The sequence below is a fragment of the Pan troglodytes genome, chromosome 1 (genome assembly GCF_028858775.2).
Source record: "Pan troglodytes isolate AG18354 chromosome 1, NHGRI_mPanTro3-v2.0_pri, whole genome shotgun sequence".
NCBI classification, from domain to species: domain Eukaryota; kingdom Metazoa; phylum Chordata; class Mammalia; order Primates; family Hominidae; genus Pan; species Pan troglodytes.
Genome location: NC_072398.2, coordinates 174526105 through 174814462, shown reverse-complemented (window position 1 = coordinate 174814462; position 288358 = coordinate 174526105). Strand labels below are relative to the sequence as shown.

Below are 288358 nucleotides of genomic sequence, written 5' to 3'. Positions count from 1 at the left end.
TTTTTAACTTTTATTTTAGACTCAGGGGAACATGTGCAGGTTTATTATATAAGTAAATTGCATATCATGGGGGTTTGTTATACAGATTATTTCATCACCCAGGTGTTAAACATAGTACTCAATAGGTAGTTTTTCAATCCTCACCCTGGTCCCGCCCTCTACCTTCAAGTAGGTCCCAAAGTCTGTTGTTTCCTTCTCTGTGTTCGTGTGTACCCAATGTTTAGCTCTCACTTGTAAGTGAGAACATGCAGTATTTAGTTTTCTGTTCCTGCATTAGTTTGCTTAGGGTAACGACCTCCAGCTCCATCCATGTCCCTGCAAAGGACATGGTCTTGTTCTTTTTAAAGCTGTGTAGTATTCCATGGTGTATATGTACCATATTTTCTTCATCCAGTCTACTGTTGAAGAGCATTTGATTCCATGTTTCTGCTATTGTGAATAGTGCTGTGATGAACATATGCATGCATGTGAATTTATGGTAGAAAATTTACATTGCTTTGGGTATGTACCCAATAATGGGACTGCTGGGTCAAATGGTAGTTCTATTTTAAGTTATTTGAGAAATTGCCAAACTGTTTTCTAAAATGGCTGAGCTAACTTACATTCCCACCAACAGTGTATAAGTGTTTTATTTTCTCCACAGCCTTACCAGCATCTGTTATTTTTTAACCTTTTAATATTAGCCATTCTGATTGGAGTGTGATGGTATTTCATTTTGGTTTTGATTTGGATTTCTTTAATAATTAGTGATGTTCAGCATTTTTTCATGCTTATTGGCTGTGTGTATGTCTTCTTTTGAAAAGTGTCTATTCATGTCCTTTGCCAAATTTCTTTGGTTTTGATTTGGATTTCTTTAATAATTAGTGATGTTGAACATTTTTTCATGCTTATTGGCTTGTGTGTATGTCTTCTTTTGAAAAGTGTCTGTTCATGCCCTTTGCCCAATTTCTTTTGGTTTTGATTTGGATTTCTTTAATAATTAGTAATGTTGAGCATTTTTTCATGCTTATTGGCTGTGTGTATGTCTTCTTTTGAAAAGTGTCTATTCATGTCCTTTGCCCAATTTTTAATGGGATTGTTTGTTTTCTGCTTGTTATTTTGTTTAAGTTCCTTATAGATTCTAGATATTAGAAGTTTGTCAGATGCAGTTTGAAAATATTTTCTCCCATTCTGTAGGTTGTCTCTTCACTCTGTTGATGTTTCTTTTGCTGTACAGAAGCTTATTAATTTAATTAGGTCCCATGTGTCAATTTTTCTTTTTGTTGCAATTGCTTTTGGCATCTTTGTCATGAAATCTTTGCCAGGACCTATGTCCATAATAGTTTTTCCTAGGATTTCTTCTAGGTTTTTTATAGTTTTAGGTTTTACATTTAAGTCTTTAATCCATCTTGAGTTGGTTTTTGTATATGGTAAAAAATAAAAAAAAAAAGCGGGGGGGGCGGTCCAGTTTCAATCTTCTGCATATGGCTAGGCAGTTATCTCAGCACCATTTGTTGAACAGGAAGTCTTTTCCCATTGCTTGTTTTTGTAGATGTTGTCAAAGATCAGATGACTGTAGGTGTGTGGCTTTATTTCTAGGCTCTCTATTCTGTTGCATTGGTCCATGTGTCTGTTTTTGTACCAGTACTATGATGTTTTGGTTATTGTAACTCTGTAATATGGTTTAAAGTCAGGTAACGTGATGCCTTCAGTTTTGTTCTTTTTGCTTAACCTATTTTTCACTATTCAGGCTCTAAAACTTCCATAGGATTTTTGAATAGTTTTTTTTTTTCTAATTCTGTGAAAAATATCACTGGTAGTTTGCTAGGAATAGCACTGAATCTATAAGTTGCTTTGGGCAATATGGACATTTTAACAATATTGATTCTTACTATCTATGAGCATATAATATTTTTCCATTTGTTTATGTCATCTCTGATTTCTTTGAGCAGTGTTTTATAATCTTGTTGTAGAGATCTTTCACCTTCTTGGCTAGCTGTATTCCTAGATATTTTGTGTGTGTGACTGTTGTGAATGGGACCTCATTCTTGATTTGGGTCTCATCTTGGACGTTGTTGATGTATAGAAATGCTACTGATTTTTGTAAATTGATTTTATATCTTGAAACTTTGCTGAAGTTGTTCTCATAAACAAAAACACATAAGTTTTTCAGGCACTTAGGCACCTTAACCTCACTGTCAATGTGCCAAATCTAATCAGCAGGCTTGTTTAGCCCACACAGTGGTTTTTTGTTGTTGTTGTTGTTGTTGTTGTTTGTTTTTGTTTTTTTTTTCTGGAACCAGTTGACATTATTTATTTATCCATAGACACATAAATATAGTATCATCTTTATATATCAGACTTCATGCACAGATCAGCAGTTTCTCCTAAAGCATCAGAAAGTCCAGCAATACCAGCATTCCCACATGGCAGCAATGAGCAGATACTTTCCTATATAGCAGCTCTTCCCTGCAGATGAGACAGGATCTCTCCCATATGTTAGGCTCAGCTCACTTCCTGGTTGCTGGTGAGCCTCACTCACTTATGTTCCTGTGAGCACATGTAGGCAGTTAAGGTTTGATCCTTTTTACCTTGCAGCTTCGTGATACTGGGTCTCCGCCCTGAAGTGGCTGCAGAAAAATAGGAAATGATCCAGGTGGCAGGTGAAACTCTGCAAAGAAAGGGCCATGAGAATGACACAGAAATACGTGCAACCCAGACACCTTTCAAAAATATCATGGGAATCAGTGAAATATTGTGTTGAGGGGAAGGAGAGGCAAGAGATTAATTTTAGAACACCAAGAGAAAGGTGATGGGATAATTAGGGAGAAAAGCAGAAAGGGATGGAGAAGGAGGAAGAAGAGAGGGAAGGGGACAGGACGAGAGGAAGAAAATATTTATGTAGCTGCTCTGCCAAGCATTTTTACATGAGCAGGTTTCAGGGGAATATTGTGAGATAAATTTTGGATGTAGTGAGTTTTGAAGTCAGTGGAACTTCCAGAGATGGTGTCTAAAGGGCAACAGACAAGAAAACAGGAAGATCATTTCTTCAACAATTCTTAATAATAAAAGTAATAATGATTAAAACAACTAATCTATATTGAACGTGTACTCCAAGCCAGTTGCCATGCTAAACATTTCCCATGTATGAGCAATCTTATGTAATCTTCCCAACAATTGTAAGAGGTAACAACAACAATAATAATAATAATAAACAAAGCCAAAACAAAGTACAGAGTTACTATGCCAGACATTGCTTTGAAGGTTCTACACATACCAGGGGCCAGGCGCAGTGGCTCACGCCTGTGATCCCTGCACTTTGGGAGGCCGAGGCGGGCGGATCACGAGGTCGGGAGACCGAGACCAGCCTGGCTAACACAGTGAAACCCCGTCTCTACTAAAAATACAAAAAAAAATTAGCCGGGCGAGGTGGCGGGCGCCTGTAGTCCCAGGTACTCGGGAGGCTGAGGCCAGAGAATGGCATGAACCCGGGGGGCGGAGCCTTCAGTGAGCCGAGATTGCGCCCCTGCACTCCAGCCTGGGCGACAGAGCGAGACTCCGTCTAAAAAAAAAAAGAAAGGTCTACACATACTAACATATTTAATTTTTGCAACAGCCTTATAAAATAGGTATTTTGTTATTGTCTGCATTTTACAGATGAAAAAAAGTTAAAATCAAGAGGAATCATGTGACTTTCCCAATATTACTTAGCTAGTATAAGTACTAACATTGGACTTCCCACTCAGGTCTTTTTGAATCTGTAGTTTAACTGTTGAGCCATTACAGTCTACTAGCACCCTGTACCAGGCACTATATTTGTCACTAATGACTCAAAAAATAAAATAAGATAGGCAGTCTCTACCCTCAAGGAGCTCACAGTCCATTGAGAGAGACAGCCATGTGCACAAATGCTACAGGCTAATATCCAAGTGTACTCTTAGAGATGTGTAAGTACTAGATGCTATGAAAGCGCAGAGGTAGGGGAGCTGAATCTACAAGTGGGAAAGGGGGGTTGTCAGGGACTGGCAAATAAGTCTTCACAAAGGATGTAGCACAAGGTGGCTGATTCTAAAAAGAGGAATACAAATTTTCTAGTCAGGGAAGAGAGAGAAAAAAGTGAAAAAAGGCATGGAAATATGAACGTTTAACTCATCCTTGGGGAACATAAAGATGTCCTGGATGGCTGGGAATTTGTAAAGTGGAAAAGGGCAGAAGAAAATAACAATGTAAGAGCAGATGGAAAACAGACTGTGGAGGCTTTAAGCGCCAGGTTAGGCAATGAAAGGATGTAGGAAGCTAGTATTTCTTGTGAGCACTGTTATGCAAAAGGTGTGCACTTTGTGTTGACGGTAATGGGGAGAAATTGAAAGAGAATAAGATACTCAGATGTGTATCTGAAAAATGTCTCTCTGGCAACAAGGCAACAAGGTGGACACTGGAATGTGAAGGTGCTAGAAGACTACAGAAAGTGTATTTAGAAGAATGGCAGCAGCCTGGAAAAGCAAGGATGGGGAATGAACCCAAGGGGTCGAGAAAAAAGGAGAGATAAAGAGAAACTGTAGAATTTTGAGATTAACAGGTTATGCCTTTGGAAGTGAAATACATCTTCTGGCTTTATATTAATCATTTAAAAGATAATCTAATGGGATAACTTCCACAAATTTAATTCATTTTTACTATGCTGAATAAATTGTTATACTCAGTTGAAAGGCAAGTTGCTATTTTTATCTTTTTATATTTGTATCCGTGATCTACCTCTTTCCATAAAAGATTTGAGGAGTCTGGAAAATCACCAAGTGAAATGCAGTGTCTGATGGCAAGGGGCTTCTTACTAGAAGAACCACTCTGGCAGCATAAATCTGTCAAGTGAGACAGGTTCAAGTTGAAGATATCAAGAAACATCCTCTGCGTCAGCTCCAGACTCCAAGTTGCTGTCCCTTCCTTTCTCTGGTGAGACAAATGGTGAGAAAATGTCCAGTTTGCTCTGCTGCTAGACTGAGCCTTTCTCTGGGAAGAGGAAGAAATATTGAAACCGGCAATGGGTTTCAAACAGAGCATGCACACCCTTTCCTGAAGACATGGAAAATTACATATGAAAACATGTAAATAAATCAAAACCTTAAATGAGGCAACACTTTATTCTTAAATCAGATAAACTCTAAGCCAAGGTGAACCTCTCAAAAACAACTATATATTTAGTATAATGTATATTTATATATTTATAAACTCACGATTGTGCACAAAGCATTTTATTTTTTTGCCTCCTTAATCTCATTTAATTCTTGTATAATAGCCTTCAAAAGAGGCTGGAAAATAATTATTAATTATCTCCATTTTACAGATTAAAAAACTGAAGTTTAGAGGTTGAAGTGACTTTTTGAAACTCATACAACTTTAGTTGTTAGTGATAGACTTAAGTCTAAACATCAATTTTACTAACTCTAATTTTAAGGAAAATGGGAGCATTATAAAGATAGTAAGAGCTAACATTTAGAACAGTTACTATGTGTCAGTCAATATGCTTTGTGCCTAATGTGCATTGTCACATTGAATTCTGTGTTTTTGTTTTTGTTTTGGAGATGGAGTCTCGCTCTGTCGCCCAGGCTAGAGTGTAGTGGCGCAATCTGGGCTCACTGCAAGCTCCGCCTCCTGGGTTCACGCCATTCTCCTGCCTCAGCCTCCCGAGTAGCCGGGACTACAGGCGCCTGCCACCACGCCCGGCTAATTTTTTGTATTTTTAGTAGAGACGGGGTTTCACCGTGTTAGCCAGGCTGGTCTCGATCTCCCGACCTCGTGATCCGCCCGCCTCGGCCTCCCAAAGTGCTGGGATTACAGGAGTGAGCCACCGCGCCCGGCCGTCACATTGAATTCTGAAACCACCCTATGATAGAGGCAGTGTAACTGTTCCCATTTTACAGATAAGGAAGCTGAAGCTAGAGGTAATGACTAGACCAAGGTCATATGGATCATTATTGGAGGAATTGAGGTCAAACCCAGGCATTTGGTGTCAAATCTAGCTCTTAACCAAACAAACATCTATTTAAATTCTGCCTCGGCTAGCTATTAACTACATGTTCCTGGCCAAATTATTGCAATTTTGGAGCTTCTGTTAAGTTTCATATATATATAACCTGGTTTGGCATCCCGCTCTTAGTAAGCCACCAATAAATGTTAGGTTCCCTTCTCTCAACCACAATGCATTGTCACTAGTAATTTTTATGGCAGAAGTAATCATGTTAGTTAATCTAACATCCTAAAATGGCAGCACTTGTGTTGACAGCCAGAAGAAAACCAGGGACTATAACTTAAGCTCACCTTAAAGTCGTATTTTACTGCTATTCTCAAAATTTGCTCCCTGGATTCTTAAGATGTAATTAAAATTTTCTGTTAAGGAGGAAACAAAAACTATGCATGTCCATAAAATTAATTATCTTGCCAATAAAAGCCCATTTCTGATGGAATTCCTAAATGACCTAAGTATATTAAATCCAAGTTACTTAGTAATATCATAGTTTAAAAAAATAAACTCTTGTTAAGCAAAGATTGGTTCCAGAAAATTGTCCTCCAAACACTGCAGGCTTTAGAACTTTTAAAATGCGTCACTTGAATTTGAAACGATGCCATATTTGAAAGTCAGAGCTCTGGTACAATGGTTTACAACTCTGTCAGGTAAAAGTGCTTCTTTTTAAAAATAAAATAATTTTTGTATTTATCCCCATCACAAGAAGAAAAAATAATATTATTAGACTATGTTGATTTTCTAAATTGCAGTTACCAAAAACAGCTGTGTATTCATTTATATACATAAATTTGTATTTCATAAATTTATATTTTACTAATCCTAAAGCTATTTTCATACACTTGTTTTTAAAAAGATAATATTTCGAGAAACTACATTTTTTCCAGTATACAAATTCTTGTGCCCACATGGATTTATGAATCCCTTCCAAAAAAAATTTCTAACATCCCACAATGATCCACAGGATGGAAACCACTATTCGAAAACATTACAACTAAAAGGGACATTTAAGGTTAATATAAACCACCTTAATACCTACTGAACATGTCCCAGCTTCAATTTGAATCCTAGGCACGTGTTGTCTGTTTGAACATACTCAAAGACCTGAGAGTTGGGGGTAGCTGGACTTGGTATGCCCAAAGAGACAGGGGTGTGGTAAGTACCTCATGAGTTGGCCTATCCTGCAGAGGAGATATTAGGAAACCCTTTAGAAGGAGCTTATATTTGCTTAAATCTCTCCTGTCCCCTAAATCAGTGAGAGTCTGATGAGGAAAATGAAAACTACACTAATTATTTCAAACAAGGGTTGGGAGGGAGGATTTGATGCAGGCACTTGGTTCCAAAAGCATTCGAAAGCAAAGGAAACCAAAAGGGGGTTGTAAATAATCCCAGAGATTGGTAACTTCAGGAAGCTGCTACCACCAGTAGGGCTGGAGGCACAGAAGGATGGAGGTGGTGTTAGCAGAGCCTAGGAACGCTAACTGCCAACTCTGCTGCTGCGGGGTCAGACAGCAGCTACTGCTTATGCTGCTGTAATCACAAGTGCCCGACTTACTGATATCACTGAAGCCCATGACCTCTGGCCATCACTAGCAATCACCCACCAGATCTACTGCAGCCAGATCTACTGAAGGTGGCTGGAGTACATAGCCACTCAGTTCTGCCAGTGGCAACAGCAAAAGCATAAAGAGAAGAGCAATGACCTTCCTCTCTATCTGTCTCCCTGCCCCAGTTCTAGCTCTGCTTTGCATGCAGTCTGCTGCTGTTACCTCCCACCGGTGAAATAGAAAGGGAAGCCCACCATCAAGGGAGTCTGGGAAGTGTACTTTGCAGAAGCCTAGCCCCTATGATACAGAACAGAGCATGGAAAACTTGGAAAGGAGCTGACAGCAGTCAGCAGTTGGTGCAGTCTAGCCCTTTAGTTACTCAGATTCTTTCTCACCCTTTTAACCATATTTAACTTCCATTGATAACAGAATCATGGCCCTGCACAACGTGATGTACCTCTTCCTCATACAAAAATTCTCTCATCATTTTCAAAAACTGAGAAGCATAAAGCCCTGTCAGCCACCATTTCCATGATTCACAATTCTACCTAGATATTCTATGACCTAAAAAAACTAAATTATAAAGGCAACTACCACCAACACTGCTCATATAAAATATTAAGAGTAATGGAAAAAGAAAATAAATAATTTGTTTATATTATATATATATACACACACACACACATATATATACATAAAATGCAAGATAGAACATGGATATAGCTGCTTTGGTTTTTGTTTCTATAATGGACCATTTATTCCATAGTTAATATTTATCTACATTCCTTTGCCCTTGGCCAGTTCTCCAGTAAAGAGACCCAAAGCTCACCTATTGTTATGTCCCATCACTGTTAGCCCTCCTAAATCTTGATGCTGCTTGGAGGCAGCAGTACCATCCAGAACTAACCCTGGAAAATGAGAAGACTATGATGGACAGCATCCTCAGTTTAAATCAATTTAGACTTGGATAAGAGCTCTCAATTTTTGATATTCAGTGAATAAATAGTTTTATAAAATGTTGGCAATTTCAGTTAGGTTATTTTCTTTTAGAATATGGACATATTTTTACCATTTTACCAATATGTTTTGTTTCCATCTACTATCTTGTTAGTTTTCTGTTTATCCCACCTGGTTTTTTGGTTTCTTTTTTCTACTTTTTCTGATTTTGTTTGGATGAATTATGCAGGATCTGTGTTACATTTTATCTTTTCTAGTGGTTTATTAACAACAACGTTTAGTTTTATTTATTTTGTAGTTTTGTTAGGATTTACAGTATGCCTCTTTTAAACACTGACTACCATCAGATAATATTCATCAAATATCTAATAATATATAATGTAAGAAACTTAAAAGAGTAAACTATCATTTCTGCCCGCCTTACTTTGTGATCCTCATTATATATTTCACCTCTGCATATGTTATTAACTATACGATGCAGTTATTATTTTTATTTAAATAATTAATTTGCCCTTAAAGATACTCTTTTTAAATGAGAAGAAAATGTTTTATATTTACCCATGTATTTACTATTTCCAGTGATGTTTCATTTTGTAGATCTCAGTTTCCATATGGTATCATTCACTTTCATACTGAAGAACTTCCTCTACCATTTTTTATAGTGCAGGTCTGTGGATGACACATTCTATCACCTTTTGCTTATTTGAAAATGTCTTTGTTTTGCCTTCCATTTGTGCATGTTGTTTACTTTTTCCATTCTGCTAGCATTTTAATCATAGTTATTTTAAATATCTGGTTTGATCACTCAAAATTTCTGCCAGTCTGAGTCTAAGGCATGCTTTCTCTCTTCAGACAGAGTTTTTGCATTTTCACGTCTTCTAGTTTTTTGCTGACAGCCTGAGAGGATGTATCAATTAGAAGGAAATGAAGTAAATAGAACTTCTGTGTGAGGTTCAATGTTGATCTGGCTAGGAGTTACATTGTGTTTGCCAGTTGCTATAGCTGTACATATCAAAGGCTAACATTTTCTCTGGGTGTCCTTGTTTTAGTCTTCCCTGTTATTTTTAGATTTCCCTGGAGACTCTTCCTTAAATAGGGTCTGAGGCTTATAGTTCTTTGGCTATAATGCCCTGTTATTATACAGTAGCACAGTTGATGTTGTGGAAAGTGGTACAGGCTCCAGCACCAGGCTTCTCCTCCAAGGCTTCCTTCTTTCTTTAAGCTGAATTCTTTTTATCCTCCTGTCTCTAATATTCAAGGTAGTGGCTTGCCCTGTTACCTCAATTTTAAGAAGAGTTGTGGATTTCCAGTTTTTTCAGATTTTTTCTTATTATGAGAATGGGAGTGATAACCACAAATCAGAAATCTCATTGTCTTCTATTTTCAAAGAATATTTTTTCTGAATGTAAAACTTAGTTTGACATTTTTTTTTTACTTTTCACATATTAAAGATATTGTTCTGTTGTCTTTTGTGCATTGGTATGATAAGAATTCAGCAATCATTGTTTTCTTTTTTAATTTTACACATAATGCATCTTTTTATCTTGCTGTTTTTAAGGTTTTCTCCTTATTGCTGATTTTCAATAATTTGTCTATGATGCACCTTGATATTTTCTTTGTGTTTGTCCTGTTGAGATCCTTGGGAAAAAAATGGCACTTATTTCTTAAATAATTTTTCTTCCCTCCTTTTTCTGGGTCTCTAATTATATAGATATTATACTATTTCATATTTTCTCAAGGTAATTGAGGCTCTGTTTATTTTTTGTCTTATATCTCTTTTATCTACATGTCTTCAGTTGGTTAGTTGCAAGTTTGCTAATCTTTTGTTCTGTTGTTAAGTCCATCAGATGAATATTGTATTTCAGATACTTCATTATTCATCTCTAGAATTTCCATTTGGTTATTTCTTGACTCATTGTGTTTATATTATTCTTTAGATACTTCGAAATATTTATAATAGCAATTTTAGAGTTCTTGTCATCTAATTACATCATCTCTATAACTTTTGGATTCATTTCTACTGACTGATTATTATTCCAGATATGGGTGACATTTTTCTGTTTCTTTGTATATCTAGTATTTTTTATTGGATATTGGACATTGTAAGTTTTACATTATTAAATATCTAGATTTTGCTGTCTTCCTTTAAAGAATGTGACAGCTTGTTCTGTTCGACATTTAAGTTGCTTGTGAATCAGCTTTTGCTTTCACATATTGTTTTTAAATCTTGTTAGAGTAAGTCTAGATTTAGACTGTCCTTTACTCTGCTACCATGGCATGAACCTTCTTGAATCTCTACCGAATGCCCTAGAGGGTCAACAAGATTTCTGTATTCTGATTGGTCAGAACTCCCAGCCCTTTGTTGGCTCTAGGAATTATTTGGCTTACACTCCCTCATTAGGAATTCTTTGCCAGATACTTGTTCTTCACTTGACCTCAGAGAGTCCCATTCTATACATGCACCAGATAATATTCAGCCAAAGGCTCACAGGGACTCCTATGTATATTTCTGGATCTCTTTCTGGGCTTATCTCCCTTTTCTCTGATACTCTACCTTGCAGTTCAAGTCACTTAGGCCTTCCCAAACTCCTCTCTTTGTTTTCTCAACTCAGTGAAAATTTCAAGCTTTGCTTGGGTTCCCCCTCCCTATGCCACATTCCAGAAAGTGCTCCCAGACTGAAAATTGAGTTGACTATAGGGCTCACCCCATTTGTTTACCTTCTCTCTTGGAGCATGATCTTGTATCATCCAATGTGTGAAAACAGATGTATCATATATATTACTCATTTTTTCTAGCTGTTTATAGCTAGTGAGCAAGACCATTACCAGCTACCAATTATAGATACTTTTAGAATTTCACTATAGAAAAAAGATATATAGGAGATTCCACATATATAGTTATACATTAATTTGACAAACACCTGTTAAATACCTAACAAGTTCCTGGCACTATGCTTCAAGACAAAGCAAAATGGTAGACTGGGAAAAATCTAACATTTGGAGTCAAGAGATCTGGGTTCCAGTCTTGGTTATCTGTTTGCTCACTTTGTAACAAGTTACCTAACCTCTCTGAGTCTCAGCTTTCTTACCATTAGACATAGGTAATAATATGCTACTTTGCAGGATCATTGTTAGGATTAAATATATTGTCTGTAAAAACAACTGGCCAATTCCTGGCACATAGCCTGAGCCTGATTGATTGCAATTATTAATTTTATCGAATGTGCTATGGAAAAAATTGAAGGGACAATAAATCAGCAGATTGGGGTGAGAAATGACTCCATTGGAGGCTAGTAATAACCCTATGTCTGGCAGTAAAGGAAGAAACTGGGAGAAATCCAAGAGAAAGAAAGAACAATGAAAACTGAGAGCTTAAAGAAATAAACTTTTCTCTCCTGGTTAAGTAAGGGAAAGTCTCACAGTATGAAATCTGAGAATTTCAGTCACACTCAGGCACTGAAAGGCAGACCAGCAGCTACTGATAGAGAAAGTGGATTCCTTAAAAACAGAAGATGAAGCACCAGAAACGATGGGCTTGATCTCTGTCAGGAGAATCACTGTGCATAGATAAAAACTGATGGAAATTTGCTCCTCAGTGTCATCTCCAAATATCAGGTGGAGGACTCCAGCTAAATCTGAGATTTCATGACATGCATAAAGAAGACTTTGCCAGCTCTAAGGGACAAACATAAAAACAAAAGTGTTTCAAGTTAATTAAACTTAGTAGCACAATCTTTTGGTTATGTGCATTTTCTGTTTTTCAGAAATACCCAAGAGAGCTGCAAGAAAAGAAGATGGAAGTTGAAGGAGAAGGGTAAAAGCTAACACATAATCCATGCTGCTAATTAACTGGGGGGTTGAAATGAAAGAATGACTGATATAGGTATGAATCTTTAAATTAGGCCATTTCCCAACTCTCACCAAAATTCAGATTTTGTTCTTTCTGCTCTAACATCATTTTTCAAAGTAACCTTAACAGTAATGTGTTAAAGTAAATTAATATTGTGTTGATTTGCTGTGTTCAAATTTATTCTCCCCGTAGAATGCAAGTGCCTTGAATTCAGTCAATGATGACTTATTTTTCTTTATACTGTATCAGCAAATACAATATCATATACAATATGGTATAAAATGCATACTATGTATTATAAAGGCCCATAGTAGGTGCTCAATAAATATTTTAAGCATAAAAGTTGGAATAAATTAACGAATGGAAAGAAAATCAACTTTTCTGACAAAATTAACAAAAAAATTACAAAGGAGTTACTTTTTCAAATGAAGCTGACCACTCTCCAATGAGAACTCCAATGCTTGTTAAAGCTGGAGCACATTTTTGTAGAAAGCTTTTAGACAAACCATCTCCCTCTCCTTCCTGCTGCCCAATTTAGCCATAGAAAATACAAATAGTCATGGTTACTTTGAGAAGAATTCTCAGTGGCACTAACAACAGGAAATAAAATGGGGTGATTTGTGGGATGAGAATTTAGTGAAATTTGGGAATTTTATATAATATTATCATTTTGGTTGGTTTTTACTTTATTAAATTAAAATTCTTTAAAACTCAAGGCAATACAAACAAATGAATTCAGACAGAAATAAATCTTATTAAATAACATTCTGTAAGAGAAGCTTTTTGTTGATTTTGTCTGCTACCTTTTTTAGAATAATCAAAGATAGTTTACTTATCAGTGACATTCCTAGTAATATTTCTTAAAATTGACTTTTTTGGAGTGGCCAAACCACACTATGGAATAGAAGTACTTATTATTTTCTATGTGGCTAATTTAAAAACAATTATATATAACCATCCTACAGATGATATTGACAGTTGAATTGGTTTAAGAAATTAGCAAGCCTAAGCAACATGGCAAAACTCCATCTCTACAAAAAATACAAAAAAAAAAAAAAATAGCTGGGTGTGGTGGCATACACCTGTGGTCCCAGCTACTTGGGAGGCTGAGGTAGAAGAACTGACTGATCCTAGGAGGTGGGGCTACAGTGAGCTGTGATCATTCCACTGCACTCCAGCCTGGGCAACAGAGTGAGACCCTGTCTCAGAAAAGTAAAGAAAAGAAAACAGACTTAGAGCCAAAAAAAAAAGTCTATCATCTAGCCTGTTCTGACTCCTTTTATATACATTGTCCATGTTCTATGGCGCTTCATCACACCAAGAAGTCCTTTTTTGATATCAAAGGCTTAATTACTCTTTGATCAGACTTTGAATTTCTATGGCCATCTATAATTGCTCAAAGTTTAGTTTCCAAATTTGTAACAATTGTACTTTAGGAGATCAGGTGCCATACAGAGGCAGTCTTTAATACTTACTAACCTGAGAACAGGTTAATGAATGGAAAGAAAGTAACTTTCTCTATTTCCCTGGTCAGGCAGTATCACTAATATGTTCTAATATGTGTGAGAAATGCTATAAAATCCTTTTAATCTGAATACTAACCTCTTAGCCAAATCTAAGCTTTAAAAATTTGCATCTTCCCAATTAGACAAAAACGGGTTTTTTTAAAGTTAGATTTACATGTAGTAAAATGTATAATATTAAGAATATGATGACTTTTGACAAATGTGTACATCTGTGTAATCGACACTTCTAAAGAAATATAGGGCATTCCTATGCCCAGAAAGCTTTCTCATGCCCTTTACCAGACAATCTTCCATGTCAGAGATAGTCATTCCAAAATTTATTTTCAATCATAAATTAGTTTTGCTTATTTAGCACCTCATATTGAATCATACAGAATTCTGGGTATTTTTTACCCAGTTTTTTGGGTCTTAGCATAGTGTTTGAGAGCTCTACCCATGAAATTCAAGTATTATTGAGCGGCATTAAAATGTTTCAATATATTTGTTTCTCCATTTACCTTTTGCTGGGCAAAAGGGTTGTTTCCAGTTTGGGGCAGCTCTGGATATTCTTGTGTAGGTATTTTTATGAACAATTTGGTTTCCATTTCTCTTGGAAATATACCTAAGAATAGACTTATAGGATCATAAGTTAAGTGTATTTTAGCTTTGTTAGAGACTGCCAAACTTTTCCACAGAGGTTTAGTGGATACTGTAGCATGCTGCCCAGATTCCTTCTTCCAGGACTAATGCACCCATTCCCTCAACTGCTAGAAATGGCAACCGACAGTTCTTAACTAAATCCCTTTCTGAGATTCACCCTCAGGTAAAGAGAGTCACCTTACCAAGATAACGCTCAGGGTTGGGACAAGAGTGAGGGAAGAGAGTTGCCTAGAATGCAAAATTTAAAGAGGTACAAGCTGAGCACAGTGGCTCATGCCTGTAATCTCAGCACTTTGGAAGGCTGAGGCAGGTGGATCACTTGAGGCCAGGAGTTCAAGACCAGCCTGGCCAACATGGTGAAACCCTTCTTTACTAAAAATACAAAAACTAGCCAAGCATGTTGGCAGGTGCTTGTAATCCCAGCTACTAGAGAGGCTGAGGCCGTAGAATCGCTTGAACCCAGGAGGCAGAGGTTGCAGTAAGCTGAGATCATGCTACCGCACTCCAGCCTGGGTGACAGAGCGAGACTCTGTCAAATAAATAAATAAATAAATAAATAAAGAGACACTTGCTCTGAGGTTCAGGCAAGTGCAGTCTCTTTTTTTTCTGCCGCCAACATACATTCACACACAACTTCAAAAATCTCTATTCTCTACCACCCTTAAGAATTAGGCCTATTAACAGATAAAAGGTTGCAACTTTTAACTTTTGCCATCAATAATGACTTTTTCAATCTGTAGAACATTATGCAACTTATAAAGCAATTTTATCTGTATATTCTCTTTTGTCCTTGTATGAAGCTTAGCAGAGAAAAAGAGACTTTACAGATAATGAGATTGATTCAAGACATTAAGTGACATTGCCAATAACAAAGCCGGAATTTAAGCCCAAGTCCTAACATATCTCAAGTACCAACCTTATTCATGACTGCCTGCCCAATATGCTATGAGGTCTTTCCTGGCAATATGTTTTTTTTGTTTGTTTGAAAGAGGTGAGTAAATGGAAAATGCATGGGCCGTGATGGTATAAACTTTCCCTCTGCCAAAATACAAGCCAATGATGGTGCACACTGGCTCTGCAATAGCAAAATATCTCTGGAAGCTGGAAATTTTCTAACGTGAAAATTACTTTTCTCATTATATGTGGTTCTGTTTCCTTACTTGGCACTAAACTATTAATCAGTAGGTCTAGGATTTACTCCTATACTTTAAATAATAGACTATGTCATTTTGGGGAATTCATATCACCTCTCTGTTTCATTTTCCCCATCTGTAAAACTAGTTTCTAGAATTCGTGATTTCAGAGATTGCATGTGTGCATGAAAAGACAACCATGCTATTTTTCAATGTGGATTTGTCATTTTATGAAAGAACAGAATAAAGGACAATTCTTTAAAATATATTCAGCTGATGAAATCAATGAAAATGCCATCATGACAAAACCTGAGCTGAGGACTGGCCTTTGGAAAGCACAGTCCTGGGTGATCGCTAAGGTTTTTGATTCATGAAGTTATCAGCCTCTTTGAAGGCAACACAAGAGTGGTTGTATAAAAGCATGATCCCTTTTGGTAGCAGTTCATAATGGTTCTGATTTTCTGGGGAAATTTCATCAAGTGGCTTGCCACTGGGAGCCAGACACCAAAGAAGAGGCCTGGCCTAAAGAAAGCCAGGGATTAAAGACAATGTTGGATTGCCAGCTTGTTTTGTATGAGAACCATTCACATCCAGCAGAGTGCTTGAGGTTGTGAGAGCCCCACAACCAGCACGCTATCCCACAGCATCACAAGCACAGCAAGGTCAACTCGATCTGTAGCAGGTTATTACCCTTGCACTTGAATGCTGAAGAAGGAAGCAGAATTTTCATTCATAGCAGTCAGCTTTAAACCTGAAAAGGCCTCTCTGAAAATAAAAAAGTAACAACTAGCAACAGCAAAACAATTCAGCTTTACCCTTTACATTTGTTCTTTTTCCAATTTACTATTAAAAAGTGTAGAGTATAAACTGTTGCAGTAAGTAAAACTTATGCTAGGTTTTATAGTGGGTAAACAATATTCTTATATGATTTTCTCATTTAATCCTCATAGCAATCCATTAAAATATACTCTATCTTCCCATCTCATACATGGAGATGCTGAAGCACAGACCTTGGAAATGATCTGTACAAAACCACATGGTCAGAAACTGGTGGCATCAGATTGTTTGCATGGGTTAAAATCATGCTAGATTAAAACTTGTATGAGTAGCACCAAATCTGCATCCATAAATCTTCTAAATCCCAGGGCCTCGCATATAAAAATTATTTTTTGAGTGAGTGAATGAATTTACTAAAGAACTAAAGCATCACATTTGTTCTTTTTAGGCATCTTTGGCTAGTCATTATGAACTTCCTGAGAGCTTCTGGAATTACAAAAAAGGAGATGACAGCTTTCTATTTTTATTTATTCAATACATTATTTGCTAACAACTGCCACATAAAAGGCAAGGTGTTAAATACTAAGGAGGGCATACAAGGATATATATAGACCTTACGCATCTATATCTGGAAAACACAGTCATCTTGAATAGAGAAATCACAATTTCCCTACACCCTTCCCACCTCTTCCTCTCACCTCATCTACTGCCTGCTTCCCACATCAATAAGGCTGGAAAATGCAAGCATTTGCCTATAGAGACAATGTTAAGATTTCCTGTTACTAGTCCAAGATTTCCATAACAGTAAGATAAACAAGGAACTAATTCAAAGGGACACCCGTTTTTCCATCATGACTGCGTTCCTGGTAAATTACCTATGTCTTATAAATCAAATGTTTATAATACCGGCTTCCAGTAAAATTGGAGAATTTCATTTTCATTTATGGTCCTCTTCAGTTAGTAATAGTTCCTAACACAAAATCTTAAATTAATAGTTTTCAATCCTGAGCACACTCACCAAGGGAGTCTTAAAAATGTATAATGCAATTTCCTGACCTCACTCAAGGTCCACTAAAACTGAATATCTTGGTTTCACTTTCAAATTGCTTTTCCAAAAAGAGAAAGTAAAGAACAAGTATATAGTTTTGCTATGTAGGGAGCAGAGAAATGGAGGAGTAGCTACAGGGGTATGTGGGGTAAAATGATTCTTTTTGAAGATGAAATATGTAACATTGTGCTTATATCCTGATGGAGAAGATACAGTAGAAAGGGGGAATATATTAATAATTCAGGAGAGAATGCAATTGCTACAGGCAAATCCTTGAAAAGGTGTAAGGAGATCGATCTGTGCACAAAGAGAGAGGCAGGCCTTTGATAAAATTGTGGATATCCATCTATATTAAAGGAATAGAAGCAGAGTATGATAGGTTAATAGATACTATGGTGAAAATGTGTAGAAGTTTTACTTTCTCCATGAAATGGGAAGCAAGTTCATGAAGGAAATGATGGGGAGGGAGAAGAGAGAAGAATTTGAGAAGGGAAGTGGAGATATGAAATTGTTACCTAGAAAAGTAGCATAGTGATTAAACCAGGAAAACGGGGAGCATGTAAACACCACATCAACAAAACAAAGACCTGCCCTTATGACATTTACATTCCAATGACAGAGAAAACAAATGAACAGGATAAAAGCAAGGGCAAGGACACTGTCTATAGAATGGCCAAGGAAGGCCTCCTGATTAGATGACACCTGGAGAAGATCTGAGTGAACTCCTGGAAAAGACTGGAGGAGTGATTATTCCAATCAAAGAGAACCCCAAATGCCAAGTCTATAAGGGAACCTGCTTGATATATTCCAGTAGCAGCAAGTAACTGACTGTGTCTGGAATGGAATGAGCAAGGCAAAGAATATGAGGACACAAAGGCAGAGAAGAGACCAATGTACAGACTAAGATGGGCACAGGAAGGACTTTGAGTTTATTCTACATGTTTATGGAAGCCACTGGAGGAGCTTGAGTAGAGAATTAATCACCCGACTTCTCTTTTACAGAATCCCTCTGCTGGTCTACTACGAATTTACGGTGGCAAGTATAGAAACAGAAAGACCAGTTACAAATGGCTTCAATAGTTGAGGAGAGAAATGATGGTGGCTTGACTGTGGTAGTAGTGGAGTGGTGGGAAGTGGTCAGATTCAGAATATATTTTGAAGATAGAGCATAACAGGATTTGTTCATGGATGGATGCAAAGTGTGAAAGAGAGTGAAAGATCACTTCAAGTATTTTGCCTAAGCAATGGAGCAACTGGCAATGACATTTACCAAGATGGAGAGCATTAGGAGAAGAGGGAATCGAGAGTTCAGTTTCAGTATTTTTTACATTATATTACCATCTCTAATATATGTGACTATCATCCCTTTAGACAATCAGTTGTCAGATAAGAATTACAACTTTCCAAAAGTCCCAGCACCTAGCCCAGTTTTTAACATATGGTAGGTAGTCGGCCAGACGCGGTGGCTCACACCTGTAATCCCAGCACTTTGGGAGGCCGAGGCAGGTGGATCACAAAGTCAGGAGATCTAGACCATCCTGGCTAACATGGTGAAACCCCATCTCTACTAAAAATACAAAAAATTAGCTGAGCATGGTGGCAGATGCCTGTAGTCCCAGCTACTCGGGAGGCTGAGGCAGGAGAATGGCGTGAACCCAGGAGGCAGAACTTGCAGTGAGCCAAGATCACGCCACTGCACTCCAGCCTGGGTGACAGAGTGAGACTCCATCTCAAAAAAAAACATATAGTAGGTAGTCATCAAAATTTACTGGACAAATCTTTATAATACAGTTTTATTAAATTATAATGCACTTAAATCAAACCTTCTGTATGACAAAAGATATCATTAAATAAAAATGTAAGCTGTAGACTTAAAAAAGTATAATCACAACCCATGTATTTTACCAAGCATTACTAGTCAGAACATATAAAGATCTCTTTTGAGTTTATAGAATAAAGATAAACAGAAAAATAGCCAAAGGGTATGAACTGTTGGTTAATGGGAAGTGAAGAGGCTAAGTGAAAAGTTTATGAGAAGACACTCAAAAATTATTTACCAGATTCATATTAGCAAAAATTAATTAATTAAAAATCAGAAAAATGCAAATTAAAACAATGAGATAGCCCTCAAATTCATGATGTAGCATTAAGATTGGCCAACATGGCTGAGCACGATGGCCCATGCCTGTAATCCCAGCACTTTGGGAAGCCAAGATAGGCAGATTGCTTGAGCTCAGGAGTTAGTCTGGGCAACATAGAAAAACCCCATCTCTACAAAAAATTAAAAAACGAGCCCAGCTTGTAGGCTCCTGCCTTTAGGTCTAGCTACTTGGAGGGCTGAGGCCAGAGGATCGCTTGAGCCCAGAAGGCAAAGGTTGCAGTGAGCCAAGATTGCATCACTGCACTCCAGCCTGGGTGACAGAGGGACATCCTGTCTCAAAATAAAAAGGAATTGGCCAGCATTAATAAATCTGGTAACACCTAATGTTGACAAGGATGTGGGGAGAAATGTATCATACCTTATTGGTAGTATCATTAATTGGTACCATCACTTTGGAGAGCAATTTGACAATACATGGTAAAGTTGAAAGTTGTAGAGATTCACATACTCTACAGCTCAGCAATTCCACTTCTAGATTTCTATCCTAAAAAAAAGAAAAAAAGAAAGAAAACTATCTTGCATATGTCCAAAGATACTTATACAAAAATGAACTTTTTAGAATTGTTAAAAAGTAGGAAACCAAATATTTCTCAGTGGTGATGATGGGGGGCTGGATGCATACATAAACTAAGGAGCATACAAATAACATAAACTAAGAAGCTTACAAATAACATAAACCAAGAATAATATCTATGTGTTATGGGTTGAATTGTGTCTCCCCAAAATTCATATGTTGAAGCCCTAACCCTCCAGTTCAGAATATGATTATATTTGGAGATAGAGACTTTAAAGAAGTGATTACATTAACATGAGACCATTAGGGTGGACTCTAATCCAATCTGACTGCTGTCCTTATAAGGAAAGGAAATTTGGGCAAATACAGAGACACCAGGAGATGCACACACACACACAGAAAGTACCATGTAAGGCCCCAGCAGGAGGGCAGGCATCGTCAAGCTAAGGAAAATGGCCTCAGAAGGAACCAGACCTGCTGAAACCTTGATCTTGGACTTCTGGCCTCTGTAACTGTGAGAAAATAAACTTCTGTTGAAGCCATCCAGCCTGGAATGGGGTTGTGGGGGTGGTTATGGCAGCCCTAGAAATGAATACACTATTCTGTGCACTCTAGATGCATTCCTCCTTTGATCTTCACAACTACTTGATAATGTTGATATAATTGTTGACATTTTATGTATAAGGAAATCAAGACCCAAAGATCCTATGCAAATTGATGTTGAGCACATCACACTTACTTAACCCAGAATCTGATGACAGAGTTCATTCCATTCCTAACCTATCACATTCTTTAAAATTTGGGGGTTTTCATCATTCTCGGCAAACTATCACAAGAACAGAAAACCAAATACCGCATGTTCTTGCTCATAAGTGGGAGTTGAACAAGGAAAACACATGGACATAGGGAGGGAAACATCACACACTGGGGCCTGTCTGGGGGTGGAGGGCTAGGAAAAGGATAACATTAGGAGAAATACCTAATATAGGTGACAGGTTGATGGGTGCAGCAAACCACCATGGCACGTGTATACCTATGTAACGAAACTGCATGTTCTGCACGTGTACCCCAGAACTTAAAGTATCAAAAAAAAATTTTTTTTTTGCCAGAGTCTCACTCTGTTGCCCAGGCTGGAGTGCAGTGGTGTGTCTCAGCTCACTGCAACCTCAGTGGGAGGCAGAGGCTCGAGAATTGCTTGAACATGGGAGGCAGAAATTACAGGCGTCCACCATCACACCCAGCTAATTTTTGTGTTTTTAGTAGAGATCGTGTTTCACCATGTTGACCAGGCTGGTCTTGAACTCTTGACCTCAAGCAGTCTGCCTGCCTTGGCCTCCCAAAGTGCTAGGATTACAGGCATGAGCCACCCCGCCTGGCCTAAATTCTTTAAAATTAACAAGCGATATGAAAATATATCAACAGAGATAAATGACCAAAATATAATGATGAATGCAAAAGGTATCTAGCAAAAGAATATTTCCAATGTGATATTATTTATAATAATTTTTAAAGCACACATAACAGAAGTTACACCTTTGAAAAAGGAGGACAGTATTGTGCTTAACTGTTTCTTTCCTTTTTCCTCTTTTATAAGAGAGAGCTGAAACGAATATGTCAAGATGTTAATGTCTGTTCAATTTTTGTCATATATAATAGATGTCTGCTAGATTATTTTCTATGCTCTTTTCTATGTATGAAATGTTCATAGTTTAAAAAATATTTTCTTTTAAAAAGCAAAATATATTGCTTTAAACATCTTTCTTGTGATTTAGACAGTAAATTCCATGTCCATAAAAGGGCAGTTAAATCTTTCTGTCTTGAATGTAAACACTGAAGAAAATTTTATAGTGTGTTTGTGTGTTTGTTTTTCAAATGACATATTAAATGGACATTTTTTAAAACATATGTTGGGTGTCTTACAAGATAGTCTAGACCCCTTTACAAGTCAGGTTGTTGAGTTGATCATACAGAAAAAGACTAAAGGAAGTGATTAGAAACAGATGTGACACTTTAAAAGCCTCCACTGTTAAAAGCAGAAAGGAGTCAGAGCGGGAGCTGGGCAGAGTTGGAGTTATGTTGTATGTCCATAGGCATCCCCTACCCTTACTAAAGCCCATCTAAAATATATAGAGAAGATAGTTTTCTCCATATGGACAAGATAGAACATTGATTCAGGAGCTGGTTGCTCTGAGACACAATTAAGAATCAGACTAGAATCAGTGGTTGGAATCTTACATTGCCTTGTTAGAAGGAAAAAAGCATTAATGTAGGATTTATATATTGGAAAGCTCTACAGAAGCTGAAATACAGTAGCAAATGAAACGAAGAGTCTTAAGAAAACAGGAGTCATTATAGAATTAACTAAATATACTAATTTCTGTCCTTTTCTGGAACGCTGGTAAAAATCCCTACAGATCAATTTGCTGTTTTACAAAGAAAGCATCAAACATTGCTCAGTGCTGTTAGGAGACAATTCTCCATGGTTCTCTCCTGTTTCCACATGTCTTCTGAGCAAAGGCACTGACATCTTTTGTTCTGGGCTATGTTTTCAAGGATACTTATATAGTAAACAACCTCTGAAGACAGAGATGGTGTCTTTCTCTGGAGTTGAGAGCAGGATTTTTGCTTTCCAATATAAAAGAGAAAGATTTCCCAAGCTCAGGATTCCTCATTAGTGAAGAAACCCCTCTATGTGGGCCACTCTATATCGCCCTCATGGTATTTGGAAGACAAGCGTTGCCAATGAGAACAAGAAGCTCATGCTGTTTGCTGTATGATGGGTAAAAGTCCTTTGTCTCTGGTCTCAGAGTCTTGTGACTTCTGTCAGCATCCATGAAACTGGCAGAGTAACCTGTATTACTTTGCAAGCAGGGAAAAATTTCAGACCCTTTATATTTCTTAAGTGTTACATCTAAGGTTAGTGGTTGAATACATTAAATTCAAATTTAATGAATATATGTCAATCACTTACTATATGCCAGGCGCTGTGCTAAGTATTTGACATCTATTATCTTATTTAAGCTTCACATTGGTTCCATGAGAAACTGAGGCATAACTAGTTACATAACCTACTAAAAGACCCATAGTTAGTGAGTGACATTTTCACGCTTCCCAGCCCAGGTAGTCTGACTAGAGCATCTACTCTTAATGACTTTCTATTTCTGCAGCAATATTTTCAATTATTATTGTTGTACCTATTAAAAATAAGAAAATAGATTCTGAATTATAAGTGTTTGCTCATAGTCTCAAAATTTATTCATGTGAAATTATGATGTTAACTCCATTATGAAATCAAAGGCAATATTTATTGTTAAGTAAGGAAGTAGCTTTCAAATATTTTGCATTAAAATCTTGATTCTTACTATAATCTTCTAGTATATTCTATTCATTTTGTAATTCTTTTTCTAAAAGCAATAAAAGCACAATGTTGCAGATAAAGTCAATGAAAAGATGCTAAAATTAGTAGACAAAAGTTTGAGGAGAAAGAAGATTTGCATAATTTCCAATTATCTTTTCCAAGAAATGTATCAACTGCAAAGAAAAAATGGTAACTTTATAGTAGAGAAACCCAGCAGACACCAACTTAACCCAGTGATTAAAATACATTGCCAGCAAAAAATTTTTAAAAAATGCAGGGATTATTCTGTATTTCAAGAAAAAATACATTACCAGCAATAATACAAATCCATAGCATAAACTCCTAGATGTAAGAGGGACACAACATTTTTTCTTAGTATTGCTACAAACATGTATAACCTCATTCCTATCATGAGAAAATACTAGACATACCCAAATTGAGAGACGTTCTATAGAATACCTAATCAGTATTTATTAAAACTGTGAAGCTCATGAAGACAACGAAAGCAGAACTGCTGCAAACTGGAAGAGATAAAGGAGAAATAACAGCTGGATGCAATCTGAGATCTTAGACAAGATCCTGGAACACACAGGGGAAAACATTTGTGTTAAAATGGGTGAAATTAGAAAAAGGCCTGTAGTTGAGTTAATTATATTGTACCAAATGTTCATTTTCATCACTTGATAATTGTACTAGGGTTATTTAAGATATTAACATTAGGTGGAACAGGTATATAACAGAATTCTTTGTATTATTTTTTCCACTTGTCTGTAAGTCTAAAATTAGTTCAAAATAAAATGTTTCAAAAAATAAAATGATGTTGCTTATGTAAAACAATTCTTTATGAAATGCAGTATAGTGATTAAGAGCATATTTTCTATATTCAAACCCTAGTTTTTTACTTATAAACTATATAATTTTGGGCAAGTTATACCTATCACTCTGGGCTTCAATTTATCTCAAAAAGTAGTATCATAATACCCACATTGTGTTTGTTACCAAGATTAAATAAGGAAATCCTTGCTAAAAACACAGGTCAACACAAAATATACTCTTAATATATTTTCTCTTTTATTGTAATAGCCAGTGGTTCATCTATGTCAGGAAGCCATTGGGTTTCATCTGCCAAAAGATGCCCTCATCAAAGACACCAATCACCTCTTGAGAATGAAAAGCAAGAGAATACAAGGAGAAAAAATATGGCCTTGTTAGGATGTGCTTTGAACCAGGGGTTGTCAGCTCAAATGCCTACAAGGACCAAGCCTATGACACCAGCTAGTGGAGTCAACCTGGGCAGGAATGTGGTGAGCTGGAGAGCCAGTGTGCTCTCCAAGGGGAACAGCTGTGTTCCTGCTGTCACCATGATAAATTGTGGCCCAGTATTGCCAGATCTCCCAATTTTGCAAGAATCTTGGCTTTTTATAAGAAAACTCCCAACTTCTAAATGTTGGTAAATAGTCCAAAAATGTAAAGCATCCTGGTTCTAAGACTACAAATGCCAAACCCCAAAAGCGAGTGAGCCAGATGCAGCTGGTGGGTTCCACCTCGATTGCCAACTTTTTAGCAGGTACAGCTGGTGAAGTAGGGAGTGGGTGGGTTTTTGTATCCAAAATGCCTGGGTACAAATTCACTCTGTGGTTAATTAGCGTTACCCACACACACATGCTTCCACATGCACACGTACATGCACACAAGTTACCTCATCATATATTTGGTAGGCTCAGAATTAAGCAAAATTGAAGATAATTTTTTAAACTGCAGATTTCAGAAATTTTTATATACTCAGGTGCATTGCGAATCCTGATTAGAGTCTATGTAAGCTATGTATACCTTTTATTTTCTTCCAACGTCATCAGCCACCTAGGCATTTTCTGAGGCACTACTCATGGGACAAGCATTCTGTAAAAACACATATGGGACCCTGGACTAGATGGTTTCTAATGCTCCTCCCACCCCTGACCCTCCTTGTTCCTGAGCTCAACAACAAAAGGATCTTTCTTTTTCCCCACAGTGCTTGGTGCATGGTGCACAACTGGTAAATGCTTACGGAACTAATTGCCTCTTGCAAAGGAATTTGGGGCTCACAATAGTGTCTGTACTTCAGATTAGGAGGAAAAAAAAAAAAGAAATCAAGCCAGATGCCACAATGCACTAAAACAAGCTCCCCGACTTTGCCAGTTGGTTTTGATTGTTTACAAAGAAAAAGCCAAACAAAGAAGGAGGTGGAATTTATTTCAGTAAACAGCATCTTTCAAAGAGAAAGAACTCAGTCTTCTCTAAGAGAGGTGCCCTCACTGCTGTTACAATCAGAAAACGTTTGCAAACAACCACTTGGTTAAAGAAAACAACATGTTCAAACAACAAAACCATGGGTTTTCTCAGAGCATTTGGGGTGTGTTTGTGTTTGTGTGTGTGTTTCTTTGGGAAGGAGGGTGGGAGGGATGCACTTGCATACATAGTCATCTTCAAGTCTAAGAGCATTTTGGTGTCTCAAGATAGGAAAGTAACAGGTTTTTAAATGCAGTGCATTGAAGCTGCAAGCGATTTTACACCCTGTCTTGCCAAATATTCCTCAATCTGCAGATAACACAAACAAGTCCCAGGGAGGTTAAGTGGATTTCTTAAGGAACAGATTCCACCCCTGTTCCCTGTCTCCCCTTCTCTTTTCTGCCTAGTGTTCTTTCCCCAATATGCTGCCTCTTAGAGCATAGGAATATTTTAAGAAACAGTTTACGAAGCCACAACTCTAAATACATAATACCAGCAACAGTGATACAAACATGGGAAATGGCAGAAGTGAAACAGAAGAGTAAAGTGTTAGTCACGGCAAGGAGGTAAACTCTAAAGCAACACAATTGCATGCACTCCTAAATCCAAAGGAAATCCGATCCCATTGCTGGGAGATATTATAAACTACGACAATAATAATAGCTCTGCCTAACAATGAACATTCCCTAAGCGCTCTCTTTGTGCCAAGCACTGTCTTGAATGCTTGTTCTCTACCTTATTCAATCTCACAGTTACTGCCTCTGCAAGAAAGGTGGCGCTGTCATGATTTTAACAGAGGACAGAACTGAGGATCAGGAGGCCTGAATAAGTAATTGCCCAAGGTTATGTAGTGCAGAAGTAGGTGTGCTGGAATTTGAACTCGGATCTATCTGATTTCAAAGCCCTGAATAGTTCTATCACATCAAGGGCAGGAATGATGCGAAGCCACTTACGTATTATGGTACTTGTCAGTGTTTGCATACCTAAAGACAATGCTCATTTTATGTCTACTGTGTGCCCAATGTGTGTCAGTCACCATGGTCAGTCTGAGGATGAAACAATGAGACCCTGCCTGGTCATTCAAGGTGGGATCAGGGGAGGATGAGGGAGACAAGATAAGCATTACAATCTGGGCCATAAGAGAGCATACAGGGGTCCAGCACACCTAATACCAGGGTCCTAAAAGGGTATTTGGAACTGATGACATTGAAGGTGATCCTTAAAAGAGGAACTCAAAGAGGAAGCAGGAAGAAAATGCTGCTTTAGATACAACGAACTGGAAAATCAAAGATCAATGGCAGCAGGGGCTCAGGGGGGTCAGAGAAAAAGCATCCACTGGCACATAGCTGGAGTCTGAGGTGTGTCCTGAAAGGTAAAGGGAGACGATTTTGAAAAACTGGAGGATTTTGAACTTTGGGCTGAGCAGTTTGAACTTTATGTTGCAGGTTATGAGGGTAGGATGGGGGTAGGTTAAATTTAAGACATAGGACCACAGAAATGTCCTAACTGAAACAGGAATTAGCCTGTGGGAAACAGGAATTAAACAGGGGCCCTCTTTAAGAGTCAGACAGGGCTGTGTTAGAACTCCAGCTCTGCCACCCACTAACTGTGTGGCATTAGATGAGTTACTCCCCTTGCTGAGCCTCCTCTTCCTCATTTGTGAAATGGAATAATAATACTATCTAGCTCATAAGATTGTTGTGAGGGTTAAAGAAGCATCGACTGCAAAGCGCCTTTGCAAATGCCTTACACATGTGAGTTATTATTCAGTGGTGAGTCCTGATTTCCATAATGTTTGATTTGTCAGTGGTTTGGGGTAATCAGTGCCGAGGTCTTTTTCCCTTCAAAGCTTGCGCCATGGCTGTGATTCACAGAGAGTTTGTGGAAGGCAGCACTAGTTTAGTGGCAAGCAGGCTCAGTTTCTGATTCTAGCCCCGCAGTCATTGGCGGGTCCTGCATGGAATGACTTCAGGCCAAATAAAACCTCTCTCTGGGATTTAGAGTCTTCTTTCAACACAGTGGGTGGCATAGAGTTGACAATCAGCAAATAATGGTGTCCTTTTCTTCCTTTCTAAGTCTGGTATTGCCTGTGTGTCTAGAAACCCATTTAACTTCCCTGGGCCTCAGTTTCCTTGTTAAGAAAATGGGAATAATCATCTTCACTGGATACTTTGTAGGATTATTTTGAAGCTCAAACAGCAGTTGGGATAAGATGGTGCAATGCTTTGTAAGCTGAATCACTTTACAAACATACGGGATCATTATTATAAACTGAGCCAAGTTCAAATGGTTCCACTGAAATTCTGAGTCCCTGAGGCTAAAATGAGTTAATATTTGGAGTGGCCTCCTGAGCTCCAAGGAAGAATAACAATGAAACTTTCATCTCCTGGACTAATAATAGTGAAAAACAATTCACCGTTATGGGCCTATTCATCGCTACCCCGTGAAAACAGAGCTAACTGCTATAAAACGAGGCCAATTAAATCTACACAATTCTGCTTCCTGCCTCCCATCTGTTTCACCTATTCTCCCCCTCTCCCAAATAATAGCCTTTCTCCCCTCCCTTCTCTTCATGGTGAAGTCTTACATCTGTGAAGATCATGAAACGCATGACAGCCATTGGGGGAAAAAAAAATCACACTAGTACACACACACAAACACACACACACACAAACACATCAGCACATCCCTCCCCAGCAGTGTCCTTAAGAAAAGGAATAACCAGTTGGAGACAGCTGCATTGATGGTGCCACTAAGCAGCCCTGGTGACATGGCCAAGGGCATTTCTTGACTCCTTTGCACGTGCTCTGCACACCAAGACACACAGTCTTAGCCTGAAATCAGCCCTGAGTGGACATTCAGAACTTAAATGCCCTTTAATTAAAGCAAATATCATGGCATTTGTTCCAAGAGTCTGCAAGAGTTACTGACCAGCAGACTTCCTTGAGTTCCTTTCCCTGTCATAAGAAGTTGAAAATATCACCTCACAGATCACCCATAGATGTTTAATGCCCTAATTTGGAAATACTGCATTTCTTTTTTATTTTAGTTTTGCAACTTTGGGAACAGTGCAAAAGAGAAAGACCTAGGTTATGATGGAATGAACACTGGACATAAAGTGAAACCACCAGAATTCAAATGCTTACTATGTTCCTTATAAGTTGTGTCACCTTGTGTAAGTCACTTCTCATCTGCAATACGGGGAAACAATGCCCACTTCTCAAGTGTTGGGGAGCTCAATAGAAGTATCCCAGAAATAAAAAGCCTCGTATACTGTACGTTTCTCCTGTTGAGTAAGTGTGAGTTGTGATCACTCAAAAGGGCGACGAATTAGGATCAGGAGCCATAGAACCTGAATCTGGCCTCTGTTGCTAACCAGTTGGGTGACCTTCACAAATCATTGCACCTCTTGGAGGCTCATTTTTCTCACACCATTCAAGAAATATTCGCAAAATTTCTATCATGTGGCAGGTTCTGTGTATAATTCCATGAACTCTTAGTCAAATATAAGGATGACTATGACATTTTTGACTACTGGTTAATGATATGAATTGTGTAATTTCATTATTTCAATGTCGTATCTTCCCTTATGATCTCCATTTCGAGGTTGTATTGTTCTCTGTGATCTTAACCTTCTATTCTAATTTATATTGTCCTAGTTTCTGAATATTAAATATTTTTAATTTCTACTTTACTATTTTAATAGAGCCATACTGAGTAAGCTGCTATGAATACTTTGTAGGGTGGAATGCAATACTGATATATAAACAAATTAATAAATAAGAGCAGAGGAAATATTCCCAGATTAAAATTTATTAATTTTGCCTAAGTAAATCTGATTGTCATTCTCCGATTACCCAACCCCAAACCTATCTTTATGTGAGATTTAAAATAAAGATGCTTGACCCGGTGCGGTGGCTTATGCCTGTCATCCCAGCACTTTGGGAGGCTGAGGCAAGCAGATCATGAGGTCAGAATATCAAGACCATCCTTGCCAATATGGTGAAACCCCGTCTCTACTAAAATACAAAAAAATTAGCCAGGCATGGTAGTATGTGCCTGTAGTCCCAGCAACTCGGGGGGCTGAGGCAGGGGAATCACTTTACCCGGGAGGTGGAGATTGCAGTGAGTCGAGATCGCGCCACTGCACTCCAGCCTGGTGGCAAAGCGAGACTCCCTCTAAAATAAATAAACAAATAAGCTCACTTTTCCAAGATTAAACAATAGTTAAACGCCACCCCCCCCAAAAAAAGAAAGAAAGACACATCTGAGAAGGTTACTATAATTCATACATATTTTAAAGGATAATAGCAGCAGCTTTCCTGACAAATAGTTTTGAAAATGAGAGGGAAGGGTTGAAATCAAAGAGTGTTTTCTCTGACACTATGAGGGCTGATGGCAAGGAAAGGGGTGGTGAGAGCAGGGCACAACTGACCAAAGTGGAGGGACCTAGCTTTGTGCTGAGGATCTGATAGCAGCTATGACACCTAAATCCTCACATACCTGTAAAGCAGATGGCACCATCCCCTCTTCACAACTTGTCCCAGGCCACACGGCTATGAATTCAGATCCAAATCTTTTTGACTAAATGTGCACCATATTTCCACTCCACCATGCTGATTCCTTCGTCCTCCTTCCTAATTTTGCTGAGTGTTAATATTGCCCCAGGTGAAAGCCTCTGCCTCAGTCCCAGGATACCCCTGAAATGTAGGTGAGCCCAGTGGGGGAGCAGTATAGCCAACCCATTCCCTCTCCTCCCTTTCCATGTGAGTCCTGGTCCATAGCTGTTCTACAGTGGCCTCATAAAGGGCAAAGCAGACTCATAAAGAATCAGCCTGAGTCTCCGGGCATACTCTAACCAGGGTGAGGAGAAAGTTTCTAGTTGTATTCAGGAGAAGTTGTCTTCCTTTTTAGAGGCTTGCATTATGTGAGACAACTCAGGTTGGTATAATGGAAGGAGCACAGAATTTGTCATAAAGATAATAGTTGAAACCCCGGCTCTATAGCAGCACTGTATAGTAGAACTTTCTATAATAATGGACATGTTCTCTAGCTGCACTTTTCAATAGAATAGCAATAGCCATGTGTGACAGTAGGACTCTTGAAACGTAACTAGTACAACTGAGCAACTGAGTTTTTAATTTTCTTTAGAGTTAATTAATCTAAATTTGTTTAGCCCCATGTGACTAGTGGCTACTGTGTTGGATAGCATAGCTAGCTCTACTGCTTTCTAGCTGTGAGACCTTGAAGAAGTCCCTTTATTTCTCAGAGCCTGAGATCACTCATCTGTGAAATGTTCATAATCCTGTCACCTTGCAACTTCATTGGATTGACAAAGAGAGGGAAGAGCCATGCAAGTGCTTAGCACAAAATTTTGCTTTTAATAAGGACTCAAGAGACCTTAGTTGAATCTGAAAATTTGAATCTTATAATAGTCAAAGAGAAATGCATGTTAAAAGTTTATGCCTGGATTTTTCTACAGAATTGATTCCTTATGATGGCTTTATTCATCCAAACTTCATTTGCCTGCCAAAAATGACCTCAGAGAAAACAGGAATAAAGAAAGTCACACTAGTTATAGGATGGTGGGTACCATCCCTACTCTCACCACTCTACTTTCCCTGGAGTTCTGCGATGTCATTTTCTCCCGTGATGGAAATAGCTAAAAGCAGGGCAAAGTGTTTCACATAAGATGTAGCCACAGATCTTTGAGAGTTTTGCCAACAATTTTCTTCTTTCTCCTCCACTTTTAAACACATTGTTTTCAAAAAAATTTGTCCATCTGGTTCTGATTCGTTTGCACTTAACTCATCAGAGTTAAGTTGCAATAGAGTTAAGTTATGTTGCAATAGCAGACTGACTTGTAAAAAGTTTTAATTCATACATCTCCCAGACTCTTTCCTTAGAAATAGGGAAATGTTTGGCCAACAAATGGACAAAGCCCACTCAAGATGGGAGAGAGGGTACAAGATGGCAGCCTCACCTCTGCTATAAACTCTCAGGAAAGCCTGAGCATGTCCTAAATTTCTAGGGTCTGGGTGTCCCCCATCCTAGGATTATTGCATTGAGTAGGAATTGAGTTGGATGACCAAATGGTCCCTCTTGAGTAGAGAACTGATGCATATAGTTGCACCAAATAAATTGCTGGATTCTTTAAATAACCACTTCAGCCAGAGTTCTTGTGATTCTACTCTCCTCAAGTTCTAAAGAGTTATCTACAAACCTCTTTGACTACCCACATGACCGCTGTTGAGATTATTTCATCAGAGTTCTTGTTTTCAATGATCTCCCAAAGTTGGGAATAGCAACTCCCAAATTTATATTTCCAAACTACATTTTCTTCTGACTTACTGCCTCATATATACAACTGTCATCTTCACATCTTTACTTGGATGTGCTATATCCATCTCAAGCCAGGTGTGTCCAAAATGGAGATTAACATTTTTTCCCGCAAATTTTTCCCTTCAATGTTCTCCACCTCCATAAAGAGCAATACCATCTACCCAGTGGATCAAGAGACATTGAATCAAGAGACACCAAGTTCAGCCACTGTAAGTCTCTCAGCTTTTTATTGAACTCTCCTTGAACGCTGAGGGCTAGAAAATTTTGTCTTCTTATATCTCTCACTCATTGAGCCTGCCAGTAGCTAATATTTTATTTTCCATGGGTTTAGGGTTGTTGATTCAAGTTCCTTCTAGAGCCAGTTGTGGTGACTCACACCTATAATCCCAGCACTTTGGGAAGCCGAGATGGGAAGATTGCTTGAGCCCATGGCCCATGTCTCTGGTCCCAGCTTCTCAGGAGGCCAAGGTGGGAGGATCACTTGAGCCTGGGAAGTCAAGGCTGCAGTAGGATGAGATCATACCACTACACTCCAGCCTGGGTGGCAGAGTGAGAACCTGTCTCAAAAAAAAATAAAAATAAAAAATTCCTTCCAGAATGGCCATTTTTCCACTAGACTGTGAGGTCTGGAAAAGGCAGGGAACATTCTGTTTGTTCTATATTCCTTGCACAAAATAGGTATGACAAAGTGAAAATTGGAGACTCTGTTCTCTACTTCCTTCCTACTATTTCTCTCTACCTTTACTCTAGCATTATCACACAGGCTATAATTATCTACATTTATTCTTCTTCATTAGACTGGGAAGCTTTGTCTTATTGACTCATCTTTGCTGTCTTAATACTAAGTTCCTAGCCTGACACTTAGGAAGTGTCCAAAGAATGTGTGCATGAATGAAGAAATAATAAAATGAATTAGTGAATGAAGAATAAAGAAATAAAGGAACTGATGAGGCACTCCCTGGCAGGCCCTGATTATGCTGCATCCAGGAGACACCTAATCACATATACTTTCTTCCATCATACAGCCCAGCCAGGAGGCAGGAAGAAAGATCAGGAAGAGCTTAATGTTCAGTGGAAATTTCTTACCAGCAATCAACTCCCAGTCTGAATTTTATAATTATTTCTCTCTCTCTCTCTCTCTCTCTCTCCCTCTCTCTCTCTCTCTCTCCCCCTCTCCTCTCTTCTCCCTCCTCTCTTTCTTTTTCTCTCGCTCTCTTTTTTTTAAAGTCAGTTGTGGTGTCTTTTCTTCCTTCCACCTTACCCATTATTATGATAATGACTTCAAACACCATGCGTTGCTATTCAGGGCACTCTAAAAATGTGTTTTTCTCATCAGTCCCCATGAAATAGTTTCCACTGTCTGTTTCCCTTGCAGATAGCAATCAAAGTCTAGGCGCAACAATAAAGAAAAAAAAGGCCCAACTCTTGTCCAACATAGAATCTAAAACTTGTCCTTGGAAAGTGACCCCAAGGGAATTTAATCACAAATATTCTTGACTTGGCCCAGCCCCTTGCTGTTGAATACAGAGTATCAGGAATGGTCTGTTTCTGGGGACTGATTTCTCTATTATTCCCTCTTAGTTTTCTCAGAAGACCAAAATAAGAGGCCTTTGAAGAAAATTGCTCCCTTAAGACCTCCAGTAGAGTCTCCAGGGTCTAACACTAGTTTTTAAATTTCACTGTCCACATCCTGTGGCTATAGTCCCCTAAGCTCTAATCATCCTGTTGCCTGGACTTGTTATTCCCTCAGATTGGTTGACTTTGCATCACCAGGTCAGTACCTGGCCCTATCTCCTACTAGTTATATTACCTTGGACAATTGTTTCACCTCCTGTCCTCAGTGTTCCCATTATAAAACAGGAGTACTAACCTGTATCTCACAGGATAATTGTGAGGTTAAATTATATAATATAGCAGACACTAAATGGGAATTGGTCCTGGACTGGTTGGAGACCACAAATTCTGTCTCCTCCTTGTCAGCCTCTCCCTTCTCTAAGTTCTTTTAGTGCTAGTACCATGCTAACAGAATTCATAGGCAGAATGGCCTTTAGAGATTGTCAGTGGAAAAGTCCCATTTCAAATGTGTAGTATACATACACACATAGCACATACACAAAACACACCATACTACACACATTACCTACACACTGCACCACACACACACCACCACATACACCATAATACACACATACAAAACATACCACACACACAAATCACACAATGCACACATACACACATGCAAAAGCTGGGCATTTGGTCATTTGCCATTTCAAATTCCAAGGATGGCCTGTCCCTAATGCCCTTTCTTCTCTTGGGATTTGGCCTTCATAACTAGGAAAGCAGTTCTGGTGCTCAATCCAAAGGGGCTATGAGGAAACACTGTGTGAAACACAAAGAGAGGGATGCTGTTCTAAAGCCTTTTTTCCTTTGGTGAGTTTAGACCATATTTCCCATGCCCAATTGATGATAGTCATAAGTAACGTATGCAGAGCATTTATCGTGTCTGGGCACCATGCTGGTGCATTACCTGTAGGAAAAATTTAACCTTCATAACATACCTGTATGTATGCACTATTAAGCAATCAGATTGCAGAGAAAACAGTCATCCCCAGACATTCTCTATTGCCTGAGGTCCATTCAGTGGCTGGGTTCCCTGTGCCACCTTTGCTCACTAGCAACTGAAAGAGCAATTGTATCTCAAGCTAGGAGTGACCAATGATTAACTGGCAAAAGAGCACTGTGTCAATTTTTCTGAGTTTCATTTATAAATGGTCCAAAGAAAGTAACTGGTGGGCATCCAGAGATCAGGCCATGAATCTCTCTGCCATGTCATCACACTAAAAATATGGCTGATGTCTATGATGCTAATGCTTGATACCTCCCAGAAGCCTACAGTCATTCCAGAGCCCATGCGATGCTTGGTGCTCTTGGCTCCATACTAGTGCCAACTGCATAGTTTTGTTACTCAAAATGCAAAGCAATTTCTGTAAAGACCAAGCCAGCTGTTCTCTGCCAGCCTATAATTGGCCATTGAGTCTATAGAAAGTTGTTGACTTTTGTTGGCAAAAGAGTGGCACAAACAATCCACCCATGATGTCATATAACACCAGGGCAGGACACAACCATTCCAGTCCCAGAGACTTACAAAGATACTAGGTTCCATTAAGCCAGGCAACTGGAATTTCAGTGATATCACTTAGAAAGAGGGCTGTCTCCTTTGGGACAACATGGCTGTGTAGATAAAATTTTAAAAATAGCTCTTACTGCACTAAATAACATATATGAAGCATATGTATTCATAACATACATGAAACTCCTAAAGTTCTAAGATGGCATAAAACATTGAAAGAATTGGCTCCCAGTAGGATCTGCATTTTCTGCTCCTTGTTCAATCTCAGTAGGCTGGATTAGACAACCTAAAACCAACCTCCTCCCTTTAATTCATGTGGTTGGCAGTTTGCAAAGTGCTTTCATGTTCATTATTTCATAAGTCATTCACAATGACCCTGAAGCATTATCATTTGTGTTTTACCGATGTGGAAATTATGCATCAGCAATTTATTTGGTAAGCAACTTACCAAATATCCCACAGCCCACAGTGACAGAGGTAGAACTGTATGATTGATTGTTCAGTGTTCATGCCACTGCACTGTGCTGCCCCCAGCCAGTCCAAATTTAGCTGCAACTTGATATCAATAGACTTTCTGGGGGATGCCCTGAGGCTTTCTGTTCTGAGTGATTGCAAGAAGAAAGGGGGTCATTTCTAGGTACAGTCGAGGCCACAGATCTTCCCATATGCTGCTCCCTACTGCTCTTTGACTCCACTTTATCTTTAAGTCTCAGATAAATGCCAGTTTCTCAAGGTGGACTTCCCTGACACCCTACCTAAGTTAGGGGTTCCACTGTTATCTGTCTCTACAGCATCTTTATTTTTCCTATTTAATCATACTCACCATACTTACAATAACTTTTTCAATTCCTATTTTCTTTGCTTAGCTATAAGCTTCATGAAGGCAGGAACCATATTCAGCTAGAATAGTTCCTATACATTAGGTACTTGATACATGTGTAGAATGAAAGAACAAATTGTTTCCTCTCATAGGAAAGTCTGGACAGGTCCAGAGAATGTCAGCCCCTCAACTAGAAGGAAACTTACCTGAGATAGCCAGAGGGTAAGTATGAAATATATTCAAGAAAAAGATCAGCAACTGGTCAAATTACAGTAGCCATTTTTCAGGTCTAAACTGGGATTAGAAGCCAGGAACAGGACTGAAGGCAAAGGAACAGGAACAAAAGCCTTTTTTTTTTTTTTTTCCAGCAGGATGGGTCACTCAAAGCTTCCCTGTAGGGACCAGGGGAATGGCATCTCAGCAATAGGGCCAGGAAAACAAAGTTCGCAGCTCCCTTTGGGGCTTTTTAGTTAAAACAGATGGCTCTGTACCTTGATAAATGCTTTCCTTCTTGTATGCCCAGCCATTTCATATAATAAGTGAATGAGAGCTATAGACAGATTCAGTGGTGAAATATCATGGCAGGAGGTGTGTTTAAGGAAGATTATTCAGTTAGAATATACAGAGAAAAACCACAAGAATTGGGAAGACCAACTGTGATGCAAACAGACAAGAGGGAAGCAATGAGAACATGAATTAATATTGTGAAAATTGAACAGAATCAACAGAATTGAAATATACTTCAGAAGTACACTCTGTTGAACTTGGTAATTGATAAGCTATAAAATAGTGTCCTTTTTTGATTTGCTATCTGCTTACTAAGTGCTTTTATATCTTTTACCCTGTTTGAGCCTTATGAGGGGGCTGTGTGTTTGAGAGAGAAGAAAACAATCTTAAGAGCGTATATGTCCCAGACACAAGCTCTGAGTGGCTCGGCTGGGATGAGAGTGCAGTTTCCTTTACTACCAGTTCTGAGCCCTCTAGACAATGTCAGGTCGTCATACAACTTGGAGTTTAGGTTACAGGAATGGGCTCACCTTACTCCCCCCAGGATCAAGCTGTCTTTGATCTTGTTTATTTATTCATTTAATGAACATTTATAGCCACGCATTTCCCAGAAGAGAGGTCTGAGGATTCCCATCAGTTCTGGGAGCCTGACAATACTGTCAACAGCTGCTGCACTGGAGACCAGGGAGCCTCAGGGCAGGTTCTGCTTGCTGTGAGTCAGACCTGCTTTTCATCTTTACTGTTTTTCCTGATTATACTGTAAAATATCCAAACAAGAAATATTAAAAAGCCAAAATCCTATGTACTTTGCTACAATTTACTTTCTTATATAATAATAGATTAAAAATATGGAGCCTTGGCTACTTGCCAGGCACCGGGCAAGACACCTTTACATACAGCATCTTATTTAGTCCTCACAATAGTCAGAGGCAAGTACTATTACTACCTCTATTTAGCAGCTAAAAAACCTGAGGCTCCTAGAAAGTAACTTGCCCAAGTTCACAGCACTAGAAAGTAGCAGAGGCAGAATTCTAGCCAGGCCCTGTGATCTCACAGTCCACATACGTAACCACACTGTGTATCAGGGATATCTTGCCAAATGAGACATATTTAATCACATCTGTTTCTCAGAGAAAAAGCTGTTGTTGTCTTCTATTCTCCAAAATGTTTCTTGAGTTTTGTTAACCAGAGTGAAAGGACCAATCTACAATTCACTAAAAAAGTCACATTCTTCTAACAAGCTTAAATACGTTCTCTCCTACCTACTTGCTGAGCCAGAAATCCTCAGCAATTATAAAGGGGTAGCTATGTCCCTTTATCTGTGGTGGACAAAGCACTTGACCAAAGTTAGGAGGCTTGACTCTTGGCGTAGGCCTCGATGATACTACTAACTTACTGAGTGATCGTGAGCACAATACCTTCTCTACTGGCTTGTCGGTTTACAATCAGAAGTTTGCATGGTCTCTGAGGGCCCTTCCAGCTCTACTTACTATAACATGGTGCCTCTCCTGATGTCCTAAAATGCAAACGGGCTGATTTTATAAAACCTTTTGTTAAAAATAACATTGAAACATTCTCAGTAGTATTGAGAACGGAGGAATTGTTACAGAAAGGAGATAGAGGGTGTATTCATTTCCTATAGTTCCTGTAACAAATTATCACAAACTTAGTGGTTTAAAACAACAGAAATTTATTCTCTGTGTTTTAGAGGCCAGAGTTTGAAATCAAGGTGTTGGCAGGGCTGTGCCACCTCCAGGTGCTCATGAGGAGAACCCTTCCTTACCTCCTTCAGCCTCCAATGGCTACTGGCATTCCTGGCCTGTGTCTGCATCACTCCAATCTGCTTCTAATGTCTGTGGTCACATTGCCTTCTCCTCTTGTTCTATATTAAATCTCCCTCTGGTGCTCTCTTAGAAGACATTCGTGATCGTATTTAGGGCCCACCCAGAAAACCCACGATATCCCCATCTGTAGATCCTTTGTTTAATCAACTTGCCAATGACCATTTTCCAAATAAGGTAATAGTTACAGATTCCAGGAATTAGGGCCTGCTATCTTTGGGAGCTGTTATTTGGCTTATTAAAGAAGGGCATTGAAAACCCTATTTCATCCTGCTTCATGATGATATTCAAGGTGATCTCTCAAGGACATCATCATGCATAAGAACCAAACATAGGTAGATATAATCATGCTGTGGGCATTTGGTGGGGAAAGGTAGGGAAGCAGGAAGGGAGAGTCAAGAGAAGCTGACTGTAGTAGGATTGTTGCATAATGGACATAACATTTGCTACCTGAAACAACACACAACTGCATCATGCTGACTGGCTGAGAGCCTGCATTCCTGTCAACCAGGACAAGACCACTAAAGAGTCCTAGATTGGCCAACCAATGAGTAATTTTCTGACACTAACCATTTGTTGTAAAATCAAACAACTTTTCGGTGCCAGAACTCTCCGTCTCAGAAACATTTAATTCCATGCAAAACATTTAATTATTTTATTTAAGGAAAAAATAAACCACACTTCTCATTCCATGAGTACTATGCCCATGCTCCTTAGACTGCTGTGGGATTTCCCATGTCCTCTCTTGTTCGGAAAACTTACTAACTTCGGGAAACATTCTTAAATATCTTCTTAAAAATCAAGGCCCAAACAATAGTTTCATAACTTAAAGATGTTTACCTTGTTGGAAAGTCCCTAGGAAATTTGGAGTCAAGGCTACATTCTGCCGCTCACCAGCTAGGTGCCTTCAGTTAAGTCATGCCTTGCTCAATCACTGAGATGTTGCTCCCTCCCAGCCAGTTAATCTCTCCCCGATTTAGAATAATCTTTTTTAAAAGTCTTATCTCCATTTCTAAACTGTGAGCTCTTAGATGGCAGAGAAAATGTCTTGAAGAAAATAATGGCTGATTTATTGAGCCATGTGTTCCCTCCAGCACTCAGCCAAGTCCCGATAAATCATGGAAATTATTTCTGTTTTACAGATAGGGAAACTGAATGTGTAGAGAAGTTAGCTGACTGTTTCAAAGCTGTACAGATACAGTCAGGATTCACACCCTCTGTAAATCAAAAATTCATACTCTTTTCCCCAAATCATGCTTCTAGAACATGAGAGACCCTGGAGGAAATGGTTGATGGTTGAGAATAAATTAAAAAATGGAAAATGAAGCAGAGACATGTTTACACTAAGCATGAACTATACCACCTCCGGAATGCTAGAAACCGCGAGTTGTGTGAGAGAGGGCAAGCAGAGGCAGATAGAAAGAGCAGTGGTTTACACAATAAAGCCTTACAAATGAACAACTCTCCTCAATGCCCAAAGCAATTTTCATAGGTGGTGTTTTATTTGATTCTCATAAGATACCTGGGCAGCATGAAATATAAGGAAGTGAATTCTCACTTTTAGTAATTGAAATGCCAACTGAGGTGTTAAGTGGCTACAGTTCCTAAGTGGTAGGGCCAGGATTCAAAGCCAGTTCATAAAAATCCTTGTGCAGTGCTTTTTCCACTAGGCAACACAGCTCTCTCCCCACATGGACTTTCCTTGTAGGCCACAAATACAGCCTGCTCAAGTGCTCTGAGGCCAGCATGCTTCCATCAGCCCCTACCACCACCACACATGCATGTGCGTGCACACACACATACACACAAACACACACATACATGCAGAGTTTGCTATATTTACAATGCCTTAGGAATGAAGAAACAAGGGTGGGGGGCCTGGAGAATGCATATGGAATCTGAAAAAACAAAGGAACCAGACTTAATGACATTGTCCTCACAGCTTTCTCAGATGTTCTTGAGAATTTTTTTCCCAATGGCCTTTATAAACAAACTATGTATGTACATATATTTTTGGGTGTGACTGATGTTTATGCCATAAGAAAAGTCACAGATCACCCAATATAAGCAAGATATCCTTGAAAAGCTTAAAAGTCAGTCCTAGGCAAACACCTAGCCCCCTATCCTGCAGTGAGACAGTGGGCAAGTTACCTGACTCCATGTGTTAAGGGGAACCACAGAATGACTTTAAGGATGACGGTGGCTATCAGTACAATCTGTCTAACACAGATCCAAGCAAATTATCAGTATTCAACATATTCAATTAACCTAATTCTTATATAAATTGAATATATCTACATATCCATTCTTTGAAAATGTAACAATTTGGCTGCATCAGTTGAATAACTATAGTAAGTCCCAGTTAGGAGTTCATTAGATGTATCTTTTAATCATTAATTTATTTTGCTATGTAGGGCACTGTCATTCACTTTTCAAGAACAACTAGTATTCATTGAGCACAGTCAATGCTCATGCACCTATTATGTGCTGGGCACTGAATGGGATTCTATCACGGACCACTGCTCTGGGCTAACAATTGACTTTGAGGATTGACACACTGAAAAAATGCCAGGGCATGAAGATGAATGGGTTTACTTTTAAAGAGCCATGAAAATTGGCTCTCCTTGGGTCTGGCATAAAGCATGTAAGTGACTCAAAATGCTTTTATTAAAAAGTAAATTAAAGGTCAGAGGTGAATTTCTCTTAATTTTTAATTTCCTGTCCTTGTGCCAAGAATATGGATGGGAGGGGCAGGATTTGTTAAGTACCAGATGAGGATCCATGGTGACTGGGAGAGCTATACCATAGGGCCTGGCCAGCTGGAACTGGAGGCTGAAGCTGTGAAAAATGGTTCCACATCCCTGGTCGGGGGAGTATTTAATATTGTCAGGAAAAGGATACTGGTCGAAGGGGTAATTTTAAAAAGCAAGACATCACTTAAGCAGATGAGGTGTAAGAGTAAGAAACAAATGCTCAGATTTTATTAAACACAAGAGATTGAAGACAAAGAAGAAAATTATGATATCACATCCCGTTTGGGGGTTTTATTCTATTACTATCTGTCTTTGAAACAATCCCATGCCACTAGGCTCTCTTTTAAGTGCTCTATTATCACAAGGAATCATGCCAATTAGGGATTGAACAAAAATTCTGATACTGGCTATTTTACAATACACAGTGAATTGCAAACTCTCTGAGCCTCATTTTCCTCATCTTAAAATCAGAATATCAACATCCACCTCTAGGATGGTATAAGAGCTGTACAATGGTGCATGTAAGAGCACCTTAATTAAGTCTTGTGCATACTAGAGATACAACAAACGTTGGTTTTCTTTCTTGTCCTTCACATTATTCAGCAAATATACTGGAACAATCTAGTGAAACAAGATGGTAAAATGAGAGACACATGATTGGCATCAAATGGCTGAACTTACATCTTTTATCTGCTACTTGCCATTCATAAGTCATTGGCAGGCAGTTTTCCTCCTTAAAGTTTAGGTTTTTTAATCTTTAAAAGGAGAATAATCACCATTGCTTTGTGTACTTCATGACATTGTTTAAAAAATCCAATGATTCAATAAATTAAAAGATATTTTGGAAAGGAATATGTGTCATATATCACACATACATATAAATATGTGCACATATGTATATATATGGTTTTATATAGGTCAAGTTGTACATGATATAAAAGACATATTCAAAAATTTACAAACATTAAAAGTAGATTGGAGAGTGACATCAGTAAGATGGCCAACTAGAAGCTCCTAGCACTCTTTCCTCCCCACAAAGGAAAAAAACCCACAAGGAATAAGCAACTATATTTTGACCAAAATAACTAAAAGAGAGCTCCAGAGAACAGCAAAGAAGTGGCAGAAATCCTGTGGAGCATTGAAACCCAGGATGGCCACATAGAGAAAGCAAGGAAACATCTTGCCTCCAGTATCCCCATCACTTAGCTGGAATCAGCTCAGAACCAGAAGGGAGTCCCTCTTGCAGAGAAAAAGTAAATAAGAAGATCCCAGCACCTGCCATCACCATCATGAATACCTGAGTCTTCACTAGTAGAGACTGCTGCAGTACTCACAGGCTCTGAACCTAGCTGAGGAAGCTCCTCAGAGTCCACACTAAGCTACCCTCAGAGAAAAAGCCATTACTGTGCCCCTAGTTCCTGTGACCCACGCTGCTACTGCACTCTACCACCTTAAAACCGGAGTTGCTGCCAGAGTGCATCCTACATTAGGGGTGAGTAGCTATTGCACTCCTTCATCCCTGAGGTTTTGCTGCCACTGCAATGTGCCTACCTGGTAACAAGTCACCCCTGAGACAAACTGCTGCTCTGCTCTACCCACTAGGTCCAAGCTACCACAAAGATACTCCATCCTCTTCATTCCAGAGTCACTGTGCCCTGTTGGTTTGGGGTCCCGAATTGCAGCTGAGTCCTGCTCTTTGGAGCCTAAGCCACTGAAGCACCCATTTTTTCCCCCGAGACATGCCAGTGCTATTCCCTGCTCACCAGGGACAGACCACAACCACTTCCCAAGCCTCTGGGCCTGAGCTACTGGGGTGTGCCTCAGAGCAACAGATCCTGTCTTGGTGGGAGAACTGCATCCACTTGGACCTTGAAAAGTGAACCTCTGCCTCAAGTCCCAGTTGCTACAGCAGTTTCACTGAGCCCAGGAACCTGACCCCACAGCTGTTCCAAGCACTAGTACCATGGATCCCAGTGTTGCTGCAGCTGCCTGAGGGCTGTGTCAGACCCAACATCAACAGATATCCCCTCAGCTAAAACTTTCCACTGAGAGAAAGACAAGAACAAAAGTATTGCTACAGCCCTGGCCTTTATAACCTACACAGCCACTGTCACTGCCACAAATTCCTGCAGCCTAGAACATAGAGGCACTTGTAGTCATTGTGGACACTGATCACAAAAGAAGCTGGATGGAGACTACATCATGTACTCACAAGGAACCAGAGCCACTGCATCCTATCTACCCAGCCATCTCAAGCCCATCTGAAGGTGAAAGTCTTCCCCTACAAAAGCTACTCTTTAAAGTTTGGAAGAGGTGATTGCACCATCAGATTTGAGACATCAATGCAGAAAAACAAAAAACAAAAAAGCAAGAAAACATGAAACCACCAAAGGAACACAATAATTCTTCAGTAACTGACCCCAAAGAAATGAAAATTTATGAAATACACGAAAAGGAATTCTAGAAATAAAAATTTATGAAATAAATTTATGAAATTTATGAAATACACAAAAAGGAATTCAAAATAATGGTCTTAAGGAAACTAAGCAAAATATACAAGAACACAAATAAATAATTCAATGAAATTGGGAAAATCCCAATGGTATTCTTTACAGTAGTAGTGGAAAACAATTCCAAAATTTATATAGAAACATAAGAAACTTAAAATAGTCAAAACAATTCTAAGTAAGAAAAACAAAACTGGGAGCATCATATTTCCTGATTTTAAATTAAATCACAAAGGTATAATAATCAAAACAGTATGGTACTAGCATAAAAACAGACACATAGACCAGTGGAACAAAATAGAGAACCCAGAAATAAATCCAAACATATACAGTCAACTAAATTTTGTAAGAACCTGATAATTATTTTCCATCAACCTTATTTTTGTGTTGCTTAACAGTCTGTGGAAAAACATCTTAAAATCACTCAGTGGTCATTCCTACCCTTTCAGTGGCCTGAGCAGTGCGAGCTGCTGACCAGTCTTCCATGGCAGGCTGAGCACTCCAGTCTTCAGCAGGGAACTACTAAATAGGCACAGAGGGCACCCACGCTTCACACCTTCACACCAGTCTGCAATCTCAGACTGAGTAGCAGTAAACTCAGGAGCTGAAGCAGTCTATTCAATCTGAAATTCCTACTTGGTTACAGCTTTTTCAGCAGCAGCCTGTTCTTCCTTTTTAAGGTCTTCAGGATCTCTGTAGAAGTATAGATCAGGCATAACCCCTCATAGGTGTTCACGGGAAATGGTGCCACACATGCAAACCATTTTCCAGGCCAGCATCCATCACATCAAACCCACTAAGGGAGTTCCCTTGTTGTTGCATGGGATGGCAATATCCACATAGTGCAGAGGAGAATCTGTGTTACACAAACCAATGGTAGGCAGGTTACCATAAGATGCCTCTATGAGCGGATGGTGGTCAACCCTGGGCTCAGTAACAATCAGAACCCATGGCTTCCAAAAGACCATCTGGATCTGGTTAGTGATGTTTTCAGTGAAGCAGCAAGTAATAGGAGTAGCTTCAATGGTAGCAGCAAACTTTAACAAGGCCCATTGGCTAGTACTCTTGGAGGATATGACACTGACATCAGCAGAGTTTTCAGTGGCAGCAAAGACACAAGCTGCTAGCAGAAGCTTCTCCCAGGTCCTCCTCATATTTATGATGTAGATGCCATGACTTTTCCTCTCATTGATGTACTGTTCCATTTTGAAGTTAAGGTTGTTGCCACCTAAATGGGTTCCTGCAGCAAAAAACTTAAGAACATCCTCCTCTTTCATTTGTAGGACATGAAGGGCTTTGGACATTGTGAAAGTTTCCCTTTAAGTTATGGCAGAAATCCACAACAGCACCGTTTGGACCCCTCTATAGGTAACATGGCTACAGTCAGCTAATTTCTGACAAAGGCACCAAGAGGACACAATGGGGAAAGAATAATCTCTTCAAATAATGATACTGAGAAAACTATTTCCACATGCAAAAGAATGAAATTGGGTGCTTATTTTATACCATGCACAAAAACCAACTCAAAATGGATAAAAAGCTTAAATAGAAGGTTAGAAATTATAGAAACTCCTAGAAGAGAATATGGGGGAAAACTCCTGAACATTAGTCTTGGCAATAACTTCTTAGATATTACATTAAAAGCTCAGGCAACAAATTCAAAAATAAATAAATGGCACTACATCATTCCGAAAACCTTCTGCACAGCAAAGGAAACAATCAACAAAAGGAAATAGCAGCCTACAGATAGGGAAAAATATTTGCAAACCATATACCTAATAAAGGCTTAATGTGCAAAATTTATAAAGAGCTCATACAACTCAATAGCAGTAAAACAAATAAGCTGATTTTAAAATGGGCAAAAGACTTAAACAGACATTTCTCAAAAGAAGTTAAAAAAATTTCCAAAAGGGATACAAATAGGTGCTCAACATCATTAATCAGGGAAATGCAAATCAAAACCATCATGAGATACTACCTCATATTTGTTTGCATGGCTACTAAAAAGTCAAAAGATAAATGTTGGTGAGGGTGTGGAGAAAAGGGAGCTCTTGTGCGCTGTTGGTGAAAATGAAGACTGGTATGATTATTATAAAAACCAGTATGGAGATTTCTAAATAAATTAAAAATAGAACTACCATATGGCCCAGCACACCTTTTTCTGGGCAAATACCCAAAGAAAATAAAATCACTATCTTATAAAGATATCTCCCTCCTGTGTTCATTGCAGCATTATGCACAATAGCCAAGATATGGAAACAACCTAAGTGTCTATTGATGAATAAATGGTAAAGAAATGGTGGCATATATATATGAATATTATTAAGCCCTAAAAAATAACAAGCTCTTACCATGTTCTACAACATGGATGAGCTTGGAGGACATTATACTAAGTAAAATAAGCTAGACACAAAGAGAAAAATATTGCATTATCTCACTTATATATGGAATCTAAAAAAAATTAAATATACAGATACAGAGAACAAAATATTGGTTACCAATGGCAGGGAAGAGTAGAAATGGGAAGGAAATGGGGAGATGTAGGTCGAGGGTACAAAGTAGCAGATATGTAGAATAAATAGGTCTAGAAATGTAATGTATAACATGAGGGAGATAAACAATAAACTTGCACTGTATTTGCAATTCATACCAAATGAGTAGATTTTAACTGCTCCTGCCACATGCAAAAAAAGTAACTGTGAGATGATGGATATGTTAATTTGCTTCCATATAGTAACCTTATTACTATCTATATGTATTCCATAACATGATCATGTTATAAGCCTTAAATATACATAACAAAATTTATTTTTAAAAAATTAATGAAATAAAAGCAGATCAGTCTTCATCATTACCAAAGGAGTTTGGCAATGGATTCTTGGATGTGACATCAAAAGCATTAGCAGCAAAAGAAAAGGCAGATAGATTAGACTTCATCAAAATTTAAAACCTTTGTGTTTCAAGGGACATTAAAAAGAAAGTGAAAAGAAAACCTACAGAATAAGAGAAAATATTTGCGAATGATATATCTGACGAAAGCCTAGTATCCAGAATATATAACAAACTCCCACATCTCAACAACAAAAAGACAAACAACCCAATTTAAAAGTGGGGCAAAGGACTTAAATAGACACCTCACCAGTGAAGATATACAAATGGCCAACAAGCACATGAAAAAAATGCTCAACATTGTTAGTCATTTGGGAAAAGCAAATCAAAACTACAATGAAGTACTACCTCACACACACTAGGACGACTATAGTAATATTTAAAGCAGAAAAGAGCAAGTATTGGCCAGGACACACATAAATTGGAACTCTTGTACACTGCTGTTAGGAATGTACAAAAGTTCAGCCACCGTGGAAAATAATTTGGCAATTCTTCAAGAAGTTAAACACAAAATTGTCATATGACCCCACAATTCCACTTTTAGGGCTATACTCAAAAGAAATAAAAACAGGTATGCAAACAAGTACATGTGCACATAATTGTTAATAGCAGCACTATTCACAATAGCCAAAAGATAGAAACATTTCAAATGTCCATCAACAGATGAAAGGATAAACAAATGTGTATTATATTCAGTTAGCCCTCCATATCCTGGGTTTTGCATCCATGGATTCAACCAACTATGCATCAAAAATATTCAAAAATATTGGGTCTGTACTGAACATGTACATACCTTTTTTCTTGTCATTATTTCCTAAATGATATAGTAACAATTTTTATATAGTATTTACATTGCAGTAAACATTATAAGTAATCTAGAGATAATTTAAAGTATATGAGAGGATGTGCATAAGTCACATGCAAATACTACCCGGAACCAATCCTGGAACCAATCCCCCATGGATACCAAAGGACGGCTGTACATGCAAGTGGATTATTATTCAGCCATGAAACAAACCAGATACAAAAGGTCTCATCTCATCTGATTTTATTTTTATGAGATATCCAGATTAGGTAAATCCATAAAGAATGAAGATTGGTGGTTGTCAGGGCCTAGAGGCAGAGGGAATGGGAAGAAACTACTTAATAGCTAAAGAGTTCTACTTGGGAATGATGGAAATGTTTTGGAACCATATAGAGGTGATAATTACACAATATTATGGATGTACTAACTGCCCTGAGTTGTTCACTGTAAAATGGGTAATTTTGTTATATGAATTTCACCTGAATAAATTATTTCAAAAATAGATTGATAACCTCAATAACGTTCAAGGAAGGTCCATTAAAGAATTGTTCTGTATGTAAATATTTTATTTTTTAAGGAAAATACAGTAGTCATTCCATAAATTTTTAATAAGCCAGTAAGTATATCAGTAAATCAATTAATAATGCTATCTTGAAAAAACAAGTCTATTGTAAGGAACACAGAGAAGACTCCAAGTAAATTTTCAAGCAACATAACAGAATCCTTGCCCATGATATCACTGTTTTGTATAAAACCATTACCAAGTGAAACAAAAAATTAAAACTATCCATAAATTTGCCAAGATAGCATGTAATACTATGACATAATGACAAGTTTTTCCAAAGTATGTTACTGGTTTATTTTATTTTTTGATTTCTCTCTCTGTCTCTACTGATGAATGTTTTTTCTTCAAATTAGAACTAGCTAAATACTATTTAAAGAACACTAAATGAAACATTTGTCTCAGCTCTGAAGCTCAGTCTGCTGAAAAAATAAGTTGAAAAAACTTATAATTAATGTTGTTATTGCTAAATTATAAGGAATACCATTCTAAATTTGTTTATAATTTTGATATTTGTTTATGTTGAAAGTATCTTGTTTTTTATTGTTTAAAAATGTCGAAGGTTATTTGTACATAAATATTGCATTGTGGAAAAGAATGCTATTTGACAATTAATCAAAGTTGGCCCATGTGTGTATAAGTCAAGATCTAACCTCACAGGATGTAACAAAAACTATTCTAAATGTCTAAAATAGAAAATTTTAATATGAGAAATTGGTTACAGAGGTGATGAAAGAGTGAGAGGCTGCAGAAGAGACCATGAGGCACCCCAGAGATTAGCAACAGCAGGGAGTTACTACCACCCCTAGGCTTAAAAAACAAAGACAAGTACCTAAGCATCCAGGTCACCTGGCTGAACCTAGAATCACCATGAGTCAAGGGCCTCAGATACTACCCAAGACACAGAGAGAAAACCCCTGGCTTCTCCCTTCTTCCTATTGCAATCTCTCCAGTACATGGCAACAGGCAAATCCAGACAGAAGCTAGCTGGTTGATGTAGGAGCCTAAGGTAAGAGACTTCAGGAACCAGCCCACTACAATATAAAAGCAAGTAGGGAAGTGTATGGCTGAATCTCAGGGCAAAAAGATCAAGGACCAATGCAGAGGGCAAAACTAATTACCCTGTGATGGGTACAATATTATATGAACTAGAGACACAAAATAATATATAGTTAGTCTCTGTCCTCAAGGATCTTACCATCTACTTTGAGAAATAGACCATCTGATGATTAGCTTATTAGTATATAGTTCACTCCTAAATATTCTCACAGATAATAAAAATAGCATGCTATAATGCACTTTCACATACATAATTTCTATTATGGAGATGAAGACAAAGCTTGGTGAGATGCCATAAACCTAAAATTAACATAATTCTTGATTCCTTCCTTTCCATGCAATCCGCTCATTCATATCATCTTATAGTCCTACTTTTCTAATTACTCCTCAAGTCCATTCACTTCTTTCCACCCAACATTTTTTACCCTGAGGCTAATTATTCTCTCACCCGGACTTACTACCATTGACTACAGATAATTTCCAAGTTCACCTCTATCATCCTTCAATTTTCATTACACGGTAGCAAATGGTCTCTTGAAAAATACAACTAGCAATGTGCAACTTCTTTGCACAAACCTTTTCAAATTCTTCGTGTCACTTTTGAGTTAAAGACCAAAATCTTTATGTAACCTAAATTATGTTGCAAAGCCTGGCCTCCACTCAGCTTTTCAACCCCATCTCATGCCTTTGCTGTCTAAGTTCCAGACACACTAATCTTATATGTCAGTTTTTCCAAAGGACAAGATCCCTTTAACCCCAGCGATTTTGCATATACAGGTCCTTCTGCCTGTAACATAATCCCCATCTCTCCTAGCCCCTACACCACAGTCCAAGTTAACTCCTATTCATCCTTCAAGATCTCATCTCAAACATCCTTTCCTCAGGGAAAGCTTCCCTGACTCTCTCTCCCCCTTAATGAAGGCAGATTATTTGTTACAAAATCTAATAGCCACTAATACTTTATTTTACAACATTTGGCACATTTCATAAGTATACATTTGCCTAATTATTGGATTGCCTCTATCTCTGGTATAAGCTTTATGAAGCAGATGCTATGTCTCCTTTCTATTATATCCCTATCACCTTGCATGATGCTTGAAATCTAGGAGACTCTCAAAAAGAAAGGAAGGAAAAAAGGGAGAAAGTTGAGGATAAAGGAAAGGAGAAAATTGCCACACTTTAAGTGATAGAATTCAAAACCTGGAGCCCTGACTCTACCACACTGCTGCATCTCATAGAGCAAAGAAAAAGCATGAATTTCATACCAAATCCTAAATAATTCAAACTTTCTACTCTAAAATCTGGCATTATTATTTCTGCATCAGCCATCTTGTTGGCCCAGTCAACACCCCAGTTTGTCAGTTGCTTGACCACTTCTCCTCCAATGACCTTCTTTTTCATTCCCATGGTCACAGTCTGAGCCTTGGCATCCCCAGTAAATGCACCACCTCCTAAATTTCATTTGCAAGCATCTCACTTTGTGATCCTCACCTCCAACCCTTCCTGCTTACTTTCTCTAGCAACTTCATGCAACAATTCTCGATTTCTAAGCCATTGACCCACCTCGTCAAGTTTTCCTGGGCCTAACATTTTAATAATTCCTTTACAAAAGTCTCAACCCCTTTGCCCCTCTTTCACATGACAAAGTTCCAACTCTGGCTGAATCTAACTGTCTCCTCTGTGCCCACTCCTAGAGGAAAATTACACAATTAAGAGTCTACTTCATTTAACACTGTAATCACAAATCTTGAGTCCCAATTGGGCACTCAACACTGATGAACATTACGACCGATTACTTGGGTGGTTTACTTCCTGCATTTTCAAGACAACCGTTTTATATTTTTGCTCTTCTCAAGCACTCTGCCTCCTTCCACAGTCCTAACATTCATTTGATGCCCTTGCCTGACTTCAGTGAGAAAATGAAGCCAATAAAGAGTAGCTCCTCATTTCCCCACTGTTAATCTATAACCCTTCCTTCCTCTGGATGTTTCTTCTCCTCCCTCCCTACAGTTACAATCTCTCTTCCTTCCAAGGACCAGCTGCTCAGCTATGCTCAGTTTCATTCTCATTTCTCATGAATGCCAGTTCTTTGATTACCCTCTTTCTATTCTGCATTGCCCGTCTCTTCCACTCTGTTGAATCCTTTCCATCAACATATTCTCAAATATTGTTCACCTTAAAAACTTTTGATTCCACATCCCCTTCCAGCTACTGTCATGTTCTATTTTCTTTACAGCAAAAGTTCACAAAGAAAAAAGTGAAATATACAAGAGAATATTTCCCCTTTCACTCTTCAGTACACTATAATAGGCCTCCATCTCTACTACCTTGATGGAACTTCCCTTAACAAGTTTGTCAGTGGTCTTCTCTCCTGCCAAATCCAGTGAGTCCTCTGCTGCATGTTACTCCCAGTAGGGTTTGACCTCTTTGGCCACCTCTTCCTCAAAAGACTATTTCCTGTAGGGCTTTTATGACACCAGTCCTGATTTTCCTCTCATTTTCTGAGCTTCTGCTTTTAATTTTTCTTTGTATTGCCTTACTTTTTGCTTAATCTCTAAATGTTGTAGTTCCTCAGGTTCTGTCCTAGTCCTTTGTTTCTTTCCTACCTACACAGCTTATAAGTGATCTCATCCAGCCACATTATTTTAATACCATCTATGATTGATGACTCCCAAATTTATTTATCCAACAAGTCCTCTCCCCTGAGTTCTATATCTGCATATCCAATTGCCTACTTGACATCCTCTCTTAAACATCTGATAAGCATCAGAAATTTGATAATTACCCTTGAATGTTTCAAGATCCAGTGTGTGTCAGAGCCTTTTTTAAAACTTCCTCTGCTCAGAATGCTCTTCCCAGTCACTTTCATGGCTTGCCCTTCAATATCCATGTGTGAGCTTTAGGTCATCTCTTCAGAAAGTTCCTAACTATCTTGTCCAAAGTAGTTCTTTCTCTACTACTGCAGCTTCCTGAGCATTTTCTTTCTGGCACCTATCTGTCAGTATTTTATTTGATTGTTTCTGAATTTTGTTAACTATCAGTATTGGCTGAATGAATAAATTAGTGAATAAATCATTTTTCCAGAAATTATAAGGCTATTTACTGCCTTACACACACAAATTCTCTGCATGTATGGTAATGTACCTAACACCTGCCCTGCCCGGTGTTTCCTATACAAACTAAATGCCTTATTATTAATAATAATGATAGCAATAGTAAAGACCAAAAAACAAATGCTACTACAGTCGTCCCTGTTGTAACAAGGACCTGTGGTAGTAGAACTTCCCACATATACCCAAATCCGTGCATACTCAAGTCCAGTAGCTGGCCCTGTGGCACCCGTGTATACGTGCCATGAATACTTTCCACCCATGTTTGGTTGAAAAAAAGTCTGGTGTAAGTGGCCCCGTGCAGTTCAAACCCATGTTGTTCAAGGGCCAACTGTATTTATTTAGAATTCTGAAGTCTTTTTGTCAGCCTAGGCCATAGAAAGGATTGAGTCATCACATCTTTATAGTCAGGTTGGCAGCAAACGTATTGTTGGTGATATGGCTTTTGAAATCCTGAAGCTGGCAACAAGAAAATCTAAAAGCCTTTGGCCTATAGTGTTATAATGCCTCACCCTAACAACAAGCAGCCTTTTTCCTATTTTCCCACTAAAGGATTTCAGAAGTCCTCCCTACTTAGGACGTTAGTTGGTCTTCTTTATTGTGTCAATAACACTAGAAATTTTTCAAAGATTGCTATTGCAACAAAGGGAAATCCACGCATGCAAAAGCTTCCTAGTTTTTAGGGCTGTAGTATAAAAGGATGAGTGCTCACAGTCCCAGTCCTCGCTCTGAGCAAGGAGGAAATGTGTGTGCCATGTGTGGGTGGATGTTCTTCACACTACCCCCGCCATCAGGACTGCCTGTCTTCTGCTGGCAAGGGGTTTTCCCCTAACACATTAGGAAAAATTTGGAAGCCTTGAGCCATGTTTACTCACATAATGGAAAAAAAAATCCTGGCTTTGCAGTCAAGAAGAGCAGGGCTCAGATGGCACAGAGTCTACTACTTCCAGCTACTTCATCTTCTGCAGCTGCCCTCTCCAATATGGCAACAACCAGCTACAGGTGGCTATTTAAATGTAAATGAATTAAGATTACATAAAATTAAATATTCAGTTTCTGAGTTGCACTGGCCACATTTCAAGTAATCAACAGTCTAGTGTCCATATTGGACAGCACAAATAGAATATTTACATTACCTAGAAAATATTATCAGATAACAATGCTCTAGAGAAAATCAGTCTACCTATTTCTCCAAGCCTCAGTTTCCTCAGCAGCCAAATGAGATCATAATGAGATTTCATATGTAATATACAGTACTTGGCACAGAGTGAGCCCTCAATAAGTTTTCTTGCTTTCATTCATCAAGTAGTATGTGCTGCTTGAGGGTAGGGATCACATCTAATTATTTTTATACCCACGTTCCCTTCCTAGTACAATACCTGCTCATAAGAGGTACACAATAAATATACTTTTAACTATACTACTTATTCTTTCAACTCAATCTCTAACTTAATTTATTCTCACCAATGCCTGAAATAGGGTTAAGAGAGTAAACTGATTATGCTTTATATTTTATATAAAATAGATTTAATATATGAGTATCCATATATCATATGTAAAAATATATGCATAATTTTGTGTATATATAATTTAGTACAGATACAAAGCCCAGTATTTATTGAGAGAGGGAAGGAAGTATGGAAGAAAGAAAAGAAGGAAGGAAAGAAGGGAGGAAGGCTAGCTGTTAACATTTACTCAGTGCAGCATGAAGTGCTTTGTTTACATTATTTCATTTACTCCTCACAAAAATTTTATAAAATGGCATTGTAACCCCCATTTTACTGGTGAAGAAATAGAGACTCAGAAATTCAGAGCAAAAATTCAAGCCTATATTTTTCTAAATTCAAAGTTCATGCTCTTAGCTATTATATTACAGCCTCCCAGTGATGAAGGAATAATAGATATTCTTTGTCTACTCTAGTAGATTCTTGTGGTAATAAAATGAGATAATATATGTGAACACTTGCTGTAAACTCTAAATATCTATGCAAGGTAATCCTTACTATTTCATACTTACTATTGTTTAGCACACTAACCCTGGAGCCAGAGTACCTGGATTAGAACACCAGTAAATTGCTTAATCTCTCAATGTCTAACCTCAAAATCAGAATAATAATGATGGAATAATAATATTATGCGTGTCCCATAGCACTATTGTGAGGATTATACGAACTAATATATTTCAAATGCTTAGAATAATTTCTGACACATCTTTATCTCCATACAGGTGTTACGCATTAATGTCCCTGTGTTACTATTGCTGTTGCATGGTAAAGAAGCAGGAATAGAAATATCTTAGAACTGGAAAATATCTTGCATAGAAGTGAAGAGTCTAGTTTCTCCAACTTTTTTTTTCCCAAAGTTAAAATAAGCAAAAGAGTTCTCCATTATTTTATATACCATTTAATCAGAACTCTTATAGAGGCCAATTCACCTGGAAACCTTCAGCATTTTGGAGACAAAGCTCTAATCAGTCCCTAGCCCAGAGTCTCAAATGAAGCCATAGGATGTATGAGTCAATGAGCCACCTGGTGCAGCTCAGCCAGTGAAGTGGAGGCTTTGTAGGGTGAGAGGTCCTAGATTTCCACAGCCCAGAGAATGGAAACTGAAGGTTGGTGATTGAGCCAATAGGCCCTGGGCAAGCACCAAACGTGTGTTAGAAGTTTCTGGACATATGTCATAGCAACATTTAGGCAAAATTTTCCCCTCTATAATTTCCTCAAGGTCCCAAAGCCATGTTATCAATAGTGAAAAAGAGAATGAGAAGAAGGGTCCATTGTTCACTCTAACAGTGCTTATTATTTACTGTTTTCTATCACACGAGGGTGATTCATTGCACCTGGATTTCAGAGCTTTTCTGAGAAACTTAAGAGTTTACCCAGACATTGAGACAAGGTGAGGCAATGTGGGGAGGGTGGAGGGAGAGAAATTTGATTCAATTTATTACCAAATGTTTGTTTGATGGCAAAAAAAAATAGTCTCCAGGGATGTTGACTCCAATTGCTGAAAAGTCACGGGCATCAAACATCAGAGATACACACACACTTAGAATAAAACATCTCAAGTGGATTTTTCTTTCTTTTTCTCCTTTATTTGCATAGGCATAGAGGTATAGAGGACATCTCCTCAGTAGAATACTGAGAAACTGGCATAAGAATTTACCAGCATTCCTGCTTCAGGCAAGTCAAAGGAAATAAGTAATGTGGGTTCTTATAATTGTGCCTCACAAAGTAGGAGGGCCTTAAAATCAGAATGCTGGTAGATACTGATGAAACAGTTCTATGTCCCATATAGTTAATTAAATAGTACTGGCAGTTGGTTAAATGAGAATGACAAGGATAAGAAATTGTTTTAAACGAATTTCGAGATTTTACATAGCATTCGAGAAGATGTGGTGTTATTTACTGACAGACAATCCAAAAGTAAGAATATCAGAGAATACAGCCCAGAAGGGGAAAGTAGGAAAAAAAATAAAACAAACAAACAAAAAAATCACAGCTTACATTGAGTCCTGCTATGTGCCAAGCACTGAATTAGGCACTTTGTATGGATCTTTTTATTTAATCTTCACCAAAACCGGTAAGGTAGCTAATATTATCACTATTCTACAGATAAGAAAATTGAAATTCAGGAAGCTAAGTAACAAATGTAAGATATTATGGTTATTAAGTATTAAGATTAAATTCAAACCCCAGTCTTTACTGTGTTAAAGCTTGTGATCTTTCTACCATATCCTTATTGAGTGCCAAGGATATTATCATAGTGAATCCTCATTATGTCCTATAATTTAGATATTATTATCCCCATTTTACAAATGAAGAAACTGAGGTTCAGAGATAGTCAATGATTTGCCAGTAGAACTAAATGGAGAGACTTCAGGCTTTGGAAGCAGATAAATCCAAGATTCAAATCTCAGTTTTATTATGTATCAAGTATGTGACTTGGGTTATTCGATTCTCTACTGTAATTTAGGAGCCTTATGAGGTTGCTCCAAGGATCCAAAAAGGCAAAACATGTTAAGTTCTCAATAAATGGGCCGGGCATGGTAGCTCACACCTGTAATCTCAGCACTTTGGGAGGCTAAGGTGGGTGGATCATTTGAGCCCAGGAGTTCAAGACCAGCCTGGAAAACACAGTGAAACCCTGTCTTAAAAAATACAAAAAAAAAATAGCTGTGCATGGTGGCATGTGCCTGTGGTCCCAGGAGGGACCTCAGCCTTGGGAGGCTGAGGTGGGAGGATCACTTGAGCCTGGAAAGTCAAGGCTACAGTGAGTTGTGTTCACACCTCTGCACTCCAGCCTAAGTTACAAAATGAGATTCCATCTCAAAAAAACAAACTTCTTAATAAACGGTAGCTATTATTTTTATCATCAGCCATCTCACATTTCTCATTTGAAATTAAACTAAAAATGTTTAATGGCATGGTAGAACATCTGCTATATATTAATAGTAAGTAATCAAAAAATGATAGCTATTATTCTTATGGTTGGGTATCAAGAATGGCCTTTGCACTGTCATCTACTAACCCAAAAATCCATGAAAGAAGCCCCTGTCCAATCTCGCCTGCAGGATTTCCTCAATAATAAAACTTTCTGAGTTCACTCAGGTGCAACCTGATCTCTCCTCCCCTTGACTCTGGCAACCACTGGTATTCCACCTCTCTTGACCTCCACCTCCCCCCAGAATCAGGGCAGAATAATATCCTTCTCCTTCCTCTAAGGGATGTAAGGCAGCTTAAATAATTAACGATTGTAAGGTGCTTTGAAAAGAAAAAACAAAACACCATAAATCCCAAGAATTAATTCATAAAATCAGTGGTGGGCTCAACAATTATATATGTCATATTTGTTCAGCTGTGAGAATGGTATAGAACATCAAAGTTGGAAGTGTGGTCCAAATCTCTCAAGACCAAGGATTTCCTGCAATTCTATATTGTCTGTATTCTCTAAGGCTAAAATTTTAAAGTTCCAATCTCTTAAACAAGACATTAGGAATAGTTGTATTTTATTAGTTTTCTAAGCCTCTCCACTCCTCAGATCTAACCTGCATTGTGTTTGCATTTTGGAAGGCAAATGACAGAGTGAATAGCACACAAGACTTTGAGTTAGTAGAGCTGCGTTGGAGTTCTCATTCCATCACTTTCTAACTAGTTATTTAACTTCTCTGAGTCATTTTTTCTCCTTAGAAAAAGAAAAAGGCTAGTAGTAATACTAGTAATTTAGGTTATTATAGTGAATTATTGAGATAATAGTTATGTATTCATTCACCAGAAATTTACTGAGTATCTTATTCTGTGCCAGACTTATATTATGCAATAGGAATAAAAAAAAATTCTTGGTTTTAACAGTCAAAACAGACAAGTAATCTAATTATTGCTATGGTGTGAGCCATGACCTTGTCACTCCAAGTGTGGTTCAAGGACCAACATCATTATCGTCATCTAAAAGAATGTTAAAAATGCAGAATATTGGTCCTATCCCAGACCTACTGAATTATAATCTGCATTTTCACAAGGTCCTGGGGTATTCCTGTACACATTAACGATTGAGAAGCACTGGGCTCAGGGCAATGCTAACGTAAGTACAGGGTACTGTGGGGCTATAAACAAGACAAAATATGCACATATTAGCTGGATAGGTGAAGTTGGTGCTCAGCTAAGGCTGGCTGTTGGGTATTCAGTCTGGGGAAGGAATATATGCAAAAGCACAGAGGCATGAAGCAGCATAGCACCTTCAAGACACTCTAAGGAACTCAATATTTCAGCATCAGATTGGGATTTCTGTAATCACTAAAGTGCTTTTGATAGCTGTCCTTTATATTCAAACATAATAATTCCTAAACATCACCTAAGTCCTTTTCTTTCCTTCTAAGATGCTTTTAGTGTGCACCACATAGATATAAACCTGCCTCTGAACTTCAAATTTACATATATTTATTTTGTATAAATTACAAATGCATTTACTGATAGGGAATCTCCAACAGTAGAAGGTCAGATTAAAATTTATAATCTGTGGCTCATTTCCAACATGTTTGATATTGTTGAAAGAGAGAGTGAGAGAGAGGAAGAGAGGGAAGAAAGAACAAAGGAAAAGAAAAAAAGAAAAGAAAAAAGAAGAAAATGAGGCTGGACATGATGGCTCACGCCTGTAATCTCAGCACTTTGGGAGGCTGAGGTGGGCAGATCACCTGAGGATGGGAGTTTGAGATCAGCCTAACCAACATGGAGAAACCCCATCTCTACTAAAATATACACAATTAGCTGCGCATGGTGGCGTATGCCTGTAATTCTAGCTACTCAGGAGGCTGAGGCAGGAGAATCGCTTGAACCCAGGAGGCAGGGGTTGTGGTGAGCCGAGATCACGCCATTGCACTCCAGCCTGGGCAACAAGAGCAAACTCCATCTCAAAAAAAAAAAAAGAAGAAGAAGAAGAAAATGAAAGAAAAGGCACAATTCTTTTTAGATTAACTTTCCCTGCATTTTGTGTAAAAAATGTCTTTCAAGCTTAAATATTATTCATGCCTGAGTTTCTGCTCTTCATGGGCACTTTTATCATTTGAATTTAACTCTTTTTACTCTCTTGATCTTTTATTGACTTCAGTTTTGTCATTTTCTACACAGTTTTAAGGATATTTTGCATTAGTTCAATATATTTAAATTTGTCCAATCTCAGATATGGCTCACAAAACCTTTATAATCTTCACTTGCCTAGTTTTCTAGGCTTACTCAATTTCCCCATGACTAGGCTGGAAATAAAAGTATCTTTCTTTGCTAGAGAATGCCAATTACTCTGTTACATTCAGTCCTTTTGAAATACTTTTTCCTCTGCCTAGAGCTCCTTTATCCTCAGGAAAATCCTCACTCTTTAGTAGGAATAGTTGCTATGGATACTATCTATTTAGGACCTATTATAGGTACTCAGCAATTTTTATTAACTATTTTTTAATTACTGGGAATGCAACAATATTAAGTGCACCTTAGTTTTTGTCTCAGGCACAGTTGTTGTTGTTGTTGTTGTTTTGTTTTTGTTTTTTTGGGGAAACCCAAACTATGACATTTCCAATTTGCAAAACACCTTCACATCGATATTATCATTTTAACTTCAAGCTATCTGAGGTTGTATATATCAATTATATTCAACCCTATTCTTAAGTACTGATTTATTATTAAATGATTTTAAATATTCATTCTTTCAAGATATTTATTGAGCAGCTACTATGTCCCAGGCTATAATCTGTCACTCTGCTCTCTTTGACACTTTGATGATATCTGAGATTATTTGTTGCCTTTTACAGCCACAGGCTCCTAGATTTCATTGATCTTTATGAGAATCTCATCCAGCCTTTGACCCAACACAGAGAGCCCACCCAGAGCTCCTCAGCATGGTGTTAAGCAGAGGTCAGCTTCTGCTTAAACACTTTTAATTAAGGAGGAATCACTTCCTCACAATGCTGTTCTTTAGAATATACTTGATCATATGAAACTGAAATTTTCTTCATGTATCTACACCCACCAGTTCTAGTTCCACTCTCTGTTCCTTCACAAAATGCCTGCTGTCACTTCCAAATAAGTTCTAAGAATTATAGCATGTCAGTAATAAAGGAAACTTGAGGATCATCTCCCACACTTAATTCCTCATTTCAAAAATAAGAATAGTGAAGTGACTTGTCAATGACAAACTCACTTGAGTGAAGTGCCTGCAATTAAAACTTCTCTAATTCTAGGCCAATGCTCTTTCTATAAGAGCATGCAGCCTCTCATTTACCTTGATTGATTTGCTCAATGTGCCAGCTAGCCACCTCTGCACACTTTGTGTCTCTCTGTGTGTGTGCTTGCATGTGTTCTTCCTGTTCTTTTCACCAATGATTCTTAGCTTTGACTAGACTTGTTAAATAAAGATTTATAACTTTAAGGGCTTTATATGCCTGATAAAATGCTTGATTGTTTTCAATAAAAGTTGCTAAATTATTAAATTATTTTTAATGGAAGACCAACTAATCATTCATTTGACAAAAATATACTCAGTCCATACTATGTGTCAGGCATTAGTATTGCTATTCATCACGAAATTGATGGTCTCTGCTCCAGAGAAGCTCACAACAATCAATTTGAGGAAATACATACCTAGAGGTTAGGAGTGTGGACTCCAGTGTCAGATGGACTCGGAGAGGATCACAGCTCTCCCACTTATTCATTATAGAATCTTGGACATGTTAACTTCAGTAGATCTCTATTTTATAAGTAGTAAAATGAGGTTATGTAACATAGTGTTAATCTCAGTGTATTCTAATGATGATTAATGACTCAATAAATTGTAGCCATATTTATATGGTACCTAGTAACTACCCAAGAAGTTACAGTCATTATTATAGTTATTATAACTAATAAACATTCTGTTAATTTAACAAATGGTTATTATATTTTCTCTGACAGACTATGATATATGGTTGACAAGGGTATGAGCTGTTCATATTCCTTTCAAGGAAGGACTTGACCAGCTATGAAAAGTGTGATGAACACACAGCCTCCAGCTGCCAGCAACATCTGGGACTGTGAGTTAGCTAGAAGGAGCGGCTTTGCCCAAGGTCACACCCTTCCTTAGAGCAGCCCATGTATGAAGACTAAGCAAAGCAAGGGTGTAAAGCTCCAGTCATCTAAGCCTAAGTCAGATCAACTCTCATTAATAATATCTACTGCAGCACTCCCTCTGCCTGATCTTGCTTCCTCACAGATGTTGTCAATCTCTAGTAAACACATCCCATCACAAACTTTATCTCCATCTCTTCTTCAGAGAACTCAACTTTTGACAGTACCATGCGATAACCAAGAAGGTGGCTCTGGATCCTCTGTGCCCAACTCTGAATTCTGACCTCCACTCCCTGGGCTCTCTCAAATGTGTCACTTAGTCATATGTTGCCTTGGTTTCTTCACCTATAAAATGGAAATGACATTAGTCTGTACCCCATAAAGTTGTGAAGATCAAGTGAATTAATCCATATTAAACACTTAAAAGAGTGCCTGGGATCATTAAGCATTCAGGAAATGTTAGGTGCTATTATTTCCAACATTACAGCATGCTCGGCCCTGTGCCACACCCTGGGAACACAGAGTAAAATTAGGTATGGCCCTTGCCCATGAAGGAGTAAGTACCATGGGAGATGTGTGTGTCAATGAGAAAGAGATGCTATGATTGTAGAGAGAGTTATGTTATTTGAAATTCCGAAATCAGGATACAAAATCCTCCTGATGTTAGGACACATATGGGAAGAGCTAGCCAGGGACTACTTCATAAAGAAGGTGACTCCCATGTAACTGCACAAAGATTGAGCAGAGGTTTGAAATGAGATTAGAGTCAGGCCATGATAGTCAACCTACCTCATCTTCTACCCTCAGTAACGGTAGACACTAATAAGAACCCACATTACTGTCCCAACGACACATGAAGGATTTCTACTTCCATTCTCTTTCGGTCAGCTTTGTTTTTGTTTGTTTGTTTTTGAGGCAGAGTCTCACTCTGTCGCCCAGGCTCGAGTGCAGTGGCTCTATCTTGGCTCATTGCAAGCTCCACCTCCCAGGTTCAGGCCATTCTCCTGCCTCAGCCTCCCGAGTAGCTGGGACTAAAGGCGCCCGCTGCGGCACTCGGCTAATTTTTTGTATTTTTAGGAGAGAAAGAGTTTCACCATCTTAGCCAGGATGATCTCGATCTCCTGACCTCATGATCCGCCCGCCTCGGCCTCCCAAAGTGCTGGGATTACAGGCCTGAGCCACTGCGCCCTGCTCAGTCAGCTTCTTAACATCCACTTAAAGGCAATGCTCTAAAAGCCCAACAATAGTGTAACTCCAAAGTCAGGTGAAACCCAGCCACCAAGTTTGCCCCACAGAAAGCAAAACAAAAAAGTGTTAAGTCAATTGGATTACTGAGTTTCACTCAGGAAATACAAGTTATTTCACCTGAATTAATCACAAGGCTTATTGCATCCTGAGGACAACAGACAAGAGTTTCTCTCATTCACAAGCTTCACTGACAAGGACAGCTAAAAAATGAATGTATATAGCATCAGTCTCTCTGAGCTCTTTTTTTCCCTCATAAATTTTATTTATAACATAAATAAGACAAAGTTTGTTACTTGTACCTATAACCCACTCAGAGAGAGGAGAGTGATTTTTACATTTGATGACCATCTACTTGACTTATGTACTTTATTAAAACAAGCAATGTGAGCATATTTTCCAAATATTCATGGGAAATTATGGGAACTGTAAGTTACATTAAACATCAACTTGCTTAGGATTGACCCTATTGCATAAAAACAAATGATATGCTCAACTTTTTTTTTAGTGTGCCTCTGTTTAAAGAATTGAATGAGGAAGGAAGAAAATATGTCCATTCTATCCTCACTACAACTTCCATGAAATAGAGAAATTACTATTCTCATTTTACATAGGAGAAGTATGAGGCTCATAGGCAACAGAGGAGGATAAATGAGCAATGGTCAACAAAAGCATGGCCAAAACAAACACATTTTTTTAAAAAGTGCCCTTCTATGATAGCCATGTAGTCATGTTGTAATGGAAGAGTTCAGGCCTTGGAACCCAAAAGACCAAAGTTCAAATTGTAGGTCTCCCGTCTATTGTATGTATGACCTTGGGCATATTTTTGAACTTATTTTTGCTTCAATCACCTCAGCTGTAAAATGGCACAGTAACACCTATCTCTTGAATTTGTTGTGAGAATTAAATGAGATGTAGTATTCAGTGGATGTTCAATAATGATTAATCCTTTTCTGCTTAGTCACCATATTCCATAGTTCTTTCACTCTACTTGCAAGTGAAGGTTTTCTAGGGTCTATATCAAATCTAGATCCCCATGTTAACTCAAGCATTAGGGAGAAGAATGAATCAGTCAGATACATAGTCCAACCATCCCAGAGCCCTAACTCTGCCTTCCTGCCCACTCTGATACCACACAAAAACCATAACTTTGTTCATTACTAACAGCTTCCTTATTCTAACTCAGTCTGAGTCAAAATCTGGAGTTTCTAGAATCTTGGCAGTGGTGAGATCTTCTTACACATTAGCACAGGGCTTTTCCAACACTTCTACATAATACTCATTCCACAGAGTATTCACTAGTCAATACCAAATATAATATGTCCATTTTAAAGTGACCCAATGTCCATCTGCATATTAAGTGAACCAAGAACACCTGCAGCAGAGCACATCCTTAATTTTGTTCTGTCTACCATTTCCAGGTACTGACTATAGTTCCCTTTTGCAGAAGACCTAAAAATATTTTGTGGGACCAACGCACTGCAAAACACAAGTTCAGTGGTGTGGCCTTCATAGTAACAACTAGGACATGGAGATGGCTTCTAATCTACCTAGACTCTTGCTAAAACTGTAAGTTCTAGAATGCTGGTGGTTGTAGGGCACTAATCATCATGTAATCCAACTCTTTCATATTACCCACAGGTAATGTGAGGCTCAGAGATGGTAAATTACTTTCCCAAAATCAGCCAGTAAGTTGGTGGGCAATGTCTGATTTCAACCCCGTCCCCTGAACCCCATGTCAATATTCTCTGTGCAAGCACATACCTTTTCTATTTTCAGATTAGGCTACCGATTGAAGTAAGAGGATTTGCCTAGTGTGTTCATTCATTGATTCTTTCATTCATTTACAAATACTCATTGAGCACTTCTTGTGTGAAAGAAAATATACTAAGTGTTAAAGACAAAAAAGCTCTTATCTCTCCCTTTCAGGAGTCCATATTGTAGTGCAAATTAAGGTACACAAATATCAAATAGACAACACAATCTTGCTTTGCTCTCAGGGAGGTATGTACAACAAAGTAGGAAAATGGGGAAGGAAAAGGAGACCTCCTAGAAGAGAAAGATTCTAGAAGAAAAAGGAAGGCATCTACCATGTGAATAAGGTCTGGGGTGGAGGATTGATAAAGACATCCTGGAAAGATCAGGACTGTGTGAAGGCACAAAGTCTTGGGACAGAACGGGGAGCTTGGAGATTTTCCAATATGCCTTGCTTCAGGGCAACTGAGTGCAGAGAGGAAGGTTTATGGTGCTCCTAAACCTTGTGATCTGCCACTTCCCTTCCTATCTTTATTTACTATAATTCACCCATTTACTCATCATTTATTCAGCAAATGCTGATTCATATTTAGTATGGGTTCTGGACATGTGTGATAAATCCACAGGTCGTTTTCAATAAAACCTGCCCCCAAATCTCTACTCTTCTCTTCTACACACACACACACACACACACACAGGCACACACACGCACACACACAGACACACACAGTAATTTTCTTGTTCTTGGTTTACTGAGCACAGTAGAGGACAGTTAACTGTCCTGAGTATAAGAGTGTCTCCACCAATTAAAACTCTCCATGGCCTGATAAAACTCTCCATTGGCTTTTAAAATGACCTGCCCTCCTGGCTCCAGGCAGTTCTCACAGTTCATAACTCCCCGCAGCTGCCTGCTCTTTCCTGGGACATTTCCAGGGTAATAACTGCTATTTTCCTACTCCATGAATGTGAGAATGAGTTCAGTCCCTATCCACGGTGCCCACTGGATACTGCAGTATACCAGAGGCATTTAAAGGCAGTCAGTATACCCGCCTTTAAGTCTCAAAGGCAGGTCATCTACTAAGGAATTGGGCCTGAGCTGTAAGAAGCTAAGGCTTCCTACATTTAAAGAAATCCCATCTATCTTGAGACAATAGCTCTTCATTTTTCTCATAAGAATTTCCTTTGGGAAGACAAAATATGATGTTCCAGCAAAGCACTGAGCTTGAAAATAAAAAAAAAAAATTAACCCTGACATTGAATAACTTATCTTTTACCTTTCCGAAGCTCTATTTACAGTATCAGTAAAATGGATATAATAGTATCTACTCCATAGGGTTATTAGTAGTTAAAGAAGGTAGCATGGGTAAAGTACCTGATACATGACAGGTGGTCAGCGACTATTCTAGATCTTACTTTGGTTTCAACCGTGCACTGTATACTTTCTGAGAAATTGTGAGGTCTCAAGTTTCCAAAGGCAACCGAGGACAAAATTCTCCAAAAGAAAATGTAATAATTGGCTTCTTTGACTATTTCCTTGAAATAGTAACTAATTAATGTACCTGACAGCTAGATGTTACACTTTTTGTGGATCAAATTACAAATGGTCTTTACTAATGGAAAATTCCACTTTTAATTCCTAACTTATTAATGAAGCCAAAATGGATTTTTGTGGTTATCCGCTTGAAAGTTCCACTTTGTACAAATAGCCATGTGTCCCTGGGTTGGTAAATTAAACTATTTGACTCTTAATTTTCTCAATTTTATCAAGTATTAACAATAATTACAAATGTCATAGAAATATCATGAAGAATTAATGAGATAAATGTCCATAAAGCACAATCTTTCTCTATATTATTTTTCTAGCAATTAAAAATGAAAAAAATAAAAACCATCACTGCCTACCATCAGTTGGATAATGTTCAGAAAAAACAACAAAAGAAAGAAAAAGAAGAAGAAAACAAACATAAAAAGTTAGCTGTAAAATAAAGAAACATTCATTATGAATTTATTACTCCAACTACTGTAAACTGTGTAGGAATCTGAGCTGCAAAGCTACCCATTAAACTGTCTGCTCTTTCCTGTTTAAACAAGGCCCCTCTTGGGTCGTGGCTGCCTGAGCCTTCGTGGGTCTGCATCCAGGAAGGAAGACGTTTCTACGGTAACCGCTGAGGCCTTCTCTGGAGGTTCTCTGGGAGAGGCCAGAGTATGGTGCAAGTGACAAACCCCAGTTCCCTTGATAATGTACAGAAAGGTAGCAGCCATGATGTCCAGGCATGAGCAGAATGAGAGCATTCAGGCGTGAAATCTCTTTCAATTGGTCGTTTGTTTCCCCGATGGAGAATTCACTTTGTGCCACTCTTTTGAAAAATGGCTGATCTAGGCTTACTGGTGTATAAATAATAAATGTTCCAGAAGGAAAGATATTGTGATTTGGGAAGGGGGGGTCGTTGGCATCCCGTCATAATTTGGTTCAAGTTTTTAGAAAGCTTGAAGTTGCAAGAAACCATAAAGAGTTGCCCAATAGCCTCATTTTATAAATTGGTAAATAATTCACAGGAAGAGGAGAGGGGGTGGAGAAGATTAGCTGAAGTCATAGATTGAGGTGGTTGATATGAAAACATATCCTAAGCTCCTGATTAATAAGGCTTGAATTGTAAAATCTGGCTGTTAGAATAGAATGTGGAAAGTGCTATGATGGAGGGTTGGACAAAAAGCAGTGAGAACATTAAAGAGGAGTGTTTGAGGCCACCAGTTAACGAAGAAGAGAGCTGAGCTGAGAATCAAGAATGAGTAAACGTTGCTATCATTTATTAGCATTACAATGTGCTAAACACTTTATATGCATTGTCTCATTTAATCTTCACAACACCTTCTCAGATAAGTAGAATACCACTACCCATTGGTTTTTTTTGTTTGTTTGTAAGACAGAGAAATAGGTGTAGAGAGATGAGTCACTTTCCACACAGCTAGGAGACGGCAAGGTCAGGATTCAAACCCAAGACAGTTTGATTCCTAAGCCCATGCTCTTTATTGACTATTGGTCTGCTGCCTTCCACAAAATGTGCAAGAGCTTTGTATGTGGGGAGAAGTTGGGAACAGTGTTCTGGGCAGAAAAAAACAGCACAGGCAAATGCACAGCTATACAATGTATGCTGTCTCCATCTATCAATGCTTAGTGGCCTTCCTAATCTCCCATAGCCTAATCTGTGGGAGACAAGCCTCGGCACTCCTTCTGAATCCTAAGAAGCTGGCTCTGTCCAGAGAGAGACAATGTGCAGCTTGCCGAATGATAAAATCCCTCACACATTTGGTGGCCTGGACCAACTACATCCTCCATGGAACCTGGAGTAGTAAAATCCATGATGAACCATTCTTTCTTTTATAGCTCACTTTTACAGTCTCTGGGTTTCTGGAGCCTTTAATCATTTGGATCTCTTTTCATTCTGAATACTTAGAGTATAAAGAATTTAAGTCTCAGCTTCTTTCCACAGAGACATGTTGATCATTGGTGCATATAGCCAAAGTGGTTCCAGTTCAGTAAACAGTCTTTCATGACAAATCCATGGTTGGAGTTGGTGGAAAATTTGCCTGCTTATTAGGAGGCTACAACAGTTCCAAACAGAGTGAAAAATGAAGAAGATCATCCAGATGCCAAGGCCCAGTTGGCTATGTATGGGTAAAAACTATCTGGGTTACAGCAGTCATAGTTGAATGCTTGTTCTACAGGCAACATGTTACATATAGTATGTCATAACTTCACTACCGTTTCTCTTTACCATTGTACAGAGACAAAACTGAATTTCAGATCAGAAAAGTTACATTGCTTTCCTATCATACCAAGAATAAGTGGTCAAGCCAGAATTCCTACCCAGACTCTCTGATCCTCAAACCTCCATTCTTTCCCCATCACCTCAAAACTGTCAATCCAATGGTCAGTTAGAATTACCATAATTTGGGAGGCGGAGGTTGCAGTGAGCCAAGATCATGCCACTGCACTCCAGCCTGACAACAGAGCGAGAATCCATCAAAAAAAAAAAAAAAAAAAAAAGAATTACCTTATTTTTGCCACCATTTTGTCTTGTGTTCCACAAAAGCCTATTGTTTTTTGTTTTGCCCACATTTTGGCAGGCAGCATGGGGCAGTGGCAAGTACCTTCTGTGTCACAGGCCCTATGCTAGTTCTAGAGAATTCAGAGATTCCTTTGTTCTATAGGTTAGTCAGTCAATGAATATGTTCAAGGACCAACTATGTGCAAGGTGCTGATGCCAAAGGGGTGAGCGAAAACCAGAGACTGACCTTCGTGAGAGACCCTCACACAGTAATGAGTTTTAACCATTAGTGGGTAAAATGGGTGGTGGAGAGGGGTGCTGGTATTGTCATTGAAGTCAAAGAAAGTTTCCTGAAGAAATATTAACTAGGCAACTGTGGGAGATAAGCTGGGGAAAAATAGGAGAGAAAGACAGAAGTAAAGCAGGTAACTAATCATAGAGTACGGTTCAGTGGCATGATAGGGTAAAACACTGTGCAATGGAAGAAGAGGGAAAGGGCAGCTTACCTAGCCTGAGGGTGGAAGGTGGTCAGAGAACACTTTCTAGAAGAAGAATATTTGAGCAGACAACTGAGGGATGCAAAAGAATTTGATGGATGAAGGATTGACTAGTGCACAGAGAAGAAATTAAACATGCAAAGATCCAGAGATGAGAGAGAACATGATATGTTTGGGAAACTGCAAGCACTTGTATGTGTTATGGGGACTAGGGGGTAAAGGAAAGACCAAGACAAAGTGGGAATGTTAAAGGGAGTGGAATTGGTAATAAAAAATAATACTACTGAGGAACATTATTCTGATGACAAACCCTCATGTAGGTCAGAGTGGAAGATTTGTTCTGATGTGACTACGTTGTCACAGAAGGGAAGAGAAGTGAAAAGGAGAGGGAAAAGGCGCTAATATTTGTTGAAAATATCTGGGTGCCAGATATTTTCAGGTAGAACTCCATTCTACAGAGGAAGAAACTATGGTACCAGAAGGTGAAGGAATCTGTCTGAGGTCACACATCTAGTAAGCAGTGTGCCAGCATCCAAACTCTATTCTTTCTGCCTGATTTCTGGAATCATCTTGTGCCTCTATTTCCAAGGACTTTCTAGTCCCACCAGAAGTAAATAATCAAGACTGGCAAACAATAATTGCATTAATCCAGACTCTTATCTGTAAATGACAAGAGCTCAACTTCTTGTTGAGGTTCAGGAAAAAATGAAGAGGTCAAAGGGAGAGCTTATGGTAGATATGTCAGAATTGACCAACATAATGAAGGAAATCTTGAGCACTCAGGCATAAGAAAGGCAGGAATCCACCTGGCCCTCAGGAACGATGCCTGCTAAGACCCTCTGCCCTTCTTGTCTAACTCTCTGCCCATGGACTCTTTCTTGCTCCATGTGGTGGGAGCTTGGTTGCCCTCAGTTCTGGAGCCTCATGCTTCACAGCTACAGAGAGACCCATTCTCTCCTTTGGGCTTGAAATCCAAGGGAAAACCTCTGATTAGCTCAGTGTGGGTCACGTGTTTACCCATCACTGCATCAGCTATGAGTAGGAACACAAGCTACTGGGGGGCTCACCCCATCCGTGCATATTGAGGGTCAGTCTCCAAAATTCTTTGTGAGTCAAAAGCCACTCCAGAGGGTATCCACTTAATTAATAACAGTAGTCACCATTTGTGGGAGATTACAAATGCCCCAGACCCTGAACTGAGAAAGCGTGTTAGTTCTATCACTGCCTCATTTGATTTTCTCAACAAGCACGAGAGGTAGTGCTCATCTCCAGTTCATAGATATGGAAACTGAGACTCATAAAACCCAATTAATTTGCTCAAGGTCCCACAGTAAGTAAGTGGTAGATGCAGATGTAAATCCTGGACACTGATTCCAAAGCCTTGTGCTTAATTCCCATACTTAACTATTCTCTACTTCCTGTGACTGCCGCCTTAGGCCTCAGCCTCCATGAGAAGCAAAGTAACAGTGGCTATAACCTGGAAGTCCTGGAATCTACCTCTGACACTGGTAAGCTGTGTGGCCTTGGACAAGACCCCTAATCTCTCTGTGCATTGGTGTTTTTGGTTTTTTGTTTTGTTTTTGAGATGGAGTCTCGCTCTGTCGCCCAGGCTGGAGTGCAGTGGTGCAATCTCGGTACACGGCAACCTCCACCTCCCAGGTTCAAGCAATTCTCCTGTCTCAGTCTCCCAAACATGCCACCATACCCAGCTAATTTTTGTATTTTTAGTAGAAAGGGGGTTTCGCCATGTTGTCCAGGCTGGTCTCAAACTCCTGACCTTAGGTGATCCACCTGCCTCAGCCTCCCAAAATGTGTGCATCAGTTTTACTGTGTGCAAAGTGAGAAAAATACCTTCTGCCTTGTCTACTTTTCTGATAATGAGATTAAGACAAGTAAAAGTGCTTTAAGAAAAACTCCATGCAAAACAAAGGTGAGCTATTATTATTTTCTCTCATATAATTCTAGCGTGCCATGATTTTGAGACTTTCTATATTTAAATAAAATCTGTCCTTTGAAATAATATGTTTGGAAGAGCCAATAAGGCAGACAGACAAATACTTTAGGCTATTTTTTTGAACTCAGATTGACAGAATTTAACTGAGGAAACAGGAACAGAGTTAATTTATCCTGGATTCCAGTGTTGGGCTCTTCTTGGTTTTTTAAAACAGACATAAACATTGTTCTTCTGAATTCATTTTGTGCTGACACCACCTGGTCTCTGCTTATTTTTTCATTTCACCCAGTTCAGTGATACTGAATTATAATTGGTTTATGCTGAACTTTCTCATGCTGTGAAGTACTGATTAACAAAGAAAATAAAGTTTTTCTTTCATTTGGCCAAGTTCTACCCTACTGCCATGTCTCAGATAGCACTTTTTAAAGAAATTAAGGCTCTGTGGAATAATCTCCATCCTTAGGAAATAACTGCAAGAGTCATGAAAAGTCTCTGTCAGCCAACATTTTGTTTATAGCCCATCAGCTACAAATTTGCCCAAACTAGGAACTGTGGCATCGTCTTTCTAAACCACACATGCAATCAGGCAGTAGACCGTGTGATGGACTTCCTTGGAATGTCTCCAGCCTGTGTCTTCGTCTCCATCAATATGTCATAGCCTTAGCCCAGGCCTCCGTATCTCTGCCCCAGGAGAGTTTAAACAGCCTCTTAACAGTCCTTCACCTCCATACTGTTTTCAGGATGATTATCTTAAAACACTGATATAACCATGTCAGCCATGCTTATAAAATCTCTGTGGCTGCTATCTGCTAGACAATAGAGTCCCAGTTACTTACTGGTACTCTCTGTAATTTAGCTTCTGCATATCCTTCTAATATGACATTGCCACTTTCACCCATCTTACCACCAGGATCCATCCTCCTCTATCATCATAACCATGATACTAACATAGCCAAATTTTAGGGAGGACCCTCTACATACCTCCTACATCAAAGTTTTTCACAAGTTCTCAGAAACTTCCTATGAGATATTTTTACCTTTATTATACTGAGATTCAGAAAGTTAAGAAACCTGTTCAGGATCACACAGCTGACCACAAAGGTGACAGAGTTAAGACCCAAACCCAGGTCTATTTGACTCCCAAACTTTGCTCTGCCACATGGACATTCTGAAATCCTGGTATTTTCCTGAATGAGCCATGCTCTTTTTACTTCACCATTGTCTTGGCAAGTGCTTTTCTCTGCTTTTAATACCCTGCCCCTTCTTAGACAGCTGCCTAACTGCTCCTTTCCCAAGGATTTGGCTCCTATGTCACCTCCTTTGTGAACATTCCATGACATCATAAGCAAAACTGCACTCTGTGTGTGTGTGTGTGTGTGTGCACACTCAGGGAATAGAATTGAGTACATACTCTGGGAAAGTGAGTTGCTTGGTTTGCTGGTACAAATGGGACATGCAGGGGAATCATGGGGAACTAGGTTGGGAAAGTAGCTTGGGCTGGATCATGGAGGCTGCTGGTCTACCAGCGGCTCCTGAGGCAAGGAGGTGTTTCCAAGACAAAATCTTGCCACAGGGTCTAAGAAGGAGGAGGAAAAGGAGAATGACAGCAGAGAGATTTGAAGAAAGCTATTGCAATCAGCCAGGTGGGAGATAATGAGATACTGAATAGGACTCACCATCAAGAGAATGGAGGAGAAGGGCCAGACTTAGTGACTGAGTGTCAGATTAGGTGAGTGAAAAGGAGAATCTGCCCATAAGAATACCAACACTGTGAACCTGAGTGCCAGAGAGTGGACGTGTTCTCAAAGACAGAGAAAGAGCAGGTTTAAGGGTAAAGACAAGTGATAGGTTAAGATATGTTAAGACATTAATGGGACTTCTAAAGGCCTTTCTTGGACAACGTAGAGGGGCCACTGTTGTAACTGCCATTTTAGAAGTCATCCACATAGATATAAGAGCAGAAGCCAGAAGAAAGTATAATACAGGGGAAATCATCAAGAGAGAGGAGGACAGGGCTAAGGAGAGCTCCTTAGAGATACATTTGGAGAAAAGAATCAGGAAGAAATAAATAAAACGTATGAAAGGAAGATAATGATGTGTCGTGCTGTGTTACCTTGAGAAGTTACTTAACTTCTCTGGGCCTCCATTTAAATGTTAAATTGCAATACTAATTACTATCTTGCAGAATGATGAAAGGATTGGAGATAAGTTATGTGAAACAACTGGCACCTGGCTTAGTATTCAGCAGGATTTCAGCAAACCGTCACCTTAATGATTAGTAGTGGTATATTTGTTGGTGAAAGATGCTCAGGATCACAGACCTCGAATGGGGGCAGTCCTGAGCCATGTGGTGGGAATACTGGGTTATCTGTTGAGATTACTGGCTTCATTTATTTTAGCAAACATAAAAGGAAGACCAGAAGGTCAAATTCCACTGCCATTAGTGTCTAGAAGACTAGTCCAAAAGAGCAGAAGAGTCTATCAGGTGCTGGTCAAAGCCAAACTATGTTTTCCTACAGACTAGATGCCATCAAACCAGAATCTGCGCTCAGCCCAGCATCTGGAAAAGCTCAGAAGAAGGAAAAGTCCACAGGAGAGGTGGCTGGGACCAAGTTACATAGGACAGGCTAGAGCAGGGAGATAAGAGGTCATTCACCAGCTCTCTACTCTAGGTACTCCAGGAATTCAGCCTCTTCTAGCAGAGAAAGCCCAGGACCTGCAGAAAGATGGTTAGAGAGAAAGTTTTATCAGGTGATATGTAAAAAGAGCACCAGCTTTTTGAGCCAGAAAAACCTGTATTCAAACTTTAGTGATGTCACTCATGGGACCTTTTGTGTTAGGGGGGAAATCGCTTACTCTCAGCCTGTTTCTCCATATGAAAATGGGACAAACAATAATTTTTTTCTTTACATGTTTTTTTGAGAATTCAATAAGATATGCAAAATGCTTGAATCATCCACGTAGATATCAATACATGGTGGTTTTGTTTCCTTTTATAGGGCCAATTACACACCAAAGCCCACTCATTTATAAGGATCTTCATGGTCTTAGCTTTTTTCCCAGACCACGAATGCCTGAGAGAGAGAACTACAGTCTGTGAGATACAAAAAATTGGCCAAAGTGGGTAGGTATTTGAGAAAATTGGGAGTCAGGCTCCAAAGTGGCTGTTAGCCCAGAAGATGGTCTGTTCTCTCACTTAATATCACGAAGGCTCTCCTATTGCATTTGTGAGCATTAAATTGAAGGCAGTTAGTTATAGGAGAGATGCTCCTCATGGGCACCAGCAGTTAGGACCCAAGAGAGACAATAATAATGGCTGCCATTTATTGACTACTGCTTTAAATATATTACCTCTACATATGGTAGACAACACAATCATCTTTTTACAGAAGGCACAACTGTGACTCAGAGAGATTAAGTGATTTTTCTCAAAGTCGCCCAGCTCACATACAGCACAGCAGAATTGATACCCAAGTTGGATCTGTAGCCTGCACTCCTTTTAAATCTCTTGCTATCTTCCTGTAGGTAGGACAATGAATGAGACATGCCATGGCGGTGGAAAGTCTTCACCTTGGGGTGAAACTCAAAGTAATTGTAGATGGAGAGATTGAGGAAGAAATAGAACTAGACCGGGAGGCAGGAAACTGAATGGGTTTTGGTATTTCTCTTACCTAAGCCTCCTCGTCTATAAAATGGGGTTAATAACCCACACCCTGCCAACTATCTGGAGTTTCGGGGTGGATCAAGTGGGATTTTATATCTGAAAACACTTTGCAAATTAAATCCCATATAAATATGTTATTAATTGGTATATTAATTACATTATTAAATCTCAGTTATAATAATGAAACTTAGAACTTACTGTTAATTAGCATTAATCAAAATGTATGTTGGTGGTAATTATACTAATTAAAATTCTTGATAATAATGATAATGAGCACTGATACTGAGAAGTGGTCTGCCAAGCATGGACTAGCGTGAAACTGTAGAGTCAACATCCCAAATGAAAGTTGGCCGAAGGATACAGAAGCAAGCTAATGAACCTAGCCGAAACTGAACAAGAGAAACACATTAGCCTTGCTTTCCTGGTCTGAGAGTTCTGCTGTGCTGAGGTGAAAAAGATTAATAAATACCAAAACCACCCATTATTGTACAAGCACATGAGTTGCAACTGTCCTTGTGGTTGTCTGTTTATGTATCTCTCTGTGTAGTAACACTTTGCTAGTAAGTTTCAGCATATTGAACTGTTCCTGATTCCATGACCGTGCCATTCTCTAACATGCCACCTGCCCATCACACTGCCCATGGCTCCTGACAAACCCAAGATCCTTCATGTCCTAATCCATGTAAACTATCTTCAATGAAGCCTTTCCAGACTTTTCCTGAGAAACTAGGAATCCTCTTCTTTGTGTTCCTGTTCACCTTCTACAAGATTTTACTATCAAACTTACTATCTCAGCTCTATCACATACAAGTTGTGTTTAAGAAGTTCCTTACTTAAAATATGTTTATGCTTCAGTTGTCTCATCTATAAAATGAGGATACTAGCAGTTCAGGCCTTATACAATTGTCTTGATAATTCAATCAGATATGTAAGACTTTCAGAACAGGATTAGACATACAGCATTCCATTAATGTTAACTATTACTATTATTATTGTTGTTGTTGTTGTCCTAAGGATGTGTCTCCATATCTATTGCTCTGCCAGGCTGTGAGCTCCTCCATTTTGTGTTCTTATCATTTTTGCTTACATCTTTCATGTTATTAAAATGGAAATGGATAGAGGATTTTCTCAGGAGACTTTATAGGCAAGAATAAAGGCAAGGTAGTGGAAAAATTGTTGACCGTGAAATCAGAAGATTTGGTTTAATCTTGCCTCTTCTAGTTGCGTAGTCATTGGCTTTGTGCAAGTCACTTTTTCTTATAGGACTCAGTTTCCTCATCTAGAAAAACAGAAGTGATGACCCCTAGCCTACCTTCCTGACAGGCTCCATTGTGAGGTTGGAATGAAGACACAGATGTGAAACCGCTTTGTAAACTGAAAGGCACTAATCAAATATAAGATACTTTTATTATTATTTGAACCATCTGGAAGTTGTTTGGACTTACAAATTGATAGAATCAGTCAACACTTACTTGACTTACACAGAGAGTTGTTGTTATGCTTGGGTATTTTTTTTAAGCCCTTAACACTATGCACATTGCAAGCCTTTCCTCATATTCACCCCCAATTTGGTAATTTTCAAGTTTTTGTTTCCAAAGATTGAATGATGATAGGAGTTAAAAGTAGAGCCCAGGTTGAAACTTTACTAAAGATGTTCAGTTTCTATTTTCCTTAACAAAGTTTTTAGAGCCCCAGCTAATAGCTAGTTATTAAATGCAGCTCAGTTCATAGGGTTTCTTGATGTGCTGGGAAGCCTCAGAGGTTGCTGTGAGATAACAGAGTTTAGATTAAGATGGCCAGTACATTTGGGAAAGAGAAAGGAAAATATAAATGGCAAGAACATTGAATTAGGAGTTAAAATTCCTAAACTCTTATCTTGTCCTACAGCCCTGTAGGTTGGATGTATCCCCTATCTGGGCCTTATTTTTCTCATCCGTAAAATGTAGATAACCTCCTTCTATTTCATTAGCCTTTACTGCACACCAAATCACCCCAAATCTTAGTAACTTGAAATATCAGGAGTTTATGTCTTACAGTTCTGTGTTGGTTGGGCGGTTCTGGTGATTTTGCCTGGGCCCATTCATGGAGCAGCACTTAACTGGTGGGTCATTTGAGATCTAGGCTCAAGGGACACAGCTAAGATTCTGAGCATCTATATTTGTATAGTGTCTTTTATACTCAAGGAGTGAGACTGGGCCTTTTTACATGACAGTGATGTTCCAAGAGGGGGAAACCAGAAAATATATAGTCTCTTGTAGCATAGCCTCACACAGTATCAATTCTTACATATTCTATTGGTCAAAACAAGTTACACAGCCAGCCCAGAATCAAGGACAAGGAAAAGAGAGTCCACCCCAACCATTTGATGGGAGGAAGGCAAAATCAAACTGCAAAAAGGAACATGGTCACAGAGAAACATGATTCTCTGGAGGGCCATTTTGTAGCAGCCTAATACACATCTGTCCTACCTTAAGGGTTATTTACAAGCAGATAAGCTAATATGTTTAAAGTCACTTTGTAGAATATATGAGAATATATAGGAAAAAAATTCCAGACAAGTGATAGAATTAGAATATTACCATTTTGCGGCCCACAATGAATTAAGGCTTTAAGCATCAATGGCTGCTAACATCACGAAAAACAAGTAGAGACTATGTGCCTACTGAGGAGGAACACAGTGCCACCTATAAAGTTGTCTTGTTAAAATAAAAAAATTAAACCTGAATCTGATCAAACCTCTAGTTACAACTACTAATTTTCAGGAACTACAGAAAACAGAAGAACATGTTAAACTGTACCACAGAGGTACAATCAGCAAAACCCAGAATGGGAAACACTACAGGCAAACAACCTGTTTTGTTTTTTTTTCCAACAAATAAATTACAAAAGGAAGAAAACAAGTTGGAGAAGAAACATATACATTAAAATTACGATGTGGGGAACTTACTGGATCCTGATTCAAATTAACTATTTAAAAAATTATGACATTCTGAGACCACTATAAATTTTTAGATGTCCTGCATCCTTGATGATATTAAAGAATGATTGCTAATGTTAGACATAAGATGGTATTATGAGTATATATTTTTACATACCCCTTATCTTTTAGTGTACATATTGAAATATTTACCTGTGTAATTATATTACAGCTGAGATTTATTAGTATGAAGTGGCAGTAAGTAGATTGGGGTATAGATAGAGAAAGAGTGCCCAGGAGTTGGTAACTATTAAAGCCACATGATGAATATGTGGGAATTCATTATACAATTTTAGCTGCTTTGGTATGTTTGAAATTCTCCATAATAAGTTTTTATTTTTCAAAAAAGAGTGAAATACCAAACAAATTTTTAGGAACTACAGAAGACAGAAGAACATGTTAAACTGTACCACAGAGGTATAATCAGTGAAATCCAGACTGGGAAACACTACAGGAAAACAACCTATTACGAGAAAACTACAGACCAATATCTTTCATGAATATAGATGTATAAGTCCTCGACAAAATATTAGCAAATGGAATACAACAATGTATAAAAAGAATTATACACTGTAACCACGTGAGATTTTTCTTCCCCAGGAATGCAAGCCTGATTCAACATTCAAAATTCAATTAATATTGGCCAGGCATGGTGACTCATGCCTGTAATCCCAACACATTGGGAAGCTGAGGAAGGAGGATTACCTGAGCCCAAATCAACCTGCACAACAAAGTGAGACCCAGTATCTACAAAAAATCTTTTTAATTAGCTAGGTGTGGTGGTATGTGCCTGTAGTCCTAGCTACTCAGGGGACGGAGGCAGGAGGGTCACTTGAGCAGAGGAGGTCAAGGCTGCAGTGATTTATGATTGAGCCACTGCACTCCATATTGGGTGACAAAGTGAGACCGTGTCTCAAAAAAAAAAAAAAATTAATGTAATCATCACATCAACAGGCCCAATAGAAAAATTACTTGACCAAATCAATAGATGCAGAAAAGCATTTGATAAAACCCAATACCCATTCATGACAAAAACTCTCAGCTAGGAATAGAGAAGAACCTCCTCAACTTGATAAATAATATCTATTAAAATAAACTATAGCTAATATCATACTTAATAGTGAGAATGTAGAAATTTTTCCACTAAGATCAGAAATGAGGCAAGAATGTCCCCTCTCACCACTCCTTTTAACATCATAATGGGAGCCCTAGCTAATGCAATAAGACAAGAAAAGGAAATAAAAGGCAGATTGGATGGAAGAAATAAAACTGGTTTTGTTGGCAGATAACATAATTTTCTATATAAAAAACCTGAAAGAACTGTCAAAATAAACCGGAACTAATAAAAAATTATAACAAGTTTGCAGGATACAAGGTTGATATGCAAAAGCCAATTGCTTTCCTATAGACCAGCAATGAACAAGTGGAATTTGAAATTAAAAACACAATACCACTTTCATTAGCACTCCTAAAAATGAAATTCTTAGGTATAAATCTAATGAAATGTGGATTTTATAGCTTTCCTCGTATAGATTAATTGTAACAAATGTACCACTATAATGACAGATGTTGATAATGGGGGAGGCTATGCATGTGTTGGTGCAGGGACTATACGGGAAATCTTTGCACTCTCCTCTCAATTTTGCTATGATCCTAAAACTTCTCTAAAAAATTGTCTTCACAATATTTTTTTTATTTTTTGTAGAGGCAGGATCTTACTATGTTGCCCAGGCTGGTCTTGAATTCCTGGCTTCAAGCAATGCTCGCAACTCATCCTCCCAAAGTGCTACGATTACAGGTGTGAGCCACAGTGCCCAGCCAAGAGACAGGGTTTTTTAATTGTTCTCACCACAAAAAAATGATAAATATTTGAGGTCATGGATCTATTAATTAGCCTGATTGGATTATACCACAGTGTATACATGTAATGAAACATCACACAGTGTCCCATAAATATATACAATTATTATTTGTCTTTTTTTTTTTGAGACAGAGTCTCGCTCTGTTGCCTGGGCTGGAGTACAGTGGTATGATCTCAGCTCACTGCAACCTCCACCTCCTGGGTTCAAGCGATTCTCCTGCCTCAGCCTCCTGAGTAGCTGGGATTACAGGCGCCCGTCACTATGCCCAGCTAATTTTTTGTATTTTTAGTGGAGACGGGGTTTCACCATGTTGGCCAGGCTGGTCTCAAACTCCTCACCTCATGATTTGCCTGCCTTGGACCCCCAAAGTGCTGAGATTACAGGTGTGAGCCACCACGCCCAGCCTACAATTATTATTTGTCAATTAAAAATATTCAAAGGCCAAGGTTAACCACTTGGTCTTATAGTTGCATGAAATGAAATTGTGCTAACTGGTGCCAGCACCAAAAGGCCAGGTGTTCACTGTGTATCCACAACATCTAGCACAACACAATGGTCATGGTAGCTGCTTTACCTTTCTGGCTAACTTCTCTCTAGAATGTCTGTTTCTCTTGAACTCTTCTTGCTCCTGATCACCCTGTCATAATAAGCTCTTTGCAGTTCTCAATACATACCATGTACTTGTCAGCTTCAGGCCTTTGCATGTGCTTTTTCCTTTAGGACTCACTTTGGAGAATGCCCTCCACCCCAACCCCCACTGCATTATGAGGGGCCACTTTTTTTTATTGTACTTCAAGTTTTAGGGTACATGTGCACAATGTGCAGGTTAGTTACATATGTATACATGTGCCATGTTCGTGTGCTGCACCCAGTAACTCATCATTTAACATTAGGTATATCTCCAAATGCTAACCCTCCCCCCTCTCCCCACCCCACAACAAGCCCCAGTGTGTGATGTTCCCCTTCCTGTGTCCAGGTGTTCTCATTGTTCAATTCCCACCTATGAGTGAGAACATGCGGTGTTTGGTATTTTGTCCTTGCAATAGTTTGCTGAGAATGATGGTTTCCAGCTTCATCCATGTCCCTACAAAGGACATGAACTCATCATTTTTTATGGCTGCATAGTATTCTATGGTGTATATGTGCCACATTTTCTTAATCCAGTCTATCATTGTTGGACATTTGGGTTGGTTCCAAGTCTTTGCTATTGTGAATAATGCCGCAAGAAACATACATGTGCAGGTGTCTTTAGAGCAGCATGATTTATAATCCTTTGGATATATACCCAGTAATGGGATTGCTGAGTCAAATGGTATTTCTAGTTCTAGATCCCTAAGGAATCGCCACACTGACTTCCACAATGGTTGAACTAGCTTACAGTCCCACCAACAGTGTAAAAGTGTTCCTATTTCTCCACATCCTCTCCAGCACCTGTTGTTTCCTGACTTTTTAATGATCGCCATTCTAACTGGTGTGAGATGGTATCTCATTGTGGTTTTGATTTGCATTTCTCTGATGGCCAGTGATGATGAGCATTTTTTCATGTGTCTGCTGGCTGCATAAATGTCTTCTTTTGAGAAGTGTCTGTTCATATCCTTCGCCCACTTGTTGATGGGGTTGTTTGTTCTTTTCTTGTAAATTTGTTGGAGTTCATGTAGATTCTAGATACTAGCCCTTTGTCAGATAAGTAGATTGCAAAAATTTTCTCCCATTCTGTAGGTTGCCTGTTCACTCTGATGGTAGTTTCTTTTGCTGTGCAGAAGCTCTTTAGTTTAATTAGATCCCATTTGTCAATTTTGGCTTTTGTTGCCATTGCTTTTGGTGTTTTAGACATGAAGTCCTTGCCCATGCCTATGTCCTGAATGGTATTGCCTAGGTTTTCTTCTAGGGCTTTTATGGTTTTATGTCTAACATTTAAGTCTTTAATCCATCTTGAATTAATTTTTGTATAAGGTGTAAGGAAGGGATCCAGTTTCAGCTTTCTACATATGGCTAGCCAGTTTTCCCAGCACCATTTATTAAACAGGGAATCCTTTCCCCATTGCTTCTTTTTGTCAGGTTTGTCAAAGATCAGATGGTTGTAGATGTGTGGTGTTATTTCTGAGGGCTCTGTTCTGTTCCATTTGTCTATATCTCTGTTTTGGTACCAGTACCATGCTGTTTTGGTTCCTGTAGTCTTGTAGTATAGTTTGAAGTCAGGTAGCATGATGCCTCCAGCTTTTTTCTTTTGGCTTAGGATTGACTTGGCAATGCAGGCTCTTTTTTGGTTCCATATGAACTTTAAAGTAGTTTTTGCCAATTCTGTGAAGAAAGTCAGTGGTAGCTTGATGGGGATGGCATTGAATCTATAAATTACCTTGGGCAGTATGGCCATTTTCATGATATTGATTCTTCCTACCCATGAGCATGGAATGTTCTTCCATTTGTTTGTATCCTCTTTTATTTCATTGAGCAGTGGTTTGTAGTTCTCCTTGAAGAGGTCCTTCATGTCCCTTGTAAGTTGGATTCCTAGGTAGTTTATTCTCTTTGAAGCAATTGTGAATGGGAATTCACAATTTGGCTGATTTGGCTGTTTGTCTGTTATTGGTGTATAAGAATGCTTGTGATTTTTGCACATTGATTTTGTATCCTGAGACATTACTGAAGTTGCCTATCAGCTTAAGGAGATTTTTGGCTGAGACGATGGGGTTTTCTAGATATACAATCATGTCATCTGCAAACAGGGACAATTTGACTTCCTCTTTTCCTAATTGAATACCCTTTATTTCCCTCTCCCGCCTGACTGCCCTGGCCAGAACTTCCAACACTATGTTGAATGGGAGTGGTGAGAGAGGGCATCCCTGTGTTGTGCCAGTTTTCAAAGGGAATGCTTCCAGTTTTTGTCCATTCAGTATTATACTGGCTGTGGGTTTGTCATAAATAGTTCTTACTATTTTGAGATACGTCCCATCAATACCTAATTTATTGAGAGTTTTTAGCATGAAGAGTTGTGAAAGGTTGTTGAATTTTGTCAAAGGCCTTTTCTGCATCTATTGAGATAATCATGTGGTTTTTGTCTTTGGTTCTGTTTATATGCTGGATTATGTTTATTGATTTGCATATGTTGAACCAGCCTTGCATCCCAGGGATGAAGCCCACTTGATCATGGTGGATAAGCTTTTTGATGTACTGCTGGATTCGGTTTGGAGTATTTTATTGAGGATTTTTGCATCAATGTTCATCAAGGATATTGGTCTAAAATTCTCTTTTTTTGGTTGTGTCTCTGCCAGGCTTTGATATCAGGATGATGCTGGCCTCATAAAATGAGTTAGGGAGGATTCCCTCTTTTTCTATTGATTGGAATAGTTTCAGAAGGAATGGTACCATGAGGGGCCACTTTTTTTTTTATCACAGTTCTGGTGCCCCTGTAGTTTCTTGTTTCTGATCATTACCAACTGCCTGTGAGCTCTTTGCAGACTTGAGTAGTCTCACTTGTATCCCCAGCACCTAGTTTGTTGCCCAGCACATAACACAAGCTCTGCAAATATTCCTAGACTACTACATTTAATGAATTCTGTTTGTTCCACACTAAGAACTAAGGTCCTTTCTGAGCACATGATCAAAAAGTAGATAAAAAGTAGTAAATACAGGGACTCTTAGGTGGGAAGTTGTTCATATTACTTCATTTGCAAGTGAGGGACACCATGGATTCTTGACTTTTCTGTTTGGCAGAAAGGTCTTTGGGCATTTCTAAAGAGAATACTTGAAAACCGAAGGGTGGAGATAAAACTATAAAACCTTTAGAAGAAGATACAGGAGTAAATCTTCATAACCCTGGATTATGTAGTGGTTTCTTAGATATGACACCAAAAGCACAAGCAACAAGAAAAATATACAGATAAACTGGACTTCATCAAAATTAAAGACGTGTATGCTCTGTTCAAAGGACACCATCAAGAAAGTGAAAAGTCAGCCCTCGAATGGGAGAAAATATTTGCAAATCATATACAAATGGCCTCCAACTTATGACGGTTTAACTTGAGATTCCTTTTTCCTTTTTTTGTTTTTTTTTGAGACGGAGTCTCGCTCTGTTGCCAGGCTGGAATGCAATGCAGTGGCTCAATCTCAGCTCACTGCAACCTCTGCCTCCTGGATTCAAGTGATTCTCCTGCCTCAGCCTCCCGAATAACTGGGACTACAGGTGCACGCCACCACGCCCAGCTAATTTTTGTATTTTTGGTGGAAACGGGGTTTTACCATGTTGACCAGGATGGTCTCGATCTCTTGACCTCGTGGTCTGCCTGCCTTGGCCTCCCAAGGTGCTGGGATTACACGCCTGAGCCACCACGCCTGGTCTCAACTTGAGATTTTTTTAACTTTACAATGGGTTTACCAGGACGTAACCCATCCTAAATTGACAAGCATTTGTATCTGATAAGGGACCTATGTCCAGAATTATAAAGAACTCTTAAAATTCAATAATAAAAAGACAAAAGATGGTCAGAATCTGAACACGGTTCTCCAACATGGCTAATGAACACATGAAAAGATAGTTCATACCTACTAGACTGACTCACAGACACAGTACAAGTGGTGAAGATGTAAAGAAACTGGAACCATCACACATTGCTCCTAGGATTGTAAAATGGTGGAGTCACTTTGGAAGTTTGGCAGTTCCTCAAAAATCTAAACAGAGTTACCATACGACCCAACAATTATACTCAGGCATACACCCAAGAGAACTGAAAACAGATGTCCACACAAAAACCTATATGTGAATGTTCATGGCAGTAGTGTTTATAATATGCATAAAGTGGAAATTTCAAAATAGCTAAAAGAGTGTTTTTTGCATGTCCAGCAACTGGTGAATAAACAAAATGTGGTTTAAAAAAAAAAATTGTCTTCAAAAAAAAAAAGTTGGATAAGGAGTCAGACAACCCAGGACTCGCGTAGCAGCTCCCCTAGCTCCTCTCCTTAGCTGTATATTCTTAGGAAATTCATTTCATTTCTCTGAGCATCCAATTCTTTGTCAATACTCACCCACCCCCTCACAGCCATTATTGTCTAATGATGCTGTGAAGCTCAGCTGAGCTCATGAATGCAAAAGCATTCTATACACCATGAAAGTCTACACATATGGAAGGAACTGCTTTGTTACTGTCACTATGACCTTGAAAATAATTCAGATCTTTTGGCCCCTGTGGCTCCCCTAGGAAGAGCATCTCTCCATGCTTGATCTGCTCCCATGAGAAATTAAACACATGGACTCAAGAAGCTCTGCAGGCAGTGGATATGAATTTGCCAAAAGATCTGAAGAATATTTTTAAAATCTCATCTTTTGCCTTTATCTTAAATGCAGATTGGGAAAACTTCTGCTTCTGGTCAAGATGGAGTAAAAGACACTGGATTTACCCTCCTGCCATATATAATCAAAAACCAGACTATGTATGTGAAATAATGGTCTTCAAAGCAGTGAACATCAGGCAAAAGCAGAGAGTAATCATTAAGACACGAGAAACAAAAAAGCTGAATCCCATGATTGCCCTGGTTTACTTCTTAAGAGAGTTTTCAGACAACAAAAAGAAATAAGAGACATCAAGATTGGGAAGGAAGATGTTAAACTGACTTTATGGTACATGTGCACAACGTGCAGGTTGGTTACATATGTATACATGTGCCATGTTGGTGTGCTGCACCCATTAACTCGTCATTTAACATTAGGTATATCTCCTAATGCTATCCTTCCCCCCTCCCCTCACCCCACAACAGGCCCCGGTGTGTGATGTTCCCCTTCCTGTGTACACGTGTTCTCATTGTTCAATTCCCCCTTAAAGTATAATTTAAAAAAAAAAAAAGAAAAAAGAAAGAAAAAAAGTGCTAAAAGAAAAAAAAATAAAATAAAAAAATAAACTGACTTTATTCACAGATGACATGATCATCTATGTAGAAAATCCAATTGATTCTGCCCAAAAAAAGGTATTAGAAGTAAATGAGTTTAACCAGCCTGCAGGATACAAAATCAATAATCCAAAGATCAATTACATATCCATATACTAGCAAAAAAAAAAAAAGAAATTAATTTTGTATATTTTTTATTATTTTATTTTTTATTATATTTGTCAATGATTTATCTTTTGTTTTGATTATTTTTATTTTTCCTGTTTAATCTTTTATTATTTTCCTTCCTCAGAACAGAAATTAATTTTTTAAAATTCCAATAGCATCAAAAACATTGAATATTTAGGGATCATATTTTTAAATCTATTAAATACCTATACACTGAAAACGCAAAACACTGCTTCAAGATTTGAAAGAAGATCTAAATAAATGGAGCAATTTCCATGATCATATGTTAGATGACTCAATATTGTCAAGATGTCAGTTGTCCCCAAAGCGATCCATCGATTCAGTGTAATGTCCATCAAAATCCCAGAAGAATATTTTAAATAAATTGCCAAACTGATTATAAAATTTATATGGAAACACAAAAGATCTAGAATATCCAAAACAATTTCTAAAAGCAAGAGTAAGGTTAAATAACTTCCACTGTCTTTTTAAGATATGATTTTAAGACTCCCTATAAATCTATATTAATCAAAATAGTGGTATTTTCACAAAGAGGCAAATAGATCAGTGGAATGTGTACATGTGTGAACATGATTTTCAACAACAATGCAAAGGCTATTCAGGCAAGAACATTAGTCTTTTCAACAAATGGTGCTGGAAAAATTAAATATGTATCTGCAAAAAAAAAAAAAAAGAACTTCAATCCATACTTTGCACTATTTAAAAGAATTAGCTCAAAATGGATTATATACCTAAATATAAAATTTTTAGAAGAGAACACAGGAGAAATCCTTCATAATCTTGGGTCAGGGAAGAAGCTGTTAGATCCAACACCACAGGCAGGATCTATAGAAGAACAAAGTGGACTGCTGGCTGTATGAGTCGCTCTGCTGTTGAAGTAATTACCAGGTGGTCACTTGGGTCCTGGAGAAAAAGCAAAGACTAATGAAAATTCCTCTGTAAAATCTTTACAGCTCTCTGAAGTAAACTAGATTCATTTGGGTTTTCTGTTATTTCACAGTCTTAAAGGCCATATCTGGAAAAAAAAAAAAAAAACAGTCCCTTTTTAGTTCCTTCTTTTTAGGAGCAAATTCAGAACTTTTTTTTTTTTTTTTTATCATTTACCAATAATCCTGCTCCCCACCCGCTTCCGGCCCCACTACCCATTAGAATTCTTTCTCAGCCTTTTGAGCATTGAGGAACTATTGTTCAGGCTTTGAAAACTTCCTCTTACCTCCAATATCCCTGCCTTACTATTTTTGCATAACCATATGTCCAACCACAAACAAGACAGTAAGCCTTTTTAGGTCTCAATTTATAACAAAGGGTTAGGAAACCTGATTTCCAGAGCTGTTTTCAGCTCTGAAACCCTCCTAAGCTGATTCCTCGCCAAAAAAATTTTGCAATAAAAATCATTTATGAGAGCTAGTGTTATAATCAACCAAGTAACTCTACAATTCGGTTACACACACACACACACACACACACACACACACACACACACCAGATTTCTTCTGTTTATTTCCAGGTTGCATCCAAGAATAGGGGTGATCACTGTTATTGCCCATATCAATAATTGAATTAAATACAAGCCACAGTGGAATGAAATCATATTGTATTTGGAGAGACAGGCTCCAAGGTGTCTGCTAAATAGCCAATCACATTTAGACTTGACTCATGGCTAGAATCATTCACTAAACTAATATTTTCTAAGCACTTATTATGCCCCAGCTACTCTACTGAGTGCTAAAGATATAGTACTTATATTCTAGAAAGGGAAACAGACTCTTCCCACCACTGTGGTGCCTTTGCACATGTATCTCTTCTGCCTGGTTTGGTTTTCCTCTCCTATCTTCACTTGGTCAGCATCTGCTTTTCAGTCAAAGAATCTAAATGTGGCTTCCTTAGAGAGGAGTTTCCTGACCTTAAATTAAGTTTTCCTGTTATTTATTTCCTTATATCCCCCTTTATTCTTTTCCTTTCTAGCCCTTAGTATAATCCATATCTATTTTGTTATTATTGCATTACTACACTTGTCACAGTTGTAGCAAAGAGATGTTTACTTAATATTTGTAGACTAAATGAATGAACAAATTAACAGATTAAAGGCACAAAAAGGGATCTTGGGGAACTCAGGAAGGCCTCCTAGAAGAAGTGTTCAATCTAAAAGGTGGTAAGGATTTAGGTAGGTGAAGAATGAAGACAATGGGCAAGTAGATGTCCATTACTCACCTTAAGTTCATAACCTTTCATCTGAAAAATGGCCTCCTAACTGATTTTGAAATTTCTGGTCTCTTCCATTGCTTCAGACTGAGTTATTATGTTACAAAGTCAGTTACATCACATCACTTAAGGTCTCCAAAATGTAATCAGCTCTCTACTGAATAACAGCCAAATTCTCCAACACGGCACTGCTCCCCTCACCCAAATGGTCTGGCTTTCACCTACCTGTCTGTATCTCACTAACTCTGCCCATTTACTTCATGAGGCACTCATGATGATCTCTTCCCCACTGACCAAACACATCCTATTCGTTTCTATTTCCATGCTGTGCACTGTACTCCACCTTCCCTCTATTGAAGTTCTCTTCATCTGATACAAAAGCAATGCCATGACACCTTCTCTGTGGAAGTTTCCCTGGTAAGTCTCCCTTCCTCCTCTGAACAAATCTCTCCTCCCTTTCTGCTTCTACTCCCCATGTTTATCCTTCCTTTTTGTGCACACATGATTCTGCTTAACATCATGGTTTATATTCCTGTCTTTCGGTAGCATGTGAGCTTCTCCAGGTCAGAAGCAGCTCTGAAACTCTCCTAATGTAGAATAAGCCCTCAATAAATGTTTGCTGAATTGAATGACCCCTGATCCATCCACACAGGAGATCCACTTCTGTTGCCCTTAGCTTCCCACAGTGGGCCCCTACAAAAGCATCATGATGCCATCCTCTTGAAAACCAGACTTCAGCCTTCACTCCAACTCCTCTAATTCAATTTACTTATTCATAAAATAGTTATTGAGCACCTGTCATATTTTAGACACTCTTCTAAGCACTAGGGATGCAGAAAATAAATCTTTGCTCCTATGTTTACTTATATTTAAATGGGTGAAAGACAAATAATAAATAAGTTAGTATAATATGAAGTGCATCAAGTTATGAAAAATACTATAGGGAAATAGCATAAAAGGAGATAGAGTATACATTTTGTGCTGGGGGAGAAGGAAGGTGATACCTTAAGGAGTGTTCCTCCAAGACCTCTTACGGAAGTTGCCTTTGCAGTAAAGACTCAAAGGAAATAAAAGAGTGACTAGAGGGATACCTGGTGTAAGGCATTAAAGCAGAAGAAACATCAAAGGCCCAGAGGTGGCAGTAATATTAAGGGTCCAAGTTAGAAAAATGATCATCTGCTACAGTCAATGGCCTGAATGTGTCCTCCCCAAATTCATATGTTGAAACCCTAACCCCCAATGTGATGGTATCAGGAGGTGGGGCCTTTGGATGGTGATTAGATCATGGGGGGAGCCTTCAAAAATGGGATTAGTGTCCTTATAAAAGTGACCCCCAGAGAGCTCTCTTACTCCATAGGAGTATATAAGAAGTTGGCTGTCCACACCCCGGAAGAAGGCACCTACCAGAAACTGATCAAACTGCCACCTTGATCCCGGACTTCCAGCCTCCAGAACTCCTGAGAAATTTATTGATCGCAGCCCAAAGCGTCTAAGTCACCCAGAGTGGTGTATTTTAGAATCAAGTCTGATGCAAGTGTAGGTAGAGCAGTGTAAGTGAAGGAGATGGTGGGAGCAGATGAGGCCAGAGATGGGAGGTGAGAGTACAGAGCATTGAAGGTCATTGTAAAGATTGACCTCTTCTCTGTATGGGATGGGAGGCCATTGGAGATTTTGAACAGCAAAGTGAGATCAACCGGCATGTATTTTAAAAGCATTAATTTGGTTGTGGAGTTGAGAAGAGTCAGCAGGGGAACCAGAACAGAAGCACAGAGACCTATTGATGAAATCATTTAGGCACTAAACAATGGCGGCTTAGCACAGAATGAAGGCAGTTGTGGGATAAGAGGTGGGCAAATGCTGGGTGTATTATGAAGGCACTTGCTGACAGATTAAATGTGGGGATTAGGAAAAAGAGAGGACATGGGAAAGGCAATAAGTTTTCTGGTCTGAGCAGCTAGGTGAAAGGGGTTAGTGTTTATTAAAATGAGGAGAACTGTGAGAAAAACAGATCTTGTGCAGGGGCAGGGGGATGCTGGAGTTCAGTTGCCGGAAAGCTGAAGTCAGGTTCTTTTATCACCCAGATGAGGTGTCAAATTGGCATTTGGAAGAAGAGTCTAGAATTCACAGAAGAGGTCCAGGGCTAGAAACATAAATTTGGAACTTGTCAGCATAACAATAACATTCCAATCAATGAAACTGGATGACATTGTCAAAAGGGCGGAGAGAGACAAAGAAGATGGGGCCTGGGACTGAACCCAGGTACACTTTGATATTAAAAGGTCAGGGAGTTATAAGGAGCCAGCACAAAGGAAAACTAGCCAGCAAGCTGAGAGGAAAACCAGAGGAGTGTGGTATATAGCTAAGTGAAGAAAGAATCAATGAAATCAGCTATTGGACCAAATAAAAAGTGAGCAGACAATTGACCGTTATGTTCAACCATGTAAAAACTGGTGACCTGGACGATAAAAGTTCTTATGAACAATGGGGTGAAAACCTCATTGGGGGAAGGCTCTAGAAAGAATGGGAGCAGTAGAATTGGTGACAAAATATAAGGTTGCCATTTATTTTGGTTCACCCATGGCAATCTCAGTTTTCACCCATAGTCCAGTGTTCCATGCAGTTAATAGTTTCTCTGCCTGGGTGATATATTACATAACAGTTCTAAGTCTAGATAGCTCTGTCTAGATATACATTAAATACTGCACGCTTTCATCCATGCAACAGTACACTTTTCCATTTCTAGCTTTCCTGATGTAAGTAAATGCCAAATCTCTCCCAGCCCAGAGAGTAAAGTCCTGGGAAACTCTCCCTAGGATGATCTGTTCTCAACCAGAGCTAAACAAAGAGAATCACCTGAGAATCAGGACCCTGCCCTTAATGATTTTGATTCAGTTGGTCCGAGGTACAGTCTAGGCCTGCTTCTCCTCCTGGAAATTCTAATGTTTAGCCAGGGATAAGACCACTGCCCTAATTAATGAAAAAGCAACAGGTCAGTCTGGTGGAGGTTATTATAGACCTCACTTTAGCAGTCTCTTCAGAATTTTCCTCCCTGTCCATCCCCATTGTCAATGCTCTGGTTCATACGGTCATTTCCTCTACCTTGGACTATTGAAATTGCACTTCAAATAGTATCTCTGCCCCTGGACTCACCTCCTTCAATCCATTTTTTCTCATTTTACCAACCGGTTCTTTTCAACAGACTCCATCCTTCCTTTGAAAACTTCTGATGTGTCCTTATTGACTTCAGGTTGAAATTTAAATTTCTTAAAATGTCAACTGCAGTCTTATCAATACACATTCAAGAAAGGGCAGTGCAGGCAGACTCAAGAGATATTTGCACTGTGGAGTTTGAGTTTTCCACTTTTATGGGTTTCTTTAGCCAGGAAGATTCCTGGAAAAAAAAAAGGTGAGGATATCTCAGAACTGTGATGATATCCATTTTTATACCAATTATAGGTGTTCCCGTACTGATATGGTGCTAGGTGGGTGTGTGATTTAATGTGTTAATGAGCATATAATGAGGTCCTAGGTGAAAACTAGATCAATTCCAGTGCCATGTTTTGTCCAGTCGGTCTTAGCCAGCTTGGTCCACACCCTGGTTTTTCACAGTCTTATCAGCCTGTAGCTTCTGCAGCTATTTTAACAGTTTCCTTTTGCTAGTCATGTGAAACTGCTGCCTGGAATTTTCTATTCTTCTGTGACCACCCTGTATTATTCCTGTCTCATTTTCCCCACTGCAGAGATTTCCATCCCTTTATTTTTAAGGGTCAATGAGGGAGAATGTTAGTCTTCTGTATCTACTTCCTGCTGATTAGGGGTGATGGCCCTGCCTAGTGAGGGCATGGAAATCTCTGTCTGCCTGGTCTATGTGTTCCCAGCAGGGGTCATCAAAAGAGTCTGAATCCAAGGCAGCAGTTAATTGGAATCCTTGCATGACCACCATTTTGACATGGAACTGTTGCGACCTAGAAGACACAAACTACAAGGAAGCTAAACAAACAAGGACCAAAGATTAGTAGGAATAAGATAGCTATTAAAGGTCCCAGGAAGTTAGGAACCATGTTACACTTGGTAGGTACCCTTTGATGGAGTCCCAAAAGGCTTGAGTAGTTGGGGTTATTGAAATTATGTAGCCAGATAGCCTGTTGGTAAATCTTTTGAACTTGCAGTTCAGCTAACCCTGATTGTTAATATAAGAACAGCAGGTATGGTTTATTACGTGCAAACCCCTCCTAGCAGTTCATGCTCTGGCTCTGCTAGGGCCTCATACAATGGCTTAGTAATAAGCCCAAATCCTGCAAAATCCTGCCATACCCAGGAACGTTCTGAGCTGCCTCTTTATTTATGGATGTTTCACCTTTAAGATAGCCTCCTTTCTGAATGGGTAGCTTTTAAAGTCCCATTCGAACTTTAAGAATTTCTAAATCTATGATTGTAAGGAATTTCTCATTTAACACGTATATTCCTGAGCACATTTTGCTCAGGCAAATATTTTAGTAAAGGGAAAAGAGGGAAAAAGTTGGGAGTGAGTGCCCACATCTCTCTCTTGTCTTCACCTCATCTTTGCCTACACCCCAGTCCCACTCAGAAACTGTGTTTGTTTCTCAAACATGTTATGCTCCCTCACCTCCAGGGTTTTACACATATTATTTCTTGTCCCTGGATTACTCTTCCTGGATTATTCTTCAACTAGCTAATTTCCTTTCATTCTTTAGATCTTAGCTAAGTGATAAACTCCTCTGACAAGTCTTCCCTGCCACCTGTCACCTCCATCTTCACGACCCCCACCAAGTCTGGATGGAGGGCCTTTCACACAGCATCTCATAACTCTCTGGGCTTCCCTCACTACAGCCCTCATCACACTATATTTTACTTGTCACTTTACAGGCCAATGTTTCCAACTAGACTGTCAGGGCCATATCTATCTGTTTCGAGGCTCAATAATTCTTTGTTGAATGAACAACAAGGTGAATTCAATCTAAAGGGTTATGGAAATACCTTTTAAAACTACTAAAAATTCACAGGTGCAGAACTCTCCTTTAAACTGTGGCAGCCCCAAGGATGTCACATGTATTTCCCACTTTGCTTTGCCCCCATCCTCATTGATGGACATATGCTCCATATTGGCCTTGGTGCCTGCAGCTTGTGATTCATGCTGAAAGCACATCTGAAACCCTCATCTTTATAGCTCTTTTCTGAGAAAATTACCCAATCTGGCAATCTGTCTGGCCCCAAGGATACTTGACAGATCAAATTGAACCAGGCCAGATGGAAGCGGGAAATGAACTCCACCATCAAATTGTCCAATGCCTGAAAAATGTTGGCTTTGAAACAATGCAGGTCCTCTCGTGCATTTCCTAGAATCAGAGGAAGGTGTTCTCTGCTGGGTCAAGGCAGTGAGGCCTCTGTGTTCCTGGCTGAGGCCCCCAAGTGAGCTCCATGTCCACAGCAGAGCTCCCTGCCAGGTGGAGTGTCACAGCTGTGGAATCAGAGAAGTTGTGCAAGAGGAGAAGGAAGTTTTCCAACTCAGCAAAAGAACAAGTCTTGGAGACCAAGCTCAGGGAGAGTGGGAATCGAAAACAAGGCCAAGAATTATGAAATAATGTACACGTGGCAAAAACTAAGGCTCTTTAGTAACTGCAAGATCTAGAGGGAAGTGAATGAGCAGAAAGTTGGGAGGAAGAATGAGAGTGGTCAGGAACACACAAGCAATTGCAGTGCTTTCTTACAACCTGGCATTTGTTGCGAAGTTTTCTACAGAGTTAAATTGTATGTTAATGTATTCACCAATCATTTATGCAGCTTTTGTGCTTAGCATAACTCTCTGGATCTGCACTGCTACCCTAGGTTCTATTATTATTCCCATTTTAGAAATGAGAAAATTAAACTTCAAAGAGGCCCTCAAGTGGTCAGGTCAGGCTTTATGCCCAGGACCTGTGTTATCCAAAGCCCCTGTTCTGGATTCGAGCCTGCCCTAAATTATCTTATAAGCTGAGCAATCCTGAGCAGTCTCTTTCCTCACATGCAAAATGAGAGTGTTATAACCAATGAGATAATTGATATTAAATGATTTCAACTACAAAGCACTATGCAAATTTGAGTTGCATGTATTTGTTTATTTGCTTGCTTGCTTGTTTATACACTATTTTATTTCACAATGAGGCCTGAGTGAGACCACACACGGTAAAATAACACTGTATGATAATTTGAATATTCATGCAAATAGAAGTACAGAGCAGATACGATTTTCTGCCTGACAAATCTTCATGCAGAGTCTATGCACACAAACAAACATAATGACTCCAACATGCAATGCAGAATAAAACATGCTGCATGGCCTCAAGAATCTCAGATTCTACAAGAGAAAACAGAGCAATAAACAGGCCTTTTTAATAGTACATTCAGCACTGTTGAAAAGAAAAACACAGCAACTTGCAAGTTTGGGGGCTGTGACAGGACATCTAACCCAAGAAAGCACCCCTGGGATTTCTGAGCTGTTTCCTGAAAAATGGACTGGGTTACAAGGCTAAGCCTGGAAGTGAAAGAGGAGCAGCGTATTCACACCCAGGGCAAGAGGGTGTGCTGGCTGGCAGGGCTGTGGAACTGAAAATAATTGGCCTGACTGAAACTTAAGTTATAGAGGCAGGTAGGATATATATGATAAAGTTACCTGACCTGAAATAATCCCTGGCTCTGCTCACAGATGTCCCCATTCCAGAACACACTGAAACATAGTGGGGTCTTCCAGAGCCTGATGCCTCACTCAGATCTAGTCACTTTTCTAGTTGCTCCTATGTGTACATCAACCTTAGCAACCTCTTACCTACACCACATCTCATTTCTCTTATAAGCAAAGACAAGATACCTAAGGTTTAATTAGGCTATGCCCATTTCTCTTGTTTCTTGGGAAGCTTAATGCCTAATGGTTCAGGTGTTAGGTTCTGGAGTCAAACTATCCCATCATCAAAGTCTGACCTTGGCAATTACTTGCTGCATAACATTGGGCAAATCACTTATTGTTTCATGCCTCAGTTTCCTCATCTGTAAAAATGGGACAATAATATCACCTACCACTTAAGGTTTGTGTGAAAATTAAATGGAAAAATGCATGTAAGGGACTTAGAACAATGCCTCACACATAGCAATTACTCAATAAGTGTTATTACTTCACAAATTAACTTCTATAATACCGGACACTTTATTTCTTATTTCAATTATATCCTATGACTGGGTTCATTAGCATAAAGAGTAAGAATGAGAGAAAATATACATAAGAATCATTGATTAACGTGGGGAAAGAACACAGAGCCCAAAAGCCCACACCATAAAGTCTCACTTGCTGCGATGGTACAGTTTCAAGTGTGACTTCCAGTTTCCTGGCAGCCAAAGCACAAAGGAGAGCCAATCCATAATTATTTCCCCAGGATAATTCTAAAAGAATTTCTTCCATGGGCTTCACACAGGAGGCACTGTGTGATATAGTCAACAATATTCACAATGGTGTCCCAATGTGGGACAGAGGCCATGAAGACACAACGCAGCTTGATTCTGCACAGTTCACTGATCTTCGGATGGCTCCGTTTGATTCCAAAAGGGAACCTCAAGCATCCAGAGGGGCAAATGGACTGTTTACCTTCCAGGATCCTTTGGAAAGACCACATCCCTCAGCCAGTACTGTGAGGTAAGGATAGGTGGAGAGAAATGAAAACCCTGCTCCCCAGTGTGAGCCTGGAGTGGATGAGGTCTTGAGTGATGGTTAAGGGTTTTAAAGTAAATATTTTTACCAATGTTGCTCCAGCAGTAGTGTATGACCAAAATGAAACGGGGAAAGCAGTTAGGAAAGGGTTGTACTTACCTAGGTAAGGGATGCAGACCGAAACCAGGCTGTGTCTATGGAGACAGTTGCCAGGAGATGGAACTGCCTCATGCAACCTGCTTCATGGGTACAGTTTGAAAACGTCTCCACTGGGTTCACACTTGGAAAGAGCTGGCAGAGACAGTGAATGAACGGGCTCAGAGAAGAGGATTCAGTCAGCAGGAGACTGCGTTAGAGCCTCTGGAATTAAGACAGCCAGCACCTGTTTTGCCTCTCATTTGCTGGGTGAGCTGCCCACATCACATGTTCTCCCACAGCAGCAGGTGATGTGCCTGTGCAAGGATCACCGCACCACTTTGAGCCTCTACTCCCTGCTAGCCCCAGTTTTATGCACTGTTCTTAACATTTTTTCATTTGATGCCCAAGTAGCCCTAGTCATTTGATATTATTATCCATATTTAAGGATGAGAAAAACCGAGGATCAGAGGAGCAAATGGGGTTACCCAAGATAAGTGTCAATTATCATTGTCAGAAATATTTATGACTTCATGTTTTTATGTTGCCCAAACAAACCCTCCAATATGTTTTTAGGTCAATCAGCAGTTACTGACACAAAATTGTTCTTGCCCTCTTGATGGCTGAAGTCCCCTGAAACCATTGTCCTGCATGCAAGCACCAGAGGCCTTAGCCTGACTGAATTTCCATAAACAGAAATAAGACAGAAAAGGTGGCAAGCTGTGAGTAACACCAGGGCTTCACCACCTCCCATACTCCTTTTCCTCTGGTCTTTAGCTGGCCTTTTAAAAATAATCCCAAACAGTGGAAAATAATGTAGTAATTGTCTTGCCAGCACCCATGACGGGCAACTCCATAATGACCCACTGTCAAGTCCTAAGAAAAAGCAGGCTGAGACCACCGGCAGTGTGGGTCCCTCACAGAATTCTCATTCCCAGAAGAAAATGTCCATCACTTTCAGCCCTCAAAAAACCGGCTACTGTCCCAAGTCTTGAAGTCCTCTAGAGCAACAGCACCTGTTGGCTGTTTTCCTGTGAAATACGAAGACAGGAATAGGGCTGGAATGGGCTGTTAATTCATTTAACACTTAGGTGCTGAGCCCCAGCTCAGCAAATATCCTGAGCAGCACAGTGGTAGAAGGAGCAAGGACATCAGAATTAGGCTAAACCTGGGTTCAAATCCCATCTCTGCTATCTAGTGCCTCTATGACCTTGAGTGAGTCATCTACCCTCTTTGAACCTCATATCTGTATCAAAAAGTAAAAATAGCAATGCTGAAAGGATGGGGCTGATCAAGGAATATCTCCTGTTGGAGTAAGGCAAACCGAGGGTCAGTATGCAGAGGCAGAAAAAGGTAGGGTTTACAATTAAACTGACTAGGGTTCAAGTCTCAGTTTCACTACCTGTGAGCTCCAGGCCTTGAGATTTTACTTAACACATCTGACCCTCCATTTCCCCACTACAAAATGGGTTAAGAATGCCTGCCTTCCAGGGTTGTTATGCCGGTGAAAAGACACTTTTGCAAAGCACCTGAAACACAGCAAGTGCTCAAAAAGTAGTGATTCTTATGGTTTACCAGATGCCATGCTAGGCACTGGGAATGCAAAGATGAACACCCAGTGATGCACCGTACCATCAGAGCGAACTAGTTAAGTCACATCTCTGCCTTTCTATTTCCTTATTCATAATGTAGTGTAACACTCCCTTCCCTGCCTTACCAATGATAAAAGTAATAACAATACAACAATAGCAATCATAATACCTAACACTTATTGAGTAATTACAGTGTGCCCAGGCATGTTACCAAGTGTATTACATGCATTATTTCATTTAATCTTTATGGCAGGCAGAATAATGACCCCCAAAGATGTTCATACCTTGATCCTTAGGACCTGTAAATATTACTTTACATGGCAAAAGAGACTTCGCAGATGTGATTAAGTTAAAGATTTTGAGGTGGGGGGTTATCTGGATAGGCTTAATCTGATCACACAAGACCTTGAAAGTAGAGAACTTTCCTCTAATTGGAAGTAGGAGAGAAGAGGCAGAGGGGGAAGTCAGAGAGAGTCGAAGTGTGGGAAGGACTTGACATGTTGCTGGCTTTAAAGATGGAGGAAGAGGCCACAAGCCAAGGAATGCAAGTGGCCCCTAGAGGCTGAGAATAACTCCTGGCCAACAGTCAGAAAGGAAACAGCAGCTTCAGCCCTATACCCACAAGAAACTAAATTCTGTCAACAACTTAAATGAGGCTGGAGGTAGACTCATCCCCAGAGCTTCCAAAATGGAGCACAGGACTACTGACACCTCAATTTTAGCCTTGTAAAGCCCAGGGCAGAGACACGGCTAAGCCACAGAGCTATGAGATAATACATGGGTGTTATTTTTAAGCTACTAAGTCTGTGTCATTTATTAGAGCAGCAGTAGAACATAGAAAATCCTCGACACAGCCCTGTGAACAAAGAATCATTAGAATTCCCATTTTACTGAAAAACTAAGACAAAGAATGGTTAAATTCACCATGACCTTACAGCTAGTAGCTGGGAGAGCTTCTTGATCCATTCTGACTCAAGACCCTTTGTTCCAGAAGACAGTCGATGGAGGCTCATAGGAAGTGTTCAATAAATATTTGTGAAATAAATGGGTGAATAGATGGATGGATGGAGAAATACTGGGAAAGAAAATGTTAAGGACATAGAAAGAATTTTCAGGCTAGGCATGGTGGGTGATGCCTGTAATTCCAGCACTTTGGAAAGCCGAGGCAGGAAGCTCACTTGGAACCAGGAGTTCAAGACCAGAATGCACAATATAGTGAGACCCTGTCTCTACAAAAAACTTTAAAAATTAGCCAGGTATGGTGGTGTGCACCTGTAGTCCCAGTGAGTCAAGGAGGCTAAGGTGGAAGAATCACTTGAGCCCAGGAGATTGAGGCTGCAGTGAGCCATGATTGAGCCACTGTACTCCAGCCTGCGTGATAGAGTGAGACCCTGTCTCCACCTTCTCTCCAAGAAAGAAAGAATTGTCACTTTTGTTTCATTAAACAGAATCCCCATCTGCCATTTCAAGAATAACCTGAGAAATAAGAGGCAACTTGAGCAAAAAGCACTGGACTAGAAGTCAGGCAGCCTGTGCTCTGTTCCTGCTTTTACAATTCACTTTCTCTGTGACTTAGACCAATATCTGTACCGCTCTGATCCTGTTTTCTCATCTGTAAACTAGAAAGTATAAACCTGGTACAAGCTCCTTCTCATGGGTGCCATAAGGTTCACATGGGACACAGAGATGGAAAAGGAGTAACAGTGCTGTACAACCCATCACTCTACTTGGTCATTCAGTGTCTTCTGAGTGCTTTCCCTTGCCAGGCAGTGAGAGAGGTGCTGGGGATACAGCAATGGGTGAAGCAGGGAGCTTGTCGTGGCAACAGATGCCGAAACACGTCACTAAGGAACACATGCTGGACAAGGAAGACAATTCTGAACCAAGGTGGTGGATGAAAGAAGGAAGTGTGCTAAAGTCTAATCTACATGGTGCTTAGTGTGCATTTCCCAGGTAGCTGTGGCAGTTTAAAGCCTCAGGAACTAGATGAGGTGTTCAAGGTCCTATTCAGTCAGGACAGTAGTATGACCAACCCTTCACAAGGTATGTATGTTGCTGGGGTGGGTAGGTAGATGGGATCCAGAAGGACCTTCCAGTAAAAGTTACATTTGAGCCACCTTCTAAAAGAGGGATAGGAGTTGGCCAAATGTATGTGGGAAGGGAGGATCTTTTAGCCAAAAGCAATAGCCTGTCAAAGTCATCTATGCCCTGTTCAGAAATCCACTGAGTTAATGGGTAATCATTAGGGATGGTCATGAATACACCTCATCTCCTCTCCTTTCAAGCATATGTTAAGACAGCACTATCCGGCTGTTTTAAAGTTAGGTAGGGCCTGGGACTGGCTTTGGCTGATGAAATGTGAATAGAAGTGACAGCTGTCATTTACGCAAGGAAGGCTTTTAGAGTCAGTACCCACCCAGTATGTGACTAGAGATACTAGCACTGTCCATTGGAAATATAATGTAATCCATACATTTAATTTGAAATTTTCCAGTAGCCATATTAAAATAAAAGGTAAAGAGAAATAGGTGAAATTAATTTTAATAATATAGAAAATATATTAACTCAATATATTCAAAGTATTTTAATATGTAATCAATATATAAATTATCAATGAGCTTTTTTTTTGTACTGAGTCGTTGTGAGATGCTGTGTGTAATTTACACTTACAGAGCATCTTAGTTTGGACTAGCCCCATTTCAAGTGCTCAGTTGCCATATGTATCTGGGAGCTACTGTGTTGGACAGCACAAGAATAGCAGGTAGAGATCCTGCTACCTTGGGCACATGAATGAAAGACACATGGAGCAGGGGCCCCAGCCAACACCCAGTGAACATGTAGCATAAGCAAGACATAATCCACTGAACTTATGTTTGTTATTGCAGCTTAACTCCTCCCAACCTGCATACACCTGATGTTTCTAAAATATAAAGCAAACCAAGGGAGCCTGCAGAGTGAAGCAGGAGTCAGTGCTAGCCTTTTATGAGACACTCAAGCATTTGGATTTTATCCTGAAGGAATGGTAATGGATTTTATGACATGATCAGATTTTGAGGGGCCATACTTGAAGCAGGGAAAATAAATAGGGGACTGGTCCAGGCAATAAGGCTGAGTACAAAGATGGAGGAAAGCTCAAGTAGAAAGGCTGACATGCAGTTCCCCATCAACCTGCATAAGAAGGGGACTTTTGTGATCAGTGTGAGGGGACCATCAGCATGGCCTCCTACAATCTGCTGTGGCTTCAGTTTCATTTGTAGCTGTTGGCTACAAGGAATTATTCCACAGGTCCCCCATGGTAGATGGCATGGCTCTCATGAAGTATTCTGAATCCATTTTCAAGGTCATTTTCCTCTTATTTTTCTTCCAGCCCAGGCCAGACTTCAAAACCTGCAGATTTTCAAGCATCCCAGATGGGGTGGAGATTTTTTCCTCCTATAATTTTTCCCCACAAATGATGTGGCTAAAGAAGAGACAAAGAATAAAAGCCAGTGATTGTTGGAATAATTCTGTACCATCTATAGAAAGGGGATCAGAGACAGGGGTGGGTAGGGAAGACTGTGCAGATAGATTGGTATTTATCTGAAGTCATGATGTCAAAATATATTCCATGGATCTTGATCTATTGTATTTTGACAATTCCAATTGTTTATCTTTGTATGTGGGGTAGAAGTGAGTGTGGGGACAACTCAAGACTGCTACAGGATGTTACCATGAAGAACTCCATAGGAAACATTTTGGTGAAATGAGAGTAATAATCACAAGAAAAGCTCTTTTAAAAACTACTTTGAGTCTCTTTTCTAAGATTTGTGTATTAGAATGCTTTCTGTCACAGTGATTTTCATATCATTTAATCAGGCTTGATTGTGAGCAAGTCATAGTAATATGGGGACAAAACCCTTGCACAGGCTCATGGGTATCATAAATCATTTGTTAACTGCTATGTAATGATGCAGACCTCTGAATGGGGCTGAGTTCTACCATTTAATTTCTGTGTGATCTTGGGCAAATCTGGTAACTTTCTGAGCCTTGGTTTCTTCATCTGTAAGTTGAGGGCAATAATCCCTATCCTCTGGGGTGGTTGTAAGGATTGAGTGGTAAAACTGTCATGTTATTACATCTGAGTAAAGAAGTACATGGATTTGGAGCCAATAGACTTAGGATAAAAATCCTGTTCTGGCACTTGCTGATCACGTGATCTTGAACAACTCACACTCATGATTTGTCTATATTCTATAAAATGGGATGACAGCACTTCCCCCAATTAAACAACATGGTGTATGTGACATTTAATTTAGACTTTGCCCTCTAGAAAGTGGTCTGAGTTAGGGATCAAAGTGCTGCTAATTCATTTTGTGGGTTCAAGCCAGGCAAGGCCAGTGTGAGAAAGAAAGCAGAAATGAGGGGGAAATGTTTGGATGAATGTGAGGTGTGCATGGATGTGATGCAGCTCTTCACAATCAGCTGCAAAGAGATACTCATTCTACAAAGGTTTGTTCAGTTCTTCAGCAGATATGACTTTCCAGAAGGTTTTCAAGCAGACACCACAATTCAGAGCACTCTGCAGAAGGGATAAAGGAAAGAAATGCATCTGCCTTCCTCATCCTGGTCTCTTTTTTCCCATTGGTCAAGTTCACCCGGTAGGGAGCTAACTCCCTACATATCTGGGTTGTGTCACTTAGCCCCTAGACAGCTGATCAGGGAGCATTTCATCTCTCTCAATGGAGAGGTGCCTCCATGTGGCTCAGCCCAGCTTGTGGGCCATCTGGGCAAGGCAGGCCTGGGATTCATGACCTAAGATGGCTCAGGGAGCTCTGCCAACATGGCTGGACCCAAATGCTCCAGCTCCTTCATACTGTGTTCTATCCTGGTGCTAGGGAGGAGACAGCATCCATAGCATAGTCCAAGAGAGATTCCAATGTTAAGAAGTACTTTGGAAGCTTAAATGTGTCTCTTGCATCTTACAAATGAGGAATTGAAGGCCCACGGTGGGAAATGGACCTCCCTGAATCACCCAGTTGCCATTGGAAAAGTCCCTTAGATCTGTGCTCCTTAAACTCTAATGTGTTCCTCAATCTCCCACAATCTTGCTAAAATGGAGATTCTGATCCAGTTGGCCTGAGATGAAACAGAGATAGTGCAGCAAGTCTTTAAACTGCCATAGCCACTGGGAAATCCACACTAAACGTCATGTAAATGAGACTCCAGCACACTTCTCTCTTTTATGCACCACCATAGTTCAGAATTGTTCTTGTCCAACACTTGTCCCTGATTCTATCCTGCTACTACTACTGACTTATTATTTTCTCTTTGCATTCTTTGCCTTAATAGATTGTCTTGATGCTTCATTCTTCTTTTTGGCTAATATATTTCTTGGCTACCCTGGACAGTCTCAGTATCACTTAAGCTATGCTGCTTCAAGTTTTAAGTAAATACCCTTGCTCCACAACTTGGGGCCAGAATCTTCTAACCCCAAAGCACTCCTGTGGTCAGAGCCTCTGATGGGCTTCCCCCAACTTCTCATATGTGAAAACTAAAATGATGAGGGCCCAAGTCTTCTATGCACTTCCCCTATACCACCCAGACTCAATTCTAAGAGTTAATGAAATCAAAGGAGATTGGTACAGTAGTGGAATAGTAGTTGGGCTTGTTCTTAAAAAACAAAGTTTATATTTAGTTCACTTGTTTCCTAAAAATACAACAAAAATAAACCTTCTTTCCAGTTTAGCCTACATATAAATCAGATTGTCTTCAGAGTTACTGGTTTACTGAATAAATGATTACAAGTAGATCTGAAAGTATTTATTAAATTTCTACAATCTTCAATAGCAAAGCATAGAGAACAAAATGGATTAGGTTTAGTCAGTACTGAAGGAGAAAGAAGTGGTAGGTGTGGACTGAAGAGCCTTGGATATTAGATTTCTCAACCTCTTTTTCTATGACCTAGAGCAGATGGCTTCATACAGGCACTGTTTCTTCATGGTTGAGAGTAGAAGCTCTACAGCCTGATTAGTCTATCCAAAGTCCAGCTCTACCACTTACCATTTGTGTAAACTTGAGCAACGTATTAAACCTCTTGGTTCATTGGTTTCCCCAATTCTAACATGGGAATAATTACAGTACCCATCTCCAGGGATTGGTGTGAGGATTAAATGACTTAACAACTTAAACATGGGCCAGTTAAAATTTTCCCATCGCTTAATACGCACCTGAGAAATATTAGCAAGCATTATGCCAGCTGGAACTTTCCCCCTTTGACTCCCAGTTAAGAAATTATATTGGAATGCAAGTGAGAGTGAAAAGAGAATAAGAATATATTATGGACATAACATGTAAGGACTTATGCGAATCTTATCAAGAACCAAGATTTTCAGTATGGGAGAAGAGAGATCCAAATGTAAATTCAATAAACAAGTTAAACCATATATTGCTATATTTGAGTTGAAAATTACTAGTTTAAACTCGTGAATTTTTAAAAATAGATATTTTCTAGCTCTGCCTACTAAAAGGGCCTAAAAGCAATTACAACCGCATGGCAGTGAGCATAACTAGCACCCAAATTGTGACTTTTAAATGCTATTCCTGTCCAAAAGAAACAGGAACTTCTCCACGACTCAATGATGATTAAGGTCTGGAAAGAGAAAGTTCCAGGAACTTCTTTTACCAGAAGATAGGGAAGTTATCAAAGACTAGCAAGGATGTAATAAAAGAACTCAGGGCCAAAATAATGATGACTGAAATGTATTGAAACACTGCATATAAGACCCAGGCACTCTTAATGATAATAGGAAAATAAAATAACCTCCATGTTCTCAGTGTTTATCATTAGTTTTAGTTCTTTTGTTGTTGGTTGTTGTTTTTAAGACAGGGCCTCTTTCTGTTACCCAGGCTGGAGTGCAGTAGTGGGATCCCACTAGGCTCAAGTGATCCTTCTGCCTCACCCTCCCCAGTAGCTGAGACTACAGGCATGTGCCACCACACCCAGCTAATTTTCATATTATTTGTAGAGACAGGGTTTCATCATGTTGCCCAGGCTGGTCTCAAACTCCTGGGCTCAAGCGATCCTATTGTTTTGGCCTCTCAACGTGCTGGGATTACAGGCATGAGCCACCACACTCAACCATCATTAGTTTTAACTAAGCACAAACTCTGTGAAAATAGGCATTTAATTGCTGATTAAAGGCGAAAAAAAGTATCCTATTTTTGCTTTATAAAATATGTTTGAGGGTAATCAGATATTCATAGCTGTGAGCATAATGGCTCTTTACAGAAGAATTATAGCCAATAAATGTAAAAGGAATTAGAATTAGAAAGATTGTCATTTTTCAATCCCTAATGAAATAATTGACTCAAGCAAAGATTACCCATAGATGAAACCATCTGATGAAAGATTAAAGGGAAATTTTAGAATAGAGATACCAGACTGTCACCACCTGAACCCTTGATTAAATTAGCTTCCTGAAAAATGGGACAACCAGACTTTATGTGCTCTCTAATATGATGCAACAAGGAAGTACACGGCCCTGACAATTAAATATTCTAGGAAATAGACCTTGGACTTAAATCAAATCAAGACTTTAGAATGAAATTCTAAAGTTTGCTACAAATAGGAGAGTTAGAGAACTCAGTTAAATGAAACCCCAAAGAGACAAACAGAAAATTCAGAATGTGAGTCTTTCTATAAGACATGGTTTTGTCAATAAAAAATAGAATAAAAATGGAGGGATCGGGGAAAGAGGGCAAGGAGGACAGGCTGTTTTAGATTCCAAGAGACTTAAGAAACACAACTAAATGCAATATATGTGGATCTTGTTTGATCCTGATTTGAATAAGTCAACAGTAACATCACATTCTTGAGATAACTGGAGGAATTTGAATATTGCACCAGGCATTATAGTGAGTTTCTTTAGATGTGATCATAATCCTATGGTTAGCTAAGACAATGTCCATATTCCTAAGTGATATATCCTGGACTCTGTATGATGAAAGGACATGAGATCTGGGATTTGAAAAGGCAAATAATTGGGCAGAACTGGGGGTGGAGGGGTTGATGAAGCAAGGGAGAAAAAGTTCTTATGTATGTATCGGGTGTATGGAGTTCATTACTCTATTACACAACACTACTATTATCATACTGTAGTTATTCTTTCTACTGTTGTTGTTACAGTCATACTGCTTTTGTGTATGTCTGAAAGTTTTCATAATAAAAATATGCTACCATAAGAAACCTTGAATCTGACTTAATGTATATTTTATTTAAAATAATTAATGAACTTTGATGTTTTTAATCAATAGCAGCAAAGTTCCTGTTCCATCACTCACCATCATGTCTTGAAATAGTGCTTATTAATCTAATGAGTGTGCTTCACCCCTACACTTATCAGTTTGGATAAAATGAGTGTGTTCATCTGTCACCAACAAGACTGTGGCTTGGGAGCCAGAACTAACTGTGTCTCATTCAACTTTGAACCCCAAGCACTGGTACTCACGGTACTCAGAGTAGATGCACATAATAGGTGAATATTAATAAGAATCAACCAGAGATTAATACGCTGATACTTGGGCATTAAATCCAGAAATTCTGATGCAGAAAGTCTGTGTGGGGTCTGGGGAATCATTATTTTGAGTAAACTTTCCAGTGATTCTGATGTGTGTATGTGTTGGAGTCCACACCTTGAGAAACACTTGTTTAGCTGGACTACATGAAACTAACATGTGGTAGAGTTTCATAGGGAAACTAGAGAATAAGTAAAGTTAATAAACAAATGGATGGCAGGTATGCAGTTCCACGCATCAGTTTCAGCGGCTCTGGTTTCTGAGGTTAAATAATGAGAAGGGCTGATTAGTAAATGACAAAGAAAGCAGAGCAGCTCGAAATGCAGCATTTGATTTCAATTTTATTTTTATTTAAATGAAAACTGCTGCAAGAGTCAAAGGCAAAGCTTCTGGATTGCAGACGGTGCAACCATGGATAAATATAAATCCTAGCTTTCCAGGCGGCTTTGTGAGTGGGATAAGGAGCACACGGCACTAACTAAAATGATTATACAAGGCATGTGCTTGCAATAAGACTTAAACGCATATGGGCTTCTTCAGAATCCACTTTATAAAATCTCTCATTCTTTCCCATCAGCCCCACCGGAATCTGTTTGAGTCTTTCAGATCATTGGTTGGGGTAATATTGTTTCCATACAATTCCTCATCATATGCCAATATATTGTTATTGAGTGGTTACCTTGTGAGCTGAGAATTGCCCACCACTAGAGGAGTTCAAGTAGAGGACAAGGAGAGGATTCTTTAATGACTATGCTTCCTAAGAGATCTTGCATTGGGTCTTGGAGAGAAAGGGCCCTAATTCCTGCTAGTTCTCTTCCGCAGTTTCCTCTAAGTCCTACCCTGCCTCCATGCTTGGCAAATGTTCTGTTTCTGCCTAAAATGTCCTTTCCCATGTCTCTGCCTGAGAATCCATTAAGCCAGAGCCCAAGAGTCAGCTCTCGTAGGTTTCTCTGATGCCAAGCTAATGTAGAAGGCCCCTTCACTGTTCTCTTGTAAGCAGCTCCAGCTTACCTTCATCATAATATAATCAACTGTTTAGTTTTGTTATCCCTGCCTAAACTGTGAGGACCACATCATTATTCATTGCCGTTTCCCAAGTATCTTGCACAAAATCTGACATATTGTAGATACTCAACAAAGGCAATAAACTGAATGAATGGATGAATGCTTAACTAGAAGATTAAAGTTATTCAACTAATCCAGTTCAAGTGAAATCTGTCCCTGAGTTGAGATATTAGAAACACTTTCAGGAATTTTTAAAATGTTGAAGGGCTAGAGAAATGCCACAAGACAGGAGATGGAAAGTGTTTGTCTTCTAAAAGACAACTAAGGAGGAATTTAAAAGACTATGGGCAGACTCACTGATTACTAGCAAAATTTAGAAGCATTTTAAAAATAAAGTCATTTTGGGATATAAATGATTCAAATCACAGATGCTGCCAAACTCTCTCTCCTGCTCAAGCATTTGACAAATCTCACATAACGTTCACGTGAAAAAGATAGAAAAAATTAGCAGGAAGATAATGCCATTTAGACACATTTGTAGTTGATTAAATTTGTCAATGAATGAATAGTATTAATGAATAAATTAAAATTATTCTGGAACAAAAGCATCATCATCACTTCTTTGCCTTTTCTCTTTAACAACTGTACAAATTACTTGGTGAGGATTTACATGGTAACTCTATATGATACATTTATTCATTCAACAAACTACTGTTGAGAATTGTGTGCCTTGAGAAAGTCACTGCATAGTAAATAACTAATTATAACACAATACAATGAGATGGAGCTATAAACAGATTCTGAGATAGAATCTCCAGAGGCATGCCTACAAATCATTGTAAATAAGAACCCCGGGTAATCCTTGTCATCAGACATCATTTTGGAAACCATGATAGATGACAAAATAAAGTTTAAAATATCTCCATCCAAAAAATGAATAAAACTAATGAAAATAAATTCAGAGCAAAAATGTAAAATATCTCCACTGGGAAGATAAATGGGTTAAAAACCTAAAAGAAGAAGTGTGATGATTAGTAATATTAAAATGTTGCAAAAATTAGGGTTTACCAATTATACAAGAAAATAATGTATGTGACCTAGTTCAATAAATCTGTTAAAGGAAGGTATATCCATATACTCTCCCACTTACCATTTTTACAATGGTGGTAGGGAAAAACAGAAGATGACAGTACCAATAAGATTCTTTTCTGATCTTCAGTGACTGCATAATAATAGGACCTGCTATTTAGAGTTGTGTAGGGTCTCCAGGTATGGCTATGCAGCAGAAAACTAAATGAGATTACTTGCTCATCAAATATTTATGGACAGTCTATTGCATCCCTGTGATTGGCTCTGAATGCATGCAAAGCACTTTGCACCATGCTTAGCACATAGTATATGTATTAAAAAAGATAGCCATTGTTACTATTAATTATTATTATTATTAAATGCAGTTGTAACTACTCTAGTTATCCACTCTGTCTTTAGAGACAGAAACTGCATCTGCTTTTCCAGGGGTTGCAATCCTAGTGTCTGATAAAACAGACTTTAAACCAACAAAGATCAAAAGATACAAAGAAGGACACTACATAATGGTAAAGGTATCAATTCAACAAGAAGAGCTAACTATCCTAAATATATATGCACCCAACACAGAAGCACCCAGATTCATAAAGCAAGTCCTTAGAGAACTACAATGAAACTTAGGCTCCCACACAATAATAATGGGAGACTTTAACATCCCACTGTAAATATTAGACAGATCAACGAGACAGAAGGTTAACAAGGATATCTAGGACTTGAACTTAGCTCTGGACCAAGCAGACCTAATAGACATCTACAGAACTCTCCTCCCCAAATCAACAGAATATATATTCTTCTCAGCACCACATCACACTTATTCTAAAATTGACCACATAATTGGTAGTAAAAACACTCCTCAGCAAATGTGAAAGAACAGAAATCACAACAAACTGTCTCTCAGACCACAGTGCAAACGAATTAGAACTCAGGATTAAGAAACTCACTCAAAACTGCTCAACTACATGGAAACTGAACAACCTGCTCCTGAATGACTACTGGATACATAACGAAATGAAGACAGAAATAAAGATGTTCTTCGAAACCAACGAGAACAAAGACACAACATACCAGAATTTCTGGGACACATTTAAAGCAGTGCTTAGAGGGAAATGTATAGCACTAAATGCCCACAAGAGAAAGCAGGAAAGATCTAAAGTTGACGCCCTAACATCACAGTTAAAAGAACTAGAGAAGCAAGAGCAAATACATTCAAAAGCTAGCAGAAGGCAAGAAATAACTAAGATCAGAGCAGAACTGAAGGAGATAAAGACAAAAAAAAAACCCTTCAAAAAATCAATGAATCCAGGAACTTGTTTCTTGAAAAGATCGACAAAATAGATAGACCTCTAGTAAGACTAATAAAGAAGAGAGAAGAATTAAATAGACGCAATAAAAAATGATAAAGGGGATATCACCATCGATCCCACAGAAATAGAAATACAAACTACCATCAGAGAATACTATAAACACCTCTACACAAATAAACTAGAAAATGTAGAAGAAATGGATAAATTCCTGAACACATACACCCTCCCAAGACTAAACCAGGAAGAAGTTGAATCTCTGACTACACCAATAACAGGTTCTGAAATTGAGGCAATAGTTAATAGCCTACCAACCAAAAAAAGTCCAGGACCAGATGGATTCACAGCCGAATTCTACCAGAGGTACAAAGAGGAGCTGGTACCATTCCTTCTGAAAGTATTTCAATCAATAGAAAAAGAGGGAATCCTCCCTAACTCATTTTATGAGGCTAGTATCATCCTGATACCAAAGCCTGGTAAAGATACAACAAAAAAAAGAGAGAGAGAGAGAATGTTAGGCCAATATCCCTGATGAACATCAATGCGAAAATCCTCAGTAAAATACTGGCAAACTGAATCCAGCAGCACATCAAAAAGCTTATCCACCACGATCAAGTTGGCTTCATCTCTGGGATGCAAGGTTGGTTCAACATACACAAATCAATAAATGTAATCTATCACATAAACAGAACTAACGACAAAAAACACATGATTATCTCAATAGATGCAGAAAACGCCTTTGACAAAATTCAACAGCGCTTCATGCTAAAAACTCTCAATAAACCAGGTATTGATGTAATGTATCTCAAAATAATAAGAGCTATTTATGACAAACCCATAGCCAATATCATAGTGAATGGGCAAAAACTGGAAGCATTCCCTTTGAAAACTGGCACAAGACAGGGATGCCCTCTCTCACCACTCTTATTCAACATAGTGTTGGAGGTTCTGGGTAGGGCAATCAGGCAAGAGAAAGAAATCAAGGGTACTAAGTTAGGAAAAGAGAAAGTCAAATTGTCTGTTTGCAGATTACATGATTGTATATTTAGAAAACCCCATCATCTCAGCCCCAAATCTCCTTAAGCTGACAAGCAACTTCAGCAAAGTCTCAGGATACAGAATCAATGTGCAAAAATCACAAGCATTCCTATACACCAATAATAGACAGAGAGCCAAATCATGAGTGAACTTCCATTCACAATTACTACAAAGAGAATAAAATACCTAGAAATCCAACTTACAAGGGATGTGAAGGACCTCTTCAAGGAGAACTAAAACCACTGCTCAATGAAATAAAATAGGACATAAACAAATGGAAGAACATTCCATGCTCATGGATGGGAAGAATCAATATCGTGAAAATGGACATACTCCCCAAAGTAATTTATAGATTCAATGCTATCCCCATCAAGCTACCACTGACTTTCTTCACAGAATTGGAAAAAATTACTTTAAGGTTCATATGGAACCAAAAAGGAGCCCACATTGCCAAGACAATCCTAAGCAAAAAGAACAAAGCTGGAGGCATCACACTACCTGACTTCAAACTATACCACAAGGCTACACCAACCAAAACAACATGGTGCTGGTACCAAAACAGAGATGTAGACCAATGGAACAGAACAGAGCCCTCAGAAATAACACCACACATCTACAACCATCTGATCTTTGACAAACCTGACAAAAACAAGCAAGTGGGAAAGGATTCCCTATTTAATAAATGGTGCTGGGAAAACTGGCTAGCCATTTGTAGAAAGCTGAAACTGGATCCCTTCCTTACACCTTATACAAAAATTAACTCAAGATGGATTAAAGACTTAAATGTAAGACCTAACACAATAAAAACCCTAGAAGAAAACCTAGGCAATACCATTCAGGACATAGGCATGGGCAAGGACTTCATGACTAAAACACCAAAAGCAATAGCAACAAAAGCCAAAATTGACAAATGGGATCTAATTAAACTAAAGAACTTCTGCACAGCAAAAGAAACCATCATCAGAGTGAACAAGCAACCTACAGAATGGGAGAAAATATTTCCAATCTACTCATTTGACAAAGGGCTAATATCCAGAATCTACAAAGAACTTAAACAAATTTACAAGAAAAAAACAAATGACCCATCAAAAAGTGGGCAAAGGATATGAACAGACACTTCTCAAAAGAAGACATTTATGCACCCAACAGACACATGAAAAAATGCTCATTATCACTGGGCATCAGAGAAATGCAAATCAAAACTACAATGAGATACCATCTCACATCAGTTAGAATGGCGATCATTAAAAAGTCAGGAAACAACAGACGCTGGAGAGGATGTGGAGAAATAGAAACACTTTTACACTGTTGGTGGGAGTGTAAATTAGTACAACCATTGTGGAAGACAGGGTGGCGATTCCTCAAGGATCTAGAACTAGAAATACCATTTGACCCAGCAATCCCATTACTGGGCATATACCCAAAGGATTGTAAATCATTCTGTGTTAAAGACACATGCACATGTATGTTTATTGCAGCAATATCAACAATAGCAAAGACTTGGAACCAACCCAAATGTCCATCAATGATACACTGGATTAAGAAAATGTGGCAAATATACACCATGGGATACTATGCAGCCATAAAAAGGATGAGTTCATGTCCTTTGCAGGGACATGGATGAAGCTGGAAACCATCATTCTAAGCAAACTATCACGAGGACAGGAAACCAAACACTGCATGTTCTCATTCATAGGTGGGAGTTGAACAATGAGAACACATGGACACAGGGTGGGGAACATCACACACCAGGACTGGTCAGGGGGTGGGGGACTGGGGGAGGGATAGCATTAGGAGAAATACCTAATGTAAATGACGAGTTAATGGTTGCAGCAAACCAGCAAGACACGTGCACACCTATGTAACAAATCTGCACGTTCTGCACACGTACCCTAGAACGTAAAGTATAATGAATAAATAAATAAACAAACAAACAAACTGCATTTGCTTTTCAAGGCTCAACAATAGGAGAGTCTATCATGGGCTACTGTAGTTAGCACATAGTGAAGCTCTTCAAAGCTCTTTCCTTATCAATTGTCATTGAGCTTTCCATCCAAAGACAGACTTTCAGGATTGTGTCTGCTGCTAGACTTCTTAGGAGAATCAAGTATTTTCAACATCAAGTCACAATTTCTCCCTGAAAGCACACTGAATTTCATTGAAATTCTTTACCTCTGAGTTTCTGAGCATTGTTAGTCTATAACATACAATGCAGCACTTAATTTTACCATCTAGGTGTTGAAAGTTTTAAATTGTCTTAAAATATAGTGGTTAAGAGCATTGACTTTTTGGAGTCAGACAGCACTATGTTCAAATCCCTAATTGCCTGACCTTGGGAATGTTATTTTGTTTTGTCATAAATTAAATGCAGTACGGTGAAGCTCTAATGAGATTATGTACCTGGCAGGTACTCACTGAATAGCAGTGGTCAGTAGTATGACAGCTACTGTCATGATCTGTTTTTATCTACTACCATCATAAAGATGGTAAGTGGGATGTGTCTTTCTTTAACAGATCTATTAAACCAGGTCACATACATTACATTATTTTGTTGTATAATTGGTAAACTCCAATTTTTACGACATTTAACATTACTAATTGTTGTAGACAAAGATAGCCTGCTCACTGATTCACAATTTGTCATTAGAAAATGCTCCATGTAGTTCTCACTTGTAAGTGGGAGTTGAACAATGAGAACACATGGACATAGGGAGGAGAGCAACACACACTAGGGCCTGTTGGGGGTGGGGAGCAAGGGGTGGAAGAGCATTAGGACAAATAGCTGATGCATGTGGGGCTTAAAAATCACATGACAAGTTAATAGGTGCAGCAAACCACCATGACACATGTATACCTCTGTAACAAATCTGCATGTTCTGCACATGTATCCCAGAACTTAAAGTAAAATAAAAAAAAAAAACCTAAGTCCATTATATATAAAAAATAAAATAAAAAATACTCCATGTATTAGGCCAAACTTTTTTTTTCTCTAACATGGTTCCTTTCAGTGGTCTAAAACCTGCCCTCTGAAGTTGCATAGAGCCAGTTTAATTCCTCTTTCTCTATGAAAGTTCTTTACATAGTTGAAGATAGCAATTATGCCTCCCTAGGTTGACCAACCATCCGTGGTTTGTCCTGGACTAAAAGGATTTCCTAGGAGAAAGGACTTTCAATGCTAAGATTGAGAAAGTTCCAGGACAACCAGGAGAGTTGGTCACCTACCCTCCTCTCTGTTCGTCTCCAGGCTGAAGATCCTCAAGGTCTTAAAACTTTGTTTCATGACATATTTCATAGCCCTGTCATCATCCTACTCGCTTTCCTCATGGGCATTATTTTTTGTCAATGTCCTTCCTTTTTTATTGCACAGAAAAAGTTTATACTGCATAATGATGTGGTGTTAGAGATACTTAGAAGTATTTTATCTTGTGATATATTACATTGGTTCTCTTTCCCTCCCCCATCCTAGGTGCAAAGATTTTTATAAATCATTCTCCTAAATTCCTCAAGAGTATGTGAAAGGGCTTCTTCTTTATTTATTCTTTGTTTCTGCATTCACTGCTTTTGTTTTTCTTCCCCAATTAGTCACTCATTCTATTGCAGGAAAGATTAAATAAGGATGTATGTCATTTTCAATCATATCATTGTCTTTTATGCCTGTGTTTCTCAATTTGAATAAATGGCATTATGCTATAGCATCATCTTTTTCTTTTTTAACTAAGTGCTGTTAAGATCTGTCCATGTTACTATGTGGAAATGTGGCTCCTTGCTTCTAATAGTTGCATAGTATTCTTGAGTGTCCACCCATCTCATTTTATAAATTCATCCCCTCAATGCTGGTAAACAATGGCCTCTAACTCCCAGCTACTGCATGTAACATTGTAATAGACATCCTCATTCATATCTCCTTTAAAAGAGGTTCTCCTTAATCATTTGAAGTTGTCAGAATCTCCTCCACCTAGTATAACCAAAAAGATATCTAATTTAGAGAATTCATTATTTTTTAATTACTATTATTTTTGATTGACAAATTTTTATATACATTTTTGGTGTACAATGTGATGTTTTGATATATGTATACAATGTGGAATGATTTAATCAAGCTAACGAACATATCTATTATCTCATTTACCAATCATAAAAAAGATTGCTAAATGAGATAATAGATATGTTCATTAGCTTGATTTAATGATGCATTAGATATTTACTGTCTTTGGCAGGGTGCAGTGGCTCACACCTGTAATTCCAGCACTTTGGGCGGCTGAGATGGGTGGATCACTTGAGGTCAGAAGTTCGAGACCAGCCTGGCCAACATGGCGAAACCCCATCTTTACTAAAAATAGAAAAATTAGCCAGGCATGGTGGCCTAGGCCTGTAGTCCCAGCTATTTGGGAGGCTGAGGCAGGAGAATCACTTGAACGTGGGAGGTGGAGGTTGCAGTGAGCAGAGATCACCCCAGTGCACTCCAGCCTGGGCAACAGAGGGAGACTCCATCTCAAAAAAAGAAAAAAAAAAAGAAATTTACTGTCTTTGTTTTTTTGAAACGCAGGTATACTTCAGAGATAATAGCTTTGGTACCAGACCATTGTAAAAAAAATAATAATAAATAAAACCACAATAAGATGAGTCACAAATTTTTTGGTTTCCTAGTGCATATGAAAGTTATGTTTATAGCAGAGTGCAATAGCATTATGTCTTAGAAAACAATGTATATCTCTTAATTTAAAATTGCTTTATTGTGAACAAATGCTGACAATGATCTGAGCCTTCAACGAGTGGTAATAGTTTTGCTGGTGGAGGGTCTTCCCTTGACATTGATGGCTGCTTACTGATTAGGGTGGTTGTTGCTAAAGGTTGGGGCAGCTGTGTTAATTCCTTGTTTTTCATTAATAATTGTCTATAGTGATACACATTGAAATGATAACATTTTAGATATATTGGGTAAACTAAAATATATTGCTGTAATTCATTTTAACTGTTTCTTTTTTGCTTTTTAAAATGTAGCTGCTAGAAAAGTTTAAATAAAATACACAGCCCACATAGTATTCCTATTAGACAGTGCATTTTTTCAGACTCTTTTAAAATAGTTTCAACTTTTATTGTAGATTCAAGGGGTATATGTGCAGGATTGTTACCTGAGTATATTTCATGATGCTAAGGTTTGGGGTATGATTGATCCCATCACCCAGATACTAAGCAGAGTACCCAATAGTTTTTCAAACCTTAGTCCCCTAGCCACGCTTCCCCTCTAGAAATCTGCAGTGTCTATTGTTTTCATCTTTATGTCTATAAGAACTCATTGTTTAGCTCCCACTTATAAGTGAGAACATGCCGTATTTGGTTTCTGTTCCTGTGTTAATTTCCTTAGGCTGATGGCCTCCAGCTGCATTCATGTTACTGCAAATGACATGATTTCATTCCTTTTTATGTCTGTGGTAATTTCTTAAAATAAGAACAATGAAGTTTGCTGCATCAATTGATTCTTCCTTTAATAAAAGATTTCTATATAGCACGCAATGGGGTTTGATAGCATTTTACCCACAATAAAGCTTCTTTCAAAACTGTAGCCAGTCCTTTCAAATCCAGATGCTACTTTATCAACTAAGTTTATGTAACATTCTAAATCCTTTGTTGTCATTTCAACAACATTTATAGCAGCTTCATCATGAGTACATTGTATTTCTTTGCTTGTCCGTAAGAAGCAATTCCTCATCCATTCAAGTTTATCATGAGATTTCAGCAATTTAGCCTCATCTTCCAGGTCCACTTATAATTCTAGTTCTCTTGATTCTTCCACCACATTGGCAGTTCCTTCCTTCACTGAAGCCTTGAACCCCTCAAAGTCATCCATGAGGATTGGAGTCAATTTCTTCAAAACTCCTTCTAATGTTGCTATTTTGACCTCCTTCCATGAACCATGAATATTCTTAAGGGTATCCTAAAATGGTAAATCCTCCCCAAAAGTTTTCAATTTACATTGCCCAGATCCATGAGAAGAATCACTATTTATGGCAGCTAAAGTCTTATGAAATGTATTTCTTAAATAATAAGACTTGAAAATCGAAATTACTCCTTCATCCATGGACTGCAGAATGGATACTGTGTTAGCAGGCATGACGACAACATACATCTCCTTGTACATCTTCATCAGAGCTCCTGTGTGACTAGGTGTATTGTCAAAAAGCAAGAATATTTTGAAAGGAATCTTCTCATCTGAGCAGGAGATCTCAATAGTGAGCTTATAACATTCAATAAACCATGCTGTAAACAGATGTGCTATCTTCCAAGCTTTTCTGTTGCATTTATAGAATACAAACAGAGTAGATTTAACATAATTCTGAGGGGCCTTAGGATTCTCACAATGGTAAATAGGTGGCTTCAACTCAAAGTCATCAGCTGTATTATCTCCTAATAAGAGAATCACCCTGTCCTTTAAAACTTTGAAGCTAGACACTGACTTCTCCTCTCTAGCTTGAATATTCCAGGTGGCTTCTTCTTCCAATAGAAGGCTGTTTCTTTTACATTGGAAATACAGTGTTTAGTGTAGACACCTTCATCAAGGATCTTAGCTAGGTCTTCTATATAACTTCCTGCAGCTTCTACATCAGCATTGCTGCTTCACCTTGCACTTTTATGTATGGACATAGCTCCCTGCTTTAAACCTCATGAACCAACCTCTGTTACCTTCCAACTTTTCTTCTGCAGCTTCATCACCTCTCTCAGCCTTCATAGAATTGAAAAGAGTTAGGGCTTTGCTCTGGATTAGGCTTGGGCTGAAAGGAATGTTGAGGCTGGTTTGATCATTTATCGAGACGACTAAAACATTCTCCATATTAGCAATATAGCTGTTTCTTTTTCTTATCATTTCTGTGTTCACGGGGGTAGCACTTTTAATTTCGTTCAAGAACTTTTCCTTTGCATTCAAAACTTGGTTAACTGCTTGGCATGAGAGGCCTAGGTTTTGGCCCATCTTGGTTTTTGACATTTCTTCCTTACTAAGCTTAATCATTTCTAGCCTTTGATTTAACATGAGAGATGTGTGACTCTTCCTTTCACTTGAACACTTAGAGGCCATTGTAGAATTATTAATTGGCCTAATTTCAATATTGTTGCATCTCAAAGAAGAGGGCGGCCTGGGGAGAGGGAAAGAGATGGGAAAACACGGGGTCAGGGGAGCAGTCAGAACACACAAATTTATTTATTTATTTATTTATTTTAGTATATTTTTTCTACTATATTTTAAGTTCTAGGGTACATGTGCACAACGTGCAGGTTAGTTACATATGTATACATGTGCCATGTTGGTGTGCTGCACCCATTAACTCGTCATTGACTTTAGGTATATCTCCTAATGCTATCCCTCCACACTCCCCCCACCCCACAACAGGCCCTGGTGTGTGATGCTCCCCTTCCTGTGTCCAAGTGTTCTCATTGTTCAGTTCCCACCTATGAGTGAGAACACATGGTGTTTGGTTTTTAGTCCTTGCGACAGTTTGCTGAGAATGATGGTTTCCAGCTTCATCCATGTCCCTACAAAGGACATGAACTCATTCTTTTTATGGCTGCATAGTATTCCATGGTGTATATGTGCCACATTTTCTTAATCCAGTCTATCACTGATGGACATTTGGGTTGGTTCCAAGTCTTTGCTATTGTGAATAGTGCCGCAACAAACATACGTGTGCATGTGTCTTTATAGCAGCATGACTTATAATCCTTTGGGTATATACCCAGTAATGGGATTGCTGGGTCAAATGGTATTTCTACTTCTAGATCCCTGAGGAATCGCCACACTGTGTTCCACAATGGTTGAACTAGTTTACAGTCCCACCAACAGTGTAAAAGTGTTCCTATTTCTCCACATCCTCTCCAGTACCTGTCATTTCCTGACTTTTTAATGATCGCCATTCTAACTGGTGTGAGATGATATCTCACTGTGGTTTTGATTTGCATTTCTCTGATGGCCAGTGATGATGAGTATTTTTTCGTGTGTCTGTTGGCTGCATAAATGTCTTCTTTTGAGAATTGTCTGTTCATATCCTTCGCCCACTTGTTGATGGGGTTGTTTGTTTTTTTCTTGTAAATTTGTTTAAGTTCTTTGTAGATTCTGGATATTAGCCCTTTGTCAGATAAGTAGATTGCAAAAGTTTTTTCCCATTCTGTAGGTTGCCTGTTCACTCTGATGGTAGTTTCTTTTGCTGTGCAGAAGCTCTTTAGTTTAATTAGATCCCATTTGTCAATTTTGGCTTTTGTTGCCATTGCTTTTGGTGCTTTAGACATGAAGTCCTTGCCCATGCCTATGTCCTGAATGGTATTGCCTAGGTTTTCTTCTAGGGTTTTTATGGTTTTAGGTCTAACATTTAAGTCTTTAATCCATCTTGAATTAATTTTTGTATAAGGTGTAAGGAAGGGATCTAGTTTCAGCTTTCTACATATGGCTAGCCAGTTTTCCCAGCACCATTTGTTAAATAAGGAATCCTTTCCCCATTTCTTGTTTTTGTCTGGTTTGTCAAAGATCAGATGATTGTAGATGCATGGTATTATTTCTGAGGGCTCTGTTCTGTTCCATTGGTCTACATCTCTGTTTTGGTACCAGTATGATGCTGTTTTGGTTACTGTAGCCTTGTAGTATAGTTTGAAGTCAGGTAGCATGATGCCTCCAGCTTTTTTCTTTTGGCTTAGGATTGACTTGGCAATGTGGGCTCTTTTTTTGGTTCCATATGAACTTTAAAGTAGTTTTTGCCAATTCTGTGAAGAAGGTCATTGGTAGCTTGATGGGGATGCATTGAATCTATAAATTACCTTGGGCAGTATGGCCATTTTCACGATATTGATTCTTCCTATCCATGAGCATGGAATGTTCTTCCATTTGTTTGTATCCTCTTTTATTTCGTTGAGCAGTGTTTTGTAGTTCTTCTTGAAGAGGTCCTTCACATCCCTTGTAAGTTGAATTCCTAGGTATTTTATTCTCTTTGAATCAATTGAGAACGCACACATTTATTGATTACATTCACCATTTTATATGGATGAGGTTCATGGTGCCCCAAAATAACCAGAACAGTAACAGCAAAAATCACTGAGCACAGATTACCCTAAGAGATATAATAATAATAAACAAGTTTGAAATATTTTGAGAATTACCAAAATGTGACACAAACATGAAGTGAGCACATGCTACTGGAGAAATGGAACCATTAGACTTGGTTGCCATAAATCTGTGATTTGTACAAAATACAAAATCTGCAAAGTACACTAAAGCAAAATGCAATAAAATGAGGTATGTCTATATACAATACATTATTATTGACTATAGTTACCATGTTGTGTAAAAGAATTATTCATTTTTAAGTGGCCAAAACAAAGTAATATCTTGATGAGCTTCCAAGAATAACCCCCAGAAATACACAACTAAACTGGTACACCAAGAAGCAATGGCCTCTGCCACCATTGGAGGGCTATGGGGCTTGGAAATCAACAGCACCTCTACTGCCATCACAACTAGTAAAAGGGATGTCCAATGTCCAGCTTCTCAATGCCACCATGTTAGAAACAGACACTAGAACCTTTGCTACATCTTCCAAAAAATAAATTGCAGCAATTTAAAGTCTTTGTGATTATGCATACTAGCAAAAACAGCAGAAGCAGCGAAGGCAAGGTCTCTGCCTCATGATAATCACCTGCACTTTCCAAACATCCCATGCATGCATTTGTACAACCTTAGAACACAGTTTCCTGCACACTAGGGGATAAAAGGGTAAAATTCAATAAATGGACCCTGAGCAATAAACACATCTGGAGAATATTGATTTTTACCTTTGTGTCCCCTAGTGTGCAGGAAACCATGTTCTATGGTGAGGGAGAAGGAAGTTGGGTGAACTAATTTGTAAAATTTGCCACAAACCAAGGGTGAGACTGATGAGTGATGGGCATACACAAATTCACCTGTTTAGTAGTACCAGACCGTTCTCCAGAACGACTGCACTACTCCCCACAGCAGTGCATGAGGGTTCCCAACCCGCCTTTCCCTGATAACACATCACATCACACATCAAATTTCTTACTAATCTAGTTATAATGCCAGAGGAAAAAGTACATTTTTAGTGTCCCATTAACCCATTGGAGTGATTGAACTTAATTTCTAATAATTTTGGAGAGTGCTTCTGACATGAGCTGCTACCAAATTAATTCACTTCAAGCCAGTATTTCTATTATGTATGTGAATTCCAGACTTAATATTTATATATTTATTTTATCATTATTATTTTTTGAGACAGAGTCTCACTCTGTCACCCAGGCTAGAGTGCAGTGGCGCGATCTCGGCTCACTGCAATCTCCACCTCCTGGGTTCAAGCCATTCTCCTGCCTCAGCCTCCCAAGTAGCTGGGATTACAGGCAAGCACTACCACACCCAGCTAATTTTTATATTTTTAGTAGAGACGGGGTTTCACCATGTTAGCCAGGCTGGTCTCGATCTCCTGACCTCATGATCCGCCTGCCTCGGCCTCCCAAAGTTCTAGGATTACAGGCATGAGCCACCACGCCCAGCCAATATTTATCTTTTTAAAATTTTATCTAAATAGTATTAGTCCAGTGCTCCAGCCTATCAGGGTTATTTAAAAATCTTTATTATTTTTATTTTTTAATTTCCTCTTTCAATTTTGAAAGGATAGAAGGAAAGCAGAAGGGTGTTCATTTTCTATTTTACACATGGCAAACTGAGGCATAACGAATCTAAGTAACTTGCTCAAGGCCACCCAGTGAGAGGGAGAAAAGACATGATGTGACCAGGTATGTCCGAAGCCAAAGCCTTTCACACACTTTCAGAATCATATCACACTTCGCAAAGCCATCCAGTGTATGGGTTATCTAAGGACTAATTTGGGCTGTTTTTAATTTTAACAATTAAAAACATTGTTTTCAGAATTAGAATAGTCCCTTTTCTGGCCTTTGTAACTAAATCGTAATGAAAAACTATCAATCATGGCCTTACTAAAAAATGTTCAAGACCTCAAAAGTTATCATTGCAGAAATGATTTTCTCAGGTCAGGTGCAGTGACTCATGCCTGTAATCCCAGCATTTTGAGAGGCCAAGGCAAGAGGATTACTTGAGCCCAGGAGTTTGAGACCAGCCTGGGCAACATGGCAAAACCCCATCTCTACAAAAACTTAAAAAATTAGCCAGGCATGGTGGCACACACCTGTGGTCCAAGCTACTTCAGAGACTGAGGTGGGAGGATTGCTTGACCCCAGGAGGTTGAGGCTGCAGTGAGCTATAATTATGCCACTACATTCTAGCCTGGGTGATAGAGCGAGATCCCATCTCAAAAAAAAAAAAAAAAAAAAGATTTTCTCATTAAAAATGGTTCAAGATGGGGGAAAAAAACTGTTTTTCTTTGACATCCACACTTTTGCACCTGCTGTTCACTGGGAATCACCTTTTTTATTTTAATCCGGACGACTCTTACTCTTTCAACTCTCTATTCAAGTGTTTTGCCGGACCTGACTCATAAGATTCAAATATAGGTACTGTGACTCTTTTTGACCCCTATAAGTATAAGCTAGTGTGGGAAGAAACACAAAAACAAACACATAATATGAAATGGTTCATCTTATAATCACTTGTCATATCACAAAGTCACAAAGGGAACATAGAGGAAGAAGCAAGAATCATGAAAGGTTTGCAGAGGCAATGTCTTGATCCGGCTGTTGAAGAAGGAGCAAGATCTGCCAGGTAGACGAGACAGGTGGAGAATTTCAAGCAGGAAGAACAGCAACGGCAAAGGCAGGGAGCAATGACAGAGTGTCTTTCCCCTAAAAACATGATGCATTCTTCCCCTAAATTCAGTCAAATACAAGGTTTAAGAAATTTAATAAATCCAAACCTTGGAGGTCATCTGTGTCAAAAATATGTATTTTACTCACACAGAGACAAAAACTAGCTTCCTAACACCAATCATTCAGAAGTGCAGTAAGCAATAACTGTGTTTCCCCAAATTCCCTGATGATAGGAATTATCAGCGCCTCTTATTAAAAACACAGGTTCCTGGTCCTCCTAGAGCTTCTTATTCAATGGGTCTGGGATGAAGCCAGAAACTTGTAATATTTAACAAACACCCTCAGGAGATTCTCATCATCAGAGAATTTTGGCAAACAATGATCTTTGGGCCCTGATGTTCAGCACTCCTCCAACAACCCTTTGCAGAGGAGGGAGATTCCAGCACCGTGGTCAGCCTCCTGGTCAGTTAACAATTAAACCGTGGGAACTGTTGCCCTGGGTTATGCAAGGAGATCTTTTACTAAAGAATGTTGCTTGTACCACATTTTCCTCTATAGACCCAGAGCCTGACAACTTTCCTATGTTCTCCTCTAATCCCCTTAACAATCCTGCAAGGTAGATAGTTTCTGCATTTTACAGACATGGAAAACTGAAGCACAAGAGGTTGGGAAAAATTGTAAACTGTCATGTACCTTATAATAAGTAGCCACATGGGAATTTGAATCAGGTCCATCTGAATCCAGGCCCAAGCTCTTCCCAGAATCCTAGCATCTGGAAGGGTCAATGGTAGATTTGGCCCTCCCACAGCCAATCTATACGAATGGCTAGCCATAGTTGAAATCTACAAGCCTCAACTTCAGGATCTTTTCCATTTTAGGTTGACCCTTCACTGACCTCCACTTCCTCCACCCCACCTGCTTCACCCCAAGAAGCCATCCTGTTTGTGCCTGGCCACTCTGTTGCAATTTTCCACCAGGATTATTTGTGGCTATAACAAGCAAGGCCACGCCAACGTCTGGCATTAAAAGAAGTTTGAGCCTTCATTCCTGAGGTAATGAGACCATTTTTTTCAAGTTCCTTCCTCTAAAGTTCATGAACTTAATAAAAAATAAAATAAGGCCAGATCTATTACAGCCCAGATCTGTGCTGCAGGAAGCCAGAGCTGATTGGGTAAAGGCAGAGCCTGGATGAAAAAGAAAATGTACTTATGAACTAACTCTGTCTTTACCTTCCACTGAATCCAGAGAAAGCCACAGTGGGAGGCACTACCACCCACATCTGAGCTTCCTGGTTACACACCACAGGCAGCACTAACATCACAGGAGCAAAGTGGACCTTGATATAAAGATGTTTACAGCCTTGTCTCCCTTTTGGAAACTGAGCTTTGGAGAAACCTGACACTTGGCTCTTCAAAGTGAGGATTCACATCCATCCTACCCCTGTGTACACCAACCACCCAGAAGAGTGTGAAATACTCAGGAAATGAGTGGAAGGAGTCACCCCAGGCTATGCCCTCTTTAGCCTCTTGCTCCTCAATGCCAGGGGCCATTGCCACATGTCTCTGCAGCTGCCCGGCTCATGACCCCACATTGGTTCTTGTCATCATTGCAAATGTCTCCCCCTCTAAGACCCTTAAAGTCCACTATTCCACTCTAGGATCTCAACTCCTAGCAACTCACTCTCAAAACTAATGCTTTAAGGCCTGTTAAAGAAAAGTTATTCAGTGATACTTGTTAAAGATTGGTAAGGCAGACTTTATCCAGGACAATTACCATACGCATAGAGGGACCACTGCAATGGGATGTTGCAGTAGGGTAGAGAGATTGGGGTCAACTCCTAATACAGCAGGGGCAACTGGGAATTTATAGCCAGAAAGCAGGGTGGCAGTCATGCCACCTGATGGAAAATTGCTAAGATGGAAAATTGCTAAGCAGAAACATCAAGGGTAAGGGGGATTTCTGGCAAAACTGACCTAACAGGATTCTTGCTGAAGATAGACTACAGTGGTCAGTCATCACCTGGTGGTGCAGGATGAGGAACCTACCAGATATCAAGAGGGACCAGGTATTGAGGGCAGGGAGTTCTTTCAAAACTGACTTAGTAGCATTCTTGCTAAAACTAGATTTTACAACAAAGAGCACAGATAGGCCTAGGAGAAGGTTTAGAAGACTGATTAAAGTGTGGCCAAATGAAGACTCTCTGTTAGACCCCACTGGATCCTCCAGGACCTTCCCTGTCCACCAGCCTCCTGCTAGCATTCACACATCTATTCAGAAGACATATTCTGAGTGCCAGTCACTCTCCAGGCAGAAGACTCACCTTAAATAAGACCCATCCTTGCTTTTACAGACTGCCCTCACTCCCTCTCCAACCTAGGCCTTCCTCTCACCAGCCTACAGATCACTCATTCTGCACCACCCAGTCACTCATTTTCCCTGCTTTGGCTGCCAATTTTGCCTAGTAATGCTGCATTGCACCATAACAAAAGTAACAAACTTGTCTTAGCTTCAGTTTCTGCATCACAAGGTTGCAATGAGAAATACACAAGAAAAAGAATCTAAAACCCCTAATACATTGTGTAATACAACTAGGCATTCAATAGGTACCATCACCACTCACTCTGCTGTTTGAAATCAGGCAGACTTACATTTGAATCCCAGCAATCCATTTAATTGCTGTGCATCCTGAACCCCAGCCCCCTCATCTGTAAAATGAAAGCTAACCAATAGCCAACTCTTAAGGGTATAAAGAAGATTTAGAAACAAACATGCCAACAACCCATTAGTGATATTGTGATTTCCCCAAATGAAAATGGTATCTATGGGCTTTGGATCCTACTAATATTGCCTAACTTCTAGGTGATTTTGTCAACTGCAGCTACGCCCTGTTGGATCAGAGGAGCCTGCTGATGACAGGTTTAAGACCTGCTAGGCTCCTAGAACTTGTGCAATTGCCTCCTAATTCTCAGCTAAGACCCCTGGGAAGATTGTCGAGATATTCAGAAAAAAAACACTCAGGAGCTCCCAAAGCCTGGGAAGTTTATGCAAGGGAAATGTAACATTTTTGTGTCTGAAGCTCAGTATTCCCAGGCCCCCAGACCCCATCCCAGATGTGGTGGGCAATCATGATGAGGAGTGTGTTGCATTTCCTATGAATTAAGCCATCGAGCCTGGAGAACAATGTCATCATTGATGGGAAAAGGTCGCTGAAATTCCAAGGACACTTGAGGCCTTTCACTGGGCTGAGACAGAGATGCCTAATATTAATCCTACGTAATACGAGTCTCTGACAACCCACTTTCTAATGGACCTGCTAGTGGTTCAATTGACCATTCACTGTGATTCAGTGCATCCTCAAGGAAGTGCTTTGAAGGGGGGAAAACTCTAATTTTTTATCTGTGATCCAGCACTTGCCAAAATTTATTAGCAGAGGCCATTCTGATTCTTGGGGAGAAAGTGTTTTACTCCATTAGAGGTTTACTTAATTTGGGGGGATATGGTGGTTCAAACGCCAAGCACAGTGAAATCAATACTCTTTCATTTATTAAACACACATTTTGGGGGCATAGAAACTAACAAATGCATAGGCTATTGCTGCTGCCCTACTGACAGTGGCTTCTGGCCTGTGACTTTGTATGGAGTGGCCATCTTTGTTTACACTCACTTTAGAGTGGTGCTCTAGAGTTCATTCATTTATTCAACAGATATTTAATGAGTGCTTCTCCTGTTTCAGGCACTACAGTGAAGGATAAAATGACAAGCAAGACACAGCCATTCTCTCTCCTTTATGCAGCTTATAAACTAATAAGGAAGTCAAACCATGGCTTATACTCATGACTACTAAGCATAACAAGTGCATTGCTAGGGGAAGGCAGGACCCCATGAGGAAATATAGCCAGCACTCTAACCTGTAAGAGGAATTTTAGAGAATCTTTGAAGAGGATCTTTGGAGACACTGGCCTTTCAGCTGAGACTGGACAGAAGCTGAGTTAGCCAAGGGAAGGGAGAGCAGGGAGCAAGGGGCATAAAGGGAGCTCAAGGTAACTGGGTCCCAGAGGATGTGGAGTGAGTGGGGTGAGACGTGACTGCAGCAGAGCCAGGTTATGCGGGGAGGGCTGGCTGTTCCACTCACTTCCAACTTTCTACACCGCACAGTTTTCAGACGTCCTTCGGCTCCATGCTTTGCAACGTACAGTCCTCAGTGAGACCCTAGCCCTAACCCACCTTCCAGAGTCCCAGTCAAACCACAGCTTCTTCCCAGGAACCCATTTGTCAAGTTGAATAATTCAGACCACACTTACCCATATCTCCACAGTCCAATTATTGTGAATAGAAGAATCAGGGTGAATTGGGAATATGAAGGTGGCCTACTGATTGGGACCAATGGTGTAATGCTTAGGAAATGGTGAGGGGAAATTGAATCGCCCCACTGCTTTTTCTTCTCTGGCCAGGAAAATCGTCTCCGGGAGATTGGGGTACTATAAGTGAACGCTTCATTTTTCTAATTGAGTTCTCATTCCTTGGCTGGTATTGAACTCCATCCCAAAAATGGGGCTTTGAGGACACACAAAGAGTGAGAACATCACGAAAGGATAGGAACTTAACCAACATTATTTTCATTTCCAAAAATGAGAAAAAAGTAGTAGACACAGCAAACTTCAACAGTGGCTTTGACATTGGGACCAAGCAATGATGCAGATGAGGTGATCAAAGGGGAGGTCTGAGGATATCAGAGAAGGAAGCAGAGGTGACCAGGAGATGGCATAAATGTGCACAGAGCATGCCACAGCAAACTCACTCACCTGCTGCCTTTCTGTGAACAGTTATGGGTTGTCAGTTTAGTGGAAGTTCTTAGCTTCTCTGGGATTCAACAAAACATGTGCCAAACACTTCTTTAGAAATCCCTTAATACACATTCAACAAATAGATGCTAAATGGAATATGTCTGTAGAGTTGGGCCAGGATGTTATAAAAGCATAGAGAGGTGTTACCTACCCCTGCCTGTGGCAGGTCTGAAAGGCTTCCTGGAAGAGGTGACACCTGGGCATATAAAGTACACCATATGGCATATGGTATGGTACAGATTGAAAGAGTGTAGTGTAGCATGGTGCAAACTCACTTAACCCCACTGTGCTTCCATTTTCTCCTATATAAAATAAGACGACAATAATACATAGTTCACAAGTTTGATGTGAGAATTTTTCCAATGAATTAATATGTGCAAAGTGCTTAGAACAGTGAATGGTATGTGGTAACTGCTATATAAATGTTAGCTATGATTAAGATGTGTGGTTCATTTTTTATTAATAAACTTTATTTTTTGAGGAGTTTTAGGTTTACTGAAAAATATAGCAAAAACTACAAAGAATTACTGTAGACCTCTTTCCTTTCACACATAATTTGCCCTTTTATTAGCATCTTGCATTATTTTAGTGGGTTTGTTATAATTGGTGAGCTAATATTGACACATTGCTATTAACTAAAATCTGTAGTTTACATTAGGGTTCACTCTTAGTGTTGTGCATTCTATGGGCTTGGACAAATGTATAATGATATGTACCCACCATTATGATACTCTACAGAGTAGTTTCACTGTCCTTAAAATCCTGTGCTCTGCCTAATCATCCCTCCCTCTCCTTGAATCCCTGGCAACCACTGATCTCTTTATTGTCCCTACAGTTTTGCCTTTACTAGAAAATCATATCGTTGGAATTGTATCAGGTGTAATCTTTTCAGGCTGGCTTCTTTCACTTAGTAACATGCATTTAAGTAGTCTCCATGTCTTTTCCTTGGTTGCATTTTTAAAAGGATAGGTACATTCATACCAAGTCAAATAAGGATACTCGAGGGAAGCTGAATAGAAGATCTCTACCTTGTCATTCTGGAGAAAGTTCTTTGAATCTTTGCCTTTGGAACTCTGCTTGCTATGTCATCCTCCACTAAAGTCCCACCCCTAAGGCTTCTTGCCTCTAATTAAGTGAACCCTTTAAAATGCAAATGTTTCTGGGAGGTCACATTTTAAATATTTCAGACCTGGGACATAACATTTTTCAGCTAGAAGAAGCTTGAGCGTCACCTGTTTCCAAACCCGTATTTAGAGATGGAAATCAAGAGAGTGGCCGTCCTGAGGAACACACAGTCAGAAATGAGTGAGTGACATGTGATTCATTTACCATGTCATTTGAATGCAGGTTAACCATACACCATGAACTAAAAAAATAAAACACAAAGTTCAACAAAGTTCTTGTGAATTTCATCCAGAAACCTATACAGCGAAATCCTATTTGTTTATTTAATGTATGACTTTTATCCAAAATAACATTAAAGTACATCAGGACTATTCATTTTACCAACATATATTTACTGGGCACCTATAAAACGTATGATGATAAGTTAGGTGTGAAGGTATGCAGGTAAAAGTAATATGAGCTCAGCAGAAAGTAGGTATCCATGATGGCAGGCTTCCCCAAAGAAGTGACATTTGATCAGGCCTTTGAAGGATGCGCAGATATGTAGAGAAAGAAAGGGTGTGACAGCGAACCTGGGACAGTGTAAGTGGGTTGTTTCTTCAGGGATGGTGAGCCATTTTGCCTGGCTCGAAACAAGGCACACTGGGCTGTGGCAGAAGGAAGACTGGAGACTCCCAGTTATAAGTCAGGATGCAAGAAGACAGGGCTGGTGCTTCACCACCATTCCCAGGCCAGACTGCTCGACCAGGAACTCCTCCTAGAGCACAGCTCCATGAACACTTGCCAAAAGGCAGTCTGCAGTAGGTTCTTAGAGAATTCAAGGACTCCTCGCTTCCTCCCTTGGCTGCTGGTGTTCTCATTGTGCCTGCTAAGGAACAAGTTTCCTTGCATTCCTGAAGATCAGACAATAGAATTCTTATGAGAGGGTTTTCTCAGGAATGAGCCATCCTGCGGCAGCCCTAATGCAGCCTGGGTGGTGGAGGGCAGGCTTTCCTTCCTGGAAATTCATCTCACTAACAAACTGCCTCCCCACCCTTCTTCCGCCCCTGCTCAATGCCCTGCACTTCCAGCTGCTGCTTCCTCTGCTTATGTAACAGCTTCCCAATGGCACTTTCAGCCAGGATGGGCCTCAAATGACTTTCTGCACTAAATCCCAGACCTTTGTGTAATGCAGTCATTTTGCAACCAGCCTCCCCAAGCTTGCCAGAGCAAAGAAGGCTCTAGGTCTGCAGTCCACCTCATTCAAGTAAACACCCAATCAAGTAAATTCCTGTCAAGGAAGAGTTGAGAGTGCCATTGACAAAGAAGGGGACTTGGAATAGTGATGACTGTGGGATGATCTCTCACCAGTCCCATCAGCACATATCTGGCTCCTGATTGCCTCCTCACCTCTGTGGATGACCACACAGAGACATACACATACACACACATGTGACACCTAGCCCTACGGTTCCCTGTGCTCTTACCATTATCTCCCTACTGCCAATCTTTCCCTCCATGTCCCCATTAATTCTTATGCCATCACGCACCTCAATACCACAATGACACAGTGGGGATGGAGTACACAAAAAGGGGCTATAAAATCAGACAGACAGGGATTGAATCACAGCTCTATTAACTATTGTACCACCTGTATAAACCCTTCTCCACCTCATTTTTCTCACCTGCAACCCAGAGATAAAGAAAGCAAAGAGTTATGTTGACAATTAAAGGATATCACATATATAAACATTGTAGAATAGTAGCTGGCATGTAGTATAATCCCAGGCTATTTCCCTCCTTCTTTTTTCCTTAACAAATTAAATTTGATTGCATTCAAATAAGCACAGCATTGGACTGTCCCTTAGCGATGATAGAGAGGCAGTATGATAGGAAGAGCAAAGGCTCAGTAACAAATCCTGTCTCATATTGGGGGAATTTTCATTGCTAAGAACAGAAACCCAAACTCCAGCTGGATTGAAGGAAGAAAAAAATAATTTATTGTTTTGACAAAAACTGATCAATACCCTCAAAAGCTTGACTCCTTTTCTTTCCTTTTGTAATAGATCATCATGTCTCCAAAGACCCAAATGTTGTACTCATCTCTTTCATACACACTCCAGAGTCCACCTTTCCCAGCCTGCCCTGCATCTAGGTGTGACCATGCTGTGGAATTTAAATTAAAGAGATAAGTGCAATTCTCAAGCCACTGTCTTTAAGAGGGAAGCTGATAGCTTTCCAGTTCTTCTTTTGCTGTTCCCATTGGCTGAGAAATGGGTCAGCTGGGGCAATCACTATGAACCTACAGATGCCAAGCCATGTGTTGCAGATGGCAGACTTCTGGACTGTTATGTTAACAAAGACATGAACTTCTATCACATTTAAGTCCCTTTATTGAGGAGTCTGTTATAGCAGCATAGTCTCTAACTTACTAACACAATTCTTTCCAGTGGACTTGATCCAGAAGTTTCCAACAATGCCACCAAAGATGCAATTTCTTTCATTGTCTCTGGTCTGCCTTCTATGGTGTCTGCCTTATTCCAAGACTCTACATGTTCTCGTCCCCCAACTGCTCTGTATGGCCCCAGCCTACCATAATCCCAGCCCAAAAATTGCTTCAGGGGCTTCACTGATAGTAAGAAAAATTGCTGTAGTGGGTACAGACCTCAAATCCTCACATATCACACTCTTAGAAAAGGGTGATATTTTCTTCTATTGAAAAATATATTGAAATATTGCATTTAAAAATGGCAGTAGGGAGACCAGAAGACAGAATGATGGCCAGCAAACTGAAATGGCCTATAGTTGTTCATTTTCTTCTTTGAATGTCTTGCTTAACTGTTGAGCTAGAACCATTATATCAAAATTTACACTGAGTACAACAATTGACTTTAGATTCAAGCTCTGATATTCAGTGTGTCCTTCCAGGGCCCTCTCAGGTTTCTATTGTGGGAGGCAAGGCACCTATTTCCCACACAATGTCCCACCAAGACACACAATGGTGTAAGCTAATGAAATTTCCCCAATGAAATTGAGTGCTGTTAGGAAGTAGAAATCAATGCTGGGAAGCTAAACAATGGCAAATGTCCACTCCATCACTGATGCTGCTATCGTCCCAACTTATAATTCCAACCAGAACCTCTCTCCTTTACCTCCTATGGAGCTGGGACTACAGTGAGGTAAGCAAGGCCCCTAGGGTACAATATTTAGGGAGACACTCATTCTCACATGCTAACCTGTGCTTACAGGACCCTGAGAGTGAGTGCCTCCTTAAATTTTGGTCCCTGTGTGCCTGCTTGCCTAACTGTAGTCCTGACACTTAACCCTCAGGCCTGTGTATTGGCCATTGATCCATAGGCCTCTCAAGTTCATCACGATTACAATGGATGCTACCACCTTCCACTGACAACCTTGTCCTCTTATACTCCCGATCACAGGGAATGACACCACCACTTACCACCTATCTGTTTGCTCCAGCCAGAATCCTAGAACTCATCTTTGACATGACTGTCTCTTCCCCTCCCTCCAGTGGATCACAATTCCTAATCACTCAACTCCATACATATCTCCAGAATTCACCAACTTCTCCAATCCTTACCACCCCTAGACACGAAACTAAGCTGCCATCATTTTTCCTCTGGACATCAGCTACCATCTCCTAACTGGTCTTCCCACTTCCACGCTCACTTCCCTCCAATACCTTTTTCTTACCATAGCCAGAATGCTCTTTTCTAACTTGGCTTACAAAGAAGTCCTCCATCATCTAGCCCCATCTACTTCTCCAGCCTTAGTTATCACAACTAGGCCCTCCCCACCATACAAGAGCTCTATTGATCTCCTCTTAGCTCCACAACCTCTCCAAGCCACCAGGCATTCTCAATGTGCTTTTCCTCCTCCCACCCATCCTCCATTTCTTATTTATTCTTCAAGTATTGGCTTAAATTTCATTTCCTCAAAAAGGCCTTCCTAAGCCACAAACTAGATAAGCCCTCCAACCTCATGCTCCCATAACACAGAGTTCTACTTTTAAAACACTCATCAGATTTTTAAAACATACTCATTTACTGTCTGCCTTTCCTGATTGGCTACAAGCTTCTTAGGTTGCTTATCATAAGTTGGATGAATGTTTAAGGTAAGAATCAACCCTGAAGAGCCTCAAATTACCACTTTGGCAACTCATTCATTTATTCGGCCATCAACTTCTAAGGACCCAGAATGTGCCAGGGCTTTGCTAGTCATTAAAGCTGCAGAGACTAAGGAGACATGATTCTCACCCTCTGGGCACTTAGAATCTACTATACTACTAAAGAGCCCAAGCTTCAGAGTCAGAGACATTGGTTCCCTCACGTGTAAAATGCGGCTATCTGTTATGGCAGAGGCTATCTGCTATGGCACCTTCATCACATCCTGTTGACCTACACCTTGTTCCAGCCGCAGCTGTGATAGATATTTCCATGCCAGCTCAGAATCACCTTGTACTATCAGCTTCCCATATCAAGCAAGTAGCTCCCATCTTTCAGCATTCTGTCCCAGGACTTTCTCCAGTGTTGCCATAATCTGCTTGACTTGTGTAGGTAAGTTCAGCCCAGAAGTGCAGGGGCATTAACAACTCCCAGCCCTCAGGACAGCTCCTGATCAACAGGGCATGGTGGCTGATGAGTGAATGCACCAGCCTCCCACTCTCCTAGGAGACAGAATTTAACACCCATTGCCTACAGCAGTGACCTCAAAAACAAAACAAACTTATTTTATCTTTTCCTCCTCCCCCGTCTCCCTCTCCCTGTCCCTCGCTCCTGCTTCTTGAGATCCCCTGTACCGGTTCCTAAATCCTTGTATCAACCTTCAATTTGAGGGAAATTCAAATTAAGGCATCAAATTTACAAGGTTATGGCAAAGATTAACTATGATAACATGAGTGAAATTCTTCATGCATTTCCCAGCACATTGTCAGTGCTTAACAAATTATAGTTATTAATGGTAGCTATTATATTTTTGATGGGGGAGGTGGATAGTATAATCCAAAAAGATAGATGCAATGATGGACTTACAAAGAGTTGAAAGTGCAGAATAAAAATGGGTAAAGAAGCCCTCAAGTTTGGAGGAATTAAGGCTGCTTCGCAGAGGAAGTAACTCTTAAACTGAACTTTCTTAAAGGCCCAAAAATCAGTAGAGAGAATTCCTAACAAGAGAGATGACGAAATGGAAAACCTGGCAGTATGATGGAACATGGCACACTATGGGAAGCACACACAGTTCTGTATTATAGGAGAGGAGAGACAGGATTTAGGAGGGGTCCATATTTAAGGCACAGATACTGGCCTAGTCTCAAGGAACCCCTGTTAAGGCAAAAGTCTGAGGCAGCTACAGAAAGAAGCCACTGAAGGCTGTCTTGCAGACAGCCACACAAAGAGAAGGACATGCCATCCACTCTCCATTCACACATGTGCTCTCCCCTCTTGCTTATTTGCACTCTGCTTGGCTGTATGGAATCAAGGCACAACTCATGACCCACCCCTTCAGCACCCTGCAGAGATGGGGAAGCAGGGAACATCCTTGTCAAGTGCCAGATGTTAAGCAGGGGCCTAAGGCCTGCTAATGGCTTTGGAGGTGAAACAGGAAACTTTTCTGGGGCAGGAAGCCTGGAAATGCAGAAGTTTGCTGAATGAAAGACAAGCAGTTTCAGAAAAGTGGTGGATGATGAGATGGAGTGGAGTCAGACACACCTGGGGTCTAAACCTAGCTTGGCTCCTTCCTAGCTGTGTGGCTCTCAACAAGTCCCTTCCTCAATCTGAGCCTCAATTTCTTCAGCTTCCTAGTGTCCCTTCTAGCTCTGAGGCTCAAGAACTCCATGAGGCAGAACATGAACCTCACTTGGAAGGTTCAGAAGGATTTTGTTATCCCCAAAGCTCCTCTTTACTTTGAATGAGTAGACAGAATAAAATGTCTTTGAACTAAAAGGAGTTATTTAAAAAACCAAAAATGCTCAAAGGTCTGTCCACCTGCAGACTTAGAGTAGACAAGGACTTCAACCGCAAGACAGAACGTAGGAAACCACAGATGGACTCAGGGTGTTGGAAAGAGTCAACCTGGCCATTTAGAAATGCTGCTTAGCTAACTTTCACTTTCCTCTGGTTCAAAATTGGTAGCTAAGAGCTAGCACATTTTTGCTCAAATTTTTGCCAATTCCAGGTCCCATTCTGCATTCTACTCCAGATGTGTTGAATAACTTGCTCTGTGTTCCCCTAAAGTGCCCTTATCTCCTGTTTCTTTGTCTTTGTTCATGCTGTTTGTCCATTCAACATTTGCTGAGCTCCTTCTCTGACCTGAGTTCTGGTTAGGGTAAAAAGAAGGATATGGCCCCTGCCCTCATTGGACGTAAGGTCTAACATTAACTGGATAAACTAAACAGACATGAACTAGGAAATGGTACAAAGAAATGGGAACTTCAGAGATGGTACATGCTTCACTGGGGAGGAACATTGTTTATGAGAGTAATGGTAGAAAAAGTTGACTTGGTTATGGAGATCAGGGAAGGCTTCCTGAAGTAAGGAATACCTTTATGTCCTTCCTTTTAACGAGAAAATCCTATTCAGCTTTATGAGGCAGCTTAAATATTTTCTCTGTGGAATTGTCTGTATCTCCCCAAGCAAGACGGTCACTCTTTTCTCTGGGATCTGTAGGATTTTTTTGTTGTGAACACTAACATAGCTTTGGGGGCACTGCATGTTTATTTTTAGCTGTGTTCTAGTCTATCTTCCCACAAACTGTGAGCTCCTGGATAGCAAGAATGCTCCAGCACTGTGCCAGATGCAAAAGAGATGTTCGGGAAATTTGAGTGAATTGAAATGTATTACATTATACATGTAATACAATGACTGCAAATTCAAAATTTTTCTAAAAATGAGTAACTTATTTCACAATTAGCAATCCAAATAATCTTCTGGTTCATGCTTCCCCCCACCCCACCTTAATAAAACAGATACTTTTCTAATGAGTTTGCATGGACATTTTATACAATTTGTATAAATAAACCATGTATGAAAATTCCAGACCTGCTATTCAAGTAATGGATCATAAAAGTCTTTCACTGGGTTTTAAAGACATTCATCTGTAATTTCTCCATAAGCCCAAAGTCTGGCTGCCAAAGTGACTGGAAGCAGTGAGGTTTCTTATTTCAAATATGAATTTTTATGATGTGGTCTATCTAGGTGGGCAGGAACACTTCGGAAAAGGCAGGTGGGTTTCTGAGCATTGAAACAGAACTGAAAAAAACTTGGGACTTGGTGAAACTGTGTCTCAGAAGAAAAAACATCTGTTTTCTACTCAAAGGGTGGAGTCGTTACAAAACGGGCCAGAATTACAATATTTGGTTTGGTATCACTCTGGGTAGAAAAGCATCTTGGACTTTGCCCATTCAATTGCCTCCACCTGAAACCTCTTTTCTCCTATCAAAACCCTGTGCATACTTCAAGCCTCATCTCAAACATATCCTTGTTTATTTTACCAGTGATTGGATGTTGGAATTTGCCTACAGTCATAAAACATATCAGTGTCAAACCTAGAGAAAAACAGGCCTTTGGCCACCATCCTCTCCTACATTCTTTCCTCCATACCAGGGCTGTCCAAAGTACCTGAGACGCTGAGTGGGAAATGTTATCTTCTACCCCTTTCAAGAGAAGTCTTGGTCCCTATGAACAATAAAAGCCTGTAGCATATTCTATAGTTTTACTGCAATTGGGAAACAATTTATTTTTATTTAATAAAGCATTTTCCAACTCATTTGAGCCCTTTCCCCCATTACACCCACTAACTTGCCCTTGAATTATTGTTCCAGAAAACACAATTTGGGAAATACTGCTCTCTATCATGATTATGCTAACTCACTTCCCCCTCATCTTTATACATGGGGAAGCCAAAGAAAGACAGTTATTATATAGGTGAAGTGCTAAGATATTTGGACAATCGCCTCTTTTCATGGCTTGTAAGAGAACTCTATTTTCAATATAAATAAAAATTTTATCCAGAAAAAGAGGGGCCAAAGGAATAAAAAAGCAATTTATGAAAGAAGAAACAAATTGTCAATTGATGTATGGAAAGGTGTGGGAGTCTCCCTGAGTATTCAAAGCAATGCAAATTAAAACAATAAGTGATGGTTTTTATGAACCAAATTGTCAAAGGTATTTTTTTACTGCTAATGTCATGCTAAAATTCCTAAGATTTTGTCTCTTTTATTCTTTTTTGTATTTCTCAAATGTTCAACAAGTATTCATTTTCAATTTTAAAAATATTTGAAAATTATGAAAATTCAGTTATAAGGCTGAGCACCTCTTAATAAGAATTTGCAGGTCTGAAACTGGGAAAATGTGTCTTTTACATTTGTAAGACTGGGAAACTATTACTTTAAAAATCTTTACCAATAACCTGTTGCTCTCCCAAATTAGCCCTCACAGGGGCCTAGGGTCATCTGCTCTTCTGTATAACCAAATGAGGAGGTCCACCCCTGGTTGCTGACTTAGTGTTAAGGCCTGGACTATGAACTAAGACCTGGACCATCCCAATACCCAGAGATACAGAATCCCCACCACTGAAGTTGCAGTGGTCTCCTCGAGAGGTTCAACGGAAAAGCAAAACCAAGACAGAGGAGGCAGCCAGGGTCCCGGGAAGCCACGGGCTTTGTAATCCATTGGACCAGCCTGGCTTTGAATCCCAGCACTTCCTTTTCCTTGTGGACCTGAAGAAGTTCTGTACTTTCTCTGAACACAGTTTATTTCTTTTGAAAAAAAATGACCGGAGTGAGAGATTACAGGATGGTCAGGAGATTTAAACCAGATGAAGTAGGTAACTCAGGTGTTGGCTGGGGCCTCTGTTCCTTGAGACATCTAAAAAAGATTTCCTGGAGCCCCCAGTTCCAGACACTGAAAGTCTAAACACACCCCTACACAAACACACACACACATACACACACACACATACACACACATTTCTGCAAATTCCAGGGGCATTTCTTGATAGTATGTATATGGTTCTAGGATCCCAGTTTAAATTTGTGGACCTTGTTTCACACAGTGTTGAGCCAGATACAAAATTCAGGCCCTTCTTCAATTTCCAATAACAAAAACAACAACATAATCATACATTGTTTGTGAGCATAGTAGTACTTACTGACATTTTGGAGGGAGAAATTTACATTTAAGACACAAATAACTTCAAATTGAAGTGAAGGTGTAACCTGCTCTCTCATGCCCTTGGCCTCCCTGCATTCCATCTCTGCCCCTTGCTCCTGCTTGCTGGCTTTCCCACCCATGCTGCAGTCTCTGCACGTCTCCCTCCCTTCTCCTTTTCTAGAGCGAAAAACAAACTCCTCTCACTTTCTCAGGCAGAGAAGCTTGACTGTTCTTTTGTTGCTGAAGCTCTTGCTAAAACTTTTATTCCAAAATAGTTTATTGAGGGTTTTGTTTTGTTTTGTTTTGTTGAGACGAAGTTTCACTCTTGTTGCCCAGGCTGGAGTTCAATGGCACGATCTCAGCTCACCGCAACCTCAGCCTCCCGGGTTCATGCGATTCTCCCGCCTCAGCCACCCGAGTAGCTGGGATTACAGGCATGCGCCACCACGCCCGGCTAATTTTGTATTTTTAGTAGAGAAGGGGTTTCTCCATGTTGGTCAGGCTGGTCTCAAACTCCTGACCTCAGGTGATGCGCCCACTTCGGCCTCCCAAAGTGCTGGGATTACAGGTGTGAGCCACCACTCCCGGCCTATCGACGTATTTTAATAAAGAAAGATAAGGCTGGGCTTGGTGGCACGTGCCTGTAATCCCCACTACTCAGGAGGCTGAGGCAGGAGAATTGCTTGAACTCGGGAGGTGAAGGTTGCAGTAAGCCGAGATCGCACCACTGCACTCCAGCCTGAGAGAGCGTGAGACTCTGCCTTAAAAAAAAAAAATTCTGGGACTAGCCATTAAGATTAAAAATTCCTTTTTTACTTCATTACACAAGTATCCAGAGGCAGTATTGCATGGTAGAAAGCGTAGTGAGCTGTATATGTTGTCTAGCTGTGTCATCTTGGACAAACTATTTAAGCACAGTGTCCTCATATGTAAAATGAAGACTGTAATAGTACTAAGCTTATAGAGTGCTATAAAAGTTAATGTAAAAAAACTTAGAATATTGCTTGACACATGATAAGAGCTCATCAATATTATTTATCACTTTTCTTAAACAAGTTATTACTGCATTTTCTATGAATCTTTCTCCTGCTCCTAGGACTTTTTCCCACTTGAGTCACCTACTTAAAATGCAGTCAGCATCTATAAGGTATTACCAAGAAGATGTACCATTTTGACTTCTGGAGTTCATTATTGTGAAAAACTTCTAGCCAGTGACATATGACTAGAGACAATGATGTGAGTATACAAAAGTAATGCACTGACTGTATAGCCTCATAATTTGGAGTCACATGTCCTGGGTTCAAATCTCAACTATGAAATTTACTTGTAGAATAATCTTGGACAAGTTGCTTGACCTCTCTGAGCTTTGGTTTTCTTGTCTCATAAATGCAAGTAAAAATAAAACTTTACAAAGTCAAAAGGATAAAGAGACATACACTGTAGGAAAAAATAGTAGATGCCTAATAGATGGTACCCGTTCAATAAATTCAATGGTGGTGGTGATGATGGTGATAAACAAACAGCATAAAATATATGTTTAAATGGTAGGGGTCCCATTCAATGATTTTCACTTGGGAAGTTGTATACTTATCTTAATGATATTACCAGCTCCCAACTCCTATTTACAAATGATCTTTGGAACAGCCTGAGAATATCGGTCACCCACAATGTCATCAACAGCAATAGCTATGAATAAGATTTTGACATCTTTGTTTAGTTCATATTATTTTTATATATTATTGAATCATTTTATATAGACATTTTATATCCTATTTTTTCACTTAACATATTAAAAGCATGTTCCTGCACCTTTAAACTTTTTGTATATTCTGTGTTAACAACCACATAATATTCTATTGCAAAGACCTGCCATATTCTTTTAACAACTCTTTTGTCACTGGGCATTTAGGTTGTTTCCAATTCTTGGTTATTATAAATAATGCAGCAATGGATGTTTTTGGCCAGAAGGTTTTGTCTGCATTTTGGATTATTTCCTTCAGCTAAATTCCTAGACATAGAATTCCCAGGCCAAAAACTATGAACTCATGATACATAGTGCCATATCGTTATCCAGATCCTCCACATATTTGAAGACGACGATCATACTCCCAAGTCTTTTCTCCAAGATAAACACGCACATATCCCCTATCACTCCTCATATGACTCATTTCCCAGTGTGGTCACCATTCTTGCCCCTTTTCCTCTGGAAGAAAGCACAAACTCCTAAGCTGGCATTCAAAGCTCTTCCACTCTGACTCAACTTCATCTTTGCCCCTTCATCTCCTGTAGTACCTCACCTCCCTTGTCAGCCCCCTCCTCTCCTCTCAGTCGCTGCTCCCTACAAATGCCCTGTTCCTTCACTCTGCCATTCACTTATTTACTCTGTTCCTTCAGTCCAGGATGCCTTTCATACTTTTGATGCCTAGGAAACTCCATCTCATCTTGCAGTACAGGGCTCCAGTGCCGCCTCTTCTTCTTCTTGATCCCTTCTTCCCTGCCCCAGGCAGAACTAACTTTTCTGTGCCCCCTACTCCTGTGCCACTTTGTACAGAGTAGTCAGGGCCCCACCATGAAATGACAACCTACTCAAATTTGGACAATGCAAACAGGATTTAATAAAGGATGATTTAGGAAGATGTGTGCAGAATGTAGAGAAACCACAAGGAATAGCATCATACTCAAATGCTAGCAAGGCTTTTAACATCTCTACACCTGAAGGAATAAGGACAGGAGGGGTTACTGGAATGCAGAAGGAAAGAGTTTTGTGGAGAGGGCCACCTTAAGAGAAGCTATGACTTCCATCAAGGAACAAAATCAGCCCAAGGTAACACCTCAGGGAAGCACCCAAGGGAATAAATACCTTGACTTCACTCTCCTCTCTCCTTTCCATCTCCCTCCTTTCCATCTCCCTCCTGTGCTTCTATGAGCAGAACCCAACTAGACCCAGAGGGATAGGAAGCCCATCGGAACAGTCCATACAGGTCATCCCCCTGGGGCACAGAGCATGGTGAAGAGTGGAGAGAATGATTTGAGGAGCGAAAGGAAGAGCCCCAGCTCACTGTATTAAAGCTCATTACCCTGTATTATAGTTAGTTGTTGGCAGCTGCACTTCACTCTCTGGACTAAATATTTATTGCCCCACTCACCTCTAAACCACTTTCTACACTGTAGCATGACCATGTTGCTCTTCCACTAATATGATTCAGTGCTCCACCGTGTCCCCTCATTGCCTACAGAGCCAAATATAAATTAATTAGCATGACTAATGCCCAGAGGACTTGGCCCTTGTCTTCCCCCAAGCCACCTCTGCCTTCCCTCCCACTTCACAATCCAGCCACGTGAACAACTTGTCATTCTCCAAACACAGAATGCTCTCTAAAGGGTCTATGCTTCTGTCCTGAACATACTTCCCCCACTGGAAACTGCCTACTCATTCTTTAAGACTCAGTGCAAGGCCTACTTCTACTATAAACTTCCCCTGCCTCTTCCAGACAGACCCTGGGGCTCCTTCTCCAAAGCTCTTTTGCAGCTTATAGCACTTTATATTATAGATGTTTATAACTCTGTCTCCCCAAATAAACCATAAGCTCCTTTATGGCAGGGGCCATGTCTTATTTCATCTGTTCCCCTAATACCTGGCAAAGTCTCTGGCACATAGTAGACACCCAATATTAAACTAATGAATGAATCATTAAGTCAGATATTTGCAATTAATGTGGATTCCTCACTTGTGCATGTGTTTTTCTAATGTATGCTTGTTTCAATGTATTCACTTCTTAAGTGTGAGTGAATGACAGAGAACAGAAGCTTATATCCTGGGCATTTCAGCATCGGTTGGCACTGGATACCATCTGCCATTGGTAGAACTGCTGCATGAAGGCAGGCATCCTAGAGAGGTCAAGTTGGAGACGGTCCATATGTAGCCTACCCATTGTGGATCCATTTGACAGACCCTGTTAACAGGTAACTTGCCAACAAGCCCTTAGGAGCTCTTCTGTCTGCTTCCTAAATCCATTTTGGAGCAAAAATCTATTTTATTAGCTGAAGACAGAATAGACCAATTCCAAATATTTGGAAAAGCTTAATCTTGCAAATTAGCTAGCTGTCCTCTGGCCACATGGTGGCCACTTGTGTGGGAGGAAAGTAGGCCCATCTCAGGACAGACCTTTCTCTGTTTCTTGAGAAAACACAATAAAACACCCTTCCTCTTTCATCCACATCTGGCGGCTGCAAAAACAGTGACCCATGGAATTCACATTTTCATACTTGACTATGGCAGGCCAGTGTCCAGAGGTTATTCTTGCTGTGTTTATGAAAGAGTGAAGCCTGTCAGGATAAGAAGGCTTCTGATAGAGTGCTTATTGAGAAAACATGCAGAGGTTTCTGTTTCCCCAAATTAGAGAGGGAGCTTATGATAAGAATCCTTTTCATTAATTTCTTCTCCTCAACTGCTTCCCTGCTGTCCTGTGGCATAATTAAGAGCCTTGAGGTTCAGCCTTGTGAAGAAAGTCCTAGAGAAAATTCCCCAAAGAACAGCTCAGGGGATCCTGTCAAAATTTTACAAGACTTCAAGGAAATCATATTATACCCATAATAGGGCCACCATGCTAAGAGAACTGAAAAGAATTTTTCTTACCACCATTTTTGGCTGGAGTTGTATCAGTTCATCATGCTCGTATTATAAACTGAGTGCTGACTGTTCACTCATCTTCCTTGGGTAAGCAGGAATGGCCTAGAGAGACGAGAATGGCACCTTCCAAAAGTTCCAAATTGGAGACTGATCCATCCCACAATGAAATGGCACATCAGTCTGAATAGGATTCAGCAAAGAAGTTATAAGGACAAATAAGCAGACAGGGGGAAGTGATGAGACAGAAGGTTCCAAGTGGACAATGGAAGGGATTCTTGGGCTATAGCATCTTAGAAGCACTAACATCTAAGGGAAACCTGAAAGCCAAGAAGGAGTTGGTCAGTACAGAAGGAGAAACACCATTCTAAGCACAGGGAAAATCCTAAGTGAAGGCCTGAAAGCAAAGATGTCTGGGTGGGTTGGGGTGCCGCAGTGAGGTTGGGGAGGTAGAAAGAAGTCTGACACATTGGGTACAGGGTACACCACTTGGGAAATGGGTGCACCAAAATCACAGAAATCACCACCAAAGAATTGACTCAAGTAAACAAACACCACCTGTTTCCCAAAAACCTATTTAAATTAAAAATAATAAATAAATAAATAAAAAGAAGTCCGTGTGTAATACTAAGGAGCTCAGATTTATTTCCTCTTCACAAGGAACAGCCAGTGCAGGGTTTAATCTGGGAATGGCCTGGCCTGCTTTGCGGTCTAGAAATCTCTGCCTGTAGAGTATCATAGATAAGAGAGTGTCAGTTACGATATAAGCACTTCCAAGTCCATGGTTGAAATACAATCAAAATATCCTAAAACGGCCATCACTATTCCTAGCATCTGCTTACTCTAGGACCTCGAGTAAGTTTCTTAAACTTTCTGAAGGTCCATTTTCTCACGTGTAAATGAGAGTGTTGGTAAGAATTTATTTAAAAAATAATGTATCATTGAGTGTTTACTATGGGCCGGACACTCTTCTACATGCTTTCCAAAAACAGACTTATTTACTGCTCTCAACAACTCAGTCAGGTAGGTACTATTATTACTCTCTTTTACAGAGGATAAACTGAAGGCTAGAGAGGTTAGTAACTCGTTTAAGGTTTACAGTTAGTACTAAGTGAACCTGGGATTGCAAACAGGGAATCTACCTTTCAGGCATTTCTCCCCCACTTCCCTCACTACCACCCCATACCATCTAATTAAATAATATAAGCATTTAAAGTATTGAGTACAGGGCCTGAAACACATAGTGTAAGAAACCTGCAAAAGTATCATACAAGAGAGCTAAGCATAGATGTGACATTAATAAAGCTATGCTTCAGAAATACCAGACCAGAATGCCACCTCTTCTTTCAAAGTTAGACCTGAATTACCCTCTTTAAGATGTAGGAAGTTAGAATATAAAACAATAAATTAAGACCATAGGATATAGATCAGGAAGGGCCTTTACATGTCAGCTGGTCCAGTCCACTCTTACTCAGATAAGAAGGAGATCCTCTAGAGGCAGGTACTGGGGAGGGCCAAAGGGCAGAAAGCAAGTTAGCAAGGTTCCCAGGTGCTATCACCTAAGTGCTGGTTCAGTATTCATACCAATTGCACTATGCTTTCTTGCTGATGCTTGGGGGCAAAAAAAAAAAAAAAAGTAAAACCCAAGCACAGTAATCATTGTGTTCACAGTTCATAGAGCCCACAGGCACACATCTCAGCCCTTGCTCTCCCCTTCAGAGTGCTCATCAGCCTTTCCCTGAGAACAGAGGTACTTCAAGGACATCTGCTTCTGACTCTCAGAATAAGAAAAACATTTGAGACAGTGCTGAAAGCAGAGTAGATACAATGCTCCAGTTTTGTTTTGTTTTGTTTTGTTTTTTTGAGATGGAGTCTTGCTCTGTCACTCAGGCTGGAGTGCGGTGGCACAATCTCAGCTCACTACAACCTTTGCCTCCCGGGTTCAAGCAATTCTCCTGCCTCAGCCTCCTGAGTAGCTGGGATCACAGGTGCCCGCCATCACACCTGGCTAAGTTTTGTATTTTTAGGAGAGATGGGGTTTCACCATGTTGGCCAGGCTGGTCTGGAACTCTTGGCCTCAATTGATCTGCCTGCCTTGGCCTCCCAAAGAGCTGGGATGATAGGCTTGAGCCACCTCTCCCTGCCTTGATATTTTTAATCCCTGTTGTAATCCAATCCTACTTGTGGAGCCCTGCAAACCCATCGGAATCCTCCTATTTTTCTGCTCCCCATTTCCCTGCCTCCTCTTCTTCCCTAGCCATTTCCGGAAGCACCAGGGCTTTAGAGACAGCCAACTTGGGTTGGGATCATAACTTTGCCACTTCATAGTTGGGTGGCTATTGAGCAAGCTACTAAATTACTTAATTTACCTGAGCTTCAGTTTCCAAATTTATAAAATAGGCTAGATATATCTTCCTCAAATAGCTGTAGTAAAGATTAAATGAAATCACATTCGCGAAGGACAAAGTTTGTGAATTCTCTATAAATTATTCTCCTCCCTTTTTTATAAGCCTGAGCAGTGTACCCCCTATATCAAAGTGGAGAAATAGAAGAACTAAAATGCTAACTTATATTTTTATGGTGCTTGAAGTTTACAAATTACTTTTACTTGACATTTCACATTTGATTTGATTTACTGATAGGTTAGTAACATTCCATTCCCCAAGTACCTGTTGAAACTTAACAGTACCTATCTCACAGTACTGCTATAAGAATTGAGTGAATTAAGACATTCAAATGTTTAGGGGAGAATCATATATTATGATTTATAGACATACCTCATTTTATTGAACTTTTGCTTTAGTGCACTTTGCAGATGTTACATTCGTTACAAATTGAAAGTTTGTGGCAACACTGCCTTAAGCAAATCTATCAGCACCATTTTCCAACAGCATGTGCTCACTTTATATCTCCATGTCACATTTTGGTAATCCTCACAATATTTCAAACATTTACGTTATTATATGTTTTATGGTGATCTGTGATCAACGCTCTGTGATCAGATGTTACTGCTGTGGTTATTTGGGGGTGCCACGAACCACATCCAAGATGGTGAACTTAATTGATAAATGTGCATGTTATGACTACTCCAACCACTGGCCATTCTCCCTTCTCTCTCCCTCTCCTCAGGCCTCCCTATTCCTTGAGATGCAACAATATTAAAATTAGGCCAATTAATAACTCTACAATGGCCTCTTAAGTGTTCAAATAAAAGAAGAGTCACACATCACATCTCTCACTTTAAATCAAAGACTAGAAATGATTAAGCTTAGTGAGGTAAGAATGTCAAAAACCAAGATGGGGCCAAAGTCTAGGTCTCTTGTGCCAAAGAGTTAGCCACGTTGTGAATGCAAAAGAAAAGTTCTTGAAGAAAACTGAAAATGCTACTCCAGTGAACATACAGGTGATAAGAAAGAGAAACAGCCTTATTGCTCACATGAAGAAAGTTCCAATGGTTTGGGTAGATAATCAAACCAGCCTCAACATTCATTTAAGCCCAAGCCTAATCCAGAGCAAAGCCTTAATTCTCTTCAATTATATGAGAGAGGTGAAGAAGCTGCAAAAGAAAATTTGGAAGCTAGCAGAGGTTGGTTCATGAGGTTTAAGGAAAGAAGCTGTCTCCAGGTGAAGCAGCAAATGTTGATGTGGAAGCTGCAGAAAGTAATTCAGAAGATCTAGTTAAGATCATTGATGAAGGTGGCTACACTGAACAACAGATTTTCAATGTAGAAGTAAATGTAAACAATCTTCTGTTGGAAGAAGATGCCCTCTAGGAATTTCTTACCTAGAGAGGAGAAGTCAATGCCTGGCTCTAAAGCTTCAAAGTACAGGCTGACTCTCTTGTTAGAGGCTAACGCAGCTGGTGACTTATGTTGAGCATGACCGTTTCCTAATGCTAATGCTTATTTACCATTAGGGAAATCCTAGGGCTCTTCAGAACTATGCTAAATCTACTCTACCTGTGTTCTAGTAATGCAACAACAAAGCCTGGATGACAGCACAATTTATTCACAGAAGAGTTTACTGAATACTTTAAGCTCACTGTTGAGACCTACTGCTCAGATAAAAAGATTCCTTTCAAAATATTCCTGTTCATTGACAATACACCCAGTCACCCAGGGGCTCCAATACAGCTGTACAACAAGATTAACATTGTTTTCGTGCCTGCTAACACAACATCTATCCTGTAGCCCAAGGATCAAGGAATAATTTTGACTTTCAAGACTTATTATTTAAAAAATACATTTAATAAGGTTATCGCTGCCCTTGATGGTGATTCTTCTGATGGATCTGGGCAAAGTAAATTGACAACCTTCCGGAAAAGATTCACCATTCTAGATGCCATAAAGAACATTTTCAATTCATGGGAAGACGTCAATAATTACTGGGAATTTGGAAGAAATTGACTCCAACCCTCATGGATGAATTTGAGGAATTCAAAACTTCAGTAGAGGAAGTAATAGCAGATATGGTGGAAATAGAAAAAGAACTAGAATTAGAAGTGGAACCTGAGGATGTGACTAAATTGCTGTAATCTCATGCTAAAACTTGAACAGATGAGAAGTTGCTTCTTATGAATGAGCAAAGAAAGCAGTTCATTAAGATACAATCTAATTCTGGTGAACATCCCATGAACATGATTGACATGAAAACAAAGGATCTAGAATATTACATAAACTCAGCTAATAAAGCACTGACAGGGTTTGAGAGGATTGACTCAGGCCCTTCCAACTGCAGAGCTGGAGCTACTGAAAGGTGCTTATGTTAGTGGCCTGTTTCACATTGGCCTACCCAGATGTTTTAATTCAGAATTTCCCGTGTGGTAATCAGTCTCATCATGTTATTTCCTGCCTGCACTTCTAACCTCCCTCATTTGGGATCATTTGTATTGCTTTTCTGTGCTGCTCATGTTTACCCAGGGCCTGATTTAGAATCATCTGCAAATTTCATCAAAGGGCATTTATTCACCACCTACCCAGGGAAACATCAGGGGCCAAATGAAATGCCAATGGCAGAGCTTGCATTCTGATCACCTTCTTCCTTTTCACATTTCTCTAAATAACTGCCCTCAAAGTAGGTTAGCACTATCCTGAAAACCTGTGGCTTTGGGTCAGAGAGACCTGGGTAGGAACCTTGGGCAAATTACTTAACCTTTACATAACCTTTCTGAACTTCAGTTTCTTTCTATCTGGGAAGCAGGAATAATTACATCCACCCCAAAGGTTTGTTTGGGGTGTTAGAATTACATGTGGCATGTGGAGCAGTCTAATACAGGGCCTGGAGCAACCTACTCCCTGTCCCTGGCCCCCTCTTTAAAGGCTCTGTGAATAGCTCTCTAGCAAACAGAAGTTTTTGCTTCTGAAAAAGGTTTCTTTCTCTTTATCTGAATAGCATCATAAGGAATTTTCCTAGCAATGACATAATATTGCCCATGTATTTGTTAACACACCTTTATGTATAGAATAATTACCTTTGGTGTGCAAATAAAGAGGGAAAAAGAAAGCATAGGTCTCTGATGAGTGACCTTGGGGGAGTTATTTAATCTTGCTAAGCCTCTTTTTATTTAGCTTCTATAAGCCTTTATATTTTACATTGCTTTCAGGATTAAATAAAGAAGTGTGAGTATAATGTCAGGCTATAATAGGTGCTCCATACATCACTTGGTTCTGAGTTTGAATTCCCCTCTTCCATTTACTAACTTAGAGACTCCTATGAGATCTAATTTCCACATCCATCAGATGGACATAATACTTATCTTTAATGTGGTTGTGAGTGATGCAGGATAGACGAGCCCAAAAGTGGAGCTTAGCCTACAAGGGTTCTTGGCTTTGCCCAGGGAAGAATTCAAGGGCAAGCCAGAGGTAGAAGAAAACAGCTTTATTGAAGAGGCACTGTTACATCCCTGGTGGTGTTACAGCTTCATGACTGCCCCTGCAGAGCAGGGCTACCCCACAGACACAGGTTAGCAGCTCAGGGCAGTTTTGCAGTCATATTTATACCCACTTTTAATTGCATGCAGATTAAGGAGCAGTTTATGCAAAAGTTTCCAGGGAAGGGGTAGTAGTTTTCGGGTCATAGGGTCATGCAATGGAGAGAGGCAGTAACTCCCAGGTGTTGCCATGGCAAAGACAAATTGACATGGCACACTGGTGGGCATGTCTGATTGCAAAGCTGCTTCCACCCTGGCCCTGTTTTAGCTAGTCCTCAGTCTGGTTGGGTGTCTGAGACCCACTTCTGGCGTTGAGTCCCACCTCCTAACTCATGAGAATCTATGCGATAATATTAGTGGACATGCCTAACATACAGAAGGCACTCAGTATATGGTAAGACCTATTCCCTTTCTTTTCATGAACATTTTTGTGTGGTGTTGTCATTGTTAGGGACAGTAAATAATCACCATGATACAGTATAATCCACAAAGGCAAAACAGTGAAATGTATTTCTTTCTTTGCTGGGTTCTTAAGAGTTAAACTTGGGATGTGGCTGAAACATCAAGATGGTTCTGCATAGATAAAACCTTTATTAGGCGACCACATTTGTTTCATATCAAAATCACTCAGATCCAAATATGCATTCCAAGCAGTTGACATCCATTTCAGTTGGATGCTAATCCAATTTTTAAAAATCAAACCAAATCGACAAGAAGCTGATATTATGTATGTTACCAGGACATCCTCCTGGGAATGAAGTGGGTAGACAGGCTGTCAAAACAGAACTGAAGATGCACCTTTTCCTCATTTCAGCTAGAATCTGCAGCTTCAGAAAAGATGGAAACAACCCGATGGAATCTCGTAAATTACTCCAGCCACAGCCTTTCTGCCATTCACTTTACATTGACTAAAAACCAACATAGCTCATGTTCTTTCTGTAGTCATTTGATCCTGGAACCCCAGCACTGGAAGGGCCCTCAGAATGCTTGCCCCCTTTCCTCTCCAGCAACTCCTGACACCAAGCAGCCACCAAACCCTGCCCATTCTAGCCTCTTGCCATCACTTAAATCTGTCTCTCTCTCTGCATCCCAGCCCATACTTCCCTGGTCAATCCCTCATCACATCTACCCTGTACTACTGCATTCAAGTCCCAAATCTTCGGGACTCTGCCAGTCCATCCTCTATATTGCAGTCGAAATCTTTATATCAATATGATCATGCCACTCTCTGATTAAAACCTTCTGGTGTCTCAACTCAGGATAAAAGACAAGTGTTTCCTGGGCTGCCAATGCTCTTGGTATGCTCTAGCCCCTTCCTATTTCTTAGGACCCCTCCCCTGCCACTGCCCCCATTATACTTTACACCCCAGCCATAATTAACTTTGAATTTCTCTTTTGTTTCTGGAAGGCTCTAATATACCCAATACTCCCGACAGCTCCTATGCGCCCTTCAAAACTAAAATAACATAACCTTGGGCCTTTACTGACCTCTATACCCACCCCAGGCACAGTTATCTGTTCTCTTGCTTGTGGGCCCATACACTTTGTACCTGCCCTATTTACACTGTCTGAAGATTATTTGTTGTCATGTCTGTTTTCCTCCATATGCCTTGAATTCCTTGAAAGCTAAAGCTATATGATGCCATCCTTGATTCCCCATGTTTATTAAGTAGGTGTGCATGCATTCAATCTGGAAATATTCATTGCACATCTACTATGTGTGCAGCTCCAGAGATCTAAAGATGAACATGTAACCTACACTCAAAGGCCTTATAACCTGGAGGTGCAGCCACTACAGAGAGAGTCAAATAGTAATGTGATGTGGCATGGTAAACAGAAGCACAAGGTGCTCCCATGGGAGCCCCAACGAGGGGTCTTGACCAATCTGGGTGGAGAGGAGGGGAGAAAAAAACTCCTTAATGGAGGAGATACATGTTATTTCCTTCAAATTGAATAGTGTTTAGACTTTTAGAATTTCAGGTTTATGGTTCAAGATAGCAGATAAGGCAACCCACTCATATAAGAGCCCATTAAACAAAGTTGTACAAAATAGAATACATAAATCATTATTAGTTCTAATCAAAAAAAAAAAAAGAGCATGATACCCACACAACAGAGATTTACTCAGGTTTCCATGGAAGGCAGAAAGCAAACGGGATCATTGAGGCTTAAACTGGAGCGTAAGAACTCAGTGCAAGACACAAGCAGAGGACTGTGGTGTGTGCACTGTGTCACCTGATGGAGCCCTGGAAAGCTGTCAGCTAGGGAAGGTCATGAGTGTGCTGATCTTATTGAAGAAAAAACAGGATAGCCAAGAAGGCTATGGAATGGGCCATGGTGAGGGAGTCAAGCCTAGGCTGGAGATGGCCCATATTCTGGACAGGGGCTATGGATGGAGGCAGAGAAGAGTTCAGCGTAAATCCCCAACCTTTCCTTGACCTGAAAAAAAAGAGGAAGGATGCTTCTATCAAGAAGGGAAACGTGCTGCAGTGCTCCAACCCAAGGATCAATTCAGTGTGGACACTGTGGGGGTGCAAGCAAACTGGCCTGCTCCCCATCATGCACAATAAAGACAAGCCTGCCACTCAGCAAGACACACTCGTCTGCACAGAGCTCACCATCAGCTCACCAATCTAGAGAAAAGGCATTTTGGGTAAACAACCTGCAGGATTGCAGGATTACAAAGGGAACCTATGCCAGCTACGTATGCTATCAAGCAAGAGATTCACAAATAAAAGGAAGTCAACTGGGTCCACCTTTGAGGAAAACTGATGAGAAAGAAAAAGACAAACATTAAGAAAATGCAAACAACAGAATCTGGAGGAATAGAAATAAGCAAGAAACAGAAGATAATTTTCAAAATAAATTTAATGTGTAATCTCTGAGAAATTTGAAGTTATTGTTGCTATGAGAAAGAGGGAGTCAAGGGTTCTTGGAAATGTAAACTATGTTTGTCAACATTTTTGAAATTTAGTGGAAGTGCTAAGTAATAGATTAGTTATGGTTAAAGACCAAATTAGTAATTTGAAAAATGAAGTCAAAAATATCTCTTGGAACATGTAGCAAAAGGTGAGGAGAAGGAAAATACAAGAAAATTAAAACTTAAACTAAATGGAGAATAAATCCAGAAGGATCAGCATTTCTTTAATAAGAGTTTCAGACATGAAAAAACTAGGTGGAGAAATTAGTGAAGGCTGTGAGAGTTCCAATGTTATCAAAGAAAAAACAGGAAGAAAATATTTCTTATCTTAAATAGAGATGCAATTCTTCATGTTGAAAGAGCTATTCCAATATGACATGTGATGGATGTAAAAAACAAACAAAACAAAAACCCACTCCCAGTCGTAGTCTGATAAAATGTCAAGGAGACAGTCCTAAAAGCTGTCAAAGGATGTGAGTGTAAATGTATTTACAAAGGACAAAAATCAGACTGCGCTCAGATCTTGTTTCAACAATATTAGACCCCAAATGACAAAGGACAAGTGTCTCCAAAGTTCTGAGGAAACATGTTTTTGAACCTAGAATTCTATAAGCAGTGTGAAGTTTAATTAAAGAAATTCCAGTATTTGGGAGGATTCTGAAATGTTAGGTCGTAGGAAAAACAAGGCTCCTCTTAGCCTCCACCACGGATAAAGTTATCCACATTGTATTTCCAGAAAACTGTGAATGTGTTACCTTTCATTACAGAAGAAACTTTGCAGATGCAATCAAATTAAAGACCTTGACATGAGTCATTAAAAGCAGGATACTTTAATACCTTTGTTAATTAGCTTGATTTAGCCATTCCACAGTATACACATATTTCAATACATCATTTTATACACCACAAATATATACCATTTTGATTAGTCAATTAAAAGAATCAATGTCTTCTTTAAAAACCAATAAACCTTCAACACTGTGGTTAGAGGGAAATGTTACTACAAAATCATGGTCAGGGACATGTAATGTTACTGGTGTTGAAGATGGAGGAAGGGGCCACAAGCCAAGGGATGCCAGTGACCTCTAGAAGCTGAAAAAGGCAAGGAAACAGACTTACTCCAAGAGCCTTCAGACAAGAGCTCATCCCTGTGGATACCTTGATTTTAGCCTAGTGGGATGCATATCAGCCGTCTAACCTACAGAACTGTAGATAATAAATCTGAGTTGTTTCAAGCCACTAAATTTGTGGTAATGTGTTAGAGCAACTAGAGTTACCTCCAAAACTCCACTTCAAAAAACAATTACTTAAGGATATAATCTAGCAAAATGAAAGTAGAAGCTAAGAAGGAGAAACATACTTGATACAAGATATGATGGAAGTAATCCAGAAGTAAATGTAAAGACAGGGTTGACAGCTATGCAACAGATCTAACAAGCATTCCACCAAAATTAAAACAAAAAGCTAAAGGTTTTGTGAAAATCTTAAAGGAGAAAGTAAATTTCATTTCAAACATTATAGGTTTGAGAAGCACAGGATCTTAAATATTTGATGAAGACATTTATATCTTCTATGAATTAAAAAAAGATTAATTAGGGACTTTGGGTAAGATTAGAAGGCATATACAAAAGTCATGCCCCAAATATGTATGATTTTAAGCAATTGACAGAGTTAGAAAAGCGAATCCATTTACCCCTGACAACAGACATGTTGCCCTTTATGCCCATGGCTTAGAGTTATCATTTCTTCTCCATGGGTTCAATCGCATACTTAGATTCTGTAGTAAATATTGCTTGCCCAATTACAATATTTGATATGGCTTCTTTGGAATATTTAGAATCAACCTATAGGCAAAACAATTAAGGTTTAGTAATAATGATAGTACGTGATGTAATTGGTATAAACACTGAAAATATAAAAATGATGTTGGCCATCAGGAGTCAGGAAAGGTGGAAGGAGAGGGGAAGAAAGTGCAGTCCAAGAGTGTCCTCTCACTTGGTGGGAAGTCACTTGATGCTGTCTAAACTGCTGACAAAAAAAAAAAAAGTTTAAATATATATTTTTTAACTTGTAAAAATAATTATTTATTTAACAAATATTTACTGAGTGACTATGCTAGGCATCTTTCTAGGTATTAGGAATATAACAGTAAACAGACAAAACCCCTTTAATTGTGGAGTTTACAATTTAGTGAGGTGAAACATACAATAAACAAATAAATGATTGACTTATCTATTTATAGTAAGTCAAATGGTGGTCAATACTACAAAGCAGGGGTCAGCAAGCTTTTTCTGTAAAAAGCAAATAAATAGTAAATATTTTAAATTTTTCAGGCCATAAGTCATCTCTGTCACACACTTAACTTTGCCACTGTAGCAGGAAAGCAGTCATAAACAATATATAAACAAATGTATGTGACTTTGTTTTAATAAAACTTTACTTACAAAAACAAGCAGTGGGCTCAAGTTGACCCACAGCCCATGAGTCATAGTTTGCACACTATTGCTATAAAAAATAAAATAATAATAAGCAGGGATGAGGACTAGGGAAAGCCATAAAGAGAAGGGTTGCCATTTTAAACAGGGAGATGAGAGAAGGCCATGGGAGAAATGGATATTTGGACAAGGAGCTGAAGAAGGGGAGGGAGTGAGCCTTAGATCTCATGTCTGGGGGGGAAAATGTTCTGGGCAGAGAGAACAGCAAGTGCAAAGACTGAGGTGGGAGCATGCAACAAAGGAACCACGAGGCTGGAGCAAGAAGAGGGAGGAAGAGAGCAATGGGGGGCAGACCCAAGGCTGGATTTTGCAGGAGGATTGCAATTGCAGGTCTGAGCAGGAGATTGTGTAGTCTTGCAATACAAGTGTGGTCCTGCAACCAGCAACATCAGATCCCTTGGGATCAGAATCTGCACTTTAATAAGATCCCTAGTTGAATCCTATGCCCATTAAAGTTTGAAAATCACTGGTATGGAGCCCCCTGGGCCATTATAAAGACTTTGACCTTTATTTGAATGAGATAGAAAGTGATTGGCTGATTCTGAGCAGAGGAGTGACATGATCTGACTTTCATTTTGGAAGAACCACTTGGGTTACTATTTTGTAATTCGACTACAGGAGGGAAAAGGAGGATGCAGAAGACAAGCTGGACTATTTCGATATCCATGTGAGAGGTGACGATGATTTAACCTAGGGCAAGTTAGTATGAAATGGTCAGAGTCTGGATATATTTTGAGGCAAAGTCAGCAGGAGTTTTCATCACTTTGGATGTGAGATTTGAAGAGGACAAAAAGGACTGGAAGATGATTACAAGATTTGAGAGCTGAGCAACTACACAGATGAAGTGGCATTCACTGAGCAGGGAAGACTAAAGTGGAGACAGATTGGAGAGGGTAAGTGGGATAAGGCAAAAGACCATGAATTTAGTTAGCTGGGGACACTTTAAGTTTGAGATGTTTATTAGACTGCCAGGTAGAGATAGCAATCAGGCAGTTGGGTATGAGTCTGGAGTTCAGAAGAAAGGAACACCTACTTGAAGATCTAGAAATAATAGCATGAGAGATGAAGAGTGTAAAGGAATTTTGGATGTGAGGTAATTACGCTAAATCTTTCGTTGCAAGGAATTAACAAATACTGTTTAAGTTTGAGAGGTTAAGTGACATGATATAAGCATATAATTAGAGTTATGGTAAAAATAGTTTAGTACCTAAATAAAAAAAAATAGTCAAAAATAAAGAAAATATAGGTTAGTACCTAAATAAAAAATAGTCAAAATTTGTTTATGGTAAGTGAAATAAGTCAGTCACAAAAAGACAAATATTATATGATTCCATTTATCTGACATACCTAAAACAGTCAAACTCATAGAGACAGAAAGTAGAGTGCTGACTACCAGGGGCTAGTACCAGGGGAGAATGGGAAGCTTTGTCCCATGGATACAAAGTTTCAGTTTGGGAAAACGAAAAAAGTTGTGGAGATGAATGTGGTGATAGGTACAATAATGTGAATATACTTAATGCCACTGAACTGGACACTTAAAAGTGGCAAATGGTAAATTTTATGTTATGTATATTTACCACAATAAAATTAAAAAATATATATTTTAACTCACATACTAATCACACACACAAAGAAATAAATCATTATCCCATGAGACAGGATGAGAAGGGAGGGAGGAAGAAAGACTTGCTCTTTTTATTTTGTACTTTACTGTAGTGTTTGCATTCTTTAATAATATGCACACATTATTTTCATATTTAAAAATAAAATATTTTAAAAGAATGGGTATGAAAGGGAAGAATTTCAATCCATGTTTCTGTTTGACTTGCACTCAAATTCTCAAAACATCATTTTATAGAAACTGATTTCCAAGAAGTCATCAAAGCCCTTTTTATTATTATTATTATTACTAGAAGCCATTCCGTTGGAATCAAACACTTGTGTTTTTCCGATGGAGCTGGAATTCAAAGTCTGAGAGGGTAAGTCCATTTGGAAACCTACTCAGCACAGCCTTTGAACTGCTGTGTTTTCCAGGGCTTTGCACACATCCCTCATCCAACTGGCTTCCCATCCAAGACATCGTCAAGCAGCCAGTATTTACTGACCTGCCCACAGGGGTGCCCTGAGCCTGCTGGAACATGCCCAGTAATCGAAGCCTACCCACCAGTGAAGTCGACCTCAGGAAAATCCCAGACTGCAGCTGTCTGTCACCTGGGCTCCAACCAGCAAGCTGAAGGATGCCAATATGGAGGCCTCGAGGAAGGCCTTCACATCTCACAGAATTTACTAGAAACTCTAGATTCCTGTCAGAGGACTCTAGCATGTCAGACTTGGAAGAGATCTCAGAAATCATGTTGTAAAACTGTTTCATTTTATAGAGGGAGAAATGAGGCCCAAATATGCACCATCATGGAGCCCAGACCCAAACATAGGTGTGAATAGCAGGAAACATGCCACGTTCTAGATTTAAGTCTGAAAGCGTCTTCCATAGTGTCAGGCCTGTCCTTTTTCAGGTTAGGTTGAGTAATAGATGGTGGTTAGGGAAATAGGAAGAAGTGAGGAGGCAGGAAGGAATACACATAGTTTTAGTTACCTTGGCAGATGTGATAATAGCATGACAAGTAAGCCAGAACTCGTAGATTGGCCATGATGTCATTCAATTGATGGATGAGTTCTTTGCTCTGCCAGACGTTGCTTTACGTACTGTGGATGTGGAATTGAATCAGACATGGCCTTGCCCTTGAAACACTCATGGTCCAGCCGACCAGATGGTAACCAGGGTTGCTAATAGAGACAGTTACAGCACAGTGTGATAAGCATGAGATAGAGCAGTATTTCCTAAACTTTTCTGATCATTAGAATTGCCCACCTCAGACTTACTGAGTTAGATTGTTTACGAGAAGGAGCAGATAATCTGCATTTTTACCAGGACGCACTCTCCCAACACCCCAAGTGATTCTCATGATCAGTCACACTGGCTTTGAAATTGTTTAGAGCTGGATCCAATTCTGGTTCAGGCCAATGGTGTTAACTCCCTAACAAAATTGCTCCCTGGACATTTATCTTTTTTCTGTTCCTAGATTCCTTAAGACTATACCTTTCCATCCCATCAAGACCCAGGACCACTTTGTACTGCTGTATAATTATGTTCAGCACAGACACATTAGCTGAGGAGCTGAATGCTTGCTGAGATCCGGTCCACACTGTACTAATTCTTCTGCTCAGAAGAATTTTTTAATCCAAACACTCAGCCTTGATTCTTTTGAGCTGTGTTCTTCCAGAGGGAGTAACCTTACATGATTCATCTGCCCAAATGGAGCATTTTTTTCTAATTCATACAAAGGCACCAAATAGACCAGCAGGACCCTGAAAGAACCATTTCCAGATATAAGGTCCTTAACACAGGTGTGTGCTGGTACTTGTACCTACCACCACTCCCAGATTTTCGTGCCACACTGGACTACTTCCACCTCTTCAGTGCCTGCACCAGCCTAATGTGGCGGTAGCCCCTGATCTGAGTCCTTGCCCATCCTCTCAGACCTGGAATAAAGAAGGGACTATCCCAAATACTGTTTGTTCCATGCCTGGAACAAGAGGCAGTGTAGCTTGTCATTAACAATATGAGCTTTGGAGTCAGGCCTGAGTTCAGTTCTCAACTTAAGCTTTACTGTGTGACATGAACAAATTAAGTATATCTGTATAATGTAGATTTAAATTTCCTATGCATAACTTTATTGTAAGGTTGAACAAGATAATGCATGTGAAAGTTCTTAGCGCACAATGAGCTTCTGTTTTCTGGGTGCTATCTCATTCAATATGAGCTTCCCCTCAACACCTTTAGATAGCTATTATTATGATTATCCCCATATTACAGATGAAGAAAATGAGTGTTGGAGTGAGATAGAGGAAAGTGTTACAGAGCTGATCCCTAAACCCAGTTGTAATTTTCCAATCCCTGTTCTTTCTTTCGACTTTTGCCTCTAGATCCAGACATTAACTCTTATCAGGGTTCCAGGTCTAAGGAGTGAAAAGATAAGATTTCACCCTCAATTTATAAATGTACCCAGGTTAGGCCTAGCAACACAGGTAGTATGCAAAATAGGCTTTGATATCTTGAATGCCAACTCAAATCTGTTAGTAATTACTGCCCAGAGGACCATGTTACGGAGCATCACAAGGGCAAGTCAGGGTTCATAGAGCATCATGATTGATTAATGATGCCAGCCATGGGAATGGGATCCAGGAATGACACCAGGTCCTACAGAAGACTTCCCATCCCTTTAAGATTTCAAAGTACACCCAAAGCCAAGCATGCTTGATAAAAAGGGAGATCTAAGGGCACTAAATAAAGCTGTTAAAGACCATTAGCACCTTATTAAGACCCTTTCCCAGATGCAGCCAGAAACAGTCAAAGAACATAGAATGGGGGAACATTTTGGAGAGAAAGCATGGAGCTGTCTGAAGCATTTTTTTCAAGGAGCAAAAACTCAGTTCTATTTTCAAGGCTTTAATTCTAAGCTCCATCTACATGAACATTAGGTAATGGAGGGAGGTCATTGTGGAATTTGGAAACCTACTTCTCACTAGAAGCTGATATGTGACCTTGGGCAATTAATTTAAGCTCTCAAAACCTCAGGTGTTTCATCTGTAAAATGTGGATAATAATCTCTATCTCATAGTCCTTGGCAGGTATTAAATAGAATAAATAACGTAAAGAAGCTACAAAGAACCCCACCCAAAGGAGATGTTTGAAAGCATTCATTCCCCACTCCTTTTTCTCCCTCAGAAAGAACATGGTGACACATTGTTTGTAAGTCAGGCATAATTTACATATAGTAGTAAGATTCATACATTTTAGGTGAACTGTTCTACAAGTTTTGACAAACATATGCAGCCATGTAACCACTACCACAGTAGATACAGAATGCTGCTATCACCCCAGAAAGTCACTTCACACCTCTTTCCAGTCAATCCCTTGCACCTACCTCCAACCCTTGGCAAACACTGATCTTAACTCTGTTCCTATAGTTTTGCTTTTTTATTACAACCCATTTTAAAAGCATAAATCCAAACAGCAAATAATTCTCCAGAGTTTTTCCTTCACATCCTACTCAAAAATAGCTCAGCTCTGACGGCAAGCTCTCTGTTCCAGGAAAATTCTTCATTAAATAAATGAATTCCATGTGCATATTAAAAAGACATTCTGCTTCATATTCCTTCTATTTATAACCAGAGTTCAACCACTGGGGGCCCCAGGAGCCTGTCAGGGTCTCTGTGTGCTCTTTAGCTCACACTCTCTACTCCCTGCTCCAGCCCAACTGCATATCTGGCTCCAGGCCCAGGTGGCAGGAAAACCAAGGTGCCAAAAGGGGCTTGTGGAAGTGTGTCCTGAGGAGGTATGCTCCCCAAACTTTTGGTGCAAACTTCAGGATGTCCTGCAATTCCTTGGGGAATACGTGCCATATATTAATTACTAACAGCATGGAGAAGAAAGGAATCAGTCTAGAAACAAGAACAAAGAGAGGGGTGGAAAGGGTTAGGTGGTTTCTAAAGTCTTTCCCTGCGGAGAAGTCCCATGACCCAAGTAGATCATACAATAATTCCTGCAGCCACTGCCCCCTCCTCACCTTCTTGTGCCAAATACCATGATCGGCACAAGAATTAAAAGTGAACAAATAGAAAAAAATAATAATAATTATACTTAATTTTTGCCCATAGATAACTTACTGCCTAATCGAGAAACAAAACATGCACAGAAGGATGTGGTTGAGTAGGGGAGAAATAGCATGGAGTATTGAACTAGAGGAAACAGGGTTTTAACCTGACCAGTCATTTGCTTGTTGTGTGACCTTGGATATGTTGCGTCTCTCCTCTGAGCCTCAAAGTTTCCATCTATAAGCTAGAAATTACATCCACCCTCAGAGGAGTGTTATGTGGACTAAATAAGGTTATGGCTATAAATCACCTAGCCCAGTACCTGTCATGTTTTAGCTCAAGAAAGGGTAAGTTGCTGGGTGCGGTGGCTCACGCCTGTAATCCCAGCACTTTGGGAGGCCGAGGCGGGTGGATCACGAGGTCAGGAGATCGAGACCATCCTGGCTAACACAGTGAAATCCTGTCTGTACTAAAAATACAAAAAATTAGCCAGGCGTGGTGGCAGGTGCCTGTAGTCCCAGCTACCTGGGAGGCTGAGGCAGGAGAATGGCATGAACCCGGGAGGCGGAGTTTGCAGTGAGCCGAGATCATGCCACTGCACTCCAGCCTGGGTGACAGAGCGAGACTCTGTCTCAAAAAAAAAAAAAAAAAAAAAAAGAAAGGGTAAGGGTAAGTTTTTGTTTGTTTGTTTGTTTTATTTTTTACCACCTATATTAGTCTGGGTTCTCCAGAGAAACAAAACCAACAGGAGATAGATGGATGGATAGATAGATAATAGATAAACAGACAGACAGTGTGTATGAGTGTGTAAAGAGACTTATAAGAAATTGGCTCACATGATTTGAAAGCCAGGAAGCCCCAAGATCTGAAGTCAGTTAGCTGGATTCCCAGGAAATTCAATAGTGTGGTTCTAGTCTGAGTCTGAGGGCCTGAGAACTAGGAGAGTGAATGGCGTAAGTTCCAGTCTGAAAGCCAACTCACGACTCAGGAGCTGAAGAGCCAGCTTTTCAGCTGGAGCCTGAAGGCAGGAGAAGATCAGTGTCTCAGCTCAAGTGCCAGGCAGGAGGCGTTCCCTCACTCAGCCTTTCTGTTCTGTTCAGGTCTTCAATTGATTGGATGCATTCTGTCCGCTTTAGGGAGGGCCATCTACTTTACTCAGGCTACCAATTCTAAAGTTAATTTCATCCAGAAACACCCTCACAGACACACCCAGAATAATGTCTGTTCAAATATCTGGTCTGGTCAAGTTGACACATAAAACATCACAACCTCCAAGAAAGGAATTGGTATTCTAAAAGGGATTCGGAGAGAGGCCTATAGCATTTTGAATGAAAAAAGGTTACTTCTGGCTGCGTGGTGTAGAGGAGTTGATATTCGAACCTTTTTTTTTTTCCATAATTGCAGCTATACCATCTACCAAGAACCTGCCCATTCTAGAGGAAAGGCCTGAGTTTAAGTCTCATTCACTCCTTGTCAGTCTCAGCTTCATCTCAACATGCGACCCCTCATTTTTTACCTTGCATTATAGTCCCTGTTTCAATTCTACTAGTCTGTAGTCTTGATGCCACTGTCCATGATTGATGCAGGCTCGGTGTTTTTTGTTTGTTTTGTTTTGAGACAGAGTTTCGCTCTTTTTTGCCCAGGCTGGAGTGCAATGGCACGATCTCGGCTCACTGTAATCTCCGCCTTCTGGGTTCAAGTGATTCTCCTGCCTCAGCGTTCTGAGTAGCTGGAAGGACAGATGCATACCACCATGCCCGGCTAATGTTTTATTTTTAATAGAGATGGGGTTTCACCTTGTTGGCCAGGCTGGTCTCGAACTCCTGACCTCAGGTGATCCGCCCACCTCAGCCTTCCAAAGAGCTGGGATTACAGGTGTGAGCCTCTGTCCCCGGCCTGGCTCAGTGCTTGACACATGGTAGAGGTTCAGGAGATACTGGTTGAGTGACTGAAATCTAATTCAACCATTTCATGCAACAGATAAAGCAACTAAGGCTGCAGTCCGGTGTGTTTGTTCATTCAGCATCTGATGAGCCCTTTCTATGTTCTGCAACAACCTATCAGGGTAAATATGTAGAAATAAGCAAGACATCATATATACCCCATGAAAGCTCAGGCTGGCACAAGGGAGGCAAATGAGAAAGGGGGAACGCCCATGTGCAGGGCTCTTACTTATATCACTTCACCTTCTATTCCTAATGTCCATTCATTCATTCATTTATCTAAAAATATTTATTGAGCATTAACAGTTCTAGGAATTGTCCTAGGTTCTAGGGATACTACGGTGAACAAATGAGGAATAGCTATCATTATAGAGTTCACAGTCTGGTGGGTGACACAGACAAACAGAATGAAAAAAAAAATAGTCAGTTATGAAAATGACAATATTTGCAAAATGCAGAGGAATCAAGAAAGGAAAAAAATATATAATCTGCCTGGGGAAGTCAGGAAAAGTTTAATAGTAACTGATCTGAGAATTGAAGGAAGAGTGTGTGTTCTCCAATCAGACATATAAGGAATACTGTGGATACTGGATATGCATCTTAGGCCATGAGAATGGCCTATACAGAATCTTGCCAACATGGGAAAACATAAACAAATAAAAGCTTTTGTGTGTGTGTATTGAAGTTCTTTACAATTTAATTTTTCCCAAAACATTATGTTAAAACATATGACCATAAACCTTTGCACACCACAGTCGAGCTCTGATTCTTTACTTGCAGACAGCTGGTTAAGTGTAACTCTTTGTGTCTGACATTCAACAGCTTTCAACATTCATTGTCAGAAAATCATGTCAGGTTGGGATATAACGGCTGGGTCAAGGAGTGCTGGTGGGCAGAGGAGACTTCTTCACCACCGCTATGTATATCTTTATGGCCCTGTGGCTATTTGCCTCAACCAGTCATTACGACCTCTCTTGGATGAAATCCTGCTTTCAAGGATCATAGGCATGGAAAACTATCTGAGAGCTGATTTGGAGCCTCGGTGCTGCTCCTTACTTGTTCTGTTACCACATTCAAAACAACCTCATTGACCCTCAGTTTTATCAATTAATTTTTCACAGACATGGAAACTGAGGCCTAAGAGTGATAAAATGATATGCTCAGAGTCACACAGATGGGATCAGAATATGGTCCAGAGCTCAGCAAACACAGCTCCTCACTCTATCAATTCCCTTCTAGTATCAGAGGTAACTACAGTTCAACTGCATTTAAAAAAGGATGTGTTAATATTAATTAGGCCATTAAGCCTTATTCTGCTGTTTCTAGACTTAAATGCTTCCTCAGTTCCTCCTTCAACAACCACAAAATAAAATCCCTTCTACTTACATGGCATTCAACATTCTTTACTCTCTGTCTTCTTCCTACCCCTTCAGCCTTAGTGACATTCACCCCCCAATCTCAACACCAAATATTGCATGTTTTGCCCCTTAAATCCCAAATTATCTACTGTAGATAATAGATGTATAGTTCCTCAGTTTCCTAATCTGTAAAAATAAGAGGTTTGACAAAGGACTAAAAGAGTCCTAAAGAAACTATGGAGATATCTACTTCTGGCCAAAATGGAGTAAGAGGGACCAGCTTTATTCTCCTACCTGAAACAACTGAAAAATCAAACAACAACAACAACAACAAAAACAATGGTTCTCAAGACATTGGACACTTAGGCAATGTAAGATAATGATTCCTGCAAGACAGCTATATTAGGCTGTTCTTGCACTGATATAAAGAAATACCTGAGACTAGGTAATTTATATGAAAAGAGGTTAAATTGGTTCATGATTCTGCAGACTGTACAGGAAGCGTAGCAGCATCTGCTTCTGAGGAGGCCTTGGGAAGCTTCCAGTCACAGTGGAAACCAAAGGGGGAGCAGCCCCACTACCTGGCAGGAGGAGGAGCAAGAGAGAGAGTGGAGGGGAAGGTGCCACACACTTCTAAGTGACCAGACCTCATGAGAACTCACTCACTATCATGAGGACAGCATCAAGGGGATGATGCTAAACCATCCATGAAAAATCTACCCCCAAGATCCAATCACTCCCACCAGGCCTCACCTCCAACATTGGGGATTACGTTTCAATATGAGATTTGGGTAGGGTAAATATCCAAACTATATCAACAGGAAAAGAAGGTACGTCTTATGATTGCCCCAGTTTACAGCCTTGAGTGAATTTCTAGGCCACAGCATAGGATGCGGCACCCAGATGGAGGCTAGTGGACACCCTGATTTGAGGAGACAAAACTGATAATCTAGGCAGACCAAGGTGACTAGGGTTCGAGGGGTAGTATTCTAGAAAGAAAGGCCAATGAGAGAGGGAACTCCTGAGATGTGCTCTCAGTTCCCCTTAAGTATTCAGTTGATACTGCATCTTAGGCCATGAGAATAGCCTATATAAAATGTTGCCAACAAGGAAGAACATAAACAAATAACAGCTTTTTTGTGATGAAATTCTCTACAATTTAATTTTTCTTTACAAGCAGCATGTGCATGTAAAGAAAACTACCTGAGACAGGAGGAAGGGACCTCAATCTATTATGAGAAAAAAAATCAATCAAATGACAGTAACCCAGATGACAGAATAAACAGACGAGGGCATTAAAACAGCTATTGAAAGGGTATTCTGTATGCTCAAGAAGCCAGAGGAAAGGTCAAACACGTTGAGACATGAAAGATGTAAAAAGACCCAAATTGAACTATAACATCTGAGCTGAAAAACGAACTGTGTGGTTTAATGGCAAATCCAACCCTGAGAAAGACAGTGAATATGCAGATTATCCAAAACAAAACATAGAGAGAAGAAAAAACTTTAAAAAAAATGAATGAATCATCACTAAGTTATGTGAGAAGACCATTTAGAGAATGGAAAAATAAACCACAGACTAGGAGAAAATATTTTCATAATTTATAAAGAATTCTCAAAACTCAGTAATGAAAAAAATCAAACCAGGCCAGGTGTGGTGGCTCACACCTGTAATCTCAGCACTTTGGAAGGCCAAAGTGGGTCAGCCCAAGATTCGAACCAGCCCGGGCAACATGGCAAAACCTTGCCTCTACAAAAAATACACAAATTAGCCGGCGTGGTGGCATGTGCCTGTAGTCCCAGCTACTTGGGAGGTGAAAGTGGGAGGATGGCTTGATCCCACGTCGAGGCTGCAGTGAGCCATGACCACACCGTTGCACTCTAGCCTGGGTGACAGAGAAAGACCCTGTCTCAAAAAATAAAAAATAAAATTATATTTGAACACTCTACCAAAAACAAGATATACGAATGGCAAATAAGCACATGCAAAGATGCTCAACATCGTTAGTCATTAGGAAAATGCAGATGAAAGCACAGTAAGATATGCTAATCACCTACTAGAATATCTAAATGTTTAAAGACTAACATACCAAGTGCCAGAGAAAATATGGAGCAAGTAGAGCTCTCATACATTGTTGGGAGAAGCATAAAATGTTACTATCAGTTTGGAAAACAGTTTGACATCTTTGTAAAGTTAAACACACCTCTGTCATGTGGCCCAGCCATTCTACTCCTAGGGATTTAACTAAGAGAACTGAAAGCATATGTCCATACAAACACTATTGTTCCTAACAGCTTTATTTGTAATGTCTAAAATTTAGACACAACTAAGATGTTCATCAGCAGGTAAATGGATCCGTGAATATGGTATATCCATATAATGAAACAGTATTGCAATAAAAAGAAGGAACTATTCATACATAGAATAACATGGTAAACCTCAAAATAATTATGCTGATTAAAAAGAGGAAAATGTAAACAGAATATTTACTGTTTGATTTTGTTTATGTAAAATGCTAGAAATACAAAATAATCTACAGTAACAGAAGGCAGATCCATGGTTGCCTGAAGATGGAGATGGGGATGGGGATGGGGATGAGGATGGAGATGGATTTGGGGACAGGGATGGGGGTGAAAATGAGGACAGGCTGGGGAAGGGGATGGGGATGGAGATGTGAATGGGAGTGGGGATGGGAATGGGAGTGGGGATGCAAATGGAGATGCAAATGGGGATGGGGACGGGGTGGAAATGTAGATGGGGATGGGAATGGAGATGAAAATGGGGATGTGGATGGGGATGGGAATGAGGTTGGAGGAAGCAAGTAGAGAAGGACAGGAGAGGACCATCAAGGGGTACAGGGAAGCATATGGGAGTGATGGATATGCTCACTATTTTAATTATTTTTGATAGTTTCATAGGTGTGTATATACATGTATCATATTGTATGCTTTCAATATGTGCAGTTTATTGTACATGAAGAAGAAGGAAGAGGAGGCAGCAGGGGATCAGGAAGAAGAAGCAATAGTAGCTATGATGCTAAGAGTCGCTCTTCTGCGTCATCCAGAGGCAAGCAAATAGTGTCTTCTGCCTTCTTTATGGCTCTCAGCTCCAGGCTAAAATTAGAATAATAGATAAAGCAACTATAGAACAAGGCAGTTGTCCAGAATATTGATTTGGCAAACACTTTTCCAGTGCTTTCTGCTTGCCAGGCTCTCTACTAAGTGCTTTGCATTACTTATCTCACTTAATTCTCTTATCAGTCCTCTGTGGTAAGTACTATTACTATCCTCGTTTTACAGATGAGGAAATAGACCAAAAGTGTTAAGTGCCATGTCCAGGGTTATATGGCAAAGCCAAATTAAATAAAGTTATATAAAAGCAACTCATAGGGCCCAGAACAGAGCAGGCACTTTATAAATATGAGTTGAGACCACTCTACTTGGTATATGTCGGTGAAGGTGACCTTGTCCAGTGATTGAGAATGCAAACTCTGAAGTGGAACAACTTTGGTTCAAACCCATTCACCAGCTATGGGAACTTTGGCTTAGAATTTCACTTCCTGTGCTGTTTCTTCATTTGTAAAACAGGGCCTGATTTAAAGGTTTAATGGAGTAATATATATAAAAAATATGGAATGATGGTTGATAGGCAATAAATTCTCAAAATATGGCACTTATCACATTAGTTGAGTCTTGGTTTGTGCAGCATTTGTTGATTGATTGATGAGAGAAAACACATAGCAATGTTGTACCATCCTCAATAAAATCCACTTGAGAACTCACCAAAACGGTAGTCATATTCTCATTTACTATGCTATTCAGAGCAAAAAAGAGATCTATCTTCCAAACAAAACCCATCATTTGTGTCCTAACAAATTTACTTCTCATCATCAATTCCTCTCTGGCCCTTCCTGGCCATCTCAGGACTCCCTCAACACCCTGTGAGTGAGCCTTAACCTGAGGTCACTTTCTCTTCCTGGACAGACTCCCATAAGCCAGTGCCTCTCTGCCTTCCACTTCTCTTCTTGAACATCCTCATCCTTGGGGCTCTCAAGCTCTCGGGATAAATGGTTCAGAGCCATCTGTGGTATGCTGTCCTCTTTGGACAAAGCTTGTAGCCTAACATTCTACTTTGCTCACCAGCCACATTAATGAGATGACTGTATTATTTTTCCATCCAGTAGAGATGCTTTAGGGAGTGCAAAATAGCCCTATTAATAAGGACTCTGGGTTTAAATGGGACTATCCCCAGAAAACAGCCTATATCCTGTTCATATGACCACCTTCACAGACCTTCTCTCCATTCTCGGTTTGTGCAAAACTCCTTTGCAACTTCATGCATGCTGCTTTACTTAAGCAAGACGCCCTTCCTCTCCCCTTTAATTCCACCACCTATGACTCATCCCATTTCACTTTCAATGACACTTTCAGGCACAGGCCCTCACATCACCCTATATTCCTTTCTTATAGTACTTTTCATAAAACTGTTTCATAACTTATATAATGGCAAAGAACCCTGGCTTGGTGGCTCTTAGTACCAACCCTGTGACCTTTGACAAGTCACTTAATTATTTTCAGGCGCAGTGGCTCATGCTTATAATCCCAATGTTTTGGGGTACTGTGGTGGGAGGACTACTTGAGGCCAGGAGTTCAAGACTAGACTGAACAACATAGCAAGACCCCCACCTCTCCAAAAAATAAATAAATAAATAAATAAATAAATAAAAAGTTACTTAATTCTCTGGGCCTCAGATTACACATGTGTTAAATGGTGATGACAATAGTGCCTATTTTGTGGGGTAATTTTGAAGGGTAAATGGAAAAAAATTTCCATAAATCACTTAACACAGTCCTTTGGTAAGAAGAAAGCTCCTAACAAAGGTTTTTCTTGGGTTTGGTTGTTGTTACCACTATTGCATTTTCCAGTTCGCAGGGCCCTTTCACATTTGGTGTCTTCTTCCTGGTAAAGGACTAGGTTTGTCCTGTTAGAGAGTTGTCAAATGGATTCTGAGAAAGTGAAGTGGCTTTACTCAGGTCACAGCTGGAAGGACCAGGGCCTGAATCCTAAATACTGATGCCACAGTGGGTTTCATTGCTGCTATTTTGACGTCCGTTCTAGCACTCAGTTCTACTGTTTCATAGAGTAGGGAGATGTTGCTGTGAAGGCTTCAATTTACTTCAACATGCCTATATGAAAGTTGGCTAAGTGCTCAGAAAAGAAGTAGCTTTTGAACAGAATGCATTTATAGCTAAAGGCTTCCACACTGGGAGTCAGTGTCAGAGAGATTAAATACCTAGTCTTGGGAATGACATCTGGCTTTAAATCAGCACTCCGCCACTAATCATCATGTGGCCCTGGGCAAGTCCCTTGATCTGTACAAGGCTCAGTTTCCTCGTATATAAAATGGAGATTGCAATGGCACCTCTGTCTTCTAAAGCATATTGCATAATACAGGCAAGTAGCAATACTAAATAAATGTTAACTAGTATTCTGATCTAATTTTTAAGCTCCAGTTGGTGCCTACTGCTCTTGAAGTAAAGACCAAACTCCTTAATATGATCTACAAAGCTTGGATCTATCTAAGTGAACCTGTTTAGCCTAACATCCCACTTTGCTCACTACACACCAGCCACATTAATGAGATGACTATTATTTCTCCATCCAGTAGAGATGCTTTAGGGAGTGCAAAAAAGCTCTATTAATGAATACACTGGGTTTACAAAGGGACTATCCACAGAAAACAGGACCATATGGTCATGTTACACATTGACTTTCTCTCCGTTCTTGGTTTGTGCAAAACTCCATTGCAACTGCATGCATGCTGCTTTACTTAAGCAAAATGCCCTTCCTCTCCCCTTTAATTCCACCACCTATGACTCATCCCTCTAGTTTCATTTTCAATGACACTTTCAGCCATAGGCCCTCACAGCACCCTATATTTCTTTCTTATAATACTTTTTCATAACTTTTGTTTGAACAACTACTTCTCCATCAAGATTGATTTATATCTATCTCTCCCACTAGACTGTAAGCTTCATGAGCATAGACTATGACTGTCTTATTCATCATTATATCAAGTTTCTAGCAGTTACTGAATGAATGAATAAAATTATTATTATATATGACTTGCACAATAACTCTGTAAGATAAAGAAGTATTATCATCTCCATTTTATAGATGTAAAAATGAAAACAGAGAAGTTAAGCAACTTGCCCAAAGTGACACAGTGAGTGAAGTATTGAATACAAGGGACTCTGACCTAGAGTAAGACTCCCAGCTCAATACATTTTCTGCTACTCCATATTGTCTCTTAATATCCTATCTCCATGTCTTTTGGATCTGAAAAACTCAGCCTCTATTACCGACAGCTAATGAATACAAGAGAGATTTCTCTGAACACAGACAAGCCCTCTATCCCTTCTCTTTTAGTGGGGGCTGTTGGAAAGGAAGCTTACTTCAAGTAGATATAAGAAATAAACATTTTTGCCAGCTTGAATGCAGCCTAATCCAGTGGTTATTTAGATTAAAACCCCAGGGCAGTGTCCAGGCTGACCTCATCTCTATGTGGCAGAAGAGTGCCACCAGGTTCAGCCACACTCAGGAGCCTCAGCCCAGGAGAAGTACATAAGGAAATAGTTCAGAATCCCAGTGCTCCAGGGGAGCCTTGATGACTGAAACTTGAGAGGCCTCCTGAACTTGGAAGAGAGGTCAGGCCACCAAATGCTCCATTGTCCATTGAATGTTACATCCCGTGCAATTCCAGATAACTCAATACTACAGTATTCTCTTACAACTGAGAGTATTATATTTTTCAAATGCTTCCATAAACAGCTTTGTTTTCCTTTTAACCTATCAACAACTAAAAAAAAAAATGTGGGAACAAGTAATGCAGTAAAAAATGGTTAAGTGCATGGGATTTGGAGTCAGACAGGTTGAATCCCATTTCTGCTGCCTTCTAGCTATGGAACTTGAATAAGCCACTGAGCCCCTGTGAGCCTCCGTTTTCTCATGTGTAAAATAAAGATACTGTATTACATACAGAGATATCATAGAGTCAGTCAGGTGATGTATGTAAAATGCTTTTCTCAGAAGTTCAATATTAATAGTACTTAAGTCAGAATTTCTGGACTCCACTTTGTTGAGTGGGATTTCTTTACAGTGAGGCCCACCAGCAAATATCCACCTCCTAGTTCATCTCCATAGTTAAATAGCAGGCTGAGTAAATATTTGTGACATGAATCAATAAGCCAGTGAACCTTTGTCCCGTTATGGCACCAAGAAACCTTTCCCTCTCTCCTGGTTTTGGGCCTAAATGCTTCTGGAATAATGAGCTGTCATGGATTGATGAATCACAAAGCAGTGGACTTACAATGCCTTCCAAGCAATCAGGTTTAAAGAAAAATCCTTTAGGGCACATTGATGGGGGGTGAAAGAGAGCGAGGCTGGGTCCTGATGAATCCCACACGCAGCCTGACAGAGTGAATGGCAACCTCTTCAAATCGGTTCTTGGCGGAGGCACTCTGGGAGTTCTTACTTACCAGCCTCTCCGGACCTGTCTGTCCGTCCACCGCAGACTCTACCTCTGATTGGGGAGGCCTGAGTCAGGCGACCAGGGGATCCTGCTGATTGGAGTCAGCTCAATGACTCGTCAGCTGGAAAGAGGGGGATATTGAATTCATCAGTCATGTTGACAGGGGGCGTGGGGTGGAGAGTGCAGGGGAAAACCCAGTGTTGGGCAAAGCTGTGAAGAACACTGGGTTAGACTTGGGCACGATAACCCCTTGAACCAAATTAATGACCCACAGGCTCCCATTGTTTTGTTTCAAATTGTACTGAATGATGGATAATAAATGTTAACCCTTGGGTCTCACTCAAATATCTAAGAAAACAGTAGGCAATTTCTTAAATTTTTTTTCCGAGTGTTTTCATGTATCTTTAAATGTTATACAACATTTATATTTCAGTAATTGGACACGCTGTTACTACCTGGGATGGTAGCAGCCAATTGGGATTTTTTTTTGTTTTCTTTTCTTTTTTTTTTTTTTTGAGACAGAGTCTCACTGTCACCCAGGCTGGAGCACAGTGGTGCAATCTCAGCTCACTGCAACCTCCACCCCTCAGGTTCAAAGATTCTCATGCCTCAGCCTCCTGAGTAGCTGGGATTACAGGCATACACCATCACACCCAGCTAATTTTTGTATTTTAAGTAGAGACGGGGTTTTGTCATGTTGGCCAGGCTGGTCTTGAACTCCTGACCTCAAGTGATTTACCCGCTTTGGACTCCCAAAGTGGTGGGATTACAGGCGTGAGCCACGGCACTTGGTCAACAAATTGGGATTTATTAAACACCTATTTTGTACTATATATATATATATATATATGTTATTTTACTCATTTCTCTGAGAGGGGTGCCTACATAGTTCCCAAATTATAGATAAGAAAACAGGGAAAGACAGGGGACTAATTTGCAGAGTCACTTTACAAGACAGTGACAGAGGCTGAACACAGTGGCTCACACCTGTAATCCCAGCATTTTGGGAGGCCCAGGCAGGAGGATTGGTTGAGACCAGAAATTTGAGACCAGCCTGAGAAACACCAAGGCCCCATCTCTACAAAAAATAACAATTAAAAAATTAGCCAGGTGTGGTGGCAGATGCCTGTAATCCCAGCTACTTGGGAGGCTGATGCAGGAAGATCACTTGAGTCCAGGAGTTGAAGGATGCAGTGAGCTATGAATGCACCATTGTACTCCAGCTTCGGTGACAGAGAAGGACCCTGTCTCTGAAAAAAAAAAAAAAAAAAAAAAAAAAAAAACAGTGACAGAACCAGAATTTTAACTCAAAGCTATGCAACTCTAAAGTGTATCAGTCCATGCCCTGCCCCTTTTGCCTCTGCTCCAAGAATCAGTAGCAGGGGTTGGTTTGGCCCATTGCTCACCAGTTGATACCATGTACCTGTGTTTCACTGGTTAAGTTTTGAAGTGAATTGTTTCTCCCAACAGCCTTGTTAAGTGACCAAGCTAAATTTGAGGTCAAGTGTCTTTGGTGTCAAGAGAAGCTCTAGTCCAGCTGGTCTCTGTAAGAGTCCCTCCTAGAACTTCCTCCCTGACTGGTCTACTCCAGGAGCCACCAAGATGTACCTTTTTCCAGATATTCAGAGCCAGAACAGTCCTTGAAATTCTTCTTTTTCAGATTGCTGGGGCTGTCCTAATTAGCACAATGGTAATTGTTGGGAGGGGAGTTTGACAGTTGGCCCAGGGACCTGGGCCAAGGCCCCCTCTGGCTATGATGTTCTGAGATTATGTGAATTAAGGGTTCCCTCTGGTTCAGAATCCATATTCCACACTCTGCTCTCTCAGCCTGGCTTCCATGTCCAGAGATTATATGCTAGCTTTAGTACTTTTAGGCTAATGATACTGAATCACAGGTTTGGAAGGGACTTTAGGACTGTCAGGTCCAATCTACAATTCAATAGTTGGATCTCATCTGCAATATCCCTGCCAATTGGTTTCCCCTCTGCTTACCCTTCTCCAGCAATGAGGAGCTCATTACCTCATTCCTTCTTTGGATAATGTGGCTGTTAGAAAGTTCTTTCTTTGCTTTAAGTTGTTTCAGGCAGAAGGGACAACATGAGCAAAGATGTGGAGGAGAAAACAGCTTGCGTCACTCAATGAGGATTTGGAATCAGGAGACTAGGGTCAAGACCCACATCTCCTACTTCTTAGCTGGTGACCTTGGATAGGAATTTAACCCTCGTGAACTTAGGTATTTCTTTTCTTAGCTATGAAATAGGGTTAATACCTGCCCTATCTACCCCCAAGGACTTGCTGTGAGGATCAAATGAGAAAATGAATAGCTACTTTCAGAGAAAAAGGGTGTGTACATTTGTAACAGGATAGTTATTATCATTGACAGTTTTTGTTTGTTTGTTTGTTTGTTTGTTTGTTTGTTTTTGAGACAGAGTCTCACTCTTTCATTTGTTTGTTTGTTTGTTTGTTTTTGAGACAGAGTCTCACTCTTTCATCCAGGCTGGAATGCAGCAACGTGATCTCAGCTCATTGCAACCTCCGCCTCCTAGGTTCAAGTGATTCTCATGCCTCAGCCTCCTGGGTAGCTGGGATTACAGGCATGAGCCACCATGCCTGGCTAATTTTTGTATTTTAGAGATGGGTTTTACCATGTTGGCTAGGCTGGTCTCAAACTCCTGACCTCAGGTGATCTGCCCACCTCAGCTTCCCAAAGTGCTGGGATTACAGGCATGAGCCACAGCACCCGACCATCACTGATAATCTTTTATCCAACTTTTTCCACTTTAAATAAGAAAGGAACCAAAGCAGTTGTCTTTGATTTGTTTTGTTACTATTTGCAAGGCAAGAGGTTTGACACTTGCCATAAAATGCAGGAGTAGCACTTGCCCAAATTTTGTCCTATAGTGGACTCAATATATTTTCAGAGAGCATCATGAAATGGTATCTCACTCATGCCCAAATCTCCTTCCCAATTCAGGCACATTGTTTGGGTCTCCCTGGGGAAAGGGCTGACACTTGTGCTCATTTGCACCCAAGCTGCTGAGGGCTTGCACTGACAGAAACAGATGTCAGCAGGGTGAAACCAACACATTAATTTTGCCTGATGACCTAAGCCAGATGTGGATAGAAGTCTCCAGAGGTAAGAAAGAGGGCGAGAAAAGATTATGGCCTCTCCCTGCTGTACCACAATCCATTCTGATTTTTCAAGATTATCTTTCAGCCATCAGCCCCAAAACTGACTAAATATCTCATGCAGCCTTTCTGAGCCAGCATCCCCAGGCTCTCCAGATTTGACCATCTCTGAATAATTGTGAGTATCACCTTTTAGGAAAGACCTCCCTGACCATTTCAAATGCCACAGTTCTTGATCTAGATGATATATCATTTCATTCTCAAAATAGTCCTCTGTGGTAAGTTTTATCATTTCCTTTATTTAGATGTGGAAAGCGAAGCTAAGAAAGGTGAAAGTGCTTATTTAAGTTCACAAGGATAGCAGAACCAAAGCTAAAACTAAAGTATTTTAACTTTAAAAGAAAAAGAATTATTAAAGACAACTTATCATAAATGTATGTTTCAACAAAGATGCCAACATTAATTAAATTCCTTCTCTGTTCAAGACTCTACATGAAATACTGGAAACGAGATGAGGGTATAGATGAGTATTTCACTCTGTTGAAGAATAGTTTGGGGAGAGGTTTCCTTTTGTAAGCTATAAAGTATGTAATTCTTGGGTCTGCTCATTCAACAAGTATTTAATGGTATCCACTAAGGTGCCAACCAAGGCACTTGATGGCTCCTGGAGTAGACCAGTCCGGGAGGAGATTCTAGGAGGAACTCTTACAGAGACCAGCTGGACTGGAGCTTCTCATGACACCAAAGACACTTGACTTCAAATTTAGCTTGGTCACTTAACAAGACTGCTGGGAGAAACAATTCACTTCAAAACTTAACTGGTGAAACACATGTACATGGTATCAACTGGTGAGCAATGGGCCAAACCAACTCTTGCCATTGATTCTTGGAGCAGAGGCAAAATGGGCAGGGCATGAACTGATACACTTTAGAGTTGCATAGCTTTGAGTTGAAATTCTGGTTCTGTCACTCTTTTTTTTTTTTTTTTTTTTCAGAGGCAGGGTCCTACTCTGTCACCCAAGCTGGAGTGCAACGGCGTATTCATAGCTCATTGCATCCTTCAACTCTTGGACTCAAATGAGGAGTCCAGGAGTTGGATAATACACCATTATAACTATCTTTTTGCAAATCCAGAGATGAATAATCCATGTGCACAAGATGAAGAAGAAAGATTAGAAGGAAATCATTTCACATGGTTAAAGAAATGCAGCAATCAAGGTCTATAAAGAGCAAACTTGTCCAACCTGCGGTTGATGGTCCACGGTCCACACGTAGCCCAGGAAGGCTTTGAGTGCAGCCCAGCACAAACTGGTAAACTTTCTTAAAACATTATGAGATTTCTTTTTGCAATTTTTTTAGCTCATCAGCTATTGTTAGTGTTAGTGTATTTTGTGTGTGGCCCAAGATAATACTTCTTCCAATGCGGCCCAGGGAACAAAAAGATTGAACACCCCTGACACAGAGTATATGGAAGCACTGAACAAGCCTTATGTATCCCAGATCCAGGGAGGTGGGGATGTAGGAGGGTGAGGTCAGAAAGCCTTCTGGAAGGAGCTCTCATGTGACTTAAGGCTTAAAATTCAAGTATGTCTTTGCCAGGTTAACAAATGAGAAAGGGATATTCCAGGGAGTAGTAATACAGCTGACAGGGTGCTGTGCATACCAAACCACAAGCTTAAAGCCTGATGAGAGAGTTGGCAAGTAATGAGATGGAACAGAACGGCAAGGGTTGGATCATGAAGGATCTAAGGAGCCAGGCCATGGAGTTTGGACTTCATCTCAAAAACAATAGGAAACCACAGAAGGGTTTTAAGCCATGGAGTTAAATTACTTGACCTAAGTGGATTATTATTTATTATCTTAGGATATAATTACATACACAGAGACTCAGGAATGCACAATGTTTTGATTTGAGATAGTTTTCTTCTCCAGTCATAATGTGTTTCTAAAAATTGATTGATATTCATGATGGATCCTAAGTTAAATTATTCTGTTACAGGGGAAATTTTTGAAGTTTTAACAATTAAAGCTATCTAATAAACCAAAAGACAGTTGCCAAAAAGCAAAATTGGAGCTAATGGCTAGCCTCTCAGCATCACTCTGGATTTGTTAATACATCTTGAGCACCTACAATGAGCCCTGTACTGGCAGGGGGGCACATAGAATTTTAGGGTACTCTTGCCTTCACCTGGAAAAATACGGGTCCTGAAAGAAGAGGAACCTGGTCTGAAGGGAAGGAGGAGAACTTAATTCTCAGTATCTGCCTTGTCACCTATCCATCATGGAAGTCCCTGGAGTCTAGACTCTGACCTTTAAAAAAAAAATCAACTTCATTGAGATATTTATATACAATGAAACACCCATTTGAATAACACAATTTGATGAATTTTGACAAATGTATTAACTCATAAAACCATCACCACAACCAAGGTATAAAATATTTCCAAAATCCCAAACAGTTGGCCTGTGCCCTTTCCAAGTTTCCCTTGTAATCCAGGCCCTCAAGATGAGGAACTTTCCTACCCTGTTCCCTGCATATGCCCCACTCCCACATGCCATGTGACCACCAATGTTCCTTCTGTCCCTATCAATGGAATAATACAGTATGTGTCCTTTGTGTACATTATCTTTTGCTTAGCATGATTTTTAGATTCTTCCATGTTGAGTTGAATACCTCAATAGTCCCTTACTTTTTATTGCTAACTAGTATTTCATTGTATGAATTTACCAAAATTTGTTTATGCATTCATCTGTTGATGGATATTTGGATTGTTTCTAGGTTTGGGGTATTATGAATAGAGACGTTATGAACATTTGTATACAAGTCTTTGAGCTATGATTTCTTTTCTCTTTTTTTTTTTTTTTTTTTCGAGATCAAGTTTCACTCTCGTTGCCCGGGCTGGAGTGCAATGGTGCAATCTCAGCTCACTGCAATCTCTGCCTCCTGGGTTCAAGTGATTCTCCTGCCTTAGCCTCCCAAGTAGCTGGGATTACAGGCATGCATCAACCTGCCCAGCTAATTTTTTGTATTTAGTAGAGATGGGGTTTTACCATGTTGGTCAGGCTGGTCTCGAACTCCTGACCTCAGGTGATCCACCCACCTCAGCCTCCTGATTTCATTTTTTTTTAGGTAACTACTCAGGAGTGGAACTGCCTAGTTGGCACACATGTTTAACATTACAAGAAACTGTCAAATTGTTTTTCAACATGGGCGTTCCATTTTACATTCCAGCCACTAATAGACAACAGTTCCAGTGCCCCACTTCCTTACCAACATTAGGCATCATCAATCTTTTGAATTACAATCATTCCAATTGGTGTGTTGTGGTATCTAATTGTTGTTTTATGTTTTCCTAATTACTAATGAGTTTGTCTGTTTTAACAACTACATGAGAAAAAAATTTTTACTGACTGAATAGGTAAGATCCATGGCTATAGCTCAACACTCACATGATACTGCTTTACTCATCTTGTGTTTTTGCAAGACACTGTGGTAGAGACTAGAAAACTTGGGAGGACTTGCAAAGAAATCTTGGAATAACACATGAAGGATGATGTGAAAAGTGATTCCGAAGCAGACCACCCTTTCCTGTGCTTATTACTCATTTGTACACCTTGTTTTATGAAAAATCTTCTCTAATCTTTTGCTCACCTTTTTTATTAAATTGGTAATAATATTATTGAATTGCACAAGTTCTTTGTTCTGGATACAAGGCCTCTGTTAAATATATGTTTTGTAATAATTTTCTCTTAGTCTATGGCTTGCCTTTTCATTTCTTAACAGTGTTTTTGGAGATACTCTTAAGTGTTTTTGAGTGTTTTAGTGAAATTAAATTCTCCTTTTTTTTTTTTTTTTTGAGATGGAGTCTTGCTCTGTCACCCAGGCTGGAGTGCAGTTGTGCAATCATGGCTCACTGTGGCCTTGACCTCCCAAGCTCAAGCGATACTCCCACCTCAGCTTCCTTGGTAGCTGGGATCACAGGTACTTGCCACCATGCCCAACTGATTTTTTAAATTTTTTTGTAGAGACAGGGTCTCCCTATGTTGCCCAGGCTGGTCTGGAACTCCTCATCTCAAGTGATTCTCCTGCCTCAGCCTCCCAAATTATTGGGATTATAGGCGTGAGTCACTGCACTTGGCCTAATTTCTCCTTTTAAGTGTCATGCTTTTTGTTTCCTGAGAAACCATTGACAATCCTATTGAAAAAATATTCTCCTTTCTTCTAGAAGTTTTGTAGTTTTAGGTTTTACCTTTAGGTTTTTATCCATTTCAGTTAGTTATTATGTATGGTATAGTGAAAAGAGCAAGGTGAATTTTTCCTCATATAGGTAATACATGAGGAAAAATTTTTTCAACACCATTTATTGAAAAAACTATCTTTTCTCCCATTGAATTACCTTAGCACCTTTATAAAAAATCAATTGATTGAAAGGAGAACAGAGACTTCAGCAAGATAGAGAACAGAGACTTCAGCAAGATAGCTAATTAGGGTTACCTGGTGCTCACCCCCTTCACAAGACCAAAACAAATAAACAACTATATTTCATGCTTTCTTAGTCACCGGAGTGACTGAGAAAGCATGCTGGAGAGCACCAGGGGAAAGTTGATATCACTGTGGAGCACAGGAAACCCAGGACAGCGTCACGGAGAGGGGAGCAAGGCGTTCTGCCTCTGCCCACACTGCCTCCTCCATTGGGATAGGCTCAGGGTTAAGGGGACTTCTTACAGGGAAATGGTAAGCTGGAGATCCCCAGTGGTCTTCATTGTCACTACCAACGCCATCCAACCTTACTACAGGAGAGTCCTCCAGTCCTTGCAGGCACTGAATTCCATCTGGAGAGTAGCCAGGAGTTCAAGCAGCAGCCTTGCATCATAGTAGGAGCCTGCCTTGAGCATCTCCCACCCTGTGAGCTAAGCTGCCACAAACAGCTTGGCACCATCTTGAAACTGGAACCACTACTAGCATCAGTCCCCTGGGGATTAGTAGCAACTGACTGTCTCCATCCCTGAGGCCCCACTGTCATTCCATCACATTCACATGGTTGACTGCTGGCTGCCTAGAGCCTAGGCCAGATATAATGACCAAGACCCTGGTGTCTAAACTGATGCAGCACACCACCACGCCAGGGACAAGGCAGACCTGCACAGCAGAAAAGCCAACACACAGCCACCCAGCATTGTTGCCTGCCCACACCCACACCACAGGCAGGCAGCCCACCCAGTCCATGTGTGCCCGTGACTAGCTAGAATGCCAGTCCAGCCATCACCCTCACCCTCGGGAAAGACTGCCACAGGGCCACCTAGCCCTGCAACACCACAATGGCACAACAGCTGGTCAGCAGCAGCCTTGCCTTTCTTGACAGACCACCACTGGGCTACCCAGCATCATGCACCCATGCACACCCACCTGGCCCAACATCCAGCTTAGTGGTAGCCCTGCCTCCCCAGAGAGACAGCACCACAGCTGCCAGGCTGACTGTACCCTTGTGCACCCAAGCCTAGTTTGACAAGAAATTTAAACTCAATAGCAAAAAGACCCAAAAACAACCCAATTAAGAAATAGACAAAAGTCTTCAATAGGTATTTCTCAAAAAAGACATACAAATGGCCAAAAGGTATACAAAATATGCTTATCACTAATAATCAGGAAAATGCAAACCAAAACCACAGTGAGATACCACCTCACTCTAATTAGAATGGCTATTACCAAAAAGACAAAAGAAAACAAGTGTTGGCAAGGATGTGGAGAAAAAGGATACCGTTGGTGGGAGTGTAGGCTAATACAGTCATTACAGAAAACAGAGATAGAGATACAGGCTAATACAGGCTAATACAGTCATTACAGAAAACAGTATAGAGATTACCTCAAAAATTAAAAATAGAACTACCATATGATCCAGTAATCCCATTGCTGGGTATATATCCAAAGGAAATCAAATCAGTGTGTCAAGGGTATATATCCAAAGGAAATCAAATCAGTGTGTCAAAGACATACCTGCACTACCATGTCTATAAGCAACACTATTCACAATAGCTAAGATATGGAATCAACCTAAGTGTCTAACAACAAATGAATGGATAAAGAAAATGTGGGCTGGGCATGGTGGCTCACGCCTGTAATCCCACCACTTTGGGAGGCCGAGGTAGGCGGATCACCTGAGGTCAGGAGTTCGAGACCAGCCTCACCCACATGGAGAAACCCTGTCTCTACTAAAAATACAAATTAGCCAGGCTTGGTGGCACATGCCTGTAATCCCAGCTACTTGGGAAGGCTGAGGCAGGAGAATCACTTGAACCTGGGAGATGGAGGTTGCGGTGAGCCAAGATCGCGCCATTGCACTCCAGCCCGGGCAAGAGCAAAACTCTGTCTCAAAAAAAAAAAAAAAGAAAATGTGATATATATACCCAATGGAATACTACTCAGCCATAAAAAATAATAAGATCCAGTCATTTGCAACAACACTTATGAACCTCAAGGACATCATGTTAAGTGAAATGATCTAGACACAGAAAGACAAATACTGCATAATCTCACTCATATGTGGAATGTTAAAAAAAAAAAAAAAAAGTTGATATCATAGGAGCAGAGTAGAACAGTAGTTACCAGAGGATGGGGAGTGGTGAGGGGCGGGGAGGATAGGGAGAGGTTGGTAAGTGGGCACAAAGTTACAATTAGGTAGGATGAATAAATTCTGGTGTTCCATTGCACAGTAGGGTGAATATGGTTAACAGTAAAATATTGTATATTATTAAATAGCTAGAAGAGAGGCTTTTGAATATTCTCACCACAAAGAAATGATAAATGCATGAAGTGATGGATACACTAACCACCCAGATTGGATTATTCTACGATGTAGATATGTATTCCTGGACACAGGAAAACAGTAAAAGAGGAATCCCCAGAACTCTGGGAGAGACCCTATACCCAAGAGGCCTTTGTTTCCGACATGTGGAGCTACCTAAAGACTGCACAGGGACATTGCTTCAGAAAGAGAACCCACACAAAATTCCACAGGTATTCAAGCCTAGGGCAGCCTCAGCCAGGTGCCATTTGGAGAGTCCCCACGTACCAATGATCTACAGACATGGCTGCAGCCACTGTGTTTCTCCAAGGAGAGAGAGAAGAGAACAGGCACTTCCACACAATCCTTGGAGGGTCCCTGCCACCCTGCTGTGACCTGCTGTTGAGGATGAGACATTAATGGAACACACTCCCCACAGCTTCTTGTTCACATTGCTTGTCTGTGTGGTGCCCCACCCTCTCCAGTCCCAGGCTCATGGTACTACTTTGAGAACAACCCTTGGCCTGAGTTTAGGCTGATATGGCTGCAACCACCACCCAGCCAAGGAGGGACAGGGAAGCCAAGTTCTCCTATGCATACATAGGACAATGCCCAACATCCTGCTAGGAGCTGCTGTGAGACTGAGACTTTAACAGATCACACTCCACACAGTTTCTTGCCCATGCTGTTTCCACCTGAGAAGGGTCCCACTCTTTCCAGTCACAAGCCCACATATGGCACTCTTTTGAGAATTTAGAGATATTGTTTGGCCACCTGGCAGCAGCAGCCACAACAGACATTTTAGTCTTGGGCCAGAGATTGGAGAACTTGCTCTGGAATGGTGGAAGGGCCCCCATAGCCAGAATTTAGCAGGGAATGTGGAGAGTGGCCCAGCAGTAGCTGTTGAAATTAAGTCCTCTCCCATCACAGGACTGGAGCAAGAGGAGAGTTGCTGAAGCTGAGTTTTTCCTGGGCAGTGAGACTTGCAGCCAGGGACAGCTTTATGACCTGGAACCCATCTGTGGGTGTCATTGCTGGGGGCCTCAGCCTTCTCCCTAGCTCTTTTGAGGGACAGGGCCCCAGCAGCTCTGAGAAGAAGGAGGGGCCCCACTCCCCTGGAGATCCAACCCTCAGTGCAGTCTGCCCCTAAGGACAGGGGAACACAGTCTACCAAAGCCCTCCTTAGGTCAAAGAAAAGGTGAGCATGGCATCAGCTACTGAAGGCAGCACCACCAAAGCCCAGGAGCAGATGTGGAGAGGGGTCATATCTCATATCCGAGCCCCTTCCTCAGTACACTGTTGCTGACTTGGCGTTGGCTCTTCCTGTCAGGGCCTGGGGAGTGTAGGCTGAAGGAGACTGCTTCTCGGGCTTCTCCAGTGGCTCCACCCCCACTGAAGGCAAACGCATACCTGGGGGAGGGTATGCATTAGAGAAAGCCACTGCAACTTATTTGCAACTAAGGAACCTGTGCAGAGCATTGGTACCTTGAAATCACCCATAAATGAAGCCAATCAATCTTGCAAATATATACCACAGCCATACTGCCATAAATGAAAAAATAAATAAATAAAATAAAATAAAGAAGACCCATCCAAACAATATCAAATTTTTTAAAAGTGTCGGCTTTCTCAAATGAGAAGAAACTAGCACAAGAACTTTAACAATACAAAAAGGCAGAGTGTGTCATTGCCTCCAAAGGATCTCAGTAGCTCCCAAGCAATGGATCCTAACCAGAATAAAACGTCTGGAATGACGGATATAGAATTCAGAATATGGATAATGAAGAAAACAAGATCCAAAAGGAAGCTGAAATCCAACACAAAGAAGCCAAAAAACAGATCCAAGATTTGAAAGATGACATAGCTGTATTAAGAAAGAACCAAACAGAACTTCTGGAATTGAAAAATTTACTACAGAAATTTTTAAATACAGTTGTAAGCCTTAATAACAGACTAAAGCAAGCAGAATTTCAGAGCTCAAAGGCCTGTCCTTCAAATCGACCCAATCAGAAATAAACATATAATAATAATTTTTTAAAATGAACAAAGCCTTCAAGAAATATAGGATTATGTTAAGTGACCAAAGCTGTGACTTATTGGCATGCTTGAGAGAGAATAAGAGAAAGTAAGTAACTTGGAAGACATATTCAAAGACATAATTCAGGAAAATTTCTCCAACCTTGCTAAAGAGGTCGACATGAAGATACAAGAAATCTGAAGAACTCCTATGAGATACTATACAGTATGACCATCCCAAGGGCACACAGTTATCAGATTATCCAAGGACAATATGAAAGAAGAAATCTTAAAGGCAGCTAGAAAAAAAGGGTCACATTACCTATAAAAAGAAACCCATCAGACTAACAGCAGACTTCTCACCGGAGACCTTACAAGCCAGAAGGAAGTGAGGGCCCATTTTAGCATTCTTAAAGAAAAGAGATGCCAGCCAAGAATTTCATATCTCACCAAACTAAACTTCATAAACTAAGGAAAAATACTGTTTCTCAGACAAGCAATCACTAAGGGAATTCATCACCATCAGACTGGCCCTAAAAGAGATGCTTATGGGAGTTGTAAACATGGAAACAAAAGAACAATACTTTCTACCATAAAAGCACATGCAAGTGTACAACCCACAGATCCTATAAAGCAACTACAGAATCAAGAATGCAAAGCAACTAGCTAACAACATTACAAAACCTCACATAACAATATTAAACTTGAACATAAGTGGCCTAAATATTCCACTTAAAAGACATAGAGTGGACAATTACCTTAAAAAAAAAAAAAAAAAAAACAAGATCCATTCTTCTGTCTTCAAGAGACCCATCTCACACATAGCAACACCTGTGAGCTCAAAGTAAAGGGATGGAGAAAGATCTATCATACAAATGGAAAACAGAAATAGAGTAGAGGTCACTCTTCTTGTATCAGATAAAATGAACTTTAAATGAACAACAGCAAAAAAAGACAAACAATTTTATTTTTATTATTAAATAATAACAAAGGGTTTAATTCAACAAGAAGACTTACCTATCCTAAATATATAAACACACAACATTAAAGCACACCTATGTATAAAACAATTACTTCTAGACCTAAGAAAAGACTTTGGCAGTCACATAATAATAGTAGGGAGCTTCAACACCCCATTGACAATATTAGATCATCAAGGCAGAAAACTAAAAAAGAAATTCTAGACTTAAATTTGACACTTGACCAATTAGATCTACTAGAAAACAGAATACTCCACCCAACAACCACAGAATATACATTCTTCTTATCTACACATAGAACATACTCCAATACTGGCCACATGTTTGGTCATAAAGCAAGTTTCAATAAATTTTTTTAAAAAAGCAAGCATTTCTTGGACCATGGTGGAGTAAAAATAGAAATCAATACCAAGGGGAACCCTCAAACCCACAAAAATACATGGAAACTAAACAACTTCTCCTGAATGGCTTTTGGCTAAAACAATAAAATTAAGGCAGAAATAAAAAACTTATTTGAAGCAAATGAAAATAGAGACACCATTTATCAAAACTGCTGGCATGTAGAAAAAGCAATGTTAAGAGGAGAGTTTATATTGCTAAACACATACATCAAGAAGATAGAAAGATTTCAAATTAACAACCCAACCTCATACCTAAAGGAACTAGAAAAATAAGAGCAAACTAATCCCAAAGCTAGCAGAAGAAAAGAAATAACTAAAATCAGAGCAGAACTAAATGAAATTGAGACCCCAAATACTATACGAAGAATCAACACAATGAAAAGTTGAGTTTTTGAAAGAGACTAGTATGAACATTTCTATGCATACAAAGTAGAAAATCTAGAGGAAATGGATAAGTTCCTGGAAACACAGGATCTCCCCAGTTTAAAACAGGAAGAAACAGAAATCCTGAACATACCAATAATGAGTAATGAAATTGAATCTTCATCATAATGTAAAAAAAAAAAAAAGCTACTGTCCAAAAAAACCCTGGACCAGATGGATTCACAGCTGAATTCTGTCAGACATATAAAGAAGAGCTCATATCAATTCTACTGAAACTATTCCAAAAAATCAAGGAGAAAGGGCTCCTCCCTGATTCATTCTACAAAACCAGTATCATCCTGATACCAAAACCTGGCAAAGACACAACAAAAGAAAACTACAGGCCAATATCCCTCATGAAGATAGATGCAAAAATCCTCAACAAAATACTGGCAAATCAAATCCAGAAGCACATAAAAAAGTTGATTCACCATAATCAAGGGGGTTTTATTTCTGGGATGCAAGGGTGGTTCAACATATACAAATCAATACATGTGATTTACCACTTAAAAATAATTAAAAACAAAAGCCATATATATGATAATCTCCATTGATACAGAAGAAAAGCATTTGATAAAATCCAATATCCCTTTATGATTTAAAAAAAACCCTCAGTAAACTAGGCATCAAAGGAACATATGTCAAAATAATGAAAGCCATCTATGACAAACCCACAGCCAACATCATACCAAATTGGCAAAAGTTGGACACATTCCCCTTAAGAATTGGAGCAAGACAAGGATGTCTAGTCTCAGCACTCCTATTCAACATAGTACTGGAAGTCCTAGCTAGAGGAATCAGGCAAGAGAAATAAATAAAAGACATCCAAATAGGAAAAGAGGAGGTCAAATTATCCCTCTTCACTGATAATATGATTATATACCTAGAAAACTCTAAAGATTCTGCCAAGACTCCTACACCTGATAAGCAACTTCACCAAATACTTGGGATACAAAATTAATATGCAAAAATTGGTAGCATTTCTATACACCAATAACATTCAAGCTGAGAGTCAAATCAAAACCACAATGCCATTTGCAATAGTCACACAAAGATAAAATAAAATAGTTAGTAATACATGTAACCAAGGAGGTGAAAGATCTCTAAAAGAGGAACTAAAAAACACTACTGAAAGAAATCATAGATGACACAAACAAATAAAAAAGCATTCCATGCTCAGGGATTGGAGGAATTAATACCATTAAGATGTTTCTACTGCCCAAAGCAGTCTATAGATTTAATGCTATTTTATAAAATTTTCATCATTTTCCACAGAACTAGAAGAAAACTATTCTAAAATTTATATGGAATCAAAAAAGAGCCTGAATAGCTAAATCAATCCTAAGCAAAAATAATAAAGCCAGAAGCATCACATTATCTGACTCAAACTATACTACAAGACTACAGTAACCAAAACAGCATGGTACTGGTTAAAAAAAAAAAAAAGAAAGAAAAAAAATGACACATAGACCAATGGAACAGCATAGACTCCTGAAATAAAGCTGCACACTTACAACCAACTGATCGTCAACAAAGTCAACAAAAATAAACAGTAGGGAAAGGATATCCTATTAAATAAATTGTGCTGGGAAAAATGGCTAACCATATGCAGAAGAATGAAACTGGACCCCCACCCCCATCCCACCTCTTACCACATACAAAAATTAACTCAAGCTGGATTAAAGGCTTAAATGTAAGACTTCAAATTATAAAAATCCTAGAAGAAAACATAGGAAATACTCTTCTAGAGATTGGCCTAGGCCAAGAAATTTATGACCAAGTCCTCAAAATCAATTGCAACAAAAAAAAAAATCACAATTGAGATCTAATTAAATGAGAGAGCTTCAGCACAGCCAAAGAAACTATCAACAGAGTAAACAGACAGCCTACAGAATGAAAGAAAATATTCGCAAACTGTGCATCTGACAAAGGTCTAGTATCCAGAATCTATAGGGAACTTAAACAAATCAACAAGAAAAAAACAAATAACACCATTAAAAGGTGGGCAAAGTGAACAGACACTTCTCAAAAGAAGATATACAAGTGGCCAGAAAACACATGAAAAATTGTTCAACATAACTGATCATCAGAAAGATGCAAATTAAAACCACAATGAGATACCATCTCACACCAGACAGAATGGCTATTATTAAAAAGCCAAAACGTAACATATGTTGGTGAGGTTGAAGAGGAAAGGAAAAGTTATACACTGTTGATGGGAATGCAAATTAGTTCAGCTGCTATGAAGGGCAGTTTGGAGATTTTTCAAAGAACTAAAAATAGAACTACTACCGGCTGGGCGTGGTGGTTCATGCCTGTAATCCTAGCACTTTGGGAGGCCAAGGTGGGAGGATCATGAGGTCAGGAGATTGAGATCATCCTGGCTAACATGGTGAAACTCTGTCTCTACTAAAAATACAAAAAATTAGCTGGGCATGGTGGTGGGTACCTGGAGTCCCAGCTTCTAGGGAGGCTGAGGCAGGAGAATGGCATGAACCCGGGAGGCAGAGCTTGCAGTGAGCTGAGACTACACCACTGCACTCCAGCCTGGGCGACAGAGCGAGACTCCATCTTGGAAAAAAAAAAAAATATATATATATATATATATATATAACTGCCATTCACCCCAGCAATCCCATTATTGGGTATATACACAAATGAAATAAATAGTCTACCAAAAAGGCACCTGCATTCATATGTTTATTACAGACAACACTATTCAAAATAGCAAAGACATGAAATCAACCCAGGTATTCATCAATAGTGATATGAATTTTTTTAAATGTGGTATATATACACGGTGAAATATTATGCAGCCATAAAAAAGAATAAAATCATGTCTTTTGCAGCAATGTGAATGGAGCTGGAGGCCATTATTCTAAGCATATTAATGAAGAAACAGAAAACTAAATACCACATGTTCTCACTTACAAGTAGGAGCTAAACATTGGGTATACACGGACACAAATATGGGAACAATAACTATCGGGGATTCTGAAAAGAGGGAGAAAAGGAGGAAGGCAAGGGTTGAAAAATTACCTATCAGGTACCATGTTTACTACTAACCTCAGCATCACACAATATGCCCATGTACAAACCTGCATATGGACCCCATGAATCTAGAAAAAATATATATATAATTGAGTAACATGTTCCAGCTTTGCTCACCTTTTTTAAAAAATATGAATCTATTCTAGGTCCTTTGCATTTCTATAGGTACTTTAAAATCAGCTTGTCAATCTTGATAAAAAGCCTGCTAGGGTGATTGATTGTGCTAAATCCATAGATCAATCTGGGAAAAAACATATATCTTAACAAGATTGAGTTTTCCTTTCCATAAACTTGACGTCCCTATTTATTTAGGTCTTCTTTAATTTTTCTCAGTAATATATTTTTTATTGTCCAGGTCTTATGCATATTTTGCTAAATTTCTCCATAAGTATTTCATCTTTTCTTAATGCAGTTGTGAATGGACTTCCTTTTTAATAATCTGTTTCCAGTAATTCATTGCTAGTATATAGAAATACATAACTTCTTTATATATTGATCTTTTATTCTTGATACATTTACCTTTTGTTCTGTAAATTATTTATGATTTTCTACATAGACAATCATATACTGTATGAATAAAGACACTTTACTTTTTACTATACAATCTGTATGCCTCTTATTTCTTTTCTTTTCCTTATGTTATTGCACTGTACAGGAACTCCAATCCGAGGCTGAATAGAAGTAATAAGACTGGGTATTCACTGTTCATTCCCAATCTTGGTTGGAAAGTGTTGTCTTACACTTTTACATAGCTGTAAATTTTTCATATATTCCCTGTCTTAGCCAGTTCAAGCTGCTACAATAAAGTGCCGTAGACTGAGTGGCTCATAAAGAAAAGAAACTTAATTATCTCTCTTCTGAAGGCTAAAAATCTGAGGTCAGAGTGCCAGCACAGTAGGTTCTGTGAAGGCTCTCTTTCAAGTCACAGACTGCTGACTTTCCATTGTATATAAATATGATAAAAAGAGATGGAGTTAGCTCTCCAAGCTCTTCTTATAAGGGCACGAATCATGAGGGTCCACTGTCCTGATCTAATAATTTCCTAGAGGCCCCACCTCCAAATACCATTACACTGAGGATTAGATTTCAACACATGAATTTGGGGCAGACACAAACATGTAGTCCATAACATGCCTCTTTTCTCCAGGAATAATATTGTTTTTGGAGTCTTTTTCATGTTATATTAAATAGCCACTCCAGCTTTCTTATGCTTAGTGTTTTGTATATCTTCATCTAATCTTTAAATATCTGTGTCCTGATATTTAAGCGGATTTCTGTGAACAGCATATAGTTGTGTCTTGCTTTTTTATCCAGTATGGCAATCCTTGCCTCTTAACTGTAGCATTTATACTATTTACATATATTGATATTGTTGGGTTTAAATCTACCATCTTGCTATTTGTTTTCTACTTTTCTTCTCTGTTTTTGTGTCTATTTTTCCCTATTTTCCTGGTTTCCTTGAATAATTTGGGGATTTTTATTCTATTTTATATTCAATATTAGCTTCTTAGCTAAACCTCTTTAACTTTCAATATTTTAACTAGGGTTTCCAATATGCTTCTTGAACATAGTATAGTCTACATCCAAGTAATATACCACCTAGTATATAATGTCAAGACCATTTAAACCTTTAGTTTCATCCCCCACCCTTAGCCCTTTATGGTACTATTGTCATGCATGTTGTTTTTCATATTCAATTTCCCTATTTTTAAAATAAGAAAAAATGTATGTAATATATATCTATATATTTACCATTTCTGGTATCCTTCATTTCATTGTGTAGATCTATGTTACCCATCACCTGATACTTTTTTTCCTGAAGAACTTTCTTGGACTTTTTTAGTGCAGGTTTACTGCTAATAAATTCTCTCAGCTTTTGGTTTTTGAAAACTTTCAAAATTTTACCTCAATTTTTGAAAGATATTTTCCGGGAGGGGGCATGGTGGGTCAAGCCTTTAATCCCAGCACTTTGGAGAGGCAGAGACAAGCAGATCACTTGCGGTCAGGAGTTCAAGACCAGCCTGACTAACCTGGTGAAACCCTGTCCCTACTAAAATACAAAAATTAGCCGGGCGTGGTGGCATATGCCTGTAATACAAGCTACTCGGGAGGCTGAAGCAGGAGAATCACTAGAACCCAGGAGACAGAGGTTACAGTGAGCCGAGACTGTGCCACAGCACTCCAGCCTGGGTGACAGAGTGAGACTCTTTCAAAAAAAACAAAAGAAGTATATTTTCACTTTCAACATAGAATTCTAGGTTTACTACTTTTTCTCTTTCAGCACTTAAAAAATGTCGTTTAACACTGAAAAATACATAGCACTATATTTTGGTGTCGAAAAGAAGTATGCCGCCATTCTTATCTTTTTTCCTATATACATAGAATCCTTTTCATGTCAGTGCTTTGAAGATTTTTTTAATCTCTGGTTTTGAGCAATTTGATTATTATACACCTTGGTGTGATTGTGTGTGTGAGTATGTGTGTGTGTGTGCTCATGCGCTGGGGTTCTTTGATCTTCTTGAATTTAAACATTTAGAGTTTTCATCAAATTTGGAAAATGTTGACCATTACTCTTCACATTTTTTGTCCCTTCCCCCACCTTTTATTTTCCAGTACTACAATTACACATTTATTAGCCTACTTAATAATATTCCACAATTTATTAACACTCTGGTTTTTGTTCCTCAGAGAATTTTTCTCTCTGTGCTTCAACTTAGATTCTATTGCTATGTCTTCAAGTTCATTCCAAGTTGACATCTTTTTTGTCTAATATTTAATCTATTATTAATCATGTTCACTGAAATTTACATTTTAGATATTGGGATTTTTTTTCTAACTTCTAGAAATTTCATTTGGGTCTATTTTATATCTCCTCTTTCTCTCCTTAACTCCATGTTTGCCTTTTAATACCTGTACATAGATATAATTGCTTTTTTTTTCTCGAGACCAAGTCTCATTTTGTCACCCAGGCTGGAGTGCAGTGGTACGATCTTGGCTCACTGAAACTCTGCCTCCCAGGTTCAAGCAATTCTCATGCCTCAGCCTCCCAAGTAGCTGGGAACGCAGGTGCCCACCACCACACCCGGCTAATTTTTTGTATTTTCAGTAGAAATGGGAGTTTTGCCATGTTGGCCAAGCTGGTGTTGAACTCCTGACCTCAGGTGATCCGCCGGCCTCAGCCTCCCAAAGTGCTGGGATTACAGGCATGAGCCACCGTGCCTGGCCCTTATAATAGCTATTTTAATGTCCTTCTCTAATAGCTCATAATTGTCTCTGTTATTTCTGGGTCTGTTTCTACTAATGGATTAGTATTTGTTTGATTTTTTTTTTTCTACCAGCTGAAAGTCACATTTTCTTCTGTCTTGTTATGTCTTGTAAATATTTTACTAGATTCTAGACATTTTGACTATTATGTCAATGAGGTTCTGGAGTTTTCTGTTTTCCTTGAAAGAGTGTTGTGCTTTATTTTGACGAGTAGTTAAATTATTTGTGGATCAGTTTGATTCCTTAGAGACCTGTTTGTAAGATTTTCTGGTGCAGTTCCAGAACAGGCTTTATTACTGAGGTTGTTCAGCCTATGACTATGGTATGATTTCTCTGGGGTTTTCACTGAACGTCTCATATGATCACCAAGGCTTGCAATTTGACTGGCGGAAGCTTGAATGTTCCTCTGCCTTCTGTGACCTCTGGGAATTGTTCTGATTACAACTCCTGGTCATTCTTTGCCTGGCTTTGTGTCACCTCACTCTATACAAATGTGACTTTTTGCTCAGCAAAGACTTAAGGGGACCCTATGCAGATTTCTGGGGATCTTTCTTTACCTAGATCCATTCTTTCTATAGCTCTGCCTTAGAAACTTTGAATATCTCAATTTCCTCATCTCTTATATGGTCCTCAAGTGGGGTCTCCAGGCTCCTTTCAGGTTCTCCCTAAGTTCACAGTTTAGAAGTTACCTGCAGGCAGAAAGCTGGAGCCACTTTAGGGCTCACCTTATTTGTTAACTTCTTTTTAAGGATCATAGCCCTGCACTACCTATTGTCCAATGTTGGAAATCAGTTCCTTCACCTAACTGATCCTGTTGTTTATTGTTTATGAGCAGGTTAAGTTCATGTCTTGTTACCTCATCAGGGTTGAAAGTGAAAACACTCTATCTACCCTGGTCTTTTACTCTCTGGCCCTCTTGCTCACATATTCCCCTCCCTCGCTTTCCTGACTCAAATCAGGTCCGTGATTCTGCAAACCACTTAAAAGTTTCCTTCCTACCCAAATTTCTAGTATCGTCAATGTAAGATGACCTTTGCTTAGGGCTATTTTTCTCCTTTGAGGAATATTAGGGCTATTTTTCTCCTTCAATGAATATTCTATGTGATTTATTTTTACTTTCTCACTTCCAATTCATGCTTTGATCTAAAACAATTTGAATTTCACTAACACCACTCCATGATCACTGCTGACCCTGTGGACAGAAACCAATAACCTCCTCACTTTCAAATCCAGCGGAAGCATTTCTGCTCCATTTTATTTTGGTTTCTCTGCAACATTTGATGCTTCTGACTCCTTCCTCCTTCTCAAAATCCTCATTCCCTTGCACATAACATTGTGGTTAAGAGTACAGACTTTTAGTCAGAGACATTGTTCCAATCCAAGTTTGCCACTTATACAGATATAAGACCTTGGACGAATTACTTTCTTGTTTCTTATTTTCCTTGTATGTTAAGAGAACATAATAATATCTATGTCTTAGTATTGTCGAAAGATTAAGTGGAATATATTTATAATGTGCTTAGCCAAGTGTCTAGCACATAGAAGATGCTTCATCAATGATAGCCATGATGATTACCTTTCTTCTAATTTCCAAGACATTCTTCCATCCTGGCTGTCTCTCTGGCCATTGGGTGAGTCCCCTTTAAAGGTTCCTTGTCCTCTGGTTACCATTTAAAATGTATTATGCCTGACAGTTTAATCCTCCTTTATTTTGTTTTTCATCTGTTTGTTTTTACATTTTAGATTGTTACTTTAAAAAATAAAATAGTAACAAGTATTAAGTAGAAGCAAAATAAAATTTATGAAATACACGTAGGATATAAAAGAAACATGAACAACTTGCACCCCTTTTCCTACCACCCTTTTGAAGAGATAGAATATTACATTCATCTTTGAAACCTCCTGTGTACTGCTGGGATCCTATCCCCAACCCTTTCCCAACAGAGACAACTGCTATCCTGATTTTTGTGCTTATCTGTTCCTCACTTATAAGTTTTACCACACGTGTTTAGTTTTGCAAGCTTTTGAACTTTATATAAAAAGAATCATCATGGACATTCTCTTCTGCAACTTTATTTTTCCACTTAACATTATGTTCGTAAGGTTCATACATGTTGTTTCTGCAGCTCTGACTTACAATTTTTTGTTGCTGGATTATTCCATTGTATGAATACTCCACATTTCTTTAGCTTTTCTATTGTTGATGAATATTTGGGTTGTTTCCAATTTTTTTTGTTGCTATAAACGTCTCTTCTATATCTTCTTTGAAATTTTCTAGGCTATATATCCAGAACTGGTATTGCTGGGTGAGAGTGTTTGCACATCTTTAATAGTTAATTGAAAATTGTTTTTCAAAATAGTTGTATCAATTTGTACTTCATCATCATTGCATAAATATTCCAATTATTGACATCCTTACCAGTACATGACACTGTCATACTTTTCTTATTGATTTTTTACTCTATCCACTCTCCCTTAGCTCCGTCTACCGCTTCTGAGCTGATGACCACCAAATGTTTATCTCAAGCTTATATCTTTCACCTGAGCTCCACATCCATGCATTCGACTGCCTATTTGATATCTGCTCCTGTTTGTCTTCAGGCATAGCAAATGTAACATGTCTCAAACTAAGCATATCTTTTTCGGTGGATTGTACCATCTTTACCCCCATCATCAAAATGAGGAATCAAGACATCATCCTGGACTGGCTTGGGCAATGAAACCTGTGTTAATAGGATAGATGTCATTACCAAGCAGAAGTTGTAAGACTCAGTGTGTGCTTCACCATGGCCTATACCCCCAGCCACAATGAATAGGGCTTTATATCTGGTGGAGCCTCTGTCAGCCTCAACTCCTGAGTGAAAACAACATGGAGCAGAACCCTGCTTGCACATAAGCAACATGTAGCATAAATAAAATAAAATGTTTGCTGTTTCAAGTCACTGGAAGTTTGAAGTTATTTGTAACTACAACATAACATAGATTATTCTAACAAATATATCCTTATTTCCATCTTCATGGCTGCTGAACACATACAAGCAGCAGGGCGGAAGAATTTTCCAGTTCTCTTGGAGTCTACTGCTACTAGATTTGATTTTTTTTTTTTGCAACTTCCTGAATATACTCTTATGTTGGCATACAAATAATAGCCTTTGAATGCCCAACTTCAGAGTGTGCTGAGTTCTTTCCAAGTGGCATTAGTTGAGGTTTTGGCACTTTCTTTCAGAACACAGCTATCCTCTATCTGCATAAAAGTCAGCTGTTATCTTCTTTCCAAAGCCATCAAATCCCAAAATAGCATGAGTTGGAAGTAGGTTAATATCTTCCTGGCAAAGTCTAGTGTCAGGTTTCAAGGGCACCATTTAACATTCAGCTGACTGGGGGACATAACCTAGACTGTGTCTATAATTCTCAAAGACCTACAGAATTTTGCTTTTAAGGAACTAATCGAATTGAAGCCATATTATGACATTAACCAAGTAAAAGGAAATTAACATTGAGCACCTTCAAGTGCCAAGCATTTTGTGTATACCATCTTGTTTAATCTTCAAAACCACCCTGTGTGTTAGATATTATTAGTCTAGCTGATAAGTCATTCCAAGAAAATAGATTCAAAGTGAGTGAGCGACTGGCCAAGGGCACAGTAAAGATTCTGGATATAAAGATATAAAGGTCAGAACATAGGGCTTCTTGTAAGGTGTTCTTTTGAATTCAGCATGGACTCTTAATTGTGTCACTTCATTTAGTGTAAGATTTAAAAATAACACAAATGCAGCCAGATGAGTTGCCTGAGCCTTGACTCACCCGTCTAACAAACATTGCCTTTTACTTAGTCTGTGTGGATAGCAGTGCTAGAGAGAGAAAACACAGAAAAAGAAAAGATAGAATAAATTAGAGGAACAAATCCCTACCCTCAGGGGCTCACGATATACAGTGGTATACAAGGTTACACAGGCAGGCTAATTACAATGTGATATGATAAATGCATCCATCCATTCATTTCCCAAACATGTACCAAGGGCTGAGGATTTGGAGACAGAATCACAGCGTCTGCCTTCAAGGAGCGCAGAGCTCCATGTCACAGGTGGAACAAGGGAAGTCTATTGAGTGGAAACATCAAGGAAAGCATGGCTGCTTCTCTCAGAGGAGTCAGCAAAAACTTCATACCTGGGATAATTCTGGAGATGGGTTTTGAAAGATAAGTTGATGACAACCAGAAAGAGAGCATTTCAGGACACTAGAGTGGCATAAGCAAAGGCCCGGAGGACAAGGTTGTGAATTCTGTCCTGGAGAGCAGGAAAAGCTTCCCAGAGGAAACTCCGGTGCACTGAGACTTGGAGGATGACTAGAAACAGATCTAGCTGAAAAGGTGCAGAAAGGCACCATGAGAGCAGACAGAACAGCAGATGCCAAAGCATGCAGTCTTCTTCAGGGAAAGTGCAAGCAGTTGAACATGACTGTGGGGCAAGGTTCACATGAGGAAGTGGTAGAAAAGGAAACAGGAGAGCAATGGCCAGAGATGCACTACGAAGAATGTTGAATGGTTTGTAAGGAAAACTGATACACCTTGTGAACTCCAAATATCTGAAACAGGTCTCAGTCAATTTAGAAAGTTTATTTTGCCATTGTTAAGGATGAGCCCGTTACACAGCCTCAGGAGGTCCTGACAACATGTGCTCAAGGTGGTCGGGGTATAGCTTGCTTTTATACATTTTAGGGAGGCATAATACATCAATCAATACATGTAAGATTTACATTGGTTCAATCTGGAAGTGGGGGGACAACTCGAGATAGCAATGATTACTTTAAATGATTGTCTTAGTCAGCTTGGGCTGCTATAACAAATACCATAGACTTCAAACCACGGAAATTTAATTCCCACAGCTCTGAGCCTGGAAGTTTGAGAGGGAGTGCCTACATGGTTGGGTTCTGGTGCGGGACTTCTTGCTTTATAGACAGCCACCCTCTCACTGTGTCCTCACATGGTGAGGAGTCAGAGACAAAGACAGAGAGAGTGAGAGAGAGAGTGAGTGCAAGCTCTGTGGCGTCTTTTCTTACAAGGACACTAATCCCATCACAGGGGATCCACCCTCTTGGCCTCATCCTACACACCTCCCATGGGCTCCACCTCCAAATACCATCTTATTAGGGATTATGGCTTCAATATAAATTATGGGGAGACACAAATATTTAGTGCATAGAAATTATCATTTTAAAAAGGCATTGTAAGAAGGAAACAACATGGCCACATTTGCAGTTTTAAAAAATCACCCTGGCAAATGTGTGGGATATCATGAGCAAAGCCCCCTCTTCCACACTGGCAGTCACTATTCATGCTGGCAGATTTGATCCAGCTTCTCCTTTGAGCTTCCTCAGCACCTCTGCTTCCCTCTCTCATCACACTTAGAACATGTTTGGTGATTACATGCTTGTATGCTGGTGTCTCACAAGAGTGAGTTTCCTGAGGACAGAGATTGTATTGATCTCTGTGTCCTCAGAATTGTCTGGTAGAAAGTGTGTATTAAAAAATATTTAAATGAATGTGAATCTATTACACGACCGCACATCATAGCAGCTGGTCTCCACTTCACTTGGGAGAGATTTTCTCTTTTCATATTCCACATTCAAGTGCCTTATCACTGAAGCCTGACCTGGTCCCAGGCCTATGATGTCATGTTTCAAAAGTTCCTCCTTGGACCCTGGGTGGTATGCATGGTGTCCATGTCCCCCTCACTTCCCAGAACTATTCACATCCAGTTTCCAGTTTCTTTTTACTTGCCTTGAAATTGACGACAAATGAAATTTGCAAGCCCATCTAGGAAATGACCTCAGCACCCAAGTCATTTCCTGGGGCCGTTAATATTCTTAAATGTATGAAGAAGTTGAGGTGTTTTTTTATAAATTCCCAGGACCACTGGTAAACAATTTTCACCCATATAAATGGATAAAAGATGATGTCACAGCACAGGAGAAGGTCTTGTTGCTTTAGCCCTCCCTTCTTGTTTAATGACTACCTCAAATTTCTCTGACTTTGGCTCCCTTCTGGAGGCTGACATGCCAGATCACTGGGGCTTGTCTGAGACCTTTTGCCACTTGAAACGATGCATGTTCAGAGAGCTCATGGAAGGAGGGATTGATTTTTCAATATCATAGCATTAGGCTGCACATCCTCTGACACATCCCAGATGGATCCCTTAGCCATTCATTAGTTCAAGCAATATTTATAGAGTTCTTACAGTGGACAAGCCTGTGCTGGATTCTGCAGTCACAGAGGTGAGAGAGGAGGCAGAGTATTTCACTGGTTCCAAGTTAAAACAACCATGACTAAGACCTGCTTTACTCATATCAAAGAATTTTCAGGGTAGGTAAAGAATATGTATAACCACGTGGCTATGATACAATTAATATTGAGGGTAGCAAGAGCTTTAAGAAAAACAAAATATATAAACACACATACTTTATATTTACCATATATAAGCATATATATTATATATATCTCTCATGTATAGTTATATAGGTATTTATAACTGTGTATGCCTATTCTATATATTTCCTATATATTATATATAAATGTATATCTTATTTATTCACTATAGTGCTTCCTATAAGCCAGATCCTATTTTGAATGTTTTTACAAATTAATTCATTTTTAAATTCTCACAATATTGCCATGAAATAGGTACTATTATCATCATCTCCATTTTATACATAAGAAACTTGAAGCTTAGATATTTTAAGTAATGTACTCATGATCAATTAAGCTGCTGAGTAAAGATTTGAATCAGGTAGAATATCTCCCATGGCTATGTTATTAATCTCTGTGCTATAAACTGCACAGGGGATTATGAGGGGAGGCTGCACTTGTGTGCAGGCATTAAGGCGTGGGCAGAAATAGCTTGAACAGATCCTTTGAGTTGGGGCCTTGGCAGACTATTCTCAATGACTGGCAAGTAAAATAGCATGGTTTGATCATGATGTAGTTTGGATGTGTGTCCCTGCCCAAATCACATAATGAAATGTAATCCCCAGTGTTGGGGGTGGGGCCTGCTGAGACGTAGATTTCTTATGAGTGGTAGAGCACCATCCTCCTTGATACTGTCTTCACAATAATGAGGGAGTTCATGTGAGATCTGTGTGGCACCTCCCCTGTCGCTCTCTCCTCCTGCTCCGACCACGTGATATGCCTGCTGCCGCTTTGCCTTCTGCCATAAGTAAAGTCTCCCTGAGGCCTCCGCAGAAGCAGATGCTACCATGCTTCCTGTATAGCCTATACAGAGTCATGAGCCAATTAAACCTCTTTTCCCATAAATTACTCAGGCTCAGGTATTTTTATTTATTTATTTATTTTTGAGACGCAGTCTCACTCTGTCACCCAGGCTGGAGTGCAGCGGCACAATCTCAGCTCACTGCAACCTCCACCTCCCGAGTTCAAGCGATTCTCCTGCCTCAGCCTCCCGAGAGCCTGGGACTACAGGCACGTGCCACCACACCCAGCTAATTTTTTGTATTTTTAGTAGAGACGGGGTTTCACCATGTTAGCCAGGATGGTTTTGATCTCCTGACCTCGTGATCCACCCGCCTCAGCCTCCCAAAGTGCTGGGATTACAGGCGTGAGCCACCACACCCGGCCAGGCTCAGGTATTTCTTTATAGCAAAGTGAGAATGACCTAATACTGGGCATAAGAAGATGATGCCTGTCTTCAGCTCTGTGAAGGGGACATATGGAAGAGGGGTCACATTCTCAAAGCCATCATGAAGGCCAGTAGGTAGACAGTGCAGGCACATTAGAGGCTGGCTCACTGGTTGTCTATCAGTGAGGCCCACACAGGAGTGAAATCATCTGCCTCTTTTTCACCCAGCTTGGCTGTTTAAATGGTCTAGCCTGCATGTTTATCTTGGTGGTTAAGGACATGTCTCTGGGATTCCATTAGGTTGAATTGTTTAACTCAATCATACTAGAACTTCAGTACCATCCTCCTGTACCTGAAGAGACCAGCAGTGCCCACAGCTGACAATAAAGACACTAAGTACCTGTTTCAGTTGTCTAATTCTGTAAAATAAACTACCCAAAATGTGACAGTGTAAAACAGCAACCATCTTATTGTGCTCATAGACCCTAGGTCAGGAATTGGGAAAGGGCATAGCAGGTACAGTTTGTCTCTGTTCCAGTGTCTCAGGCCTCAGCTAGGAGACTCAGGCTGGGGTAACTTGACGGTAGGAGCAGGAATCCTATGAAGGCTGCTTTACTCACACATCTGGAGTTGATGCTACCTGTTGGTGAGAACCTCAGCTAGGGCTGTCAATTAGAACACCTACAAAAAGCCACTCCATGTGGCTGCCTGTACTTCCTCACAGCATGGCAGCTGGGTCCCAAGAGTTACCATCCCAACAGATGCATATGGAAGCTGTATTGCCTTTTATGACCTGGTCTCTAAAGTCCCATAGAATTACTTCTACTATGGTCACAAGATTCAAGACAAGGAAAGATTCAAGAGAAGGAAACTAGATTCAAGAGAAGGAAACTAGACCCCCCACAAATGAAATTGCCAAGAGATGAAAACCAGACTCCCACAAATGAAATTGCCAAGGCCATTTTGTAGAAAGGAAATGTGGGATAGGAGATATTACTATGGACATATTTGGAAAATACAGTCTCCCACATTCAGAATTCATAACAGTTGAGGCCAGCAAACTCCATTGCAATGGAGCTTGCTAAGAAATGCCAGAGGCCAGGTGTGGTGGCTCATGCCTGTAATCCCAGCACTTTGGGAGGCCAAGACAGGTGGATCACCTGAGGTCAGGAGTTCAATACCAGCCTGGCCAACATGGTAAAACCCCATTATCTACTAAAAATATGAAAAATTAGCTGGGTGTGGTGGTATGCATCTGTAATCCCAGCTACTTGGGAGGCTAAGGCAGGAGAATTGCTTGAACCCAGGAGGCAGAGGTTGCAGTGAGCCAAGATCATACCAATGCATTCCAGCCTGGGTGACAGAGCAGGACTCCATTTCAAAAAAAAAAAAAAAAAAAAAGTATGATACACAGAATACTGTGCATGATTGCATGGTTTTTTCAAAAATCTAGAAAAGGAAAATACTACTTCTTAAATTACCTCTCTGGAGAATTTCAGGTGGGTGGTTCAATGTATTTTACTATGAATTCCCTCATATGGAATTCTTTTATCTTAATAAGCATAGCTAAAAATATATAATGAGAATTCACACAATATAACATATTTTTTATTTATATACTTATTGTCATAATTGTTTTACATTTAATATATTTATATAATATACAAATGATTTCAATATTTATAATATTAATTTATATTTACATTTTTAAAAATAAATTGTATATGAATACCCATATTTATAACAGGTATATAAAATATAAATATGTAATAAGATATAATAAAAGCTAAAAATGTTTGCTCATTCCTTTAAGTATTTGGTTTTTCTTAAAGACTTCACTTTTTTTTTTTTTTTTTTTTTTTGAGACAGGGTCTCACTCTGTCACTCAGGCTGGAGTGCAGTGGCACAATCTCAGCTCACTGCAACCTCTGCCTCCTGGGTTCAAGCAATTCTCCTGCCTCAGCCTCCCACGTAGCTGGGATTACAGGCATGCATCATCATGCCCAGCCAAGAGTTCACTTTTAATGAAAAATACTGTAATTTATATCACAGTGATACAGAAGTCTATATTAAAGAAATTATAAATAGCAAAAACACTAAAAATGGCTCACTTGAATTAAATAAAACCCATCAGTTTGAAAAACATCAAACACAAATAAAATAAAAAGTCAAAGAGCTACAATAGAAATTTATCTTCATGCACTTCGTTCACACGTTTCTTATTCTCTGAAGAGAGGATTCAACAAATATGGAGCCTCCCTGAAATACATGTACTCTTTTATCCAAGATTCTTATAAATGATCATCTCAAAGAAGAGGAGGCTCTTGCATGAAATACACTCCCTGAGTCTTGTCTTTCCATCTGGCCTCCACCTCTCTAATACACACACACACACACACACACACACAGAGGCACACACATGCACGCACACACAAGCACACACATGCATTGTCCACTAATGACGGAGCAGCACTCATTAGTCACCTGAAGGTGCACTGACTTAGGCACATCAGGTTTTACCCAGCATTTTTCACAGGAGTAAAATTATATTCACCCACACACCAGAAAGGAGGTCTGCTAGGAATCTTTTAAAAACCGGGTGCTTAATTTATATGAGACGGTGTCTAGACATTTATTTTCTGGAAATATTTAACTTGGATAAGACACGTGGCCCCCAAGATGAATGCAGGATTGAAATATTTCACTTGAAAATCTGTGCAAGGAAACGTCTGGTTGAGTGCAATGAGGTTAAACATAAAAATATTTTCCTAGGATGGAAAGGTCATCCTGTTTGCTATGTGCTAAAAGGACATGGCATCGGAATACTCCTAGTTTCCAAAGCAATAATTACTTTTGCTATACCTATATTTCTGTAATTATATATTCATTTACATAAGTCTATATGTGAATACACAACTTAGTTATTGGGGGAGAAATACTAGAGATAGAAATTCCAGAGATTATATACAATGGGGGCTTTATTTGACTTTGAATTTGAAATTTTTGCTTTAATATCCTAGGCTATAAGGGGACAAACACATTTTTCTGTAAAGGACGAAGTAACAAATACTTTGGGTTTTGCAGGCACTACAGTGTGTCACAACTACTCAGCTCTGCCATTGTTCTATAGAAGCTGCCAAAGATAATACGTAAAGATAATACATACACAAGTGGGTATGGCTATGTCTCAATAAACTTTGTTCACAAAAACAGGCATTTGCCACCCTCTGTCTTAGATCAGCAGCTTTAGAATCATTTTAACTGTGACTCATAAGAAATAAATTTTATACCATCACCCAGAATAGACATCTATATGTGTCTGTCTGTGCACTCACAAAACAATACCTACCTTTATAATGAGCATGGGTGCGGTTATTTTCTACTCTATCCAATTTGATTATAAATCATTTTTTAAATGCTGACAGCCACCATCTCAACTGATTTCAGGACCCACTAATGGGTCATAACCCCCAGTGTGCAGAAGACTATACTGGGCCAACTCTACGCTTGTGTTTAAAGTGAATAGCGTGCAAACAGCTCGAGGCAGACAAAGAATCACTGTCCCTCTGTTAATGAATAGGAATGCTTGCCCTTAGTCTGAAGCTTCTGCGCCTGCTTGGGTTTTCACATCTCTGGAATCTGATAAAGTTGTGACCCAATAACTAGAGAGAGCATGCATTGCTGAGAATAATGAGTATAAAAGGTCTGGGTAAAAGCCAGAGGACAGGAAGCTGGATGCTTATCTTTTTTAATGGGGAATAGGGAAACAATCTTTTCTCTTCAGAATGAGTCTAGTAGAGCTAGCAGAAATCTTTCTCTAAATGGAACCAAAGTGGGCAAGAAAACAAAGAGTAAAAACCTTTCTGATGCAAGGGATTGAGCCCCAGAGTTAGAATCAGATGTTGTAGTCCCAGTCCTGCTGTGGTCACTATCTAGTTGATAGCCTTGGCAGGTCATTCCTCTCTCTGGTCCTCAATTTCCTATCCTGCTAGCTGGGTGAATTTAGGCAAGTTCCTTTACTTCTCTGAGCCTCAGATTCCTCAAATGTGAAGTAGGGTGATAACGTTACCTACTTCAGAGGATTGTAGTGAGGATTACGGAAACAAGTTAATGAATGATGTTCATGAAGTATTTGACACATGCCTAAAACAAAGTTAACATTTGGTATATAATACCTGCACAAGGATATATAAATACTTGATACATAATACTTGCTACTGTTTCCCCCATCTTTTTATTTTGAAAACTTTCAAACAGAAAAGTTGAAAGGATAATCCAAGTAACTCCTATTTTTCCTAAACTTAGATTTACTTAACTGTTAGTATTTTGCCATGTCTTCACATGTTCCCCCCATCACACACAGTCTTTCCCTCCCTCATTAATCAATCTGTCTATATCTATATCTATTTACATACATATGTTTTTGTGAACCATTTAAGAATAACTTGCAAACATCAAGACATTGCATTCCTAAATAATTCAACATGAATCTCTCATCTCTTACAATGATATTCTTCCTTACAATATCATTATCAGACCCAAGAAATTTAATTTCATAAAATATTATTTAATATACATTCCATATTCAAAGTTCCCCAGTAATGTTCAGAATCCAAACAAGTATCACACCCTGCATTTGGCTGCCAGATCTCCTTAGTTTGATCTAACACAGAACATTTCTCCTGCCTTTTTACTTTCTTTTTTTCATGATATTGACAGTTTTAAAGATTCTAAGACAGTTGTCTTGTTATGTATATTTGGACTAGGACAAAAAATGAGTAAATATATTGACTTTAATTGGAAACCATGATTCTCACTGTAAAAGATGGGAGATGTAAATATCAGTGAGGAAGGTGAGCAAGAACACGGTATTGTATTGTTTCAGACTTTGTATTAATCAGGATTCTTAATTAGAAACAGAACCAATAGGATTTGTATACACGCACACACACACACAAATATAGAGAGAGAGATTTATTCGAGGAATTGGTGTACAGGATTACGGAGGCTTCCAAGTCCAAAATATGCAGGGTTGGCCAGCAAGATAGAGATCCAGAGAAGAGCCAATGTTGCAGTTTAAGGCTGAAGGCCATCTGCTGAAGAGTTCCCTCTTGCTTGGGGGACATGAGTCTTTTGTTTTATTCAGGCCTTCGACTGATTGGATGAGGCCCATTCACATTAAGTAGGGTAATCTGCTTCATGTAAAGTCTACAGATTTAAATGTTAATCTCATCCAAAAACATCCTCAAAGAAACCTCCAGAATAACGTTTAACCAAATATTTGGGCACTGTGATCCACCCAAGCTGACATATAAAACTAACCATCAGAGACTCCAATAGATGAAGATAGAGACAGAAATACATACACATACATTTATTTATTTTAGCTCTGTAATGGAAGGGCCCAGAAGCAATGATACCCCAGTAGCAGAGAGCACATATTATGTCTACATCTTGATTTCTAAATACCATTCTCCACTAAAAGAACCACTGCCTCTTAGAGAAACAGCTGATTCTGGCTCTGGGGCAAAGAAAATATAAGGTAAGTCGAGAATCTCTTGTTGTCAGAAAACAAAGAGGTACTCAAAGATTGATGGCGAAATATCAAAAGAACATAGGAATTGGTTTGAAGGAATTCCCACCGGTCAAATCAATTGGGAAATCAAAAAGAATAGTGATAATAATTCACAGTCCACTTAAGAATAAGAAAGAAAGAAGAATCCATAAGATCATGATAATAAATATAAAATTTAAAGTAGGAAAGAAGGAAGTTGTTCTTAGAAATAGTTACTACTAGGAAAAGGAGGAATATTGGGTTCAACTCTATGGTCTTCAAGTTTTTTCTTTTTAAGTGAAAGCAAGTTTATTAAGGAAGTAAAAGAATAAAAGAATGGCTACTCCCTAGGCAGAGCAGCCTATGATCTTAAAGTTTTAATGTCATAGAACTCCAAAAGGAGCAAAAATAGGCCTGTCTTAAGTACTCACAAATAAGAGCAATTTTACTTCCTCCATAATACTAAGTTCTTTTTAAATACCTTGGTCTTTTCTCCTTTTTCTAATCAAGATTCTTCATTTGAGTTAGAAAACCCAACTGTATAGGGTGGGCAAATTTTAAGTCATATTAAAAGATTCAAGGGCTTTAGTTGATAGGAATAGTAATATATGATTTGGCTGCTCCCAAAATTGATGAGACCTCAGACTGCACTCATAGGAAGAAGGACTCCAGAGAAAAGGAGGTGATCTTTCTGCTTGTCTCTCGGTTTGGTAGATTTTATCGGAATGCTGAGACTAATTCTTGGACAGAGATAAACCAAATTCTCACCCATAGGAAACTGTCCCAATTTGGGCTGGGGAAAGAAGGAAAGAGGGTAAAAGAACAAGTTATTGAGAAATGGCTGAAAAAAATTGGAATGATGCTGCTGCTGGTGGTAATAACTATTCTTTATGGAGTGAAATGCCAAGAGTGCTGGTCCCACTGAGTCCCTTTGTACACATTATGTTATTCGTTCTCCCAGTGACACTCTAAGAGAGGCAATAGTGACCCAAGCTCAGAGAATTAGGTGGGGTGTGTAAGGCCACACAGACACTAAATAGCAAAGCTGTGATCTGACCAAGATCTGTCCAAATCCAGTGCTCATGCTCCTGTCCCTAGCGTACACTTGCCTTTGACTTAAATATGAGGTTAGGTAACCAGGAGCAGATTCCAGCTCTATCCCTACAGGACACTGGATTTATTACTCTCCTTCTCCGAACCTTGGGTTCCTCAGCCTTTTCTCAGAACTTGGGCACCTTTGCCCTCCTGATTCTCTTCCACTTTTCCCTGACTCCACTCCACCCTCACCATAGCTGCAGACCCTTTCTAATGAAAATCAATTCATCTCTACTCCACCTGACCAGCATTCCCAATCAGCAAAACAAAAGCAGGTGTCAGGAGAGACACGCACTGAAACTCGAGAGTTTAACATCTTCTCTTTCATTGCTGTTTCCAAGGCCTTAATGAGGACAAAATTAGATAAGGTTTGGGGAAGAAGCTCTGGGTTAACGAGGTGTTTGTATGTGTATATCCCGTATACACAGAAAATATCCCCCCCACACAGAAAAGTTCAAAGACAAGTATAACAAACGCATTGAACGCACCACCTGGATCTAACAATGTTAATATTTTGCCATGTTTGCTTCAGATTTTTTTAAATTAAAACATTTAGTTGAAGATCCATAGAAGTTCCCTCGATAAGCTTTCCCTACCTCTACCCTAGAAGTAGTTACTACCATCTAGAAGCATGTATTCTTCCTTGCCAGATCTTTATGGTACATAAAGAGTTAATTTTAAACTTGTGGCATTGTTTTGCATTTTTTAAAATATTAAGTCCCAGGGTACATGTGCATGATGTGCAGATTACATAAGTAAACATGCGCCATGGTGGTTTGCTGCACCTACCAAACCATCACCTAGGTATTGAGCCCGGCATGCCTTAGCTGGTTTTCCTGAGGCTCCCCCACCTCCCTGCCCTCCCCTAACAGGCTCCAGTGTGTGTTGTTCCCCTCCCTGTGTCCATGTACTCTCATTGTTCAGCTCCCACTTATAAGTGAAAACATGTTTTGCATGGGTTTTTTTTTTGTTTTTTTGAGACAGAGTCTCGCTCTGTCGCCCAGGCTGGAGTGCAGTGGCATGATCTCGGCTCACTGCAACCTCCGCCTCCTGGGTTGAAGCGATTCTCCTGCCTCAGTCTCCTGAGTAGCTGGGGCTACAGGCATGTGCCACTATGCCGGATAATTTTTTTTTTTTTTTTTTTTTTTGTATTTTTAGTAGAGACTGGGTTTCACCGTGTTAGCCAGGATGGTCTCAATCTCCTGACCTCATGATCCACCCACCTCAGCTTCCCAAAGTGCTGGGATTACAGACATTGAGCCACTGCCCCTGGCCTGCATGGTTTTATTTATTTATTTATTTATTTATTTATTTATTTATTTATTGAGACAGAGTTTCACTCTTGTTACCCAGGCTGGAGTGCAATGGCGCGATCTCGGCTCACTGCAACCTCCGCCTCCCAGGTTCAAGTGATTCTCCTGCCTGAGCCTCCTGAGTAGCTGGGATTGCAGGGATACACCACCACGCCCGGCTAATTTTTTTGTATTTTAGTAGAGACAGGGTTTCTCCATGTTGGTCAGGCTGGTCTCGAACTTCTGACCTCAGGTGATCTGCCTGCCTTGGCCTCCCAAAGTGCTGGGATTACAGGCATGAGCCACGGCGCCCGGCCAGCCTGCATGTTTGTAAATACACATAAATGATATCTTGTCTGTGCCTTTCTGCAACTTGGTCTTTTTTATTCAATAATGTTTTAGTGATTTATCATATTGCTAAATGTAGCTCTAATTTATTCTTTTAGTTGCTATTTTATGTTGCTTTATTTTTGCTATTTTATGTTCTATCTAAAAAAAGATCCATTTGTTTATCCATTCCTCTATTAATGTACTTTTAGATTATTTCCAATATTGCACTATTATATACAATGCTAACACTGAACATTATTGCACATCTCCTTTGGCACATATGCAAAAGTTTCTCTAAGCTATTACCTCATAGAGGAAGCCCTGGTTGTGTATTTATATTGACTGCTACTATGTATTGCCAGTTGCTCCCCAAACTGTTTTACCAATTTATAGTCCCACCAGCATGGTATGATAGTTCTCATGTCTCCTTATCCTCCTCAACATTGGGTATCTCAGACTGTTATTTTTGCCTATCCGACAATGGGAAATAGTGTCTTACTGTTCTCATTTGAATTTCCCCAACAGCTCATAATGTCAAACATCTTTTTATATGATTATTGGCCATTCCAGTTGCCTGTTCATAATCTGTAGATTTTTCCATTGTTTGTCTTTTTCTTATTGACTTGTATGAATTATTTATATATCCTGGGTAATAATCTTTTAAAACTTGAATGTATTGTAAATATTGGGACAAGCTTTGTAAACTTCAAAGCAGCACCAAAAAAATGGTTTTTATTAGTGTTCATTTTACTCTTACATATGTCTTATCACCTAAACCAGAGCCTCCAGAGGACAGAGAATGTGGCTTCCTTATGTTTATTTATCCAGAGTGAGTGTTAATAGGAAGCAGCCTGGAATTATGGGGGAAAATTACGGCTTTAAAAATAGAAATGGAGTTAATACTGCCTCTGCCACTGAGTAGCTATGTAAGCTTGTTCAAACCACTTAATCTCTCTATTTCCTTTGTTCTAAAATGGGAAGAATATCTCACAAGGTTGTGAAGAATAGCATAAGATAATGCATGTAAAAGTGCTTGGTGTAGGGGCATAGCATATACTAGATTCTCAATAGATATTAGAATAGAAATATTGATAAATATTTGTTGGTGGTTAACTTAATTCTTCAATAACTGGATAATAATAGCTTTATTGACCATTTCTTATTTCTAGACACTATTCTACACAAACAGCTCCCTCTACTATATTTTTATCTTTTTTTTTTTTTTTCTGTTTTGAGATGGAGTTTTGCTCTTGTTGCCCAGGCTGGAGTGCAGTGGTGTGATCTTGGCTCACTGCAACCTCCGTCCCCTGGGTTCAAGAGATTCTCCTGCCTCAGCCTCCCGAGTAGCTGGGATTACAAGTGCCCACGAACACACCCGGCTAATTTGTATTTCTAGTAGAGATGGGATTTCACCATGTTGGTCAGGCTGGTCTCGAACTCCAGACCTCGGGTGATCCACCCGCCTCGGCCTCCCAAAGTGCTGGGATTACAGGCGTGAGCCACTGCGCCTGGCCATCTTTTTTTCACAGATAAAGAATATGAGACTAAGAAAGATTAAGTAATTTAGACAGTTATACAGCTTGTAAATGGTGGCTTTAAGCTACAAAGACTGATTTATCTTAGTCTTGTCACAAAAATGTATTCATCCATCCAACAATATTTGTTGAATGTCTACTATGTTCCAGTTACTCCACTAGGCACTCGGCTGCATTGGTGAACAAGATGAACAGACTTCCTACCCTCAAAGAGCTTATATTTTAGTAAAGGACCAAAACAGCAACCAAATAGGCAAATAAATTGTGATATATTATGAACAAATGCACAACTAAGATAGAATATGGCAAAGAGCTTGGAGATTCTTTCAGGGAAGTGATCAAGAAAGCATTTGCCAAGGAATGACACTGAAGCCAAAATAAAACAGATGAGAAATAGCAAGCTGACCATTTGAAGAACATTTCAAGCAGAAGCAACAATATGCAAGTTCAGTTCCAGTCCATAATATGAACTAGACAGAAACTATTTCGATATTCCATATCTCCCACTTGCGAGTCCTGCTCACTCTTTTTAGCCATGGCAAGGAAGAAAATACTGTGAGCCCGAAGCAGCTGGTAAAACCATCATTCTACCCTGAGCCCGGATCACCCCCAGCTGGGCAGCGGCCATCTGGACATCCTCCAGCTGCAGCCACTCTTCTCCTACCAACTTCCCTTCCACGGCACTGTTCCATCTCCCAGACCCAAGCCTGTGAACTTGGCCAGATAGGTTTGGCTTTGTTTCTCAGGTAAAAACTTTTCACCCCAGCATTCCCCACACCGTCAATAATGGTGCACATTTGCAGATTGGTCTGTACGTGCGTAAGCTGAGACCCTAGAGGATTGATTCAAGTCTGGGAGGGTGCCAGGTTTTCATTAAACCCCTTATAAACCAGCACTGCAGTTCTACAGGGCCACATCTGCCGAGGAAGCCATCTGTGATTCGTATCTTTGTGCTCCAACAAAACGCCAGCAGTGTGAAAAACTCTCCCCTCTGCTCTGCAGTGAACTGGAAAAGTAACATTAGTAATCACTTTTGCAGGCTCCATAATGACATAATGGGCATTGGCTTAAGTCTTAAACCACAGCCAATAGCCCCTGCCAACAATCTGGGTGGATCCAAGCTGTCCTAAAAATATAGGTCATCACTCATGCCCTTCTCGACCTAAGAGAATAAAGATAAAGAATTTGCACTTTGAGATACAGGGAGAAAAAGTAACTAATGTTTAATGAGTGTCTGCCAAGCATCAAGCACTTTGCAATGATGACAACCTTAAAAAGCAGGCATGATTGTACTCATTTTACAGAGGAGGGGCCTAAGGTCAGAGATACTAGATGGCTTACCCAAAGCCACACAGATCAGTGGCATGGCGGAAGGTCGAACTCAAGCCTCACAATCCCCAAAGCCTGTGAGCTTTCCACCCCAGAAGGAGAACCTTGAGGATGGCATGCAAACTAAGTGTTTGGATTTTTCTACAAAAGCAATTCAAGACTGCATTAAAAATTAAGCACAGGACAGATAGAACATCTTTCACCTGTAGTAGCCTGGATCTGGGTAAAACCACTAAGTAATAGAACTGCACATGGGTTATTTAAATCCATAATACTCACTTTGAGTTAGATTAACAGAAAGGAGCTCGCCTTCTCTGCTTGATTCTTGCTTCCTCCTCCCCCAACCCCAGCCCATCCTGTCAAAAAAAAAAAAAAGAAAGAAAGAAAAAGAAAAAGAAAAGATACTGCCTGCTCCTAATGTCTGAGCCCACATCCAAAAAGAGAACCATCCAGCCGGTGTTCATTTCATTAAGAGTACCTTCCAATAGGGTGCTTGCTTGCATTTTCTGCTAAAGACCTTTGGAGGTCCCAAGCAGTCTTAAAGCGAAAAGTCCTTTTTCTTCTGAAGATGCAGGATCTCTCTGGGGCTATCCAGGACAAAAGGACGGACTCCTTAAACAAAGAGGAAACAACTGCTCCCCTCAGGAGACTGCAGACTCAGAAGCAGGGAGAAGAAGAGAAAAAAAAAAAAGCCTGGGCTTTAGGACCAAGCAGGCTGCGGTTTGAATCTTGGCTTTCCTGCCAAATCATTGTACGAACTCAGACAAATATTTACCTTTCTGAGCATCCTTATGTGGAAGAATGAATCTAATGATACCTACCATACGGGGTTACTAGGAGGAACTGAGAAGACAATACATCAAGACACAGGCACATGGTGGGTTTCAATAGAAGTTAATTTGCTTTCCTTACCTTTTACATTTATCTTCTGTTTGGCTAAAGCTTCAAAGAAAGATTCAAAAAATGTTGAAAGGGTTGATAGTTTTCTTTTGGAAGGATAGTTTTTGATATTTCAGATTCTGTTGGATTGCCTAAAAGATTAACTCTCAGCAGCTTTTCCTCTTTCCTCATATAAACACCTAGAAATAATTTCCTGATCCATGTCCCATTGATGCCAAAGAGCAACAGGACAAAGAGAATCAAATCATGTTTAAATCACTTAGTGGAACCCCTCTTTCGTAGATTTCCAGGTTAGCCAAAGTTTTAGTTTAAAAAAAAAAAAAAAGTTGGGGGAAGTTGGGAAAGAAAAAGCACTGACAATGAAGGAACCCTGCTGCTCTTGGAGAATTTTAGACTTGACAAAGATTTATACAATTTAATCATCATGTCCATATTCATATGGTAACCTTTGCTGAAAGAACCTGGTTGGAATTCTGGCTGTATCACTTGAGCAAATTGCTCAATGTCTCTGAACTTCAGTTTCCTCAGCTCTGAAGTGGAGACTAGAGATGATAATCACTACCTTGCAGGATGATTAGGGGATTACTAATTATATCCACACAGCTACTAGGCTCAGTGCCTAGTAGAGAGCGGGTGCTTAATAAATGGCTGTTTTATTACTCACAAAACACTCTTTTGATATCCACAACAACCCTGTAAGGTAAGAATCACTGATCCCATTTTTTTTAGATGAGGAAATGGAGATTCAGAAAAATAAAACATGACATTCAAGACCCCCCAGCCCTGGCTTGCACTGAGAGGACCTGCAGATTTATTTGACTGCAAAGCCTGTTTTCCTTCCAGCGTGCATCTGCTGCCACGTCTGTTCCTGCAGATGCAGAGAGGGGAAGATTTTAAGCACCTTTCGTCTCCATCTGAGTTGCTTCCTCTCCTCTGACTCGTTCCTGCCTTGGCAGTCCTGGCTGCCGTCTTCTCTATGCTGCCAACATCCCCTGACCTGACTCTTGCCGCCAACTGAGGCTTTCACCCAGCCAAAAAGGCATTTGGGAAACCACATCCCCTTCCCTCCCCACTGCGTGCCTTTGAAGTGAGCGTGTCATTTGACCAGTACCTACTCAGGCTACAAATTCCAGACTCCTTTCCTACCTGGAGCCCTGGGTCCCCCATGGTTCAGGGCAGACATTAGGCGAGTCTACCTTATTTTTCACAGTGCTTTATTTCAACCCAACCTGAATTTACTAAGTACCTACTCTGTGCCAGACACTAATCTTAGTTCTGGAAAGAGAGAAATGGGTAAAACACAGGCTCTGCTTTCAAAGAATCCATGGAATATGACAGAATCTAATTTGGTTCAGTTTAAATAATTGCTAAGCACCTACCATAGGCCAGACCCTGTGCTAAACACTAGAGAATACTAAGATAAATAAGATGTCAGTCCTCTGGGAAGAGCTTACCACTGAATGGAACAATATCCTGATTAGTGTACTAAGCAGGATATCTGGCAGGTTTTACTAGGTCGGTGCAAAAGTAATTGCAGTATTTTTCCATTGAAAGTAATGGCAAAAACTGCAATTACTTTTGCACCAACCTAATACAACCTGCCAGATATCCATAACCTACTATGGGTTTCACATTGTGCTTCATAGGCATTCTCTTTAGTCCTCAGAATAAAATAACTTTTGAGATAAATGTTTGAAAGGGCAGAAAAATTCCTCTGTCCAAAACTAATCATGATGATGAGGATTCTAGATTTTAGGTCTGCTTTTTGTCTCAAAAGCTGCTGGTTTCTTGGCAGGATGGTAGCAGATCCATTTTCCTATTATTACCTCACATTTGAATGGTGTACAAGGATTTTCCAAAGCATATCCCTCCATTATCTCATCTGAGCACCAACATATCTATCCTGAATAGTGCAGGGTTTTCTGGGAGGCCCAGAGAGGGCCACGAGTCAGGGAAAAGTGGACGACCAGCAACAAACCCTGCAAGGGCATTTAACCCTTACAACACCCTGTAAAGGAGGTCACATATTTCCCTCTCCCCATTTTATACTTGAGGAAACTGATGCTCAGAGCAGCTCTCCCAAGTTCATAGTGCTAGTCAAAAGAAATCCTTTGTTTGAACTCGAGTCCTACAGCAACAGTGCCTCTGACAGCCGGGTCTGTCCTCGAGACAAACCAACACTGTCATCACTGAGCTGGGATTTCAAGCATGACTTTGTGGGACCTCAGTTCAAGCACGCTCCTTTGCCTGTATGACTTTCGGGGACTCACCCAGTTTCTCTGGGCCTCAGTTTTTCATTTGTCAAGAGGCCATGCTAACCTCTGCCATCTGCATCATAGGTTCTGTGAGGGGCTGGTGAGATGCAAAATAAAAGGGAGAAAGACTTTGGAGGAGTTATAAATGTGAGAGATCATTGTTAATAATAGGTCTTCCAACATGTTACTATGGAATCAGAGGTTCAGGAGACAAATGCAGACAGGCCAAGATCCCCTCTGGGAACCCTGCCCTGAAACCAGCACCTGCTCCTTAAAGGACTCCCAGCAAGGCCCACTCCCAGCACAAACACCCTGCCCTGATGATTTGCCTGGCTCTGCCCCTTCAGCCAGGCTCAACTAGCAGACCCGGGAGGGGAGGGGCTTTCACAGAAACAGATGGATCTGGTCACAGGGTGACAGCGTCCATGCCAAGAGCCCACTTTGTTTTAATGAATGACACCAAACATTTAAGCCATAAACTCTTCAGATTGCTGTGTCTGGCAGTAATTACAAGCCTCCCATTAATAAATCCTATTTCTGAATGGTTTACTGCATCCCTTTCTGCAAACACTGCAGGCTGAAACCTGTCAGATGGAGCCAGAGGCCGACTTGTGGAGAGAAGGCAAATAAAGTGGGATGGCTTTCTGGACCTAAAAGGGTGACAGCCACAGGAGGAAAAAAGCAACAGGATGTCCTCCAGCGCCCAGGTCCCCAGAAAGCAGGGGTGTGCCTACCACCCTCACATTCGACCAATCTGACTCAGATTCTGACCCCATAATTTATCTTGATGCCATCTCTATTGTCACTGAATCCTGTAGATTCTGACCCCCTAATTTATCTTGAAGCCATCTCTATTGCCACTGACTTGGTTGGAAATCCATGAGCTTCACCTGGAATATAGTGACTGTCATCCCAACCATCCTCCACATGCTGCCAGGGAGATCTTCCCAACATAAACAAGTGACCATGTCACTCTCCTGTGTGAAAACTCCACAGCAGTCCTCAGCACTCCAGGGCAAAGTCCAAACACCTCTGCACTCAAGGTCCTTCAGGATTTGAATTCTGCTACCTGCCCACATTCATTTTCCAGAAATTACCCTTTCTACTACACTTTGCCACAGCGGTTTTCAAAGTGTGGTGCTTGGACCATCAGCAGCAGCATCACTTGTGAATTTTAGAGAAATGTGCACTCTCAGGCCCCATCCAGAGCTACTGATTCAGAAACTCTGACATGGAGCCCAGTGATCTGTTTTTGTTGTGGAGGTTGTTATTGTTGTTGTTTTTTAACAAACCTTGCAGGTGATTTGATGTGTGCTAGAGTTTGAAAAATGCCTCTTGCCCAGTTTTTCTGAAACATTAACATGCATAGGAACTACCTGGGGATCTTATTACAATGTAGATTCTGACTTAGTTGGGCCAGAGGAGAACACCAGATTCTGTTGTTCAGCAAGTGTCCAGGCAAAGTCAATGCTGCTGGTCCACTTACCAAACCTTGAGTAACAAAGCTCTGAAGACAGTTAATTACAAACTCCTTGCCATTTCTCAAGCACACTTACTACTCCTTGTTTCATGCCTTTGTGGATGCTGTTCCCCCCATCTTCTTTCTTTCCTCTCTTTCTCACCCCCTTATCCATCAAATAATTCTATCATGTATCAGAAGTCAGCATAAAGAGCCTCTGCATGCTTCCTTAACCTCCTTCTGCTGCCACATGACTTTGCCCACACACCCCCAACCAGAACACTGATCCCACTACACTATTTGTCTGTCTGTGCTTCCTCACCCACAAGGAACAGGACCATCACTCTACCTCTTGTATCTCTGGAACCATAGCACCAACACAGTGCCTGGCACGGGAACAATGGACAGTGAGTGAATGAATGAATGAATGAATGCATTAGTCTGTGGATGAATGAATGAATGAATCCTTAACAAACAGTTCTACAGGTGGGTAGACTAGCAAACGAAGTATTTGTGAGTGGAGCTGTGCCCTCACTAGCAACCTGATTTCTCCCAGGGGACTTTTGTTGACTGCTAGGTTGCTTTTAAAGCAGGTAACAGCAAACTCTTGTTTTCTAAACCAAACCAACTGCCTAATCCTAGAAGACACAAAACATAGAGGTGGTCTCCCTGAGCCAGGAACCCCAGAGAAAATTTCTAAGAGGAAATATTCAAACAGCAAGTATACACATATAGGTTTCTCAGATAGGAAGACTCTACATACTGAAATTTCACAAAGAAAGCTCCTTCACTTATTAAGGTGTGTATTACCTCCACAAACATTCATCGAATGTTGACTATACAACAAACGCTGTTAAGAAGTAGGGATATAAGGTAAGTTGGATATTGTTCTTGTTTCTAAGAGGTCAGTGCAGTGGGGGAAGTAGATATGAAAACAGATCAGGACCATGCAGAATGGCAAAGGCTGCAACTTGGGTGTGCACAGATCATGGGACAGATGCTTTTAATTTTGCTAGGAAAGATGGGAACAAGCACCAAAGAGAAGATAATATTTGAACTGAGTCTTGAAAGATGGGTTTGTTTCTCAGGAGGAAAATAGGGGAGAAGGATACTTCTGGCAAGGGAACAGTACACGCAAATGAGCAGCAGCCGGGAAGAGTGCTGGACCTGGCAGAAGCTGCAAGACTCAGACATAGTTAAGTGTATGTGGGTTGGGATGGGGGTTGACATTAGGAAGTTGAGCAGAACCAGATCGGTCATTTAGCAAACATTCACTGAGTATCTATTATGTGCTTGGCACTGAGGGAGGCCCTGGTGACACAGACCACAGTAAATAACATAGAAATGGTTTCTGCTTTCCTGAAGCTGAGCATTCACAGCGGGGTTGGGGTAGTAGGGGGGAAAAAACACATAAATAAAACATTTGCACATTTTGATGTGTAAGGAGCTGAGCCAGAAAAATAGTGAGAGCTTTAACTTTAGATAAAGTGTCAAGGGAAATGCTTTCAGAGGCAAACTTAATCAGAGGAAGGAGAAAGGAATGGGAGAGAGAAGAGTATCCGCAGCAGAAAGAAAAGATTGGGTAAGCCTCTGAGATGGGTGAAAATGTGGCAAACTCAGAAAACCAAAAGTGGATGAAATTAATGAGTGAAAGGAAAATGATGCAATTTGACAAGAGATCAGAAGGGGAGACAGGTGAAGCCACTTGGGCTTGCAAGCCATGGCGGGTGTCTGCATCAATGCTAAGTGCTATGGGAGCCTTTGGAGGCCTCATCAGCAGGGCAGTAACGTGACCTAATTTGTTTGAGGAATTTTCAGCTCCCTTTTATTTATTTATTTATTTCTAAAAGGTAACTCTATTAATAGTTCCTTTACAGAAAATGAATTGGAAGGAGACTGAAGGCAGGTCCTCACTTAAAAAGGAGGCTATATAATGGTTCTGCCGAGAAAAAAAGCCAGGGCTAGAACTAATATGGTGGCACTAAGGATGAAAATTCACTGGACTCTCTCCCTTAGGAAAATTCTGCACTGGAAGCTCCCCAAAAGGGACTTCCTAAACTTAAAGTAAATACACAGCAATTTCTCTTCCAAGAGGTATCCAGTGAAAAAAGCACCTTTTCTTTTTGCAACATGCATACCAGCAGCCCGAATTCTGGGTTGGGGCACCCACAGATCCATCCTTCATCTGGCTCAAAGCATGAGGACGCTCCACAGTTGCCATATTCCTGGCTAACATATGCACTGCTTCTGGCAGGCACTGAAATAGGCAAAGGTAGCTCATATATCTTCCCCTTTGGCACTGTTGGGCTGCCATAGAGAATGACCTGGGCTAAGTTTCCTGGAAACTGCCCAGCCAGGTGTTCCATCGAGCTGAACTGCTGAGCAATTAGAATCTGTGGAATATTGGGGTAGGGGCTGGTTCCACAAAGAAGATGGCGGGTTTCACACAGCAGGCATGCATCTGCTTCGGTTTCCTAAATCCTCTGGAACACCTGTGCTATGAAAAGCACATCTTGACATTTAGTAGCATTTTAGGAAGGGGATTATTTTTTTAACTGAGGCTTTTAGACCTTTAGACAAATTCTAATCTTAGATCTAAAATATCTCCAAGGATAATTTAATTCAACCCGATTTTTGACAGATGGGCAAACTAAAATCCAGAGAAGAAGAAAGAGGGAGGGATCTGTCTAAAGTTAGAAGGCCATTTTTTTTTTATTTTTTATTTTTATTTTTGGCAAAACTGTAGCTGCAATGCTGTTCTCCTAATTCTTTTTAATTTTTTGGAGATGGAGTCTCACTCTGTCACCCAGGCTGGAGTGCAGTGGCGAGATCTCCGCTCACTGCAACTTCTGCCTCCCAGGTTAAAACAATTCTCCTGCCTCAGCCTCCAGAGTAGGTGGGACTACAGGTGTGTGCCACCACACCTGGCTAATTTTTGTATTTTTAGTAGAGATGGGGTTTTACCATGTTGGCCAGGCTGATCTCGAACTCCTGATCTCAAGTGATCCACCCGCCTCAGCCTCCCAAAGTGCTGGGATTACAGGCATGAGCCACCACGCCCAGCCAGGTCTCCTAATTCTTGATTCTGGGCCCTTTCTCTATGACTCCACACATGCTTCAAATTCAGTGAATAACCTATTGAATATTTACTACATACTGGGCTCTAAATCACCACACCATTATAGAAGCGAAGTTTTAAAAGATTAAAACATACATACCTGCAGCATTTTTAAATGGAGGGCTTGGCTTGTTCAGAATCTTGAATATAATCACGGCCTCTGCAATATTCTGAACTCCTAAGAGCAGGGGAACTGCTTATTTATCTTGACATACCTAGTCGAGGAAATGGGCAGAGAGTAGACTACCAGTTAATGAAGGAATGCATCTTATGCTTGTTTGAGGATTGTTCAAACAATCCTGATATTGAGTGCAGATAGTTCCAAGCAGCTCTGCTTTCATGGTGGGACTCAACGGAGACTCTGCCGGTAGTGGGTGGGTGGCGATGATTGTTTTTCCCTGGCTGGTCAATTGCCTTTTCAGGTGGTCTTTATTAAGCCATCAATCTTTTAACCCTGACAGTCACTGTGACCCAGTGCAGCTCAGGAAAGGAATCTTTCTTAATTACTAGCCCTTTCTTGCTCCCTGGAGATCCTTGAGTACTGCACCAGCTGGAACTGATGGATGTAGTCTGGTTCTACCAGCAACTGAAGTATCTTATTTGCTCAAACCTGAGGGCTTAGCTTGCAATCCTGGCGTATTGAGAGGTGAGACTGGCAAGCCACCTACGTTTTATGTCTCCAGGAAAAGACCTCTTTGCTCCAGCATTTGGAGTGTTGCTGAGGGGTTAATAACACAGACTTCAGAGTCAGACCCATAGAGCTTGGGTTTCCATCTCTGCTACTCACTGTGAAGCAAATGGCTTGACTCCCCTTGCTTTGATTTTTCTCATGGGTCGTAGGTTTCCCTCACCTGTGCCATGTTGAAATGCTACCAGCTTAGTCCTCGGGCCACTTCTGTGTTCTGTCTGTACTCATTTCCTTGGCGATCTTACCCATGGCCTTAAATATTATTTATATGACAAACAGTAGTTATATGCAAAAGGCTTCCAAATGTTTAGCCCAGACATCTCCCCAAAACCCTAAGCTCTGATATTTAAGTACATACCTAACATCTCAACTGGACCATTAATAGACATCTCAAATTTAACATGCCCCAACCAACCTCTTGATTCCTGCTCCACCCTGTGTTCCCCATCTTAGAAAATGGCAACTCCTATGCCACCAGTTACTCAGGTCTAAAACCATCATACTGTATTTACACCCCCACCTTCCAGTCCATCAACAAAGCCTGCCAGCTCTACCTTCCCCAACCTGACCTCTTCGTGCCACCCACCCCATTAGCACCGAGATCCACATTCCCATTATCCCTTGCTTAGATTACTACAACAGTCACCTCGCTGGTCTCCCTGCTTCCACACCCTCACCCTTAAAGACTTTTCTCATGCAGCAGCCATAGTGACACTTTGCAAGGTCAGATCACGTGTCACTTCTCTACTTCTTATTTCCCTCAGTAAAAGCTAAAGAACTCACAATGCCCTGCAGAGCCCTACTAAATATTTTCTCCCACAGCCAGTACTTCTTCTCTCACCTCTTCTCCCACTGCACTCCCTGTCACTCACTCCATCCCAACCACAATGCCCTCCTTCTTGTGCCTCCAACCAGTGCGTTCCCACCTCCGAGCCCTTGCAGATGCAGGGCCTACTGCCCGGAGCGTGCCTCCGCGGGTTATCAGCATGGCTCACTCTCTCACTAATTTCAGGTCTCTGCTCAGATTTACACTACTGGAGGCCTCCTCTGATCCGCCTTTCACAGAAACAGATGGATCTGTATAATAGCAGCCTCCCCCTGTTCTGCTCTGCTATCTTCCATGTCCTGCTCTCTCCTCCCTCATAATCTTATCACCCCTTGAGATAGTCATTCACTTACTTGTTGCCTGTCTCCTTCAACCTGAATGTAAGCTCCATGAGAACAGGGGCTTTGCTCTGTTCACCAACATCTGTGTCTCCAACATTCTGAAATAGTGCCTCACACGCAGGAGGTGCTTTATAAATATTTGTTGAATGAATAAATGAATCCATAAAATGGAGGGTAATAATTTATCTAGTAGGATGGCGGACAGATTGGATGGGATGGCCTGTGTAAATCATCTTGCATACTTTGTAGGCTATCCTTCTCCCAGAGGAGCTTCCAACACAACTGCAGGTCATGATCAGTGCTAGGGTGAAATCACCATTGCAACCCCTTATGTAATAAGAGCTGCCATATATGAGGTGCCTTCTTTGAGCCAGTTCCTGGACTAAGCTTTTACCTTCTCTCTACCATTTATTCCCATGGCAAATCTACAAAATAGGCATTATTATTTCTACTTTTACAGATACAGTAACTGAAGTTTGGAAAGATTGGAGAATCTAGAGTGGTTAAATGTATATAAAAGAGTTTATCATATAATAAGCACATAAGTGTTCCATCCAAAATTCTGCCTCTGACAAGGAATTTAGGAGCTGTTGGCCTGCTGAGCCTCATTAGAACCCATCTATCCCTATAGACCAAATTTTTAAAAGGCTAAGAAGAAATGAAGGAGCCATAAGAACAGAATGAGGCTCCCCTTTCATAAATTGAGCCTATGAAGAGAGCTGCCCTTGAAACTTTAATTTTTCAATAATGGAAGTCAATAATAGAAGTGTTGAGATCAGTCTGACATGAACTTTTTTTTATCACTTTTTTGGAGAATATCTACTAGATTACACAGATTTTCTTCAAAGAAGTCACGATGACTATGAGCACACACATGAGATTTACCTTGTGTTTGTCCTTCCAGATCTAGCCAAGTTGCCCTCCGCCAGTCAGAAGCACATGATAACAAATAGAGTCAGGTTTAAAAAAAGACACAGAAATAACTGTGGCCAACTGTGTGGCTTGGTTCAGATTCCATAAGGACTCCCATAGGACCTTGAAGATGTGACCCAAGGTCTCAAGTCTCTTAAGCAATTCTGAATAAGGAAGTGCAAACAACTGCAAGATCAAAGGCATTTGAGCTGTGAGGGAGAGTGACAGGGAAAGGGAAGGAAGGAAGAGCAAGAAATTCATGGTTAAGAGAAGAAAGCTCAAAAGAGACACTATTATATAGAGGTGTATGTGTGTTATATTTTCTATACAAAGAGGGAGAGAGTATACAATGAAATGTTAAAGGATTGTCTGAATGGTGGAAATATGGCTGATTTTTATTTCTTTGTCCTTATTTTTATTTTTTTCTGCAATGAACATACTTTATTTGTGTAATAAAAAGGAAAAAGAAGATATTAACCAGAGGATAGCAAGACTCACCACTTTCTGGACAGCACTGAAACAGGTTCCAAGTATTCTACCAATGACTCCTGCCTCCCCTCTGTTTGTTTAGGCTGGGAGTGGCCTTTCTTCCAGTTTTCTAGGTTCAAAAATCTCCTGGTCTGCAAGTTTACCCCCTCTTTGCCCCGTTATGTACTTCATTTATCCTAACATGCAAATGTTTGTTTTGAAAAAATTACACTCACCAAAAAGTTTTTTAAATCATGAAAGAGGGACCTCATGTGAGAGAAAATGATCAATCCCAATAATAAGTAAAAAGATGCAAATTAAAATTCACACAGTCTACCATATTTCCCTAATAAATTTAACAAAAAAATAAAAATAAAAACACACAATGCTGGCAAGGATGTAATTAAATTCATAGCCTCCTACGTTGTTCAGGATACTATAAATGTGTTCAACCCTGTGGGAAAAGCAAATTGGCAATATGAATGAAGAGCCATGAAATTGGCCACTCTATTTCATTCAGTAATTCAACCTCAGGAAATGCATCTTTAAAACATAATAAGAGTTGCTGTCAAAGATTTGTTTCCCAAGGTGTTCATATTAGCAGAAAAAAATAGTTCTAATATACCCACTTAATGAAATATTAAACCAACATTTAAAACTATAGTCATGAAGACAAGAAGCAATATGCTCCTGATATATATAAATGCACACCATGATTGCAATTACATGTAAGTAGAGAGTAAAATAATCTAAAACACTCTCAAAGAAAACGCACCAACATAAATTGAATATAAGAGAACCATAGAGATGGAAATCTTTTTCGAATTTTCTATAATGAGAGCATGTTTCTTTAAGGACTTTTTAAATCCATTTTAAAAGTAAATTTAGGTAGATGCATGCATTCTTTGCACGCACCTTCACCTGGCTGTGCCTCAGTTTCCTTACTTCCAAATACACATAAGAGCAGCTTCCACCTCAGGTGTGATGTGAGTACTGGACAAGTTAATTCATCTGATGTGTTAAATGAGCTCAGGCTTTAAAGCATTTAGAACAATGCCTGGCACATAGGAAATACTCAGTAAATGTTGATGGTTGTTGTTTCATGCCCTGTCCCTACCTTTCCCCTTCATTCTTCTACTATATCACAAGAATTTCTCTTCTCATGTATGTCCTTTAAGTACCCCCAACCTGGTCTGCCTCCAGACTCTGATTTACTACCTATCTTGACCACAATTTTCTAAAACAAATGAACAAACGAAAGTAAACACAAAAATTATTTCTTTATGTCTCACAAACCACCAACCTTTCCCGGTTTGGGGACACTATTCATACTCCTTTATGCTTCATGACTGGTGCTAAGCTTCCTTATAGACTTTGCATCACAAAGCCCCTTTTATGGTTGAAGAGCAAGTACTAATTTATCTTGAACACCTAAAATCATCTGGGAATGGGCCAACTATGCTGTTGACATGCATAGTGACATTTAATCCTTGCAACCACCTTGCAGTAGCTAAGTATTATGCTTATTTTAAAGAAGAGGAAACAAGCTGAGATAAATAATTTGCCCAAAGTCATATAGCTAGTAAATTACCAAATGGAGATTTGGATCCTATCCACCCCACACAAACCACCCCTGGGCCTGTCTCCTTCCCCCTTCCTGCTCACTGGCTTGCCTCATGAATACACCTTCCAGCTTAGGACTTCAAACTCATCATTCAACAAACATACCATGCTTCATGCAAGGCCCACTTAGGTTATTGCCTCCTTCTGGAATGGCCTAAGCACACACACACACACACACACACACACACACACACATCTTTCCCCTCTACACACATGAGCATGCATGCACACACACACATACACACACACATATTTAATTATTAACCTCTCTTCTGAACACTGTTCCTCCTTCTAAGACAATTTATTTATTTTAAAATTAGCTTTATGACATAATTTAACGCAATAAAATTCACCAATTTTATGTACAATTCAATGAGTTTTGACAAATATGTACAATAATGTAACCACCAACACAAACAAGATATAGCACACTTTCCTCTCTCCCAAAAGTAACATCGATACTCTCTTACAGTGAATTCCCTACCATAGCCAGTCCCAGGCAACCATTCACCAATTTCAGCTGCTATGGTTTTGCCTTTTCCAGAAGTTCATCATTATTAGAATAATTTTGTATCTGGTTGCCTTCCCTTAGCATCATGTTTTTGTGATTCATCAATGCTGTTACAAGTATCAGCAGTTCCTTCCTTTTTATCACATTAAAATTGTTATCCAATTGTTCCAGCACCATTTAATTAAAAGGCCATCTTTCCCATTGTATGGATGCACTGAAATGTATTTAACCAATCACCAGGTGATGGGCATTTGGATTGTTTCCACTTTTGAGCTATTGTGAGTAAAACTGCCATGAGCACTCATATACAGATATTATTTTATTTTTCTATGCTTTCATTTTTCTCTTGAGTAAAAGCTCAGGACTAGGATTGCTAGGTCCTATGGTAAGTGTATGTTTAATTCTCAAAGAAACTGACAAATAGGTTCCAAAGTGCTGTACCATTCTCCATTAGCACTAGCAATGCATGGAAATTACAGGTTCCACTTCTCTGCCAACCCTTGGTATTATTTGTCTTTTTATTTTTAACCACGCTAGGGTGCAATGGTATCTCATTGTGTTTTATTTTATTTTTTATTTGTATAAATTTATGGGGTACAAGTGCAATTTTGTTACATGCATAGATCATGTAGTGGTCAAGTCAGGGCCTTTAGGCTATTCATCACTCCAGTAACATAGATTGTACATTTCTTTGTCTGTTCTCACGCTGCTAATAAAAACATACCCAAGACTGGGTAATTTATAAAGGAAAGAGGTTTAATTGACTCACAGTTCCACATGGCTGGGGAGGCCTCACAATCACGGCGGAAGGCAAAGGAGGAGCAAAGTCACATCTTACATGGTGGCAGGCAAGAGGGCATATGCAGGGGAACTCCCCTTATAAAACCATCAGATCTTGTGAGACTTATTCACTACCATGAGAACAGCATGGGGAAAACCAACCCCATGATTCAATTACCTCCCACCAGGTCCCTCCCATGACATGTGGGGATTATTACAATTCAAGGTAAGATTTGGGTGGGGGGGGGGCACAGAGCCAAACCATATCAGTACCCATTAAGTAATTTCTCATTATCCACCCTCCTCCCACCTTCAGACCTTTCCCAGTCTCCAATGTCCATCATTCCACACTCTATGTCCCTGTGTCTATATTATTTATCTCCTACTTACAAATGAGAACATGTGGTATTTGTCTTTCTGTGTCTGATTTGTTTCACTTAAGATAATGGCCTCCAGTTCCATCTGTGTTGTTGCAAAAGACATAATTTTATTCATTTTTATGGTTGAATAGTGTTCTACTGTGTATATATACCACATTTTCTTTATCCAATCATGCATTGGTGGATACTTAGGTTGATTCCATATATTTGCTATTGTGAACAGTGCTGCCATAAACATATGAGTACAGGAATCTCTAAGACAATTTAAACCCTTCCTCTTGCATGACCTCTTTCATCAAATTTCCACTATTTTAATAGATGGTTTACCTGCACACTCGCATCACACTTTTGGGGTTTTATTTGTGCACAACAGTACAATACAATAGGATGGTCACAAGGTTGACACTCAGTATTCAAGTCTCCATTCCACTATTTGCTGAAAGAATTTAAGAAAGTCCTTTCTGAGTCTCAAGTTCTTCACCTTAACAAAAAAGGAAATAATAATACTCAATGCCAGGGCAATCATGAGAGTTAATAGGCAGATATGTGTGAACATATTTTTCATACTAGAAGGCTGAGTAAAGATTAGTTATTGTTATTAATATCAGTTACTATGAATTATCCAAACATTAGATTATTACTAACTTCCAGGCATTGAGCCCTTGAACTAAAAATTTCTGTTTGAATATGTATTCAAATATTTTTGAATGAGTCAACGCAGGTACTGAGATTCCTGAGTGGCTTGAAAGGCCAGCCAAGAGGTGACAGGCATGGTTCCACATTCAGGAAACTTGCAATCCCGCAGCTAAAACTCGGAGGTGCCCTAAGGAGAGTCAAACTCCCAGGAGAAAACAGAGAGGGTGGAGGGGAAGCATTTTATGGGAGTGAGAGTGGGCCCACAACCTCACTAAACCTGTTGTCCCAGATATGTGACTTCTTCCCTTGGGGCCCCAGTCTCTTCCCGTATAACCTGGTATTAATGACCAGGAAGTCCTCTAAGTACTCCCATTACCACCCCAAGCCTAGCAAAGTCTCCGGCACACAGTAGGTATCCAATAAATATTTGTTGAATAGATGAACTCTGATATTCTAGGATGCAATTTAAGATTAGATCCAGATATGTGGAGAAGAGAGAAAGAAAAGTTCTTCTGGAGAGGAAAAGGCCCACCAGCTTTAGGCTCTCAGGAAATGATTCTTGGTACAGGGGTAAGGGATAATCCTTCTCCCCTTTCCCACCGGATCCAGCCCAGGTTTTCTCTGAGACCCTGACTTTCTTAGGCAGGGAATGTTTAATTATTTGTCTGTGAGTCCGTACCCCAGCTGGATAGAGTTAATAAACCAGCCAGGTCTTTATCTTAACAAGAAGTCTTAGGATCAAATTCTCCCCTCATTAAAGGCCCAGAAATCTCCCTGACAGCAGTGGGAGTTTTGCAGGCAGCCTGAAAGTGGAATTTAGTCTCCTAGTGAATTCCTCCATGGGCACAAGCCTAGAGAAGTGGGAAGAATTATATCATTGGAAGGGAAGGAAGGAAAGAAGGGAGTGAGGGAGGAAGGAAGGGAGGAAGGGAGGAAGGAAGGGAGGAAGGAAGGGAGGGAGGGAGGGGAAAAAAGGAGGCAGGAAGAAAAGAAGAGAGGACAAGCCCACCCCCTTTTCCTTAAAACCCTAGCCTAGCACAGTGCCAGGTACCCTGGAAATGTCAGAAAATATGCCTGGATGTTGTGTAAACACGTCTCCTTAGAGCTTGAGGAAGACACTACACCCTGGAGTGTGAGTTGAATGGAGCTGACTGAGTGGCCAATTGTTTTGTTCTTTTATTTTTTTTAATTTACAAATAATAATTGCAAATATGTATGGCATACAGTGTGAAGTTTGATACATTTTTACATTGTAGAATGATCAAATCAGGCTAGTTAACGTATCCATCACCTCACATACTTACCCTTTCTTTGTGGTGAGAACATTTAAAATCTACTCCTTTTTAGCATGCCGCGTTATTCACAAAAGCCAAGATATGGAAACAACCTAAGTGGCCATCAATAAATAAATGGATGAAGAAAGTGTGGTATATGTACACAATGGTAAACTATTCAGCCTTAAAACAAAAAAAACAAAAAAAAAAAAAAGAAGGAAATCCTGTCGTTTTCGAAAACGCAGATGAACCTGGAAGTCATTGTGCTAAGTGTACTATTCTTTACCTTAGTTACAGCTCCTGGGGCTTGCAGGGACTCAGTGAGATATCTCTGGGGTCAGGAGACTGCTGAGGCTGATTGGGTCCCAGGCACAGGCCAAACCAAAGCGACCAGAATTCAGGGTTGAGAGGAAACCCCAGTGGTGGCAAACAAAATAAAGATGATTTTCAGGGTCAAAGGGCAGGGTAAGTCCAGAAATTGAAACGGAAGCAATGGATTTGAAAGCAGCGTGAAACAAAAGTAGTATGGAAAACAGCACCGAATGGGTCATACCAAGTAGCTCAGATCCAACCCATGAAACGGAAGCAAACAGTGAGTTTCCCCTTTAAAGCAGTGCTGGGGACAGGACTAGGCTTAGGGAGACCGCAGGGGAGATGCTTAGCGTGTTTCCGAAATGTACCTTTAATTATTAAGTGAGACCCGTGCACCAGCCTATGAGCCAGGGCTCAAAAAAGATTACTTCACTATAAGCGCTAGGGAAAAGGGCAAAGCAAACCAGTAGTATTTTTCATCTTATATAACGCAGTCCCTAGTCAGCCTTAACTACAAGAGAAATATGGTTTAGGTGTTCCCTTCTGTCATTCGTGCTTGCTGGAAAAGGAATCTTTGGTGTTTCTGAAAAATTGGACACAGCTAAGGAAGCTGTGCACTGGCCAGAAGACACATTGTGCCAGGGAGTGCTGAAAAGGTGGGACTGTGACCATCAGCAGATGGTTTGGGGCCTGGGGGTGTCTTGGGTCTGGGTGAGCTCTCTTAGCCCCTTCCTCTGGCTCTTTCACTTCTAAGACAATGTTGCGGGGAGATGGCTGTGGCTACATCCTTGTCTGTGCTCCTCTCTCAAGCCTTGCATCTTCATTATCTGACGGCCACAGGAAAGGTGTTCTGGCTAAACCAGAAGTTTTTGGTCCAGCTCTTGCTCTTGCTCCCTTGCCTGCCAGGCTATAGGGAAATTGGGAAAATAAAGCTGCCACAGTCATGCTTGTATCTGGGTATTCCACGAGTCCTTGGGGAAATGGTACCATGAGAATACAACGTAGACTTAGACAAGCGCTTCTCAGTTTGCAAAGTTCTTCTGTCTATCTATCTTAGTGAGAAGGAGGCTCTCTACACTTAGCAAGTGAGCCAACTAAAGCCCTCCAACATGCCCCTCCAGGCTCATTAGAGACTACACTCCCCTAGCACACACTAGGGACCAGCTATAGTAACTTTCCCCTGTTCCTTGAGCACTCCAAACTCATGCCCTCCTCAAGGCCTTGGCAGCTCCTGTTCCCCACTCCTGGAAAGTGCTTCCCTCGGCTATTCACATGCTAGCTCCTTCTTTTCCCTCAAGTCTCAGCTCAAATGTCATCTTCTCAGAGAGCCTTCCGTGTTCACTCTCAATCAAGTAACCCCACTTCCTTCAGAATAAAAAGCACCAAAATTCAAAGCCAGACCATTCTTCTTATGAAGGAATGGGAGGGCCATTGGGAAAGAACCCAATGGTGAGATCCAATGGGAAAACTTGTTAGTCCTTTTTTAACCTTATAAAGTAAGAGTGAATTTCCCAGTTACACGGTCACAAAAATTTGAAAACTGATCATCTACAATTGCCTAAATTAGCACTGGGCGCCACCTTGATGGATAAGTGAGTCCCGCTTCTGAATGGCATGAGGGCAGTAGTGTTTGCGTCCCCTGGATGCTCCTACCTAATGGCATAGAGTGCTGACGGAGAGGCGGCAGATAGCATGAAGCTAGTGGAGGAGGCTTGTGAGGAATGTTCTGATTAATTCTTACAAGAACGCTTTGTCTAAGACCAAGAATTCTGTGATGAGTTAGGTGGGAGAACTTTTAGGCTGTTGCCTGAAGAACGTGGTTTTAGTATTCTAAGGGTGGTGGTTGTAATCCGGAATCCTCTCCCACATAGCCAGGGTGGAGAGCAAGCAAAGGGAGACTTCTTGTCTCAGCATTTATCCTACATACTTGCATTTGTCACAAAACATCCACACTCAGTGGTGAACTCCTACCTCCTGGCCACCCATACAGGTCCTCCATGCCGTGCCTTTTACATGTGTGCACAAAAGAGGGAGCCCATCAGGTCCCTAGAAAGAGCTAACAGCTGAAGAGAGGAACATGCACTGGATTGAGAGTCAGAGGACTGGGCTTGGATTCTAAATCCACACCTTCCTAGCTGAGTTATTTAAGCAAACCATGTTAGCCCTCTGAGCCTCACTTTCCTCACCTATAAAACAAGGGCTTGAATCTAACCTTAATCTGCAATTCTAGATTGCTCAAAGAGCAAATGAGATAATATACTCAAAAGTCCAAGGTAATCTGTAAAGAACTACACCAATATGGGATTCAAAAAACAATTCTACTTAATAAAAAAGAAAGAGTGCCAAAGAGTTTCTGAAGATATACAAATAATCTCTTTCCTTTAAGAGCCCCTGGTGATTTGGTAGCACTGTATGATAATCAGTAGCAGCATCAATTTTACAAAAAGACTCACACTGGGATACCTGTAAATAAGAAACCTCCTCGAGGTTTTGAGAATGATTTGGTTTGGAAATATTCAGAAGCTCTATTCACCCTATATCCCTAGATGCATAAATTGAGCATGGTTCTATCGTTATAAGTGTATTCTTTATTTGTCCTTTTATTTGATAGTTGGCCTTCTGCCTTCCTTCCACCTCCCCAACCATCTGGGAGCTGTATTTGTTAGAAAGTTATGACTCTTCAATCAGTAACTACCACTTATTGACTTTCTAGAAGGTGCTGAGCAAAGTACTAGCAGTTTTCATTCATTATAGCTTATCCTTGCAATGACCTAGAAGGTGAGTACTACATGTATCTCCATTTTACATAAAAGGACACTTGTCTCAGAGAAGTTAAGTGACTTTGCCAGGGTCACACAGTGCTGAAGTGACAGAGCAGGCTATTTTGGCTCCTAAGCCCTCAGTTTATCCACTGCCTGGGAAAGACAGCAGGGTTTCCTACCAACACAGTGTCTTCTGCTTCCTCTACCATAGACTTGTTCATGAAGTGCTATCGTACTCTCCCACCCATCCCCGGCTCCTCTTTGCCAGTGGCTCCAGGCCCAGACCCATGCAGCCTTCCACGCAGCCCGTTCTGACTTCCTCTGAAGTCAGCCATCCAAGGAAAGTTCACTTGAAGCAGAACAGCAGGAGTTTCCACTCCGCAGAGGACTCCAGTCTTGCCAAGTTCTCCACCAGCCAGGCTCCTGGAGGTGGGCCTCGTGCATTCCCATTGCATAAGTGTTATTCCAGCTAGTTCCTGGAATTGGAAACATGGCAAACCATTCACCTGGTGGGGAAACTCTTTCCTGGGAGGGATAGTTGTTTGGTTAGCTGTGCCTTCAGAGCCCTTTCTAGGAGACCAGTTTGTGAAAAGATTTGTTTAGCAAAGCCCATTTCTTAAGTCAAAGTTGTATTATTTTCCCTATTCTTCAGTAACCCAACACATACTTTCCCACCCAGTGAGCTCTCAATCCACATTAGCATCTTGGGTCCTAGTTCAGGCCCTCCCCACCTCTGACTGAAATCACACCATGGCCCGCTTGCTGGTCTCTGAGACAAGACTTCCTGCTTCCTGTACCGTGCAGCTCTGGGCCAGCCTCCACATGGCAGCCAGGAAGATCTTTCCAAAGGCTAATCCTATTACACGAGGCTCTAGCATAAAATCCTTCAATGGCTCTCCAGCACCTGAAAAAGAAATATGTCCCTACTGTTTGAATTGTTTGCAATGAGAATGTATTATTGTTATAATTTGAAAGAAAATGTTTTAAAATGCTTATTGAGCTATGCTCCCCCTTTCCTAGACTACAATTTTCTTGAAATGGGAAAAGCATCTTTTTTGTCTCTATATCTGTAGAACACAGTTCAGTGCCCTACATATAATAGATAAGTACTCAAGATATGTTTATTAACATTCAATAAACTGATACCAGTTAATCAGAGCTCATGATGAGTAATGAGATATTCAGTGTAACTAGACTGGATTGATATAATTCTAGCCAAAACAATTTAGGCAGTGTGTGCAACACTATCTGAGATAAAGGTATATTTCCTTTATAATTTTTGATATTGAAAATGGTTCTGCCAGATGCAGTGGCTCATGCCTGTAATCCCAGAACTTTGGGAGGCCAAGGTGGGAGGACTGCTTGAGCCCAGGAGTTTGAGAATGGCCTGGACAACACAGCGAGAACCCATCTCTAAAAAAAAATACAAAAAAATTATCCTGGTGTGGTGGTGCGTGCCTATAGTCCCAGCTACTGAGTAGGCTGAGGCTGGAGGATCCCTTAAGCCCAGAAATTTTAAGGTTACAGTGAGGTATGATCATGCCATTGTACTCCATCCAGCCTGAGTGAGAGAGTAACACCTTGTTTCAAAAAAAATTAATTGTTTTAAAAAAAGAAAGAAAATGGTTCTTAGACCTTCTCTGTCAATTCATATTAGACTAGAACTCTAGATTAGAGTTCATTAATTTCTCCAAGTCACTCTTTTACTGATGAAGGAGTTAGTGCTCTTCACATTGCCTAGGGGCTCTCATTTTTATGAGCTCCCAGAGCAGAATCAGGTAACGAATGGAAATTGCTAGGAGAACAATTTCAGCCACATGCCCTATACGCTCATCTATTTAGATCTTCAATTATAGTCTTTCCAGCAGCTTATATCTCAGGGGGTCAAATCTACATTCTGCCCTACTAGCTCTGTGACATGTAGCAAATTACTTCTCAAGACTTCATGTTTTCATCTGTTCATGGGTTAGTTGCTAAAAATAAATGAAATGATACATATAAAATGTTCCCTATATTGGCTGATGCATTCTAGGAACATAGAAAACCCTTGAAATTATCAAAATTACTTATGCACAAGTCTATTTCTGTATTGCAAGATTGGGCACCTGAATTGGAGGAACAGTGTTTCTCTCATCCTACCTTCCTCTTCACCTTCCTAGGTGATGATCCTGAATTGATTGGGTATTCAGCTAATTATTTTGGAGAGGAATTGACATAAGGTTTGGATGTACTGCACCACTGACCTTTAGCAACAACAAGGCCAAGGCTACAGGAATAGCAGTGAACCCTAATTTAGGCTTGCATCTGCCAGGCAAAGAAAACATGCTGCCAGGAGAAAGCAGTAGATGGTTTAATCTTCCAAGAGGTCTTCCTGAAGAACATTTTATTCCATTTCTTAATGAAATTGCCCAAATTTTGGATTTATCCTGCAGTTCCAGAGGCTCAGAAACCTGACTTGATCAGCCTCCAAGAGCTGTTCCTTCTCTCCTACACACCAACAGTAATCTCCTGGAAGCTGTATTACTCAGATGTTACTACACAGTGAGATTAAGAAGCTACCAACACATGAACGTGGAATCCTCATATTGGCCCAGCCAAGGCATTCTCTCACCCTGGGCTGCAGTGCTTGAGATGTCACGTTCACACTCTGAAGGTTGCCAGGTGAGTGAGGTATCAGCACAAGAGGAGTTACGTAAATAAACCATCTAATAGCACCCAATTAAGATAGCAGCACGTGATTCCTAGCTCACAGCATGGATAAAACACCAACATTTCCCTCCATTGTGACTCTGCTTTTCTTTTTTCTTCAAATAGATTTAAGATCTGTGGTTGGATTAAGATCAGCTGACTCTCACCGACCTGGGAGCCATCCTGTCTCCTCACTAATCCTCTTGTCCCTATCTTAAACTTTAACTCTCAGAGGATAATTTTGTCACATTTCCAAGGTCTCTCAAGAAGTTCCTTGTGATCCTGCATACTGGTAACAACGGTTCTCCTTAAAAATAGTCTGCTACAGTGAAATGAACATAAAAATCTATAGTCTAGAAACCCAAGTTAAAAATAAACTCAGACACTTTGACTTTGATAAAATGAACCTCATCATCTGTTAAATGAGAATGAAATGCTAATAACTACTCCTCCAGCGTAGCGGCAAGGGTCAAGTGAGGTCAGGAGTGTTGTCTACCCCATACAACATGTTAGGCATTATTTTTCTTCTTCTTATAGTCTGGGAATAAGAAAGACACAATTTGACTCTCATTAAAGCAGTTTGTAATTGACGCAAGCAGAAAAACCACCCTTCAAATATGAGACAGGATGAAACACTCAGCCACTAAGGAGCTGTCCTCTTCCAGACCATCCACATCTCTTTTGTATCTGAAATACTGGCCCCAGAATTCCCTAGAGGATATGTCTGAGGAAACATCCAATTGGATGAATTTCCTAAAGACCCGTCTGGGGAGAGGTTCAATGTTTTTGCCCCATCTTGCATATAAACTTGAAGTTTCAGTGATATGAAAGCCAAGAATTGGGTGGAGATTCAACCAGAAAATAGCCAGACTTTCTAGATACCAGAAGGAGTTCACTTGGGGTTGGACTGATTTAGCCATCATGTAGTAGCAGACACGTGGATTTTTTTTAATGAGTACTAACCAGCCCACTCCTCATAGAGTATGAACAGTATTTGGCAAATGAATCTACCAGCTAGATGGTCATCATCTGGGGTCAGCTTGAAAGTGGCCACCCAAAAAAAAAAAAAAAAAAATGCGAGATCCTTGCAAAATAGCAGCTGTTTTTAACTGCAGAATGGTATGCTGTTGAAACCAAAGCAGATGTTGTCTTATAGCTTTTTCATTCTATGACCAGCATTGACTCTGATGCCTCATACTTCCTAACATTGCTTCAGCAAGATAGATCTTGTGACCATAATCCCCTGGTGCCAAGATCATTTTCTGTCTTCTTATCTTTGCTCATCCTGTTATCTGTCAACAATTAGCAGGGAAGGAGGGAACACAGTGTCTTATCTATAAATCCCTAGTATCTAGCATGGTATCTAGGGCAAGAAGTAGCTTGAGTGTTGGGTGGGTGAATGAGTCAGTGAATGAATAAATGGCAAGTAAACAAATGACTAAATTAGTGAATGAATAAATTAATAGAAGCCTGTGCTTTCCTTCCTCAAATATAAACTAATTGACTTTCTTATTTTATTCTACTATGGACCAGACTGTGTGATTTTGATCACACAGTAGGAAAACACGTCATTGAAACCTAAAAGATCAAAACAAGTTTTATATTTATTGGGTTTAATTCCCAACTGTCCAGTGATAGCCTAGGAAACCTGGCCCCAGAACTAAGCTCTAGGTACACTGATTAAGTATGAGCTCTGAACAGCAACCCATTCCCTTAAGGTGATGGATTGATTTTTAATCAATGGAGACATCAGGCTGTGTCTCCATGATGAATGACCTAAGTCAATGCCACTTCTCTTCTTATGTCAGAACAGGATCCACAGAGACAAAAACAAACTGATATTTTTCAAGTGCCCAGATCCCTGTGCTTTTCTGACAACTGCTGTGTAATATAAACATCGTTATCCTTCATTTTACTACTGAGAAAGCTGAGTATTCAAGAGATGATGTGACTTGCCCAGAGGCACATCCTTAGTTCACGGATCTGAGGTCCCAATCTAGACCTGTCCTTGTTCTTTCCACCCAATACTTGAGACAGCTAGGCCAGTGATTCTCACATTTGTGATACCTGGGGGTATTTTTAAAAACAAATTTCTGAACTTTCCCCTCAGATGTTCTTATTTGATAGCTATGAGATGAGGATGAGAATTTGTATTTCTAACAAATTCCCCAATGAAGGTAATGATGGTGGTCCAGGGGTCACACTTTGAGAGCCATTAGCTAAAGTGTTAGAAAGAATTATTAACTATAGTTAATAGAAACCAAGTGGAAATAATGTGAGCCAAAAGGAGCATTTTATCATAAGAATGTAAGGGTATGTCCTGAAACACAAAGCAAGGAACATAATTTGGGTCTCAAGTAGGTTCTGGAACCAGAAACTTGTCTCTAACTCCATCTTTCATTTCTATTTCTCCGTGAAATGTGTTTCATTCCTTCCCCTGCACTTATACTTGTTTCCAAATCTGTCCTCCTGTCCAGATAGACAACATGACTAGCAGCATCTTCTAAGGTTATACCATTCAGAGCCATCAGCCCAAAGGAAGTCTAAGCCTCTCTCACTAGATCACTTCCAAATTCCCAGAGACTGACCTGAGTTCTTGACATTCTTGTGCACCCAACTATGGTATGAATGGGATTGTACAAAGTAGCTACCAGAGTCTCATCACTGTAACCATATAAGTTGATAAAGTAGGATAGCTGGTGGAGAAAGAGATTAGATAGCAAACCCAATAGCTGCCCACGGGGGCTGGGGTGCATGAAGTATGCATACAGATAAGTAAGAAGTGAGGGAGTTCTCCTGAGCCAGCATACTGACTAGAACACAGGTGAACAATGGCTAGGAAGCCTTTCAGAACATGGTGCTATAGGCTTCAAAAATAACACTTTTCTCTTGGACTAGAGGAGATGCCATAAACAGTAAATCCATCTGGTTTGCAAATTCTCTTAAACAAGCCTACGCAGACAATTCCTAGGGCTAAATAGAGCCAGTTTTGTTTTCTTAGAAGGAGAACAATGGAATGTGGAATGTCAATCCAGTGCTGCTAGCCAAGCTGGGTCACGGAAAAGGCACAGAATACATTCATTAATGTTCTGCAAACCCACCCAATCCCCTCCTTGCCGATCTTCACTCCACCCTGCAAGGGAAAAGCCTGAAGTTGCTAAAGAAGGGTTGAAACTGAACTTGAGGCAGATCCGGTCAGATGTGCAGTGAGGACTCACCACACAGGCACCAGCAAAGGCCCGGTACTCCATTTCCAAGAAGGAGGCATTTCCACTAGATGCTGCTCTGTGTGTGGCTGAGCTCGGATTTCTTTCCCTGGGTTCCATAGAATAATAGCTGGGCAGCTCCTCTGAGTCACAAGTTTACTTGCTGGGAATTCCCATATTGGGAATCTGGAGAAAGAAAAGTGCTTGTGGGAGGCATAGTGGAAAGAACACTGAACTTAGGATCAAACCTTGGTAGATTCAACTGCTGGCCCTGACAAACCAAGAGACAAGAGACTGTCCCAAGTCAGTCAGTTAAACTCTCTGCACTTCCATCTCCTCCACTGAAATTGGGGAGCATAATTCTCAATGTCCGTTTGATTTACTAGGTTGCTGCAAATAGCAGATGTGATTGGCAGAGAATGTCATGCATGAGGTTTAGCTGCTGGCCAGCACAAGACTACCACTGGCATATATGAATTATTTGAATTAGTAAAAGAAGCCCCTTCCTACATGTCAGGGCTCATGGCTTAGCAAGCTGAGTGTGGGCTGCATTTCACCTCTCAGCTAGGCACCCTTGCACAGTGTTAAAAGAGAAACTGGGGCACATTAAAATAGTAAAGAGTTTATTTGAGCAAGCAGCAATTCATGAATTGGGCAGCTTCAGACTACAGGTGGTTTGTGGGCTCCACCAAAGTGGCAGAAGGGGAAGAATTTTATAGGGTGAATGTAAGCAGAGCAAAGAAATATATCAATTAGTTAAAGTTTAAACAATTGCCGTATTTGGACTACCCTGGTAGGAAGTTCATGACAACATAACTAATGCCCAGTTGGTCACCTGTGATTGACTGAGCTTGAGTTTTGTTTTCTTTTAAATTCTGAGTTAGGTTTCAATTTGATTATGTAGGAACCTGGAGCATCAGAGCCACCTAGTCTAATGGCCTCCCATGTAATTATTTTAACAACACCTCCACAGTCTTTATGGTGGCCCCTGGGTCACGGTGCCTTCTATAAGAATAAGATAAATCTTCACAAGTATAGAAGCTTCAAGGAGGTCTCAATCAGCCAAGGTGGTAGCAAGAGGCAAGGAAAACAGTCAAGACAGCCATACCACTATTGTCCTGATCCAGGTTAAAAACATTTGTCCAGAATTCTCCCCAGGTAGAAACCCACCCCTGAATCAAAGGAGAAAGGCAGAGGAGAGAGTCATAAATTTGCTTACACTGATATACTTAGCTGGAAATTTCTGAGCCATCAAGAAAAAACATGGTCCTTTAGACCTTTCAAGGTGGCTGGTTTGAATTTGCATGTTTTCACAAAACCCCCTCCAGCATCTCCTTCCTGGGTCTTACTATATTAGGTCTATACTTACAGTTCTTTCGATTATCATGTCTATATCATGTGGATAGGAGTTTAGTGTTTAAAATTATGTAGTAGCTATGTATTCCCAGCATCTAGAGTCCACTAACCCCAGTGGGTGTTAAACCTACTTATCTTTTTTTTCCCCTTTGGACACCTATTTTCTTTTTACTTTCTTCTGCTTCTATCTTTGTCTAAAACACAATTAGACCTATATTTCTATTTAAATTTATGTTCTATTCCAATGCTCTACATGGTTCCATTAGTCATGACACCTGAACCTAGTACATGGAACCACAAAGAAGGGGCACACAGCACAATCATGTTCTTTGTGCACTTAGTTCTGAACTCCTTATCTTTTCCCCAAACCTCACTCTGCCTTGCTCTTGACCTAGATTCTGACTTTATTGCTTCTTTTTTATTTTTAATTTTATTTATTTATTTATTTATTTTGAGACAGAGTCTTGCTCTGTCGCCCAGGCTGGAGTGCAGCAGTGTGATCTCGGCTCACTGCAGCCCTCCACCACCTGAGTTCAAGTGATTCTCCTGCCTCAGCCTCCTGATTGGCTGGGATTACAGGTGCATACCACTATGCCTGGCTAATTTTTGTATTTTTAGTAGAGATGGGATTTCCCCATGTTGGCCAGGCTGGTCTCAAACACCTGACCTCAAGTGATCTGCCTGCCTCAGCCTCCCAAAGTGCTGGGATTATAGGCTTGAGCCACTGCACCCAACTTATTGCTTATTTTTCATTTATATCTTCACCTTTCTAATGAGCTTGATCCTCTATACCTTCCCCACTACTAAAGATATTGATATCACCTCCCAGATGACATCATACTAGTTCTCTCCTCACAGGCTGATTTTCGGGTAAATACCTCTCCTGGTTTGGCTGTGCTCTGGAGGCCTCCCACATTCATCAAACCCCCTTCTCCAATGAGTTATATGCCCAAGAGGCCACTTACCCTCATAAATAGGAAGAGAATAAGTAGAACTTAGGGGAAAATCTTGGTGAAATTTGGAAGGAGCAGGAAGGTGTGCCTGCTTCATGAGGGGAGAACCCGCACCCATATCCTTGGGAGGAAAGAGATCATGAACTTCCTGGAAGTAGAGCCTGAACTCTATACTAGGAGTGGACTAGTGGAAAGCCCTCCACCATAAGACAAGTTGTAGGAGGCCCAAGAGAGATGTAAATATGTTCCATATAGAGTCAAGTGAAAAATCAATATAGGTACTCTTTAAAGATTATCTGGCTGGGTGTAGTGGCTCATGCCTGTAATCCCAGCACTTTGGGAGGCCGAGGCAGGTGGATCACTTGAGGTCAGAAGTTCAAGACCAGCCTGGCCAACATGGTGAAACCCCATCTCTACTAAAATACAAAAATTACCCAGGCATGGTGGCACATGCCTGTAGTCCCAGCTACTTGGGAGGCTGAGGTACTAGAATCACTTGAACCTGGGAGGCAGAGGTTGCAGTAAGCTGAGATCATGCCACTGCACTCCAGCATGGGCAACAGAGTGACATACCATCTCAATAAAATTTAGTTTAATTTAAAGGTTGAATTAAACTAAAGAGTTTTTGCATGGCAAAAGGAACAGTCAGAAGAGTAAGCAGACAACCCATAGAGTGGGAGAAAATCTTCACAATCTATACATCTGACAAAGGACTAATATCCAGAATCTACAATGAACTCAAACAAATTAGCAAGAAAAAAACAAGCAAATCCATCAAAAAGGGGCTAAGGACATGAATAGACAATTCTCAAAAGAAGATATACAAATGGCTAACAAACATATGAAAAAATACTCAACATCACTAATGATCAGGGAAATGCAAATCAAAACTACAATGCGATACCGCCTTACTCTCACAGAATGGCCACAATCAAAAATAATAATAATAAAAATAGATGTTGGCGTGGATATGGTGAACAGGGAACACTTAAACACTACTAGTGGGAATGTAAACTACTACAAGCACTATGGAAAACAGTGTGGAGATTCCTTAAGGAACTAAAAGTAGAACCACCAGTTGATCCAGCAATCCCTCTACTGGTTATTTACCCAGAGGAAAATGAGTCATTATACGAAAAAGATACTTGCACACACATGTATATAGCAGCACAATTCACAGTTGCGAAAATGTGGAACCAACCCAAATGCCCATCAATCAACGAGTAGATAAGGAAACTGTGGTGTATATGTATATGATGGAATACTACTCAGCTATAAAAAGGAATGAATTAATGGCATTCGCAGCAACCTGGATGAGATTGGGGACTATTATACTAAGTGAAGTAAATCAGAAATGGACAATCAAACATTGTATGTTCTCACTCATAAGTGGGAGCTAAGCTATGAGGATGCAAACACGTAAGAATGACATAATGGACTTTGGGGACTCAGGGGGAAAGGGTGGGAAGGGGGTGAGTGATAAAAGAATACAAATTGGGTGCAATGTATACTGCTTAGGTGATGGGTGCGCCAAAATCTCATAAATCACCACTAAAGAACCTACTCATGTAACCAAACACCACCTGTTCCCCAATAACCTATGGAAATAAAAATAAAAATAAAAGTTTTGACTTCAGAAAAAAAAAGTTGATTGTCAGTTAATGCTTTCTGGATTATGTCGCCTATATCTTTTTAAGCTCTGTATGTCTTTCTTCAATTCTTGACTGTTTCTGACAACTGGGATTCTCCCTGCTTCCAGGATTGTTCCACTCAAATTCAGCCTCAGAAGTAGCCAGAGACCTTGCTATTTGCTTGCTGAGAACCCATCAGTGGTTTCCTGTCTCCTACATGGTGAAGCCTCAGCTCCTTGGTCTGGACACATGCCCTGCAGGATTCAGGCCTGCCTACTTATCTTATTAGGCAGCTGTCTCCATCACAAGACTGTCAGTCCCTTGAAAGCAGGGACTTAATCTTTTTCATTTCTGTGTTCCTATCACTGAGTGCCACACCTGACACATAATGGACACTCCAAATGATGATTGTATCAATTGATGAATTAATCGGTATCACACAAAAGTGCTCCCAGTCGAAATCCAATTCTGAGTATTTAATGTCTCATCTTTCTGTGAGAAACAAATCAAGGTGCTTCATTGTTTTCAACCCCATCAGTGGGCCCGGACCTTGCCAAAGCAAACCACAGGCCTGAGGGATTCTGCCAACAGGACTCCCTCCCACATCCATGTCTGTAAGACTGAGGTCCTTGAAAACTTAGCCTGCTCAGCTGTAGAAGTGGAAAATATCTAGTAGCCACTAAGAGCCTGCAGCCAAGGAGATGTTTTTCTAGTCTGAACCCACACACCCAGATAGCCCCAGGGGACACTGAGGCCAAATGAACGTCCACTCACACAGGAACTTGACTCCCCATGGAGGCCACCCTAACACCAAGCCCACCCCTGTCTTACTGCCCAACACCCGGTGGTCTGACACCCACTTCCTCTTCCACGTTCCACAACAATGAGATCTCCTGCAGTCCAGTCTAGCTTCTGTTCCCACTTGCCTTCATTCCAGAATGCCTCATGGAATGGTTTCTGTTTCCAAGTTTTCTCCCAAGAATGAGAAAATCCTCTGCTGTCCAGCAAAGCCAGTGTCTTTTACTGCACTCAGCAGGCTTTAATTGAAGAGTTCTCTCAGTGGTTCACTGCTCTGTGAAGCTGGTAGCTGCTTTCTTACCATAGATCCTCCTTACCTCTCCAAGGCTCAAAATAGCCCAGAAAGGGATGCATGAAGCAAACATCAGCCAAGTAGACACTTGTCAACCTGGTGACATTTCTGCCAACTTGTGACTCTTTACAGGGGGAAACCTCTCTGGCAGGCAGTTGGAATGGGGATGCTAGGGAAAGGCTATATATGTGCTAGAAAGAGCAAGGACTACAAAGCCAGGAGGCTTAGGGTTAGGTTCTTGCAACTGGTTGTGGAATCTCTAACAACTCATTGAATCTTTCTTTGCCTCCTTTGCCAACAATCTACGAAGTTAGGCAGAAAGTAATCTGCCACATATTAGCAAGTAGAGGATGAGATAGGCTATGTCTTCCCTGGCTACCAGATCCTTTCTTCATAAAAACTAGAATAATTCTCCCTTGAATCGTCTCAGCAACTTTCTGAGATTTAGAGTGGTTTAACAACTTTTCAAGGTCATATGTCTACTGTATAGAACTTGGATGGATCACTATTCTATCTCATTTCCAAACCTCATCTCCCAAGTTTCATGTTTTCAAAGTAAAATAAGATATATCCATAATCTCTGCCTTCAGTGAACTCAAGTTTCGGAGGAGAAAAGCTACACTTGCATCTAAAAGTGAGTGTTTTGTGCCTCTGTATAGTTAGGAGAGTCTTCTTGGAGGAGATGAGATATATGGGCTTTGAAGAATGAATTTGATCCACCCCTTTTTTTCCTGACTACTGGAAAAACCGGATCAAAATCTGTGGCTTCCCAGTAGCAAGTATAATGGACTTGTTAACATCTTTAATATAAGTACTTTTCTCACCTGCCTATAGCTTTTTCCTCCTTTCCTATGTTTTGTTTATCTTCTCTTTGCTACACAATTTTACTTGAAGTGTACTTTATCTTGTTGTTTTGAGTGTATTGAAAGTAAGCTGCATTTGGCCCGGCACAGTGGCTCATGCCTGTAATCCCAGCACTTTGGGAGGCCGAGGCGGGCGGATCACGAGGTCAGGAGATCGAGATCATCCTGGCTAACACAGTGAAACCCCGTCTCTACTAAAAATATTTAAAAAATTAGACGGGCGTGGTGGTGGGCGCCTGTGGTCCCAGCTACTCGGGAGGCTGAGGCAGGAGAATGCAGTGAACCCGGGAGGTGGAGCTTGCAGTGAGCGGAGATGGTGCCACTGCACTCCAGCCTGGGCGACAGAGCGAGACTCCATCTCAAAAAAAAAAAAAAAAAGTAAGCTGCGTTCAACTATTTTGTAAACCAAGTAGAGGAGAGGTAAACAAATTATTCACAGCATGAGAGTAGTTCCCTACTCCACCCATACCTGAGTGTAGACAGGCAAATATAGACGTTGCTTAGCCAGTTACTGGTTTCAGTGCTTACTTTTTGTCAGCCCCCTGCCTTCAAAGCCTTCTCATTTCTGCAGTTGGGACCATTTGCCCTTGCCCACTCTACCTATAGCTCCCTAATTACAGATCTTGAGGCCCCCTGATGTGGGCAGTTGGGGTTTGGAGGAACAAGTACATTAACCTGCTAGGCCTGCTATGAGGATGTTCCCACTTTCAGTGAAAGCATTCATAGTGCTTCTTTCAGGCCACAGCTCAGCCCTATCAGAAGTGCTGGGTCCTCAGCTATCCCTGGACCTAGCGTCTGCTGAGATTTCCTGCCCAATCCCCAAATTCCTCCTGGATTAGCATTTTACTCTTGCCAGACCCCATCCTGGAGCCTTCAGTCCTAGCACCAACCCAAAAGCCTTCAGCTGTGGTAGGATATGAGCACAAAGTAGCGAACAGGAGACATCAGGCACAAACTTGGAAGGAAAGGAGTCAAGGCTGTGCTAAAAGTTGACCTTTAAAATCAGTGGGTCAGAGCAGAGATATCCAGTCACCTGAAGAACACAGAAGGACTCCTCGACACAAGAGGCTGAATACCCTCCATGAGAATGTCAACATTTCTGAAGAAACATGAGTCATGTTGCACAGGAGTTGGCCCACCATTAAAAAGAGAAGGTCATAAAGTCAAACCAAGGGGCTCTGCCTGTAGAGAAGATTTAGCCAAACAACTTATATTGACAGCCCCATTGGTAAGACCATCCCTACTATGTGATAATTGAGATGTCTTATTCAGATGGCATTAAGCATTTCACATATCCATTTCTCCTTGTTCCCATTTCATGCTTGTCACACAACCTTGCATACAGGTTTTCGTTTTCCCAGTAGGTCTGATTTCAAGGAAAGCATGAGTTTTCAGGCCAATGGGAGACTTCCACCTCTGGAACCTTGATTTAGCAAGCTAATAATTTGGTTTCTGAGATCTCCTTCAATCTTATGAGCATAGTCTATCCCTCAGAAGTTATCCCTGAGTCACACTGCCAGATACATCTACTCACAATGGAGATGTCTATGTCTAAAAGCCTGCAGGAGTATGGAGAATTCACCAAGGGACTGAATGTCAAATTGTGGAACTCTTTGCCAGCTGAGTCATTTGGGGACCTTGGGTAGGACATGCAGCTCCCAAGAAGAGCACCCTTTCCTACATTTGAGATTCTATTTCTCCCCATTTCTTCTCCCCAATTCCTGTGGGCTGCTGCCCACAGGAATGGATGTCTGCTCCCTACTGTCTGCCTCCTGCTGGGATGCCAGTACACCTCTTTCCCGTGATCGACCTTGCTCCCCTGGTGGATTTCTTAGCACCAGCTCTCTGTCTGGACTGCCCAACAGAATCTCCAGGGAGCAAGCACACTTTGGCAGGTGAGTCCTGTGTAGTTGGACCACTCTCTAACCAGTGCGTGAGCACAATTACCAGCACCCAGCCCCTCTCCATCCAACCTGTCCTACTGCCTCACCAAACTCAGACTCATACCTTCCCTCCCACGTGGCTCCCTCACCACTTCTACCCAACTCGGCTCAGGCAGGAGTGGTTACCTGGTTACCTTGGGTAACCAACATATTAAGACTTTTCATATCCTAATACAGAGCATTACTCAAACTGGATCAAGAGGCAAGAAAGTGAGATTGAAAGAATATGGACTTACTAAAACAAATATTTTGTTTGGCTATCCAACAAGCAAACATCTTTTTATACCCACTTTTTGTTGAAGGTGCAGGGAAACAGGAATATTCACACACTTGTAGTGGGAAATAAATGTTTATAAGTTTCCTGGGGGGTAGGGCAAGTTGGCAATATAGTATATTGAAATGTCTTTGAAACCAAAATGCACTTTTAATCATCAATCTCACTTCTAGGAATTTATCCCAAGGAAGTAAAAATACACACAAAGATTAAACTACAAGGATGCTTACTGCAGCATTTTTAATATTAGTAAAAAGCTAGATATAACCTAAATATTTAGCAACGGAAGATCAGTTAAATAAACAGTTCATTCATAAAATGAAATACTATGCAGTCTTTTTAAATGATACAGAAATACGTTTATAGATGCAGAAAGACATTTATGATATATCGTTAAGCAGAAAAGCTGGTTACAAATATATACATGGGGAAAAAAAGTCTGGAAAGACATACCAATGTGATTGTAGCTCTTATATCTGAATGGCAGAATTTATGGATAATTTTTATTTTTTTACTTATCGGTATTTTCTCAATTTTAGATAATATGCCTTACTTGTGTAATAGAAAATAAAATAAAATTTGCTTTTTTAAAGGGTAGGGACATGGTATTCACACAGACTTGGGTTCAAATCCCAGCTAGACCACCAATTAGCAGTGTGACCACAGAGACATTACTTACATCCCCTGAGCTTCAGTTTCTTCATATCCAATATGGGTATAAGGGCACTTTCCTCATGAGGTGGTCTTGAGGTTTACATGTGAAAGCATTAATCAAATGCTTGACGCAGGGTAGGTACTGAGCTACATTTTTCCCCTTTCTTCCTGGATGTCCAAAAATAACTGAGGTAACCATTTACAAGTACAACACGGTCAAACACGCCAAGTCATGTAAAATGTAGATCCGGAAATTATGAGAGACTAATATTTAGTGCTTCAGCCTAACTCTTCTCTCTCTGATCTCCCCAGCCCCATACAGTGCGGCGGCAGATGCAGAGATTCCCGTTATTAACCAAGGTGTCTTGAAGGTTCGGAGGCCATCCAGGTGGAATAAAGCAGGCTGTGTTACCCAGCCCCATCAGCAGGTGGGGCCAGTCTCACCTGGTGTCTTCATTCAGCCTGGCACACCTCACCAGGCATCAGGCTGTATGTCATAAGGGGCTATTCCGTCAGTTACTGCACATGTTTGAGACTCTCACTCTACCTGCTCCCACCTCAATCCAGTTCCCGTTTGTGCCTCCACCTCCACTTACAGTCTCACTCTTACCACTTAGGATTTTAGCCTCTTCATAGGGGAACTTCGTTGTCTATCAGGAATGTCTGGAATTTGTCCTGCCTTCCCCCAACTACTCATTAATTTCCTCACCAAACTTTATGACTACCTAATGGGTGCCAAGCTTTGTGCTAGGACTCAGAGATCAATCAGAGACAGCAGACCCTGATCTTGGGGGAGCCACACAGCCTGCCCCAAGGCCTCAGGTGGGGAAAACAGACTGGAACACAGACCATAACCAATAGCTATTATAACACAGCACTACAATGCTGTGTTATAGTAACTATTATCATTAGAATCTTTATATAACACTTGTTATATACCAGGAGCTGTTCTAAGCACTTTATATATGTTAAGCTTAATTATTACAACTTATCTATAAGAGATAGGTTAAAATTATCTCTATTTGATTGATAAAGGAATTGAGGCACAGAGCAGTTAAGTAACTTGCCCAGGATAGCACAGTTGGTAAATGGCAGAACCAAGATTTGAACTGAGCCTCCTTTACACTCTTAAAAATGACAGGATTCTAAAGAGGTTTTGTTTATGTGGGTCATGTCTAGTGATATTTATCAAGTCAGAAATTAGAGAACTTTTAAAAACATTTATCAATTCCCTTAAAATAACAATAATAAATCTGTTACATGTTAATCTAAATAATAAATTTTAATGAAAAAAAATCCGTAGCAAAATTAGTAAGAAGAATGCCATTGTTTCACGTTTGCAATATCTTTAATGTCTGACTTATTAACATACAAAGCAGATTCACATATCTTTTGCATTCAGCCTATTGTCATGTGTTATTTGATTAAAGGATATGAAGAAACCTGGCCTCACACATCATGAAGTTGAATAAGGGAGAAGTATTTTAATAATCTATTCAGATAACTGTGGACATTCCTCTTTGATAGTACACCAAAACTTGACAAGTGGTGGATTTTTAAAGGGTCACTGCCATGTGGAATCTGAAACCAGCTCACAGTGAAGGATACAAGTTTTCCAAAATCCCAGTTTTTCATTTGAACTCTCAAATTTTATAATTGGCCGTACATACTGTCATTTGTTTTCCTCGAAGTAACAGCTCTGACTTCATCATTTAAATATATATATGTGTGGGTGGATGTGTGTGCGTGTGTGTGTGGGTGTGTGTAGGTGTGTGTGTGGGTGTGTGTGCAGGTGTGTGTCTGCCAACTACCCATGGCTGAATAACTGCAGTGTGTCTGTCAATCGTTCTTTCCAGGAAAATGGTTTTCCATGGAGAAAATGGCTACTTCAGCTCCCAACTCACTCACTCACTCCGGTGCTTTTCCTTGAGACCACCACTGTGCTTTTGTAGGCAACAGAAAAGCTTTACCCATACTCTTATCTCATCACACCAATCATTAAAAAGACAGGCCAGACACTCGAAGGCTGAAGTTTAATAAATTTGATCATTTTTATTGCTTCATCAAGGACATTAAGTGAAACTGACTTTTTTCTTCCTACCATGCACATGTGGTGGTGAATAATACAATGATAACTACTGCAGTTTGCTACCACTACCTTGATCCAAACTAAAGCACCAGCTGTTTACCACTGTTGCTTTTACACCATCAGTTTAAACATCAACCAATGAAAAGGGAAAATTACATCTTAGTAGCATTATAAAAATAGTTCTGATCTCATGAACCTCTAAAAGTACCTCAGGTTCCTCCAGGGTCCTCAGGCCACGCTGAGAACCATGGCTCTATAGTATATAATCCAGGATAAACCTGGGGCTATGTCAGCTTCCTCACTGATCAAAGTTCAGATTAAAGCCCAACCCTGAGCCCAGAGGCCTTGGGATCTGGACAATCTTTCTTTGGCCAGCCCGTGTCCCTCCTCTCTCAGAGCTAGGCCGAGTCTCTTGAACTCCAAGCTCTAGCTTAGATTCTCACTGAAGACCATCTTTCCCTCAAGTCAGACCAACCATAGGCTAGACAAAACCTCAGTTCACCTCACCCTTAAGACACTCATTAGACTTCTAGCCACTCAGGGAAAGAAAAGAGAGGAGAACTCCCATCTGGAGCCCTTACTGCGTGCCAGGCATGACATTCTTTAATTCAACTCTCATCACCTCCACTCTGCTAGCAAAGAAACTGAGGCTCAGGGAAGCAGGGTGCCCACGCAGATCTGTCTGACATGAAAGCTAAGCCATGGTGCCGCCTTCTGGTCAATTCCCACAGTCTCATTCCTGGCCCTGCCTGGACTTCCTCCCCTTCGTGTCTGCTGGCTGGTAAGGTTCCAGCATGCCTCACAACCAAAATTTCCTGAAATGAGAAAATTCCCAGCACCAGCGGTTTTAATCATCCAGTGTCTGAATTCCTAATAGTCACAAATCACTCAGATGTTGGAAACTATGAGACACACCACTCTCCGGAACAGATCATTGATAAAGTCTGAGCTGGGTTCACTTCTGCCATTGTTGGAGACCAGGCGGCGCAGGCTCTCCTTTGGGGAGTATTTCCACCGAAGCTGATGGTTCGTCATCTCTGTCTGTGTCCTGCACACGGGAGTTGACATCCTCTGGCCCCTGCCTCTTCCTCAGCACCAGGGGCTCCCTGGAAGAGCCAGGGCCCATTCAAAAAAGTCACAAAACAACTCCCCAGGATGTGACCAGGATAAGAATCACATCCTAAGATTCAGCTTCAGGAAAGTTTATCCCAAAATAAACCCAACACTGAAGTAAATAAAGCATTAGGAATATTTTGGGAGAGCAATTTCACAGAACTACAAAAAAGGAAAAAAGATGCTATTGTCAACAGCCTTTGTTCAGACATTCTGTATTTCTGGCACATCTTGTTAAGTGGCGGTTTTGTATCTGACATTTATGCAAGGGGGAAATGACCCATGTTTATGAAAATTATACCATTTCTTCTAAGGGTAAGAGTGTCCTTTAAGCACTGGTTCGAGATAGGCAGAGAGTTTGATGAGGATTCAAGGTTGTGATGATTAAAGCCAGGGTAGGAGGAACATGTAATTTGTGCAAAAGAACCCGGAGAACAACAGCAAAGGGAGAACTCTGTTGAATATATACAAAGGGGACGCTGCTTTGCAGTCTTGTTTCCCTAGGAGGAAGAGGGAACACAAACAGAAAGTTTTTATGATTTCACAGAACAAGAGAAGGCTCAACACTTGGCATAACAAAAGGTAAAATGTTTGGGATAATGGACACCAACTAAGCCTTATCTCCACTTGCACATTCAACCAAAACAAACAGATTCTATTAGTATCACCTTCACTAACGTGATTGCATTCATCCATTCATCCAATATTTAACAAATACTGTGTATTATACCCCACTAAGCATTGGGAATGCCACAGTGATGAAAACACAGTCTGTGCCCTCGAGAAGCTCCTAGGACAGCGAGAAAAACAGATCTGTGAAGAGGCGATGATAAGAAGGTAATGAGTGCTCTAAATTTTGATGGGAGGCCGGATGTGGTGGCTCACACCTGTAATCCCAGCACTTTGGAAGGCCAAGGAGGGCAGATCACCTGAGGTCACGAGTTTGAGATCAGACTGGCTAACACAGCCAAACCCCATCTCTACTAAATATATATATATATATGTATTAGCTGGGTGTGGTGGCATGCACCTGTAGTTCCAGCTACTCAGGAGGCTGAGGCACGAGAATTGCTTGAACCTGGGAGGCAGAGGCTGCAGTGAGCTGAAATTGCACCATGCACTCCAGCCTGGGCAACAGAGGGAGACTCTGTCTCTAAATTAATTAATTAATTTAATTAATAAAATAAAATAAATGTTGATGAGGAAGTAGGAATCCAGGGAGACTTCCTAGTGATAATGACACCTGACCTCAAAATCCCAGAGAGGATGGTGGCTGGGGTTTTCACAGAAGGAGATGGATGCTGATGGTCATTCCAAAGATATCAATCAACAACTTTCTTCAGTCTTTTATCTTCAGTGCATTTATCACTCCATTTAAATTTTCCAGAATTGGTAAAACTTCTATGGGTCTTAATTTAAATATGTTAAGCAATAACTTGTTACATTTTACTTAGGAAAACTGCATGATCCAGTGGTGACAAACCACAGGTCTGGGGATAGGCAGACCTGGGGTTGAGTTCTGCCACTGCCACTTGCCAGCTGTGGGCACATCACTCACCCTGTCAGGTCCATGCCCACCTCACAGGGATGTTACTAGAAATAACATGAGGCAATTGAAGCATCTGGCACCTAATAACATTCTGTTCTTCCCCTAAGATCCTGTGACCACATCACAAACATCCCCCAGTTCCACGGGTGACTGTTTATCATAACCCCACAGCCTTCCTTCATCCCAGCTGCCACCATCTCTCACCTGTACTATGTGATAGCCTCTGGACTTTTGTCCCCACTTCCTGCCTCATTCTGCTTTGGTCTGTTTTTCACAAAGCAGCCAAAAATGCTTGAAAATGCGTGGTGCTCATGCCTTTCCTCTGCTTCACACCCTCCCACGATTCTCCCTTGACCTCTGATAAAGTCGAAACTTTAGAACAGCTTTCATGGCCTTAATTGTTCAGCCCCTGCTCCCCTTTCAGCCTGGTCTGCCTCCCGCTACCCCATTCCACTCCATTCCACTCCATTCCACTCCATGCTCATGTTTGTCCACAGACTTCTGCCTGGAACACCATCCCTGCTGCACACCTCTTCTGCATGCTAATGCCTCTCCCTTCTCAGTGCTTCCTGGAGGAAGCCCTATGCTTTGATGCTTCTTCCAGGAAGCAACCCATGATTTCTGACCACCACAACCACGCCAAGAAACACTGGATTCAGTGCTCCCTCTCTGTCCTTCCTACCTTCCGTTTTTTCCCCATTTATCACAGTCTGTTACAATCTACTTCTCCGTATCCATCACTAGATAGTCATTTCTTAGGAATAGCTTTTGAAGCTTTTATCCCATATCTGACCTATTTTGAATGAATGAATAATCTCACAATGAATGAATGGCAGGGATGAGATTAAAACTCAGGTCAATCTGATCCCCAAACGTATGCATTCCCATCATCCCAGTTGAAACCTAACTAAAAACTGAAGTAGTGCCATCCCCCCTCCACTGCCCCACACCCGCAATGGGTCTGCTCCCACCAGCCCCCCACCCTGCCCCCCACCACACACACACACACACACACACACATCCCTAGCTTAGGGTCCCTCTATTTGGCATGGACTCATTTTCTTCCAGGAATGCATATCTTCCTTGCAGGCTGAGGCACTATATGGATTGTACTAAAAACACTCAACCCACTGATTCTGGTGAAATTATTTTGGAGTGACAGGGATAGGCAGGGGCTTTCCTGGGCTCAGGACTCTAGCTGGGGAGTGGCAAAAGCCACAGTGCAACTCAACTCAGGAGAAAATAAATGCCTGGAAATTTGAGCCAGCTGTTTTTTTCTTACTCACCAAAGTGCATTGAGTCAACCCTTGATCTTTTGTCAATATTTGCGGACTGAAAACACGACAAACCACCCCCTGTGCCGCTCAGAGTGTAGACACTGACTGATGGGACCAGGTACAAAATCCCCTGGGACAAAACAGAACTTTCATAACTGGCTGTAGAGTTATTGTTTTTGCCTTTTGGAAGCTTCCACCTTGTGACGGGAAGAGCACTGTCAGCCCAACACAGAAACTCTGCCGCCTGGAGTCACGTGGATCCAGATGCGAAGGGACTCCAATGTCATGCTGAGGAGTTTGGGTAATAACAATGATAAAATGCACTTATTGAGGTAGTGTTTAATGTGTTTAATGTATCTTCTTTACACGTGTTTAATGTATCTTCTTTAATCCTGAAGGCTAAGAATTTGTACAGCCATATTACAGATTTGGAAAATGATGTGAAGAGAAGCTAAGGGATTTGCCACTGCCACTCAGCTGCCAAGGATCAGAGGCAGGATTCTAGTCTGTCCCCTTTGTTCCATCACCCCTGCCTCCCCCTGGGCCCAGCCACCATCACCTCTCCCGGGGGGAGATCCTAATTGTTCTCCCTTCTTCCTCTTGTGCCCTCCTCCAAACTATCTCCAGCCAAAGTGATCTTTAACAATGTAAATCCAGTTATATCACTCTTTCCATTGTAACAGACATTACTTCTACTTCTCAACGTCCATCCTCCAACCATTGTCCAGTGATTCAGGCAGAATTCCCTCCTGCTCAGGAGGTGAGTCGACCCAGTAGTGCCACTGGCTCTGCAACAGGAATTGGTTAGCAGGGCTTTGCATCTCCTTGGCCACAGACGTTGGGCAGGTGTGGATAAAGGCCATCAGCTAGATGCTCAAGATTGAATTCTGAGATTGTGGGGGTGATGCTCTTGCTCTCATCCCTGTCTGCAGGTAGCCATCCTGTGACCCTGGAAGAAACCAGCCCAAGGAAGGTGCTAACCTACAGAAGAAGGACATGGCCAGGGTAAACACATAGACCCGGAGTTGAAGCCCTGACTGCACCACACCCGAAGCCTCCCCACCTTTCAACCTCTCAGTGATGGTGAACCAATAAACTCTTTTTATTGTTCAAGCCAGTGTGAGTTAGGTTCACTATAACTTGCTGCAGAAAGTCTCCTGAGTGATTCAGATGCCTGTTGGTGCTCCTGGAATTGCATCCAGATGCCCTACCTTAGTATTAAAGTCTCACTCAACTCTAAGATCAATGAGTGGGGAGGGTGAGGGCTAGATTTTCATTGACCCTGGTGTTGCCAGCCCCTGCTAGACATCAATCTGGCGCAAAGCAGACAATGTTAATTTTTTTTTCCTTGAAGGAGTAAACCCAGGTCTCTCTCCAGTGTCTTATCAGCTTCCCAAAGGCGGGGAATCCCACTGGGGTCCCTGATCACCTTCCAAAGCCACCTCTCTGCAATCAGCTGCATTTTGCTAGAATCGGCCTTGCTGTCCACCTTCCCCATCAGCGTCCTCATGGAGACCACCATGAGGGAGGGGCCAGCGGGTCTGAACTTGAGGCTATGTCTAGCAGTGTGTCTGAGCTCCAGGTACCCAGGAGGGGGCCATGGCCGAGTGATGCCTAGGGCACAGGATGGTGCAAGCAAGATGTAAACAAGATGCAAACAAGATGGTGCAAGGAGATGCAAACAAGATATTTGCAAGGAGATGTTTGCAACAAGATGTTTGCAAAGAGATGTTTGCAACAAGATGTTTGCAAGGAGATGCAAACGAGATGGTGCAAGGAGAGCCTCCAAAACAGCCTGGAATTCACACAAGTAAATGGGAGGGGCCTCAGAGCCACTATGGTTTGGGCAGCAATAAGTATGACCAGCAGGGTGACCAGTGGACCATGAGAAACATCCACATGTGGGTCCAAAGAACATTGCATTCCTTTGTTTATCTAACCCACATCCTCCTTCCTGTCTTAGGGCCTTTGCACTGCCCTTTCCTTGGACTGATTACCCAGTTACTCTACCTCATGACCAACCTCTGTCTTAATTCTCTGCAGAGTGCTTATCAATGGCTGATTGCATTTGTTTGCTTTTGTTTCTCTGTCCATGACAGCAAGGACCTTGATTGTCTTATTTATCACTACTTCTCTCATATCAAAAATCCCTCCATAGTCCTGGCTCAGCAGCTCTTGCCTATAATGCCAGCACTTTGGGAGGCTGGGAAAGGAGGATTGCTTGAGGCTAGGAGTTTGAGACCAGCAACATAGCAAGACCCCATTAAAATAAAATAAAATAAAAATTAGCCAGGTGAGGTGATGTGTGTCTGTAGTCCCAGCTACTGAGTGGGGCTGGGGTGGGAAAACCACTAGAGCCTGGGAGGTTGAGGCTGCAGTAAGCCCTGATCACAACGCTGCATTCCAGCCTGGGTGACAAAGCGAGACCCTATCCCCCCCACCAACAAAAAACAAACAAAAATAAAAACTCCCCCTATAAACACACATTAAATAAATGAACAGCTCTGCCCCCTCCCACTCAGAGGCCCACCCCCTTCAATTGCGAACTTGGTCCCATCAGTCAGGTACCATTCAGATGTGATCTCCACACAGGGGCCTCCACCTCCCTCATCCCGAGTAATCCCTCCTCCCCCAACTCACTTATTTCCTTCATGCCCTTTATGGCAATATAAAATCATCTCATGTATTTGTGTTTACTTGTTCGTTATCTGCTTTCTCCTGTGAATGTAAACTATATCTTTCCTTGTCCCAGGGGAGATCACTTTCAGTCTTTAAGTAGGTGCTCAATAAACTTTTGTGGCCAGAATGAACAGCAAGGGAGAAAATGAATCTCCAGGGCTCTGGAACCAGTGGGCATAAGAAGATAAAGAAAGAATCCTAGTTGATTTCAGAGTAATTCTGTGAGGTAAACAGGGTGGTTTTTTCTACCATGGCTGTTGAGAGATGAGGAAGGCAAAGTTTACAATATTGTGACCTCATCAAAATAGCTTGTCTGGTGAAGTCCACATTTGAACTTGAGTCTGATTCCTTTTCCAGTTCCTTTTCTTCTGAATCATGCAGCTTTCCTGTTGAAACTCATCTACATAGATACTAAAAGTATCAGCAATCTCCTCTCTGCAAATCGCTCCAAATTCTCGCAAGGTGGAGCCCGGCTGTTTGAGAAGCCATCACTGAATCTCCTGATGTGTTGACCCTCACAGTGCTGCAGTTATATCGCTTTCATGAGGCACCAGCAACCAATAGCAGCTTGGCATTGTAAAAGTTTCTCCGTGCCTTCATGCTACAGCCAGGCCTCTGGTTTCTCTCTTTCTCTCAATTATTACCTTAACCATGCCCTGGAGACCTAAGGAGCCGGTTTATTTTGACTGGGAGATTGTTAAACTGCAGGAGGCAAACCAGAGACAGTGTCAGGCTGTGATTTCCATTGCTCCACATGGCCAGGGGGTGCTGAGAATAGCCAAGGACGCTTCCTGCTGGAGGAGGAAATGGCAGTTTCCTCAACTCCAGGAAACCTTACTTCCTCTCTGGTGCCTAGCTCCGTGTTAACCAATTAGACAGCTTCTTCCCACCCCAGACCCCAGAGACCTGGCCCAAGCCTGGAGAAGACATCCTGTTTCCCCTGAGGAAGTGGCCCAGATTGAAGGAGCCACTAGGGTATTTGAGGGGGGAGTGAGTAGGAAGTAGGGCAGGAAGGGGCTGACAAGTAGTAATAACAGTGGTATCCAGTGACCGCTAAGAACCGCGCCCCCACTGCCACCCCCACTGCTTTGTCCTGACCCTCGGAGATCTCAATAAACTTGGCAAACTCTTACTGGCCTTTGGAGTCCAAAGTCTTCCCATGATCCCATCTCATCCTCAAGCTGGCTCTCCATCCACCATCTCTCTTCTGTATACCATCCCAGTCCAAAAAACAATGCCGGCCCTTTCTTGGTTTCTACAGAAAACAGGCTCACACCACACATTCCAGGAGTTTAGAAACGTTGTTGAGCACTAAATGGGCACCAGGCACCATCACATTGCCTGGCAAATATCCTCATGGAGACAGCTCTGGAGCCAGACTTCCTGGGTTCGAATCCTGCTTCATATCCTCTGTCCCCAGCTAGCTATGCCTTGTCGGGTGCGTCATTTAACTCCTCTGGGTCTCAGTTTTTCCTCTATTTCCCTCTATCTATGGGAATAGTGGTAACTAGCCCTTCAGGGTTATAGGAATATGCAATGAGACAAAGCCCTGGGCTTGTAGCTCAGTACTCAGTGATGGCCATAATTGTTTTACTCTGCTTCCTCCTCCGTTTCAGAAGCAGGGAAAAAAACCCACAAAATCCTTTCCTTGTCTCTTGAAGAATAATAGTACCCTTTCAGGGGAAGGGTACTAATGAAATAATTTATTATCTCATTTTTTAAAATAAACTTCATATCTTAGAATAGTTTTAGACTCACAGGAAAAATTGCAGAGGTAACAGAGAATTCCCAGATACTTCACACCCAGTTTCCCCAAATCTTAACATCGTGTGTGAATGCGGTACATTAGTTAAAATTAATGAACCAATATTAATATACTATAATTAACTAAAGCCCATGGTTCCTCCTTAGGTTTTACATAATGTCTTTCTTTCTCTCTTTCTTTTCTTTTCTCTTCTCTTCTCTTTTCCTTTCTTTTTCTTTCTTTCTCTCTCTCTCCTTCCTTCCTTCCTTTTTGAGACGAAGTCTCCCTCTGTCACACAGGCTGGAGTGCAGTGGTATGATCTCAGCTTACCGCAACCTCCGCCTCCCAGGTTCAAGCAATTCTCCTGCCTTAGCCTCTCGAGTAGCTGGGATTACACCGCCACCATGCCCAGCTAATTTTGTGTATTTCTACTAGAGATGGGGTTTCACCATGTTGGTCAGGCTGGTCTCAAACTCCTGACCTCAGGTGATCCACCGCCTCAGACTTCCAAAGTGCTGGGATTACAGGAGTGATTTCTGTTCCCAGATCCCACCCAAGATACCACATTGTATTTAGTTATTAAGTCTCTTCAGGATCCTCTGGCCTGTGACAGCTCCTTGTTTTCATGACCTTGACAGTTCTGTGGAGTATTGGCCAGGTATTATGAAGAGTGTCTCTCAATTAGGTTTTGTCTCATGTTTTTCTTTTGACTAGATAGACTGGGGTCTGGGGCTGAAATGAAGAACACCACAGAGGTGACATTTTGGTACATACTATAGACATGACTTATCACTGCTTATGTTGACCTGATTACCTTGCTTAGGTCATGTTTGTCAGGTTTCTCCACTAACGTTACTTTTTTTTTCCTCCATCTATACCGTATTCTTTGGAAGGAGGTCACTATGCACAACACACATTTAAGGATTAGGGAGTTATACTCCATCTCCCACAGGGTAGAATATCTATGTAAATGATTTGAAATTCTGCTGCACAAAAAAATTGTATATTCTCCCCTATTAGTTTATTTCTTTAATTATCTATTTATATCAGTATGGACTCATAGGTATTTATTTTATACTTTGTATTATAATGCTACATCATTATTATTATTATTATTATTATTATTTGGAGACAAGGTCTTGCTCTGTAGCCCAGGCTAGAGTTCAGTGGTGCAATCTCAGCTCACTGCAATCTCTGCTTTCTGGGCTCAAGCAATCCTTCCATCTCAGCTCTGCCAAGTAGCTGGGACTACAGGGATACACCATGATGCTCAGCTAATTTTTAAATTTTTTGTAGAGATGAGGTCTCACTATATTGCCCAGGCTAGTATCAATCTCCTGGGTTCAAGCCATTCTCCTGCCTTGGCCTCCTGAAGTGCTGGGATTACAGGCGTGAGCCACCATGCCCAGCTACCTTATTTATTTTGTTGTTCAAATGTTCCAGCTTTGGCAATTGGGAGCTCTTTCAATTAGTTATTCCATCACATTGATACACCCATATCATTGTTTTTGTTTTGCTTTGCTTTTGAGAAATTTCTAACTTTCTGGTACTAGGAGATGCTCTAGGATCGTCTTATAAACGTCTGGCCCCAGTCATAGATTCAGCCATTTCTCCAAGGATTGCTGGTTTCTTGTACTGCACCATAGTACTGAAAACCAAAATATGGATTCTAGGTATACTTGCAGCTACTGAGATGTCATTGCTTCTAGGCTCTCTCAGCTGCCAGAACCAGGAAATATATATGTGTGTATACTAACCTGTGTATATATCCATGTCTATACATTTTCTATATATAAACATCTGTATCTATATTAAGCTAAACATGATTCACACTGTACCTCCAACTCGAACACATTATCATGTAGATCATTCTAGCTTCCTCCTCTTGCTTATCTATGCACTCCCCTCTAAGAGTAAAAAACCTGGCTTCCACCATCCACCATCTTTGTATTTATTTGTTCAGTCCCAGCATACCTGTACAGCAGTATCATAATTGTTAACCCATATCCCACAGGAAACAACTTTTCAACTAGAGTGCAGTACTTATATATAGTTTCTTTTGCCTTTAATTTTATAGACTCTATTTCCAAAATTACTTAGGTCCACAACAATTTCATCCACCCCATTGCTGTGGTTGTTTTATACATTTGTGATACAATTAGATTGTTTTATCACTTTATGCATCTGGTCCTGGGTTCCCTTGACATCCTAAATGGTTATTTATTTATTTATTTATTTATTTTGAGACAGAGTTTCGCTCTGGTTGCCCAGACTGGAGTGCAATGGCGTGATCTCAGCTCACGGTAAACTCTACCTCCTGGGTTCAAGCAATTCTCTTGCCTCAGCCTCCCGGGTAGCTGGGATTATAGGCGCATGCCACCATGCCCAGCTAATTTTGTATTTTTAGTAGACATGGGGTTTCTCCATGTTGGTCAGGCTGGTCTCAAACTCCTGACCTCAGGTGATCCACCCACCTCAGCCTCCCAAAATGCTGAGATTACAGGCATGAGCCACCGCGCCCAGCCCTAAATGGTTTTTTTAATTCATTTGAATACAAAAGGTTCACTGTGTGCTGTGAAGTTCTATAAGTTTTCATAAATGCCTGTTGTCATATATCCACAATTGCAGTATCACGCATAATTGTTTCACCACTCTAAAAGATTCCCTGTACCTCATCTGATCAGTACTCCCCCAAATCCCTGACAACTGCTTATCTTTTTACTCCCATTACAGTTTTGCTGTTTCTAGAATGGCATACACTTGGAATTGTACACTATGCAGCCTTTTCAGACTCTTTCTTCATTTAGCAATACACATTTAAGATTCATTCATATCCTCTCACAGCTTGATAGCACCTTATTTTTTGAATCATGAAATAGTATTCCATTGTGTATACGTACCACCATTTGTCCACCAATTCACTTATTGAAGGACATTTTGTTTCGTTGTTTTGTTTTGTTTCAGTTTTTGGCAATTATTAAAATAAAGCTGCTATAAACAATAGTGGGCAAGTTTTTGTTTGAACATTTGTTTTCAAATCAGTTGGATAAATACCTAGGAGCATATTGCTAGGTCATAGAGAAGGATTACATTTAGCTTTGTAAGAAACTGCCAAAGTGTTTTCTCAAGTGGCTATACCATTTTGCATTCCCACAAGCAATGAATGAAAGTTCCTATTGCTCCACATCCTCATCAGCATTGAGTATTGTCAGTGTTTTGGATTTTGGCCATTCTAATAGGTGTGTAGTGATATCTTGCGGTTGTTTTAACTTGCAATTCCCTAACGACAAATTATGTTGATCAACTTTTCACATGATCGTTTCCCTTCTGTACATCTTATTTGGAGAGGTGTCTGATTGCACCTTTTGCTCACTTTTTAATTGGATTGTTTGTTTTCTTATTGTTGGGTTGATGTGTCTTTTGTATATATTGGATATAAGTCCTTTCTCAGACATGTGTTTTGCAAATATTTTCTCCCATTCTATGGCTTGCCTTTTGACTGTCTCAATAGTGTCTTTCACAAAGCAGAATTTTTTAATGTTAATGAAATCCAAGTTACCAGCTTTTTCTCTCATGCCTTGTACCTTTGGTGTTGTAGCTAATGGCTTATCAGCAAACCTTGAATGATTTTAAATACATTATCTTATGGAATTATTACACCACTGCTCTTGGGCAGGGGATGTCATTTTCATTTCATAGAAGAAACAGCTTTCTCTCACATTTATCTCTGCAGGACCTTGAAACAGGGAAAAAGAGAGAATGGGTAAGCACCAAGAGAGAATATATAGGCAAAAGTAGGCCAAGGCAAACATTAAGAGGCTTCAAAGCTCCCTGTTCAGCCTTAAAATTCATGAGCATTTGACTATCTCTTCCACTAAATAGCTGTATTTGTTTGAATGTAAATATTATATTATTATTGCCAAGGTACACACACACACACAACCACCACCACCACCACCAATGTTTTGATAAAACTGGTGCTTCATTAGCAAATGCCATGTTTATTGATTGAGTGACTTTATATCCTCCAGCTGTGACACACTTCTCTCAGGAATATTTGTACCTCAGTTTGGAAAGCAAACTAGACTGAAGGAAAGGGCAAGGTTGAGCACCTTGTCAAATGTCACACAGCTAGCAAGTGGCCGACCCAGGATTTGAGTCCTGAGTAAATACAGTATATCTGCCAGCATACAGTGTCTGTGTCCTTGACCAGACACAGCCTGGCTCAGGGAGGCTGACACCATCTCCATTTCAAGGAGGCACACTTCTCCCTTCACCATTGACCTGGCCTTCCTCTGGCCTTCACAGCCCCTAGCGTCATACCATATCATTTAGGCTTCCCTCTCTCTTCAAAGCATGAATTAGGAAAGGGGGGAAAGCAACCCCAGGATCTGTCTGTCACGAATGTGGGAAAGAACCAGCCCTAGGGGGATGATAAAGACCTTGAAAAAAACAAACAAACAAAAAAAAGATTTTTCTTTATAATAAAAAACTTTTTATACTCAAACAATTTTTTGCTGAAATAACAATGCACATCACAAAACCTATTGAGGGAATGTATAATTATGCCAAATTAAACTGTGTAGAAGCGTCTCCCTGGCCATGAGAACCATTTATTTCTTGGTTCAGTTGTGTTTGATGGCTGGGGCTGGAGTAGCCACTGTTCTAAAAGAAGGAGCTTCTTGAGAGAAAGAGGTCATTCTCTCAGAGGAATGGCCTTTGCCCTCCAGAGCTGGGATCTGACTGGCTCCTCTAGAAAAAGTGGGAGCTGCAGGCATGTCTCTGTGAGCACCTGACCACAGAGTCTAGCACTGGGCCAAGCAGTCTCTTTGCCCCCACCCATCTCATCTGGATCGTATGCATTCAGCAAACATGCCCATGTATTGGGCATGAACCCCCCAACTCTATCCTCCTCCTAAGGGCTCAGTGGCCTTAGAAGTGTTCCGTTTGTCCTACATGCTGTCCTGGAGTCCAAGCCCTAAATTCAAGTCTCTTCTGCAATGATTAATTCTGTGATCTTGCTTGACATCTCTGCACCACTTTCCTCCCATCCATCTGTGAAACATGAGAGAGAGGCTTCCAGGTGGGCATGGAACAGGATGCTTTCACCTACATCATTTTAAGGAGATTGCTATTCTAGCAGAAAAAAATGACAAGGAAGTGACTATATCATCAAGACGAGTCTTTGAAGCTTACTGCAAAATCTTCATGTCCTTTGGTGGCAAATGTTTCCTCTCAAATGTATGTAAATTTGCTATGCTAGGCACAATGTGCTAACTCAGTCAGTGTGGATGCCCTTTCCTTCCCTTTTTTTGCAACTGCTTCAGAGAACCCCCACCCACTTTTGTATGCCTCACTGCCTGGGACAAGGCAGCTTTACCCTGTGCCCCATTTAAGCCCTGAATCTCAATGCATCTTCAGGGAAAGCTTCAGAGTGACTGCTGCCATTCACTTTTCAAAGACCCCAAAATGGGGCTCCAAGCCTCAGTCCAATCAGCGTAACTAAGGGAAGGAGCTGGAACAACAGGGATTGTGGGAGATTAACCAGCTCTCCCACTGAGAGGCCAGGCAACCTATGTTACTAAATCCTTCTACTGGATTAAGCCAGAGCCCACAGATCACCCACAGGTTTGAACAGATGTGACACAACGGGGCACTTTCTGGGCCTTGGTCCAAGGAAAGAGCTAAAAGTAGATGGTGCATGGGCACAAGGCACTTGTCACTCTCTCCCTTGTAGAGGCAGTGGGCTGTCTCAGAAAGAACATGAGTCAAAAGACCTGGTTAGCCCAGCTTGGCCATGTGCCAGCTGTTTGACCTTGAGTGAGTCACTTCACTGCTCTGGGCCTCCGTTCCTTCAATGGAAAAATGGAGCTCATTGTATGGATTTCACAGTCATGAAGGATTCTGAAATAATTAATCCAAATTTTATTTCTTCAAAGACCATCAAAATGAAACATGAATGGGATTGTCTCTGGCAGGATAAAGGCCTGGCTTTAAGGATGAATCATGTCTGTGGCTTCCCTAACTCCTCCCCTCCTTCCTCAATGCTCCTCGGTGCCTTGCACATGCTTCCCCCGTAACACTCTGCTTCAGGAGTTCCTCTCCTGTAATTCGGCTTCTCGGAAACAGGGATTCTGCAACGTTTATCTCTGCTTTCCCACACCTGGCCACACATGGGTTCCTAAATATGTATATCCAACTAAATGCACATTGTAAATGATGCAACCCTCTGATCATTATCTACAGTCTAGGAGGGGAAATGGAACATATCCATAGATATTAACATATCTGTCAATATTAGCATATCAATGAACATATCTATCAAAATATTCCATTTTCCCTCCTAGACTGTAGATACTTTGAGAGCAGGGGTCAGACCTACTTCATCCACATATCTACCACAGCGCCAAACTAGACACACAGGTAGTGTTCAGTGAGTATATGTGGAAAGCAAGGAGAAAGATGGGTATGTGGAAAGCAAGGAGAAAGATGGGAAGGGGAGAGAAAGAAATAGAAACTCCCCCTCCCCAACAGCAGCAGCTAACCCAGCCAGTTCACCCACCCACTCAGCCACTGGGCAGACCCATACTCTCACTCCTCTTCCTGAGACCAGAATTGAGATGGTTTTTAGTCTTCCTGGCCCAAAACTACAAAATCCACAAGGGCCAGCTATAATTTTTCTTTCCACCAAGATTTTCCTGTATGATGTCTAAAGACTCAACAGTCACCCAAAGGTTCTGATTGCAATGGATTGTCAGGGTTACAGATCCCCTGTAGAATTTCTCTACTAAGATGGGTGAGAAGAAACCATCTTCCATTTGTTTGCCCTAGACACAATGCTGTTTTCAACCCGTTTCTTTGCCCATGTTGTCTCCTTTTGTCTAAGATGCCTTTTTTCAACCTCCAAACCATATCGTCACACTCTACAATTCCTCCCACCATCATGCTGACGGCAGCCAATTTGCCCAGCGGACTCATACTTACCCTTCAAGATGCAACTGAAATGGAACCTCACTAGCATAGGAGGTGGTCTGCACAGGGGACATACAGAACAGTTGCTAGGAGCCCTGACATTAGAGTTAAACCTCAACACTAGCCCATACAAGCTCTAAGACCTTGGGAAAGTCACTGCCCATTTCTGAGTCTCAGTTTGCCCATCTGTAAAATGGACAGAATAGCAAGCACCTTCTTCATAGGGTTGCTATAAGGAGTAAATTGGAGAAATGAATGTAAAGGGCTTGGCACAGTACTTGGCACATAGAAAGCTGTGAATAAATGGCAGCTGTAGGTGCATATGAAATATTCCTTGTCTCCCAGATTGGATTAGGCACCCCTGCTCCCTACCCCCATGGCAACGCTGTGCTTACTCCTGTAGTGGCCATTTATCGAACTGTTTTCATATCTGCTTATACTTGTGGCCCTAAGCTATGGAGAACTCACAGGCAGGAATTCTCTCTGTCTCGTTATCCCCATGGTCCAGTACTAGGGCTGTTTATTGCATGAGTGAATGAATTAGTGGAATGAATAAATACATGAATAAATAGAGTGGATGAATATATCTCTAGGCTACATGGAGAGCAGTGCTTACTCTAAGCTCCACCAGGGCTGGAGATGGGGCTGCCAGAGTGGCTTAGGTCTGAACCATGCCTAGGATGCCACAGGAAGCCCATGAGGCCAAAGACCAGTGGGGACAGTGGGACTTAAAGGTAAATTTTTGTTATGGCTGAGCTTGCCCCTGTCACCCTCTCCCAAGGTCTGCCAGGTGACTAACCATCAATAAGTATTTGGTTGGAATTCAGAGATGCATTCATTCATCCAACTAATATGTATTGAGCCAGACAATGTTCCAGGAAATAGGGCATAGCCATGGATAAGATGGGTGTATTTCCAGGAGAGATGAAAGAAAGTGGTTGGGTGTGGTGGCTCACACCTGTAATCCCAGCACTTTGGGAGGCTGAGGCAGGCAGATCACAAGGTCGGGAGTTTGAGACCAGCCTGGTCAACATGGTAAAACCCTGTCTCTACTAAAAATACAAAAATTAGTTGGGTGTGGTGGTGGGTGCCTGTAATCCCAGCTACTCGGGAAGCTGAGGCAGGAGAATGGCTTGAACTCAGGAAGCAGAGGTTGCAGTGAGCGGAGATCGTGCCACTGCACTCCTGCCTGGGTAACAGAGCAAGGCTCCATCTCAAAAAAAAAGAAAAAGAAAAAGAAAACAGAAAGAAAGAAATAAAATATTATTCCCTTTTGGATTATATGATGAGAGGTAACACAGGCCAATATCACCTATGGCTGTGGAAGTTGGAAGAGAAAAGAAGAGCAACAGACAGGGAGTCAGGAAACCCAGATCCTTATTTTTGCTGTCAGCACAGTCATCTCAACCAAGTCACTTGGCCTCTCTCTGCCCCTGGGACACATGACTTATACAGGGATGACCTATCTGCCCTACCCACCACAAGACCAGATATTCATACTGAGGATGATTGTAGAAAATGCTCTGGAGTCATGGAAAGAGGACAACTTTTTGGCTCTGTGAACTCAGATACATCATTCATATCTCCAAAGCTCTACTTATTCATCTGTTAAATGGGGATAGCCATACACGCTTGGTCTGCTTTGCAGAGTCACTGGAGGTCTTAACCTAGACCTTAGAAGGAAAAAAGGCTTTGTAAGAAATAAAGAACACTGACAGTGTAACTGTCTGGTGTAGACCTGTAGTTAATCTACTCACCCCTCAATTTCAAAGACTGGCTCTTCCTCAGGTGGTTCACTTAGCCTCTCTGATCCTCAGAGTCCTCATCTGAAAAATGGGGATAATAATCATAGCCTAGCACACTCTGTAGTGTTGTGAGAATTGTATGAAATAATAGATATGGAAACCTTTGTCAATGTTACCATGCTATATAAAGTAAATATGAGGGGTGATATGGTTTGGATCTGTGTTCCCACCCAAGTCTCATGTTGAAATGTAATCCCCAGTGCTGGAGGTGGGGCCTGGTGGAAGATGATTAGATCACAGAGGCAGTTTCTCATGGTTTAACCCATCTCCCCTCACCTCCCCACCACCCACCCATGCCGCCACCGTGACAGTAAGATCTCATGAGATCTGGTTGTTTTAAACTGTGTGGCACCGCCCCCTCACTGTCTTCCTCACGCTCCAGCCATGTAAGATGCCTTCTCTCGCTTTGCCTTCCACCATGGATTGGAAGCTTCCTGATGCCTCCCCAGAAGCAGAAGCCACTATGTTTCCTGTACAGCCTGCAGAACCATGAGCCAACTAAACTTCTTTTATTTTTTATTATCATTTTTTTCAGATGGGGTTCCGCTCTGTTGCCCAGGCTGGAGTGCAGCCTCCACCTCTCAGGTTCAAGAAATTCTCCCACCTCAGCCTCCCAAGTAGCTGGGATTACAGGCACCGACCATCATGCCTGGCTATTTTTGGATTTTTAGTAGAGATGGGGTTTCACCATATTGGCCACGCTGGTCTCAAACCCCTGACCTCAGGTGATCCACCCACCTTGGCCTCCCAAAGTGCTGAGATTACAGGCATGAGCCACCAAGCCTGGCATAAACTTCTTTTCTTTATAAATGACCAAGTCTCAGGTATTTCTTTATAGCATGTGAGAACGGACTAATATAGGAGTGATTATCATTTATGTCATCATGAAGAATTATGCTCACCATAGTAGATTTGGACTGAAACTCATGTCTCTGACTCCCCATGTAGAAAGAAAGGTGCTGTGGTCTCAGTGCTTCTGTGCCTCCAGATTTCACATGTTGAAATTTAATCCCCAGTACAGTGGTGTTGGCAGATGGGATATCTGAGAGGTAATTAGGTCATGAGGGAGGAGCCCTCGTAAGTGGGATTAGTGCCCATATAAAAGAGGCCTAAGAGAGCTTGTTTGCCCCTTCTGTCATGTGAGGATTCAGCAAGAAGCCACTATCTATGAAGAACAGGCCTTCACCAGTCACCGAATCTATCTGTGCTTTGATCTTAGATTTCGCAGCTTCCAGACTATAAGCAATAAATTTCTGTTGTTTATAAATTGCCAAGTCTAAGGTATTTCGTTATAGCAGCCTAAATGTAGGGAGGCAAAAGGAAAGAACAATTAAGATGGTCTCCATTTATCCCAAATACATGTGGAATCTCACTTGATTCTTGAGGTGACCCATGTATTATGCAGGAAACAAATTTCTTTCACCATGAGAGAGGAAGGTAGGAGAAAAGATTCTAGGCTGACGCTGTCATACCCACAGTGTGACCTTGTGCAATTTGCTTTTTCTCTCTGAGCCTCATTCTTCCCATATGTCAAATATGGAGCTTAGATTCTAGGTAAGTTAGGCTGCTTATGGCTGCATAAATAAATAAATAATAACCAATAATAATACCTATTATTTCACATAGCTAGTAGTCCAGATGGAGGGGTCCCACGTTGGGTATTGCAGTGTCGCAAAGGTGTCAGGGTCACACACCACTTTCAGTGTGATTCTTTGATGTGTCAAGATGGCTCCTAAGGCTCCAGACTTCACACCCTCACAGTAATGCCCAAAGGCAAGAGGAGGGAAGTGTTGGTCTTGGACTTCTCCTTAAGAAAAGAATAAGGAAAACTTTCCCAGATGTGCCCCTGGTATTTCATGGTGGTGGGGGAGGTGCTGAGGCAAGAAAGGAACCACAGGCCTCTACCTAAACAAATCAGAGAAAGAGAAAACGAATTACAACAAACAGCAGCAGAATCAGTGTTCTGATGAGCAAAAATGTGAAACAGCTGTTGGGTAGGCAACCCTCAGTGTCTAACACAGACTCCATCTAGGTTCTCTAAAATCCATTCAAGCCTCAAAGTGCAATGAGCTGAGATCAGCCGAAAAAGTCATAGACCATCATGGGAGGAACTGAGACACGAACCCCTTCTTCCCACACCCACAGTGTCCAAGTTCTACCCTGTTCCTATTGGATACAGCAGGGTCTTAGGTGGTGCTGATGAATGATCCAGGAGCTCCACGGCTGTGAATCATTCTCAGACCTGCAGGACACCCACTCAGCCAGGCTCCACTGCTGGCAGCTTTCTGGATTGTATTTCTAAAAACAGCCTCGGGCCAATCACACCTATAATTCCAGCACTTTGGGAGGCCAAGGTGAAGGAACACTTGAGGCCAGAAATTCCAAACCAGCCTGGGCAACATAGTAGACCCAATCTCTATGAAAAAATAATAAATTCATTGGGTGTGGTGGTGTGCACCTATAGACTCAGCTACTTAAGAGGCTATGGAGGGAAAATCGCTCAAGCCCAGGAGCTGAAGGCTGTGGTGAGCTATGATCATGCCACTGCCCTCTAGCCTGAGTGACAGAATGAGAGTTGGCCTCTTTAAAAAACAACAACAACAAAGTCTCGAAGTGAGCAATCCAGGACTCCATGGTCTTTAGGAAACTGAGTTATTTCTGTCTTTCAGCTTCTCCATTCTCAGCACAGGTCCACCTTCAAGATTACGTCATGATCCAAGATTGCATCTATGACTTTATCACTGTGCCATGTTCTAAAAGGAAGAGAGAAGAGAAGAGAACAGAAGAGAAGAGAAGAAGGAAGAAAGGAGGGAGGGAGGGAGGGAGAGAGGGAGGGAGGGAGGGAAAGAAGGAAGGAAGGAAGGAAGGAAGGGTCTGCTGTATCTGCCATCTCCCCAACACCCTCTTTCTCAAGGTGGTTTCACCAACATTCCACCCCAAAACTTTTTACATCTCATTGGCCAGAACTTAATCCCATTACCATACCTTGCTGCTAAGGAGGCTAAGAAATGTGCTTCTTAAACTGAGCACACTGCAAGCCCCAATTCATTTACATTAGTAAGCAAGAAGAGAATGAATATTGGCAGGCAGCTACCAATCTCAGCTACAATTCTAGGGCTGATACAGAACAACATGAGTTCTGGATGAAAGATCCGGGTGGTTGAGCATTACAAAGTGTTGGGGGACAAGGGACGTTAGTTGCTGTTGTTGCTTATTTCATTTCGCTTTGGCTGGCTTTCATCTGGCTACTTTTGGGACTTTGCTCATGTCACTTCACCTCTGTGAATTTCATCAGGGCTAATATGGAGGGTGGGACTACTAGATCAACTGTGGTAAAAAGAATCTAAGGACAAGATACAGTCCTTCATTTGTCCCTTCATTCATTCAACAAGAATCTACTGAGGCACCTTCTGTATGCCAAGTGCTGTCATAGGCGGAGAATTCAGAGATTCATACAAACCCTGCCTCTGGGAGTTTGTACTCCATTGAAACAAGCCCAGGAAAACATCCATTATAAGAGATGGTGCTAAATTCTATATTAAGGATAAGCACAAAGAAATTGGAGGTTGGAAAAGGAGCACCTAACACAGGCAGAGATCCTCAAAGCCATCTTCAGATTGCTTAAAAGATGAACAGGAACTTGTGGGTAGAGGAGGTTGGAAAGTACAAGGAGATCAGCATGTGAATAGGGATGAACCCATGAAAGAGCATATCACATTCCGGAAATATTCTCCACCCAACACTGATCCTCAGGTAGAGGCTCTGGTTTCTGAGCTTTTTCTACTGGCTTGTATTGTTTATTCTGTTCTTTTGAACTCAAGCAGATCTGGGATTGGATCCACCACCTAAGAATGTGAACTCAAGCAAAGGGCTTCATCTCTCTGAGCTTCGGTGACTTTGTCTATAAATCCCCTCAGCCACTGGCGGTAAAGACTAAATGGGACCTCATGTATCAACATGCCTAGCATGATCCTAACACACCAGGAGCTTTCAATGCTCCCTCCCTTCCCCAATGGCTGCCCAGAAAGCCTAATTCCTTTCAGGGAACCAGAGAGACGAGACAGCACAGGTAAAGGGCTTAAGGAGGGCAAGAGTGATTTCTGTGTTGGTGGTGTTTTTAAACGCTAACTGGAACAGGAAAAAAAAATCAGGTGAGAGAGAAACCACAATGCCTGCCAAGGAGTAGCCTGCATTGTTCACCCCTGGAAAAGCTGCTGGCTTAGGGCTTTTAAAGCTGGGGAAAGGTCAACCCCTCGCAAAAGAACAAACTGCATGGCCCTGTGACTTCCCTCCTCTAATTCCCATAACTCCCTGTGCTAGTTGCCTCCTCTGGAACGTGGGAAGGTGATCCCTGCCCTGCCAGGGCTGTTTGGGCTGTGTGCTTGTGCTTGCAGGGCTTTGTGGATTGGAAAGTGTAGGCAACCTGATGAAGAAGGTTGTTTCTGTGTGCTTAGCTCTGCCAGCCTGGCCTCCTGACCTCCCATGCTGTTTGCTCAGCGCTGCCCATGTACCTTCCCTCAGGTCCTCCTCTACCCACAGCTCCCTCTTCTTGATTTCACCTTCCAAATCCTCCCATCCTTGATAACTGCATTTCCAAGAAGCCCCTGCTGGTGATGTCGGTCTGCACTGACCTCGTGCCCTCAAGATGTCTTCAGACTGGATGGCACCATGAGAGTCGCTTTCTTTCTTCTGTGTTGTTTTCTTTTCCTGTTGTTTTTTTCTCACCTCTCTCAGCAAGGACCACCTGGTCTCCCACTTCCCCCATATTATCATTCTCAGAGGGCCTCCCCCCATCTGCCCTCACCCCCACCTGTTCCGAATCTAGCCACACTTTCATGCCCCAGTCAAGGCCACTCCATCTGTGTGCACCACCCTGACAATTTCAGTTCCCCAAATGTGCCATGCTCTAGCTTTCCTTCCTCATCTTCCTACTTCAGGTCTCAGTTTAGATGTCACCTCCTTGATCCTCACCTCCAATTCCACTCAGATGAGGTGCCACTGCTATGAGTTCCCTTGACACCCTGTGTTCCCCCCATGACTGCACTGATCCCTGCTGAAATTAACCAGTCTATGCCTTTCTCTGGCTCTTGCAAGAAACTGTATGTGAGCCAGGGCTTGTCTCTCCCATTCTTTAGAGAGAGATCCCCAGCACTCAGGACAGTGCCTCCCCAGGGCAGCTGCATGAATGGCCTACCGTGGATCATCTTACTCTCTACTGCTTCACCCAGCACCGAACTCACAACAAATGCACAACAGACATTATCATGGACCCATTCTGTCCACAAGCATTTATCCAGTGCCTACTATGTGTCAGGCCCTGGCCTGGGATAGAATGATAAATAAGACTAAAGTTCCTACTCTCAAGAAGATTCCAGTCTAAAAGAGGCAAGAAACAACTGCAGTATAGGGGATGAAGCCATGAGTAGAGATACAACCTTATTGCTGTAGAAGTACAGGGAAGGAAGCTAAAACTTCATTTAGGAGTATCAAGGAAGGCTTCTCAGAGGAGGTGGCAGTTGATAGGTTCTTTCAGAAAAGGAGTTTTCCAGGTTTAGAAAAGAGGACTGGGGTTGCCAAGGTAGAAGTAGCAGCACGTGCAAAGGTAGGAAAAGAAGAAAAGGACCACTGCATTAGGGGAAGGATGAGAAGCTTGTGGCATGGGATAAGGAGTCCAAGAGGGGAATGTAAACCATGAGGCTGGGGACGAAAGCAGAGCCCAACTGGTAAGGCAGTGGGAAGCCAGGGAGATATTTGAGCACGTGAGTCATGTCTCCAAGTTTGAGTTTTAGAATGTTGACTCTGAGCATGGTATAATCTCATTTCTTATCCTTCCATCTCATAAGCTCCACCCACCATTCTTTCTTTCTTCCTACACACCAGTAGTTCCCAAAGTGTGGCCCTAAACCAACAGCATCACATCATATGAGATCTTGTTAAAAATGCAAATTCTCCAGCCCTACCCTTGGCCCCATGGAATCTGAAAGACCAGGGTGGGGCCAGCAATCTGTACTTTAACTAACCCTCCAGGTGATGCCAATATACCCCAAATTCAAGAACCACTGTGCCTGACAATCTATCTTCTAAGAAGGGAAAGGACAAAATACCAATGTGCTTCCTTTAGCTCCAGAGTTCTCCTGAAACACACCCACTATGAAGCTCCCCCATCAGGATGTACTTATTCTTTCCTCCAGTAAACTTTAAACAGCACCTACTGCATAGAAACCAGAGGCAGAAGTGTTCTTCCCCAGTTCATTCTTTAATTCATCCACTGATATGTCTGTAGCCCATGCAAGGTATGTTTCACACTTGACCTCAGACACACCTGATTTGAATCCCAGCCCCACCGTTCTTTGCCAAGAATGAAAACATGGTGGGACCAGGAATCCCATGGAGAAGTGAGGAGAGCAGAGGGGATCAGTACCCAGTTCTGCCTGCAGGAGGTGGGCAGGTCTGGCGGGCCCCTCTCTAGGTGTGTATGGTTCCATCCCCCTGCACAGGGTTCCTGCAGATGGGGCTCCCAGCTGTGCAGGGAAGGGCATGGGGTAGGGGCACTCCCACAAGCACAAATGACATATGTTTCGTATTATATGCACATTCTTTGTGGGAGCCCCAGTGAAAAATACACATGGCTAACCATCCCTTTCTCAGAAGGAGGGGCCCCAGGAAAGGAGATTTTGACTGCTGGCTTTATCAAGAGTCAGAAAGAGTGAACACTCTGAGTCTGTTAGAAAAACAAACTGACTGTGCTTGGGCTTTTAATTTTAAGGATCAGAAGGTCTGGATGTCAGCGGATACCTTGAAGAGCCCACCTGGGTCTCAAGACAGTGGTGGAAAGTGCAAGAGATTTGGCATCTACCCAGCTCCCTGACTTCCTTGCTGTGTGGCATTAAGAGATCCACCAGGTTCGCTGACCTTCCATTTCCTCATCTCTAATCTGAGGATAAAAACATTTCAACTCACAGGGCAAGCATCATGGCATTTGCAAGAGTTCTTTGTTAAACATATTACATACAAGGGACTCTTATCATTATTACATTTTAAAAATTCAGAGGGAAATATTGATCAAAAAATTATCTAGCAGCATGATATATAAGGAAGAAGATGGATTTAAAGTCATACTGAACTAAATATAGATCTCACCTTCACCACTCCTAGCTGTGTGGCCTCAGGCAAGTTACTTGACTTCTCTGAACCTCAGCTTTCCCATCTGCAAAATTGGGGTAGAAGTACCCCCCACCCATTAGGGTTGCTGCAAGGCCTAACTCTGATACCCTCTGTAAATGCCCCTGGCTCGTACAAAGTACTGGATATAGGTGAGTAACTCAGCCCAGGGGTGCCCAGAGCAGCATGGCCCACACAATCCAGATTTGGGGATGCTCCAAGAGCCAGCTCTGCTCTGCACATCCCCTAGCTTGAGGGAAGAGGCTGCCTCCTCCCCTGACACTCCTCTGAAAGCTATTCTTCAGGCTCACAGCTCTGGCAGCCTCCCCTCTGCCTCGATCAAGTTACAGACCCATTTGTTTTCCCCTCACAAAGCCCTGCAGTCTGTGAAGCAACTCCCCCTCCTCCTCCAGCCTGGCAAGCTGGGCCAAGAGTTCAGCTCCGGGTAGTACAGCCCCAGCACTTCTCATTAAGGCACACAGAAAATGTCACAGCTGGCCCCATGTTCATTCCCTTGTATGTGTCTTCATCAATTTCCAGGCCCCTGGAAGCAATTCCCAGAATCCACTTCTTTTCAGCTAAGTTCCCTAGAGGGGAGGGGGAGCTTCTTAAGCCCACTCACACCCAGCAGGTGTTGGTGAGGGATCTGATCCAAGGCAGAGGGGGTGGGAACTAACATTTTCAGGCCATCTCTCATGGACCAGGCTCTTTTTATCCATGTCTTTCAAATCTTAACATGAGCATCGCTTTTCTAGGGGCGCTTTCCCTGATTGTCCCACCCCCAGCCAAGACTCAGTGAAGTCCTGTCTCGTAGCAAGCTGTATTTCTTCTTGCAATACTTACATGTGCAAGCATATGTTTAATGTCTTCCTTCCCTTGTAAGCTTCATGGGGTGGTGGGGGTGGGGCACAATCAAGTCCATTTCATTCTCCAATGTTTCTTTAGTGCCTGACACCTACTCTGTGCCCAGGCACTAAAGAAACACTGGAGAATGAACTACACAGTGCCTGACACGGAGCAGGTGCTTAATAGATAAGGAATGAATGAATGAATGCATCAACCTCATTGCAATGCTGTGCAGTAAATAGTATTATTTTCTGGATTTTGCAGAGAAAGTAACTGTGACTCCAAAGGTGAAATGTCTTATCCCAGGTGACACAGCCAGTAAGTGGTTCAGGTAAGATCAAACCTAGTTTTTTACCAGGACTTACTGCACTTGATTTATACTATGATTGAGCTGGAAACAAAACAATTTTTCAAAATAAAGAAGCTGAAAGTGTTTGCCCACAATTCTCTCTCCACCCCCAACCCAGCATGATTTGTACTGAGCAAGAGGATTCTAAGGGCTTTGTGTAGCCCACGCAAGGCAGAGGAAAGGGTACAGGGGCTGCCCTTGTCCCCCAGCTGCCAGAGACTGGATCCTCACATGGAGCCCCGCCCGGCTTGTCCCCACCAGGGCAGGACTTGGATAAAAAGTCTCAGGAGAACAAAGACCACATTTTCCCCTGTGAAGCAGAGAGGCCACTGCCGGGGAAACAATGGCCTTGCTGCGGATCAAAGGAGCTGGGCCTGTGCTGGGGACAAAAGCTGAGTCCCTGCTTGATAAGACTGACAACCGGCTCTTCCCCTCCTTTTAGAAAAGTCTCCAGAGAGTCCACCCCACCTTCCCAGCCTCACCTCCCCACTCCCCTCCCCTCCCCCACACAGCAGAGCTCCAGGAATGCAGGCTAATTGCTCTTCCCCCAGCGAGCCTCGTTCTTTAACATGCTAGGCTTTTGCTTAAGTGTTTCATCTGCCTACCATGAATTTTCCCTCCTTCCCCCTTAAGTGTACACTTACTCAGAGTTCAATATTTTTGCTCAAAAATTGCCTCCCCTCTGCCCTCCCTGATCCTTTGACACCTACATGGATTGCACGCAGCTGTGCATTTGCTCAGACCCCCCAGCTCCTGCCTGGAGTTAGAGCACTGAATTATTACTACCACCTCCAATGCCAGCCTCTCCCTCCAGGTCGTGACCACATGGAGGCCAAGATAATTTCTTAACAATGTTGTAAATGCATTGCCAGACACAAGAGAAGACTGATGGGCAAAAAAAAAAAGTATGTTAATGAATGTTGTAGAGTGAGCTCTCCTAAGCCCTGGAAATTCACTTGGGTGACATGTCTTCTGGATGAATCAAAACCTCCCTATCTCCTTACTTTAATTGTTTCAGTTAATATTTTTTAAGTGCCTACTATTTTGAGGACACTGCTAGGTGCTTAGAATGGAATGATGAGCCAAAACAACAATCCTGCCCTCATGGAGTTACAGTCTAGTGGTTGGGGTCAGGTAGACAGACATTAATCAGCTGCATAATTTTAAAACTATAAGGACTGTGAAAGGAAAGCACAGGACAGGGCAATAAAAGAGGAGATTAATTTATGCACCAATATATGTTGAGAGTTCACCATGTACTAGGCTGAGTTTGAAGCTCTGGCAGAGATGCATCCTTTCTGGAGCTAACCTATCCTATAACAGGGGAAACTGGTCCAGGCTGGGAAGGCTTTCCAGAGGAAGTGATTGCTGAGCCATGACTTAAGGGATGAGTCACCATTAAGGAGGCAAGGGCAGAGGGTGGGAACAATGAACGTTATTTTATGATTGGTAGTGAGATGGGGTTGCCTACAGGAAAATAGAGTACTTCACTAAAATGCCCACAGAGAACTTGACAGCAGAAGTTGGCAGAACAATCCAAAATGTGTGAAGGTCGGATTCAAAGGCCCAGAGAGACTCTGTGATTTGCCCAAGGTCACCCCCATGCCTCTGGTAGATGGAGAGAAACAGAGTCCTAGCTCCAAAGCGCTGCCTCACAATGCCTTGCAACTCTTAGATTATTTGGGAAGACGCTCCCTAACCTGAAAAGAGGCCCCTGGGATTAAAGGGCAAAGTATCCCCAGGAAATGCCCTTCTAGAAGAAAGACCAGGTTCAACCTGGAATTTCCTATAAAGAGAATGCTACTTTACCATAGTAGAAATAAGAAGCAATGCCTTCTGATGTTGTGTTCGTTCAATAACTATTTACAGTTTGCAATGCACTTTCATATAAATGGTCCCATTTCTTCTCAGAGTAAGGGTCAAGCCCCAGGCTTTGGGGTCAATGAGACCGAGTTCTAATCAAAGTCTTCCTATTAACTGTGACTTTGGGCAAGTTATTTCACCACGCTGTGCCTGAGTTTCTTCATTTGGGACCAGTGGTCTTTCTAGCAAGGCTATGGCTAAAATGGTGCATTAGTTTGCTAGGGCTCCATAGCAAAGTATCACAGACCTGGGTGGCTTAAACAACAAAAACTTATTATCTCACAGTTCTCCAGGCTAGATGTTTGAGATCAAGATGTTGGCACTGTTGGCTTCTTCTGAGCCTTCTCTCCTTGGCTCATAGATGGTTATCTTCTCCTGGTGACCTACATGGTCCTACCTCTGTGTCCTAATCTCCTCTTCTTATGAGGGCACCAGTCGTATTGGATTAGGGCCCACTCTAATGACCTCATTTTAAATACCTTTTTAAAGACTCTTTCTCCAAATATAGCCACATTCTAGGGTACTAGGAGTTAGGGCTTCAACATATTTATTTGTGGGGGAACACAATGCAGCCCATAACAGATGGAATCAGGTTTCTACATTTCTGCACAGTGCCTGGTGCACAGCAGATACTGGGTAGGTGATAGGTGGCATTGACATTGGCATTTCTGGGAGGGACTGTGGAACAGATGACTGCTGGTTCTCCCTCTTGTGCTCTAAAGGACAACCGGGGCCAGGCACGCTTGGTTCTAATCCTGCCTCGCTGCCTGGATGACCTTGGAAAGATCTTGGTGCCTTCTGTTTAGTAACAACAAAGGAGATGCACCCCATACTATCTGTGCTCCTTCCCTTCTCACATAGTTCCATTGTAAGGCCCCAAAGCTTGCCACTCTAAGAGCAGGACAGGAAGGAGGCAAAGGTCCTGCCATTTTCAGTACCATTTACTCACAGAAGGTGCAGCTTGCTGCTGCTGTTTCTGTACATGTGAGTGGAAGCAACTTCAGAAAACATTCTCTTACCTTGCCTTTCCCCTACTGCCTTTCCCAGAAGGTAGGAGACAGCAGTTTTCCCAGAGGCAATCAGTTAAAATATTTTTGGACACAGAACACATAACTTAGGGAGACATCCTGATAAGACCCATTGTCCCCGGATTACCCACTGGCATCTTAGGCCAGATTCATTCATCTGGCAGCCTGCCCTGCCCTGGCATGCCCGGGACAGCTGATGCTCCAGGAGCAGGTGAACACGGCCAGAATATCACCTTGGAGGTAATTTTCTCCTTGTGCTCCTTATTCACTGAGATGTTAAAGAGGTTGTTGGTGTTGTGGGTTTTTTTTTTAAAGACTATATCAGCACATCCTATTTGTAGCATGAACCCAGGCAGTTCCTAAAGACTGGCTTTAGTCTATTGTGTTTGCTTCCTCTTTGAACCCAGTCAAATCAAGATAGTGAAGCCAAAAGAGATGAGTGAGCAGAGGAGAGACGCTGAAACGGCACTTTGACACTGCAAAAAAACAAATGAGTTTTGAAAAGGCACTAATTGATCTTTAGGCCAGTGAGGCCTTATTTGGGGGGTGTTCTTTGTGCTCCACTCTGAGCCTCATATTTTGCATTGATTTTCAAAAGGACTCATGCTCATTGCAGAAAACTTGGAAAATAGAAAAATGCAAAGAAGCATAATATATATATACATATGTACACATGCACACACATACAACCCATAAGTCTGTTGTCTTAAGATAATTATTAAGATAATTGCTGTTAATGTTGGGATATTGGGATATGTTTTACTCTAGTCTCACTTCTTGTGAAGTTGAGATCATACTAGAGATAAAGTTTTATATCTCTGTTATTTTAATTTTCCTTCTATCAAAGGCATTTCTTTTCAAGAAAAACTTTAATGTCTGTATAATATTCCAGTACATTGATGTACTGCTGTGACCTAACCATTCTCTTGTCGTGGATATTTACGTTGGTTCTGTTTCTCTTTTAAGGGATAGTTTCCTCTGATTTGTTGGGCTTTTATAAACAATGCTACCTGGACATCTATCTATTTGTATCTACCTTTTTCTAAGAAAATATCACATCATTAATTTCATATGCTGCATTCTTTTTTTTTTTTTTTTTGGAGACAGAGTCTCACTCTGTCCCCAGGCTGGAGTGCAATGACGCGATCTCAGCTCACTGCAACCTCCACCTCCTGGGTTCAAGTGATTCTCCTGCCGCAGCCTCCTAAGTAGCTGGGATTACAGATGCCCACCACCATGCGGGGCTAATTTTTTGTATTTTTAATAGAGACGGGGTTTCACCATGTTGGCTAGGCTGGTCTCGAACTCCTGACCTCAAGTGATCCACCCGCCTCGGCCTACCGAAGTGCTGGGATTACAGGCGTGAGCCACCGTGCCCAGCCATGCTGCATTCTTAAAACAACCTTGAGAATTAGGTAGTATTTGCATATAATGAATTAGGCTCACAGAAGCCACGTGATGAAAGAGAGCTATTAAACTCCAAACTGCTGGGCACGGTGGCTCACGCCTGTAATCCCAGCACTTTGGGAGGCCAAGGTGGGCGGATCACAAGGTCAGAAGTTCAAGACCAGCCTGACCAACATGGTGAAACCCCGTCTCTACTAAAAATGCAAAAATTAGCTGGGCATGGAGGCGCGTGCCTGTAATCCTAGCTACTCGGGAGGCTGGGGCAGGAGAATCGCTTTAACCCGGAGGCAGAGGTTGCAGTGAGCCGACATAGCGCCACTGCACTCCAGCCTGGGTGACAGGGCAAGACTCCATCTCAAAAATAAAAAAAAATAAAAAAAATAAAAACTCCAAACTGAAAAAGAGCCCGCTTTATTACACCTCAAGCCCCATGCTCTTTCTACCGCTTTATGCTTCGTGTTAAAAGGTGAACAGTGGGAACATGAACCATCCGACAGTTGATCCCATTATGAAGAGATGGAGGGACTGGAAATTCTGCACCTGGAGGAGAAAAGACTTGGAAGGCAAAGATGTCTTCTGGCATCAGCCAGGTGGACACACTGGTGAAAAAGCAAGCAGGCTTGTCCTGCGCTTTTAGAGGGCAGAACTATGACATCAATACGGCAATTAGAGATGATTTCCATTCACCACAAGAAGGAAGTGTGAGGCTATGGATAAATACAGGAAGTTTGTCATATAACAGACTTGAATGTGAACCCCTGCTCCATTCCTTCCTGATTGGGTGATGTTGGGCAAGTCACTTGAGCTCTATAAGACTCATTTTATTTAAATTTAGACCATGTGAAGTTGATCAGAGGATTCGAAGCAATATGATTGAGTATATGGGTTGGTATCTATTAGGAGTTCAAAAAATGGTTACCATTACTTTTAACACTAAATTATGGCTGTCCAACCCTGGAATGGGCTACATTGAATATTCAAGTAGATGGGATACCCATCTGTCCAATATGTGGTGGAGGCAGACAGAAGTTGAACCAAGTGATCTCTAAGTCACATGATAGGAAAAAACTGAGACAGAGTTAGGCATCCTGAGCAAAAGACCTTATTCTATTACTTAGTAGCTGAGGCATAAGGACAAACAACTTACTCTTTCCAGGCCTTAGTGCCTAGTTCATAAAGTGGGGATAATAACAATGCCCTCCTTATGGGGCTATTAGAAGGGAGAAAAGAGATTGTGGATATGTAAGCTCTCAATATAGCTGCAAAACTTTCTAACAATATCCATTAACTTTATGATTGTTCTAAATCAATAATGTGATTGCTCTCCTGGGGATGCACATAGAAAATAAATTGTGCTTCTGATAAAACTGCTGCCATCCAGCCTCCAGGGCCCTTCACAGCAGTCACTGTATGGTACAGTGTTGTTTAAAGAGCGAGCTGGCTAAGATGGCCAGTGCATGCCTGGAGTTTGGAGGGGCTTAGGATGCTGCCTGTGGAACTGTCTTTCATCTCCCAGGAATGTCTGCAGTATTTACAGAGCAGACAGGGCCTTATCTCCACTACTGGGTCAGGGACTGTGAAGACCCTTCCCCAGCCCCCTCATCTCTGGTGGAGGGCATGCACAGGTTTCGGACAGCTGACCCTCTGGGCTGGAATGCTGTGAGCTCAGCCTGACACATCTTCCATCAATTTCCTTGGGAAAGAAAGATCCCAGAGAGGCAGGCTGCACCCATCCATCTGATCTCAGCCATCCTTGTGTCTTCAGGGTTTTATCTCTTTATTGAGCATAACAAGTAACTGGTGCACTTCACTCAAATGCCCATTACATGAGGCCAGACATTCCTGATCCTCACTGCATAGGTTTCTATCCATCATTAAAGAATGGACAGGAATTGCATTCAGAGGAAGTGGTGGCTTATAGCAGCTTCACCCCATAAATTCTGATTAGGTGCTTTCTTAGCCAACATGACCTCTCTCCCATTGAAGACTTGAGATTGTCTTCTTTAAAGCAGAATCAGACCACTGAAAACCCCGAAGCCAGATAAGCCTGATCATAAATACCCGTTCTCACATTTATTATGTAACATCAAGCTGTTATGTGAATTAAATGAGATAGTGTACATTAGGGTCTTAGCCCACTGCCCAAGACATAGTGAACCCTCTATTAAAGTTATCTGGTACTTAGCTGTTGTGCTGGCTGCATGATTTTAGGCAAGTCAGTTCGCTTTACTGAGCCTCGGTTTCCTCATCTGGAAAAGGGGAGCATCTAAAAAAGGTGGCTGAGAAGGAAGCAAGAGGTTTCAAACTCAGAGCAGGCTGGGCTCATTTTCTACTTCTTTCAGTTGGTAAACTATGTTTCCTTGGCACACTGTTTATTGGTTTAATGTCTCAGAACTTTGAGTTCCTTATTTGTAAAATATAGATAATAATGCCCATTTTTCAGGGTTGCTGTGAAAACTACAGACCATGTCTGGAAAGGATATTGCATGAAAAACAACTATGACATGATTTCTAATAGGTGACTGGCAGAGTGATTACCGCCTTAATTTTGAGTGACAGCAATTTAAATCTGGTGTCTGAAGCCACTGCCTCCTTCAAAGGGTAAAACAAGATGGTCACCAGCCAACCCAGCAGCAACAGGCACTGAAGTAGACACTGAGGATGCAGGTGATGAGCCGTGTCCATGAAATCAGAACCAGGCTCAAATGACCCAGGCAGCCACTAAGTGCTTCTGTTGGGGAGATGAACACTCTCCCATCTGTCCCTCCCAGCTGCTTCCTGCCCTGCTTTAGGGGTTGAGGGTTCCCGTAGAACTGAATTCATGAGATAGTCAAAATCAAATGGCCTCTTGGCCTCTAGCTTTCATCTCCTCCTCAACCCCCACATCCACCTGGTCGTTCATGACCTAAAAGCAGCTATGTCATATGACACCTTGCTCAAAGAGCAGAGTGGATCCCTAATATCTCCTAAATAAAAGTTCAGACTTAAAGCATAAAGTTAAGGTTTTCTGGAACGTTCCACAGCTTATCCTGATGAGAGCTCAGGACATCGTAGAGTCAGAGGGCTCTGGACTAGGAGTCCAACACACCTAGCTCAAGCCTGGCCCATGCCACATAGTGTCTAATTTGTGTGGAGCAAATTTCCTGTGGGAAACGAGTTAATATTCTTCAGGCACTATAAGATAAGACACAGAGTTAGGCACTTCTTCATGTTTTTTCAATTAATTCTCACAATAACCCCTCTGAGGGAAAGAGTCTTATTGTCCCTGTTTTGCAGGTGTGGGGACAGAGCTGAAGACCAAGCAACACAGGTAGCACCTCTGAGGTTGGTGGGGACCCCAAGACCACCTACCCACAGGAAGTAGGACTCCCTCCTAACCGTGTGAGGTACAAAGCTTTTGCCAACATCAGCTGGGCTTAAGTATCGGCACTCTTTCTGGCTTCATCCTCCTTTCTTCTATATCTACAGCTAAGCTATAAAGACCAGCATGGTGCCTGGGATTACTATGGATTCAAAAAACTTTGCAAAAATATTTTGGAGCCTGGACTCATCACCAGGTACCCATCATAAGGTAAAGAACAGGCAACCTCTACGAAGCCTCAACTAGAGCAGGTCTCGCCATTATACATAAGTTCCATTGCATTTACCTTAGAGCACTCATAATTATACCTATTGGGAAGATGAAGCCTGTAGAATTCATGAGGGTAAGAATAATGCCTGATTTGCTCACCACTGCATCCTCAGTGTACTTGATTTATACTTATTGAATAAATAGAAGAATTAATAGGACTGTTTTACCTGGAAGATGTGTGTACAGTATAAATTGCAACAGGAAGGAGCATTTGAAAGAAGTCAGGTAGGTACACATTGGGGAAACTCAGACCCCACTGGCCAGGATTTGTTAAGTCCATACAGCGATAAGGAGACTAAGGTAAGGTTAGTTACAGGCTCCCACGAGAGCAAAGCTCCACCTGAGTTCCACCTCCACCTCTGCCCCAACTCACATTGCATAACCTTGGGAGGTGCCATCACCTTCCTGGCTCATGTCTTCCTCACCTGAGATGTGCAGATCTTGGATCAGGCTCACAACTTGCTTCCAGATCTGATATTTACATTTCCCTATTGGCTAATACCTCTTGGCTAATACCTCTTCCTCCAACTTTTAAGGACATTTTGAAATAGTTGAAACTGTTCTAAATATTAGAATATTGAAGACAGCTACTGAGGGTATAACACATATTGACCAACCTCTACCTCAGAATGATCCAAAGACTAAGGTAATTCAAAGGGGAAGAGAAGTCCCAGATATTAGAGTTAGGTGGCTTAAATGCCATCAGAGGGACTTCCAAGTGCCCTCTTGTGAGCTCATGCGTGAACTCTCTCTCTCCCTTTCTCTCTCTGTCACACACACACACACACACACACACACACACACACACACACGCTAATCTTGCTACACCCATCTGGACCAAAAAAAGAAAACAAACAGACCTAGACAGTGAGTTGCGAGAGGGATTTGCAATTTACTATTCTATCTATTCCCTTCTTTTCAGGTCTTTATTCATTCAAAGCCTTGATCAACTGAGCACTAAGCATCACCTCATCAGAATCACCTGGAGTGCAGTTGGAGGCTGCAGTGAGCTATGACTACACTACTGTGCTCCAGCCTGGGTGATAGAGCGAGACCCTGTCTCAAAAAAAAAAAAAAAAAAAAAAAAAATCACCTGGAGGAGTAATAACAAGTTCGTTAAAATGCAGATTTTAGGCTCCCCCAAAGATCTTCTAAATCAGATTTTTTACCCATACCTCACTACCTCCACTTCTTTTTTTTTTTTTTTTTTTTTTTTTTTTTTGAGACAGAGTCTCGCTCTTGTTACCCAAGCTGGAGTGCAGCGGCGCAATCTGCTCACTGCCACCTCCGCCTCCCAGGTTCAAGCAGTTCTCCTGCCTCAGCCTCCTGAGTAGCTGGGATTACAGGCACCTGCCACCACGCCTGGCTAATTTTTGTATTTTTAGTAGAGACAGGGTTTTGCCATGTTGGCCAGGCTTGTCTCAAACTCCTGACCTCAGGTGATCCACCTGCCTCGGCCTCCCAAAGTGCTGGGATTACAGGCGTGAGCCACCACACCCGGCCTCAGCCCCCATTTCTTAAGCCTACTAAAGTTTTAGATTATGTAAAATGCTTAGCACAGTTAAGAGACTGTTCACATATGCCAGGCACCTTATCTAGTAGCTGGAAGCATACGAAATTGCCAATTGCCAATAGTCTATCATTTTTGACCTTTAAAAATGGTAATTTCATATGGCTCAACCTAATGCATTGGCTAGATCTCATCCCAACCTTCCAAGCAGACATAGTTATTCCTAGTTTACAGTAAAGACCATGAAACTCCAAGGGGTTAAACATCTTGCTGAAGGGCACAGCTCTAATGAAAGGCACAGGTGGGATTCCAGTGCAAGTCTCTTCTGCCTGCAGCCTTGGTTCCTCCCTCTGTTCTCCAGCAATCCACCACTGCTCCTCAGGACAACTGCAAACACCAGACGGAAGTGCATCATTTTGGCCACAGTGTCCCAGGTCGAAACACCACCTCTGACTCCAAACAGAGCCATGAGTTTGTCCCTTGAGGCTCGGGCTATGTGCACAAGTTTTCAGAACGCCTTGTTTCTTGTCAAAAACTAAACTGATGTTTTTCCTGGAATGGCTTTTGGAAGGGAGCATGATTGCTGATTAAATATGAAGTGGTTTGAAACCTAAGTGTCTCTCTGAATAACGTAATGTTTACTCCCCACAAGGAAGGCATGCCAAGGGGCTGTCTCATAGGGGTTATTTATGTGTCCAAGTCTCCAACAACCCCTCTGGAAACTGTTGCAGTGATCCTTTTTGGGTTTGACACCCCCTGAGGGATCTGTGTCCTGAAGTGGCCTGAGGGCTGGAAGGGAGTGTCCTGTCCCCAGCACCACCAGCTCTGCTGATGAGCCCTGAGCTGGGTACACTGTACCTGCCCAGAGAGGCTAGAGACTTGCAGACACCTTTCCCTGTTCCCTTAGCTCAGAGTAGGGAACCCTAGCCTGTGAGGCTGCAGAAGGAATCCCGGAGGATAGTGGAAGGAAGGAGAGCAGCGTTGTCTAGGAGGGCTCCTATGTGACATCTGTCATCTCTGATTCCTCAAAGACCCTCAACGTGGTTGTTCTTGTTGCCATTTCACAAATGAGAAAACCAAGACCCATAAAAGTTAATTATTTTCTCAAGTTCACACAGGATTTGAACCCAGGCCAGTCTGATTCCAAAGCCCCTCTTTATTTCAGGAAGGAAGGAGAGGCAGGAGGAAAGGGGAACTTATTTTATGCCAAGTATATGCTAGGGGCTTCTCTTTCCATTATCTTTTCTATGCTTTCTGCTACTCCTGGGAGGAAGGTATCATTACGCTTATTTCACAGGTAAGAAAACTGAGGTCCAGGGTATTGGAGTTTTTGCCCAGGATCACTCAGGTGATAAATAGCAAAACCAGGCTATAGCCCAGGCTGGTTTACATTTCCTACTCCTTCACGCTGACTCTTTAGTGATGAGTCCCACAGTCTGGGTCTCTTCCCAACCGTGTCACTTGACCTCAGTTTCCCCTTCTGTATCATGAAAAGGGCGTAAGCATCTCCCAGGTTTATAAACCTGATATAGCATAGGCCCATCAGTACAGTCTCCCCAAGTTGGAGAGACAACATGGCTCCTAACTGAATTATAAAATAGTATTCAAGTTGCTGGCCTTTGAATTGTCTTTCAGAGAAAACATATCTCAGAAGATATAAAAAGAATTAGCCTCATTCCCCAAGGAAAGATTGAGAGAGGGACTGGCAAGAAGCTTCCAGAATTCCTTGGAAAGTCCCTGAAATAGCTCATATGGCCACCTCTCTCAAGCAGAGCAGGATAAGTGTGGCAATTTGGGGCTGTCCTGAAGTGATTCTCAGCTTGCTTAGAAGCTGAGCAATATTTTCTACCCACCTGCCTGTAGCAAGCCTACTCTCAGGTCATCACCCCCAATTTCATCATCCTTTTCCATGCTCCCATATCAGCAAGAGTTGGGGTTTCGTGAACCCCTTGAAAACATTCAGCTCTGGGGCCATGAGTCATAGTAGAGGCTACACTAGACTAACCCCCAGAAAGAAAAGGACTAATAAAATGAAACTCCCAAAAAGAAAGGACAGTCACTAATTGGTCATCGTCCTAGTATATGCCAGGTGCATATTCAATAATCAAAATAACCCATAGTGCAGTACTTTCTTTTACAAAATAAGAAAAAATAACAATGAAAAGGATAATAAAGGCAATAAGAATGGTGGTAACAGTAACCAACATTTGCGGAGCTCTTTCTTTGTGCCTGTGTGCCAGTCTTTTTGCATGCATTAGGCTGATCCTTAAAATAACCAGATAAAATATTTACTATTACTGTGCCCATTTCACCAATAACACTCTTGAAGCTCGGAGAGGTTGAGTAACTTATATCACACAGCAGGTAGCTGGCAGATTGAGAATATGAACCTAGGTCCGTTTGATCTGAAAACTTTGGCTCCTCGTCATTAAACCATGAGGCCTCCTGGAGAAACTGGATTCACAAGTATTACCTTCATTGAAGCATTTATCCTCTCTGAACCTCAGTTTCCTTATCTGTAAAATGGAGTTGTGTGGGGAACAAGGAAGATGCTAGATCCAGTCATGTATTTGGTCCGTCATTCCACAACCACTGGGACTCCTTTGGGTTATCAGGCACAGAACTGGGTTCTGGGGTTCAGGGGTTAAATGAGAATCTCCACTGACAAGTACAAGAGGCACAGATGTGACTGATCACAGAGTGCAGCATGCCGAGTGCCATCAGAGCATGCGTGCACTCCCGGAAGCACCAAATAAACGTTCTTAGTTATGACAGACCTTAAATAAATTATTATTATTATCATTGCTATTCATTGAAACATTAAAGGCATATTCCCTTCTGAGTCTCACTTCCTGGGGTTCTCCCACTAGCTCCCGCTGGTTTCCCAGATGGACGCCTGGGTCAACTTGCGACACATTGGACTTTTGTTTTTAACCCTCCAGGACCTTACGGCCCGGAAAATCCCAAAGGTGACTCAGAGACTTTCAGGGAAAGTGATCAAAGCTGAGGCCCCTGAGGGCACTGGATTCTATACTCTGCAGCTTCCCCTATCCCAGAGCAGGAGAACAGGCTGGAGCTGAATCCCACCAGCCTCCTCTTACCCTGGGGCTGCTGAAGGAGAGGCTGCCCAACCCTCAGAAGAGGGCAGCCAGCTAGGGGGTCTCACTTCCCAGGTTCCATGCGTCCCTCAGCTCTGTGTTAATTGTGGGTCTCTGGGCAAGTCCCTCCAAGCTTTAGGGTCCCCATCTGAAAAGTGGGAATAGAATTTCTGCCTTCTGTCCCCCACAAGGCTGCTATAAAAACTAAATGAGAAAGAGTATTGTGCTATGACATACCTATTAGACATAATTCAATCATTCTCTATTCATCGAGCACACACAATTTGGTGTCACAAACTGACTACATACCTAACATTTTCCATGTAGTAATCCCATATGTAAAACTAAGTATTTTATGTATATGAGCTAATTTAATCCTCACAATACTATAGGTAGATATTATCTGTATCCCCATTTTACAGATGAGGTAACCATTCATACAGAGGCTAAGGACCTTGCTTAGGGCTACACAAACACAGCTGATGAGTGACAAAGCGGGTAGCCTCGCTCTGGAGTCTGTGCTCTTCACCTCTCCTTTCTCTGAAGGTGAGACATGGTTCCTGTCCTGCCCACAGGGGGTTACAGTCTGGTAGGAAAGACAGAGTAAGCAGACAATCATATTATATACGGTGCATGTTGTGATGGGGAGTGCAGGGGATCAGAGCCAGAGAAGGGGCTCACACCCAGCCCAGGGGGATTAAGGAAGACTTCTTGGAGGAAGTCAACACAGAGAAATGAAGTCATCCTGGGCAAAGCACTAGTTGCGGGAGAGCTCTGGGTTGAGAAAGAGGCTGTTGCCTTTGAATAGTGGAGAGAAGTTGGAACACTGGGTGCAAGGGCAAAGATAGGCCGGGGCAGATCCTGTGGGACTTTGTAAGCTGTTGTCAGTCAGGGACCCAGCAGCAAAGAGATGGCATGCTCACCTGAGTGGTTTAAGAAAAGTTTAGCAAAGGAACTTTGCACAAACTGTGGGCAGGGAAGATGAGAAGTAATAATGGATGCTGCACTACTCCTGGGCTAGTAGCCATTACCACCCCGAAGCCTGGAGGGGCAAGAGGAGGAAGCAGCATAGGGAACACTATGGCAGGAGCTGTGGCCTCCAGGTAGAGGGAAGACCAGACAAGAGGGAGGCAAAAGGTGAACACTGACTGCTCTCCTCCTGCCCTCCCGTCTCTTGCTGGGCTTCACTGGCTGAATCCAACTGAAAATGCAAATGTGTGTGGGTCCAGGAATGCACTCCATACAGGTCAGAGTCTTGGGGCACACAGCAGGGTGGGGAAGGGAGGACAATGGACCTCTGCCAACAGTCAGAAGATACTCTTACTCAGAGGCTTATTTTTTATCCCAAGGACAGGGGGAGCCATCATAGTGATGCTATCAAATCTCTACTGTCTTTTTTTTTCTTTTTTTTCTTTTTTTGAAACAGACTCTTGCTCTGTTGTCCAGGCTGGAGTGCAGTAGCGCAATGGGCTCACTGCAACTTCTGCCTCCTGGGTTCAAGCAATTCTCCTGCCTCAGCCTCCCAAGTAGCTGGGACTACAGGCGCGTGCCACTACACCCAGCTAATTTTTGTATTTTTAGTAGAGACAGGGTTTTGCCATGTTGGACAGGCTGCTCTTGAACTCCTGGCCTCAAGTGATCTGCCTGCCTCGGCCTCCCAAAGTGCTGGGATTATAGTCATGAGCCACTGTGCCTGGCCTCCATTTTAGAAGGATGACTCTGATCACAGCAAGAGTGAAGGCAGGGGACCAGGGAAGAGGCTGGTACAGGTGTCCACGTGGAAGGGGTGTGGGCCTGAGCCCTGGCAGGGAAATTTAAGCTAAAGATACTTGGACATGTCGTTGGATAAGGCCTTACCAAACCTCAAGAAACTGCAAACCATCCCTCTTTCTCCTTCCCCACTGACACTGTAACACACCCTTATACACACACACACACACACACACACACACATATTACCACCACCACCACCAACCACCCCCCGCTCTTTGGCCTGCCCTGGTGCTGTCACAGGCCATAGCCTCCTGTCTTCTGATTCTGATTCCACTCACACTTCAGCATCCTCATCGTAGCCAACACTGTGCCATTATTCTATTCACACTATCTGCAGATCACAGATCTGGATACTATGTTCTCATCTGACAAATGAGTGACAAGAAGGACAGAAAAATCCACAGACTCATCTAAGGCTGCCACAACAAGTGAGTGTAACATAGCCAGGATGTGAACCCATGTCTCACCCAAAGCACACCATACTCTGACTGTATGCAGAGGAAACCACCTCCTCTGCCCCTCCTTTCTCTTACTTTTCCCTCTTCCCTGCCATGAGACAGTGTGTCTTAGACTTTGACCCCAGAGAGTTTTCCTTAGCAAGACGCCTCCTCCCTGTACAGTCCTCAATGGACAGAGTTGGTTAGGTACAAAGTCCTCTTCCCCCTGCCATAGAAAGCCTGGTGCATGACTGAAGCCTCGCAGGCTGGCCATCCCCACAGCAGAAGCGCTGCTCCTCCCATCCTCCTGCACAGAGGGCATTGCCTGCTCTGGAATGGGTGAGCCTTCATAATGTGTTATGGCAATTTAGTCACATAATGGCTTGTACTTGGAGAGCATTTACTTTATGCCAGGCATTATTTTAAGTGCTTTACATTTAATTGTTACAAAACCACATGTGGTGAGTCTATTCCCATTCTACAGATGAGAAAACTGATGTGCAGAGAGTTAAAATAAATCACCCAAGGACACAAAGACAGTGAGTAGCAGGGCTGGATCAGAATTCAGGCAGGGTGGCTCCAGCATCTGTTGGCTTAACCTCCTCATATGCTTTTTGTCTGAACTGGAAAGCCCCAAAGCACATTCAATACTACCCCTCATTTTGAAAACAAAGAAAATGAGGCCCAGGGAGAAGAAGTGAGTGACTTGCCCGGGTCAGTGACAGAGCCTGGAATACAGCCCCTGACTCCCAGGCCAGTGCTCATCTCATCTCCTGACACTGCACTTCCCCAGGACTCTCTCCCCAAACTCTGCATGTCCTTGGCTGCAAACAGGCTGAGTTTCTCACTAACAGCTCAATTATACTGGAGTGAGCACTCCCCTCCAGGAAGCCAGTTTACGGGACATTAAAATCTCTTACTAATGACCTATATTCCTCACATCCAAACTGGAGCTTGGCCATGTACTCCAAGCAACTCCTTGCAGGAGTCACAAAGCTTTTGACTGGGGAATAACCAAAGCCAAATATTTCCAGAGGCAGGAAAACCCCTAGGGTCCCATTCCTCAGCTCCTCCTCAGCCCACAAGGAGGTTGTTCTAATGTCAATGGAAGATACTTTCTTTTTTCTCTGAAACCTTCAGAGATGATAACCTGGTGAGCCTGGGGCCACTATCACCTCCTCATCACCCCCCACCCCGTATTTATTCTACAGATGAAAAACTTCAGGATGGGAAATGTCTCTATTCAAACCCCTTGTTGAACCAATGGGGAAACTGAGGCCAGCAAGAAGACTGGGCCATGCTCCAAGGCACACAGTAGGGCCAGCAATGGCCAGAGGCAGGGCTGGAACCCAGATCTGTCCACTCTGAATTCTAATTCTTTCTACCACCCCTCACAGGGTCCTCCCAGCACCTTGTTTGTCTAGAGTACATAGTTCTTTTAAAAGTGGTTTGTATAATTCTTAAAATCCTGAAGAGTTGTAAACAGCCTTTGTAGAAATACAGAAAAACAGTTCGGGGAATAATTTGTCTCTTTCTTCCCCTGCTTAATTTTTTGATCTCAGGATGACAAGGCCAGTGACCAATCTGTCCTCTTCCTTTCGCCCTGGGAGCTCGAAGGAGGTAAATCTAGGGCATATCAGTGAGTTCAGTGAACTGATGTTTGTGAAGTGCTTCAGCTGACACAGTGTTTTCATGTGACATTTTCAACAGCCCTGTGAGGTAAACACATGCCTATTGCAAGGGAGGCCATGTGGCCTGCCGCGTGGCCACTAGACATTGGAGTGAGGTCAACCTGGGGCTGGATCCCAGCCTCAACACACACGTGTGAGCTCAAAGTTACTTATCTTCTCTACTTTCCTCATTTATAAAATGGGCATTATACACACCTTGCAGAGACATTAGGCAGATTGAATAAGGTGAGGCATCCGGGACTTTACAGCACTCAGTAAATGTTAGCAGACATTATCTCTGTACTGTCCTCTACCAGGGAGTGCATTACAAAAAAAAGTAGTTAACTCCCGGGGTTTGTTATTCCAATACAGGCAGAAAGTATAAATTAGCATCAGAAAGGCTTTGATAGACTCCAGATGACAAAGCCACAGTGGGAGCTAGTATGCTCAGGACTGGCTCGGTACTCTGGTTAATCTAATCAGAGTGAAGCCAGGTCGTGTGTGGGAGCTAAAGGGAAGATGCAGTATTTTTTTCCTCTAGATATAAACCTGGGGAATGCAGGCCTGGAGCTGCTGGCCCATCCTGGTGCTATGTGGAAACTGAGACTGAAGCCAACATGGAAGAAAGGAGTCCTGAGAGAGGAAGAGAGATCATGTGAGACCCCTCCAGCCAGTCCCAGCCCAGGATCTTGAAACTGTATGAACTGATACATTCTTTTGCAGAGCAGGGGTGTGCGTTATCTATCACTGTTGTCTATCACTTGCTCGTGAAAGAGTTCCACTCTCTTCAAGGGTTGTCGAAAGAGCCAAAGAGATACTAGCCTGCTGGTTGATGAGGGTTGGTGCACAGGACTTTTCAGAAGGGCTGTGGAAATGTTCTATTTCTTCAACTGGATAGTGGGCGTACCAAATTTATTTATTTATTTATTTATTTATTGAGATAGAGTCTTGCTCTGTCGCCCAGGCTGGAGTGCAGTGGCGCCATCTCGGCTCACTGCAAGCTCCGCCTCCCGGGTTCACGCCATTCTCCTGCCTCAGCCCTCCAGGTAGCTGGGACTACAGGCACCCACCACCACGCCAGGATAATGTTTTGTATTTTTAGTAGAGACGGGGTTTCATCGTGTTAGCCAGGATGGTCTTGATCTCCTGACCTCGTGATCCGCCCGCCTCAGCCTCCCAAAGTGCTGGGATTACAGGCGTAAGCCACCGCGCCCGGCCTTAAGGCATACCACATTTCTTATGCTATTCTTCATGCTTTGAATGTATAACATATATATATGTAATTACATAAATATATAATTCTACCTAAGAAGTATAGCTTGGAACAACTTTTCTAGAGACAATTTGGCAATACCTATCCATTTAAAATGCACAAATCTTTTAGCCTTAAAATTCCTCTTCTTATCCTAAGAGAATATTAAATTGTGCACAAAGATTTCTATACCACAGTGTTTATAATTTCCAAAGAAATTTTGAGTTTTGTCAATAAAGAATTGAGTAAATTTTGATAAATCCTTGCAATGGACTATTATGAATATTATGTTATTAAAAAGAATATGGTAGATTTTTTATGCATTGACAGTGGAAAATATCTATAATACAAATTTAATTTAAGAGGGCAGGAGGACTGTGTATCATTTAGAGATTGTATCCAAGTACCAAGTACAAGTCATAGAAGACCTGACCACAGTGACATAAAATCACAGAGGATTATTCTCCAGTGATAAGGAAGGCCTGAGGAAGGACAATCAGGTCTGGCATGGCTATTCCATTAAGTTATCATGATTCATGTGCCTTTCCCTCGGTGTCCAGTGTGTGGTTGCCTCCTCAGGGTCACTTCATGGCTTAAGATGATTGCTTCAGGCTGGGTGCAGTGGCTCAGCCTATAATCCCAGCATTTTGGGAGGCCGAGGTGGGCAGATCACCTGAGGTCAGGAGTTCGAGACCAGCCTGACCAACATGGAGAAACCCCATCTCTACTAAAAACACAAAATAAGCTGGGTGTGGTGGCGTATGACTGTAATCACAGCTAGTCAGGAGGCTGAGGCAGGAGAATCGCTTGAACCTGGGAGGCGTAGGTTGCAGTGAGCCGAGATTGAGCTATTGCACTCCAGCTTGGACAACAAGAGCGAAACTCCATCTCAAGAAAAAAAAAAAAAAAGATGATTGCTTCACATCTGTTCTGTAGTCCAGAAGAAAGAGGGCAGAAAAAAGCATAAAAAGACACACCTCTCATCCAAGAAAGCTACTTCTATGGTGCTCCACAACATGTCTTCTGTTCTGTCAACAGCCAGATATTAACCACATGGACACATCTAGCTGAAGGGGAGGCTAGGACATGTTGTCTTTATTTTAGGCGGCAATGTATTCAGCTAAAAGTCAAGACTGCACTAAATGTGTGTGTGTGTGAGTGTGTGTAGAAGGCAATGCAACATATGTGCTTATATGAGTATAGAATAAAATCTAAAAGCATATATGCCTAAAAGATGGTTATATCTAGGAAGTCAAATTAGAGGGTATTCTTTCACTTTCTACTTCATAGCACAGTGAGTTCATAAATTATTTTTGGCCGGGCACAGTGGCTTACACGTGTAATCCAAGCACTTTGGGAGGCTGAGGCAGGGGGATCACTTGAGGTGAGGAGTTCGAGACCAGCCTGGCCAATATAGTGAAACCCCAACTCTACGAAAAATACAAAGATTAGCCGAGGGTGTATGTATACCTGTAATCCCAGCTACTCAGGAGGCTGAGGCAGGGGAATCGCTTGAACCCAGGAGGGAGAGGTTGCAGTAAGCTGAGATTGTGCTATTGCACTGCAGTCTGGACTACAGAGCAAGACTCTGACTAAAAAAAAAAAAAAAAAAAAAATTCAACAAAATTTTATTATTCTTAGAACCAGGAAAAAATAAATAAAGCTATCTCAATATTGAAGAAAA

At 40.8% G+C, this 288358-nt stretch overlaps 3 long non-coding RNA genes and 1 pseudogene across 3 annotated transcripts; 1 reads left to right on the top strand and 3 right to left on the bottom strand.

Annotated features, from left to right (window-relative positions):
• Positions 1 to 44096: 44096 nt before the first annotated feature.
• LOC469335 (small ribosomal subunit protein uS2B-like) lies at positions 44097 to 44980 on the bottom strand (annotated as a pseudogene).
• A 40565-nt stretch (positions 44981 to 85545) lies between these two features.
• LOC112204411 (uncharacterized) lies at positions 85546 to 207887 on the bottom strand. The gene is made up of 3 exons (XR_002938065.3): positions 207798 to 207887; positions 168714 to 168827; positions 85546 to 85658 (listed from the first exon to the last, which is right to left on the bottom strand). It is a non-coding gene; the product is annotated as an uncharacterized LOC112204411 (long non-coding RNA).
• A 39645-nt stretch (positions 207888 to 247532) lies between these two features.
• Positions 247533 to 248562, top strand: LOC107973930 (uncharacterized). The gene is made up of 4 exons (XR_010153852.1): positions 247533 to 247750; positions 247848 to 247942; positions 248133 to 248209; positions 248382 to 248562. It is a non-coding gene; the product is annotated as an uncharacterized LOC107973930 (long non-coding RNA).
• Positions 248563 to 253063: 4501 nt separating this feature from the next.
• Positions 253064 to 263683, bottom strand: LOC107966822 (uncharacterized). Its single transcript, XR_010153867.1, has 3 exons — positions 262260 to 263683; positions 260602 to 260670; positions 253064 to 255608 (listed from the first exon to the last, which is right to left on the bottom strand). It is a non-coding gene; the product is annotated as an uncharacterized LOC107966822 (long non-coding RNA).
• Positions 263684 to 288358: the final 24675 nt, after the last annotated feature.